Raw genomic sequence first — 288,358 nt, forward strand, 5'->3', positions numbered from 1 at the left:
AAGGGCAGGCCGCCGCCGGGGATGGCAGGGGACGCTGAGGCGGGACGGCCGGGGCTGAGAGGGGCGGGAAAGGTGAGGGCCGGGGCTGACAGAGGCGGGAAAGGTGAGGGCCGGGGCTGACAGAGGCGGGAAAGGTGAGGGCCGCGGCTGAGAGGGGTGGGAAAGGTGAGGGCCGGGGCCGGGGAGCGAGGGCAGGGCGGGCGGAGCCTGTCTCCTCAGCCGGGCGAGGGGCGGGAAAGGTTCGGCGGCGGCTCGGTTGAATCGCTCCGCGGCCCCGGCTCCTCCCAGGGGCCGGCCCGGCGGCTCCAGCGGGAGGCCGGGGGCAGCGGACGCGTGTGTCGTGTCCCCGTCCCCCCCCCTCGCCCTCAGTGACAGCTTGGTACGGGGTGAGCCCCCCCCCCCCAGCCCCGCTCCTCCGCCTCCCGCTGCCGGGGCTGGCGGCGGCGGCTGCCTCCGTCTCCCCGCAGGGATCCTCTCTCCCCGCTCCTCCTCTTTCTCCTTCTCCCTCTCCCCCCCCCCCCTTCACACCCCCCCCGGCTGAGTTCATTCACTGGGATTGGTTTCAAATGACGCCATCGCTTTATTTTTACACCAATGACCTCATCCCAGCAGCTTGAAGTTTACTGACCAGCAAAACTCTTTTTCTCTCGCTCGCTCCCCTCCTTGTGCCTGCCTGCTCTGCCCGTTTGTTTGCAATCGTTTGGGTCCTTCAGGGAACCGAAGGCTTTAAAACAAACAAAAAAAACCCCCACACCAACACCCCCCCCCCCAAAGACCCCAAACCTTTCTCCCCGCTCCCGAGCTCTTCAGTGTGTCCCCCCCCCCCCCCCATCACTGTCCCCTTTTAATTTTCTCAAGCCATCTTGGGGGGGGGGGGGGAGCAGGAGAGGGAAAAAAAAAAAAGTTCCAAATGTTTCCTTTTTCTTCTCTCCCCTCCCACCTTCACGCTTCCCCCTCTTACAATTAAGAGCCGAATATAGGTTTTATCTTCTTTTTTATTTTTTTTAAATTGCTGTTCTTTTTTTTTTTTTTTTTTTTTTTTAATTGAAGAAGGAGGAAAAAGAGGAGCTTTCCCAGCGGCTGGAAGGAGGCAAACTTGTTTCGGGCGGCAGCGGCGAGGCTGGTGGCAACAACTTTTATCCCTGCCGAGGGGACAGACAGACAGAGAGACAGGGGGTGACACAGTAAGTGCCGGGAGGAGCGCAGGGACCCCTCGCGCGGGGCAGCCCCGTGTAAGCCAGCCCGGGAGGGGGGCGAGGGGCGCGGGGGGGGCCGGGTAGGGCTGGGCGGGGAGGAGGAGGAGGAGGAGGAGGTGGTGGTGAGGGAGAGGCGGGCGGCGGGAGCCCTCCCTCCCTCTCTCCTCCCGCATGCCCTTCCCCGCCGCCCCCTCACCTCCGGAGGAGAGCGCCCGCAGCGGACAGGTCGCTGCCCCGGGCCCGGGCAGGCTCCGGCCGCCTCGGCGGGTGGTAAGGAACGGGGCCGAGAGGGAGGGAAGGGGGTACGGTACGGTACGGTACGGTACCGGCAGCGGTACCGGCAGCGGTACCGGCACCGGCGGGCCGCCCCGCGCTCCCCCTACCTGCTGCGGGGCGGTCGGCACCCTGCTGCCCGCGGGGGCTCCTGCCGCCTCCTCCTCCCTCTCCCTCTCCCTTCCTTTCTCACCTCCCGGTATCCACCTGCCTCGCCTCCTAAAGGCAGGGGAGAGGCGGGGGGGGGGAAGCCGGGCGCCTTCCCTGCGGGGAAGGGGAGGCAGCTCGCCGCTGGAAGGGATGAGCAAGAGAGCGCGGACTTCTTCAGCGCGCCCCGAAGCCGTCTGCAGGGGATGTTTGGGGAGGCTGTCGATAAGCTCTGGCGTGCGCGCCTGCCTTTCCAAACTTAGCAAACGGTGCTGGCTCCCAATAGGTTTTCCGCTGCTTAAAATGGTCGAGGATGCTTTAAAGCCCCGAAGGGCTCCCGAAGAAATGTTGAAGTTCTGCCTTCAACTTGGAAAGCGTTTAAATTGAGGCAGTTGACAAAATGGAGGGCTGCTGTGGAGTCCAGGAGTGAAGCAAATTGCAAATTGTTAACCTGATATTGCACTGGCGTAAACTCGTAACTCCGTGGCTGGCGCCAGGATGCGGCCTGACCGGTACCCTCTTCTGACTTTATTATTTTTTTTTTCCCCCGTAGAAGCGGCGGGATGAGGAGTTGAGCGCGCATCAGTTGCGTGCCGAACAAGGTGTATGGGATGTGCCTATTGCAGAGCCTGACCAATGGTAGGATTTTTTCAGTGGCCAAAAAACATTTGGTTAGATGTCAGATGGGAAGCTGTTTTTTTTAGAAAAGAAAAGCCAGGAGAATTTACTTTCTTTTATTGTCATTTTAGCTGGTTGAAATAGAAAATCGATCTTCCATTTTTCCTTCGAGTGAAGGGTGTAGTCATAGCGAGCTGTATTGTCTGACCTGTGGCTAACTTTTTTTTTGTTCAAACATTCGGTGTATACCCAGCAGAATAAATAGATCTTTGCTGGTTTTGAAAGCGAAGAGCAGATAGAACTGTTTCTCCTTGTAAGGATGCGTGCTGGGGTTCTCAAAAGAAAAAACCCCAACCAAAACCCCAAAATGATTTTGTAATCCTTGCTTTGAGATTTATGCTATTCCTGGCAGCATGTGGTTTAGTAGATACAGAGTTTACGAAGTCACAACTGACCAAACAGGAGTTGGTTTAGACTCTTGTGTTTTGAGGGGAGGTGGAAAAATAGTAAGTCTTAATTTCTTTTTATGGTGTTCATCCCACTGCCCATTGGAGATTGAAGCATTCATCACAGTTGTTTATGTTGGTTGTCTGGGGGTTTCTATTTGAATGTGGAGCAAGTATGCAACGGGGGGGGTGTACACGTATTTTTAGCTTTAATTTTTAATGACAAAAGATACAAAGAATAGTGACACTCAAAAGTAAATCCTGCGTTTACCAAGTGTGCTTATTAATATGTTTAGGAAGGAATCTATAAAAGATGTGTGAGGTGTAATAAATTCTGGTCGTTATGCTTGTTTAATACAATAGTGCTTCAGTATATCTTAATACACCATTTCAAAGTCTCTTTTTAAATGAACAAATAAGTAAAAGCAGCAGAGAAGGTGCCAGCTCCTGTGCTAATCAGAGGTGGTAGCTGCGAAGCGCTGTATGCTTAATCCATGTGCAAAGGTCCAGGAAGGCCAACCAAGCATTTAAAAACGCAGCATGTTTTATAAAGATACATAAATACATTCCTGCTCCAGTAGCTCTGGTTTTGTTAGCTACCTAAGCAGATATAATGAACAAAATCACACCAGAAAAACTTCTGTAGAAGAAAGTGAACTCAATTTATCTTTGTTTCTGTAAAATGCATGCTCTTCTTTCAGCGAAGGCAGCTAGCCTGGCAAGCATGTTTGCTTTTAGCTAGAATAGCTTCAACCGTCCATAGGAACGGTATCGGCAGAAGCTGCGCGGGAATGTGTTAAATGGATTTCACCGGGAGCTCTGTCTCTGGGGTCCGGGCCAGCCCTCAGCCCGTGGGAGGAGTTGTGGTTGTATCTGCCATGTGCCTGTGCACCTTCCTTGGCAAAATGACATGCCCGGGGAGTCCTGTGCCTCTGTATTCACAGCCAGCAGCTGGAGATGGGGTGAGTGACGTCGTGCGGAGTTACTAGAGTCTGGGTGGTGGGATGGGTCAGCCGCTCTTCTGCCTTTAAGATACGTGATTCATGTAGGCCTTAAGAAGCCCGCAGAGGGCAAATTCAGGCTCTCTTCTAGACCGCTGTAAGAAATGCCAAATAGGCAAATTAGCCGTTGATTGTTACTTGCATTGGTCTTCAAGTGAGCTCAGCTCCATCCAGTGCGTTGTACAGTAAGAGCTGTGTGCAGGGTGAGGGCCTTGCTCAGTCACCTGTCTTTTCAAAGTTCGACGCCTTAATCGCCAGACCTCTTCAGGAATATCCACCGTTTTCAAAATACAGATCTTCTAAGAAATACAGTAAGCACAGTTGAAGCATTTTTTTCCCCTCAAGAAAAAGGAGGCAGGGTGATAGCAATTCCTATTGAATTTTCTAGGACCCTTTTTCCTTTTTCCTTTTTCCTTTTTCCTGCAGTGAGGAAAGCATCATGGATATTCTTCAGATGCTGACAAATCCTTAATAGCCAGATGGCACGGAGTACTTACTGTCAAAGGATGAGGTGTGGAAGGATTGGCACATCCCTTTTTCTTTTTTGCTTTTGTTTCACCCCTAGGAAGAAATGTGCGTTTGGCTAGCGACTCCTGTGTATCTCTCTCTACAGATTTGTTGTTAAGCTGATCAAATCACTAAATGTTTCTTGCAGTCTTGTAGTATTTTGTGCGTGGTTGTGTAATGGTACCTCCATGATTATTTAAGAAGAATTATCAAGAAGCTTTTTTTCTGGGTCGTAGGGAAGCAGCCGTGTCCCTGACGCATTGAATGGTACGTTCACTTTCCCTACAATTCCTTAGGGATTGCTTCCAGATTTGGTGTAGTGACATAGAGGGTTTCTGTGGAATATTTTAAGTATCAGTAACTACATATCATACCAGTATTGGTAATATTTCTCTGATTTATTTGGTGTCCCCCTGCATAAACCAAGGGTAACACATCATTCTTTAGGGCTGTCAGTTGCATACGTGGCCTCTACTTTCTCCCATGAATCAAAAGCCATAGGTGGTGGGTGGCCTGGTGATGTGTGTCAGGGTGTCGATCTGGACTAAAGCCAGCAATTAACTGAAGACCAGGAGTCATTTGCATGAAGGTGAAGTGAACGCTGTAACTTCAGGCTACTTCCTAGTCCTTACTTGGGGGACCCTATCCTCAGGGTTTTCTTCAGCACGAGTATAATAGTATCACCACTCTGATATCAAAGCTAATTGAGATGAAGCTGGCTCTGGAGCAAGGCTAGAGGCCGAGATGCCCCGTGTGACCGCGGTGTTGCTGCCGTCTGAAGACGGCCGTGGGAACAGGGAAGTTCGCACCGCCACTTCTCTCCGTCGCCCGACCTGATCTTTAGATTGGTATTAGCTTGGCAGCTCCAAATAAGAAATCTCCGTTACAGTTACTCTAACTTCCCATAACACCCGAAGGAAGCCAAAAATACACATTAATGGTAAAGTTTGGCATCTTAACTTCTGGGTTTGCATAGTTTTAATCTGAGCAGTTCTTGGTTTGCTTGTGGATAGGGCCTGTTGGCAGCTATCGCGGTCTCCAGTGGAGATGGTGTTGGCCACCAGTGAATTACTATTCCTCTGCGATCAAAGAAAATCTGCGTCTAGGGTGTGTGTATGGAGGACGAGAGGGAAGATGGGCGTGAGTTCAAGGCCTTGCATTTCCTTTTGCTGTGCTATGTGGTCTGCTGCTGAGCCAAGACTGACCTACTCAGAGTTGGCTCTGGGAAGGCTGGCAGCTTTCCATGTTGTGTCCCTACGAAATGCTCCGGCAGCTGAAAAAAAAAAAAAACCAAAATTAATAATTGGGCAGGCTAGGAAAGAGGGGAAAGAGTGTTGCCTCAGCGACAGGAGGTTTGCTGTGGGGCTGCGGGGATGCAGAATGATCTCTTCTGCCACGGACCTTCCCGAGCTCCTGCGCTGCTGCTTTTCTGCACTTGCACTGTCCAAAGCTGTAATGTTTGTGCTGTGTGAATATATGAAAGGAACTGCTGAAACAGGGTCCTACTTTGAGAGGAAGTCAGTTATCTCTGCTCTTTCTTGGTCACAATATGAGCTATACGTCACCAGTAACTTATATAGCTTCTCTTTAGTGTGTTCTTGGAATGAATTTTGCCCTGTGTAGTACAACTTTTCATCCTGTTTCTCAGAAACTAGGATCAGTTCCTTGCATGGACCTCCTCAGGCAAATGTGTGCTCTCATTTGGTTTCAAGCTTAAGTTAGAAACTTCTGTCAGTTGTTTAACAAATCAAGGTACACAAGCGGAGGTGTGCAGAGGCTTTCATTAGTTGAGAGTAAATGTAATTTTTTTCTTCCATAAGATCTTGTTACATGCTATCCAGAGTGATAGTCCGCTAAAGCAGTATGAAAATGTTTCTTCACAAAATCGTAATTGTGTTCCATTACATTAGTTTGGCAGAAAACTATGACACATGGTTTCTAATATTGAGACTAAAATAGTGTTACCTGTTTTCATTGTGCTTCACTTGATTTTGCTTTGCTATAATAACCTATGAATTGAGCCTGTTTGTTGACTAAATGATAGATCAGTGGCTTGTACAAATCCTCACTTTTTAGACATCCTTGCCTGCTTGTCTAATGTTTTTTTATATTACTGAAGGCATTGTGGGAGGCAAAAAGATGGGTCCAAGTGCGTAATGTAGCAACATTGGAATGAGAACTTTACAGAGAGCATAAAATGAGGAGGACAACAGAGACTAATTGTATGAAATTCCTTTTATGCACACGTTCTTGAGTTTGAATAACTAGTATGTATTCAGCCTGCTGGATTAGAAGGCTTTGGCTCTGCATGTGTAGCGTAGATGTTGCTCTCAAAGTAGGAAAGCTACTCTCCCTCCCTGCCGCACTACTCCGGATAAAATTGATTTGGTACTGCGTTTTGCTCCTACTGAACCCCTAGTAAAGCATGTTTAAAGGCTGAATAATTCATAATGTTAGGGATATAAACACCACACTTTTAATAGCCCGAGTGTTGTTTTTGCTTCTTGATTGCTAGGTGTAAGAATCATTCACCCCAGACCTTAAAGACTCAAATCCCATGTCAGGACTTGGGTTTCTACCTGCAAGATGGTGCTTGCAGGGGATCGACTTTCTCAATAGTGCATATTTCACCAAGTTTATACAGTCCCTTAAGCATGGAAGCCATCCATCTTCTAAACACCATCTTCCAAATACATGCAAAGAGCTACACTTCCAAGGGCTTCTATCAGCATACCATCCCGCTACTGAAACAAACCTTAATTTCAAAGGTGGGTCGTAAGCACCAAGAATGTTTCCCTGAAGAACAGGCATGAGATTACTTTCCACTTACTGTATTAATGCTATGTGGAATAAGTATAGCACCTATCATCTACACAGTTCCCACAAGTATTTTGTTACAGGTGGGAACCTCCTTAGGTGTTGGGATTTCGTACCTTCTTTCTTTAAAAAATATGTTTCGGACTCAGTGTTTTCTCTTGCTTTCCAGCTCTGCTGTCCCTGACAGTTTCATGGGAGTCTGTTTGAACTCTGGAAAACTGGGAGGGAAGAGAGCTGGGGCGGGAAGAAACTTAGCGTTACATGTCTCTCTTCTAACCCCATCATACTCGGAAGTGCCTTTCTAAAATAAGAGAACTTAGGTAGAGGCCTCTTGCTAGGAACACTTGGGGAGCAAACAGAATAAACTTCATCTTGATTTCAACAAAGATTCATGAAGTTTTGCCAGTTTTTAAGCAAGGACAAACAATATTCCAGCAAATAAGTACAGCAGTAATCTTAGTGCATTGGCTTGACATGTTGTTAGCTCCAAATAAATCTGAAAGTACACACTAGATTGAGTCCAGATTAGCAGAAGGCAAGTGGTGTCACCAGTTTAGTGGGGCTCCCTCTGCCTTTTCCAAGACCCCGGGTGCAAGGCAGGTGTGCTCCAAATTGAGGATAGGCTGTGAAAATCTCTCTTTCCGTAGTCTGTTTGGAGTTCTGCATTGATGGCAAGTCTCTTCTCATAGCAGCAGGACCCAGTACCTTCTTCCCCTTTCTCCCAGGCTATTCCCATGTCATTTCAATTTCCTAAAAGCTCTCAAGATTTACACAGCGAGTGCTCTGAGGCCTTACTGAAGAGAGGTAATCAACAATGCCTGGTCTATAGGTTCATAGTCCTGCATCTCGGGAAGACACGGCAGCTGAAGGCAAACGGGCATCGTCCTTATGAGAGCTCGTGAACTTCATGTTCTCCTAGCTAGCAGGAGACTTATTTAGGGCATATTAATAAAGCTGCTTGTACTTGTACTTCCCTCTGCTACCTTGTTTGTTTCTTACTATCTCCCTTTTTTGTTTTGGTTTGATTTTTCTTGCATGTAACTTTTCATCTGAATATGTATGTTGATACATTTTTCCTGATCAGTGGAGTGAGCTCTGTTGTCCAGCTTGTGAAAATCCCTGGCTTCTCATGGTTGACACATTGTGAGCATGCTGTCAGCTTCTCAGTCCTCCGTTCTGCTTGTTAGGTGATCCATGCTTGGATACCGTCCAGTTGACAAAGTCTGTTTCCTCAGTGTGGCTCACTTTGCCTGTCTGCTGTGATTTCCAGGTGGACCTATTTGAAGATGCCTGAAAAATCTTTATCCAGCCCAGACATGGTTGTATGAGTAGCCCATTTGTTGCCTATTTCCTTTTGAAATATTACTGAAAGTTAGTTAACTCCTTCAAGCATAAAATGGATGAAAAAAGAATAGTAATACAAGTGCAAATCTCCAAGATACTAGTCAGGACAGCAAAAGGAAAGTGTCAAAATACTAACACATACTATCATTGCGCATTTTCCCAAGGTAATTTTTCCATGAGAAGACCCATGTCTTTCTGCCCCCTCAGATTTACAGGACTCGAATCTTTTTCTCCAACTGAGGCTTGCATGACTTGCCAACTCTCCTGCAGGTGTGACCTGTCCTGGAACGAGGAAACGTGTAGTGTCTTTTCCCCTGCTGCCTCATGTGTGGTTAAGCCTATAGAAAGCTGCGGAGGAAGCTCAGGCATGCTGTTCCTCTGACAGCCTTCTGCAAATACAAGCTATTAATGACCATTGCCTTTCATGGGCAAAAAAAGTACTGGCAATTCCTTTGTGCACTTTATTTAATGGCGTAACAAGCAAGCACATTAGCTATTTTTATTCAAACGCCCAGACATAAGCCAGTATGGCAAAGTGGCTATGAAATGTCTGCATAGCTAAGTGAAAATACAGCTGCTCTTTAACACTAAATCTTTTTCTCTTAGTTGCAGGATTTTGAGAGTGTTCAACCAATGATCATCTAATCATTCTAATAGAGCTGTGGTGAGGATTTTAAAGATTTTGCATTAAAATAGGCAGAATGTTCTTTTCAGTCGCTGACTTTGTCTACTGTTTCAGTCAACAATAAGGAGGTAATGCAATAGGGGAGGTGGGTGGGTGAGGAAGGGGGGGACTGATTCAGGTTAAAGGTTCAGGTCTTGTCCTTTCAGAAAGCTTTGGAACTATCAGTTCGTACGTGCTGGTTAGTGGCAGGCACACAAAAAAACCCGAATACAGTGACACTAAGCAAATGCTAGCTTAGAGAGATGCAGTGTTTGTTTTGGGAATTTTTAAAGGCTGCCAAGTCCTTCGATGGTGGTTTTTCCTCTTTTCTTTTTTTTTTTTTTTCCTTCTCCCTTTTCCTTGAAGAGGCTGTCTACTTTGGCAGAAAAATGGCTTTCATGGCTTGATGAATAATTAAAAAAAAAAATATTCAAGACTGTGTTGATGATTTAACTCTTCGAATGTTTCAAAGCCAAGAATTTATGTTATGGATTAACTTCGGAGGGATGTTGAGCACTTATTTTTTTGTGTGTGTACATGCTCAGCAAACAGTTGTACCTCAGTATTGACATGCATGGTCTCCAGTTCAATTTTGGTTTAAAAAAAAAAAAGACAGACAACAAATATTTAAGCATATGATAGACATTAGAGGTTCTAAGGAAAAAAAAAAAAACAACCTCACTTAATATTATGCTTTCCCTGACCTGGAACCTGCTGATACTGGAGTAGATATCCAGTAGTAGCACACTTTCATATATGTTTGCTTAACTAAATTATAAAGTACACTTACAAAAATCTTCTTGTTATATCCACCAGAGTAAGGCATTTCTACTGAGTGCTTAATGTTTGGCACAACCGGTGGCATTGCTTTTCAGTACAGTCAAGCATTATTCTTACTTAACTATTTATCGCTTATTTACCTGTTTTTTTCTGTTTATGTTGGCAAAGTAAGAATCTACAAGTGTAACTTCCTCCCTGAAAGGTCTCTCCCTTTCACATGTCAATTGTTATAAATCAAAGCACAGCTGGAGAAGTCTACCTATTGGTAGAAAATAGCATTACTTTTTTTGGACAGGTGGAGTGGGACGAGGGTCAAGTAGATCAGCTGGTTTGGGACATGATGAAGGTAAAGTAATTAAACCACCAACATATAACCACATCTTTCAGCTTCTCCACCAGCAGTAAAATAGGCTTCCTTGAATTCAGAATTCTGCAGAATTTGTTCTCATTTATGTTTAAATGGTTAACTTGAAATGCAGTACTATCTTCTGATGTCGTGGACAGAGCTGTGATCCTTCTGCTTTTACTCAAAATGTGGTTAAATTGCACTACAGTGGAAAAATATTCAGGCTTATCACTTTCTAGAGCTGAAGTTTCAAACAGTATGTCCAGATTCAAAAGTTGTGGGATATTAGGATCAACTTCTGTCGTTGTGAAAATACTAGAAAAGGGAGACGTGTAAGGAACAGAACTGGAGAGAGAGAAAGAACAGGGAATAATGGAAAAAAAGAGGTATTGATCAGATGTTGGAAAAATATACCTATATGGGCTAAATAAAAGGGGAAAAAAAGAAGAAAGTAGAGCAACAGAGATGAAAAATATTTTTTAAAAGGAAGAGAGAAGTTCTGCATTAGCTGCACATGAAAATGAGCCTTTAAATCACAGAAAATGTAGTTCTAATGGAACAGCAGGATAGGATCCTTCCACTTGGGCTAGTAATACTAAGCTTGTAGTAGTAGGTAACAAAAGAGTTATTTTCTGTGTGTATGAGGAAAAGCCATTTGACAGCCTGTCTAAAAGAAGTCTAATGACAAGTTATAGGAAGTACAGGGAAAGGTGTACCTTCTGGTGGGTTCATACTGGTAAATACTATTTGTGCATCTAGAAAATATCTTCTGAAGATTGTTAATCACTAACGAGTTGTGCATTTTGCCTTTCTGAGTCTGTATTTTGGTTTATAATTCATGTAACTGAACATACATATTAAAACTAGAAATGCTAGATTAGAATATATGCCGGCTGTTGAGAGAATAATATTGGGTGGGTTTGTGTATTTGGTCTTTATCATTAGGCATTTGTAAATATTTAAGAATGAATTGATTTCAAAATGCTGCACTATAGACCATATCTTCATGTTGGAAATTTGTAAGGTTCAGAGACTTGAGCTTCAAGTAGCATGCTCCTGAGTCCACTCGGGAAGGATGTGTCTTTCAGTGTAACTGAGAGGATGGGAAGGAGTGGGGAAAATGTTCTGTCTGAATGCTTCTGTTGCGAGGTGCTCTTTTTCTTCATGCTGTTGGTAATTTATTGTTGGCTTTTTAAAAATCAGATATGTATGTAGTTATTCTATATGGAAGAGAAGCTTTTATCTTTAAAAAAAAAAAAAAAAAAGTTGGCAAATTTTGTGTTTGCTTCTAGAATATGTCCAGCTTCCTTAGGCCCCTGCTGTTTGTCTTCTAACATTTTTGGGTTATGTTATACACTGCTGTTGGGGTGAGTGCTTTGTAAGGACAACTAGTCAGTGCCACAAGGAGCTTTAACCTAAATACAAAAAGTAGAAGAACAGTAGTCTAAAGGCTATTGACAAAATATCTTTTTCCAGCTGTGCTAGTAGAAAAGGTTACTGAGTCCAGCTGCTTGACACAGTCCCTCTGCCTCTAGCTGCTGCCCTGAGTCTGCTGCTTAGAGTAGTTTTTATGACTGTTCAGACTTCACTTGAGGCCAAGTCAGAGAATGAATTCACAAGTAGCCTATTCTGCTCTTTGAGTTAAACTGTTTGTGTTTTGTTTGAAGCAGACCAGAAATCCATCATACTGTTTGCTCCGTAGGCTCTAGGTGGTCGTTCGCTCCATGCCAGACCTTAAATTGCCTGCCTTTTTGACACACAGACAAACCTTAGAAGTAAAACACTCTGTAGACTATCCTCTCCTTTCTTCTGCCTACTGCCCAACTTGCTATTACCCTTGTCTGAAAGAAATAGGTTCAGTAGCAGTAAAAGTGAAATAGGAGAATGTTAGCGTGGATCCACTGAGACTGGTGGAGCTCTCTCAAGTTAGTGCAACATAGCGTGCATTTCTATGGCAGGTAACACCAAATGCTTACAGTTACTGTGATTCTTTTCTTGTCTTCCCAACCACCGTCGTCGCAAACTCACTCTCGTAATCGCTCTCAGGATCCCACAGTGAACCAGAGCCAGGAACCAGAGATGGCTGAAAATTGTTTGGATGTGGTTTATTTATGTGTTTGTTTATTCTACTTGTTTGTACAGTTAGTTTGTGACTGATTTAGCTCTTTGAGTCAGCTCACTGAATTAACATGTGAGCTGGCGTAAGGGACGTGGTTGCTCTCTGGTAGCCCTGACTTAACTTGTTTTAAGCTGTCGCGGAGCGTACCCCCTCAGTCTGCCCCATCGGTTGGGTGCGTGCGTGTGCGTGAGGCTCTGAAACAGCAGTTCGGGGAGCAGCCAAAGGTATGATGGGCTCTGCCTCCTGTTGACATGTCTGCCTGTTGAGGGAGTAGGAACAGGCTTCGTGGTTTAGTAGCCAGGTGTGCTCCAGCAAGAGAATTTCCTCTTGTTCCAGAGACGTGTCTTTCGTCTTTGGGGGTTTCCTGTGCGCTTGGCCCACGAGCCGAGTCTTGAGTTGAAGTTACCCCTGTCCTGCAGCGCAGGTACACCCGTTGCAGCCCATGGCAATTTGAAAGGAATTGTTAAAACTTGGAGGAATTCCTTTCCAAGCTTGTCTTCTGCAGAGGCAGCAAGAAGTATATTCATTATGTGGATTCACCCACTGGAAACTAAGGCTGGAACCGTTGATTCAAGCTAAAAAACTGGTTGCTGTTCGTTTGCAGCTGTGCATTCAAGTTGGGTTGGGTTGGCTTAGGTTCCTGGAGCCCCAAGAGCTTTGTACTCCGTTGGAAACACTTGCTTGTCTGCCACCTGACAAGTTTAGAACTTGAGTTCTGTCAGGATGCTTTTTCTTTAAAACTGTGACAATACACACATATGTATATATGCACACATACTCTGTCCAGAATGGCTTATATCTTGTAAAGCTTTCATTCAAAGTGATTTCTTGATGTTTTATGTGATAAGAAAAGGAATTAAATAGCTAGCAAAGCAGAACAGCCTTGCAGATAAGCCTTCTTAGGCTATGTCTAGGTATGATAAATTGAGAAGATCTGGATGCATGGTCTTCATGGAACACTTAGTATGTAGTTTAGTGGTTGTAACTCTCTGAAGTAGGCAGATAAATTTTGTGCATTTGGTAGCTTATGGTGTATCTGTTTGAATATGTTTGTGATTTCTGATCATTACTTGGTCTTTCAAAGGAAATTGAAATGAAAGCCTCATCCCTTTCTACCGAAAACTTGAAAGCATTTCTTTGATATCATACTTATTTGGTAAAATGACAAATCTCTCTTCTGCTTTGAGAATGGATGGCTAGTAATGTCTATTTTTTTACCCTGTCTGATTTTTCTTTTTTTCCTTTTCTCCTCATATTAATTTAAATGGTACCAGTATCTTCAGAGTTGTCATACGGAACTCTCATTTTCCTCACTTGTTAATTGCTTGTGTCATCTCTGCCTGCTGCTCTGGGGGAGCTGTTGATTAAACCTACAACTCGATATAGTACTCCCCTTCCTCTTCGGGGGTGTTTCTGACTTCTTTTTAATCATAACACTGTATTTTTTGTATACTTCCAATCTCAAAATCATTTGGGTTTTTTGAGTGTTCTTTACATTTACTTTGAGGAGTAGTATGCTGATACCAGGATCGTCATCTTGGGGTACTGCCTAGAGTAAAAGGGTTCTGCTGGTTCAACGGGAGCTCTGCAGAGCTCCTGTCGCTGTATGGCTGCTTGCATTGCTGTAACGCGATGGCATCCACACTGGAAGAGATGGTGTTGCAGAAGATCATGTATAGGGCAGATGGGAATCCAGAGCATCCTACTGATGAAACTGCTGTCCCTACAGCATGTCGGCGCTAGTCTTGTTACTGGTGGCATTTTGTCAGCTGAGGGCTTTTGTCATTCAGGGAAGAGGCTTTTTTTTCCCAGACCACGCAGACTGAGTTTTGCTGACTTGCATCAAATTTGCATGTGCGTTTGTGCAAACAAGTCAACTGAAGTAGCCTGCCTGTTGACGCAGCTTTGCCATTCAGCCAGCTGCAAAGCTAAAGAATTAACTGAAAAAGTGGTTAATGTCCAATAATTTCATCCAATATTGTTTCTATCAACAGACATCAATTTGTCTTTTTTTTTTTTTTTTTTCCTTTACTACTCCTCTGAGGTTTTTTTCCATCTCCTCAGTGGTGGGGAATGGCTGTGTGTGTATGGCTGTAAATATTATGTTTATCTTAAATTTAGATTCTTTGGAACTTTTTGTTATAGACTCCAAAATTGACTTTCTAGTAAGTCTAGATAAAGTTCCTTTAAACAATTGAGTTGACATGCTCAAAGACACATGGGCAAATTTAATGGTGGGTTTGGGTCAGATGGAAAAGGGTGGGTTTGTGTCCTCTCTCATTTCTTGCCTTATGCTCCTTTATGCCTATCATCAGGTCTGCCAGAGGTTCTGTGGCTAGTTTTAAATAAGTTTTTCTAGTACTGAAGTTCACTAATTTTTTTTTTTTTCTTTTTCTTTTTTTCTGTCACCTATAGCATGTTTTACAAACACTTTGTACCTGTGCTGGAATAGCTTGCTTTAATAAGTATTACATATTTCTATTTTCTACTCAGCCCTTACATTCTTTAATTCGCTCATAAATCTTGAGGAGATGGTAGCTTACTGTTAGTTAATACATTTTTTTTTTCTTCTCTTCTTTTGATGTGTCAGTCCTGACAGTAGATCATCTTAGTCCATCTCGAACTTATCTTTTGCCAGCATCCTGTGTGGGAGAGGCCCTTGCAAAGCCTGTTTTTGCTTTCTTAGCTATTATTATCTAGTTGCTAGTATCAAATTTAATTGCACCCTTCCATTTTTGTGCACCAGGTCTTACGATTTTTCCTATTGTTTTGATACATTTTCCAGTCTGATAGTCTTTGCTCTTCTAAAGCTTCCTCCCGCCCAACCCCCCATCTGCTGTCACTCATTCTGCTTTCTGTTTTCTACCCAGGCTTGGATTCACATTTTTCTAGGATATGCTCATTTGGCCTGTGTAACCTCACGAAAATATTACCATTTGAACATAATGACTCTTTTCTTCCCTGGCTTCCTGTTCCCTTTCCTTGTGAAGTGGTATGTATACCTTCCGCAACTTTCAGACTCAGCTGGGAGCTAAACATGCAGCTTTTAATTTCCTCTCCCTTCTTGAATTGAGGATCTTTTGGACCGGCGGTGTCTTAATCACCATTTCTGAAATGTAACGGCATGGTACTGGTTTTTGGTAGGATTCCTTCCATGAGTGTGGTGAACTCAGTTGTGTTACAGCCACTGTCATTTAGTGGCGAGCTAATGCAAACAGTAAACTGGCTTTCTGACATAGTGCTAAGATCACTCTAGTGAGGAGCAGCGGAAAAGCTTAGTTTCTTATTTCCAGGTAAAGAATAAACACGGAACGAAAAACGTCCCTTGGCATGTCCTGCTGTGATTCAAAGGCTAAATTGAAATGTAGATTCTCCTTCATCAAATTAAATTCCTCTTGCATTTGGCATGGTATTCCCCTTACTTCCTTCTCTAAACAGAACTGGCTTGACTCTTCCCCCTTTTCCACAGTAACTGTGTGATGTCTTGTTTAGTTTGTGGGAATTGCAAGAGCACTGATGTTTTCCTGAATTAAAGATGCCAGATTCGTAGTGATTTCTTCCTCCTTCCTGTTGTTCCTCCCCTCCTCCCAGCAGCCACATACAGCCTCTTTTGGGGGTTGGTTTGTTTTTATTTTCCCCTAGGAAAAGACTCTTCCTCATCAGTCTTCATGGCAACGTATGGTTCCTCATATACAGAGTGCTTCAGTTGACTTCAAATGTAATGCCAGTGCCATTTTACCAACTGAAGGAGTAAGGAAGGCTGGACCGATAGTAGAGTGTGTTCTCTGCTTCTGTATCAGCTGTCTTCCCTTCATTTGGAGAGCATGATTCTCTAAATTCCTTGCTGATAGTTTTCCATTTTGAAATACACTCTGTCCGGAATGACATGGCATCTCTGCATACATAAAATTGTTATGAAACACTAAGCACAGAGTATTTGTTATCAAAATACTTGTTTCTTCTTTTTTTTTTTTTTGTTAAGGTCACTGTTGTGAAATGGAGTGATTAAGAAGTGTTACTCCAGAAGTAGAGAAAAGGTATTGGAGATTGCATCTTTTTTCTGCAAAAACCAGTGCTGTCTTGAGACCCAATTACTCAAAAACAACTTGTAGTGAAAATAGACTAAAATCCTCGGCTTTAGCTTAGTTGTATCAAATACTTGGTAGAACTCCAAAGTGGTAAATAACTCAGTTATTTTCTTTATGGAGTACTAATCTTGTTTGCTTTGGCATCTAAAACCAAAGTCACAGCTTATTTTTACTTAATATACACTTTTTTTAGAGTATCCCTTCCATGCAGTAATACAGATATTTATTACAGAACCCAGGATGCTAATCAGAGACTGCGGACTCTGCTGTGTTTGATGGTCCCAGAGGCAGAGAGGAGTGGTGTTCACCTAGGCAATTCTGGTCAACACAATAGTCTTAGTACTGATGCCAAGGTCCTTGTAGACATTGTGGCGAAGTAGTGGTTTTGAGGCAGTGTTTGGAAGGAGTGCGAGACAGATGAGGGTCTTGTGTTATCTCGTATGGCTTAAGAAGAAAATAAAGATGCACCTGGTCAAAGAAACAGGACTGGAAAATTACATTTGCTTCAGTGTTCTGCATAGGTGTGAGCAGCATAGTCAAGGCCAAAGGAAATGCTACTGTGCTACTAGCAAAAAGAGATTGTGTGCCTAGGTGAGCATTTTTCACCCATCTGTGTTGTTTTAAATTGTCATAATACCAAGTGGAAAAATGGACAGGATACAACTCTAGCTTTGATGTAGAAGTCTAGGGAGAAATCTATCATGAGATGAAGTAAGTTGATGGGAAAGGGGAATGCAAAAAGGGGAGCCTCTCAGCTGTAGCAGATTTTTGAGCTTCAGGAGGGTACTAGAAATTATTTAAATGTGCAGTGACTAGATTTGTAGGTGAAGCCATTAGCTAGTGATGTGTTTTTCTAGATTGGTCATCAGTTAATCATGTTTTCTTTCTGTCATGGTTTTTGTTGCAATGTGTGGTGGTTAAAATCCAGAAGAAAATGTAGTAACATCTTAAGTTGCCTGTCTTTTTGGTTACTTCTGTTAACAGCAAGAATTTATTTTTGCTGATGACTGCCAACAGTTGGCATGCATAAGATGACATCTTCAAAGTAAATCTTAAACAAACAAAACCACCTTTCTTCTGTAACTCCTGGTGTTAATTCCTGTCTTTCTACTTTTTCTCGAGACTGTTACAAGCAGTGCTTGTTTCCTTAATGTATGATTAGGTTTGCTGTGGAGGTTTTAACAGAGCTAAATTTTGAGACAGCAACCTAAGATGAGATGAGATGTCAAAGTGACGGGCTTACATGTGGTGGTTCCTGGCAGTCCCCAAAACATAGTTCATGTAAACTTGTTTCTGCTCCAGCAGGACACATCCCTTTGACCACTGTTGTTACTGTGTTCTCTGTGGACTTAGTGAAGGAGTTGCACATGTGTGTGTGTGTTAAATTGAGATTTGCTTTCAGAACTTTCAGGCTGCTTTTTTTAGGAAACTCAAAGCGACAACAAACTGGCAAGTTTTCTGATTGAATTTTCAGATCTGACGTTGTCTTTAAAAGGCCTATCAGGTACTAATATGTAATGCTGGGTTTTCACTGAACTGTTCGTATAGGATACCACAAATTCATTTATCTCTTAGCATGGCTGTCAACCTCAAACAATTTAGCTATGTTTATAGTTCTATAACAGATTAAGTAACTCTCCTCTGGATTAAAAAATTAAAATTAAAACACAATTGATCATGATAATAATATAAATACGGTAACAAAATTACCAGACCTTCCAGGAGGCTTAATCTCTTGTTCTTTATGGTTTAGTTGAAACCTGTGAAGCATAAAAGGTGGCCCAGAGTTGCTCTTCTCCTTTGTAATTATTTAACTTTAAGGTTTTCTTAATCGTTGTGAGACAATCGGAAGATACCTATCTCAGTAAACCTGATGGCACTGTTAGCTCCAGGCTCTTTGCACATTGGCTGCTCTTTTTGTAAAGTTCTGAATGCTTCTGCTGTGGTGGATGCAACACACCGTTCCTACTTGGGGCATCAGTAGTCTAGAGATGGATTTTTGCAAGTTTGTCTGTGTCTGAAACTATTGGTGATCTAATTGCTGGGTTCAGACATGGAGCTTGCTCTTCAGAAGAGCTTTCTCGTGGATAAACCTGAATGCATTTAAACGTCTGAAAAGAGCAAGGGTTGGGTGGAGTACAATGGGAATTACCTTTAACCTGACTGGCTGGATAGATAGTCTGTTAAAGGCCTCAGGAGGATTTGAGCGTGCCTTAAAAATACTAAAAGAAGGTACCCATATTTAGATTCTTAGTTGGTCTGGTCCTCTGTGATCATTTATCCCTAAAAAGAAACACGAATTCTAAGTCATAAATAATTTCCTTGATGTCACTTGCTCACCAAAAGGATTTTGGATGTGATTATGGTTTTGTCAAAATAGACATGTGCTAAAAGATCCTTACCTAGACTATTCAGCAGCCTGTCTGGGAGTTACTGCTTTGTCATGGGAGTTTATATATACAGTAGGAGGTACAAAATGCAGTGAAGGAGTGGGCCATTTTATTGCGCATCTCTGTCTTTGTTGAGTGGTGATGGCGTGAATGTTTTTTCAGATGTTATTCTTGGAGCTGGCGAACTTTGTTCACTCCTTTTGGAAGAAACACCTCAAATGCCTTTAAGTAGCTAATGCAGAACAAGATCATGCTTTCCTGTGCTTACAAGCTCAGGTGCTGTTAGTAAAGGTATTTTCCATGGGTAGGCAGAAAGAGAAGCTGATGTTCCTGGGTAGATCTGCACCTCTTAAATTGCTGTCTGTAGTGGAGCAGTTTCCCTTGGGAGTCCTTTTTTGCATTTGTGAGGGTCTAAAGTACAGCAAAAGAAATTTTCTTCCCTGCTGTTTTCCTCATTCCAGTCTACCCGAAGCAGGGAAACCATGGCTCCCAAGTTGCCATTAAGCTTCCTAAGAATACTTCTATTAATTGTAATTGTCTGTACAGTGTAGTTTGACAAGATTAGGGAAGCATGGAGAGCACTTCCTACTGTTAAGCTTAAAGTTTTTCTTCTAATGACAGTTCTTTGGATTTGGCACGGTCTGTCTGCTGCAAACTTCTGAAGTACGAACAGCGGTGACCTGGCAAGCAGCACAGCACTGGTAGGAGGGTATTTGGGCCAAGGACTCGTAGCCAAGCTCTTACCTTTTTGCATAAGATTTTCTTTAACGGGAATGCAAAGCAGATGGGATTTTGGTTAAATAATTACTCCTTGATTGAGCGAGTACCGCCCCGAGGAAGGTGCTTATATAAGGAACGTCCCTATCGTGCTGCATAAGAACAAGGATGCTGTGCTGAGACTGTGTGAGCAATCATCACGCTGGTGCTTTCTCATACTTGACTCTACAGACTTGTGCTGAAAGGAGTTATTAACTTGAGTTTTACCTTAAACACACCAAAAAACTATGGCAGTCTAGCATAAGGGGCAATGGTGCACTTTGAGCTGTGTCATGGGGCTTTGGATCTTTAGACCCAGGCAGCAGGCACCATCTGTACCAGCGGAGCAGGAACTATTTGTGGACAAGTCCCCCATTCCCATCTAAGCAGTGAATGCTTTGTTTAAAACCAAAGGTGTATCAACTCCTGGGGACAACTGTAGGTTTTGTGGATTAATATCTGGTGGCCAGGTTCATCTTTTTGGGGCACTAGTGTATTTTTCCTCTCCTTCAGTTATTCCAGCACACTTCTCACTCAATTCTGTATAGAGACCACCCCTGCTGTCTGCAGGAACTTCTGTGTGCTGGCGGTAAGATTATTTTCCATTCCTTATGCTATCTGTGTGTCTGAGCAAAAGTAATAACGCAAGCTTAAGAGATCATCTGCTTTCTCTGGTGTTTGGCACTGTAATGGCGTTCTGGATATGGCAGTGAGGGGGACAGTGCAGCTTGATATGCTCAGCCTAGTCCATCTGCCCTACGCTGTGGAGTGCTGTGGAGAAAGTATTTAGCCTGGGTATCGAAAGCTCTGTAGCCACACCATGGGGTGAGCCTGCACAAATAACCCTCCTTTCCATCAAGGCTAGTTTGAGCACCGAGTTGGTGGTTTGGTTCAGAGCTAGCTTGTGAGTCTTAGATTTAAGCATCTCTGCACACTGCCTGTCCCTGCACTGAAGCATGCATGGAATATCAGGAGAATTTAGCTGCCAAACTCATTTAAAAAAAATAAAATACCCCTGTAGCTTCTTGCTTTTTTGACTAAAATTCAGGCTTATGGCCGTAGGCATACCAATAGGCATACCTTTGATGCCAGGTGGTCTCCCTGCCAAACGTAAAGCTGGTTCTCAAGAAGATCTTATGTGGTTATGCTTTCAATAGAGTGCCAGAAAGCTGAACCTTGGCAAAACTATGCTTTAAGCTGATGGTGAGAACAAGATTAGGAAGAATGTTTTAGTCCTGGATGGGCATTGTAGCTACAGGTAGACTAGATACATTTTCTTCTTCTAGATCTAAGTCATAGTTTTTTTTTTTTATTTTGCCTGTTCCAAAGCAGTCTAAGCTAAATTAAAATTTAGATGTTCTAAAAAATTATTTGGGTTTGTGCTGGAGTTTGCCCAGCTCCCAGGTTATGGATTATTTGATTTTTGGAAGTGTGTGCCCTAGGCATTTACTGCTCTAGCTTGAGCTTGGTGGTGTGGCTGCAGAGGAAGAAGCCTGAAGGGGTTGGGAGGAGTGCTTCTCCTTCCCCTCTTTCCTGGTGACCTCTGCTTCTGTGGTTGCGTTCAGCTCTTTTCCTGCACATTTTGACCTGTGCTATAATCCTATCAGAGAGGGCAATTGCAGTCAGGGGTGAAGTCGTTGCTGGAAGATTTCTCGCCTAAGTCTGCACATCTGAAATGCTTTTGGCATTTGGTGGTAGAAATTGCCTTCTCTGAGGTGTGTTTTTGCCATGACTCCTCATACTCCATTGTTCAGACCACCAGGGTTAGTCTTTCCATGCCGCTCAGAGTTCCTGTGGAGAACCAAACTGCAAACACCACTCTAGGTGGCAAACTAGCTAGCTAACATTTCTTTGCAATCCAAATAAAATTTAAAAAAAAAAAAACAAACAAAAAAACTCCCAGGTAACAAACGCATCAGCTACATCTATCGCTGTCATGACTTTATGAAGGCAAATGTGTCTAATCTCATCTGCTATCTCTGTCACTGATACCTTTAAGTCAGCTTGGAACTGAAGGAAAATTTGTTTTACTTTAAAAGAGCTAAGTTATTGCCTCCTTGTAGCATTGTAGAATGAAACTTCTAGTTCTATAATTTTGAGTAATGCAGTACATTCTTAGTTGTAGCTAGAAATGGTCAAAGTTTTTCAGTAACCTGAAAAATACTTATAAAGAAACTATCATTTTTATATGGGGTTTTTGTGTGCTTTGTTTTGTTTTGTTTGGGTTTTTCTTGTTGTTGGTTTTTTGGTGGTTTTTTTTCCCAGAAAACACAAAATTTTTTTTCAGACAGGCCATAAGAAAGGTTTGTAAGGAGAGGGATTCCCCCCCCCCCTTGCCGTTTAAACTGATTATTTTGGGGAAGAGGCAAGGTTTCAGGAACACAAATCCCACTTGAAACAAAAGCAGTGAATATAAGGCTAAATCTAGGTCAAGTTTGAGTTAATAATAATAAACAACTTAATAATCCAGAGAAAAGTTTGTTTATGGGAAAAATGTACCACAAATCTCGTAACTCTATGATGACTCCAGGATTTTCTTGTTTTGGTATTAACTCCCAAGAATTTGGGGAGGAGGGAACGTTATTTCTTTGAGGGTATCTGTTAGGTTTCTTTCTGTCTTTCATTGCATATTTTCAGCGGTGTGGCTTCAGCCAGACAGCTTCCATGAGGAATATGATTCATTGGGTAATTTATGACATACTTCGGGATGTGCTTTGGTCTTCTTCTTTTCCTGTTTGGGAAGAGGGACAGGCTGGATGTGGAGATATTTTGGAAGCCTTGGCTTTTGTTTCTGTGTCACGGTTTGGTTCTGTTTCGCGTCCGTGTGTGCAAGGAAGGGCTTGTGCATTCTGGAGTTCGTGCCCTCCCTCTTCTTATTGCTTCACGTTAACTGGTCTCACAAAAAATGTCACCTCTCCCTGCAAGACTTGGCTTTCCTGTATCCTTGGGCAGTTGCAGATACAGCAGTAATAGTGGGGATCTGTTGGATATGCAGTTCTTGTGAATCATGTCTGTATGTTTTCTTTATTAGAGTAGCTGGAATTTAATTTGGTGCTGGAAATGACTGTGAGATAACGCGTCTTTTCCTGAGACAGAGTGGGATGCTTTTCTAGCCGTGTTAAGGATTCATGCAATAACATTGTTCCATGGATGTGTAATACAGGTTTGAACATACTGACATGATAGTTTAAAACAAACAAAAAATAAATAAAAATATCTGTACCAGTTGGGAAACACGGCATCATGAACAAGAGAGTGGGAGAGTCTGGTCTAGTATTAAATGTCTCATAGTGTAGCCTCAAGAGAAATGCTTTAGCAGCCTACAAATGGTCACCCTTGTTTCCTTTTTTGCTTCTGCTCCAGCTGAATGTTTGTGAGGTAGAGTTTCAGTGGTGGCTGCTGCAGTGGTACTCGACTGTGGTTGAGATGCACACAATGTGAAGTATAAATATTTATTGACAGGCATAAACATGAGTTAAATAGTGAGAATTAGGATTGCTAAGAATGAGCTTACAGATGGCCATTTTCAAAGTGACCTGTTTTTTAGCTACTGTTGTATTTTTAGATGGCTTTCCTTTACTCCCACGTAGATTTTTTTTGTGCCCTTAAGTTATGAGAGCAGAAAAGACTAATTGGGCCTGTCTGAGGATGAGGGGAAAAACAGTGGGGAAGAGGTAGGGTGGCACCTCGGAGTGGGTCTCCTGCTGACAGGTGAGAAGTGGAAGGGACTAATAACTGCTTTTAAAATCTCTCCTTTATCTTTTTCAGTTTTATTTTGCCATTCAGGCAAAACAAGCAGCAGTGGTGGTTCAAAGAGCTGCTTCGCTTGGGTCTAGTTAAAGATGCTTGCACAAGTTTACTGCTGGGTCGAAGGCTCATTTGAAGTTTTATGGCTAGACAAACTTACACTATCCTTGTGCTTTTCAAGCTGTCTTTGCTAACATGCATGAAAACCCTGCAGCAAGTTTTGTGTCAGAAATAATAATGAAAAGCTGTCTTCCTTGAACATCAAAAGTTATGCAGGCAGATTAGCTTCTGTATGTGAGTGTGTTTGGTTTTTTTGGGGTGGCTGCATAAGAAGCATTTCTGTATGAAGTCCCAATTCAGTGGGATGCTTTGCATCTTTGAGAGTTAGCTGAATTTGTGTAGTATACAGGGACATCTAGGATTTCTTTAGATCAGGTAAGGATGGGAAAATATCATAGAATGGTTTGGGTTGGAAGGTACCTTCAAAGATCATCTAGTCCTGCCATGGGCAGGGACACCTTCCACTAGATCAGGTTGCTCAAAGCCCCATCCAGCCTGGCCTTGAACACTGCCAGGGATGGGGCATCCACAGCTTCTCTGGGCAACCTGTTCCAGTGTCTTGCCACCCTCATGGTAAAAAATGTCTTCCTCGTGTCCAATCTACACCTGCCCTCTTTCGGTTTAAAATGGTTGCCCCTTGTCCTTTCACTACGGGCCCTGACAAAAAGTCTCTCTCTGTCTTTCTTATAAGCCCTCTTTAAGTATTGAAAGGTGGGTTGAATTAATTAAAAACACCTGTTTCCCACACCTTTTAATGGGTAGGTCTCTTCTGGATGTTGTCTAATGAAGGTGAGGCCTAAAATGGTAACCTGAATATGGCCACATGTTCTTAAACTTTTAGTCAGTAAAGTTAAAAAAAAAAAAAAAAAAAAAAAAGAAAAAAAAAAAAACCCAAACTGTGCAGTATTTGACGGGAAGCCAGTGTAACTCCCTTGAAACTGGAGTGGCATGCCTGAGTCAGTGAAGTATGAGCTAAGAATCTGGCAGAAGCCTTTTGCACAAAGGAAGGCTGAGAGAGTCTCTCAGGAAGCCTGTACGCTGCTAAATGTGGCATGTTTGAACATGAGACTGACATCATTGTGAGTTCATAGTAGTGAAAGAACAAAGTATCAGCCACAAATTAGACTGACCTAATTTTTAAGTCACTTCTAAAAACTTAATAGCACAGTGTGTTGCTTGTGCAAGCTGTTTATTTCTATCCCAACCTCTGACTACTTAATTTAAACTACGAGTTAACCCTCTAAACTGTCGAAGGAGTTGTTCAGGAAGGTGTGTGTGTGTGTTTGAGGGGTGCTGCAGACTTCCTTCCTTGGCTCTTTTTCCACTCTGACCTCAATCTTCACATAAAGGAAGTGATTAAGGACCACCCATCATATACCTTTATCCTTCAGGATCAGTTTCCTGGAGGTAAAAACCTCAGGATTGCGTACCAAAACCTAACTCATTCCTATGGGCTGCTCACATGCAGACTGGAAGTCTGTCTGAAAATGATCAGAACACTTGCCAGTGGTATCAACAGGAATTTATGTATAATCAGTAAGTTATTATAAAACTAATCAGTATTATTTATTGATGTATCCATGATTGTAAATATAACTGGTGCTTCTTCCTTTGCTGAATACCTTGAGAAATACGAGGGTCTTGCAGTCTGCAGGTGATACACTTCTTTCCAAGTATTTTAGTTGGCTCCGTGTGCACTGAAGTTGATCCATTCTGTTGATATATTACTTCAGTTATTGCAAAAGTATATTGAACTCTCCTAGCTTGGGATTACTTTGACAACAATCAATGCCTTTCTGGTTGCTTTTTAGAGGACTGTATAAAACAGAGCACCTCTACAATGTCTGGAGAAATATAAAATCTTGTTTATAGATTCGTACAGAGCTGTGCATACATGTAAGCACACTTCAAACAAGATAATACAAATGTAATTTAAGGGAATACGTGTTGTTTCTCTTTGCTATTCCAAATCCAGTTAGAAGCCCAGCGAGGTTGCTACAGAGCGTTTCTTATTGATGCTGGTCTTTGACTAAGGTGCGTATCAGATAGTAACAGAATTTACTCCTTTGATTTGGTAGAGCATGCTTTTGCTCTTCAAAATTTAAAAAATCCTGGTCCCTTTTAATTCTTGCAAACTAGATGTAATGGTGGTCATATTTTGTCAGTTGTTCTTAAGGGGGATTAATATATTTTGTGGTTATGTCACTCTCCTTCCTCTAGTTAAATGGTAATATTTCTAGTGATGTAAGAGGCACAGCTGGGGAACATAAGTCACCCTCTCTTCTCTCCTTCGGTTGTAAAGATATGTATGGCTTCTCTTTTCAGATGTGTAGTTACCATGCTAGAAATGTGGCTTTAGCACTACAGCAGGTCTTCTATAACATGATTCAAAGTCAGAGAAACACTTGGGATCCTTTGGGAAGGACGTACCAGGGCATGTTACCTGGAGCGTAGCTCAGTGAGATACTATGACTTCTTGCTTTTGTTCCTGAACTGAGGCCCTGTTGGTACCGTCTTGTCAATCAAATTAAAATATGAAAGCGATTGCAATAAGCAGGCCGTCAGAATTACCTTTGTGGGTACAAATTAGGTATGAAAATATGCTCTGTTCCCAGTGTGTGTGAGCTGTCAGGAGTCTTACACCATGGTGAGAGATTTGGGTCCCAATCGTCTGGATCTAGGAGTTTGTTAATTTATTTTCTGGGCCTCGTCTGCAATTCAGCAGTCACTCCATGTCATAGCCTGAACCTCTTCCTACTCTGCACAGCCCAGAATGGAAGACATCTTAACAGGATTACTGCAACTGTTTAATTTCTGGGAACACCTAAGAACTTGGAATTATTCTACCACATTAATGGGGAAACATTGCTGTGTACCATATACCTCTATGTTTCTTTCTCTACACCCACCTCAAGATACTCGGGCTATACAGTGTTTGTGGACTCACTTTTCCACCATCTATTCTGTCTCTTTGACATATAAACATCATTTAAGGAGAAACCCAATTAAACTTAACTGCTTTACTGAGTAGGGCTGAGCTTACATATGTGTAATGTCAATGTTTTGTTGGGCCCAACATCCCTTCTGAAAATGTTTCTGTGTGCTTTTATCACGATGTGGCACACACTGCTCACAATATTGATTTTGTTTTGAACATGCAGAGAGTTTTTTAAATGAGTTTGACAATGGATTTAATTAACACTTAGTAGGTTGGTTTTTTTTTAGACTTCTAGATGTTTCTCTGTACAGCTGACAGGACATGCATGCAGTGCAATGCAGCACTGTATTTTCAGACACAAGCAGGAAGAAACAAAGTATTAATGTTGACAGTTTAAAAAAAAAAAAAAAAAAAAAAAAAAAGAAATTCCTTCCAAACTTTCTCATGCCCTGATGTGGAGGGGTTGAATGTGCATGTTGCCTTCCGGGAGAACTGGTGTCATTTCCTCAAATGGGTGAAAGACCAGAACATTTTAACCCACAGCGTACCATACCGTAGAAGCAGTTTACAGGTCTCTGTTCTTAAAGGAGATTGACTCACTGTGATCTTTAGTCATTCAGTTTAATTTAAGAGTCATTAACAAGTCTGTTGCAAGAAATTCACCCCTGCCTTGCCCAGAAGCTATTCTGATTTATTTCACTAATAAAATTACCATCATTATCCTCTGCCTTTAATCCGTCCTGGTTCTTGTATGAAGACTTCAGATCCACCTTCTGTTTTCATCATACAGTGACCACAAAGCAGATCAGAGTTGCATATTTTTTTTTTTAATTTTTGGCAGACCTTATTTGCAGACCCATATTTGAATGTCTCCCCCTCTCTCACTAGGCAAAAGGCCTTAAACTTAAAGGCTAACCTTTATTTGAAGACTCTGAGGTCCCATCTTATCTTCTTTCATGGGAAGCCTTTTAAAGAAGTAGCATGGACTATGACAACTGCTGCGCTTGATATTTAGTTAGCACTTCTCTTCAGGGCACTCTTCTTTTAATCTGTTTCTCAGCAAAAAGATGATCATTTAAAATACAGAAGTCACCATTCATATTGGTCTGCACAGCTGCAGAACACGGTCAGTCGATTTGGGATGTGTGGATTGTGTAGTAGATAGAAACCTCGGTATCATGAAAGGGGCTGCTGTAAAGCAGTCTTGTTCTACAAAGAGTAAGGATATGATGGGATTTCAACAGCTTAAGGATTTATAAAGTAGTTCAACCCTTTAAGGTTTTCTGGTTTTGTACATTGTGTATTTGAATTGAAAACTAAAATAGAGTTGCTGGTAGAGACTGGCAAGCGTGGACTTTGCCAGTTGTCACAATTAAATGACAAATCTTCACCATTCAGTATACAGGACCCAAATAGCACTCGTGATGTGTTTTGTAAGGATAGGCAGCTGTCCTCTGGTTTTAATTCGGTTTGTGAATTCTTATGTTACGTGCTGTGGCTTTGGGTTGGACCTCTTCAGACTCAGATTATGTAGATAAATAAAATCATTTTATAACTTACTGCAAACTTTATAAATTTTATGCCACATATTTCATACAAGATTAGATCTTTAGGAAAGGACAGGATTAAACTTTTAGGAAAGGAGAGGTAGGTACTGAGGTCCTTGGAAGGCTGCTGTCACGCTTGGCTGTTCAGTCTCTTCCTGGCTTCTAGCTTGGCACCACAATGCCATAGCTGTGGGAGGAACGCTCCGTGTGACCCAACTGGTTGGGTTCGTTTAGCTGCAGTTTAGGGAAGGCCCTGAGCAAGAGAGGAGAAAAAAAGGCTTCCATTTCTAATTCTGGAAAATGGAAAAAGGTATTTAAATAAGGCCTGGAGGACTTCTTATTTGCCAGAAGTAAGTAAAAAGGCAAGTTTATATCCTTTTGTAATTCACCCTAATTGAAAGGATGTATATTTCTTTTCCTAAAGTCAGCAGAAAAATCCTGGCCTCTTAATGATGAAAGACTTTTTTTTTAAACTTTCTCCTAAGCACAAATAGCTGAAGTTTCCACTTTAAACTTGGGTGGCTCATTCATATTTCACTTAATGGTAATATGGTATCCTCTCTCTCCCTCCCCCTTCTTACCACCAAGGCTAAAAAGGAGGAGGGGAGATATAAAATGTTTCCGAAAATTACAGGAAATGTCTGTTCCTTTAACAGCATTGCCAGGGAATTTCCAAATGTACTTAATGCTTATGGCTGAACTTGCAGCAGCTCAGTCTTCAATCATGAGTGGATCCTGTTCTAAAAATGTGACACCTCTTTCCAGTAAACTATGTTGAAATTAAGTATATGCATTGTTTCTCATCTGCTCTTCAGCAGAATTAATTCCACCCAATGGTGAGATGAGGGCTCTTATGGGCTGCTTTAAACTCCTGATTTACTTCTACTCATTAAAGTGGGGAAAAAGTAGTATATAGTTTCCTGAGGTGGCAGCTAGTTTATTTGTAAGGACTTTGGAGAGGCATGGATGGCAGGTACTAGTGAATGTGAAGACTACCTGGCAGTTTTCAGTGAGACTTCAGAAACTGCACGTGAAGCACTAAGAAACAAAAAGGGAGATGCTTTTTGTCCCAGTAGTTTGTTTCCTTGGACTGTCACAAGGTGGTCTCTGATCAGAGGGTCTTGTCTCTAGGCAGAGCCTAATCAGTGTTAAGTGCTAGGTTATCTTTAATTTCCAGGGATTAGATTAGAAAAGGGGATAGCAACAAACACGATGAGTAGGATGAGCTTTCTCTTCGTTCTCCATTGCCTTATGCCACTGGACTAGGAACAGGAGCAAGGGAGATCTGCAGAGCCTCTTCCTGGGGCTGGAAAGGGTATCTGCCAGCCGGAGCAGGCAGGGGAAGAAACAGACCTGGCACAATCTTCAGCAGATCTTGTCCACCTCTCCACCCTGCTGCTCTCGTAGGAGTACATACTCGGGTGTGCTTATGGTGGACAAGTGAGGAGCTCTCTAGCCTGGGACCTCCCAGGGACAAACACATGGGTCACAGTCAAGGTGTCTGTCCCAGTGAACAGAGCGTGTTCTGGGTAGCAAACGCTTTAATCATCTGTCTGAAGGGCTCTAGCCCCATGTTCTACTGTTGGTGTTTGCAAGGTTTTTAGAACGGTTGCCTAAAGACAGAGAGGCGATTCTGTAGTGGGTTTCGCATCTGTGTTCGCCATCGTAATGTGCTCAGCCCTCTGCTGTGGTGGCTCTTTGTGGTTGTCGTGTCGTTTACTACGTGGTTCAGAGCCACTCCTGGATTTCGTAATAAGGCAGTGCTTGGCAATAATTTATTGTCATGGTTTATGTTTACAGTGATTAAGCGTAGCTGTCATCTCTTGATAGTGATGATTTGAATTTTGTTTTTAGCTGCCCAGGAAACCATTTGGAATTGACACTAATGTGTTTATTTTTACTTCCTCATGTAAAGGTTATTATTTAATTTGTTCACATAGGAACATCAGGTGCTTTGTATAGAAGTTGTACGGGTATGACTATACGTAATGATTTGTGATGCCAGTGTTACCAGTTTCCAGTGTTGGCTTTTTTAGCATGTGGGGAGGTGGGATTAATTACCTGAGATGTTCTGTTTCGCTAGTCTTTGTCCATACAAAATATATGTGTAATTGGACTTACTTATGGCAATCTCCTCTATTAGTAGATACTGAACAAGAGTTTGTGAATTTGCTTGAATTCATGCAAATGCATCACCCTTGAATGCTAGTTAGAGATTAGTTTTCTAGCAGGGAGATGTGTCAAATTGCTTGGAAGTCTACTGTTGGTTTTTTTGTTTGTTCGTTGGTTTTTTTTAAGTATCTCCAACCTTTTTCTTTCTTCTTTTTAAAGATAGTGCAGAGATTTGCTGTGGGTCTTTTTCTTTTCTTTTAGAAAATCAGTATAACATAACTTTCTATTTCAGACCCTTTCCATGTAAACAAATGGTAGCATTTATAAATCTCTTCTCACCTAGGTTTTCATGTGTTTGGGGGAGTTTTATAGAAATGACTGCACTGAAAGTGTGAAATCTGTTTTCTGGGGGCTTTTTTGTCTTGTAATAAGGATTTTTTTTTTTTTCCCTATGTTTAGGTATTTCCCTCTGCTGGCCTTTGTATGTGGACCACCCTCTGTCCTGTTCAGCCTGTTTAGATTTTGACTTAAATGTAGGTGAGTAATTGCTTTTGACATGAAACAATTGTGAATTCATATAAAAGTACTCCAGAATTTTCAGTTGCTTTGACTTGAAAGTCATACAGGGAGAATAATCTATTAAAAATCCATTGACTCTTTTCCTGGTTGCCTAGTGTCCCAGGCAATAGGAAACTAAAAATGTTATGTATTACAGTATTTGTTTGGAGTGGATTAGGTAAGCTTTCATTCTGGGTGTCACAGAACTATATGCTGTGAACCTGCAACAAAAAAGTATTTTGAAATGGAAAGAGCTTCTTGCTTGTATGGGTGGAGAAGGGAGTCCCCAGATAAAGTCTCTAAGCTGTTGAATAGAGTGATGTAACATATCAACAGCATGTTCTAACATTTCCCATGAGCTCACATTCGATCAGTCAGGTTTCCCTGCTATAATACTTAATAAATGTTTATTGTTCCATGTGAACAAGTGAATGTCAAAGCTTGGCTTCTTGGTAAATGCAAGTGATGATAATCTGGCTTATTGCTTAGAGTTGGTGATGGTGCACGGATGATATTTGCAAGAACGTTGCACGTATTTGAGGGCTATGTTGAGTAGGTCAGCAAAAAGTGGCGTTTTGGTGGTGTGTGTTTTGGTTTTGTTTGGGTAGTAGAACACATTATATTATTTCAAATACCACTATTTGTATGAAAAGCAATATCTTACTGTTATCTAAATGTAAGGTCCATTCACATTGCTTAGCCCAGCTGTTGTAGATTGCTGGTGGTAAAAATGTCACTGAGCAGTAGGTGTAGAAATAGAGCGAGCTTAGAAATCTAAACTGGAGGTCTTTTGTGCAGCTTATTCATGGGAAGTAGATTTGCTTTCTGACTCTCTCCAAGTCTCAGTTTTCAGATTGGTGAGCACAATGAAGTGGGGTGACTTTTCTTTAGAACTAATAATCAAAACTGAGTAATTAGTCAAGTAGGATGAAGGACAATAGAGTAATGAACAGAAAATTCTCCTTCATCTGTTTTTTTTTCCCGTGGATCATACTTGCCTTTCTCATGAATGTACACCGTGTAATCTAAAATGCATGTGGCTGCTGTTTCTACAGGGAAAAGAAAATTAACGCTATCCGTTTTGACTGCATAGATCTGAAGTATAGATGTGCTGAAAGTAGGAGAGGAGAGAGCAGCCATTCTGATCATACAGATAAGGAAAACAGGGTGAAATTCTTAAAACTGCTTCTTTTTTATGAACATGGTACATAAGTGACTCTTTAAAACAAATTTTTTTAAATCTATGTGTTTCTATTTGAGTGAATTCTTGCTGCTCTCCACTCTTGCACGAAAGTGGAGCGTGCTTGGAAGGAAAGTCTGTGTTCTTCCACCCCCCCAACCAATGTGAGGAAATGATGTGCTTATGAGACGATGACACTTGTTTGAGTCATCTGAAAAACCAAAAGACACCCTCATTCCACTCAGTTGAGGAACACAAGCCCTTGTTAACACAGCTCTTCTTTTATTTAAAAGAAGCATTTTTAATCTCATTCCTGTGTGGTCTGCACAATGGCAGGCAAGACATAGGCTTCTTGTAACCTCAGTTATGTATTTTTTCCCAGACTTTACACTTTATTACACAGTTGTTTATCCCTGGAATTTATTGGCTTACTTGCTGAATTCAGAAGTATAGCCATTCCTCACTGTCACTTAGAAATCTTATTTCTCTTGAGCTCCATAGACACTTTGTGTTTCTTGCTACTGATGAGTAGCAACTTGAGCAAGGATCAGCCCTCTCTCTCCGTGGTTGTCACTCAGTGTCTAGTAGCATAGGTTACAAGCATCTGTCCAGAACAACTTTTATTTCCATCTTTCTGAGGCTGGTGAGGGAATGCTGCGGCTATCATAGATGTTGTGGGGGAAAAAACATCTTGCAGGAGTGGGAAATCACCCTGAGATCCCTGGGTCAGGAGTTCCTCCCTGATGCAGGAGTTTGTGTAGGCTTGCCTGTTGAGTATCACATGTGGCTGTGGCGATAGGGACTGGTGCTGAAGGTATTGGCACCAGCTATTGAACCACTGGCAGCTCCCAGCTCAGTAACGCTGAAGCCAAATACTGCTTTGAAAACACCTGATGTGCCAGCAGTGGCATGTGTCCTGCAGTTTAGGATCTCCTACCTCTGTGTTTTGATTCAGCTTTTGGCTTTCTTTTTTATGCTGGTGTCCATCCTGAGAAACATGAAAGGGAACTTGACTATAGGGGAGGATAGTGTTTTTCTCATACATGCATGTGTTTGCCTCTAGAAATATATATGATTTTAAAAAAATCAGCTCTTTCAGGTGTCTCAGGCTGAGTATGCAAAGCTGCCATTCAGGACCTTCTGATACTCAGATGCTGTAAAGTTATTTTGTTGGTGTTTTGCCATGCAGCAGTGACGTATGTGGGAGCATTGCTGTAGGCACCTGACAAAGCAGGCATTAGTGAAGTCAGGAGCAAAACTGCTGAGCGTTTATGACACCAAGGTTCAACTTCAAGGTTATCTTCTTATGTGAGGTAGAAGTCTTTCAGAGATTGTAGCAAGGCTTCTAGAAGCTCTTTGCTAGTTCCTTAACTGAGATAGAATTAGAGTGTTGTTCTGAGAGTTTTTAAAATACATTTTTGCTACATCTGCCTCTTTAAAAATGGTTGCTATCATATGAACCAAAACCTGAGGTAACTCAAACAAGCATCCTGCTATGATGTAAGGAAATTGCTTGGAGTCGAAGTGGTAGAAGTAGAAATTAGGAGTGCATACAAAATGTGAGTTATTTTGACTGAAGAATCAAACACACAACTTAAGTGCCAGGTTTCCAGTTATGTGGTTGCCTGCTTTGCTCCATCTGAGCCATTTGGGATGGGGACAGGAATCCCTGAGGCAAAGAGAGATCTTGTAGTTCTGTGGCAGCATTACACATACATATTAGAGATCCACCGTTGTTTGTATGGAAGATGGTATGTTTTTTGTTGTTTTGGTTCTTTAAACAGTATGGAGAAACTGTAAAGATACTCGGCAAGCATGGGACAGATCTTTTGAGTTTTACAGTGAGTTAAAAGTTTAATTTTCTTCTTTAAAAGAAGAGGTAACAAGAAGTGCCACATGTTGCAGTCCCTCTACAAGGAGGAAGAAGCCATGCAGTATTACCAGTGTCTATGTGAATGACTTCATGCAGTATTCTTGTAGTTCAATTACAGATCACTTTTCCGTAATCCTGATTTCAGTGTAGAACATCCTGTGGCTAAGATGGTTTCCTAGCTTGCAGATCAGCAACATAATGACCTATTTAGGGCAAAGCGTTATATTGCATCATTTTATGAGACAGTATGGTGTTAATACATACCATTGCTATCCAAGTCACAAGTAGCACAGCAGAAAGAGAACAGTCAAGAAATTGAATTTTAGCTTTTTACAAACTATGATTAGAAATGAAACAGATATTTCAACACCTCACAGTAGCTGAATGATAAGAGCAGTCACCAGGAATGGGAGGAGAGCTCTAGTGTTTACCTAAAGCAGGAGGCTGCCAGTTTCTCTTGTTTAGATAGGTCCGAAGGAAGAGTCCCAAAGGCTGATCATACCAGAAACAGAGAGAATTAAAATAAAACAAAAACCTGTAATTGATAAAAATGTTGTTCCTCCCCCGCCCAATGTAGCTGCTCTTGTCAAAATAGGATTTCAATCACAATAACTTGAGGTGACATTACTGTTAAGTTTATTACTTTAAAGCCATGGGCAGAATGCTTTCAGAAACTTAACACATAGCTACACGTTAAGGTAATAGTGTTATTTAAAAGGATTCTTGACTGGTAGCCCACTTGCCTTATGTTCTTTACATGCTCTTTACCCAGTCACCATATATGACTGGTTTGAGGTTTTTTTAAGGGTCTTCTGAAACAAACTTCTATCATATGAGAGTGAAGGCTGAGACAGTGAGCAGCAAGCATTTAGAAGATAAGAAATATACCCAAACTGAAAGTTGCAAATTAAAGATGATGTATTTTTAACAGCCTCCGTTTTAGAGTTCTGTAGTTTCTCAGCTGCTTTATTTTCCTGTTATTACTTGGATTTTAAGTCAGCAATTTACCCATCAAAACAAACTGTCTAGTTCACGAACAAACTGTCTAGCTCACAAAGGAGCTAGAGCCAATTCCCACTAGAGCCAGTGGAAAAGTTTTCATTGAGTTCAGTGGGTTTGGTATCTGGCAGCCTTTGATACGAATAAAAGAGAATCAAAATTCATGACAGAACATGTACAGAGAAATAAAAAAAATGCAGAATACTTTTTTCTGTCTGAAAAAAAAAAATGGACACAACTATCAAGTTTCACTTCTTTCCCCCTTACTTTTACTCAATAGTCTTTTGATATCTTCCTGAGGCCAGTATATAATGACTGCTCTTTGAGGGGGAGCACACCTGCCAACCACGTTGCAAAGATAGGGAGGTTTTTTAATAGGTTTAATTAAGACTTAGTATAGTAATTTTTCCAATAATTCTTGTCATTTAGAGCAATATGCATTTCCCTGCTATACACTTCCATTTATCTGGACAAGCTTGAAAGCACTGGCTCTATAGCACTAGAGTCAAGGCAAATAGAAAATCACATTTTTGTCAAGCTAATGGCTGTTTATGTGAAACCTGGTGATTTTTTTTGTATTGCTACATGAAACTCTCACAAAATAAGTTTCTTTCAGGTTGGTTTTTTTGTGTGTGGTTAAAGTGAAGTTTGTACTTTTATCAGAATTTAATTCATTTAAGATTTTGTATATGTAGATTTGTATAATATACCTAATGAGTAAAACATCTGCTGACCTGGGATTTCCCATTGCTAAATGCAACTGACCTGTTGCTGTAACAGGACTTTTAATAAACTATCTATAAATTAGTTTGAATTCATTACTTCTCTTGCAATTAAGATAGACAATAAACATTTCAAACTGAAGCAGCAAGTCAACACTGTAAGTAGACTGTAAGTTTTCCAGTTGAACCTGTTAAGCTGAAGATGTAAAATTTTTTTCTTTTTTTAAGATAAAAAATCTTCATCCTGTATGTACCTGTACATACATTAAGAATCCAGGAAAATGTGTCCTCGTAACTTGCTTCTGTTTACAAATATTTCGCTGCCTCAAGAGTGTCAATCAGTTGGATTTTTATTTTCTTCATCTGGCCACTTCAGTTTTGTGACAGTTGTGTTACTTTGCTTTGTCCCAGCCAGCAGAAAGCAGAGGTGGAAAGGCTGCTTGGGTCACAGGCTGGGTGGCACGGGCCAGAACTGACGTAAGAGTTGCTTGAAGGCACATTTGGCCTCGTGCAAGAGGTGGTGTGTAGTTTTGCTGACCCAAAATAGCTTCCCCAAACAGGAAGAGGGAATGCGATAGCATGAGACACGCAAACTGGAGAAACGTGGTTTCTTGCTGACCTGGCTTTACCCTGCACCAATTTGAGCCCGGATTGCTCATTTCGAAAAGGTCTGCCACACTAACGAGGTGAGGGACTGTGTCAGGCCTGTCCTTTCATGTACAGGCTCTAACCTGTGAGCTCCACCACCTCGGCTGAAGAAATTACCACCCTCAGCTGTCCCCTCTTGCTGGAGTTGATTACCAAGGCAGCAGAACCCGTGGCTTGTGTTTCCTCCGGAGTGGTTGTTTGCAGCCTTACGTAGACCGCTGTCCCTGTAAATATCCATGATCGCACTAAGAGACCGTGTTTTGAACTGTGGGAGCAAAGCAAGTTGTCTCGTGTTTTCTGTTGCATCTGTAGCTGTGGCACTACGTGCACTAAAACGCAGCTAAACCTCTCATGGACAAAGCCCCTCGTGAGGAGTGTTCCTACAGGGACTTGTTCCATCCAAGTGTGTTTTGGGAGGCTCTGAAAAGCCTGAGGACACCTGTGAGGCAGTAATACAAATGGGTTGTGAAACACGTCAGGTGTTTTTACTGCTCGCCTGCTGCTGTTTTGGCTGATGTGGTTTGGATGCTGTCAGGATCTAATTTTACAAAAGTATAGTTTGCTTCAGACATTATTTAGCATGTGTGAAAAGTGTAATGCACCTCACGTAACTGTCCCACCTGCTCCAGAAGGACCAGAGACAGAGCTCACTGCTTTACCTTTTGGTAGTGTATTCACAAGGCCTCTCTTCCATGTATGGTGATTAATTCAAATAAAATGCTTGTGTCCTGATGTATCATCTTGTTCTTCTGGTTTCTCTTCAACCATGTTCTTAAAGGAGAGAGGTGGATTAAGTTTTGTCCTTTCTTTCGTACAGTTTCAGTTCCCTGACTTGCAGTGCTGGTTTGTAAAATACTTTCCAAGGCATTAAACTTTAAAAATGTATCCTAACTAATTTTACAACTCCTTACTAAGTGGTGAAGTGCTGAAACACATTTAATTAGTTTTGCTATTGAAAGGAATACCATGTTTTGGGGCAGTATCTCTTAATTATATTCTAACAAACTCTTGTGAAGAGGCAGAGCTAGTGGCAACAAAAGTCTGCAATTAAGAGAGGGTATGTTGCCTGAAATACAAGATAATTGTCCAGGCAAGGTAGTTGGAATAGATTCAGAGACTGTAGTTGCAAATACTCTCTCTAGGTGTTTGGCATATACAGCAGAGAGGGGAACTTCTCAGGAGTGTATGTATTATATGGTACAGACCACTGTGCAGTTAGCCCCAGAGTTTAATTTTGTTTCGTTCTGCAAACTTTCATGGCCTCAACTGGTTGGGGGGGGGGGGGCGTTGTTTTTGGTTTTTTTAATCTTCTCCTTCTTACAGGCTCCTAGTCCGGTGTAAAGCTGATGGGTGGGAGCAAAGGTAAAGAATGATGTAATGCAGCGGCAGCCAGAAAGCATCTTTTGTTTGAATTGTGAAATGGCTACTCCATAGTCATCTTCCTGATGAATCAGATGTGAGGGGCTGTTTTGTGGAATGAACCCTTTGTAACAGCACATCAACTGGAAGCAGGAGGAGACATTCAGTTGAAGAGCTCTTTCTGAAAATGGGTTTAACTTTTCTTTTGCCAGTCACTACCAGCATGACCTCATACACTTCTAGTACAATGGTGTGGCTAAGCCTTTGAGTACACAGCCATTACATCATCGCAGCAAATTAGAGAGGGAGGTGGTGAAAGAGGCCTTATTGTTGTCATGGCCGATGAGATGATCAGGACTCAACCCATTGTCGCCGAGAAGTTGGTGGCTTTGCTGGAGAGTGGTACAGAAAAATTGCTGCTGATTGATAGCCGCCCCTTTGTGGAATACAATACGTCCCACATCTTGGATGCCATCAACATCAACTGCTCCAAGCTTATGAAGCGGAGGCTGCAGCAGGACAAAGTTTTGATTACAGAGCTCATTCAGCATTCAGCAAAACACAAGGTAGGGGTCATTTTCCTCTTATTCCTTGTATTTGTTTAAAGGAGTGCCTGGAAAGCAACTTGTAATAATTTAGGTATTTCATTTGAAAAAAAAACAAACCCTAAACTAGGGGACTGAGTTTTGCTGAGCTGTTGTCTGAGGCTATTGGTTACTACTAAGTTTATCTTTGGGAATCTTTGTAGCCTGCTCTCTCCTAAGTGACAGAGTAATGGGGAGGGATTTAGAAATAACTCAGAAAGAATGCTCTCAGGGTTCTTGTATGTCTTGTAAAGCACAGTCCCTAAAATGTATGTAATTAAGGCAGGAAACATTCTCCTTCTAAACTTCGAAGGATTCTTTGGGATCTGCGGTGGTAGGGATTTCTTAGCAACTGGTCATACAGTTTGGAAAGAAACTGTAGCTGTGTCAATCCTGGCTCCTATTTGCTGTTTAAAATGCTTTTCATCTGAGTAGTTTGATGAGTTTTGGTTGTTTTGTTGTTTGTTTTTTTTTTTAGTAGTGTTATCAGTGAAAAGAAAATAGCTAAGCTGTTTAAACTTAATGTGTATCTATGTGGGGGGCGGGTGGTTTTTTTAATCCATTGGCATTTGTTTCAAATGCTTTGGGTACAAAAATAATCTATTACATTCTTGCTTTGACATGTTAAAAACTGATGATGATGATTATTGTTATTATTATTGATTATCTAAACTGTATTTTATACATAAAGTTCTATTGATGGATAAAATGTGTGTGGCTTTAGGCAGTTTAAGGTCTCTACTATTTATATGCAAAAAAACCCAGAAGCAGAAACTGAGGTGGGGCCTTCTTTTAAAAAGCTTAGTTTTTAAACAAACCAACCAACCTAGCTGAAGGTAAAGCATTTTACAAGTGACATAAAATTACCTAATGGTAGAAATTTGCAGAGTGTGCTCCAACCTGGAGCAAATAATCAATTTACAAACTCTCAAAGGAATTAAATCTGATCAGGCATATTAAGTATAAAATAAAAACTGTTTTGCATACAGCTTTGTAAGAAATCTATATATCTGAACTGCTGCATAGCAAATACGTGGGAACCCTGATGCAGTTGATAATGTGGTGCTTTTAATCATCTCCCTGCTTCCTATATTATTCTGAATTACTTGTGTTTCAGATTGAAATTGATTGCAAGCAGGAAGTGGTGGTGTATGACCAAAGCTCTAAAGATGTGACCTCTCTCTCATCTGACTGCTTTCTTACTGTGCTCCTGGGCAAACTGGAGAAGAATTTCAGCTCTGTGTATCTGCTTTCAGGTATGATGTACGAAGAAAAAAAATGAAACACTTGAATAAGGAGAAGATAGAAAATGCTATCGTTAGAGCAAATGTGTACACAGTTTTGCAACTGTGCTGGTATAAACTTCAGTTATAGCATAGCTTTTTCTGTAGTTCTTTATGCATATAGTGACACTCGTAATACATATAATGCTTAGAAATTGCATCTTACAGGGGATATATTACACCATTAGTGCTACGTAAATGGAAATTGAGCAATGCAGGGTTTTGTAGATGCATATGTCTGCTACTTTAGGGTCAAAAATAGTAAAAAAAATGTGCTTCCCTGGTCTTTTAAGTATTGTATGAGCTAGGAGGAAAACCTCTTCCTTGCTGAATTGGTAATTACCACAATAAGAACAAGAGAAATGATCTCCCAGAGTTATGGAGATTATTTTGCATGACTTTTTAAACTTCAGCTCCTTAAGTGGTAGTACTCTATTTAGGTCTTTCTCCCTCAGCCCTCTTTTTTTTTTTTTTTCTTTTTTTTTTTTTTTAAATCCCAGGTCAAAGCATCCATAGAAACGCAAGCCCTGCTAATACAGGATTTGTTGGTGTTAACATGTGCTTGTGTTGTTACTTCTGTCATGGAACAGTAGACCCAGTGTTCACAAGGAGGAACAAGGAGGGGCATGAAGTAGATCCAGGGCTGAAAGAAGAGGGAATGACGAATACAAGTGGGAAACCCATTGCAGTGACTCGATCAGTGATCTAATGAAGTGTATGCATAGTCTCTGAGAAATGTTAAAACTACAGCCAGAGACTGAATAATGATGAGGGAAAGGGAGAGATGCTTCCCCTTAGCAAGAAGGTTTCACTGAGGTTTGTAGTGGCTTCAGATGAAGGTGATAGGGAGGTGGTTATGTTACTGAGAGAACTTTTCCCCAAACTATTTTGAAAGTGAGTACAGAGAAGATGAATCATTTCTGCACTTGGAAAGGTGCGTTTGGTGCTCATGTGAGCTGTATTTATAGTAAACTAAGTAGGGTTTTGCTTTGGCTATGTTTGGTGCTTCTGTTTTCTTTGCTGTCTTGGTAAGAATTACACCTGTGGGTCGTGGACTACAATATTGGACTAAGTAACTCTTCTTCCATATGAGCCATCAAGTAAATGTGTGGTGTCTAGACACAGTAAATGCTTAATGCAAGAGCGCTGAAATATGTGGTTAATACTCCCTCTAAATTTAAAACTGTTATTTAAAAAATAGGCCAGTCTAGAAGCAGTTCATGTCTCTTAAGAAATCCTTTTATTGTTTGAATATCCAACTCTGCTCATCTGTCTTGAGGTTCGTTTAATAACCAGAAGCATATTACAGCCCCATGCAGCAATACAGACTATTCACAACTTAATTTCCATGATTGAAAGAGACACAGGTCTCCTAATAACTGAGAATTAGGCCTCGTGGCAGGGAGGAATTGGGGGGGATCCTTAATAAGGCCAAGCACAGGAGAGTATCACAAAACTTCCCTTCATTCTACTGTCTCTCTGTAGATTAGTTGTGTGAGACATGGCTTTGATCTTCTTTTTCCCCTGCTGGACCCTGTGAAGGAGGTGGTCAGAGTGTTTCCATCCTCAGACTTGCCTGTGGCTCCTGTAGGAATGGACAGTACCAGGAAGGGAGTGTTCTCCAGCTCCCCAGCGCATAGTCTGGGCAAAGACCAGTTGCGTGTAGCATAATGATACTATGAGGAATTGTTTTGGTTTTTTTTTTATTTCTAGCACGTGGTAGTTGTTTGTTCAAGCTGAAAATGGAACTTAAACCACATGCAAGGTAATAGTGCACCTTAGCTGGCTGAAGTGAACTTAGACACGTGCAGCTGGTAAGGATTAGTTTGGGTGTTAGGGGGAGAGAAAGGGAATCTCATGTGTTAAAACCCTCCTTATAGAAAGGGGGATTTTAATTTTAGCATGTCAAATGCATTTCTCTTGGCAAAGATTTGAGAATTTCATCTTATTTTTGGTTAAATAGACAGTGAGGAGGATATTTATGAATGCAGAAACAACTGATGGCTTTAAAACCAGTGGTAGAGGAGTATAAGAACAACAGGGAAATGTAAGGAAAGTGTTTACAACTGATCTATTACGGGTAAGTTCTTATTTCAGGAGATATACCCAACTAAGATGAATCAGTAGTAAAGTAATTAAGGTCAACTCTATTCTTTCAGCTCTCTAGCACTTCCTTCTCTTACAATGAATTTGCTCTGATTTTAATCCTTACATAAGAAAATATATTTCACAGTCCTGTTGTTTTCTTACATCTACTAAAAAGCTAGCTACTTGACAAACAAATGCACACAAGAAACCTTTTGAGATGTGGGGTGAAGGAGAAGGTGCTAGTTTCGGTCTTATGGAAAGTTCTTGGAGATTATTGATACGTGGCTCTAGGAAACTAGATAAAATGTGTTGTCTCAGCAAGCTGATGACGAACTTTTGTAAATGTTTATAGCCTATAATGAGAGTAGGGGTCAGTGCCCCATATAAAAAGAAAAACCTTTGGACTTGAGTTTTCCCTATGCCACTCAATCTGGTTTATTTAAAATAGTGACATTAAATAAACATTTTGTGGTAGGAAAATATTTTTTTGTTGGGATAGAATAAGAAGCAATTAACAAATATCTGAAATTCCTGCATCTGTTCTTCCTGCCTCCCCCCATTACTGAGCGCTCAGTGAGGTGGCTTTTTATTTAGGTTGTGCATAAAGGTATGCTCTACCCTGGAGGTTGTTTTTCATTGAAGTAACTAATGTAAAGACCTCAAAGGAACCCTTAGCAATTAGTTTAAGCTCTTGATCTAGCCTCATAAAAATATTTATAATCTGGTGGGGAATGTTTTCAGGAATTTAAATATTTGTTTTGGTTCTTAATTTTTAACAGTGTGCAAAATACTGAAATGTGGGTACTGAAGGCTTAACCCCACTCCCATCGTTGCATCTACTCTGCTAAGTTAAATAAGATTTAAACACAGGGATGTGACTTGATTCCTTCTCTTCCCAGAGTTCTCTTTGAGAACTGGATTTACTTTCATGGAGTCCTTTTCCTAGTTACAGTATTTTTATGATGTTTCTGCTTGGTCTGCAAAAACAGTGAAGAGAGGCTAGCAATTCTTGCTTGAATTAGCATTATTAAGGCGGTAAATGTCAAGAGTCTTGCTTAAATTCTATTCCACTATGCCAATGGAAATCATTCATGTTCTACTTTGCTAAAACACTTGCTCTTCCCTGTTTCTCTTAATCTGGCATACTCCTACCCATGCAAGCACAGATGTCTTCGTGATGGTTACCTTTCAAATGTTGGCTGTGAAGAAGATAAAGCACAGCTTTTTATTTTGTGGTGGTGTTTTTAAATTATTTTTTTGTACAGAAGACTCATTCTAAACAGAAGGATCTCTGAAAAAACAGAAATGCCTACCTTTCTGTATTTCCAACCTGACATTAAAAATTGTAATAGCTTAACACAGAAACACTGTACTGGCTCTGAACTGAGACCAAAAGCAAGAGTTGTTGTACTTGTGTGGATCCAGAGCAATGGTAAATGTCCAAGAAGGACTAGCTAAACTTCAGAGTACTGTAATGCAGAATCATAGAAACAGTTTCACTGAACTCTAAAAAATTTTTAGCGCTGCAAGACCAGAATGTATTTTGCCAGCAAACCATGAAGGACATACTTTTCTGTCAGTCACTGAATTGCCACTTAGACTCGATGTACTGTGGTGTTCAATGCCACTGAGAACAACCAATATGGAAAACTTATATAATGTACCAGGTTATGAAGTGTACGGACAGAAGGGGAGTTAAATATACTGGAAGCCTTTTGTGAGCTTCTAGAATTGCCTGTACTGTTCTACACGCCCCCCGCCCAGTGCCTGTATGCAGAGGTGTAGATTTGTACCTGACTATTCCACTGGAGCCATGCCTTTCGTTAAATAGTATCCACCTGATCAATAGATGCAATCAGGGTTATGTATACTTAAATCTTGGTTGTAGAAAACTTGCTTCATGGTTGGAGATGAAGCTGCCATCCTTCAGTCAGATGACAGCTGTCTTGAAAAGGGGTCCATAAACTTCTACGTGCTCCTTACTACGCAGGTTATCTGTATAATTCGGAGAATTACTAGTAGAGAATTACAGATTTTCCAGGCATGAAGCCCGCATCTGACTTGCAGACCACTGAGCACCGAGCTGGGGAGCTGTATGCCCCCCTCCCAAAACGATGGTTGGACTGTGGGTACAGTCACCATGTAAAAAAGTGGTGTTGACAAGTAATCAAGGCCCCAGTGGTGAATTGCCTACTAATCTCTGCTACTCGTCTGCCTATGAGAAATGTCAGCAGTAATGTGATTTAATGGATTTTGCTTTCACAAGAGCTCTCTGATAAGCTTCTACAGAGCACAAAGCTACCATGATAAGCAGAAAGACATAAGTTATTAATTTTCTATTCAGTGACAAAGGCAGGTGACTTGCAGTGGACAGTGAATGAAGTCATAAGCTGAGAGAGTATGTAAAGAAACAGCAAACAGAATGAGTTCAGTGAGATTGGGCAAAGGTCCTGGAAACGAAATAGTCAGTGATTAGCCAGGGACTGTTGCAAAAGGTATGTTTTTGCTGAAACTTCCCAAATCATTGTTTTCCCCCTGACCTGTCCCTCACCTAACAAAGTGTGTGTACAAAATGGAAGACTTGCATGGGACATGCAAGGAGAAGGAAACAAGTCAGGAACTCTTCTGCAGTTCTTGTTTATGCTGGTATTTTTCTTAAAAATATTTGAAATTGGAAGCCCATTTAAAGGAATCCTAGTATAAAAATGCCAGTATCTTGAGGGTATGTTTACCACTGTGTTGTCTCTACTTGCCTAAAGCAGACCTGGATGGAAAAAAAGCCCAGCGCTCTCTCCCCACTTTGTCACCAGAAGAAACATGCCTTGTGGCAGAAGAGCGGGAAATCTTGAGAATGTTCTTGTATAGGTAGAGCTGGTCATTTCTATCTCCTGTAGTGACCAGGGCTGCGAGACTGAGCTTTCTTCCCTGCTTCTGTAGTCCCATATGCCAAGTAGGAGGGTACCCAGTGTGGACTGAAAGATGGCATGAAGTAGCTGTGGTTTGTGGTGTCTGATAAATTCCTGTCTAACATCCTGACACCTTTTAACATTTGGATTTGGAGCTTAGTACCTTTTGGTTGTGGCTGGCTGAAGTTCTGAGCGTTCCCTATACATAAGTCTTTGCAGAGTGCCTCAAGGAGAAGAGCACGCCTTCAAATGCCTTCAAATGCCGGTCATCGATTACAATGATCAAGTTATCTGCAAGTTGAAATAATTCTAGTGAGAATGAGCTGTTAAATATCCTGCCAGTGTTTAGAGAAGGAAGGATAGTTGCACTATGATGCCAGCTATCCTGATGCTCTGAATGGTTGATGCTGTTAGAAGCAAGCCTCTGTTAAAAGAGGTGAAAATCTTGCCGAGGGAGTGCAGTATTCCCCAAGTGGTCCCCTAACCCATGGAGTACAGCCAGTGTCAGTGGGGAGGAGACGAGAGCGAGAGAGGAGCTTAGCTCTGAATCACCCTCTTCAAAAGTCTCCATCAAATTTTAATGGGAGCATAGAAAAACTAGTACCCTTGGCTACAGCCAGTCCTCTGCGAATATCCTCCCACCCTTTGTACTTAAAATGCAGTTTTGAGTGTTCGTTTAGTGCCATGATTGTTTTAAGCACTTGAAGAAGGGTTTATTACTTTCATATGTGTATCCACTTGCTGTCTTTTGAGAGAGAGCAAAGTTTGACTAGTGTGGAGCTCTCATAACATTTCTCAAACCCAAGAATAACTTGCTAAGTTTGCTTTTGTTTTGGATACCTCGGGATGCTTGTGAAACTTAATTGACTGAAATTACGATGAAGGTATTTATTTTTTTTTCTTTAAAGGCAGAAAAGGCAAGTGTCAGTGTCCAATATGCTCTCTTTACTTGTCGTTAGTCTGACTTTTCTATACACCACTTGGGTGGGAGCGCGGGCTTGACCCCATTCTCGCCCCCCAAAACCTTGTTTACTTAACCTGCCTGTTAACCTTGTCTTACCAAAGGCACAAACCCTCCAGGGCAAAGAACTTCCCTTGCTACTGTGCTTGTAAAACACCTGGCATAACGGGGCCACTTTCTGAACACCGCCGTAATAAAAACACCCCTCGCTTTCCCAAACCGTGAAACCTTGAATCCGGTGGAAGGACTCCCGGTGGCTGATGAGAGGGGACGGGAAGGGGAGGGCGGGCGCGGGGATGGCAGCGCTCCTAACGGGGCTCTCCAGCCTGAGCTTATGTAATGGAAAATGGCAAGCATCCCTGTGGAGCTGAGCTTGGAATGCGTGAATTGTAATGGCCTGTGGAGGTCTGCAGCTCGTTTAAACAGAGTGGAAACATTGTAGATTCATAAAACTTGTGAGTCAGAAAGTTTACAACTTTCCTTCCTTACGGCGAGGGGAAAATCTATACTGCAGCTTTTAGATAAACATTTTAATGTTTGATGGGAATGTGACTGTGAAAGTGCTGTTAAGTCACAGCATTAAGAGCCTCTGCTCTGATTTGAGGCAAAGTAAACATTAAAGTTAGTTTTGTGTATTTTTGTCTTTGCTGTAGTGCTGTTTAAATTTGATTTACTTTTTTTAGGATAGTTTTCAGTAACATTGCGTTATGTGCCTTGCACTAGCCAGTATTTACAGTAACAAATTCTAAATTGCTATCAGGAGAAGAAAAAGAAAAAGCTAAACATGAATGTACTCCACTGCATACTTTTGGTGAATACAGGAGTTTGGTAAGGCTTACTTAAAATCACAGTGTCTAAATGTTATGTTGTAGAAGTAGTTGCAAATTTTGCTGCTTTTTTTATTCTTCTTTTACTTTAAAAAGGGATACCAGTATAATATTTATTCGTATATGGCTATATAAAATTTATGAATAATTAGTGCCATTAATGAAGATGCCAATTCTGGATTTAACGAAGGTGGTGGCATCTTCTGCCAAATCCATGAGCTTCAAAGTTGTCTTCTTGCAATCCTTTCCTAGTACATGCATGTAGTCTTTGGTTTTTGACTCATCACTTGGGTCTTAGACCTTTTCCACTCCGTGCTTTAAAATAATTGTGTTTGACGCTGAGTTAACACTGATGAACTGGCAGACAATTAGGTCTTGTGGGAAAAGGAGAGAAGTTGCTTCTAGTCTGTTTTCAAGAATTCATTGAAGAAAGCTAATTTCTCCCTTTGGCCTTTTCTGAATGGTCAGAATCCAAAGGGGGGCAGTGGGGGAAGGCAAAGCATCTGATTTGAATGGCACTTAAGAGAAATGCCAAAGTTTGTTCTTTTACCAGTGTGCATTGTCCTTGGGCTTTTCCAGCAGACTCCATGACCTGTGGAAACCAGACACGTTCACTGTCTCTTATTTCTCCATCATGAGCGCAAGATGGGATCTTTCTGTGCATCCTGTCTGAAGCAGGCAGAGCTGCAGGGCCAGCTGGATCTGCAGGGATGTTGTATAAAACACTTCATAGGCTTTTCTTAGCCTGAAGTTTTAGGGAAGCCAAGCTCACAGGAGTTGCCATGTTGTCTGTCTCTCTGCTGTCACCCACAAAAGATGTTTAAGCTTGTTGGTCAGCTTCAATAAGGTTTGACAAAAGGAGCAATGAAATGAATAAAATAATGGAAGTTCTTGTAAGCCCTATGGAAATGAGCACTGGTACAGTACTGAGCCTCAAATTAGCGTCTCCCCCTGAAAAGTAGTTTCAGGTTGAGCTGAGCTGGTTGTGGATTTGCTGGTGTGACCAAGCAGCAGTGCCATGTGGGCCCCAGCAATGCAAGAAGGACCCTGGGGGAGCTCAGGCTGTGATAGCCGCCCGAGGATCCACCAAGAGATGGGCACTGGTGGCAGGTGGGATTCTTCGGTTTCTAAAGCCCCTTGAATTATTTGGTTGAAAAACATGTTTGCTTAGTGTGAAAGTTGAAAGCAGCTCTTCTGGCCTTTTGGATCGGTCTCCATTAGTTAGAGAAGCTAGCCGGCACCTTCATCTCGGTTAGCAACCTCTTCTCTAGCTGAATCTCTTCTCTTCTCCTCTCCGCCTCGGCTTTGCTGCCAGGCTCTGGGCGTGAAAAGCAATGCTGGCATTCTCCTTTGAGCTTTAGCTGACAGGCTTATAGGAAACACATCAAGTGATGTGAACACCTATTTTCTCATCTTGCTTTCATTCCAAGTTATGGTTCATAACTGCCTTTACAAAGAAGTAGTAAGAAATTCTCCCAGAACAAATGCAGTGTAAGCTTGTTGGTAAGTTTTTACTGTTAGAATTTGTGTATGCATGGAGCTCTCGTCTTTGTAGGAGTTGTCTCCATACTTGGACAGTTACATAGAAAAAGCAAGTTACACCTAAAGGGGAAGCCCCCTGTTTTTATGTTTCCCTTTCACTGGAGACTTGTGGGCACGTCAGTTGTTGCATTTCAATTTCATACCCAACCTTAATCCACCTTGTCTCTGAAGTATAGTCAGGTCTCTGTTCCTTTCTGCGCTTTGTCAGTATGCACTTGCCTGATGGCAAGAGCAGCTATCTCCAGATGATTAAGGATAAAACTTCTAGTGCAGATCTCTGCAAACATATGAGGATGGAAAGGAATTACAGAATTGGCTGTTTCAACAGTAATTTTAAAAGCAACTTTAAAGAGATACTAGGTTGCCTCGTGATTGATTTTTCTGTATGTTAGAAATATATGCAAGTTGAGACATAGGATGAATGTATGAGGGAACATCTGTGCTGTATTCAACATGCATGCAAAGGAAGGACATACAAATAAGCGTGGATGGGGAAGACGTCACTGAAGCAGGCCTGTTTGGCTAACATAACCGTTGGTAATTACAACCAGCCAACAGCCTGGTTACTGTAATATGTCATGTAAGCATCAGTGAGCTGCTCAAGGTGAACTTTGAAAGCTAGTAGGAGGAGAAAATGGCATTCTCCTCTCTTTCCAGCACCCTGCAGAAACGAAAGGTGTTTGGGGGAGGTGGAGGGCAGGAGAGCAAAGGGGGTACTGGGCTGGTGGATGGGGGATGTGTGCAGGGTAGATGCAGGTATTGATCTGCTCAATAACAGATGAAATTTCACTGGACCAGCCGTGATAGTCTAAAGCCAAAGCCGAGTAATCTGTGTTTGTGTAAGGAAGGGATGTGTGTTGATGTGAGTGAAGAACGAAAGTTGCATTTTGAAAACTGAATTTTTAGTAGATTGGTGTTTCTGCTTAACTTTTTTGCTCTTCCCCATGCCAGGTCAGTCGCACAAGTACTTGGCCTTCTATAAGCAAAGAAAAATGCTTTTAGTTTTTGATTCAGAATTGGTGTGTTTCCTGTGACATTGTCTTGTCTAATTTTGATTGGTTACATCTCTGAGTGGTTTGACCCATTTGAAGGAAATAGGGAGGAGGAAGAGAAACCAGCATAACATGGAATGAACACAGGAAACACCCACCATTTTCCCCCCCAGTGTTATGTCCTATTATGGTGTCATTTAACTGGAATGGTTTTACTGATTATTGGGTAAAACCAGTAAAATGTTATCTGCACTTCACAACTCTGCATTAAGTGTTCAAATCAAGACCTTAGAGCTTAACTGGCCTTTCACTTGCAAACCTCCATAGTAGTTTACAGAGCTACTGTCCCTCCAACTACAGCGTGGCAACCGGCAGCACTGTGGAATGCTCCTGGTCTGTTTCCATAGAACATAAGAGATGAGCTGATGTAAATGCTTGTGGTTATCAGTAGTTATTCCTCTGTATTAATTTAGGATTTGTGTCTGATGGTAGTTAAACTAAGTAGTCATAAGGATCTGGATGGATTCCATTCCCTCATTGAAAGGTAGCTCTTCCCAAACCAGTAACATTTCTCTGGCTATCATTTGTTGCCACCTGATCCCATCTTCTCTCCCTCTCCTCTTCCTGCTGCTGGCAAAGTAGTTGGGAGTTTTACTTATACGAGGATTTATGCAGTGAATCTGTAAGAAAGAATAATTTTTACTGTGGAATTTTGCTGAAACTTTTTCATCCCTTCTGGGTTTGGCCCTATTTTGTTTCCTGAGTTGGCTGAGAAGGGAACCGAAACTTCTGATACCAAGATTCATTTAACGATCATACCCTTACGATCACAATCGTAGTTAGGAAACGGTAATGTCTTGATCAAAGGAAAGTCTGTAGTCACCACTTTGCAGAACCATAGCAACAGGGTAATTGAGTCATTTGCCGGATCTTGCCAAATTTCTGCTAATGGATGTGGAGGCTTGTAAGGAAGAAACGCAGGCTTTACTATAAAGACCTAGGAGGTGTTGGGTTGTCTGCCACACGCATGAGGGCTTAGGCTGCAAAACCACTGACGGCTTTTGGCACCTTAACATGGTTTTGTAAAAACTCTTGTGTGAGTCGCAGCCACAAGAAGTGAACAGAACAAGTCAGCACTGGAATGCAGTACAGTACTGCTGTTCGTTAAACATGCTGCAGCCAGGGCATGCTTGCCACTCGGTTAAAACTGAAATAATTTCACTGGTCTGTTTATTTTAACAAGCTACCTAAGCAAGAGCTGAGTTACCTTGGGACAGTTTCAGAACTTTGCAGTCTCCTGATGGATACTCTAAAATTAGAGCCAAATTTAATTAATTGATTTTTGTCTCAGAAACATAAGGGACAACCAGTTGAATGTCACAGTTTACCACTGCTACTTTGATATCTTTTGCTTTCATGTTAGAAAACATATTGGATGATAAAAGTCTGAAATGACTTCTGTCTCATATTGCTTTAATTTGCTCCCGTAATGATGGAAGTCATCATCCCCAAAGATTTTTTCCTTCAAACTTGGGTAGGGCCTGTTACTCAAGTAAGACAGACTTAAGAGTACTGTTAGCTACTTGCTACCAGCCAGAGGATACAATGACTTACATATGCACAGTCATGAGAGAAGCAACAAGCAACCGTCTATTTAAAACTGAAGAAGGAGATGCATTGTGCTGCTTATCGTGCTTGACCATCGAGGTTTTCAGATGTGGTGGAACTGTTCGTGAGTGGTGATGTAAGAGTCTTCCATTTAATTCATTGATATCAGAAAAAGTAGAGCGAAAAACTTCAAAAGCCTCCAGGGAGGTGGGGGAGATCTTTTTAAACACAAGCAAAATTTTATAGATATATGTATAATACATAAAAGTTACTCCCTTTCCTCCTTCGTCTGTCCATAACATTCAAATAGACAAGAAGTGGTTTCATCCTGTGGAATGTCAAGAGAGCTGTTTCACTTGAGCATCACCATCAAGAAAACAGAAAACCTGTATGGTTCATAGCTATTTAGGAGAGAATATTTTGGAGTTGTTTGTCAGTCATCTATTTCCAGGGCCCAGTTACGTTATCAAGGACTTCAGTGAAACTTTAGTAACCCAGTAGCTCTGTTAATGACCTGCAGATTTTTTTCCCCACAGTTTAAACATGCTTTTGTGATTAATTTATTATTTGCAGAGGCTGGAGTAGTGGTGGGAGAAGGGGTGTTGTTTAGAAACTAGCTCCAGAAGAAAAGTGTATTTTCTCTTATTAAAACAAACTGCACCGTGCTGCCAATAGCCCTATTCCAACTGAGGTAGGTAAGGAGATTTAAAGACAAAATTTGCGTTGATGCAAAGGTCATCCTCAAATTATGGAATTTGAAACAAAACCCATCCCATCTTTCTTTTAAGGCTCAATTTTCTATTCTGCATTCCCACCTGTAGGCTAAATTCATTTTTCCAAATGTTTAAAGTTTGTTTTTTTGAAGACAGTCTGCTTCATTTACAGCAGAAGTGTACAGGTAGCCTGAGTGCTTAAAGCACTTTTCTCTTAAGAGGGTCCTCATGTAGACGGTACGTACACTTCAGCTTTGGGGACTCATGGGGGCCATAATCTGCGTTAGAAAACAGAGACACGTGAAATAAGTACCTTTTTTCTACACATCTTTACATGCTTGGTTTTTTTTTAATATATCTATATATTTAAAAAAAAAGATAATTTTGTAAGTTAATGCAAGCAAGTAGTGATGAGTGCAGTTCCTGAGAATAGAAGTTAGTCTCATAAAGACACAACAGCTCAGTGATTGTACACATGGATGCTGTTGTTCCAGATCCCTGATACTATGTTTGTTGCACTAGAAGAAATCTGTAGTTTAGCAGGATGCATATACGAGTGTGTTTTGTTGGTATGGGTTTTGTTTGCTTGTGGGGTTTTTTTAAAACAATTTTTCAACATATGCTGATCTAGAATGTGTTTTTCCTATTGGGAGTGCCATAAATCAAAGCCAGATTTGTTGAAAAGCTACTAACTTTTTGAAATGGTTATAGAAGATGGCGGTGAAGATAGATTAATATTTGAAACAAGTCGCCGATTTCATGCTTTTTCAAGTAATTTCACTACTGATACTAATACCAGCTTAAAATACATTCAAAGGAAATGAGGGCTCACTTGGGAGCATGTGTAAAAATAGGTAATAAAATGTCAGACTTACCCGATTTGAGAGTTTTGTCGCTGTAATTCATGTTGTAAAGATACTGAAGCAACATGTTACTAGGAAAGCGTGAGTAGAAAGAAGAAACATGACTTTGAAAGGATGAATGTCCCAGAGGAAGTGTTGAAGCATCTAATCTTGAATCACTTCAAATTTGCCTTGACAGAGCCCTAGGATAAAAATAAAATTAAAAATTGCTCTTACACTTATGATGACAGAGTGTGGGTTCCATCTGCCAAAATCTCAGGTTTTTTTGCATATTAGCTTCTTGCTTAATTTCTTGTTGCAGTGTTCATACAAAAGTGAGACCAATCTGTAGGTAGTTGGGAAAATTCTTTTTTTGTTGTTGTTAAACCTTGCCCATGTAGTCTCTTGCAAAGAAAGCACAGATGTAAAATCTTTTATTTGCTTGTGCTGCTTCTTTGTAAGGAAGAAGAGTCAATTCTCTATTTCCAGCTGTGTCAGAGAGAGGATCCAGAAAGCAGCCAACAAGCTTTCCAAGAAATAAAGAATAAGCAAATGAAACCAAAGACCGATACTTGATTTCCCCTTCTTCCCCCAATCTCTCAAGGAACTGCTGGGCACCGTATCTTACATTAAATTTAATCTGAGAGGCATGTAATGCCTATAAATTCAAGGATTGCTTCCTATAACAGAGGGGAAAACGTTATGCCATACAGAAGAAAATTAAGAAAGTATGAGAGAGAATTGTTTTGCAAACTCCTTCTGTCATTTGACTGAGACGTTGAACAAGCAGCATTTGTGCTCCTGAACACACAGGGAGGTTGTAAAGCAAGGAGGAGGAATCCCGGCTAATAGGAATAGAAAATGTCAGAGCCTAACCTTTACTGTGTCCCTAGCCTAGGTCCTTTGGGGTATGGCTCTGTGATGGGCAGTGCCTTGGCTTAGTATCCCCCCTGCCCGTCCCATACAGTCCAACCTCACGCTCATATTCTCCTGATGAGCATTGTCATGGTTGTCTAAAATCACTTGCCTGACAAAATAGACAAGTGATTTTTTGGATTTTTTTTGTAAGTCAGGAGACTGAACAGGAATCGCTGTTCATAAAACTTTTGTGCTGAAATCTGCTTGCTGGCTTTTTTGTTTATCAGATGAAATGGGCTGTTACACACATGGCTATTACTTTGGTTTTTTTCTATATTTACTAAAGGTACAGATTTTAAAATCCAAAGAATAGGCATAATTCAGGCAACGGTAATGCAAGCCTTGACAAAACAGTACATTATCTTACTCCTGAATAATTTTAATTCACATCTTCAAACTGTAATAATAGTGAACATAGCATTTGGCAGATTTACCATGTTAATACTTCACTTCTGTGATGATAAAAAGGTACCTCGTTCTGAACAGGTTATAATTAAGCTTCCTTCAGTTAAAATTCCACTTGCCTCTGTGCTGTAATGTAGGGAAATAGCTGGGGACTTCACTATAGTTTGCGACTTTCACCCTTACTGGTTGGCTGTTGAATGGTGAAAACAGTCAAAAAAAGCCTATAACATACTGATTTAAGCAGCTGCCTCCAGTTCTTCTTCAGACTAGTTTGTGAAGATGAAGTATGAGAATGAGCTGAGCTTGGGGTTTAGCTAGGCTTGGAAAAAGCTAGCTAGCTTTTCTGAGAACATGTTTAGTCAAAGTATAAGTTTGTTGCAGGAGGTTTCTTTGGTTTTGTTTTCTAACTGTGGCTAAGGCCAGTTGGACCACAGTTAGTAGCACAGATTTATAATGCAGCCCTTGTGATGGGAGGGAAGCTGGGAACTAGCCGAGCAAGAAAAAGAAATAGAGCTTGAGCTGGGTTGTATCTGTTTGTCTCTAGAGCAGTCTCAGCCTCACTTTTTATTCCCTTAATGTTCCATAGCAGCTGTGCCATGCTGCTGGTGAAACAGCCAGGGAGCATTTTTGATGGCCACTGGGATTTTAGGTGGATTTAAATGTGTTACCAGTCATTCCACTCTAGTTTTCCTGAGTGGTCTAATCCAGTGGTGGGAAACAGTAATGAAAATGTTCTGGAGCCATAATAGGGATGGGGCCTAATAACTGGTGCAGATGAAGAACCAGCTAGCAGTAAAGGGAGGAGAGACTTGTGGTGAGCTGCATGGGAAGTCCACAGCTGGGTGAAGCCTTCCCCTGAGATGGAGAAGCCTTGGCTTGGTGTGGTTTTGAAAGGTGAAATCTCTTCCAGTGTGTTGGATGAAATGTATTAATTACGGACCAGCATAGAAAATAATAATGCAGGATTTTAAAAGCAAACATTAATAACCACATATTGATGCTTTTACCAAATTGAGTAAACATGACTTTTTCTTAATTAAGTCTAATTATAGACCTAATGCAGGAGCAGGAGGTGTTTAGAAAACAGCTTGCAGGGGCAGAGAGGAAAAGCTGTGTGCGCTTTTGGTGTGGTGGGTGTTGTGGCTGTTTTTTTAAAGTCTCCTTTCCCCATATCACTAAGAATGGGAAAAAGCATGGAAAACTTCTGAGGAATGGAGAGAGAGAGAGAAATAAATGTTCCAGGCAGAGTGGGAATACGCAGCCAAGGCCTTGCCTGCTGCAAGTACACAGTCATGGGACCTCTGGAAGAGGCACACGTACAGTTCCTCTGTTAAGGTTTTCCTACTGCCCCTTAATGCCTCCCCATCTCCTGCAACAAATGCCGCTTTCCGAGAACTGGAACGGGCACCAATGTGTACAACACTGCATGTATATTAAATACATACTGTTCCTCTCACAGGTGGATTTGCTGAGTTCTCCAGCTCTTTCCCTGGTCTCTGTGAAGGAAAATCCACGCTCATCCCTACTTGCATTTCTCAACCCTGCCTACCTGTCTCCAACATTGGCCCCACCAGAATCCTGCCTCATCTCTATCTTGGGTGTCAGCGGGATGTCCTCAACAAGGTGAGTGTTCTGGGCATCATGTTGTTTACTTGGATGAGTATATAATCTCCATGTGTCTTCATCCATGCTTCTGTCATGCTGCATCATTACAGCTAATAAAACACCTAAAGTAGATACAGATAATAGTTGTCTGTGCATAAGCAATGGAAAGCTATGTGACAACTAACGATACACAGACCACATAATTAATTAATTCACGTGTCATGTAATATGAAACTCGGTCTCCTTTCTCCTTCACGTCGGAGAAGACGACACGGTACCTTCCTTGGGAACCTACCAACCAACGGGAAACTTACCAAATCTGCCATTACAGCAGGTCAGGTATTTTCCTGTGTATAGCTCTGACTGGTTTGTTTTGGCAGGTCTTGGATGTTAACACAATTATAGCAGTGGTTACAGTAGGACAAAGGAAGATTGTCTGTTTTTTAGTATATCCTTCAAGTGCTGGAAAAAATAGCACTTAAATACCATGAATTGTGTAATGAGGGACTACTGCAAACAAATTTTTGTACAGGTAATAAAATGTTCAGATCTGGATAATCAGTGGGGTCATTTAAAATGAGCTTTTATGGTAGCACTGCACTAAAACTTTCACTGTTTCTAAATACATGTGCATTTAATAATTTCTGTTCCTAAAGAATAGCCCAGGATATTTTGGTATACTTAAAATAGTCAGCAAAGTCATCAAATATAGCACTTGTAGGGTGCTGGACTATCAGATGTCTAAAAGAGCTTGTCTCAAATTGCTACAGTTCTATATTCCTATGTATATCCACAGATGTTTGCCTCCATGAGATCAACTCATATTGCTTAAAATCTACATCTTGGGTCCCTTCACAAGGGAATTTTTATTACTTCTGCTGCATGTGCCCTTTTGCCTCCCATGTCATCTGACAGTCCTATTCATTAGTTGAATCTCCAACAGCTTTTATAAGCTGGCATTAAATACATGGATGGGGGAGAGGGGAGGAGTGCTTTGCCCTAGCATATTGCCTTAATTATGTGCAAGGCTTATGTGTATGGCTTTTATCCATGTATAAAGCTTAAGGCAGGAAATATCCTAATAGTCCTATGATTGGATCAAGTTCATATGCTTTGACCATTATCATATTTTTCACTGGTTTCTTCTACTTTCACTCCATCCCAGTCTGGCCATTAATAGGCTATTTTTAGATTTTGCACAATTGTTTTAAGGGGATTTTTGACACACAAGCAATCATATCGAAGGTAATTGTGCTTTAATAGAGTGCACAGAAATATCTTTTATATGGAGAATAGTCAGCAGTCATTGTATTTACTGTGTCCTTTAAAATCTTCCGTGTCTTTACTGCCAGGTAGCAAGTCAGCAATTCAAACTTGATTCACTTATGACGGATGTCAAAGCAGCTTATTACTTTTCCTACTACAAAAGTAATTTGTGGTCCCCAGACAAAAGACAGCAGGAGCCAAGTAATTAAAAAAACCCAACAACAAACCTCCTTGCTTTCAGTGGTAGAGTATTAGAAAGATGCATTTACGCTGTTTGTTTCAATGTGTGAATGGCAAGTGCTATCCTAGGTCACAGTGAGAGTGAGGGGGCAACCTGTTCTCCTCGTTCTCCTCCAGGGCCAGGGATGTGCTACTTCGTTTGGGATGTGACTGGAACTCCGCTGCTGTGGCTCTTAAGTGGTGAATAATCCCAGAGGGGTGAAAGAGGCTGTTCCCTTTCCTTGCAGTAAATTGGTGCCTGTGAATAGGTGTTGGGCCCAGGCACAGCATGTGTGCCTCACCAGGAAAGGAATCCAAGTGGTAGCAGCAGTCAGGAATTTCATTATAGGGCTGGAGGAGGCTAAAACCGCAATTACTACTGGTGAGCTCTGAGAGTGGCAGAGCCGTCTACAGAAAGAGTTTAGACCTGGTGGTGGCTCTCTTGCCTATTGTCTACAATCTTATTTCATATTATTTCAGCACTTGTTGAAGGAAGCCCTGCAGCTGCAGATACTTTAGAATTAATGTAAGGCCCCCAGGAATTGGTCATATTTGTACTTCCTCACATATTGTTGGGAGTTATGATCGAGGATTACTGTTTCCCATTTTGTTTGGAGAACCACAAAAATGACAGCATACGATCCACAGAAAGTTCAGTGAGTTCTTACTGCCTGGTGTCATCCTTGGTAGTCAATCTTTTGGCAGTTCTTCCATTGATGACTAAATTAACCTCTTAGATTTCTTACCCATTTTAGGACAAATACACATCGTATGATTTCAGATCTACTTGGGGTTTGTACCTTTTTCCTCTTACTTTGAACAAACGCAGGCAATGCTTTATTCTGAGCATGTCATTTGTTCACTGCACTGAAGTAGACCTTAGTGTTGGTAGCTTATCTTCCCTCTTCAGTTTCAGTGACTGCCTGTGGAAAATTCAAAATGGCTTCCATCTTAATATTATTACCTTTAGTAACCTAAAGAAGCTGTGGCAACAAATTACGATGTCTACCTCTTAAAATCCACTCAGCGTTTTCCCAACTATCGGCAACTCCCAGTTTCCTGGGTTTAATCAGTTTCTTGATTCAACCAAAAGTTAGCAGTAGCTAGACATCAGCGCGTTAAAAATGTGAACAACAGATCTCTGCTGCTGTCCCTTCAACACGCTTCGCTTCTGGGGAAGCCTGGATCCTACGCAGGGTTATTGGGGAGAGCAAGGAGGATGACACTTACTACACTGAGTGCCCAGAAATACCAATACATGGTAAGAAAGCTGAGAAGTGAAGAACGTTCAAAAGAGGAGGGCAAGAAATGAAAACCAGGGATAAGTAGCAAAGTTCTGTCTCTGTTAGGACAGTCCAGGAAGCTGGTAAGTGGTTAAGTTTGCGTGCTCTGGTTTAATGGCCTTGCTGGTTTGTTGGCTACTGGGGACAAGAAGTCAGCTTTCTGTTAAGATTTTTTTTTTTTTTATTCAAGTCCAGATTTTTTAAAAATAATTTTCTGAAAAATTCTAGTAAGATTCCCAAAAGTATTAAGGTGTAGTTGATTGACCTTATTTTTGCCTTCAGATGCTATCTGAGTTCCTATGATTCCTTCCCTTGACATACTGATTTCTCTAAAATTAAAATGTATCAAAAATATATGCAGAAAGAACTCTTAATCTGCACTACTGTTCAACCTGATGATTAAAAGATGTTTTATCAAGATGAGCTTATCTTTTCAGGATCTTTATAAGCTTATCTCTGAGTGCATGGGTAGGGAAGTGCTTATCTTGTTGCAGGACAGTCTGTATTCATGACCTTTTAAGAATACTAACGCTATTTGCCGTTAATACCTCTGCTGATAACGCTTTATTTATGAAAGAGATGCCAACACAAATGCTTGGTTTGTGTCCTTTAGCAAAATTAATGATTAATTCAGAAAAGTCTTAGGAGACTTTTTTTTTTATATTTTTGCTTTACAGATTTCTTTCTAAATGCTTAATTCTGAAAATGTTCATAATATTTTTTTGCAGTGTTGAAATACTAAAAACCTCTTAAAAGGTCTTCATAAAAGTTCTAACGAAAAGTTTATTTCAGTTTTTGGGTCTCAGTGTGATATATTGGTGGCATTGCAAGAGGGTACTTACTTTTACAGAAGATCTTTGTCGCTCTTTGTGAAAGAGAGGCAAACTAAATTCTAACCTACATGGGAGTGATAGTGTCCGTTCTGAAAGTTAGTGTAACAGAAAACTGATCTGTGTTGTGATTATGGGCCTGAATGAGCCTCCTACTTACATCTCGTGTTTTGTACCAGCATTTAAACTGTAAAACTTTCTGCTTTGCTACTTACATAACTATTCTCTTTCTTTTCTTCCAGACCTGGATTTTATTTCCTGGAACAAAATAACATTTTAGGGTGCCATTAATTTTCAGATTAAACAAGTCATAAAATGTAAATAAGCTGACAAAAGAGCATTTACCTTCTTTTCACAAAGTTGTTAGTATTAGGATTTCTGGATCTTCCTCCCATCGTAATTCACTTCTTCCTCTTGGGTGCCTTACAATGAAGGCACTGTTATGGTTATTACATTGGAGCGTGTTGCACAGGGAATGATTGATACTTCAGAACAGAAGGAAGCATAACTTTTTTCTTTAGCCTTCGTCTCAAAGACAAGCACTAACACATTTTTGGGTGTTTTTTTGGCTTGGAGACTTCAGACTTGGCGTCTGCAGCCTTCTTGTTCTCATTTGAATAATCAATTCCACATCAAAAACCTTGCATAACTGTGGAATCGTGATGGTTGGACTGTGCAGCCCACCAGTGTTCATGCTTTAAAAAAAATAAATAAGGTTTTCTATTCTTCTTCTAAATTCATCAGCACGGTAGCACCCTTTAGCTGTACTCTGAACAAACATGCATCATGGCAGTCCATTTGTTAGTGATACCTTCATCGCCTCTCTCCTTTAGACATGATAAAGTTCACGACCCCGCATGTACATTTGTACCTGCTATTTCAGTTTTTCTTCACTCCCCTTTAAGCAGTTACAACAGTAGGTGAGCTGGTTTGGGGGCAGTATTTCAACGTAGTGATCTAAAGCAGATATTTACTTTATGGAAGTTGATGCTGAGGAGCTTGGGATCCTGAAGGGGGAAGCTGTGTAGACCAGGACAGCAAGGCAGAGATGCTGGGATCGGGGGTCTCGCTTGCACACGTAAGATACCACAGGTCTAGTGGTAGCTAGTCCCCTGTGCCAAGAAGCCCATTCCCAATACCTTCCCTCTCTGGATGACTCCAAATATTCCCCTACTTCCTTACAGTGCTCCTGCTTTTAAACTGGTAGGTCTGTTGGTGTACGAGAGCTAAATATAGTAAAGGAAGGTGCGACGGAGTCGGCTGTGAAAGGGACGCAGGGCTGAAGGGAGCTTGCTGGTTGAGTTGGGGAGACGGGAAGGAAGGGAGAGGGGGGAAATCAGTGACATTGGAATTTGTTGTCATTGATGAGAAGCTGAGCTTTACTGGGAGCGTGATGTAGGAGACTTGCAGGGCAAGAAGCAGTAAGGCTGAGAACTTATTTTGACACATCAAGCCTTTTTTTTTTTTTTTTTTTTCCACTATTGCTGCAAATTATATTTCTGATGATTTGCTTTGTGAGTAATTGGTCATCTCCTGTTCCCCTTGGATGGGTATGTTTACGATATAATGTATATTCATTAGGTTAAGGTGCCTACACCTTCAGGCACCTCTGAATGTGCTGATGTGAGGGCCTTTCATCCAAAGTTTGGAGAAGCTGCTCGTTTTGCTCCAGGCAACAAAATTCAGCTCGCTAGCAGAAATTCATGTAAATTCCCTGTTTACAACCATTACTGGCTGGACTTTATGCACTTTCCTCTGCAAATGACTGATGTAGATTCCATTCTCCCCTGCAGACCTTTGTTCTCACTGAACATTTAATTTATGCATGCATATATATGTGTGTGTTCATCTCTTCTACATACACACTGTAACATACGTGTGGTGTACCTGTGTACTCAACATCACTTGTTCAAACCAGAGCAGTCTAAATAATAAGACAAGAGTTCTGGCTAAATAGCCATATCCCTGTTTCTCCTCACTAAAACATCTTTATGCTTGCAGAAAAAATACACATGGGGAAGAAGCGACCATTTGGCTTCATGACTGTATTTTACTACTGGTAGATCTCCAGTTGAAATCTGCAGTGTAAGAATTCATTCTTGCTACTGCTCCCATGGATTGACATAACTTTTCTTTTTTATATAATTGGTATAAAAGCAAAAGGATTAAAACCAGATTTTTGTTGGCCTTTTTTACGTTTCAGTTTAGTTTCAGACATTAGTTTCCATAGAAATCTGGCCAAAAGCTCCCCAATGTTTGTATTCAGTGTAACTACTGTCCAAGCATAGTATTGCATGTCACTTACTGCCAAATCGTATCTGAACCAGAATAGTTGTTTGATCAGTATTACTCCAACCTGCTTAATCGCTTGCCTGTGTCAAGATGCTTACTTGCAGGAGACTGGATGGGTTTGGTAGAGCCATCTCTAGTTCTCTAGTACCTGTGTCACATGTTCTGGCACTAAGGTACCTACTGCCTCAGATACTACTTTGCAGAACTCTAAATACAAAGAGTATGGCAAGGTGCAGAAGAGTCTTTCTTTTTTATTTTTTTATTTTTTTATTTGCAGTCATGAAAATTGACTTATTTAAAAAGCCCAGTTGACTTATAGGTTGAGTCTCTTTGCTTGTTCCTGTGACAATCTTTGACATGCAAGAGAACTAAAGACTGAAAACTGAAATACGAACAACTAAATCATAAACCACAAAGCAGAACTATAAAACTGCAGTTAATGCTGTGTGAAAATGGTCTAATTCAAGGTCTTCAGTCAGCTCTTACTCAGCTCTTTCTCTCAAGGTTTTGAGTGAATTTTGCATGTTGCCTTAGAAACAAGGAAGTCCTGGACGCTTGAAGAGGTGACTGCAGGAAACATCCATTTCATTTCATATTTCTCACCAATATCGGTTATGGGGCAACCTCAGTCTTAGATATGTGGTCCGGAAAACACATATTCATGTCAGCAAACTATATGTGGGAAACGTTTGGTTATGTTGCCAGCTTGCACAGTGAGAATTTAAACGAAAGTAGCAAAAAATCTCTTGGAAGTGATGCTTCTTAGTAGCAGAAGGTATTCTACCATTATTTCTGTTCTTTGTTAACCTTGTTTTTATGGGCTCTGCAGTTCATGTGTTAGTTGGACACACTGGATATCTTATTAAAAGTTGAAGAATTAAAAGCTGAGTTGTCTTTTTCACAAAAGAATGCCCCTAATACAGCTAGAGCAATTCCAACATGAATTTCAGTTTGGTTTTTAGCTTTGTAATGTGCCAAAGGTACCATTTGACTTCTCTAGGCTTAATCTTTCTCTATTTCCTAGGAGCTGATGCAGCAGAATGATATTGGCTACGTACTGAACGCCAGCAATACTTGTCCAAAGCCTGATTTTATTCCAGAATCCCATTTCCTGAGAGTGCCTGTGAACGACAGCTTTTGTGAGAAAATTTTGCCTTGGTTGGATAAATCAGTTGATTTTATAGGTGAGAAGAAAATTTAAATTCTCTCTCTAAAACAGTTTCTGGATTCCTTTGTGTGTCTGCCTTGCTGTTTTGGCTGGAGAAGACCCGAGTGCTTTCTGGGTGGTATGAAAATACCCTAAGGATCTACATACATGATCACCATCACTTTATAAACACAGAAGCAAAATAACATAGGGAGATTCTGCCACTGTATGTTCCAGCACTTATGGAACAAAGACACTTTTTAAGAGCACAACTCTGCTTTCTGGCAACCTAGTAGATGCCTGATACATGTCTGCAGAGAGCGAATTAGAAAATTAGACATATGGATCCTGTCTTCAGCTTTGAGAAGTCAGCTAGCCAAATTTGAACTGGCTAAATTGTTCCATCATGAATGCTTGCTTTTTACTTGCACATAAAATTAGAAACAATCACCTTTCCCAGACATCTAAATAGGGTTGTTTATGTGCGTATTAAAAAGCGGTATGCTGTAACTGCAGTATGTTTCCTGTGTGTAGTCGCATGCTTTTTCTATACTCAATGCTATACAGTGCTAGAGAAAATAAGTGATTTTTGTTTAAAGCTTCCATGAAATTTGCAATTAACAGTTAATTTGGAAGTTTGGAACAATTTTAAATAAAATTGCTTTCTTTGCAAACTTTTCATCATGGTATAATGCTACCAAGTTTGACACTTGCCAATTTCTTTGCTATGTAGAAAAAGCAAAAGCATCAAATGGCCGTGTGTTAGTGCACTGTTTAGCTGGAATATCTCGCTCTGCCACAATTGCTATTGCATATATCATGAAGAGAATGGATATGTCCTTAGATGAAGCTTACAGGTAAGGAGAAAATTTCCCTTTATACTAATTCTTGTGCTTGTTGGCTTGTTTTTAAGGTGAATGATAAAAGATTGTATGACCAAGGGTAGAAGCTAACATGTTATTTTGTCTGGTAGTTCCCTGGCCTCTGCACACTCTTCTTTTAAATGTAGGCTTCCTCCATAACCAAATTAATGGTGTTGTGTAGACATCACACAGCTAATATTAATTGCCCACCTGCAAAATGCTGATGTTGGTCTTTGCTCCAAGTAGGCAAATACATGGAATTTAAACTGCTTATTAAATGTGTGTGTATGTACAGACACAGGTACAGCACGTTTATAACAGTATCTTGTAAGTCAGCGAGAGAATGGAATGGATAGGGTTAAAGAAAGAGACATGCTTATGACAAATGCTAGGCTGCATCTGTTGACTGCAGTTTGGTATTTGGTAATGCTCTCAAAGAACTGCCTGCAGGTGAAATGTGTAGGAATTAAGAAAGCTTCTTTGTTGCTACTAAAGGCAACCAAAAACTCTGGGAGAAAGTATTTTGAAGTATCAGCTCTTTGTGTCATTAGGGAATTTTTGTGGAGACCCTCTTCCCTCCCCTGCTTTTTAACCTTTCAGATACCATTTTTTCTATATTTGGATTGTGAACACTTTACTATGCTCCAGGTGGCTTGGTTGCAGTTTACCAAGACTTCTGTATTTCATTTAACAAAGTGCTTTGTTGTGTTGTACAGAAAATAGTTTTCTTTTTGATGGGCTTTATAGGCTAATTGGCACAGCTGACACATCGCTGTAACACACGTTGTGCAGAGGCAATTTGAACAATTGTGCTGGAGCCAGGTGGAGAGGAGCACCTTCAAAATCACTAGTGTGTTTGCTACCACTGTCTCTAAAACACCGATAAGGATGGAGGGATAACATTTGATATTCTCTTGTGGAGCATGATTTCCCTGGGGCATTTTCTTTTAAGCTGATGAACATAATTATGTATGCAGTGAAAAAATTGCGTGTAAGAGGTGCCTGAACTTCAACCAGCTCCCATTGCCTTTGGAAATTTTCCACAGTTTCTTACTAGAGCCTGCTGACAGTTTGGTGTTTTGCAGTAATTTCAGCATGGATGGTGAAACAGGTTTGGTTAGGAGGCGTAGCTGAAAACTCAGTTATACAGGTATAGACAATACGGATGCATTAGTGGAAGCGGATGGATACTGTGCAAGGTATGAGCTTGAGTCACTAAAAAAACCTGTCTGGTCTCAGGCTGTAGTGGTCTGGAGGTTAGAGCTGTAGAGTACTGAACACTTCTAAAATGCACACGCTTCAGGGAACTTCTAAAGTGCTGCTGCTAAATTCTTCCACGAAATCTCTGCATTAAATTCTAGTTCGTTTCTTAACCAGAAGTGTGAATTGAGTGTGAAGGATTAATCATCCTAGCTCTTTTTCTCTTTGCACTGTAGATACTGAACAACTACTGTGAAATTTAGATTATATTTTGCTATATTTCCTTTGATATGGCTTAGTGAGAACCGTCTGCAGCACATTTCACTCATTGGTTTGTGATCTCTTGTTGGCAAAGCTTGAAAGAAAAATACTTTTCTCTGAGTTAATGGAAGTCATTAGATAAAAATGTTTGTCTGACACTATTACAGAAATAAAGAGGTGACACTGTTACTTGAAGTGAAAGATCTGAGGAAATAAATGTTTTTAATCTTTTCTTTTGTATAATGGACTATATACAGGGGAAATAAACATCAAAACTAAATGTTATGCATGTTTTCCAATTGGAAAAAAAGAGTGTGCAATTTTAAATGAAAAAGTTTGCAAAGCCTTAACACTTGTCAGGGACATTCAGTAGACTTTCTTGTACCCTTTTCATTTTTTAAAAAGCTAGTTTTAAATTTAGGACTGTGATGGGGAGAAAGTGGAAGGAAGAGAGTTTTGGAGAGGCTAGCAGAACACAGGCCAGAAATCGCAGTGTTTACCATAAGGATCTTGCTTTCAGTAACTAACCCAAATAACAAGTACAACTAGCTTTGAGTGGAAAAAAACGAATGAAGACTGTATGAATTCTTGTGCGCGAGCTGCTCACACTGAAGTAAAAACCCCCAAATGAAATGCTAAGAGATCAAGCTAAAGAATCTCTCCAGAGGAGACTTACTAGTTTTCTCCATTTCTTACACTTCATGGTGGAAGCTTCCACTATCAGTTTGTGCAACCTGATATTCCAGGTTATCATGTCAGCTCAGCTATTCCTACTACTGTTTATTGTTTGGCAACTTGAAAAAAAACATAATACAAAAATGCAGGTTTTGTTTGATATTTTTCATGTGCTTGCCTGCTTTTGTGCTAGTGTGTACACATACACGCACGTACACCTTTGAGTTTTTCTCATGCTGTTTTTAATGACTGCACAGTCACCTTCTGTACACATGCCCAGAGAGTTTTTTATTTTTAATAATATTTGATTTTTCCCAGTGATCCATTATATGTGTGTTTGTACTAGATTTAGCTTTTCAAGGTTTCTTCCCTTGTTAATTCCCTTGTCATCTGGTTTATCATAGTTCCAGGAATGTTTTAAAAAAAAAACAAAAAAAACCAAAAAAAAACCCCAAAAAAACCCAAGAGGAGGAAGGATTTGGGCAGCTTTCTGTTTTACAGCCTGTAAAAATCCGAGAGTACTTATTTAGCTATATTGCAGATCAGACAGGTAGGAAGTATGCTTTTGTATTTAACTTTGAAGTATATGACATGACTTACAATACTTAAGTGTTTCATACCTTTAGAGTCCTGGTTTGGGAAAACATTTTAAGTATGCATTGCACCTTCTTCATGTTCAACTGAGTATGTACGTGCACGCTTAGGTTGGCACACGTTTGCAAGGCAGGCTGCTTCCTACAGGACTCAAAAATAGGTTAACTCTTGTAGTGATTTGGTAATACTGTTGCCCTTTACTGCTGAACACCTACAGGGCTCAAGAGAGCGTTTTTGTTTTAATGCTGCATTTGCTCCTTTCTGTTGTTCTTTTTGATGATCGTATCAGTGGTCAATACCAGCATATGGTAGAAATCACTGACATTTACTGTATAAGGTCAGCATATATCAGAGCTCTTTGTCTTGCCTGACAAAGATAAACAGGGTAGGAAGCGTTCACTGCAGTAACAACAGCATGAGAGAGGTGAAACATGGGATTTCATCCCTTTGAACGGTGGGGAAGGTGGTCTGCTTTCTGCAGCGCAGGGGAGTCCAGGGTCTCTTGGCTAGAGCTCTGATGCTGTTCACGCAGAACTTGAGCAGCTCTTAACTCCGGTCAGAAACCGAGGTAGCAGAGATCCCACTGGTAAAGTAAAATAAGGAAAACGATTCACTCAAACCTTGTTGTGGACATCATAAAGAAGTTAAAAAAAAAAAAAAAAGAGCTTTCTTTTCCCTTTTTTAGCCACCTTTAAGTAAGCTACAGAAAGAATTGAGAGCATCCAGCATTATCTTGTTTAAAAGCTGCCTTTTTATTTTTTTTTCCATCCATGTTTCATGACTGAAGCTCAGTCCAGGCATCCTGACAAGTTAAATTAGGCTGTTAACATTTACAACAATCGCTCTAGTGTTATCTCAGGTCTGAGCAGCATGTCCTTAAATTAATTCTTGGTTTGTTTGTCCCCTCTTTCCAGATTTGTGAAAGAAAAAAGGCCAACCATTTCTCCCAACTTCAACTTTCTGGGCCAGCTTTTGGACTTTGAGAAAAAGATCAAGAACCAGACTGCTCAGCCCGGACATATCAGTAAGCTGAAACTTCTGCATTTGGAAAAAAGCAGCGAGCACGTGCTGGTCCCAGAAGCTGGGCAGAGCAGCCTCTCCGCTAACCAGCTCTGCATTACTGCTACCTCCGAGATCGTGGAACAGAAGCCGACGGACTGCGGCGCTGCACCGTGCGGGCACTTGTCCCCTCTGGAAGATGGCCCACTGGTACAGGGCATAAACGGACTGCACGTCTCCCTAGATAAGGTGGAAGACAGCAACCGGCTGAAGCGCTCCTTTTCTCTGGATATCAAATCTGTATCCTACTCAGCAAGTAGCAACTGTGTGACTGCATCAGTTCAGGGCTTTGCCTCCTCCGAAGACACCCTGGAATACTACAAACATGCGACTGCTTTAGAGGGCAGCAGCAAGTTGTGTCAGTTCTCCCCTGTCCAGGAGGTCTCGGAGCAGACCCCAGAAACCAGCCCTGACAAAGAGGAAGCAAACCCTCCCAAGAAACCCCAGAACCCCTGGCAGCTGGAGAGCCAGAGCAAACGGCAACACCTGGGGAGAGCCAGCAGCAGTGCCACCGCTCAGCGGTCGCTCCTGTACCCCCTCCACCGGAGCGGGAGCGTGGAAGACAACTACCGAACGAACTTCTTGTTTGGTCTCTCCACCAGCCAGCAGCATTTGGCGAAGTCGGCTGCTGGGCTGGGCCTCAAAGGCTGGCACTCGGACATCTTGGCTCCTCAGACATCGGCTACGTCCCTTACCAACAGCTGGTATTTTGCAGCCGAGTCTTCACATTTCTACTCTGCCTCCGCCATCTACGGGAACAGCGCTGCTTACTCTGCCTACAGCTGTAGTCAGCTGCCCACGGGCTGCGACCAAGCCTGTGCTGTGCGCAGGAGGGTGAAGCAGGGTGATCGAGGTGACTCCAGGCGGAGCTGGCACGAGGAAAGCTCTTTTGAAAAGCAGTTTAAGCGCAGAAGCTGCCAGATGGAGTTCGGGGAGAGCATCATGTCGGACAACAGATCCAGAGAAGAACTGGGGAAAGTAGGCAGTCAGTCAAGCTTTTCAGGCAGCATGGAAATCATTGAAGTGTCTTGAGGGGCAGCAGGCTTGTGTGACTGTATCGGAGTTGCTTCCCCCTCCAGGCTGCTCCCCCAGCGTTTGAGAGGTCCCTGTGAATCTGAAAAGAACAAAATTCCTGCAAAAAAGGGGGGGGGGGGGGGGAAGAAATGCAAGGCTTCAAGTGTGAACACAGTGACTAGATTAATATGGCAAAGAAATGACAAGTGAGCGTCTGCCCGAGGAGACCAAGTGTACCGCTGGGTTTTTCTCCTCCCCTTTGCTGGAGAAGGGCAGAACATTTCAAAGATCTTTCCCTGACAGAGGAAGCAATTATATGCAATGGATTGCACATCCTTTCAGTGGCTTTTAAAAAGGAAGCTCTCTTGGTATCAAACCCTTGCTCTGGTTCCACTGAAGCATGCTCCTACCCATCAAAGCTAGTTTTGTTCGCCCCTCCTCATGCCCCATGTCCTCACCAGTGCACCTTAGCCCTGACACTGAGCCAACCTCTGGAGGGAGACCTTTTTCTCGTAAGAAAGGAGACCGGGAGTGATTCCAAAGGATTAGGGACTGGTTACAGCAAGGCTGGTCTGAACAGACAGTTCAGACAAATGTAAATAGTGGTGTAACTATTGTTCTAATGGATAGGCTTTAGGTGATTCGCTAGAGAGCTGCTTCAGAGAAAAAAAAAAAAACCCAGTACCTCAAAAATATAAAAAATAAACTAGGGCTTTATGGCTGCCAGATGCTGGTAGTCAGTTCATAAGCAATGTGAACAAGTAACGACTAGCCACATTTGATTTTTTTTTTTTTTAAAGCTGTCTACGCACAAGTGTTTCAGTTGGCTCAGCAGCAATTCTTAAAAAAGACAAATGAACCATATCTATGACTGTTTCTGCCAGTCTTTTGAAACATAAAATAAGCAGTATTTGTATTTTTGATAGTAAGCTGGCTTCTGGGAGAGGGGTAGCTGCTTTGGCTTCTAAGCTATATGGAGTGGTTAATACTTAGGGTTACGTGCAAGAGAAGTGGCTGGTACAATACTGCACCATCCTTTTCATGCCAATTGACAATTCAATAGGTGGCTCTTGAGGCTTTTTTTTGTTTTGTTTTGTTTTGTTTTTTTAAAGCTAAAAATGAGTTGGGATGGGCTTTTGTCCTTAACTGAGCAGTACCATTAAGGAACTGCTCATCATATATGGTTCCAGTCATGTGTGGGCTGGGGGTAATTCAGGTGGATGTTTTTTTCCATCCCAACATCCTCACCCAAACCATGGGGACTTGGAGAGAGAAGCTTCTCAATAGTTTTGCTGACTTCTTCTGAGAAAGAGAAGTCTGGCTGGCTGTCCAAGGAAAACAGAAGGGGACCTCCAGCATCCCATCTCATAGTGAAAGAAAGGGGCTTAGAGAAGAGACAGCTTTAGTGGGAAGCCTGCTCACCTCCTGCACTCGCAGCTCCTAAGGAACTCGATACTGGCCATCGTTCTCCATCCCGGCGTAGGGTCGTGGTTTCCCAGCGTGCCGACGCGCGATTTGGCTGCAGACACTCGTAGCCGAGCTCCTGCTGGCCAGTTCCGCACCCTCACCCTCTCCACCCCAGGGGAACACGCCAGCTGAGCGAGGTGTCGCTTCCCTGCTGCCAGCGCGAGTGTTTTATGGGAGATCAGGCACAGCCCTTCTTGTGTTGTTTGTGACAGAGAACCAGCTGCTTCCCCTCCAGCTCGCCATTCGTGCGGTACCTTGGCTGCCACTGCTCAAATTGTTTTGCGTGCACGCGTTGCCGCAAGAGGTAGAGTAAAGCTTCGTCCTTCCTGCTCCCATGGGAGCTGTGCGCGTGTTATCTCGGTCTTCCCCAGCACCCCTCAGAACAAGAGAACGTGTGTGTCGGCAGGGGTGGGGAACTATATTGTTTTGTCCCTTTTCAGTGCAGGCAGCTGAAAATTGTGAATCACAAGTAACAAATACTTACCCCTGGCCAACAGCTTTAAAAAAAATTTGTCAGCAGCAAACTGAAGCCCTAATTCAAGTCAGCAGCTTGGGTTATGTTTGGTTTTTTTACTGTAAGTTTAGCTTGTTTGTGACTCAAATCTCAGGTTTTACTATATTGAAAAGTGGAAAAGATTTTGTCATTGTTTTGTTTTGTGGCTAGGATGTGACTTTAATTTCCTACAGCGGACTGTTGAAAATAGCACTGAAAGCTACAGCATTGATTAACTTGATCCTCAAAAGTGCAAAAGGCACAGTGAGGCAGCACCAGGAGTAACTGAACGCAGAGGCTGTGTTTGTGCCGTGTGTATGAGATGCTGGAAGAAGGGGTAGTCCGGGCAAGGGATAGGTTGACACCACGCTGGAAAGCATGTCAGGTCTTGGCTATTCATTAAACATACTGCCACTTGTCTCTGTTTACCTATCAAGTGAAAGCAATTACATTACAACTATTTTCAGGTATATACACACTCTGTGTGTGTATACATGCTATGTAAATGGTTTAGCAGTGCTCCTCTCAGCCAGATTTCAGTAAAAGCCCATGTCTTTGATTTAAATCAGTTAATGGGGGTTAACACAAATCAGTCCCTAGAGCCAGAAGAATCTTCCTGTCTTTTGTGCTCCTTCACACACGTGTGTTCTCCCCTTCTCTCTATACATACAAATATGTTTGTTTGGGTTTTGTTTGATTAATTGCCTTCTGAGGAACTGAAATCTGGCCTTCTGGCTCCTCATGATTTCCAATACACTATAGTCCCTGAATGAATCAAAGCTGTAGGCTCAGTATTTTGAAGGGACGGGTTCCCGTAGGAGGAAGCCTTAACCCCATGTCCTGCACAGGGTGCTGCCCTGTCTCCTGCCTGAACTAGCGTCCTGTACCTGAACAATGCTGGAAATGGTTTGTAGAAGTTTGGAAAGCAAAGTGGAGGATGTGAGGGGGGAAACGTGTACATGTTCAATATGAATATAATGTTCTTTGGTGTATGGCAAGCTGTTTAAATGGTTCAGAGAGATGTGAGTTTCTCATCTTGTTGTGTCATGAGCATTACCTGTATGTTATGATGAAATAAAATCAGAAATGGTACCTGTTTATATAGAACAGCTGAGGAAGGAGCCTGCGTGCCTCTGGCCATGGAGCGTGCATTACCCGCCTGCAGTAAGACCTGCTCCCCAGCACCCAGGACTAGCAGGGGGCTCGTCCTTATCGTACGTATCCTTCTCTGCGGACGCGTGCCTGTTAATGAATGACACAGATGGGGTACCTTTGGATCGCTTGCCGCAAGCAGCGGTGATTTTACAGCACCGCTAACAGCTTAGGCCTCTTACCTGTCCACCCCACCTCTTCTGCTCCCTTCAACAGCAACAGTGGGAATTCTCTGCGTTAACACCTTACAACATCTGATACTGTTGTGGGTAAACCTTCTCCAAGGCAGCTGTGCTAGCCTTTCTGAAGCAAGTATTTCAAATTGATTGTTACCTAGAATGAACCCCATGCTTTTTTCTTGCCTCCCATACTTCTTATTTGAAGAAGAATTTAATTACTTGTTTAAATACTTGTTACGACTGATTCTGCCAGTCCTGAAGCATTCAGAGCAACTTCTGATTGCTGAGGGAGGGAGGAGTATGCCCCTCATTGCTCCTTCAGAGAATAGGTTATACAAACGTAACATATATTAAAATTAAATCCTGCAGTAGAATATGGCTGCTTTGGTTATCTCCTTAGATGGCAAAGCCTACAAGTTTCTGTAACGGCATCTTCAAACTCAGGTGCAGTAACAGAAGCTGCTTTTTTTTTTTTTTTTTTTTAAAAGAGAATTTCAAAGCATCATCCCAGCAAGGGAAATGCAGAATCTTTGGCCTCTCTAGAAGAGGCCATACTATCAGCCAGAGCACAAGTAACAACCAGTGTGAGCTTCTGTGCTTACTTTCTACAAACAAGACATACCAGCTCTTACATAGAAAGCTTTTATCCATTGCATGGTAAAACAAGAACCATGCACAATACTAGACCTAAATGGCACCAGCTCACTAACCTACAAAACAGGTTGACTTGACAATCTTCCAAGATCTACCTGTTCTAGCTTCCCTCACCCTACTCCAAAGTCCACTTCTGCTCCCAGTAGGTCAGACTAGCTCTGTTTGTTCCCTCAAGTTCTGTTTTTTGAAGCACGCACTTTAGCTTTCGCCACTCGTCCTTTTACCTGCTTGGCAGGACCTTGCTCTTGTTCCTCCATCCCTCCACTCTTGCCCCTGCCAGCAGGCAGCTCTGTGAAGAGACAGTCCAACTCCATCTCCAGTCAAAACCCAAGAGGCAACTGAAACGTCTCATGCATGTCATCAACATTTCATTTTCATTTCACTGACTGGCGTTGCTGGGAAGAAGTCCCCGAGGTCACTAGGCTCTTGAGGTAACCATCACAGTTACATTCCTAGAGTGACATGAACAGGAAAACAGGGCAAACCTGCCCCCAGCATGGATCGGGCAGCCCTACTTTCAAGGGGACTGAGGGGAGCGGTAAGGAAGAGAATAAAAATGTGGTAAGGACATGAGCTGCTACGTGTACTATGTGTTCATCGGCTAGCTGCTCGTTACGCTTTGACTCGCAGCACAAGTTATAAATTGATTTCTACCAGAAAGTTGTGGTATCAAAAGCCCAGAACAGTGGCCTGGTGCTTCTCCTGGGGACAGCACTGGAGTCCTACTAAGGCTGTTACTGCCACTTGTTAAATCTGAAATCACTGAGATTCAGCCAAACTCACCTACCTAGACATTTTAATTAGCCACACCCTGACTAAACAGGGACCAAACTAGCTAGCCCGTTACTTGTTCTTAAAGTTTCCAAGATAAAAGTAGAGTAATTCTAGTACTTCTAGACATTATAGCATTATAACACAATACCACTATTACATTATACACACAAAACCACAACTGGGAATTTGGGTAGAAGAACAGGGTTTGTAATGTACTGGCTTAGCCTGGCAACTGGCCTTTCCCTTTGAACCATGCCTACAGAGAACTTCTTGGCCCTTGGGCCCAAATAGTTGCTCTGAAGCAAACTGAAGTGTTTCTGCAGTGGAGCCTTCGGCTGTTCTGCACTTTGAGAATATTAATGACAGCCACTATAAATAGAAAAGGAAAGGGAGCTTTTTCTAGTCTGCAGTACCCACCCCTCTGGGAAGGGGCTGCTTTCCTAGCACAAAACGCCGTAAAACAGACTTAGGGAACTGCCCTGCTGGAAGGATTCCAGCTGCTCTTTACAGGGACCCTCAGCAAGCGCCAATGCTGTACAAAACCCAAGTGTGATGTATTACAGGCAGTGATAAGGCTGGGGCATCAGATCACTTAAAAAAAACCCCAACCAACCAAACCAAAAACCCCTGTACATTTACATCTCTCTTCGTTCAGCACCTCTGTGCAGTAGGTGAGAGTCCATCACCGCTTTGCTTCCCCAGTGCCAGGAGAACAGCGTTCTGCTGCAGGTACATCCACTTACTCGCCTCTCTACCGCTGATTTTCTAAGTTTATTAGACTAACCTGTTTCTGCTGGAAACAGCTCCATGTTGGGATGTTTTCAAAGCTGGGCTTCCCTAGGATCACCAGGTTCGCAAGCTCCTGCCACCTCCGTGCAAGGAAGTGCGCACAGTGGTCGTAAGGTGCTTTGCAGATTACAGGGCTGTTAATGCCTGTCCGCAATTAGCTCCCCAACACTGGGGCTGGGAAGCCCTTTTGCTAGTTGTAAGCTACACTGGGAAGTTCTCTCAAATCTCTGTATAAAGTAGCCATTCACATACCCAACTAGGAGTCAGGTTTTGACAAAATCTACAGCCATCCTCATTTATTTCTGGTTGCGTTACTGTCCTACAGTAGGCCATCATATTACCATCACAGCTCCCCTATGAGGTCAGTGCTCGCTCTCCATCTGTTAAAATAAAAAGCTTTTAAAAAGACAAAAAGGGTTATTTTAGGTATTTTAAGCAGCCGACATTAAGAATCACCCTTTGAATGCTCCTCTCCTCCCCCACACCTGAGGAGGTGCGCAATGCTGTAGGTTTGCGGAGCACACCCAGACCTACCCCGGCTTTGGGGACCACTGGGTGAGTTACTCTCCTTTCTGAGTCGCCTTGCTGTGCATCAGGCTGTCCCGTTCAGGCTCACGTTACGAAGAAATTAACACCTAACTGTGGCAGCTGAAAGCAAACCAACAACCCTCAGAGAACTCCCACGGACCAGCTGAAAAGAGGCTGAACTTTGGCTAAAAGTGCAAACCGACCCATTCAGTGATGCGTGAGGGATCTGTAGGAGATGAGCAGCCAGCAGGGCAGGGGCCACCCTGAAAGCCAGCCTGCCCAAGGATGCCCAGCTCTAGTTCCTTCTGCGATTTGGCAAAGAATGGATGTAAAGCATCTGTCAGGACACGGTCTCTTTTTGGCAGGGAGATAAGTGGGGGGCGGGGGGGGCAAAAAAAAAAAAAAAAGAAATGAGAAATGCTTTGCTGCTCATGTTTAGTCTTCCCGCTGAATCTTAGGAAAGCCGTTGGGTGCATGTGCCCTGACAAAACAAGCAGAGAGTGTCTCGCCACAAGTGCTTTGTGTAGGGAAGCTGCAGCCTTAGACAAGTATCTGAGCCCATCTAATCCCAGACCCTCTGCTTTACCTCCAAGAGGCTACCAGCACAGAAGATAGGCAGCCAGCTGAACTACAGTCCCACCCCACTGCTGGTGAGCCACAAGCATTGCTGTGCACATCATTTATTTAAACTGGACAGCAGTGCCAACCAGAATTGGGACAGCATCCAAAAAAACCCAACATTTGTTTTCATTCCGGGACACACATTTCCTTACAGTCCTAGCCCAGAGACAGCCCCAGAGCAGCTGAAACCAGCCATCTCCGTGGCACGAAGGTGGGTTCCGTGTACAAAGCAGTAAAGCTAAGATACGACCTCCCACGCTAAAGCGTCTGTATTGTCCACAGACATCACAGCAAGAAGTGGTGCGCTGTAAATGAAGAATAAGCAAGGCAACCGGAGAAACAACACACTTGGAAAAGAGCGATACCAAACGTTTTAATGATGGAGCTGTGGAACACATAGCATGTAGGGAGCTGAAAGCAGAGCAAGTCTGCGAGCAGGATAACCACCCATAAACCGAGGAGTGCTCAGCCACGAGACTGGTAATCCAAATAACGCTCTGGCAGCTCGGGTACAGGAGGGACATTACAATAGTAACTCGGGAAACCACTGGCACACAGTCTGAGAGAAGAGGGGCTGGCTCATGCAACAGTTGGGCCTGTGAAAACACGTATTTTTACTCTTTCTGTGTAAAAGCTTAGAGGAGGGGAAAATACACTTTAAATATTTAAATATATTTAAATATATTTAATTTAAAATACATATATTTTAAAAAAAACCAAAAACTCTTCTCTGTCCCCTTCACCAGATCTTCACAGAAATTGCCCTGCAGATAGGTTGGCACTTAAGCACCCTGTCAATGCATTAAATTTCAAAAACAACAGAAACAACAAAGCAAACCTCTTCTGCGCGTGTACCACACTGACCAGCGTAGGATGCAACAAGCACCAGCGGCAGCACAAAGGAGGGGGTCGCAACAGCAGAATCAGGGGAAGAACCAGAGCAGCTCAGGCCAGCGGGCAACCACAGACCCAGAGACTCGCCCTGTTCTCCAGCTTTTCAGAAGACTGCGTATCAAGCAGCTTAGCCTGTACCACACACCACCTCAGTAAGCAGAAAAGGGCAGAAATGTTTGTTTTCAGTGGAGCACACCAGATTATTCTCTGTTCATAGCACTAACTTTGTGGTGGAAGGAACGGCTAGTACATTCGTGAGAGATACCTGAAGCCTTCTCCAACAGCATTTGGCTTGGAAAAGGAAATTCAGAAGCAGAAAGGTAATTCCAGTCACATCTCAAATCTCCTGCTACACAGCAAGAAAGGGAGCAAAGCAAGTGTCTCACCTTGAGCATCACCTGCATCCGAGATGGAGCTGACAGCAGCACACAGAGCAAGGCAAACGAGGAGCAGCCAAGCAACAAACAGCAGCTCAAGAAGATGCGGCAGGAAACATCTTCCCCTCAGTCCAAAGAGAGGTCCAAAGACTTACAGTTAATGAAGCCAGTGACAATGTTTTAAATAAAACTGTAAACCGTCGTTTGAGAACAGTTAGAGGGTGCACACTATCTTACGGTACCCATACAACACTTTATCACCTGTGGAATGAAGGTGATGACCCGTGTGCTTTGGAAGAGGTCAGCCTTCACGTTTCAGCTCTGATTTCTTTCTCGTTAAGCTATTAATGTTTTTCACAACTTACCCTTGCTGCTCAGAAAGCTCTAGCTGGGAGGCCCAGCAGCATAGCCACAAGCTTAAAGGCCAGCGTTCATAGGAACAAGCATTTTCTCCCATTATCAGCCAATGTCTAGGTGTTTTATAGCAAATAAGGAAGGAACTGATTTGCAGCCCTCGCTCCTGCAGCTTTCAGATAGGAATACTATTCGCTTGCCCTCATTAGCACTGCAAGAAGCAATGCTTTGATCCGATACTTAATAGCATGAGGCCAGATGTCTAGAAGCTTTACAGGAGAGAGCATCTGCAGCCTAGCCCCTGCCTCGAGATCCAATATCAGGATCTTCCCACCAGTATAGGCTTCCAGCATGCCAGGGTGTGGGATATTCATGATCCCGTCTGGCAGACGGCTGAATGTCGCACATTCTAAACTTCCAGACAGCATCATCTGGACAAGGAGGACAAAAACGCCTGCAGCCACTATTTAAAGCTGCTGAATATTCTGGTGTGTCTGATGGTGGGAGGCAAAGGCATATTCTGTGATGGACAATGAGGACACTCATGGGCATGGCCACGACAAGCAGGTTTTCATGGGTTGTTAAGTCTCATGTAAGCTTTTAACAAGCCAAGTGTAAAATACTGCAGGACTCATGAGCAAGGATGGAAGCCTGATGTTATATCCTGTGCAACGTACAGCATACACCTACATATACACAACCACGTAACAACAACTGGGGTGGAAACAGCAGACAAAGAGGCCCACTCTGCTGCCTTTACTAGAAAATCTGCTGAGTTCCTTGCCCTCTCTGAAGCAGTCAATCGCTCTTCCCAGGGCATCTTTTCTATAGGACTCTGCTTTCAGACAGTGTTCAGCAGGCCCTGGGGTCCAGTCACCGCTATGGTTCAGCTACACATCTAAGTTGGCTGCAGTCTGCATCACAAAAATCGACTCTAGGCTACATGGCCTTTGGGAATGCAACAAGAGAATGGCCAGTTGCTTCCTGCCACCAGGCAGTAATTAGTACCATCAAAAACCTACTGCGCTTTTATTCCCAAATGGTCAGAGACCATCTTTTGCCGATTAAGTACTCTTAAGTACCAAGAGGCATCGAAGCAAGTTGCCTTTGGCAAGTCACTTAGCCTTGTGCTGTACTGGAAGATGGGCTGTCACTGACTCTCTCAAAGAGGACTGTCCTCACCACTGGAATCGTGGTCCTGACATACAACAGCCCTTGGGGTTCCCGGACGTGCTTCAGCCTCCTTGACAACAACAGCATCCAGGGGCTAACGTAACACACACAAACCTGCACTTGACCCAGCAAACCAAGGGCTCCTCACTTCTGGTTTCATGCTCTTTCTGCTGCAGACAAGAGCTGCCACGCAATGGCAACGCCAGCTGTTAAACCCTATTTCTAGATCCGTAAATATTTTTACAGCAGTGTGTAAAATATCCCCGTTTTATACAGGAAGAAACCAAAGCTCGGAGAGGTGCTGCAAACTGCCTGCAGCCAGCAGACCAGCGACAGACTTGGCAACCAACCCGTCTCCTACGGGCCAGCCCATCGCCCGGGTGGCACGGACACATCGCCTGCCTTCCAGCAAGGCCCTCGGCTTGGGAGAAGGCAAGAACATCCTGTTGCCTTTGGAGCAGTTTGCTGAGCATGGTCCCAAAGGGCCACGTGGTTTCAGTCACTAAACACCGTGCTCAGGCAAGCTCTTGGCATGACGGCAGCTAAGCCAACGCAAAGACCCAAAGGACTTCTCGTGTCTCCCCGCTCCAACCCCGTGCACTTGAAGGTAAAGAAACAACGGCATCCCTCTGGTAGAAAAGACAGCACCGAGATAACTGGAGTGTCCCAGTAAAAATAAAAAAAGACACCTCATGTCCAACTTTGGGAGGCAAAGTGAGCAGGTCGGTGCCAGCACCTGTCAGAATCACTGTGCAAGGTGAGGGACAAGAAATGCCACCAGCTGGGGCACAGGGACACTGCCAGGGCAAGGGGGAGAGGAACGCTAAGGCTTGCTTAACATTAACAGACATACGTATCTGGAACAGTTATTCCTTTACAGCCTCATAAATTAGCGAGCCCATAAAAACAGAAGCCTCGAGGAGGACATGCCAAAACCCTGCCATGCAAACCATGTTAATTATGATAATAGGCAGATTTTAATAAGCCAGTTCCTGGCTCCCACACTTTCACCTATAAAACACACACACTTCCAAGGCCAGGGCATCTCAGAAATACCTGCCAGCCATCTAATTGTCTAAACCCCAGTGGCACAAAAACCATGTTAGAGGGTTTGTCACACCCCGTATCCCTTTGAATTTTCCTAGTAAAAAAACAGAAATCAGATGAAAGACAACTCCTCCTCTGTAAACCCCAATCTAGTCACAGCAATGAAACAAATGTCTCAGCACAGGTGGTGGTAGCGGTAAAGGAGACAGGAGGGCAAGAGGAGGGAGATGAAAGAACGGTAAATCATCTTCTCCAGATGACGGGACCGGGGAGCTCCTGGATTCCTGGCTGCGCAGTTCTGGCAGCTGACGCTGCTCTTCCTCTGACGCCCTGGCAGAGAGTCAGGCAGCACTGCCGTCCGCTTCAAACATCTGCCAGTCCAGCCTGTTGGAAGCGCGTCTGTGCTGAACGCTGGAGCGTGGAAGGTGAGGAGGGGGAGCCTGCCAGATCAGCTAAGACTTTAGCTCCCGGTCGGGTTTCATGCTGAAGGGCTCCAGCCTCTCGCTCTCTGGCAGCATGCTGTTCAGCCGCTCCATCAGTGGGATCGTCTGGTCGATGCCCATCTGTATACGCCGGAGGATGGCAGACATCTCGTTGACCTTCTGGATCTGCTCCGCATACTTGGCATACTTCTTCTGACGCTCCTGCATGAAGCTATAAAGAGTTTCCACGGAGAGGTCCATCTGTTTAAAAACAACAAGCAGAGTGAGGCACGTTAGGGCAACTGTTACCGCAGGCCTTTCAGCACACTGTCTTTCCTAAAAGCAATCGAGAAGCACCTTAGATGCCCCACTAATATACCAGCCAGGAACAAAGGAGCTCCTCTGTAGGTACATAGCCAGTTTGTCATGAAATGGGATAATTCATAGCTGTATACCAGGGAGGACATATGACCACCTCAGTTCTACACCCAAACACTGAGTATTTGATCAGAAAATTCTTTATTTACAGGGTTGAAAAACAACAGGCACTGCCAGGGATTTCCCAATAAACCATATGCATATCCTCCAAGTTACCCAAATCCAGAGAACTCATGGCCTCCGCCTACACCTGTAGTGTATTATCAGTGGAGATTGTTCATTTGCAAGCGTTAAGCTCCACCATACTTGCCAGTGCTAATTTCATTGCCTTAGCCAGGTTGCTCTGTGATGAAGCCACTGCTGTTATTACCATCGGCGTCTGGAAAACTCCCGCTTTGAGAGAGAGCCACAGTGGATTGCTAGTGTCCCCAATATCCCCGAATCCTAAAAATAAAAGTGTTATGAGTGACCCCAGGAGAGACATTAAGTAAATCAGCCATGCAATTAAACACGGTAAGTACCCAAACATGGCTCGAGCGCGATGACAATGACAGGAACTGCAGTGCTATTCCTGCCACTGAGTGACGAAGGTAGCCTTTATAATTCACAGCCCAACTTTCTCTTCAGCCAGACCTGCAAACTCCAGGCGGGATTCAGCTGATAGCTGCTAGTACTGCACTCACATGAGCCGAGTCGGACAGTTTAAGCTGTTTTACATGTTGTAAGATGTACCACATATTCAGAGAGCTTCGTAACAGATCTGCTCCAAGCTCTCAAGCACACACCTGAAGCTCGGTTGCTTCGGCTCACTGTAGCTGTGCTCAACAACCCCAGTCATTCTAGTGGGCTGGGTCTTCAAACCAGTATGTCTGAGCAGTGGGCACGCATCCTGCAACCATGCTCTGTCCTCGTCCCCTCGCTTGGGACTCGGTGCATGCCCGGAGTGGCTGACAAAGTGAAGGGCAGGAGCGGACACACACTGACCAGTTTTAGCTCCCTGCTACCTCTTATCACCGTTTTTCCAAAACTCTCCCATCTAATTACCTGCAGAGGAAGGCGGTCGCTGCTCGTGATGAAGCAGCCTCAGGGAATCGGTGCTGAGAACTCCTGGTCTACCAGGAAGCACAGGTTCAAACAACATCCCTCACTTTAACTGCGTGACAGTCAACCCATTTGGTGGAGGACAGTGACTGTACCTGTGTCCTGAAACCAGGACAACCCGTCATCAGGAACAACACAAATTTATTGGTGCAGTGCTAAAATACAAGCCATGCTGACCAGACCTGACTTGCATAGTACTTAATCGGTAAGTGCAATCCTGACCCAGTACGCAGTGGTGCGGGGCTGTAGGGGAGAGCCTGCAGCAAGGGGAGGACTGGGTGGAAACGGTGCAAAGCTGGAAGGGGCATCCCCCACCGAGGAGGGAAGTCCCACCAGACAGAGCACTGCCGTCCCGCTGGCGGCAGCACGGTTTGGGGGAAAAACTGGGGGAGCTGTGTTTGCTGACAAACACGCCTTTCAAGCCCTGGGGAAGAGGTCAAGTCAAAAATAGTTGGGCAAGAAAATATTTTATTGAGAAACCTAAGTTACAAACAGCACTGAAAACAAACACACAAGTTTCCGCTGAACTACCATGGGGATTAGGAAGCATTTTTTTCCCCCTATCACCTCCATCAGAGCTGGATACAGTACCAATTAACCTTTTATTTCGTCTGTACTCTCTAGTGCTCTCAGGCTGAATTCTTCCGCTTTGCCTCTGTGCTTTCCTGTGAATTCCTCCCTCCACGCTTTCATGCACGGGACAAAATAAAAACCAGCAGAGCAGGAAACTCCAAATAGAGTGGAAACAATTTAAGCCTACACAGGGGTTTCTATTAAAACCCCAGCTTAATAATTTAGTAGCTTGGCGCTAGCTCTGTAAATTGGAGTGTGTAAAAAGCAGACCACCACCAGGTCTGCATGGGATGGAAGTAAATTCAATCCAGTGCCTAAAAACGTCCTACCTAATGAGAGACAGTGGCGTGGAGTGGCAGCCGGTCGGAAACCTGCCAAAAGCCAGCACGCCTCATTAAACTGAGCAGCACGGGGACCCAGGCAGAAGCCTCCTCTGGTGTTGAAGTTCTCCTCCACAGGCAGGTTCTCCACATGGCCTCACAGCACTGTGCAAGAGGCAAAGATCTCATCTACCAAGCTCTGAAACAAAAAACCCAAAGGCCCCCTTTTCTCTCCATTCCAATAATTTCCATCTGTTGACTTTTAGGAGGGGAACATGGGGAGAATCTGAAGCTGACCTGCAAAAGGAAGAAGAAACGCAGAGTGGCCTTCCAAGCTCTTTGCTACTTTTGGACGCATTCACAATGGATATAAAAAAAGCTGCCTCACAAAAAAGAGAAAGGGTGGAAGTGTGTGTTTCCTATGGTTTCCCTACACCTAGTGCCCAAGTTTGCCTGTTGCGGGAGGCCACGGCAGCTGCACAGCCAGCGACGCGACAAAGAGGACTGAAATTGAATAATTGTGAGGAAAGGTCAATTTTTACTCAGAATGAACCTGGTCTTTTTTAACTAGGGAAAAAAAAGCTACCTGTTAACTCCTGTATATAAACGCCAATGCCTCTTTGCAGCTTTCCTTGAAGCGGGCCTAAATACACACTTACATCCTTCCTGCCTCCTCCCCCTGAAGCAAGCTCCTCCAGTGCCAGACTTTGTGCTTTTACCTCTCCTGGCACGCAGTCCCATTCCTCTGGTGCTCAGACGGGGCCTTCAGTTGCAGGGCTCAGAGGGCCAGCCCTATTTACCCACCACAGAGACTAAAACTGTCCTTTAAGAATCTGCAATGACTAGGGAACGCACACAAGAATCCGCTTAATTCCCATCTATTTAATTCCATACAGTAGCAATAAAAAGCATCTGGAGAAGGGGAGCTTAGGCAAAAGAGTTTGCTCCCTTGCCTACATCCAAGGCAGTCCACGCTTTTCAAGACACCCTTGAGGGTCAGATGAGTGAATCTGCCTTCTCTGAGCAGCTCCCATCAACTCCCACCTCCCTGACACAAGGCCCTGCCACATTCTCTTCTGGAAAACACTCAGGTCTCAGCCTTCTCGCCCACCCCTGGCTAAGAAGTTCTCCGGGAAGCCCAGCGAGATGCCGCAGAGCCAGCAGCTCCTCCGCTGCCCCACAACCATCTGCAAGTGTTTACCTGAGCCGCTGTTTCTGCTCTGCTTGCTTTGAGCTTCCTACAATGCTGGGCCACCACAGCTGTGGGCAACTCCCCCACCGGCAGGTCACCACCCTGCACCCATAAGCCATGACAGATGTGGAGCTGCACTGTCACCAGCCCCTCGATGACCTCACCATCGAGGCTGCACCATCACCAATTTCTCCTGCAAACATCACCACTGAGTAAGCTACCATCACTCCCAACTGACAGGTACGGAAGAGTTTAGAGTCAAAAGACCGGACCTGAAGCCTGTGAAGAAGCAACAGAACAAAAGCAGAGGGCAGAGCCCAGCACGCGAGGTCGGCGTCCTAATGCTTGTCATAGCAAGGAGGTTCTGCCCAGCCTGGTCTTGAGGAAAAAAGACATGTTCTCAGTGAATGGGTGAGAGTTCCCAATACACAGTTTATTTCTTCCCAGAAGAAATTCCTCCTGTTAGAGCAGGAAACCTGGGGCTGGACATGCCCAGAGTAGGAGACAGGATCTTTTCCCTTTCTACATTGAAAAGGATAGAAGAGTTTTTTCAGTGTTTCTTTTAAGAGTATAGTATCACAAAAACAGACAAGCTTAAAACTCGTCTTCCAACGGGATGTACTTTTTTTGTACAGCCACTGACATTCAGAATTCGGGTCTGTTTCTGTTTCAAAGCTCATGACTCCTCCGTGGATCAGTAGCAGCAGGACACTAATTTATGTCTCAGCTTCACATTTTAAACATGAAATGACATCTACTGGGCTTTTCTTTCTTCAAATGAAAACAGATTCATAATTACTTCCAACAACAGCGCAAGATGGATATTCCTCCACTTAAAAGAGCACCAGCACAGCCCCTCCTGCTACACCATTCACATTGTCAACCAGTAAGGACTCGCAGACACTCCTCTGCGTTACACAGGCCCATTTGTAACACCACACTGATGAAACACAAAACCAATTGAGGGTACTTTCAGACATCTTGCACACCACAAATTCTTGCATTCATTTTAAAATTCTTCTTGGCCCACACTGCCAAGCAGAATAAAGACATTAATTTAGCCCACAAAAAGAGTGAGGTCAGCACTGGACACTACCCAATTCTTTTCAAGAGACCACACTGAAAACAAACCACTGCCCTATATACACCTCTTACCTGGTGTGGTTTTATAGCACCTCTGTCATGGTCATGTAAGTGTCCTGAGCTCTAGGAAACAGAGGTCACATCTTGTTAGTTTAATGAGTGAGACTGAAAATTGCAGGTAGACACATCTTCCCTGGTTGCAGAACATGCAAACGCAATCAGAAGTTCACTAAACTTGGAATCAAATTTCTAGAGAGGCACTGCTGACATTTGTAGCAAAACAAATATATCTTCTAAGAGGATGCTCTGTCACTCCCAGCTTTTCCACTCCCTCCTTAAAATGCCAATAAGGCAAGAAGATTCTGTTCCCCCCCACTCAGCAACAGCCTTCAAGAGCTCAGCTTGACATCCGTTTGTCCTGTGTCCCTCTGCCCGAACGATGTGCTGTCAGCTCCCACCCCCTATGGCTGCCACTCAAAAAACCACAGCAATTAAGGTACAATCCTTATTCCAGAAAGTTCACTTGCTAGAACAGTGCTCCGAGCACAAGCGGCCTTTCCCTTCACGTTGTCAGGTGCCTGGCTGGGGTGAAATTAACTCCTTCCTGCAGCTGCACAAAAACCACATCAGAAAGTGACAGGCGGGAACACGACTGCATGGAATATTAGTCACGATGCGCTGGTGTGAAAATACTTTTCAATCAACGCACTTAAAACTGAAGACAGCTCCTCTTTCTGTAGTACTTGAAAACAAATGTGCTCAATTAATGGCTTTTTTTTTTTTATTCTTCCCCTCTCTCTTTGATAATGTCACGCAAAGTTTGCACAATAGATCATGATGACTTCCTGATGATGGGAACATCCTCTGTTTCTCCCACTCATCCCACACACTGGTAAGTGATAAACTTACTGGGTAGCATCTTTGCCAGGGCAGAAAACAGATGCCCAGCCAAGGATCCCACATCCTTCTCTTCAGCACCAGTCATGAGTACAGCTCTTGTGAGTACCCTCCCTCTGCGCCACTGCCAGGTAAACAATTACAATTTGTGTTTACGTCTTGCTTATCACATCCAAGACCAAATGCCAGTCCAAAATGTTCCTTTTGCTCCCTCTGTAATTTGTCATTGCTGTAAAAAATTGCCAAGGGCTATTCTGTCTAAGCATTGCACAGATCACAATCAAGTTAGAGAATGAAGAGTAACCATTCTAACTGGCTCTAACATTGAGGTTTAATAATATTAACAGGTACTTCAGGGCCCCTCCTTCAAAAGAGCTACAGCTAAATCATACCTGGTCCCTTAGAGCTATAATAGATACACAATAGTGTAAGATAGGCTGCTGTGTCTGTAATATCAAGATGTAACTATTTTGGGAGGCCTCGGGTTACACAAAAGCATTCAGAATTCAAATGAATCAGAAGGTTCGTTCCTGAAATTAGCTTTTCCACCTTCCTGCATATTGCATTATTGGACAGGATATGTTTGTCGCTACCCTGCGGTCTGACCTCCGCAGCCCACGTCTCCCTCAGCTCTGACTTGAGCCTTCCCTGCCTGAGAGCTACCAGCATCCTTCTGCCAACTGGCAGCTCCCCAAGCTTAAGTTATGACTGCTATCACGACCTGTTGCTAAAAAAAACAAAACAAAACAAACAAAAAAAAAAAAAAAAAAAAAAGAAAAAAACCCAACCCAAAACAACTAAGAGTCCTAAAGCTACAATTAAAACAATACCTACCTCTCACCCAGCACTAATGAAGCAGTAGACTTCCGAGTACTTGAAAAAGTAGGGCCCCACTTCCCAGAGGCGGGAGAAGATGGACAGCAAAGCCTGACAACCAGCAGCCATCTGGAATCTGGTGCTATAGATGCTGTAGCCAGCTCTCCAGCTTGGATACATCTCATATCACAGTCCTGTTCTACTGGACTTACTTTACTTACATTTTCCTCAACACCACAGCTATTTATCTTCCTTCTGTCTCAAAACAGCTAAACCATAACATAAGCAAGTGAAACTCAGGGCACAGTTTCACATTACACAAAATCCAACACAACCTCAGGCTGCAAAGCAGCAGTCCCACCCTCCTCCTCCAGATCAGCTGCATGACCACGGGCTCAGGTCTGCACGTAAGTCTGCAGGGGAGAACAAAACAAGTTTGGTCTTTCCAGGCTCTCTCTTCTTCAGTGGTTTGGTCTTCTGTCCCATCAGCTTGCTTGACTGACCTGTCAGCCCGACAGTCACAGAAGCGGCAGGACCACTATGTGAAGAGAAGCACCATCTCTCCCACTGCATGTGTTCCTGGATCCTAACCTAGTGTTTGCTGTGGCCGTCAGACTTTTAAATGTACAACAAGACTCTCGGGGGAAAGAAAAAAAAAAATTATCTGATTTTATCAGTAAGTTTTCTAAACTGTCACCAAGAAAATTTTATAGTAATTTCTAGCTTATTGACTTTAACTAGTAAGAACACGTTTTAGAGCTTTCAATTGCTTTCATAGAACAATCTGCATCCATCTAAAAAGTAAAATGTATCATGACTAAAAAATATTATGTTATATTCAAAGCATTAGAAATACTTCCATAGCTCTCCTAAATGACAAAGTTTAAGAAAAATAAATAACAAAAAGCCACCCAGACAACACATAAGATTAATGAACCTGTGTGTACAACATCCTCACAAAACTTCTCTTTTGTGGAGTACAACTCCCCAGAAATTAATAAGAAACTCCTAACCTGTCTTTAATTTGCTTTCCCTGGAGAAGGAAAAATCTGTATCTGTAACAGAGCGATCTGTTGCCTCAATGATAACTTGCACAACTCTTATTTCAGACTACCTAATAATTGTGCTACAAAACATGGCCTTCAATTCCCTCATTTCCTGATTTTACACTGCTGCCATATTACTCATTCAGAACACTCCTATATCCAGCCAGAGCTGGAATATTACAGGACAACAGCACTTACAAATGTTATTCACCCTTAGGGTTTCATTTTACTATAAATTTCAGTTCTGTACGTTCAACATGTTAGAATGACTAGCTTTAAGCAAGTTGGTTTTCCCATCAAAAATAAGCTTTGATTTAAAGTGATGACCACTGTCATTAATGAGAAGTTTCTCAGAAAACACCACCATTGTCATTTCAGAGTGAAAAGGTGCTATCTAAAATAGTAAGCATCATTACATTTGCAAGCCATCTGATACATAATGATGTTATTCTCAGCTTCACACCTGGGACCTGGTAGCCATAGGTCTTCTTTTCCAGGTGTCCTAGAAAAGGTCTTTCAAAACTTTTCACAAGGGGATGCTACCTTTGCCATACTTAGTCAGGGTTAGACACACTAGAAGAAAGCGTTTTCTAGAAGAGAACACTACTTAAGAAGAAAAAGCTCTTAAATCTGTTCTCAGAGAATGCAAAGGAGCCGAGTTTTAACCATTTCCTACAGTTTGTGAAGTGGTAAAAGGATTATTAAGGACACCCTCTCTTTTTTTCGTCTGGGGAATTGCAGACAAAGATGGGTTCAAGCACCCTGCCGCACTTACACAGCCAGTCCAACGCATCTGGTTACATCAGACCTACCCCCCATGTGCTGTGCATATGGCCTGTAGACACACAAGGAAGCTGAAGCGCGAGATGTGCAGGGGCACAAGCCCAGCAATGAGGAATCGGAGATTTCTGGACATCTGATAGCCCAGATGAAGCTTTTTGCTCTTTCCCTGGCAGCCGCAGTTCTCCTATGAAAGTCCAAATCAACAGCTTCTCATCAGGGAAACTCAAAGGTATGTCAGCTCTAACAATGTTAGCCATTGATAACCTGAAAAATTTCTGAAAGATCTTTTTGAAGCTCTATCAGCTCTTTCATGTTCAAACAGAACATGAAATGAGCCAAGTACATCCCAGTCATGATGAGAAGGGGAGGATGTACCCCTTCATTCCCAGAAGAGCTACTTTCAAGACTGACTCCACCATACTTCCACAGTGCTGAAGCTCAAATGTCCCAGCGCTTTTCTGGAGGTCACAACATCTGATAGTAAGTCTTTGGCTTCAGGAAAGCCTCAAGGAAATCCTAAGCACTGTAGATCATTTCCATAGCAAGCTCTTCTGAGGCTACAGACTATTGTTCAAAATAACAAGAGTACATACCACCACCAACCATCAATGATTCAGACAAAAGTTCAGTGAGTGAGTAGTGGTAACTCTAATCCACTCCGAGCATTCACAGAAGCCCGAGTATTTCTCTCTCCTTGTTTATTTCTACAAATGGATGTCTAGAACAAATTGATCAAAAGCAAGAAGGCATTTGAAAATTTGGGCTATGACCTGGCAGGAGAACTTGTAATTGAAAAGTAAGTAGTTCATCTTCAGTTCCCATGTAGCTTAGGTCAGGCATAAGCAAAAATTAAATTCTATGGACTGGATTAAGCAAAAGGAAAGTTTTATAACAACTACCTGAGCACCTTTTTCAGCTGAAATTAATCTGATTTGGGATTTTATCTTTTAGATAATTTGCCAGCCCCAGCAATTGCTCTTCAAGTACATCACTTTTCTGGTAAAAACATAAAAACAAAACAAACAAAAAACCCCCACAACTTATTTCTTCTCCACTACACCACAGTACGGCACAGTTCATACACTGGATTAAAGGGTATTCTACTATACTATAATTCAGCATTTTATTCAGGCTTCCAGAGGCAGATGACACATCCAGTCAGAAACAACACCCATATGAATTAATTACTAGTAAATGATATGTTTCATACCTCTAGAGCAGTGTTGAAATAATGGCTAATAATGTTCTCCTATAGAAACATTCGTGCCCCAATGGCACAGAAACATTAAGGAAACCCTACCCTTCATAAAAAGCAAGATGGACAGATTACTTGCACTAAGGCTTTGTAATACTTTCAACATGAAGTCATCTCTGCAGATCACATCTGATTGTTATCAGAATGCTAATTATAGGGCTGCTAACACAAGGTCAACCCCGCTCCCCCAGCCTACCATCTAGCGTCTTTAAGTCATCAGAGCCAGTATTATCTGCAAATATTTGGAGTTGCAAACCTACCTAAAATGAACATCAAACTGCTGAACGGCTTTTAGCTAACATTCCTGACACCCCCCGCCCCCCCCCCCCCTTCCCAGCCTCCTTCTCCTCCCCCAATTCTCACTTAGGGGTAGAGTTGACACCTTGAAAATTTCAATTCGACCTTGAAACAGGAGGTAATCTTTAAGAATGAAAGCCTGTAAAGTGACTTTTCCTGTATCAACACAATCCAGCAGGGAGGGAGAAGACCATTGTCAATCTACATTAACCCCAGACTTATTTAGAAAGAGAAATTGTACCATTTTTAGTCTTCATTTGACTAAGCCAAACAAGTAAAGCTTTTCCAGTTCCCCCCCGCCTCCCCGCAAGGTTCTCCACTCTCCAGGCATCCTTATAGCCCTTCTGTTGTACTATGAACGTGCCTTCCTTGAACATAGCGAGAGCTGCGCACAGTGTGTCAGACGAGATTGTCTCAGAGCCTTGTGCAATCAATATGTTCCTGTTTCTCATGGGAATACCTTGTGTGACACACACCCCCAGGCTGATACTTGCTTTCTTCATATCTCAAATCTGTTTCATGCCCAAATTCAGTATCAAGTCTGCCAACTCTGGAATGGACTTCAATACTTATTCCTTTTTGAAGATCTACAATGCTTTGGGGTGGGGTGGGTGCTTTCTTTGTTTGTTTGTTATTGTTTGGGGGTTTTCCCACCTGGGAAAAGAAGACTAGAATAAGAAACTCAATTTCCTAATTTAAACAGGCTGTGAGAAGAAACCGAATTCTATTCCTTCTGGTACCTGATAATCATAAACTCGATGCAGTAATCCTGATGGAAGTGTTAATGTAAGCCTTAGCATACTAAGACTTCTGACCTTCAGTGCCAGTCTCTTAAGCACCTAAGTTCTATAATAACACAAAACTTTCTGAATGCTAGATGCTTGTTTAAGTTTAATTTTCTACTCTTTCTTGGAAATTTGGGAGTGAAAAGAATTCCAGTTTAGATCTTCTCTTAAAAGGCCGTAAGAAACCAAAGCACAAGAGAAGGAAATGTGCTGGAACTGATTTCACACATATATTCCAGGAGTGAGGGACTGGTCGTTTTTATGACACCAAATGAAGCAGTGCAACAGATTTCAGGCTGTCACAAGTGCAAACAATCTTTCCTCTTCCTTAATAACTGCTAGATCACTTCATAAAGTTTGTGTACCACAGAGCACTGGCCATCTGCCTCAGGCATAGACAGCAAGCCATTGATTCTATGTATTAAAGTAACAATTGGGAAGCTTTTTCAAAAGCAGTTTCCCATGTTGATGCTGGCTCCTTAGGACAACGCCCCACCACTCGAGAATTCAAGCTACTTGCACATCAGGCTGGAGGAAAATGAACGACATGAACTAGAGGATATGAAGGTAAGTTTCCAGCTTAACAACCCTGTACATTTATTTCTGCATGATGGTGCCTGTTAAGATTCCAGTCTTTATAAGTAACACTTCATCACAAAAGAGAGGAGGAATAAAGAGCCTGATAGAGTGCCACAGTCCTCATAATTCCAAGACACCAAAGACTGTATTTAAGGTACCGATTTCCTCACAGAACACTATGTTCCCTAGCTTTCCTAAAAAGCATGGCAGCATGGCATTAAATTCCTTGAAAATACAAGTGCCATTTCAACCCAGGTTCTTCCCCATTTCAGAAATATTACATTCCAAGGAATTCTCAGGCCTCTGTCCCTGGATTTGGGGCATTGCTAATTTAAGTCTGTGAACCAAAAGGCTCAATTTTGCTTGCAAGTTAACACGGCCTCATCTAGAAACTCTTTATATGTTGTGTCAAAATGAAACACACCTCCATTTTCACTTTTGCCAGGCTTCAATTAACAGCCTTACTTTTGATCCTCTGAGCCTCTCCCTTTAATGGGACAAAAGGTAACTTAGTGGTCTGATCCATATGAGTACATAGACCTTGAAGTGAAGGCCTGAAGTTGAAGAAACACTTTGGGCTTGGTAAGGCTGTTCATATTTTGCTGGCCTAATTCAGTTTAGTCAGAAGGTGTGTCATTCTCAGGGCAGGTTTCGCAAATAGTTTTGGAAACTCAGATCTGGTACCACCTACAGGGAAACGGTAACTAACAGGAATGGCAACAAACATCTCTCAGCAGAGTACTAAAACAAACTCAACCAACGAGCAAGCAAAAAACACCTCCATGAAACTTCCCCTTCATTTGAGTCCATTCTCTGAAGGGACACTGGTCAACTGTGACTGGAGCATGGGATGAATCCCAGACACTCCAAATCTTTCTGCTTAGAGAGGAATGGAGCTAAGAAGAGTGACTGTGGCGCATCACCAGTAGAAACTATATATGCTTGCAGCAGAAATACACCCCGAGTCTAACTGCAGCCTTGGCTAATGGGATCCTGCACTGCATCAACCTAGCCCCCAGCCAGACAACGTCCTTCCAAGGTTTCTGGCCCAGAATTCATTCATTCCTAGTGATGGAACAGCATCCCCCACTTAGGCAGCTTTTCCCTTCATCACCACCTTCAAGGTACCTTGTCCTTTAACTTCCACCAGGAACTCCCACCTTCTGCCAGCCCTCTCACCTCTTAAGGAGAGGGGTTCAGAGCCAGGGGTCCTGCCCACAGCAAACCCGTCCTCCCCTCGGGGTGGAACAAAGCCATGTTGACGACCTCAGCAGGCCACATTCCCCAGCACGTTTCGCCAGTAGGTGACAAGTCTCTTCCATAAAACAAACGCTCAAGGTCAAAGAAACAACATAGTTGCAATCAAGGTCAAAAAGCCACAAAGCATTCACAAAAAATAAACTGAAATTCCTAAATCCCCAAATTGCTGGGCATGTTTTACTTCACGCACACGGTGACCTGAACGACTGAATCACAATTTATGAGTCTTAAATACATGGGATAAGCTACAATGTGCTTGTATATAATGCTTGTGTATAAAAGTGCTTTTCTTTTTAGTCTGTTGCTTATAGAAGATAATTATTCAACTCCTATCCATAATTTTAAACAGCTGAAATACATTGGGAGACACGATGTGGTGTATGTGTCGTTCAAAAGTTATTTACTTGCCAAATATTAAGAGATGTATTTCTGGACATCTTAACTACATACTAGAGAACCCCATTACAATTACTTTTTGCAGCAAGCTGGTAAAGAAAAAAAACCCAAAACAAACATAAAAAAATAAATCCATACACATCTTATTCTGGAATATTTGTTCAAAACAATGAGCTATTCCCATAGACGAATTTACAGGTATGAAACAAGCCATACACTGTAATTTGCTATGTGGCAAACCAATTAGTGATATTAATGCCTGCCTGGACAAAAGTTGTTTAACTATTAAGAACAGTTAAGAATATAAAAGTAATGTTTATTACATTTGAAGATGGGGGGGGGGTCCCCAAAGATGTGTATCATCTTAGACTGAGATATTTTTAATTTCATTTTGTACTGTAAAAAGTGTTGTTTTCAGATTTATTGTCAGTCTGGGATTCCTATGGCGATTAAAGCTACAGATAACACTGCATTGATAGTTGTTTTTAGGGCAAAGCATAAGAGCCCTCCCAATGATCGACTTTCAAATACATTCTAAGCACAGTTAATCTAGGAACTCATTTGCCTTTAAGGGTACACACAGGATACTTTGAGAAGCACATCCCCTTTGCCACTATTGGAAGTCTAATAAGAAACGCTGAAGATCTTTTCATTCAAAGCTGCTTTGAAAGGAGCTTAGATGGCTTTCAGCTTCCCTTTTTCTTTCATAGAAAGAAGCTAGGCCTGAATTTTCAAGTGTGACTAGTAATTTTTGGATACTCAGCTTCAGATATTTTGAAAGATGCGATTTTGGAGAAGCTTAGCACCTTGTTCATGAAAAATAGGGTTTGTTTAAAGCACTGAAACTAGACAATTTTGGAGGCACACAAAATCATGGGCCCTTTCTGAAAATTTAGCTCTTGTTCCCCAGCCTTTACCTATTCTACTTCTTTCCCATTCCCTGTTACTCACCATTCCCTAATTAGATGACTCTCCAATTCTCTTCCTGCCACCCAAAACAGGTATCCTCCACTGATAAGGACTTAATGTAAAGTAGCCCTCTCCCTGCTTCATTTCCTTCTTTCCCCCAAGTCATACTTAGTATTTAGTGCTGGTCAACGTTCGCCTTCAAACTAATCTTGGCAGAAACCCTCCACTTTACAGATCGCAAAACTGAGGCAGGCACTCCTGGCGAAGAAATCACATGCAGGTCTCAAACCCAACAGCAGCTGGAGTTGCTCAAAACTTCATACTAATTATAATGCAGATCTACAGCACTGCCATGGCAGAGGCAGATGCGGGATGCAGCAAGTTAAGACCTCCTGTCTACAGCTAGGACCCTAAACCCACCACAGAAACAAGAAATATCACATTCTCCCTAAGGCACGTCGTCAACTCTGTGCCCATCATTAAACATTTTGTGGCAAAAGCACCAAGGTGCAGGCAAGATCAATTTAACCTGTTAACTATCTATAATCGCCTTTTATACCCCAGCATTTTGTAACACACTATCTACTGGGTTTTAAAAATGCACCTTTTTCCTAACATACACATGTAACAAGGTCACATGGGTCCAACATACCATCAGTAGACAGACTAGATCCTGTTCCCAGACCCATCTGAACAGAATGTCCCCAGAAGTCAATAATGTGGTGATTCATCCAATAATCTAAAAATTTTCATTCTACAAAATACCAAAGTATAGACGAATTACCCAGAAAATGCTGCACACGGGCTTTTTTCTTGAAAACTGTCAAATTTTGTGAGATGCCATAACCCTGGATTAACACATACATAAATCCCAAATTGCTGCTCTGTTGTTTTTCAAACTGATAAGGAGAAAAAATTAAAAAGAATCCTAAATATTTCAGTGGTCCTGGAATTAATGCAGTATTGCAACAGATGGTGAGTCAGCTGCCAAAAATTAATATGAAACATAATATTTAATGCATAGTGGTTATTTTTTTTCCCTAAAAAGATGCAAGCACATCCTTTTTTTTTTGGCAGTGAAGACAAAGCCTATTGTCATAAAAATCAATCCCCTCCAAAACCAACAGTTCGGGTATGAGTAAGTGTAACTGCTGAAGAGAGGCAGTTGAGACAACTATCTTCAATCACATCTTCAATTCTTTCCCCTTCAAGGAAACGCTTGGGTAAATGTATTTCTTCTTGAGAGAGAACAGTCACAGCAACCTGGAAGCTGCACAGGTTCTACGTTTAGGAGCAGATACAGATCCAGCCAACACACTGCAAAGAAATTCTGGCTAAACTGGGAAATGGAATGGAGAGCAAAGCTAGACTGTTTTGGTCCCCAAAGTAAGGGAACGCACAGATGGGTCTACTTAGATCTGCAGTAACTACTGTCATGCAATGTTTCTGTTTTCCTTAGCTTATTCTCTTTCCTATTCAGACCCATTTTAATTCAGATTGTGTGCCAATTTACAAACCACCATAGTCAATTATGAGTTATCGAGGACCAATAAATTTACAATAGTACTTTTGAGTTTTGCCAGAAAACAGGAAACTTTTTTTCTGGCCACACAGACAACGAGCAAAAGATATTTGCCCTGGGACATTTTGTCAAGGAAAGACTAAAAAAAAATCCTGGCTGCAGGCAGTACGACTGTAGCATACTATACAGTAGGACTATTACTGCACTGAGTACAGTCAGTGACAGTCTGAAAGGTGAACATACCTCAGACAAATGGTAGGGAATCGGGGACTGAAGCTTACCAACATTTTGTAGGAAAGCTAAAAGCATCAGTCACCTGATAAGTCTGTTATTGGAAGAAAACACTTCAATGCTTACAGAGTTAAAGAAAGGAAAAGGGAAATACTGACTACCGAAATGAGGATAAAAGAATTTACTGTCCAGCTCATGCACACATTATGCTTTTCACAATACACTTCATTTTCTCTTTCATTTTTACTCTTTAGCAGCGGTCAGAGCTTTGTCTACATGGCGAAACTAAATCATTGCTGACAAATGGGTGCAGCCAAATGCGATTTCCTTTGTCTACACTTGTAACGAGAGACATACCCTGCTCTAGTTCAGCTGCACCCCTCGTTGTCAACAACTGTCAACAGCGGTTCAATTTAGTGCACCAAGGAGAGCCCGAACAATTTGGAAAGAATGATTTGAGTGGGTCCCACCCGGCTCCTCCAGAACACACACACAGAACAGCCAATGCAAGAAAAACATTTAAAAATTATTAGGAAAATGAACAGTAAAAACCCACCAGATCTGGCAGAGGAACTGAAAGCATCTGAAGTTACTTAAGTGTTGTGACCAAAAAAAAAACCACCAACCCAACTGACTTGTCAGTTGCCCGAGTTACAGTCGCCCATTTCTTCTTTACTTTGTCAGAGAGGAGTCTGTGATAAAGAAGCTAGTGACAATATCAGTATCATTGTTTTATTTATTTTACGTTAAAAAAAAAACATAAGCCTTACGAACTAGAAGAAAACATCACCATAGCTAATTTGAAAGGCACTCTGCCACTTGCCCTACAGGAGGCAAATACAACTAATGCAGATTGCACTGGTGGCGTCCACCATGACTTTAAATCATGTCGATATTCCCTCTCACACTTTAACAGCCAAAAGAATTACAATCTGCTTGGATTAATGCACTACACTGTCATTAGGCTGGCAATTAAATCCCATTTCTGAGATTGTGTGATCTGAGTCACCAACATCTGCAAATATCTTTACATCTTGTGTAATAGCTGGCCTCAGATCTTGATATACCAAAGTAAAAAGGCCTTTTTAATGGCTCCCACGTTACTTTGGACTTACAACTTCATGATGACAGCAGCTTCTCAAAACAGCCCATGAATCAAATTTATTATCCAGTTTGTCATGTGGGATTTTCTTAACTCTAAGCCAATAAAGCAACAACGAATCAAGGTCATTGTTTATACTGCATGAATAAAAATTAACCACCTGTTCAAAAATTTTTCTTTTGACATTGAAAGGTATTTGGTCTCATAGAGACTTTTGACATATGCAGCATTCACCAGTTCTTCTACACATCTGGCAGTATGTGAGAGAACACTCTCAAATAGCATCTCCTCTCATGCCAGTCTGTCTTGACATTAAAAAAAAAAAAATAAAAAAAAAAATCTGTCAGCCATCCTACTGCTTCCAACATCAGTAGTTACACATGAGAAAGATGATCCCATTGCAGGATGCTCACCCCAGGGATGCTCACCCCAGGCATTAATTTCCTCCCCAAGAGTATCATTGAATATCTGAGTAGATCAGTGATTTTCAAATGATGGTTTAGTGGTAAGAACAGCAGCACAGGAAGGTCTTTTTGCCATACGGATCAGAGAAGAGACAGCATGTTATGGGCTCTGAAAACAAAGTCTAGCTCTACAAACCCATTGAAGAAAGAAAGAACTACTACCTTCTCCAACCATAGATGTTAAGATAACCATTTCTTTCCTTAAATTAGAGCCTAACCATGAGGCATAATAAAATGTATGCTATACAGACCGAAATAAGGAATGCTACCTTTAAAAATTCCAGTCATCTTTTACTTCTTCAACAGTTACTTGCAGTACTTGCCATACCAGAGGAACAGCCACGGTTTACAGCCAGGAATCTATATCCATATCTATATCTATATCTATCTAAAGCCAGGAAACTTTGCTTGAAGTGCAGACCCAAAAAGTTTCTCTACAGGGTTTACTCTGAAGTTGAGGGCTGCAAGCGACCCACGGCTATCTACAGCAAGCACCTGCATCCATAGCACACGATGGCCAAGCCGATGCCCCGAGCCCTTCCCCACCGAAGCAGGCGTGCTGCAGGCAGTACCTCCTTGATCCGCTTCACGAGTGCATTCTGATCAAAGGCAACTGCTTCTGCACACTGGTGAAGATGATCTTGGTACCGGAGACACAGCTGCAGCACCTGCTGGGGGTCCAGCTTTTCCAGTTTGGTGTTGGTCGGAGAGGTCTGCCCACTGAGGAGTCCTACAAGGCAAGGGAAGGACCAGAGTTAATCTGACTGTTCATGGAACTGGTTCAGCTGCAAGCTGAGAGGCAGCAGAACAAACCCAGAAAAAAGCTTTATAAGGGGTAATGAAAAACTAATTCAGGATCTTAGGCTACTGAATAGACTTCAGCAACGTAACAGTCCAGTGAAGGCTAAAAGTAGGAAGGGTGCGGATTGAAGATTTATGGATGTTTAGGATTTATAGCAGTGCAAAGAACAGTTTGCCATACAGCTTACCCCCCCCGAAAGAACTTAAACACAGACTCTAAATGCAGGTCCATTAACGCACCTCAGCTTGGTTTTCAGCGATATGCTGTGTAAAGCTAGTCCTGTTTCTTCTCCTCCACAAACAATCCTAAACGGTAAAAAATGAACCCCCTCCTCATTTATGTATGCCAGAAGGGAAGGGAGTTGAGATCTGCATTCCCATATGGGCATGGTACTCAAACTGTTTTCACTAGAATCATGCTGTCAAAACCAGAGCTCTAAAAATTCACTGATCCCCCAAAACAAACCTGAATAAAAAATGACCCACCTAAGTTAAATTATTAGGGGCGAAATGTCCACGTTTTGCCTACCTTGCCTTTTTTAAGGATTCAGAACCCTTTCATCTTCTAAGATCTTTCTTTACAATCTCAAAGACTAGCAATATATTTTCTTCTTTCTTTTTTTTTTTTTAATATGGAATTAAGATCCTTACCTACTTGCGTGAACAGGTTTCACAAAAAGCTCACCAAAAAAGGGTACTAGACTTAAAATTGGGACACTGGTAATATCCAGAGGAGCAAAATTGTCCAGAGAAATTTCTCCTGCCCATTGTTTGTTGCCTACATAGCACAACTTGAGAACCTTTGCTGAGCTCAAGCATGCGCGTGCCATACTTTCCCCAAAGCTGCTGGAAAAAATTATGCTAAACTCAGGCCATCCTTTTTTTGCTATTTCATTTACTTACTTTCATTTCATTTTCCTTCAGCTTTAGCACAACTTTTTTCTTATTGGGACACCATCTGTGACAACCAGCACATACACACAATCTGCTTTTCCCAAAACATCCGTCAAGCTATGTAAACTGAATTCAGTGACTGCACGCATCTGCCCTTTGGGACTCTCAGTTTACAGACAGGAAAAGACATTAAAACAGCAAATGTAAGCAAGTATCACACTAAGCAATTAAAAAGCAATAAATGCCAGTTATTTGGATTGGAAAAGTTCTTCTAAGAATGTACCTCAGTGGGAAATGGAAACTATTTCGGATGGCCCTCATGCCTATTGGAAGCTCCAACTGGTGACATCGAGTTCTTGCCAAAACACAAGAACAAGATAGAAACCAAGATGTAAGTCAGAAGCATCTTATGAATTTGAGAAAGTTAAACCTTTGAAAACATTTGCAGACAGAAATGAAAACAAAACCAGGACAGCAACTTCATCAGATACCGTGAAGTCGGTTTACTTTTCATCAACACTCAACATTTTATTCTCTCAGGATGCTCTCAATTACTCTTTGCACAAAACCTTTTCTTTCCTCATCTTAAGGGGACAAAAAAGATAATTTTGTTTTACTGACTTGTTGCCCACTACAATTGTGCTGTGTGAGTCAAGAGGTCAGCAGAGGAAACAGACACTTCACTATTTAGTCTCAAACCCCTGTATTAGCAATAGCCAAATTTTTTTTAATGTTTTAAAAAGAATCATCTCAAACAAAATCTTAAGTCCAGCAATATCTATCGCAAATCTTTCAAGCCTACTTTCAGCTGAAGAGCAAAACTTTAATGGGAGCAAACCCACTGAAAGAAATAGGACTTTTCTTAAATGTGTACGTTATGTTCTAGTGCTTCCTCAGTTTGTTAATTCCGATCTTCTATAAAATTATCTTGACAGGATAAATGTTCAAATAATGTTGTCAACTTTTTGTATGTTGAATGTTCACATAGGAATGAAGAGTTCACCATACACCTGAGGCGGTTATCCTGTTTCTGCACCGATCAAATACATGATGTTATCAACCAACTAATTTTCTTTTATTACTAATCTCTCACCAACTTCAAGAGGAGGAAGAAAATTAGACTCTATTTAAGAGACGTAATTAACATGAAGTGTGTATTTTGGCCAACTTACACTGCTTATGAGAATTTTGAAGCAGAATAGGCCCAAGGACTGTAAAATGAGCTATAAAGGAACACGCTACTCAAACTTGTATTATGTACTTATAACCTTGTACAGGTTACATAATGCTAAAAGCAAAATTAATGAACTGTAAGGAGCCTCTAATTCACTATCCAGAAAACACAAGCGCAAGTGAAGGGAGACGTTAACTGTTCAGCTGGAATTCCTTCATAAGAAGGCAGAGGTGGAAATACAATCCAGTACAAATGTTTGGAGTAGCGATAAAAAACAAACAGCATATGCTGCTTAAAGATAGACTATGGTATTATTTTGGGTGATGCAGTAGGGAGAAGCCAAAGGAATTAGCTTCTCCAAAGACCTCTAGGCTCATGACGACAATGCCAGAGAACAATTTAGCTTAGAGTTTCAACTTGCAAGAAAAGAAAAAGTAAACAACAGCACGAAAAAGGCCATGCGGCCATCCACCTGGCAGAAATTCCCATTGTCAAAAAGTCGACCCATCATTTTTTGCTGTTCCCAGTAACTACTTATTGCCCACTCTATAAATATTAACATTTTCTAACATTAACACCCCCCCCCTACTCCGCTCTGGTGAGACCCCACCTGGAGTTCTGCGTCCAGCTCTGGGGTCCCCAGCACAAGACAGACATGGACCTGTTAGAGCAAGTCCAGAGGAGGCCACGAAAATGGTCAGAAGGCTGGAACACCTCTCCTGTGAAGAAAGGCTGAGAGAGTTGGGGTTGTTCAGCCTGGGGAAGAGAAGGCTCCGGGGACACCTCATTGTGACCTTTCAATACTTAAAGGGGGCTTGTAAAAAAGACAGACTTCTTACCAGGGCCTGTAAGTGACAGCACAAGGGACAATGGTTTTAAACCGAAAGAGGGCAGGTGTAGATTGGACACGAGGAAGACATTTTTTACCATGAGGGTGGCAAGACACTGGAACAGGTTGCCCAGAGAAGCTGTGGATGCCCCATCCCTGGAAGTGTTCAAGGCCAGGCTGGATGGGGCTTTGAGCAACCTGGTCTAGTGGAAGCTGTCCCTGCCCGTGGCAGGAGGGTTGGACTAGATCATCTTTAAAGGTTCCTTCTGACCCAAACCACTAAGATTCTATGATTTTATTGATTTGCTGCACTTTATTTTTTAGAATCAGTAGCTTTGCTCCAGAAGAGCACATGGCAACAATAAGTCACCTTGAAACTTCATGGAAGAGAGACTGCAACCACTCAGATCCCAGAAAGGTTTTACCAGGGAAGCCCAGGGAGTAGAAACAGAGAGATGCAGGGCTGGAAAGGACCTCCCCCATGCCACAGAACCCAGATCTCTTCCCTTCCTCATCTCCCCAGCAGCAGGCGGTAAGCCCAAACAGGTTTAACGCAGTACCTCCTCCGTGAGCTCTGCACTTAAGAGACAGCGGCACACTTCCCTATACCCATGAAAAACTTGAGACCCACAGGAAAAACCCTGAACCAGAATCAGTGAGACACAGAAAAGGGTAGGGGGTTTCAAAGGGTGTTGCTGGTATCCTTTGCTCCTATACTAACAGAAAGTTGAGGAGATATCTAAAAGCCTCTAGCAATTCAGCACTGAGAAAGCTTGATTTTTAGAGCAGAGAGATGGCCAGCACTGTGAACCTCCAGGTATTATTAAACAACCCACCTCTTGGAAAATCACTGCTTCCGTCTTAAAGCCTTGTCCCACACTTTGAACTCTCCACTGAACAGGGCCATCCCTCAGTGACTGGTCTACCCAGGGTTTGTAAAAGGATATGAGATCATATCTGTTGCAACAAAATATTTATTAGGTCACTCTTACAAGTGCCAAAAGGGGGAGAGACAGAGGTAACCGAGTGGCTCAGGCTTACTCCCAAAACTGCCAGACTTGAACTTGACCACCAGCACATCTCAGAGCAACTAACTGCTGAGCTACTACCTCTTCACTGAGGAAAGGGTGTTCCTCTGATTTTGTCCGTGTGATTATTACTCCCCAGCCCCCATGAGCACAGTTCTGCTCTTAAATGGGAAGAAAACAGCACCTGAAGTTTTAATTTCTTACTAAATTGAATACTCATTTTTCAAGCTGTTGGTTCTCTTCCAAAGAAGGAGGCACAGCAGGAATCATCTTTGCACCATTTGAAACCTCGAGAAGAGACTGCTTGGCACATGAGTGATGCGACATACCCCAGCACGATAAGGAAAGGCGGCATGGAAGATGTTGTGGCTTGGGGAAAACAAAAATGGGGAAACAGGAGAAGTATTACTGTAGAGCTTTAGCGCATGGACCAAAAATGCTTTGGCAACTGCCAACATGCACAGTCTTGGCTATCAAATTACACCATAAAACAAATACGAAGACAGACCATGTTACGTGCCTGCCACAATGAAGAGAAGTCAAGATCTCCCACCTACTCTGGATACATCTGATCAATAAACAGCATGCCCATGAAGGTGATAAACAGCAACTGGGACAAAGAAAGATTCACATTTCAGCTCCTAAATGGTGCTTTAGAAAAAAACAACCCAATACACCAAGTATGTCATGCATAGAGAAATATCATATATCACTACAAGGCTAGCTGACCCACAGACTTGACAAATCTGTTATTGTTTCCATATTTCTTGGCAAAGCAGAGGCATGTTAAAACCATTTTCCTCCTACTTAGTCATCTCCTTGTTGGTTCCAGGTCAACATACACTTCCAACAAATCACATCCTACTAAGCAGAAGAAAGCTTTTAGTTTAAAAAGCATTTTTATGACTAGAAGTGAAGTTCTTGAAAAAAAAATGCTTTACATGGTATACTGATTCTACATACATACAGAACATAGTAACCCACCATAGTTTTGTTCTGCTGCTTTAATTGACAATCCTAACAACAACTTGAGTGCTTTCCAACCTGAAAAGTATTAATATTTCTTTTTGATTTCTGTATTTCCACTTGTCAATCACCTTTTCAACCAGTAACAGCAGACATTACAAAAAGAAAATCAATAGGTCCACAGTTGTTAATTTATTATTACAGACAGCAAAGCACATGATACTGTGGTCTTGTTACTAATTTTAAGGCCAGAAAGGGTTGCTGTCATCAGCTAACCAATCTTTCTGTGGAATATAAGAGAGGACTTTAAAAGTAACTCCTTATTTAATCAGACCAGAATTCTACCTTGCCCAGAATACTGCTTCCAACATTTGACAACAGTGGACATTTAGAAAACAATATCTTTATCAGTTGTACTTCCTCTACAACAACCTTCCTGCCTCCAAAAGTTATTAATAAAAATTTCAGGCACAAAATACTGTGCTCAGTGAAGCTATGATACTTGAATTTCACTAATCCTTTTTGAAAGGTATAAATTTATCTCTACAATATCCTGTGGCAGTAAGGAAGATGCTTATTTATGGAATGGACAGCATGAAGAAAACTCTTTTCACTTGCTTCACACTTGCTACTCTGTAGTAGTTGTGCTGTGACACAACAGAATCTACAGAGCGGGGTGTACTTCCTCCCACCGCCTTTCCAAGCTCAAGAACCCCACTGATCAGTCTTGTCTCCCGCAGAAGACTTAATTTCTCTGATTACCTCTGTAACACCTTCAAATACCTCTAACCTGAGGCCTGACTTCCCTCTTTAAAAGCCAAGTCAATTCTTCTACAGAGTATAATGGTTACACCTCTAACAATCCAGTTGCTTCTATAAATTGCTACCCCTTTGCTGGACCTACTAATCAGCAAACCCCTTTTTAAGAGTATTGCACGTCACCACCTCTTCTCCCGAGAGCAAGGTTAAATGAAGCAACAGATTACACACCACGATTAGCAATAGCTTGTCAACTTTACAGAGGCGTTCCCGGATCTGGTACCTGCTTCTGGAGGTTTATTACCATCTACGTCACTATTTTTTCTAAAACCTCTTCTGTGAACACTTCTCATTCATCCTTGTAAAGAATGACATACTTCTTTTGTAGCAAATGCTGATTCAACTAATTGATTTTGCTTTTGTGAAATTCTTCTCTGAAGACAATCCCACAGACTCTTCAGCAAGCCTCTGGAGAGTCTAAAAAGCTTTTATTAAGTATATGCTAGCAGAAAGCTGTTTTCAAGTAATTTCTACTCTGGTGTCCTCATGATTTTCTATTTAACCTGCTAGAGTTTGTGATCTTTTAGTCTCCTAACACAAGGTTCTTTTTGCCCTTTTTTTTGAGTGGTTATCTTTTTGCCTACAGCTCCCTTCACACTGCTTTAACTACACTGTTTTTCCCTCTCCCATCCTTCAAAAATCACCTGTGCTGCCTGCAATTTACTGCATTTCAGCTGTTCCCAACTTCTGCTCTTACTACCCTCATTTTTTATGGGACTCCTCTTCATAAACTTAATCCAAGACAGCAAAACTTTTTCAGCTCTTATATTCCTTATTCAGTTTGAGCAGACTATGGTTACAGTTTATATAATAGCATTGAGTCATTTCATTTACCCTCATTAAGACAGCATTAGTTTTAGCTTAAAAAGCACTAGTGTTTTTCAAGTCTCCAGGAATTTTCCTGTGTTCCAAGAGTATTTAAAAACAATCAACCCCACGACTTGCCTCATCAAGCATTTCTAAAGCTCCTGGGTAGAAGCTACCCAGTCTGGCCAGCTTCTTAAATAAAGTCTGGCCTCAGTGGCCACAGGTTAACTATTACAGTCGCCTTTCTTGTTGCTATTTGCATGGGGAGATTGTTTTGCCAGTACCTTCAGGCATCCTAAGGACCAAAAAAAGATCCACACAAGAAACAGATGAAATTACATCCCTAAAGACCGAGTCTTCTTTCTTGACTGTTACTGCTTGCACAAGTTTGGAGGCAGCAACTTGCTATTAGTTGAGATAGAGAGCTTGTTTCCATATACTCTCCATGCAGAACAGCTTTAATATGACATATGGAAAAGAAATAATTGCACCTGTACGTGCAGCAGAATAAAAAGGCATTAAAAGACTTCCAAACAAGTAAGGCAATCAGATTTACAGGGCTCTTACTGACTAAATGCTTTGAATTTTAATTGTGTACTTCCTCTCTCATTCTTGAAGACTAAGTAAAGACTACATTTTCAACAAACCCTGAAGAGTCAAAATAGCCTTTTGGGGGGCTGTTTTGTTTTGTTGTGGGTTTTTTGTTTGGTTGGTTGGTTGGTTTTTTTAATAACACCTCAGTTGGGAAACATCAAAATTTATACACTCAAATTTGGAAACCCAGGCTACCCTTAAGAAAAGGGCATACACCATAGAATTAATAAATGTCAACCGTAAAGAAGCTGAAGGAAAGTAAAAAAGAAAAAAAAAAGAAAAAAAAAAAAATCACTGCTACTCACCCAGAAATCTTTAAGTTCAAATGTGGATGACCACATGATCTTTTTCACAGACCAGTTTATTTTCTAAAAATCTCACTGATAAAACACCTTGTAATAAAATACATATTCACTCCAAGACAAAAGTTGGCTTTGTCGACTGTGTATTTTCAATTCCTTTGAACTTTAATGGGGGAACACAATGACTGTAGGCAAACTGAATAGCTATTATGTGAGCAAAGAACATATTTGTACTGTGGCAAGGAATGTTGGCTGTAACAGCAGATTTTCCCTCTACTTTGGAGTCAGTACCATGTGATCATTTACTTCTGCATGGGCGACAGATGGGCTGAAGACTCTCATCTTGTCACATCTTTTCACAGGCAACTTTTCTGACCGCAGAGCTCAAATATGCTCTCAGTATGAATACTGCACCTCAGGCTCCTAACGCAGTGTAAGCTATTCACTGTAAAACAGTACTCACCAGGATATATAAATCACCTTCCTTTTTTGTTCCTCTGACATTGGTCTTAAAAAACAAACATTAAGAAGAATCTAGACATTTAGGCTTCTATAAAAATGTAGTTTGCTACAATTCTAAGACAAAAACTCCACACTCTTAAGAGATTTCCACCTGTTAAGGTCACATAATTTACATTAGAAGAAATTGTGATTCAGAGGGGGTTTTGTTGTTGTTGTTATTATTACAATAAAAACAGTATTTGGTTATGATATTTCTGCTTTCCTATTGAGCCTTATTTTTCCTTAGGACTAGATCTTGCAAAGATTTCTATACATCATTAAAGCTTTCTCCTGTCACATAGGTATGGCTATACATGATCAATAATGTGCACACAATTTTTTGCACCACTGAAGCTTGCAGTTTCTCTGATGTGACGACTTTTGCCCCATACTTTGTATGATCCGTACAGCAGCTAGCACAATGGAACCTGATCATGACCGGGAATTTGAAGACTGCTGCTAAACACAAATGTCTCAGTGATGCAAAAAATCTCTAAGTTAAAATTTCCATTTGAAAAGAAGTAAAACAGAAAGAAATCAGAAATGCTTCCTCATTTGGACTGTTAGAAACCTGAATGTCCAAAAGGAGAAAATAGTGCACCATCTGCATGTACTGAGATTTCAGTTTGCAGTTACTTAGATATGCCTGTCTGGAAGTATGAGATTGCCCAGTGTTACACCTTCAAAAAGTCACTAGTGGTTGCCATAAAATTGGAAGCATGTCTACCGATACCCTTCTTTTGAAGCTTCAGGTAGGGAAAAAGGTACACAACATAATCTGAAGAAAAGCACACAGCTGCACTTTTTCAACTAAAAGGAGCCAAGGTCCCACCCAGTCCATCTCCCCACTGATTTTTCACTTCTAGAATGCAGAAGTAATATCGAAAAGAGGTGGTTCTGATTACGCAGTTGCAATATTGTATGGCCAGCTTCCTGCAACAGACCCCAAAGTATAAAAATAGGCACAAGGCTAGAAAAATGGATGAGTTAGTTCACAGGGAAGTGAGAGATGATGGTCCTGTGTCATGCAATAAGTTGTATTTACTCTGCAGCCACTTTTTTTTTTTGGTTTTTTTGGAAAACACATCAAGAGAGACCCGAGACCCACCATCATCTGATTACATAAGCACATGATATCCACAGGCTACAACTAACCCCGTTATCCTAAGTACTCTGCAAACCCAAAGGCCAGAAGACTAACGTCATTTTATAAGATGAGGAATTGAGACACCAAGAGATTAAATGATTTATCTGAGACCACATGGAAACTGCTGTCCCTCGGCCTAATGACTTCACCGCCAGAACATCCCTCCCCTTCTCTCGCCCTCAAATACCAAATGCCAGCAGGGCAGGCGGCAGCGGAGCCTGCCATCAGCGTTGAGGACTGAGCATCGACACAGTCTCTCCCACACAGATTCTCAGACATCTAATAAAGGTTCATAAGACAGCTAGAGCCAAATCAACAGCTTCTTCCTTCCAACCCTCACATACATGTTCCACAAAAGAGAAGGTCCAATTCCCATCTTCCTCATCACATGCCTCACCACAGCTTTTGCACAAAAAACAATTCACTTCACTAAAACCACAGAGAACTAATCCAGTGGTTTTCTTTTTCCTCTAGGGTAGCAAAAGGAATCAGAGCACCAGGAGATCAAAAACTAGAGCTAGTGCCAGCAGAGGCAGAAGAGAGGGAAGGAAAGGACAGAGAGGGACTTCTCCGTTTCAGCAACAGCAAGCTGTCACTTCAATTTTTTTGTGCATGCAAAGCATTGAGAAAGTCTCAACTTTACCTGTCCACACATCTTCCTTGAAATAACTGGATCTTAACTACCTTTCGTATCTCTCTCCCACTGCAAAGTTTGGTTGAAATTTGCCACCAGATGCAAAGTTTTCTAGGCTGTAGATGGAAGAGAAAAGGGACAGCAGGAACAAACAAACTCAATTTATTTTAAATGAAATTAAAAAAAAAAAAAAAAAATAAAAAACCAAACCTCACAAAAATCTACAAGCTAAAACTCATTTAATTGATTCTATTACTAGTAATAAAGATTAGCCTCATGGCAATCTTTATTTTATTTTAGGCAAAAGTGCATGGATATTCATCCACACGATATAGCACATACTAGCAGGAAAAAAAAAAACCACCAAAAACCCATGTTCAGTGGTTTAGAAGAAAGGTGACATCTAAAGTCACCTCTGAGCACAAGGGCACCCACGTGAAGTTGGGGCACGTTTGCTGTTCCACAATAACCAGCCTGTGTACACACTAACCCCAAGTAAATTCAGTGGGGGTAGAGTATACTGTGCTACTTTTACGAAGAGGCAAAAGCACACACACAGGCAATTACTACGGCGTAGCTGAAGTGCTGCAAGCCTGAGTTCACAACCTAGTTTTCTCCATGGTAACTTATTCATAGGCCTTGTGCCTGAGACCACGTTACAGGAAAGACGATGTAAGGGAAAACGGCCAGCCACTTCAGGCTCACAGATCACATCTACGACATGCCTGTAAATGAGGTATGCTTCTTCTACAAGTAACATCTTTTATTAGATTAACCAATATCACTGTCTGTTGGTTTTCTCCAAACTTTCAGGCACTTTCTTCAGTTCAGATGTCAAACTGAGTTTTCTGTTTGCAGTTTATTGCCACAGCATGGCACGGAGCAAGACTGATGAACAGGCCGTTTACTTATGGATTCGGCAAGTCCAAGACTTCAGTTTTCTTTTCAAGAGATGGAGAAAAGGGTTTTAAAAGTGGCAGAGAAAACTTTAATGATAGCTTCACTGAAAGAGTTCCTTTTAAATAAGTAATAGGCTCTGCTGATGAAACTTTTTATCGATGCTTTATAATTGCAAACAAAGCACAGTGCTGATTCTGGTATAACCATCATTTATATACATGAAATACATGGTTTCTATTTGGTATGTAGCAGCACTTTTCATGTATTTCCTATCATTTCTGTATCATCACAAAAAAGTGAACACCTGTTATATTTTCTTCCTCTTTCCTCACAGGGAATTTCTGTATCGTATCAAAATATAGTCAAGTGTTAGACTGAAAATCATTCACTTCTGTTCTGGCAAACACTACATCCTCAATTACAACTGCAGCCCCAAACCTTAAGGCCTTGAGCAAAGGCACATTGCCATAGTAAAATTAACATCATGGCCAAAAGTTATGGCCATGTCATGGCCTTCATCCATTTTTCCAAGAGCACTATCTAAAATATACATTAAAGCAGCACTGTCCAAAACATACTATTGACACTTTCTGGCCACAAGTACTAGGAATACTGATTTCTGTCTACTAGGTGCATTCAGGAACATATAGGAAGAGCAAGAGTCATTTGTAAATGCAAGACAGTTGACGTTTTCTACTCTACCTTCTTTTCTCACATGTGACCCAACTTACCACTCAGTCATTTTGCTAGCAGTATGGGCTGCCACTTCACAACCAAATTTTAATTTGGATGATACTTTTTTCCTCTCTGAAGGCTTTACCAGCATGACTTGAAATGGCTGCACTACTCAGGAGTAGCAAAGTCCAAATGGGGCTGATGAAACTTTTTAAATGATACAACCCGTATTTACATAGCTCATACAGCATATACTTCACACAAATTAAGTAAATGCTCTTTACTTTTTCTTATAACAAGTTTAAGTGGACTATTTTGTTTATTAGGGTAAGTGGTTATCTACTAGCAAGTCCAACTGAGTAAAGGAAAGAGAGGTCTACCCACCGCATTTCTCCTGTTCAGTACAAAGTGAGGAACCATCTCTTTGGGAACCTGGATGCTGTCAGACAATTAAACTTTTTTCTTTGGCAACCCCACTGCCCAAACAGCACAAAATTATTCAGGAAGAGCCATTTTCTATTTAAATGATGCTACCATCTGTCATTTCTTCTGTGAACCCCTGCTGCTGAAGTCTGAACTAATGCTTTCATCCCTGTCCTAGCTCTCCTACCTGTACTTAAATACTCAGGTTTCATTCCTACCTTCCTAATTCAAGTTAGCCAAACTCAAGCGCTGATGTACTTCTCTTTCTCAGTCTGCTTGGATTCTTTACCCGCATCCATTAGAACCAATTTTAGAAGTAACTCAAGGGATACAATGGATGTCATTCTCCCAGCAGTATTGGCATCTAAATAACTATTACTGTTCCCAGCATTGTATTGCAACATAAGGGTATTTTCCCTGGCCAAAAGGAAACATGGAGCTGGCATGAAATTGTAACAACTAAATTTAGGATATTGAAATTACTCAAAGGTTGAGTTGGGGAGAGAAGGAGGAGACAATACACACACTATTTACTTTTGACAGTGTGTTTAAAAAACTAATTACTCAGCTTTACAGGGCTTATTAGGGCACCTAAAACATTCAACAGTTACACAGAAGTAAGTGGCCTGCTGTGCTCTGTATTACCTCCGTGTTTATCATCTCCTGTCAAATACTGTCAAGTGGCAAAGTGCCTTGAAGAAAGACAAAGCACAATAAGGAATCCCTAGCATGAAGTGTTTTAAAATCCCCAGGGCGGGGGGACAGGGGCAAATCAAGCAAATTGCACCTCCTCTATAGTAGACAGTTTACATTCCTTTTGCACTTCAGTAAATGAACTCACTAGTAAAATATTATGAAAGAGCATCATCTTACTATTAAAATAAGCTGCTACTTAAGCAAGCTTTGAATACCTAATGACCATATTTGCGCAATCCTGTCCTTATAGGTAACCCGTAGATACCAGTATTCTAGGAGTACCGCTTTTATCAGTTACAACAAGTAACAGCACAGGGTTAGTGAGCCTGGGAGCTTCTTGAGCCCCAGCTCCCCACGCTGGAAGACAATGACTCGAGTCCCAGCATAGCCATCAGCCCAGGGAGACACATCTCGGAGCCAGCCCTGACAACTTCCACATTCCAGCTCCGCCAAGCATGTGCGTCACTCCCTCTGCGGTTAGATACCCAGAATATAACAATGCATTTCTCCCTCCACTTAACCCCCCCCCCCCAAACAGCACAGCTGTAAAAACATCCCCCCCCTTATTTGTTAATACACAGTCTACCGATGGTGTGCTCACACACAGCACGAACTTATCTCCTAAGTCTGTCATGGAAAGTATCAGTCATTCTATAGCAAAAATTCACTTCCTCATCGTAATGGTTCCAAATACATGGTAGGTGGAGTTTTGCTCATCCGCAATCACGTCTCCCTCAAGGTACTTTTAAGGTCCATTACAAGACCTATAAAGCCTTTATACCCAGAAAGCCTCCCAGAAGTCAGGAAAAGCCCCCTGTCCCTGTTTAAGAAGCGACCCCCGCAGAACTACATCCTGAGCTGAACTTAAGGCGTTCTGCCACTGAAAAGGGGATGAAACTTGTTGCTCTGCCACCCCTCCTTGCCAGGCAGGCCAGGCCCTGTCCTTGTACCAGTTCTGGTTCTCACTGAGCTCCTCCACAGATGGATTCAGCTCATCAGCCTACCCGAAAACTACCCACTTGTCACTGTTGGTTCCCCACCAGCCCACCAAGCCAAACTGGCTCACAAGGGAGCCAACAAGCCTCAGCAGCAGCACGAAACACACAGCTATAGGTACAGCCTTCCTCCTCTGAGCTGTTAGATCAGCTCTCCCACTCTGGGGATGATCTGGAGACAGACAGACATTCTTCCTCAGTCTAGGGCAGAGTCTGGCATGCAAAATTGTAAGAGCCCCCCAGGCACAGGACTCACTCTCAGCATCCTCTGACTACGCTAAGAAAGAAAGAAAAATACACCATGTTATGGATGCATATAGCACCAGAATACCACCAGTTAGAGTAATTATGGGTACTTGAGGACATTTGTCTACTCCTTGTGCTCATAACACTAGACAATATACACAATAACCAAATAAAACTAAAAACACTGAATAGTTACTCAACTGTTGAGCATTTTATCCGGTATGGATTTAAAAAAACCCAGACAAACCAGATTTTCTGACTTGGTTTACTATAAGAGAAACTTAACAGCATTTCAATTAACACACGTCCATCGGGTACTGCTTGTGCACAAAGCCAGTTACGATTCTTGGTGAGGCTCCAGCGTTGTAACCTTCCTAATGATTAACGAGGGGCCTGAATCGGAGCGCAGAGCTGCGATGCTCTGTGGCTTATGCGGTGAGAAGCAAGGCTTGCTCCCCAGCTCAGGCCTCCTGCCACAGCACTCACCTCCTCAGCCCCAAGCGCCTGGCTGCCACGGGACTGCTCTGCCAGCAGCACCCAGGGCCCGCGGGTCATGCAGCATCCAGGAGGAGCCCCTGAGCAAGACAGAACTAGCCGGACACCTCTCCTCCTCTGCAATGTACCGCTGGGCAGAAAGGGACCTCAAGAAAACCACATTATTCTATATTAGTATATATATACACACATACACGCCCATAGAGCTCAGTTTCTCTTCACTCAACATCTGAAACAACAACTTGGTTTGCAACAGTGACAGCAATTAATTCTTACATTCTGTGCAGAAGGTTCTGACTTCAGATAAGAAATAAAATACCAGGAAGGGATGAGCTGTAAAGCCAAAGACAGCCTTGTTCCCAGGCAAATGCTCTTCTTTGTTATAAAAATAGGGAGAGGAAAAAAAGGCAGAAAGCTTCCAATTTAAGTTTTCAAGATTATACATGAAAACAACTGAAAATTAAACGTTTGGTGGGACATCACCTGCATTTGCTGCTATTTTAAAATTATAGAAGTGAGAAAAGAGTTGTTTTTCACTGCATTTGACATTTTTAAAGCTCTTAATAGTAAATTGTAGAGTCTCAGCATTCCCATGAGACAGAACCTAAGACTTTTTGCTTTTCAGATCACCAGAGACTGAAGAAAGGATCATGCTCCAATGCCTGCAAGCAGTCACCTGGTGTTGCGTATCAGCCAGAGTTGGGCTGCTCTTCCACAGCAATTTGCCACCACAGTTTAAACAGACATAGGCTGAGCTCTTGCAGGGTAAGAGGTGCCCAACCAGCCCCAGAACGGGTCCCCGCTCTCCCACCCACCCCCTTCCCAAAGGGCTGCGTGCCGCTCTGACCCCAGCCACCTTTTCCCAGGCTTAGCACTCACATGGCTGTGGGACATAACTGGTTCAAGCTGGCTGATCCAGCAAAAGCCTTCCCTTTTCAGCAGAACTGCTTCTCCTTCCCAGTGGCCAACCCAACCAAAGGACCTGGTGGCTGTGCAGCCACCAAGCCCACCACAACAGGAGACAATGGCGGTTTTCCGCAGCAGCAGCACCTTGGAGTGGCGATGCCTTTACACCGTGAAATCCTCCTGGTTTTCAGTAAGTTTTTCAGATTCAGAGCCTGGCTACACAAATCGGAAGTGCAGCAATAAGCCACAAACAGAGGCTACCTCCCTTGGGAAATGCAAGGTAGGGTGGCTTACTTGTCAAGACCGGAGAGACAGCCTACAAGAGGTAGCTGCTGCACATACACTGACTCCTTACCCGCAGCGGCTCGTTCCTGTGCACAGTCTGCAGACTCGGTAGTTTCAGTGTAACTTTCAGAAAACCATCCATCAGGTCCAGCATAATACTGAACCCAGCAAAATAGCGAAGTCCTACAAACGGTATATCCAGGTCTAAGTGACCTCTACCTACTACATCTACCGCTGATTCACTGTCACTGGAATGTGGTTTTGACGTTAGATTCTCCATCTGCAGGACACGATCCATACTTTCTTAGGTTTCTTATGAAGGTGATAGACCTTGCATGCCTAAACTTTGTTCACATTAGGCTCACCAGTAACATCAGGATGGCTCTAAGACCTGCAGCTGTTAACAGAAAGTAGCTGTTCAAGATGCTGTTTTGGTATAGGGTCCTACATAAACATATCCACTTTTGCAATGATTTTAGCACTGCTTTTTCAAACTGTACAAAAACAGGCTCAGAGGTAGGTTTCAGAAAAGGGATGTAGAAGGGATCAGCCACAACTTTTTTTAGAAGTTGTAGGGGAAGAATTTTGATCATCTGGGAATCTGTAACCACAGAGGTGATAACAGAAGAGCCTTACATTTTTTTTGTGTTCTGAAATCATGAAGCATTTCTTGTTTTCATTAATTAATTAATTAATTAATTAATACATATCAACATGTTGACCCCACATCTCCACTCTAACAAAAAAAGTCTAAAAGCAGTATGAAAACAAACCGTGGTAGCACAGACATGTACGCATCTCTTCTTGGGTTGGAGGAGAAAGAGAATAGGAAAACTAACTCTACAGAAGACATGAGTGACAGTAACATACAACAGTATCTAAGTCCTCAACTGCCTTAAAATTAAGGTGCAAAACAACTTAGAACACATTAAAACTTGAAAGTCCGGAGCCTTGAGATCTTAAGACTCTCTTAGAAATGCATTAGTACCTTAAATGTTTTCATTCAACTCTCTAGTTAATGAATATGTGATTATTTTATTTTTTTCTCTTCTTCTTCTGATGTAATTGAGGGAGAGAAGGACGGCACTTGCAGCAGCAGTTAAATGGTTTGTTTGATTCTGATAGCTTCCAGTAAAAAAGTGGAGCACAAAACAAACCTGACCGTTCCTCCTTCCCAGTTACACTGCCTGCGCTTCTAAACGGCTCCAGCACAAACGCAACAGCTTTTCCTTGTCCAGTCTGCCTTGAAGTCTGGTGCACTGTTCTTTGCTCATACCCAGAGCTGAGTCATTGCAAAAGAGGTCTGAAGTGTGCACATGTCTAGTAAGGTCATTCAACAGAAATCACTCAAATCTATTCAATCAACACCACGCTAGCCAAATTTTTTGAACGAGATAGCATGGTCTAGCAGGAAGTCATCAAATTGAAAAGCTTCCAGAAAGTCAAATATACCCGAGGCAATTGCGCAACGTGAGGGTCAAATGTAAAGCTTTGCCTCTTTACACTACTACAGCAGCTCTAAAAGCCTGGCAATGAGTGCCAGTTGAATATAAGCTACATTGTTAAATTGATTTGCAAAGTTTGTGCCCCCAACAATCCAGTTTTTAAATCCTTTTACATTCTGAAAAATAAAGGGCCAATTTTTCACAAGTTCTCAATATCCTGAAAGGCTGTTTGCTAATGACACAAATACCTTACAGATGTTTGGGTAGCTGTAGGCTGCCCATAGCAACTTGTACACATGGTGGAGATGAGGAAAGAAAGGCATACAGGACACAGAAAGTACCTCCCATCTACACCACTACAAGGCTGAGTACTGGCACTTATTCCAGCCTAGGAGAGCTCTTTCCTAGTTCAACTTGTGCCACTTTCTGCTCTGAACTAGAATACATGAACACAAAGAGTAAACACCATACAACTCCTATTTTTGTTAAGGAAAGAAAAAAAAAAAAGTTGTTAGACCAAGTCATATGTTTAAAATAAATAAATAAAAAGCCGTGTCACTTCTATGGTCTGCAAGAGCATTCATACAGGGGATGACTGGCAGTAGGTGTTCCAGTATAGACAGCTCATAGATTATAGATTAGATGCTGTTAATGGTTTCCCATGCTTTTTTTGTTTTAGAAGACACTTTATTTTGTTCTTAGAAGCAGTTTTAGAAAAAACTGCTCTATCACAACATTCACTTATTGTACCTACACCTTTTCTGAGGTGCTTTCCAACACCGCTCACCATCAAATTCACCAAATACCAGTAGTTACTTCTTAGCTTCAGAGTGGTATCTGTTGGAAGGTGGCTTTCACTGTTCTGCTGTCTGCCTGGTTTAAGTCCCTCTTTCTGCAGAGAGAACTTTGCATTACTTGAAGTATAAAATATGATGAAGCTTTAAAAGAAGGGTATGCAGGGGTTGAGGGCGAGGGGAGGTCCTCCTATTCATTGGCCAGGCACTGAAGCTACCAGAGGTCACAAAAGCTGAACTTCTTTACTCAAGCAAAAATTCCCATTAAATCCAAATGAAGTTTTGTTGAATAAGGGCCACAGCAGCAAGCCCATAGTATGCTCTCAACTGGGAGCAAGTCAAAGCAAATTACGCAACGGCCGTCAGGAATCTGTGTACAGCTCTTCAGAGCTGCAGTGTAGGAGGAGCCCTGAAGCATCCTTAACCTTTGTCTATTTATGTCCCAGCACTGAGATCCCTTCCAACAAAACAAGCCATGCTTTTATATATTTTTATTAGTCCAATTTATAGCAAACAGTGCTCTCCTCCTCTTCCTCTTTCCCCTCCCCTCCTTCCCACCCTTCCCTCTCCTTCCCCCTTGCCGTGTTGTGCTGTTTGTGTGGAAAAAACCAAGCTCCTGCCCTTGCCAAGAGTGACATCAACTCATTCTTATCCGGTGATGTCCAGCAGAATCTTCCTCTGATAAACATTTGCTCAGTGTCAGAGCCCCAAGGTTACTGGCTGCATTTTGTTTTCATTGTCGCTTGTTTTCTGACACTTTGCTGCTCCTTATACACTGAAATCCCCCCCCCATGTCTTCAACCTGGAGCCAGAGTGAGGCAGTGAACAGGACATTCCTCCCCGCTTACCCGGGTCTTCCCACCACCCTTTTCCCTCCGGAACAAGAATCTGTTTGTCTCTCTATGAACAATAAAAAGCTGATACTGGGGAGAAGCAAAAAAGATAGGAACAAAGCATGTGCAAAAAGTAATTCAGGAGTGTAGACCTATGGATTTTTGACCTTTGTTTACTTTTTTGTACAGATTTTCTTATATCCTTCCCTAGCACGCTCTAAAGTTAGTGAAGAGGCATACCTGATTAATGGGCTCATGTACCCTTGTCTCCTTGCACAGCAGCACTCTCCACCAAGACTCAGCAATATTTGCTCAAATCTGGCATCTATATTGTCTCATGCTTCTGGGCTGACCCCCATCTGATAAAGCACCTCAGATGTTTTCCTCTTCTCCCCTCCATCCTTTTTCTGTCCTCTCCTCACAAGCCACCAGCTTTCTGGAGCAAAGGGAAGCAGATGATCCTTTTCCTCGCACACTCCCCTTGCATTTTACCCAAGCTGACGTTTATCTGAAATACATCAACCTGTGCCTTCAGGCAACTAGTACTGAATGAAATGCATCACTGTTTGTCCCAACAACATGGAATACATGGACAATCTATTAAAGCAAGGATGAGAAAAGATTTTTACAAAACCAAAAGGGTTGAGTAAGATTCCAAGAGCCCTGAAATGTCTAGCAGTGAACAAAGAACGAAAACAGACACCTTTTAGCCTGGGATGGCTCCTGTCTACAACTCCACTGAAGAGGAAGCATTGTACAGAAACTTGCAACTTACAGGACGATGGATACTTTGCATCCACTACTGTGTTCTTCCTTGGGTCACTGGGGAGAAAGAAAAATCCATTTGTACAGTTTTCCAGACGGAAAAGTCTGCGGTAATTGGAAGGAGATGTTCTGGTAGCATCAACCTACAGACTCCTGCTTTTCTAGGAAAATAGTCCTAAAACCTCCTCTGGTGTTCATGAAAAGGTTGCAGCTGTTCTGAACAGCTTATAAAACCAACATCTTTTTAGCTTATATGTGACAGAATGAAGGTCAATTTTCTTCAGAAAGCAAATGAAGAAAAAAAAATTACTTTCAAATGTTACCATTAACACATACCAACTGTATTAGAGCATTGGAAGTACTGAGGAAAATTGACATAGAAAACTACTCCCTGCCATCATCACTTAGAGGAGTCTTCTAGAAGAAAGAAAGGGAAGGTGATGACCTGGCTTAAAGCATAGGAATCCAGTGTTCAGACAGGTCAGTCAACCTGTCCTTTGATTTTTAAACCTCTCCAATTCTCAGTGGTGTGGCTAATATCACTTGGATCCAGCCATTCCTGCGAATTCACAAATGTTAGCGATACCTGTTGCCACAGGGCTACCTGCAACATCCTCTTTCACAACAGCAAACTCTGTCCTTGTGTAGTTTCTCACTGTTTTTTATGCTTCCTTTATTATTATTGTTTTCTATTTCAGACAGAAAATGTTAACAAACAAGACAGTTCCTGTACTCATAGCCTCATTTTCTAAAAGCCTTGACTGCTCCCATTGAAGTTCATGACCATGTCATGCCCTAAATAAGTAGGCAGAGTACAAGTAACAACCATAGTCAAGGTCAGGCAAGAAGTACCTTCTCAAACAAACCATGAGGAAGGAGCATACAGGCTCTCAAATACACTAAGCAACATTTTAAATCAGTTTCCAATGAGAAGGTTGCTTATCTTTTAGAAAGATGTTTGGGAAGATCAAGGTCTTACTTCCTCTTCACGTAACAGCTCTTTTGAAACTGTAAAATATTAGTAGTATCATAAAAAATAGTCATCAGCTAGCCTGCAAATACATATTTTGCAACGAAGGGTCCAGTAGATTAATCTATGTGCTACTTATTGGGACCCCCCTCTCTCTTTTCAATAAGACAGCCATCTAAATGAATAGAAATTCTCCTCTTGCCTTCAAGGCCTAATAAGATGCCACATCACTACGGCAACAGACTGCCATCAAGGTTATCCTGTCACTTCTCATGACTGAACAGCCAGCCAGATGCACCAACAATTTACATAGAAACAACACTACAAATCTATAACTGAACATGTATTATCATTCCAGGGAAGCATGCATTAAAAACCTACACAAATAGAAACAACACATGCCAGCCTTAAAATAAAATTTAAAGAGTGATTTTCCAGAATACACGAAGCGCATTTTTAGCACCAAACTCACTACAAGTATTTGCACTGAAACATACCTTAACTCAGTGGTCAGAGCTTGGGTGGAAAAGGGGAGAATATTTTTGAAGGGATACAAGGACATCCATTTGATGCTACTGCATTGGTGGTTGCTTTACTGTCCTAAAGGTGAAACTATTGTTTGCTGACACGTAGGGACATAGCTCCATAGGAAACCTGGGTGATATTCACACCTCTGCTCATTTTAGCATTGAGTTCTTTTTTTAGGATATCATAATTTATGATACTTGAAGTATTTGAGTATTTCCAGTATCTGGAAATGGGATGTTTGGTCACAGAAATACTGACAGGGACACAAATTCCCAAACGACCTTGACTATAATTAACCATCTAATTATAGTGGCATTTGGCCGACCAACACCTCTCTGGCAGTCTCTGGCTGTTTTGTTTCAACAGATAGATTGACTGCAGAATTTGCCAGAGCTGCCCTCCCAGTAAGATAAACGCCTATGTAACAAGAGAGGTGATAGTTGCAATACAGGAATTCATATACCTATGAACAAAATAAACACTTTTTTTTTTTTCCACGACAGGAAGAAAAAACATATAGCAATGCTGTCTCAGGGGTTTAATTAGCTCAGCAGTAACACTGATAACAAGACATCTTATCAGAAGCTTTGCTTTCAACAAAACCAATTAGTATCAATTTAAACAGAACAAGCTGAGATAAACGTGTACATAACACGCATGACCTTGAGGTTCACAATGCCTAATAATTAAAGTACTGGATCATTTCCCATACTCAAGAAAGAAAAGTTTGTATAAATCAACAATAATCAAAGGAAAGTTGTTCTCCTATGGGGACAAGAAGGGTTTGAATCCAGTACATTGATTTCAGCCAGTTGTCCTTGTGAAACTGAGCCATGGCAAGGCTCAGGTTTTGTCAGTAACTTTTTGAGATCTCCAAACAAGATTGTGAACCTTTCCTTCCTATCATTTTGACCTACTTTTCTAAAAAAAAAAAAAAAAAAAAAAAAAATCAGTCCACACTCCACACTTCCAAAGTCTCTTATAGACAAAGGAAAAGCTAAGCCACAGCTAATTAGCAGAACTCTCCTTACACCCAAAACTGTACTACTTATCCACCTCCTTTCCTCTCTTCATTCTTTTGCAGCCTTCTCTATCTGCTTTTCCATTACTATTTATTTTTAATCTCCTGTTTCCAGCAATATTTATCTGGATTTTTGAGCTAGCAATGGTTTGATGAGTCCTTATTTACTGATACAGATTTTAACCTAATACAACCTCTAAATGGACTGGATGAGCAGAAAGTGAGGTGGATTGAAAACTGGCTGAGCTGCTAGGCTCAAAGGGTTATGATAAGTAGCATGAAGTCCAGCTGGAGAACAATTACTAGTGGTGTTACTCCAGAGAGCGATACTGGGGCCAATACTGTTTAACACGTTCATTAATGACCTAGATGATGAGACGGAGCGCACCCTCAGCAAACTTTCAGATTATACAAAACTAGGAGGAACGGCTGATAACACCAGAGGGTTGTGCTGCCATTCAGAGGCACCTTGGCAGGCTGGAGACATGTGCTGATGGGAATCTCATGAAGTTCAGCAATAAGAAATGCAGAGCCCTGCACCTGGGGAGGAATCGCCCCAAGCACCAACACACACTGGGGGCTGACTGGCTAGAAGGCAGCTTTGCAGAGAAGGACTCGTGGGTCCTGGTAGACAGCAAGTTGAACGTGAGCCAGCAGCGTGCCTCTGCAGCAGAGACAGCCAACAGATCCCGGGCTGCACCGGGAAGAGTTGCCGGCAGATCAAGGGAGGTGATCCTTCCCTTCTGCTCAGCACTGGAGGAGCCACCTCTGCAGTACTGTGCGCAGTGCTGGGCTTCCCAGTACGCGAGACATGGACATGCTGGCACAAGTCCAGTGAAGGACCACGGAGATGATTAAGGGACTAGAGATCTGTCACACAAAGAGAGGCTAAGAGAACTGGGACTGTTCAGCCTTGAGAAGAGAAGGCTCAGGGAGGAATCCCATCTATGATCAACACCTGATGGGAGGCAGTAAAGAAGATGGAGCCAGACTCCTCTTGGGTATGCAGTGAAAGGACAAGAGGTAATGGACACAAACTGAAATACCGAAAATTCCACATAAACATAAGCTTGTTTCGGGTTTGGTTTGTTGTGGGGGTTTTGGGTTTTTTGTTTGTTTGTGTGTTTTACTATGAAGGTGATCAAACACTGAACAGGTTACCCAGACAGGTTGCGGAGTCTCCATCCATGGAGATACTCAAAACACAACCAGACAGGGTCTTGGGCAACCCACTCGTGCTGACCCTGCTTTGAACAGAGGAAGCGGACTAGGCAGTCTCCAGTGGCACCTGCCACCCTCAGCAATTCTGAGCAACAGGCAAAGACAAAAATTAGGCTTCATAAGGGCAACAATGACTTGTAAACAGGGCTTATGTAATCCCTACTGCTCTTAAAGAAGATTATAGAGCTTCTCTGCACATTACTCCTTTGCCGTAGGCTCATACTGTACCCTTTTGACGGAGAGCTATGAAGAATCACTACCAGAACAGGAATTTTAACTTACACCCAGCTCTAACTCAGTGCTTGCACTATGCCTCTTTTATCCCACTTGGTTAATGCAAACTAGTCAAGTTCAGCCTGAGTTAGAGGAGAAGCAGCAGCAGCAGCAAGGAGTACTTCGTTTGCATTCTGGTATAAGGCAATCACTGCCTGCGAACATAAAATGCACATGTTTCTTATAACATGAAGGAATGCTTCTTGATCACTCAGGCCAACTGAGAGCATTTCAAATTCATTCACTGGGCCAAATTCCTTTCTTAGTTACTGAAAAATGGAGCAACATCATTGTGGTCAGGACATGAATTTTAGGCTATTGTAATTACTGTTGTATGTGTGAATGTACGCACGCACCCACCCCACATGTTTAGACCCAGTGCTACTTCCATAACTGCACTGCAAGTTTCAGAACATGCAGTATTTTTTCTTACAGCATTAGCAAAGTTATAGGACTATATCCCCTGTACTTCTAGACATGCTGGCTGCAGAGAGCTTGGAAACACATGTTCTTCCCATACTCCTTCATTTGCCTTTTGATTTTTTGTCTTAAAAGCAAAATTCCTAAATGGCAATTTTTGCAGTTAGCATGCAACTCTTCAGTGCTTGAGGCTAATAAAGACAGCTGTCATTCAACCAGAACACTTCAATCCACATAGAGTCTTTCCTTAGAGATAACCAAGGTAAACACAGGTGTTTCAACTTACAATTCCTGTAATCCCCACCTAAGTTCTTAAAAATCATGCATGACTACCATCCAGAATTGTAGTACACAGGAAGGCTTCCCCAAGGTCACACAGGAACTAGCTACTGACCTCCCCACTCGTGCAACTTCTGCCACCTGCACCCACTGGCTTCAACAACCATGCGGAGCCTGTCTTTTTACCAGGAACAGTTTTGCCCTCCCCTCCCCCAAGTGAACGGCCTGAAGCCCGTCTCTGGTCCTCTTTACCAGGAGCATTCCAAGCTCTAGGTCAGAAAGCCACTCCTTTTGCCTCATCTACCCTAACCTCTGCCCTCCTAGAGCATGCCAAACTCCATAGCTATTTATCTCCAACTTCCCCACCTTCAGTCTTTAAGAATACACTTGCTTCTCCACCAGGCCAATACCATAAAACATGTTTCACAGGCTCCACCGATTTTAAGACCAGAACACTGTCATGTCTCAGTACATTTTGAAAAGAGGAAAGAAAGTCTTTGTATGTTTTGCAATAGCTACCCCATCATTTCTCTGCGTGCTTTAACCAATCTGTCCTGGTTTAACCAGGTGGAATCTGGGTTGAGGAGTTAAGCTTGCAGCAGGGTGCGTCCTCCAGGTTTCACTGTAAGAGTCCCATTAGAGAAAGGTGTGATCTCAGTAGAGAACCTGGAAGACAGCAAGCAGCTTGCATCCCAGACGTTAACCTTCACCCGACCACTGCCAGATACCTAGACAGGTTCAAAACACAGAAAACCACAGGGCAGAAAACCCTTGCTCTGGAGAAACCAGCCACTTGTCAACTATGGCTGCACCACAAAAATCACAATGTAAACAAACCTACATTTCCTGGCATTAACCATGCTTTACTGAAGGTAACGTTCTCTTTCACTCATATCATCCAAATGATTAAAAAGAAAGGTGACTTTCCCTACAGACAAATGCCAACTTCTCAATAGTCATCAGACCACATGCTGCAAGGTTTCATTCCTTCATCCATGGTGCTGTGTACACATCAATCCATCCTGTTATCATTTCCTAAAGAAAATTTTTAAAACTGGTAAAGGCATAGTGTAAGACCATACCATTTAACTATCAAGAAATTATACTGCTGGTAGAGAAAGAGAACATTAATGAGCATTCCTTGACAATATCACTGCCCTTGATGGCATCAGGTTTGTCCAGCAAACGTAGAAAGATGATGAAAATTCTCTCCTTTTCATTTTTATCCAAAAGCACTGAAATTAACCCATATGATTTTTTTACCAGTTTTATCTTAAAACTGGCAGCAAAATAAATAAATAACCTCTTAGCAGATTAAGACAGTTCATGGAAGCCTAAGCTCAAAGACTGCAAGTTTCTTTTTTCTTAAAAAAAAGGGGGGGGGATAAACCCCCACTTGTTTCTGCTTTGCATCTGTTTTTAGGATTGCAGGAAGAAAACAGTATCTCTGCATACAGGATAAGCCAATTTAAGGAAAACCCGCTGCCCTACACCCCCATATACTACTGGCCACATTATACTGACCTCTCCTTTATATTGTCACTGGCGCTTTTACAGCTAGGTGGAAAGCTAGTTCAGGGAACTGAGAAAAACTAGTGTTATTTTTAGAGAGGGTAGGGTTAAGTTTTCAGTTGGCTCAGCTCTCTGTCTGGCTGCATGAGAGGCAGGGATAACACAAGGGAGTAGGGAAAACAAGACTGCCTTCAACCAGCTTTAAGCTCAAAGTGAACTTGGCGAGCCAGCTGGAACATCAGGAGATGAAACCTGCTGTGCTCATGCCACTCCCCAAAGACCACTGCAGTGCTTGAGGTGTGTACAATGCATATGTGAGGCAAACGTGTTTTAAAATAAAAAGCTTTGTGAAGAGGTACAAGTCAATGTCGAACAAGCAGGCACAGCTACAAAGCCCAATATAGTCTCCTGCAAAAGATACAGGCTTAGGTCTGGAGGAAGCGTACAGCCCAGCTCAGGGATACACTTAATAGCTTTATTAGCTGAGAATGTTCTGCCTCACTGGTTTGAGTCTCCCTGACACTGCCTTGCGCTATCTAAATGTCAGCCCCTAACATACATTACTCCTCACCAAGGCACTTTGGGAGTTCACATAGGAATCAGACTACTGCTGAGGGTGCAAGTATCTTCCCTTACCAGAAGCAGTTCACCCCCAAAATGTCTGAAACCAAGAGGACACCACGTTGCAAGCCAAACCTACCTATGCAATGTTCCCGGTCCCCAAAAGCCTCAGGCATAATTTTCTGAACACACAACTGCCAAAGAGGATTGCTAACTACAAGTCTGACTAGTCCTGCATCTCACCTACAATATTAAGAGCCCTAGAATCAGCAGAAGCTGGGTAACGGGTAACCTAGCCTGATACCTAGAAACCAGCACAGACTCAAAAACATAAGGTTTGAGGCTCCCTCCAAAACGTTTGGTAATCATTTATTCTGACAACTCCCTGTATTCCTAACCCCTAAGCAAACATCCAACTCCTTTTTGAACCTTGTTAAATTCTTGGCCCTGTCAGCATCCTGTGGTCGACTGTTCCAGCATCTAATTGCAATTCCTAACTTCTGGAGCTGCCTGCTGTGGTCTTTCTCACTTGAACACTGAGCCCACTCCACCCACGTGCAAACGAAGAATGTTCCTGATAATCCTTTTGAACACATCTGCTTCAGAGTAGAGTGCTGCCTCAACGCAGGTCTGCAGCAGGCCTCTCAAACCCACATATTAGACCATCAGGAATTGTGGAAAAGCAAGAAGTAGAATGCCTATGGCAGGCTAATCCCTGCAGCAGTATTTTTAAGCAGCAATTAATTCACTCTTGCAGGCAAAAATAAATAATGTACAGGCAGAATACAAGAAAGCTGAATCAGAACACCAAAATATTCAAACAATTAATAGCAAGGAAATGCTCTGGTTTTATCAGAGCACACCTGAATTAAAGATGTGCTCTTGTAACGCAGCAGTCCCTAGAAAACAAAATAGAAAACACAGACCAAATGTATCAGGCACATATGCACACCAATGTTGTATCATCTCCTCCCTTGCATCCTGTACATCAGGGAGCCCAACTGCACTGGCCAGTTTCCAGAATGAAATCATATAGTCTGCTATCAGCACTATGAATTTGTATTTCCAGAAAATCCTGATGTCATAGCCTGACAGCAATCATCAATGAGGAATTATTGATTTTAATGTCAAGTTGTGCAACCACTTAAGAGGAGGAGGAATAGAAGAAAACAGCCAAGAATGAACAGGCTATTCAATGACTTAAAAAAAAGAAAAAAAAAAAAAGAATTAGTAGGAGTCTTTGATATCCAGAACAATTGCAGTCATGGCCAAAAAAAAAAAAAAAAAAAAAAAAAAAAAATCTAATTTTATCCCACTAGAGACTTATTGTTGGGTCCAAATTTCTTACTGTAGTTTGCTGGAACAGGGAAAAAAAAAAAAAAAAAAAAAAAAATCAAACAGTTGAGCTGAAATGGTCAATATACATGCAACTGACAACATAAATGGCAAAAGTACAATCTATTAGACCGATTTTACCCAGCAAATGCTTCAATCGGACATGGACGCATGACTTCATCTAAAGGGACAGATGCACCCTGGAGTGCTGAGCAGGATCTGAGGGCAGACAGCGTGACACACGTGTGCCACATGACGCCAGTATGCGCTTACCAGGCTAATGCCAGCAGGGAGTTAAAGTCCTCTGTGAAACCTGAGTCTCACCAAGAGTAAAACAGGTAAAGCTCTTTTATGACACCTCGAGACCGTGGTTTCATGGCAGCTTAGATGCCAACATGTTTCAGCACATCATCCAAACGTGCTGGAGCCAACACAAAGGAAAGGTGGGAAGGGACTGGGTCATCAAGCAGCAACACTCGCTTAAGTGCTATAATAGTTCATCATTATCAGAAAAGGGTGGCCCTGCATCTATACCTCCTCTCTTGTACCAACCCTAGCACTTGTCCAATAGAGCAGTAAACCAAATCAGCTTATTAACGGTGGAAAATTAACCTGGTAGAGAGTTAGCAAGGTTAGCCAGGTTAGCAAGACAAATTGGCTTCATGTAGGGTCAGATAAACGTCAGACTCAATGAGGATGAATGGGGGGGGAACGACACGCAGAGGAAGAACGTGAGAAGGTGTATTCTCCTCTTTTGGAAAGGAGGAGCTATTACATCAGTTCAAGCTACATTGTGTAACTTGACCCTGAGGAAACAGACTGTCTCACTTTGCCTTGGAGAGAACATCAACCTCTCTCCCTCAGTCTCCGCATTCAGAGTTTTCCAGTTGTGTACAGCATCGTTTTAATGTTCTCCCATCCATCACCACAGGCAGATGAACTACACGAACCCTAGGTACAACCTGCACATAAGAAGCGAACAACAATCCCCATGGTACTCATCCTACAGGTAGAGCCCAAGCCAAGCACTTTGCTCACACAGGCCAGAGAAATTTTGCCTTCTGCAAGCTTTCAGAGCAAATACCCTTTAAACCTGCAGATCTTCAGCAATTGCCTCACTTTACTACAAGAGGGTTATACAATTTCAAGGCAACAAATGTCATTTTGATAGGAATCAAATGTTCATTTAAGAAGAAAAAGAAAAAAAAAAGCAGCGTATTTCCTTATTTTACTTTTCCAAATGCTCCATGAGGTGCTAGTTTGCTAGATGTAGCCAAAAAGCAAAACTAATGCATCAGTCTGATCCCTCTATTAAGAAATGATGAACCTAGAACATTTCTGAACTATATTCCAGGCAACCTCTCCACGCAGGAATTGATTAGCAGTTCAGCCACGCGCTGGACTGCTGCTCAGATAACAGATTGTATCCACTTTGCAGAAACAGCTTCCTTTCAAAGACATCAGAAAACAACTATGCAATGACTATTTATTTGCATTTGAAGCAGGGGACAGTGAGAAGTCAACTTTGTGACCATGTTTTTAACATTCACTGAACAGGGACAGATAGTCACTGAATAAAAGGCTACAGTGGTTTAAGATGTTCTTAAAACAGCCTTTTTTGACTTTACTATTCCCAGAAGCAGAGACAGCAAAGCAGATCACAGGGGTCCCCTTCACGTGTTTCAGTGTACAGTCACCTAGTTATTTTTACCTGCCAGTAAAAACCACCAGCTGAGCCAGCCCAACAGTCCACAGCCACCAAAAGTAAAGTGTCCTCTTTCCTCACAGCACCCGTCTCCTGACTAGGTGCTGTGGTCCCATCCTCACTGGTACTCATTAGAACCCTCCGTGAACCAACCCAACTCCCCAGCCCGGGAGCAAACCTATTTGCTCTCATTGCTCAAGTTCACTGCAGGTCCACCAGGTCAGGAGCAGTGGGAGGAAGGAAGGACGGACGGAGGGGACAGAGTAGGACCTACTCTAACGGAGTGCAAGGCTAGGTCAGCTAGGCCTGCCTTGTGCAACAGACTCCTATAGCAGACCTGTCCTACCAGCCATGCTACTGGTAGGATGACCAACAGCATAAATCCCTTCAAGCTTCGCATCTGCTCCTACAGCACACATGGAGCTGCAGCCCGAGACAGCGGAGATGCTTTCACTACTAGGATACCACAAAGGGTTGCAGCTGGCAGAAAGGGGCCTTTATTTTAGGACTGTTTAAAGACATTATTAAAACCAAGTACCCAAAAACCAAAGGATCCCAATATCACTCATTACTCTTGAAAATATTAGCGTTTACTTTTAAAGTAAGCTTGTACACAAAAGTCTTTTTAAAATCTCCTTCTACAAGGAAGGTACATGTCTAGCTAGCAACAAGGTTTACTTCTACTAATATCTAAGCAGCCAGAACTAGGTAAGCTATGGAGTCTTTGTCCATCTGCTCTACTGCATGGAAGATTATCTGCTTCTCTGCATCCTGCAGTGTTTTATCTAACCTACCAGAAACATTAAAAATATGGATGTATATATACACACATATGTGTGTACACATATATGTACCTGTATATTCACACATATGTGTGTACACATATATGTACCTGTATATTCACACATACATATATACACACACACACACACACACACACAAACACCCCTAAGATGCCAACATCCCAAAATAAGAACAGTAACCAGAGGTATGTCAAAGGTCTATAAATTATTTCACCTGAAGAACATGTTTCTCAATACAGAACAGCTTTCTAACACAAACCTATGTTTATTATCCCAAAGCAGGGGGCACAGCAGTTAAAGCACAAACCCCTCCATATAAGTTTAAAAAAAAATTCCATTAGCTACAGCATCACCTTTAGCGTGCATGATTAACTACATAACAAGAACATACCTGAGGGCAAGTATATTTTTAATATCGTGCCAAACTCCTCCATGACACCTCAGAAGAGCAGAGCTCTGTGGGGCTACAGCAATGAACTGCCTTCTACATTGTAAGAGAAAAGACTCAATCTAACTATTCTTTCTCCCTTTTTAGTTTTGGACAGTATGCCTTCCTGGACAGAAGAGATCATCTCAATATTTTTATACTGCCACTGGGAATGTAAGGCATCCCCTTGAACTAAACCATACATTTTACAATTTGTTGACCCCTACCTACATTCAAGGCAACAGATGTCTTCAAAACCTTACAATCTTTGATGGAATCATCTACCATGAGATCTTTCTAGAGAAGACACAACAGTGTCCTTCCAAGGACAAGAATACTGAGATCTTCCTGGCTCAACTCTGAATCAAAAGCTGCTATGGTGTAACTTGAGGCCATTTTGAACATTAGGGCCTATTAAGTGAGCCTGTGTTTTGCTTCATAGGTGTCATCAGGCATATAGTTAAAGAAGAATAAGGCAAAAAAAACCCAAAAACATTGGCATTTTCACTTGTCTTACTGCTTTCTAATGTGCAGAAGTCCTGATGATCCATTTCTACTTAATGCTAAATATTTATGAAAACTAAAAACAGCTACTTTTTTGCTTTTTTATTAAGCAGAATGACATCATCAGAAGTCCCAGGTCTTGCTTCAAAGGCTCACTGTTGAAACCAAAGCCAAAAAAAACCCCAAACCCACTGAAACCCAACAACGAACCTAATCTAATAAGAAATTATCTGTTTTGACCCAAAATACAAGCAAAACTGTGGCCTTTAGGCCAGTGTAAAGTAGCACTTTTAGAATAGTGCATCTCTGTTCCCTGACCTGTTTTACAATAGCAATACCTGCGCCAGCACCTCCGAGGGAGCAGCCTGGGAGAAGACGGGTGGCAGCAGCCCTGGCTTTGAGTGTCCCTGGACCTACGGGAAGCTCCACGGGGAGCAGCTGTTATTCCACCACTATACATCCTGATGCAAAGTATTATTTTAAGGATAAGGCTCTTCAGGTAGGCAAGATCTATAATGTCACCGTGAAGAAATAAATAGAAAGGAAAAAGAACACACGTGAACATAGGAGTCTTTCAGCTCTCTGATCCTTCCGGACTCAAAGAATGTTTATTCCTTTTGTAAGAAAAAAAAAAAAAAAAAAGACAAACAAGAGTTGAGATAAGGCACTATTTTAAGGTCATTTATTAGATTTCCTGTGGAAGAACTAAAAAGTTTTCTTTCAAGCTTAAAATTTTCTTATCCCAGTGCTTCATGACCAACATTTTGGCTAGAACAAGGCTAGTGTGTTAAAGGAACAAAATTAGATATATGTTAGGTACAGTGGATTCCAAACTTTGATAACTGAGCCTCAAGGGAAAAAAAGGCATTTGTACACAGCTCCGTGCAAGTGAGCACATCCTGGCTTAATTTCAGGAGAAAATGTCCCACAGCTGAGAATGTAAAGTGGGATAGCAATAGCTCTGAGCAAAATACCAACATTTAATGAAATAGCACTTAAGTTCTCACCAGCAGAACTCTTGACCCTCTCTTAAATTACACTGACACAGTTTTAAACAGACAATAGAGTAGGTGGTGCACCGAGTTTGTGACTGGAGACATTACCTTATTTCACCATTATGCAGAGGGAGTGGAAACGTACTTGGAGAATAGCTGACACCAGTATGTGAAGGCGTATTACGGCTAGGACTTTGGCACGGATTCTTTTGCTTGTGTTCAAAAAGGGGATCCAGCCCCTTTTTACATTGCATCCCATGCCATCCTACTTTTGTTTTTTTGCTGTGCTTGCTCCACGACAGCATGGCATAAGGCACGCAACTGTGGCTCAGGAGAGAGCAACCTATCTGCTCCTCGGTGGCTTCACAGGAAACTGTCCCAGCACACCTGGAGAGCTGCTCCCGTCACAGACGCTCTCCAGACACTGCCTTATTAACAAGGAGGGTGAAGCAAGTTTGGAGGGGGAGCCATTAAAAGTAAATATTATTGCTGAGTGAGAGCAGTCAAAGCACACCGATGAATATGCACACTAGATCTGCACATGGAAAATGCCAATTTGTCAAATGCTTTGGAGAAACTTACCTATTTCATTAAAAGTTCTGGGGAAAAACATTATCTAGGCATTACACGTGCTCACATAAAGACTATTACACTGAGGTCCAAAGACTTTTTACCATGTTTTTGAAAGAACAGTGGAATCATTCTCATTTTTACTATAATAAGCTATCCACAAGTACCAAGGATGTACTTGGTTTGTAGCCTGACATATTAAGCTGACTATAGAGACTGAATAACACCCTTTGGGGGACTGGTAAATACTGTGCTAAAGCCAATTCCCTCTCTCTTTCACATACTAGAAAATCTCTTTTTATTTTTTTAAAACTGAATGCCATCAACCTAAATCCCTTCTATTTCATGCGAGGGTGCATTTGTGGCTCCATTTTGTGAAGGAAATATTTCAAAGGGGAAGTAACCGGTGCGGTGGGCCACAGGAGTAGAGAAGCGCTCGAGAAGAGATCACATTTATTTTGTTCTTACATGCACTGAGACTTCAGTCAAAGAGAAGAACTCACACATGCTGCAAGTTTCATTTAAGGTATGGTAGTACAGACTAGAAGCTGGGGAAATGACAGAGGAGAGAGACTTCTGTGGTTTTCAACTGCATAGTAAGTTTCATTTTATTTTCTGATATTCAGGGCTTGAACAATACAATAATACGCTCTTATCTCAATTTCACTGTACCTTATTTTGACAAGCAAGAAAAATAAGCCTAGCCATGTGGATAATAAAGAGGCAGTTTATCACAGTATAGTCTGTGATCAGCCTTCTGAAAAACTTCAGTAGGGTCAAAAATTTGAAGTAGTACAGATTCTGTTTTCCTGTTAAGCCCCTTGAGTTAAGAAGATACGGGAGGGGTAAAATCAAAAGCATCAAAATAGTCAGCATCAAAACAGTTTCTAAACAAAATGTATGTGAACAGTCTCAGCACTTTTTATCTTTTTCAACCTTAGTTCCCTCTGATGGCTGCTTTCCAAAGAAAAGATCAAGTCTGCTGCTTCTAGGGGAAAAAAAAGCCCCAAATCACTAGCTTAGCCTGTTCTGTTCACCCCTGCTTTTGGAAAAAATCACTAAACCAAAGAGGGCATCAAAGAGTGGAATACCAAATATTTGTACAGAAAGCCACAGAGGTGCAAGTCCGCTGGTCCAGCTGAGAGCGCCGGACCTCCGCTCCCGCCACCGCGTCACCCCCCACAGCCGCTGCACGGCCGCCCTCCCAAGGGGGTAAGCCGGTCAGCAAAGCAGAGAGGCGAACCCAGCCGGGACACTTCATGGGAAACCCGAGCACCTCAATAAATCCTGCGCACATTATCTTCTCTGCTTCGAGTCCACAACCTAATCTGATAACATGCTCGCCTTTAAACCACCAAGATAAGTGTCTCCTTAGTTCTGAAGTACCTAGCTGGGACAGCTAGTTTCAACCAGCATGGTGCCAGATGTTTCCAGATGGAAATCTGTGATGGATTTATGGAGAATGACGTAGCAACCGCAGCCGTAAGCCTGTATGCTCCAGCGTTACTCAACCACATGAGACTGCGGCTCCACAACTAGTAAAGCTGATCTCAGCTGGCCCCGACGTGACCTCACTCCATAACCCATGGGACTTCTCCCCACGCCAGCCCCAGTGCCTGCTGGATCCCATGATAAGCCAGTTCAGTTCCTTGCCTGCCAGAAACGTTTTCCCTTTTTTATTTCCCAGATAATTCCTTGGTTACGCTGACCACCCTATTTTTCTTTCATCTTAAATTTGCATTTACAAGGAACAGATAGTAGAGATGAGTCACCTGTGACCACTGGTTAAATATTAACTGATTAGAGGTTGGAAAACAAACATCCTCAGTTTCTCCCCTTTTTCCAAAAGTATACCTGATCTGTCAATATTTAACAATTTCTCCCTTTTCTTTTGTCCTGTATGCACTATCCTTATCTTTCCCTGTTGCACATTGACCGTGATGGCACACATGAGCACAGCCCATTTTTAGCCAACTCGCTCAACCAGTTTTCTGTATCTTTATTGAGAGATCAAACTTCTTCACATCAGTCCTACTTGCCATGGTACAGCACCTCTATATCTAACTCACCCCTGTCGATTCACTGCACAGGAAAACTACTTCATTTTACTTTAGATTTTAAATAGTTGATGCAATCAAAACTTTAACTTGCACCTTTGTAGATGCTTTCTTCTGCAAGCTGAGATGGTACAAAGGTAGACACACCACCACAATTTTCTTTGCACAGGTAAGAGCTATGACATGAAAAACAAATCTACTCTTCCCACATCTGTCCCATTGCTTGGCATTAAAAGCTAGGTTGAGTCTTCACATTCTTCAAATGTGAAATACAGATGCCAACATTGACAACAAAAGTAATTGGATTTAGATACTAATAAAGGCATTTGGCATTTAAAATAAAGAACAGGAAGTCTGAAACACCACTGCAGCTCAGTCATCAATTGATGTACAGATCATTAGACAAAAGAAATAATTCATGTACCCAAGTGATTAATCCACAAAACCATGCAATGTTTGCATGGTACCCAACTTTTGGACCCACGCCTTTTCTCACCTGTTGGATGTTATCATAGCCACGCAATTTTAAGAGGCCCTCTGGAGAAACATACTTCAGGCAAATAGCTTTAACCAGCAGAGCTGGGGCTTTTTTGTTGTTTTTTTTGGTTTGTGTTGTTTGGTTGGTTTTAAAATGCTTTTACACTTTCGGTCCAAATTTCTTAAGATGAGAAAACCAGTGTCTTTCAAAAACAAAAATATTGAGGGTAATAAATTTAAAAGCTGATTTGGAGAAACCCAAGGCCAACATCACGGAAAACTTCTGCCTTCCAGGTTCAACAAAGCCCCTGTCTCCCTGCACCCTGCAAAAGTCAGGCATATCGGTATGTTTAAAAACGGAAGCAGCACGTAAAACAGACTTTCCAAAATGAGTCCAAATCCATTCTTGACCACTGACAGCTCATCAGCCTCTGCATTTTACGTCAGAAGTAGTGATGAAAACAGGCAAATTCAAGTCTGTTAATTTTTGTTTCCAACAGCACCTTTGACATCCGATATGTTCATTTATTAACATGCTAGTCTTCATTAAACATTAAGTGCTATGACATCCATTTCAGCGCTGATCAAATTCCATATTTACTACAGCTATAATAATTACAACCTAGTGAATCCAACACTTAGGTTTGTATCAGGTTCCTCATCAGCCTCCAGAACTTTCTAAACATTTAGCAAACAGACTTTGAAATACTTCACACGCCCATTTCAACATGCAGTGACAGTCAATGCCTTCCCCTTCCCCTCAGCAATGCACCTCTACGTCTCTATGAAATTGTTAAAACACAGAACAGGACTGTGTGAGCCTTATACTTCCTAACTTAAAAAAAAGCAACAGCAACACCTAGTTGAAGCACAAATCTAACTTCAGATTTGAGAGTTTTGTACTAGCAGGGTCTTTCACATAGATGGTATATAGTAGTCGTAGCACAGCTACTAGAAGTAGTAGCACAGCAACAGCTTATGAGGTCACAGGGAACAGCAATCTCTCTTATAACAGAAGAAACAAATTTTTGCACAAAACTTCACTAATAACTATCATTAGCTTTGCTGTTCACAAAGCTCCCAACAGATGTTCCCAATATCCAGATATTAAAGACAGAACACTTGACAACTAAGCAAGGACAGACAGAAGCATCAAATTTATCTCCTAACACAGGACAGCAGGTAGGCAGCATACCTATATACTGCTGCTTCACTGGCAACTAGGTATTATGAGAGATTGAAATAAATTAATATAACATTTTATTCTTCTCTTTTTGTTGGTCATCCAATAAGAAGCTTTAAGCATCGCATAATATCTGCACAACATTTTTCCAAGCCAGAATCACAGTTAGTTTAATTAGACACACGATGTGGAAAAATAAATAAGTAAATAAATAAATTCCATCAAACCAGCCATTTGGACCCTTGAAACAATTACAACTCAAGACCAATTTAATATGTGAACCAAAGTCTGATTTTCATCTCCTGTTGCCTTCATTAGGAAATGAAGCAAGAAAATTCCAACTGCCTGCAGTGATACTTACTCATAGGATACTGCAGTTACTACTAAAACAAAAAGCCTGGTAACAAGATGTCAAAGACAACATGGACAAAAACTCCATGGGTTTGCACTTTTCTGTGTTGCCAGGTTGCGGCAAGACGCCAAATTGCCCACAGAATTTGAAGCCACAGCCAAATCCTCTTCCTCTCCAAAGCAAGGCCCCGCAGCACCTCACGTGCTAGGTTGTACAAAGTAAATCCACGCTGGCACCTCAAGTCTCTGGACCACCCTGTGTTAGCAAACAGCAGAGGTGCAGTGAATTCCATTTTAAAGCTCCACTGGGCTCTTGGCTCCAAAGACGACAAAGCTGTGTGCAGTTTAGATTCATCTCTGATAAAACAGCAATTTTGTTTCTGCCACCCATATATCCAAGTACAATTCAGAGCTTGGGAATGATTTCAGTTACCAAAAAAAAAAAAAAAAAAAAAAAGTATCTATGCGCAAACATTCAAGAAAAGAAATAAAGCCTCTCATCTCAATGACTAATGTATGCTTCCTTACTGCCTTCTCTACCATAGAATATAATAGATCAGATGGAAAACTGAGGAAATGTAGAACAGTGGAGAATTTCAAACTATCACAATGAAAGCGACTGAGCCACCACCCAAATTGACTTGAAATTTCAGTTCATACTAAAACTGATGACAAGACCCCTCAATGGGAGACAGCAAAAAGCAAGAGTTAAGTATTCAACTCTAAGTCATCCTGTTTGTACAAACGTATAAATACAAACATGTACTTCCATTCCAATCATCTGCTTTTGCTACTCACACATCACAGAAAAAACAAGATTTAATCTCACAGGAGGTGTTACTTAAGTAGAAGTTCCATCTCCAGTATCTTTTCCACTTCCTATTACAGATAAAAATTCTGTTTACTCAGATGAAATTGAGACCTAAGGACTCGAAGGAAAATCAAACTTTCCCTTTAGGTTCAGGCTTTGATTAGCTGACAGAAATCCTCCAAGACTACTATTATGAAGTATGAGAATTGATAAAACCCTGACCAACCTTTTGCCCATCTTCTTCCTCATCCGGCTGAACATCCCTGACCCGTTCCTTGCAAAGAGAGATCAGTCAGCATCAAGAGTGTCAGCAGTGCCTTTCCAGCAGTTTTATTTGTGGTTGGTATTGTGTGGAAAGGAACATTTTACAACATAAGCAATTTTATTTAAAACTTGTGAAATATATCAGCAGGATAATACGTACTGCAGCAGCCTGCTTCTTGGAGCACATTATCTTGGTCTCATCAAGAACTAAAAGCGAAGGGTTACTCACTAAAACACAGCCAGATGAAAGTGACGATGTTTTTTGAAGTCTCTTGATCACTATGACTTACAAAGCCCTGATCTGTAAGAAGGCCACACTTGCCAGTTTCCAACTTGGAAACATCCCATTTACACTGCCACAACCACAAGTGGTATCCACAGTGGACTCCAGGTCAGCTTCCAATTACACACAGCAGGCATAGAGAAAGTGCAATATGCCAAGGTACAATGGGCAGGGTCAGTCACAGATGCATCCTGTCCTTGAAGGATTGCCCGCACACACAGGAAAAAATCCACCACAACAAGGACATAACACAGTAAAAACCTAGAGAGAAGAGATGATCACTTGTCCGAGCCAGGTAATATCTAAAAACGAAAGGGATTCTTCAGGAGAAGGGTTTTCCTCGGCACTCTGCTTCTGGTTTAACTTGAAACATGGCTTCCCATCCCTCATAGCTGGCACATGAGTTTAGAAAGAGTTTGCAGAAACAATGAATTTTAAATGAGGAAACTCAGACTCCAGTAATTTTATACCAAAGTCCGAGTGCTGAAGAGGCATGTCTTGCCAGAGATCTCTAATCTGAACAGTGAGATCAGGGGGAAGAGAACAAGCACAAGCAATTCTGCATGGTGTCTCACTGAAAACAAGTTTGGGCAAGCATTAAGGTTGCCTATATTAGCATTTTAATTTTTAAAAACTGGTTATATGCAAATAGGTTATAGCCTCAAGTTCCTGGTGAGTGCCAACACCTTCCCAGGCACGAAAAGGTTTGAACAGCATATAGTGAAAGGCATTGACTCCCCAGCTGATGTCCAAATGTTTTGGTACACACCTCCCATTAATGCATTAATGAAAAGAGAACCACTTAAATCCCTTGCAATGTCAAAGGGCTTTTACTGGCATGATAGACTGGAGACAAGGTATCTTAACGACATTTCCAAGGCAACAGAGATGCAGGTTCATGACATTCCCTTCCACGCTCACTCTCCTAAGAAATTACTTGGGAATTAGCAAAGCATTGCATTTTAAGCTGAAGAGACATATACAAACAAATGTGTTCATTTATGTGAGCTACACTAGGATACAAAGACTAGGAAGGTGGGGTTAAAGTCTGGAATTTTAGGCCATCACTTAACGGATGCATAATTTCTTCCCCTTTCCCCCTTTCTCATTTCACCTCTGTCCCCTCACTCACTAGCTAAAGGGTCTCAGTTCATACTGTGTCGTGGACTCTGGCAGCACTAGGTGCTGTAGGGCTGGTGACGAACTAGAAAGAAGATTTGATCGAGGTGAATATTTTGGGGCTGGGGCTGGTGGGAAGGAGAGGGTGTTGCAATCATTTTCTAGACACATCAGTTCCCCAGTTCCATTCCGTATTCTGGATGAACGTTTTTCCAAGCACAATGGCCCACTGGGTAAAAACTTACTATGCACTAGTATCTTGGATGAGAACACCTCAGTCTTCAACACACCTATGATCAAAACAGTGTTGCCAAGAAAATACTATTAAACTCCATGTCACAGACAGGGTACTGAGGTGAGGATCAATGGCTGTGGACAGGAGCCAAACCCCATGTGCTTCCATCTGTATTACTGCTGATCTATATTTCATTTTCTTACCATACATGCTTAGAAAACCCCTTATATCAACAACTGGAAATAAGTGGCGCACAAGATTTTTATTCTTCAAGATCATAAAGACTTCTGAAAGACTTTCAGCTGAAGATCTCTGCACCATCTCCTCCTCACAGACCCAGTACTGTTCCAGGCTGTAGTCGCCTCTCAGTTAAGCACTGTGTGGCTCAGCTCACAGGTCCAGCTGGTACCAAACCCAGCTTGCCACCAAGGCCACCAAGACCTCGGGCACTTGGTACAACGAATGCAACTAGAACACAAATGTTCATGAAAAGAGCTTGAAGAGAAAGCAGTTTCCAATGCGCTGTTTCAGCAAGGTTTCCAGCCCTTTTCAATCACATCTACTACTCCTTTTGTATTCCAGTGACACCCTGTGGCAGTTACCTAGACTGCAGTCTTTCCAAGTCTCCATATTAACAAAGGACTACGGGGGTAAAGAACAACAGATCAGAAAACAGAGAAAGGACATTGCAGCACTGAGCTGAAGGATTGCTGCTGTGCCTCACTACTCCCGAGGCATGAAATGCACAGGCTTCTCTTGCACAGCAGAGTAACTTACTAGCAGCCTGTGACCCTGTCCCCTTGACTCCCCAGCCGCAGCTCAGTAGGCAGATTGAAAGGCAGTACTACACCTGCTGTTACACCGTTCCCTGGGGCAGAATACATCACTGCCAGGCTGATACACCATGGTGGAAAAATCTAGTTTTATTGACTGAGCTTCTCAGGTCTTCTACTGCAACACCGAACTGCACTTCGCACTCTGATACTTCTGTCTGTGCAAGCTGCACAAGTGACTTCTAAGGGGTATCCCAACTGTATCAATTAGAGGACTGTAGCCTGCAATCATGAAGTCCCAGTTTTCACTGCATTAGAACAGACTCACCTACCATTTCAAGAGTTAATTTCGATATGCACCAGCTACTGAAAGGAAAAAAAAACCCACACAAGTGAATTCAAACAGCAGCCTAGTATTTTTACTGTTTGCTCTTAACCTCATAAAAAAATTCGTCTCCTAACAGCATGTGCATTCACTTTTGCCCTTCAACTCTTTACCATATGAAAAAAAACATACTGGATACAGTGCCTCAAATCAGCTCAAAGTGAATCTCTAACACAGGAGATATTGCACTGCAGGGCATTTTACATTTAATGAACATATGCCCTGGTTGGCCGTGATATCATGTGTCTTCTCTGAAATTATGTGCCAAAATTACAGTTAGTAAACATTTTAACATGAGGAAAGTAGACATGCGCAACACAGGTAAAAGCACCCAGGGAACTCAAACACTCTCTACACACACAAGAACACCTCAAACGAAAAACTCCACAAGCAGCCAAGACAACAGCCCACAAAAGGCACTCATGTCACTGCACTGCAATCTTTAGAACTTCTCAAGTGTCTTAAGATTGCTGGAAGAAGAGTTTCCATCACAAAAAAAAAAAAAAAAAAAAATCTCCCCAGGTGCTAAAATCCTGCTAGAGTATGCCAAGGATGACCACAGTTTTATGAAGGCTGAGTAGCATCTCAGCAGCACCTCTGTCACGCCAAAGGCTGTCTGGAGCCCCTTAGCTCAGTATGCATGGCCAAGGAATAACCAACAGGGAGGTGGATAAATAAAAGGGCTAGAGCTAGAGTGAAGGAAGTAGTGCGGATCCTGGTCTCCAATCCCTTCTTCTGAGCTACAAATGTTTTGTAGCTTGTGGTTATTTAATACAGAGTGTATAAACAGACAGGTGAGCACAAAAACCTTTAAGGATGTTCCCATCTTCTGAACAACCAAGCCCCTTGTGGATCTAGCTTAAGGGTGGGAGGGTGGTAGGAGCATCAAGTCTAACAATCTTACTGGGCACCTTTCCACACTGTCTCCAGAACATGTTTATTACTGTCAAACTTCAAACATCAGCCTTAGCACTCTACCCAATGAACTTAAACTATACAGAAATGCACACTATTTTGGGACAAAAATCCTTGCTCTGCTGGGACAGGAGCTTTGCCTTCAACTTTGGCAAAGTTGCAATTTCACCCTGAACATCCATTACTGAAACAAACCATTGCTTTACAGCGTGTACATCTGCTCCTGCCCCTTATCCTTGACTAATGTAGTCCCTTCTCTGACCACTACCTCAGGACGACGTAGGCTTCCATGTTGATTTGTACAGCACGCTGGCAGAGTGGTGCTTATGCACACCTACAACAGGCAGCAATTCCACTTCCTACTAAACGTTACTACTAGTAATTTTGTTACTATTGCAAATTAAAAAGCATTATCTCCAGCAGATCATCTGCACCTCAGGATTCAGCATGTAACCTGCAATTGTGCATCTTCTGGTTTATATATGCAAGGGTGCAGACAACCAAGCCAAGCGTACCATGACCAGCCCCACATGGAAAACAGAGGGAATATTACAAAATTCAGTATGTCAAACATCACTGTTCAAGCCAAACGAACCACAAAAGTCCTATTTTCCTTTTTGTTAAGCTGCCCTAAGAAAGGAATAGAGGCAGAACAAATTTGGTTCTAAATTTCAAGGGTTTTTTTAACAATGAGCTTGCTGACCTGTGCTTTATTGCTTGGTTGCCGAACTCATCTTGCACAATTACACAGAGAGAACATGGTTAAGCTAAGATCCCACCATACTGCTTTGACAACAAGGTTTAGGGATTGAGCAGACTTGTTTTTTCACTTCTACCTTAATAACCTTTTTATCTTTATATAATTTTAGTAAGTCAAATTCTTAATTAGAAAAGGGGGGTATTATCTACACATACAACCTCCTGGAATCTGCTCTTTATTCTACTAACAGTGCCTGGGCAGGGAAATAAAGATAAGAGTAGAGTTCTGAATGATGTGATGTTATAGTAAGTGCAGTTAACTGCAGACAGGCTGTGGATACAGAAGTATCCACTCATCCTTTACTTTGCTGATGGTTACTTAACTGAATCAGCACCCATAGGAAAAAAAAAATTTAAAAAAAAAATCGAGAACTAGAACTTACGGTGTAATAATTTACACTGTGCCTCTTGGTTAATCATAATCTTTCTCAAAAAATTGATTGGCCTAAAACCAAATAATCTTCTGGACTTGGATAAACTTATTAACTCCTATAAAGCCTAAGATCAAACAGAAACATTCTTTTTTCAAAAGCGATGCATTGCAACACTGCTACTGGCCCAGCAGCAAGACACAAGCGTTTCAGAAACGGCCACCAGTCAAGCAAAAGAACATTAACAAGGGGCCAAGCAGCATCACAAGAAGTAAACTATACATGTACAGTTTCTATGTACAGAAAATACATACTATACATACATCATCTGTAGGTATAGTATATACATACTATATATAGCATGTATGTATGCACACATACACACATATAAAATATTTTAAAGCCAACAGGATTCAAAGTTAAGGGATATATTGGTAGGTACAATTTAAAAAAAAACAAACAAACAAGAAACTGTTGGCAAATGAGCGTGTTGGTGCATCTTCAGCCTTTCAGTGCAGAAGAAAAAAAAAAAGTATTTAAAAAGAAATGTCTTGCCACCGCACACAACTACAGGTCAGCACTGGGGATCAATGAGGTTTAAACAGCATAGTGCACTTGGCAGTCAGTCAGCCACCTGCCCACTGGGAAGTACAGAGCTCACTGATCTTTGCTGGGAAGGCACCTGGAATAAAGTATGTCAAGCAACATACTAGACATGAAGTCTAGAATATGGACTTCAGGTCAAAATACTTTAGGTTGTTCTTTTGTGGGGTGTTGCGTTTTTTTCTTTGGTTTGGATTTTTGTTTGGTTTATTGGGTGTTTTTTTTATTTTTTTTGAGGACAGAGGTGGGAGGCTTAGGGATGCAGGTAATAGCTCAGAAGCATTTCAGACTTCTTTCCTTCCCGCTTTCTAATGACAGTTTCACCAACTCCTAATGGCAGACCCATCCTGGAGGTAATGGCAAAGTGACCTTTGGCATGTCTAGCTCATTTTCTTCTTACATTTTATTTTAGATTTTCAACACCAGAAGATAGGGAAGTAAGACTTCTTCATAAACTGAAGTGACCACTGATGATGGTAACAGAGAAATCTGTTGTATTTATAAGCAGAGAGATTCCTCATTGAAGTGCTATTTTAAATATGTAATTACCATTCATCCTTTCCTCCAAGATAGCAGACATTTCTCATTAAGAAAAGTCAGGTATTTTGTTGCGGCATCCTGCAGCCTTTTCCTGTGCATCTCTGGCTGAACACATCTATATTGCTCATTGCCATAGTAACTAAAGGTACTAAAATTTTCTGTCCGTGTGTCAGAGTTCCCCTCTGGAACTCAGTCAGACTCCAAGGTCCCATCCCTTCCCTGATCATCAGATGTTTCGGTCCCAGCATGACAGACACATCCCAGACACAAACTTCTGTGCCTCTACATCCAAGTGTCCAACATGTAACATAGCAGTTACTATCCAGTAAACACAAATACATCATGATACTAACGGCTGGAAGAATACAGCAAAGTGAAAGGAGCAGTAGGTATCACAGTGGCTAGCTAAAGAGGAGAGAACCAGAGTAACGGCACCAGGAGGCAGCTTCCATTAGGTCCCCCACTCTTTCTCCAACCCCATCCAGCCTACAGAGGGGAAACTTACTTTACAGACTTCAGTCCATTGAATAACACTGTTATAATATCCCTACAGGAGCAGTCTTGGAGAGTAATCTCTTCAACTATCTATCTCTATAAATACACATACACACTCACACATGTGTGTGTATATATATATATAGCCTACACATGTTTTTAACCGCAACGTTTCTTTGCACGCGATTTTCATTGATACAAAACATCAGGTTCAACAGAGGGAGATACATCAGAGGAAGGTACCCATAGACACACCAAACAGGGAAGGTAGGAAGAGAAATTTCACTGGCCCTTCAGTCACAGACTCAACCAAGACTTACAAGCAATTCTTAACTTATGAGCAAGACAATGCTGAATAAAAGTACACAAATGTGAAGGAGAGAAGGAGAAGGAAAAAAAAAAAAAAATCTATCTAGCTTTAGATGCCTGAAGTCTTTCAAGGACCGCCCCCCCCCCCCCCCAAAAAAAAATGTTCCGTAAGTGCTTTCCCGTCACATGCTTATCCATGTCCTAGAAAGATGATCGGTGACACTCCAGTAGAGTACACTAACTCTTATACTTTATCAGTCAGATGCATCCGATTTCCAATCTCCTCCTGACATAGAGATTACACCTTCTGTAAACATTTGTAATTACACTATATATTTTGGATGTTATAAATAATTATTTTCATTTCATCTTAACCAGTTAATAGTGATTTCAAGGTACACTGGCCAACATGCAGGTACTCCTCAACAAAATGTGTGGCAAATCTATAAGCCAGGACATGGTTAACTCCTTACCACATGGTATTTTTCCTCAGCACATCTTCTAATGTATCCAAAGGGTAGCTGCACCCCAAGAGCCGTACAGGCCAGCTGGAGAGCTCTGTCACAGAAGCTCTGTGAAGGTGAAGGAAGGAGAATCTGCAGGTGACGTGTGATGACCACCAAAGCTTACTCACATGCAGCAAGATGGTGGGGGGGAGCCATACGTGCCTGAGGAGGTCCAGGCAGGAGTCACAGCTATTGGGTTCAGCAGAAATTGGAGTTCAAGGGTACTCACCCAGGAAAGGGGAGGCCAGGCTAATCATCTAGGTTTATACACTCAGACTCATTCTGTTTATCTGCCAATACACAAATTATACCATGCAGTGTGGAACAGCTTGCAAGGGGACGGGACGGGGTGAGGAAAAGGTAGACAACTGAGCATCCACAGTCCCTAATACTCTCCCAGCTTGTGTTGAGCATATTGTTTGGGTAATACCTAACCACAGACTCAAATCCTCCCACACATAAAATTGAGTTAGACCAGGTCTCCAAATAGTCAACAATCCACTGAGGAATACATGGAAATAGGACATCACCATCATCCTCCTCTGCTCTCCTCCAACTACCTTTTGAAAGGAAAGCTCCTTTCCTCAAAACTGAGGCATCTTCTAGGTTCTGTTTTCAGGAGCTAGTTTTGAGTCATGAAACCAAAACAGACAGACAGCTCTCCATAATACAGAATACTGGTCCACAAGCCAAAAAACACCAAAACCCAACCAATTAAAAAAAAACCAAAACCAAAAAACCCCAAAAAAAACCCAACAAACACCAGGTAGATGCGTACTCACATTATCATTCTTGGTATTTCTTTCTGCCCAACATGCTCATTTTCACAGACCTTGTTAGGAGCACAAAGCATGGGGTCCATCCAACAAACTTGGATGTTGCAAATTCTGTTAGAGCCCTATACCCTCAGCAGCACTGTTAAGTGTTGCAAAAAGCAAATCCTCCTTGTAAGGCACAGGGGCAGAATTAAAAAGGATTGAAGTATCATAATGTTTAGAGAATTATAGGAACAAAATTTACTAACGTGTGCTATTAGCTAAATTCCCTAAACTATAAATGGAAGTAGCAGCATACAGCAAGGTCAGGGAAAGAAGAGAGGATATAAGTCAGTCAACAGAAAATACTGAGGAGTGAGATGTGACAAAATCTATTGCTTTAAAGGCAAAAAACTCTAAACACCCACCCTTCCTCTACACGCTACACCAGAAAGATAAATACATCAGTGTTTTTCTGACAAGTAGTTTTCCTGCCTGAAAAATGACCTTACCAAAAAAGTTATAAAGGTATAAATAATCCTTTCAAGCTGCCTAACATAAGCTTACATTTCCTGTGATTGGAAGACAACAGAAGATTGGCACAGCATTGGTACGGCAGCACAAATTTCACCACTGTTCTCTCTCACAGAAGATTTCTCAGCATCTCCCTTCAGCTTCTCTGCTGAAGATGTGCACCAGCTGTAATAAACACACCATTGCCAAGTTTTCATTTTAAACCATAACTGAGACAAAAAAAGACACACCTTATGCTGGACCTATCTTTCAAGACTCTTTCTGCCACGTAACTTCGGTTTCCTTCTTACACTACTGCCAGGTAAACTATATCCTAGACTCTTCAGAGTAAAGGCCTCATTTTCTTCTTTGTGAAATACCTTTCTTGATAAATAACAAAGCAATGCAAATAAGGATAACAGGCAGCATAGTAAGAAAAGATCTCACTGGGTTAGCCATAACCTATTCATTTACTTCTAATTCAAGCCTGATAGATCTTTGCTTAACGTGTCCTTAAAAACATTAAGGACAGAAATGCTACAACCTTACTGAGCAACCTCTTCCCATGCTTTGCTATTCTTACTAAAGCAGCAGTAGTATTTGTAGGACAACAATCCAGTTATATTGGGCTAGGGGATGCTAATGAGCTGCACACAATATCCTTCATATGGCTACAAGCTACGAGATGCATACCATGTATGTTTGACAAAGGAATGGAGTGCACCACAAGTAACTTGCAGAGAAGCCGCCTCTCACCTATGTGATATGCCTGGGAACGCAGGCAAGCCTGAACTAAGAGCCTCAGCAGCCCTCAATAACTGTTTCTCTCCGTGCTGGGGCGATCAGGAGTTCCTCTAACAAAAGACATGCTGCATATGATAACAAATGCAATCTGCAGTCTCAGCACATGACCCATACCTAAACTGTCCATAAGGCACAGTCTCCAGTTACATATCAGCACATTGCCTAACTCACAGAAACGATCCCTGCTCTCAGGGGAACTTGCATACAACAAACCAAAGACTGTCAGGCAAAACAAACCAAAAAGAACAGTATCATCACATTCCTGTGCAACAGGACAAGCAGGCATCAGCAACAGCGTCAACAATTAAATATCTAGCATGAAAATGGTTTTTTTTAGTTTAATTAAGATTTCTTCCATAGGTAACTCAGAACACAAGACAGCGCTACTGAATTATCTCTAAATAACCACAAGCCCATATTCAGTGAACCCACAGTATGTACTACTTAACGCTCAGTACTGAGGTACCACTTACACTTCCGAGGGATACTACCACCATATTGGCAACCACTTCCTCCAAATAAGGAGGAAAGGACAAGGAAAATGGCAGCACAAAAGAATTGCCAGTATTTACAGGGGACTGGTTACCAAAAGTTTGTGTCAAGTTACTGCAGGTGTTGTTTTAGTTAGAAGTTAACTGTAATGTACAAGACCCACCTAGAAGAAGGCCACAGTCCTCCCTGCACTGCCTCCTGAGGAACAGTCCTGGCAGACGGCAGCGCAGGCCTTCAAACCAAAGGCATCAAAAAGGCATTTGCCATCAGCTGAGGAGGAGCCGGAGGGTGTCTGCCTAGCACACAGAACCAATTCCAGTTTTCATTTCATAAGGCACCTAAGTTACCACCTGGGCATGAATTTGTCTTCCTGAATTTTTAAAAAGACAATGTCCCTAATACAGTATAACCGGCAGCAGCAGAAAATAGTCCACCACCTTGGAAAAAACCCAAAACATTAAAGCAAGAGGAAACAAAGCACAACTGCAGCAAACAGCTAAGATGGAAGGCCCCGCATGCAGAACTAGACTCCAGCTAAATGCAGACTCATAGTAAAGAGATGTGTTCAGGAACCATTGTTTTGGACAGACAACCCAGGCACATCGCAGCAGCAGTTTTAATCACATTTCACCAGCAGCAGCTACTTCACAACCTACATCGTAGAGTCCTCTGTATGATACCATTAGTAGACACAGAGAGAACAGGCAACACTTAAGCTAATTCTTCCAATGTCATTACCAACACAGTATCAAGACGTAATGAAGTCACTAGACTTGAGCCAATTTAGCAGGTTGCTACTGAAAAGGGGATCTAACGCCCTGGGCTCCTCCTTCACCACCGCTCCTGTCAATTATCAGACATCAACTCTAGCACTCACTGACCTCTCCTGCAAGCTGGGTCTGCTCACCAACCTGGCATGGAAATAACCAGAAAAAGATACGTCTTCTACCAAAAAGCCCAAGAAATACTAGAGCCAGAGCAACAGGGGACATGCCAACACGGCCAGAAGCAAAAGCAACAAGGAGTAAGTCCCCCTTTCAACAGGGGCAAGCTGCCAGCCTGGGCTTTCAATGAACTACTGTGCAGCAAACACCAAATACAAGAAGAAACTGAAAGTCACTCTTACACAGTGTGAAGAACTCATCTCCAAAACAAGAATAATTTCTCTTCCCATACCCATGTGTTACTTGAATTTTTAACTTGGCACCAAACCAAACAGAATGCAACTCGAAAGTTGCCATTTTTTACACAAGCCATGGGCTACTGAAACACCTTGGTTTTCAGATGTTCCAGAAATGTCTCAATAAAGCATGAAGACCATTCGCTAAGACATTCCCTTTTCAAAAACCAGGTTAGAGTCTGCAAGTCTGTCAATAGACACAAGTAGCCCAGGAACATTAATGGGACTGATCAGAGAATTTGGAAATGACAAGAGACACCCTTCAAAATTAACAACTGATAGAGCTTGGCCAGCCGAAGCAGAAAGCCACTGCCTTTTTGGCAGCTTTTGTCAGGCAGTCAGGATGTCTCAAATGCTCACAATACCACCAGGGTGACCAGACGAACCATAAAACCAGACTGGAGAGCAAACTAATCACAAAATCCTATGGGGATGGGAGGAGGCACAGCAATGTAAGGAAGCTTCTGCTGCCCACACAGTGCCTTGGCAGTGAGACAGTAACCTCTGTTTCTTTTGCTTCTTCATGCTGAAGACCTTTTACCAGTACAGAATTCTAGCCATAAGTAGGAACAAGTTTACTTCCAAAAAAAAGGCTCCATAGGACAAATATAGCTTATAAGAAAGACAGAGAAAGACTTTTTACCAGGGCCTGTAGCAAGAGCACAAAGGACAATGGTTTTAAACTGAAAGAGGGTAGGTTTAGGTTGAAAAAAGGAAGAAATTTTTTTTATGACGAAGGTGGCAACACACCGGAACAGGTTGCCCAGAGAAGTTGTGGCTCCCCCATCATGGGAAGTGTTCAAGGTCAAGTTGGACAGGGCTTTGAGCAACCTGATCTAGTGGAAGATGTCCCTGCCTGTGGCAGGGGGGTTGGACTAGATGGTCTTTAAAGGTCCCTTCCAATCCAAACCATTCTTTGGTTCTATGACTCCATTCTAGACTTCATTTCTTTCAAGTTCTATTTTAGATACATGCCTGGAAGAAGGATTGCTGCTTGGAAATCTTTTTGTCACCATCATACAGACAAGTCTATTTGTTTAATGTACCCTTTTGTATCTGGAGTTTCCAAAACAAATGACCAACCTGACATTAAATACCATCAGATTCTAGGCTACATCAGCTGTTTCTATTTGTGACACAGTTTCTGCAAAGTAACTAAGAAGTAACAAGACTTTTCTTCTAATACAAACTTTGGAACCTTTTGCTTTTCATTTAACCCACTGGCAATGAAAGTTAAATCATTTTTCCTGCAAGAAGACATAGTCACGAATGGGTATCAATTACACGGACTTCCTTCAAAAAGACCCACAAGATTTACTGTGTCTTACAAAGTCTAGAGCATGCCACTTACAAGACAGATGCCCAAAACAGAGCCCCAGACACACACACTCCAACCTCACCCATGTCCTGCTCCCTTTCTCAGAACTAATCAGTCAAGGAAAGTAACAGTGTTAGTCTCAACCCATTTTAATTTGATTGTTAAATTAACAGATACACCAGTCAATGCTTTTGTTCCTACTATCAAGCTCTCAACATTTTGTTTGCCTTAGGTCTTGCTGACCTTGGCACAGAATAGGAATTATATTTGTAGTTGGATGACTAGTTCTCAAACAGCTTCTCCTATATTACTAACACGCACCAATAGGTCCTTTATATGTATCTGTCTTCTTTGTTTACTGTAACACTCCACTGCTACCAGAAAGACGGACCTCAATCGTTCTTGAGGCTTGGGAGAGATGCTGATGCCCTCTGGAAGAATGCAACGAGCATTCTGTTTTCACAACACAAACTTAAAACCTAAACACCCTTTTCAAAAGCTTTTGGGAAGCTTTGTAACAATGCTTATTTCCTTACCCCACCCATCTTGCTTTAATGACCAAGAAAAACCGCATAGAAAAAAAAAGCCAAACAGGATATTCACCCTTTGCTTTTCAACCCGGTCCACTGCTTCCTCACTTAACTGTGGTCAATAATCATTCCTAATTTAACACTTTTGTTTTCAGGTTGGCCCACCTGTTGGTAAAGGTGCTCTAGGTGCTTTGTCAAGTGAATCCCGTTTCTTGCCAGCAGTCCTCAGTCCTCAGAGAAGATCCCCTGGTCGTAAAAGCCAACTCCTGGGTCAGAGATGATACTTTACAGATCTAGTAAGAGTCTTTCCGAGAAAAATCCCACACTGTAGTACCTTATCAACCTTCCACAGTCATGACCACACAGAAAATTGCATTTTTAGGTTTTTTTCCAAACACCTTCATAAGCTTTGTTCATAAGCTACAAAAGTATCACCACTTTGGATTACTCAGAGAAGTTGACTTTGATTTTATATGCAGCTGGTGATGACTTCATACTATGAACAGACTGCAAGAACCAGGGACACTGAACAGACAGAGGCTTCATTTTCATGCAAATATCCTCAGGAAGCCGCATCAAGAAAAGAAACAGCACATCCCATTTGTCGTGTATCACTTACAAAGAGGTCTCTACAGGGAATGCTTGTGACCAGGGAGAAGGTAGGAGACTTCCTCTGTTGCTCCCAGAAGTCTAGATTACAAACTGTCCTCCCCACTTTAAAGAGAGTCTTGTTTCATCAAGCAGTGAAGTTCCCTGCTAGCATTTCTAATAGAAGGTTTTTTCCATTCCGGAAAAAAAAAAAATGCAAACACCCCAAATATATAGCAGTTTCTGGAGAATAACAATCAGGCACTTCACTCCCAGGTGCACTCCCTAAGAGTAGTTTTTCCCTCCTCTCAGTTTGGGTGAGATTGGGATTTGATGTTTACAAATGGCAATACAACAGGTATCCAGTGGAATGCTTTCCTAAACCCACCACATGTGGGACACTCTCCCCTTTCTGTCCACATGAATACAGCACCAGAGAAGATAGTCCCTGGCATTAAGAAGAGAGACATTCCAGTCCTTGACTCACCACAGTAGGTGCTACACAACCACTTCAGGACAGTAGTGCCTACCCCACCGAAGAGCTACGTCTGACATGTTTAAACACTGGAATCAGCAAATACTTAAACGCTGACCTCTCAAACACTGCTTATTACGCACGCTCAGTCACAATGACGGTACTTCAAAGAAGGCAAACATTACTTAGAAGGACCCTACACAATCATAGCTGGTAACTCTGAGGTGCAATTTTTGCTGTAGAAATCAAGGAAAACCTAGTACAAAAGATGTAATGGACACAACGCTGGCATTTTCTTCCATGCAAGGGTGTACAACCCTAACGACCTCCAGCTTCACTGATCACAAGCTCAACTCAATGTGGCTAAGAGAGGCTAGTGCTTTGGCTCTTAAGTGCTTTGTCTCTCAAGAACATGCAGTCTCTTCATGACCATGTGCTTCCCCGGTCCGCCAATTTAACTACTAGGCTTCTTCTGAGACTTAAAAGCAAAATAAAACCCCTTGGCTTTGCTTAGCCAAGGAGAAACTGAGAAGAATAATGAAGCTTACAAGGGCTATGAGCTCAGGTCTTCAGCTCTCCAAGCTGGTAGATCACAAAACACAAGTTTTTAGGATTAACTCCTAAAAGATCTCTAGTATCCTTCTTCACCCATTCCAGGAACATGATCTTGCATGTGAAGAATACAGAGACCAGTCCAAACCAGAACAGCTTCTCGAGCCAGCCTGTGGCAGATCTGGGGTCTCTCAAGACTCGACTCACTCAAGAGACCACAGTGCTTTCTGTAGTGAACACAAGTATCGCAGTCCTGTTGTTCAAGTAATAACAAGTATTTGAGGCCGAAAAAGCTGTTCACAAACGTAAACATGATTAAGCATGCAATACTCTTGAGCAGTCGCCAGATGTCACCACATCGCAAGAAACTCGGAGGGAAAGTTTTAGCAGGCCAAGTGATGGAAATAGAAAAGGTTTCTATCATACATACACAGCTTCAGGTCCGAAGACACGACAAGCAAAAGCAACTCAGTGACCAAGACGACCTGCCATCAAACAACTTTACACATGCATGTTTAGGAGTTAAAGGACCGGGACTGGCCATCTAAGGCAGTGCCTTCCAACCTTTCTATCTCAGCCACACGACTGCTGCTATCTCTTCTTTCTCACTTCCTACCTCAAGCTCTGTATCCTTGCTCCTCAACCACCCATAACGAACACCGCCTCTGGAAGCAATCGCCAATCCTGCTTCCCAGGACTTCCACAGCTCTTATGCAACCCAGGTTTGCTCACCACAGTTTGAGGCTGGGTGGAACTGAAACTCTTCGTCATTGCGCTCTTACACATACAGAACAACCTCGGTGCCAGATGTTAATGCATCTTCTAAATTTGGTCTCTCAGATTAAAACTTCCTTATTTCTATTGTGAATTTGGATTCCAGCATTTATATTCCAAATTGCCACTGGCAAGATCCTGGTTCTGCCTTTTGTACAAGGAGGACTCAGGCAAAGCGTGTTCTGCCCACAGGTAATGATCCAGCCTGCTGCTGACATGAACACTGCGCCAACATCAGCAATCTTACAGTCCATTCTAAAATGGCTGTGAAAGTGTTAGGAATAAATCAAATACAGATTTCTACATTACCCTCTGTAAAGTTCAAGAAAGAAAAAAAAGGTATAACACACACACAGTCTCTTTCCTTGGTCAAGGGGGACAGCAGCACCAGCCCCAAAAACCTTCATGTCTGCTCTTCTCCTACTTAACGGCCTCCCCATCTTTCTGCCCCTTCTGCTGCAAAGAGTAGTCAGTGCTGCGCGCATCTAGACGCCTATCCAGCAGTACCCAATAAAACACCAAATATTTGGCCCATTGGGTTATCATAGTGTCCACAATTTCTAGTCATGTTCCAGGGTCCTCATGCAGCAGACACGCACACACCGGCAGGAAAAAAAAAAATAAAAAAAAAAGCGTAGAGAGTTCCTATCCAAAAAGTGACATTGTGATGTTACATCACCTCTAGTGATGCCTGCAGGGCAAAGTGGCTACTTCACAGCAGCCAGGCATGAATCAGTGACACTCAGACCAGTCAGTAGCACCTAAACCTGCAGCTGTACAAGACCACATCATTTCTTCCAGTAGCAGGGAAGACTGAACATCCCAGCTCCTTCCTCTCATCACAGCAGGCCTACGAGGCATGAGCAAGTGCTGCAGCCAATGTACGCATGCACAGTAGGCCTTGCATTTTCAAAAAAACACTCCCTCACTGAGTGTCCACCGCACGTTCACACAAGCTTGCTGACCCACACCGTTCCAGGGAGAGGAACCCAGGAGCAGGCTGCCTTTACCAAATCAATTCACACAGGCTGCTTCAGACATCTTCCTTCCCAAGGGGCTTTCGGAGACCAAAGATGCTGCACAGTCTCCAGAAAAAGAGACAGCTAGAAGCCAGGCCGCAAAACACACAAACAGTTTTTGGTAAACTGTTGTCTTGGCAACTCCGATTTAAATCTTCACTTCCCTTTGAACAGAATAAGAGGAACAAAGAATGGGTGCAGGGGAAGAAAGAAATTAAAAAACTGGGAGGAAAAGAAACAAAGAAAGAAAGGGAGAGAGGCACAGAGGGAATTTAAGAGGTTCACCAATATAAAGGGATGTTGTCAACACAGGGCTTAAGGACCCACGCAAGCCTCAGTCCAACCCCTACAGCCCACCTCCAAAACCAAGACAAAATCTCCTCTAGGTTGGAAACGCCAACATGAAATACTGATTTTTGAAGCAACTGAATCCACAGACATGTAGCCATGACTCCAAGAGAGTAACACACAGACGTTTTTAAGAGCCTAGAGCAAAACTGGAGACTGTGGTCCATTATATATTAGAATGGCATCTAATATATATATAACATGGCATCTCTCATCAACCAATGGTACAGGGCAAGCTCACATGCTTGGAGCTGTACTATCGTCACAGCAGATGGTTCCACTGCAGAGAACGTTACTAGCACACTTCTAAACCAGCTCACCCACCATTTAGAAGGCTGGAAATAATTACAAAAGAACAAAAGAAAGTAAGGGTTAAAACAAGAGGGGTAATGAAAAATATGGACAGAAATATGAACTTCAGTAGGAAACTCAGAATACAGAAAGCACACACTCCATTAGGTCCAAAAAAAAAAAAAAAAAAAAGGCCTTTAAAAACGAGGAAGAACAATCGCTTACCTTTCAAAAGGGGCTGGAAAGTTGGAATTTCCTGCAGTTTTATGACATCTGGATCATTGCTGACATTCCGGGAGGACTGCGTTCCTGGGGCTACCACCACAATGTCATCCATTTTCGCTCGCTGCTTGGCTGGCGACGGAGATGCTGGAAGGATACAGGAGAGGAAGGGAACGATCAGACTAACAAGCGGATTCCACCAGAACTCAACCCTCAGCAAACGTTGCCACGTTCGACACGGTACAGGTACGTTTTTTTACGGCGTAAACGCGCGGCCGAGACCCCTGAAGGGCCGCACGCTCCCCTCTCGCCCTCTCCCTCCGAGAACGTATTGCGTCCGAGCGAAAGTTCTTCAAAACCCGGTTCACGGCCGGTTTTAAAACACCTGCACCGCTGACACCCTCCTCCCTCCAGCGGGCCATGGGCCCTCGCCCGGCCTCCGGGGTACCCCCGCCGCCCGCAGCGGGCCTCCGCCGCCCGCGGAAGGGCCGGGCCGCCGCCGGCTCTGCAGCCCGGCAAAGAAAAAAAGCCGTTCCCTTCTCCACAGCAACCGCCTCCGCCCCTCGCCTCCACACAGCCACGGAGCCCTCCCGCGGGCGTCCCCGCCGACCCAAAGGCAGGGGGAACCCCGCTCCCGCCGGGCCCCTCCGCCCTCTTCCCGCCAACGTTCCGTTCCGCTGCCCTCCCCTCCCGCCGGACCTGAGGCGCTGGGCTCGCCCGAGCGGCTCTCGGCCTCCGCGCTCTGCTCCGCTCCCATGGCGATGGCGGCGGCGGACGCCGGCCCTTCCTCCCCCGCCTCCTGCAGCGCGGGGAGCGGCGGGGGGGGGGAGCAGCGCGGCTCCCGCCACCACCACCACCGCCGCCGCCGCCCGCCGACGGGGCCTCCGCCGGCGGCTGCGCCCGGGGGACAGGCAGGCTCCGCCCCGGCAGGCCCGGCACGGCACGGCCCGGCTCCGCGCAGAGGCCGAGGCGGCAGGGCCCGGGGAGCCGAGGGGAGGGCGGCTGCGAGGACGGAGGCCTCTCCCCTCCACACACACACCCCCCCGGCCTGCAGGCCCGGCCCTCCTGTGAGGCGGGGAGGCAAACCAGCGCTAATCTTTTTTTTTTTTTTTTTTTTTTTTTTTGAATTAGGGATATTAATTTTTCTGGCCGAAGGCAAAGCCGCCGAACCCCAGAGTGCTGAGTCTGGGTCCCAGGCCGCCCGGTAAAGCCACCCCCCGGCAGGGCCACGCTGTTCTCCCGTGGGTTGCTGGGTGGGCTGGCAGACATCACCCCCCCCCCCCCCCCAAAAAAAAAAAAAAAAAAAAAAAAAATCCAACCCTACAGCCCCTTGTCCGCGCCAGGGCGGCAGCCGGCTGCCTTCATCCTTGGGCCAGGAGCGAGGTAAAAGCAGCCCCGACCAAAAGTTCACAGGCAACTGGGGTTAAGCAAAAAAAAAAAACAAGTGAAAAGGAGAAGGAAACATGCTTTGAGATTTCAGACTTATTATTTTAATATTTGACAGTCAAATCAGCAAAGAAGCTGCGCAATTGTCTATGATGGAAGGACCGTCTATAAACGTGGAAGAGGGCTAGCGTACGAGCGAGCCTGTTCTCCCCCCGCGCACGATTCCCAGCGTCATCGAAAGCTCTGCGCTGAACTCGGCGGCGTTTCGCCTGGCTGCCTCTGCTAACTGCCACCGAGATTTAATTTAACACAAAAATAACGCTCCTATCTCATGGGAACGGCACCTCACAACTGTTACCCGGATCAAGGCTACGGGAAGACAGTCCCAATCCAGCATCGCCTTTTGCCAGCTGTAGGCTCCACTATGTGCTTTTGTAACCTAATAATAATTGACCTTTCTTTCAGCTACCTGAACGACTGCTTGATCCCTGCCAAAATAACAAATAAATAGTATGAAATCAATGTAATTATTTGGGGGGAAGAACAAACTATTCTTGGCACAGTTTGGTTTACAGACTGGAGTTCCTAATCAGCAATACGCACACACATGAATAAAGTCACACCTGTGAGTAGTCTCTGGCTTTCAAGGAAGGACTGGCAGTGTTTAAAGAGAACTGCTGCAGTGTTTAAAGATAAAGTGCACTATGTCCATAGGACTACAGCCTACCTAGTGCTTGCCACAATGTCATTTGACATTATCCGTCAGGCTCGGACAAATTTTAAAATTAGCTGCGTTGGATCAGCACATTTAACTTCAATTTGCATCCTTTCCACTTCTACGGAATGGACTTCTCGCTCCTCTCTGCAGTGTTTTCATTTATTATTGTGAAAGTGTGAATTTGCGGTATACCACCACCCCCAGAAAAGTTTTAATTTAGCTATCGACCAACATATGTGTCTACCGCGTGGAATTTTATCATTGCAAACATTATTAAAATAAAGGTATATTTTAATGTGTTAGTTGTGTGAGTGAATTCTTTATTTTGCCACTAATGTAGGTATAACACAAGTCCTCTGTAGTGTCCTGCAGCCGGTAACTGAATTAATGTACCTGAAACAGCGTACGGTTTTATGTGTCTACATTAGAATACATAAATCTGATGTTTGTGTTACCGTGACCCAAGCAACGTAGGGGCCTTGGCATATATTTTATATCATTTCTTATCAGTTTCATTTTTCCTTTATGACTTACTCTGTATATTCAATGCTGGACATAAGTGGATTATTTGAAACTGCCTGGTATATTGAATACGTAACTGCAGGTTCCTCAGAAGGGCCTGGCTAGGGCTTCAGGCAGAAGCTGTGCATGGGGGTAGCACGGCACAGGAATAGCCCTGACCTACCTGCCCCTGCATTCGGGGGGGTGGCACCTCATGTGCAGTCCCCATTAGATGGAGACAGTCCCCTTGGCCTCGTTGCCGCCACCGAGCAAGGTGGGTCAGGAGCCACGCTCCTGCACGCTCCCAGACCGGTTTACAATGGCTAGTTCGGGGGGCAAGGGATTTAACTACGTGTGAGTGAAGGTGAGTATGAATACCCACAAACGTACTTACACGTATATATTTGAAGCTCCCCTTTTCTGCGCCCAGGTGTTTCGCCCTGTAGGGCACCAGCTCCCAAGCGGAGAGGTGCTCTGCAGAGGCAGGATAACAGATTTAGCGACTTAGCACCGTGACACGGGGCCGAGGGGGTCCAGCCATCCTCCCCTCTCTCGGCATCCCTCCCTTCCCGTCTCCGTGGGGAAGGGAGCACGGCAGCCGCTGGGCAAGGCCGGCTCTCTCCTAGCCAGTGGTTTCCGCATGGCTTTTGATGGATCTCGGCTCCCCTGCACCTCATCAGCCTGGCTGAGTTGCGTTTGCTCTCTCCAGGGAGGCTGAGTGCCCACCCTACAGAAAAGAGGTAGGAAGGAGGGAAAGAAGCAATGGTGGCTGGACTGGGGCAATCGCGTCATCCCGCAGTATCTCTTCTGCCCTACTCATATTATATATCACATCAGCCCTTTCATAATCCCATAATCATCTCAGCTTGTCTGTGCAGGTCTCCACATTCACTATCATTCCAGTACCCCGACACCCCTAACCTTTAACGCTAACACAACAGCTCCGGTGAAGAACCATATTCTTCACCCTCCACTTACGACCACCTCAGCCAGACCTTCAGCCTTTTTTTTGAGCTTCAGCTCAGCTTCTCTCACCACCACTATTTAAGCAAAAGCAGGTGGCAGCTGGGGCTCTGCCTAAGGCATAGCACAGGTAGTAGTTGTGCTTGCTTTTAGTATTCATTCCCATAGTGAGTATCATTGTGTGATATGGTTAGTAGGTGACAACTTAAATGTTCATGTTCTCTTACAGCTTTTTCTTTTAATAGTGAAAATAATTTTACCAGTCTACTAAAAGAGGGAAACCTGGCTAGAAATAAATGTTTTCTTAAACAAGTGCAGCTGAAAATTTCAGAAAAAAAGCACCAAGTGTGCCAGAATTACAACAAAACGTTAGGAATTGCCCCAGATTGGCCATTTGACGTGAAATGAGATGACGGGCTCCGTCTCTTACAGCACTTATGTCCAGATAAATGCCAACACCCAGCTGTATTAACAAAGGAGATAGGGACCGACTGGGCGCGAAGAACAGGTCAGCCGCCCATCCCTTGGCGGGGGTCCCTGGGTCGCTGGTGTTAGGCACAGCGCAGGGCAGGCAGCAGGGCAGCGTGAAGCAGGACGTGCCCACGGATGCTGCTGCCGCCGACGGCACTGCCCCCCTTCCAGGGAAGGAGCTCAGAGAAGCAAGAAATCTCACCTCGATTTAAGTTTCTTTAAAGTAGACAGCAGGTGTCTGCTAGAGATGCAACCAGACGCCCTTTTTTCATTATTCTACTCTAACCATTGCAATATGTAAAATGACCTGCCCTTTGGTATCTCTTCATGTTAATGGACCATCCCTAAAAAGAAAATGTCTTTTATTTACACATAACTCTGTTATTCTAAGTACTCATAGCATTCTCATCCTTCTCTCTGAGAGACCTGAAAAAGAAGGACTATACCTTACAGTCTTTTTATTACTTGCACTCCTTACTCTCCGGGCCACTTTTACTCCTAAACACTGCCCCAAAAATAATAAGAAAAAAAAAATTAGAAGAGAAAATGAAAAATTTCCAAGGAAAAACATTAGTTAAGCAAGCAATTGCACTAAGGCTGTTGAGAGAAGACTGGCTAAGCCACCAGTCCGTGCTCCCAGTAGACAGGCTTGTCCGTACAACGCCCGTTCAGCAAACACCCTGTGCGTGGCTATGATTTGAACAGGATTACTCAGGGAGCAGAGACGGGCGGGCAGGAGGGCAGGCAGGCGGGCAAGTGGGCAGGAGGACAGGAAGGCAGGCAGGCAGGCAGGAGGGTGGGCAGGCAGGAGGGCAGGCAGGCAGGCAGGTAGGCAAGTGGGCAGGAGAGCAGGCAGGCAGGAGGGCAGGCAAGTGGGCAGGAGGGCAGGCAGGCAGGAGGGCAGGCAGGAGGGCGGGCAAGCAGGAGGGCAAGCAGGCAGGTAGGCAAGTGGGCAGGAGAGCAGGCAAGAGGGTGGGCAGGCAGGTGGGCAAGTGGGCAGGAGGGCAGGCAGGCAGGCAGGAGGGCAGGCAGGCAGGCAGGCAGGAGGGCAGGCAGGAGGGCGGGCAAGCAGGCAGGTAGGCAAGTGGGCAGGAGAGCAGGCAAGAGGGCGGGCAGGCAGGCAAGAGGGAGGACAGGAGGGCAGGCAGGCAGGCAAGAGGGAGGGCAGGAGGGCAGGCAGGCAGGCAAGAGGGAGGGCAGGAGGGCAGGCAGGCAGGAGGGCAGGCGGGCGGGCAGGAGGGCGGCCGGTGCCCGCCTCCCCCGCGGCCCCTCCTCCCGGACGTGCCGGGCCGTGCCGGGCCGTGCCGAGGCGGGTCGCCCGCCGTTCCCCGCCGTTCCGCTGCCCGCCGCTGCCTTCCCGCCCCCGGACGGCGGGGAGAGGGGAGCGGGGTCAGCCCGAAGGTGCCCCCAGAAAGCCGCTTCCCCGGCTGCCAGCGCTTGGGGAAGGCGGCGGCGAGCGGCGGTTTCCGTCCGAGGAGGGTCCGGCCCGTCTGCGGTGAGGGGCGCTCCGAGGCCGGCGCCGTCCCAGCGCCGCCGGGGCCGCGGCCGAGCGACCCGGCCATGTCCCCCGGTAGCAGCCGGTGGCCGGTTCGCTTGCTGGCGGTCACCTGCCTGATGGCCGGCCCGGGCCTGGGTCAAGAGTGCTCCGCGGAGAAAATGGCAGATGCCATCATCGATATCGACTTCTCTCTGTCCCGGGGCATCCGGGGCGCGGAGCCAGCCTTCGCCCCGAGCGCGGCGGCCTGCGTCCGCGCTTGCTGCTCGGGGGAGAAGCTCTCAGGTAACCGGCTCCTCCTCGGCCTTTCGTGGCAGTCCGTGCGACCGCTCCGGGAGTCACCCCCGAAGGCTGGGCTCGCGGGGTGTTCAAGCAGAAGGGACGAGGCTGCTCTCCGCAGTCAAGCACAGAAGCGTTAATTTAGACTTTCGTGCCCGCTGCGACTAGTTAGCAGCTTGCGGCTGCCGTCCCGTCTCGCCAAGCGTGGTGTTAGGTCTTAACGCAAGACCCCGTCGCGTTCAGGAACGTCGCCGCAGCAAAGAAACGGTGGTAGTTTTAAATGTTACAACCTCTCACGTCCCCCAACTCGAAGGCGCGCGAGCTGCGCTTAGTGGACGCTCTACAAAGTGAGCGGCGCTTTGCACCGCGTTTAATTTTAGCCAAAAGTGAGAGTGCTTGCCCTTCTCTGAGACTGCTGGTTCGCGTCGAGGTCTCGGAGCAGCAGCAGGAGGTAGAGCAGCAAGGAGAAATGACTGTGGTAAAGGTGACCCCTCCATCGGCAACGAGCCAAGCGGTTTCTGGGATGGGATAGGGAAAAGCATATAAATAATTTCCTTCCCTGCGAGTATATCAAGGAGGTTTTCAGATTTATCAGGATTTGTAAGCGAGAAATTGTTATATAGGAAGTGGTGCCGGTGTGATGTGGGTGAGGGGAGGATGAGGGATTAGACTCATTATTTCCCGAAGTTCATCTGTACGGGAAGAGGAAGGTACGACCTTTCATGTATTGGCCCCGAGCCATTCTTTTGCAGTCCTGGGCTGTTTTTCCTGCAGGAATGTTACAGGTTAGTAGTTTTCCTCTTACTCACATGAGGAAAAATTAATCTAACAAACTAGAGCTCGTTATCAAGATGCTATAAAAGTTCTTATTGCTGAAACATGTATTTATCATCTTTTGCAGGAGACAAGAAGTGCAATTTGATGATTTTTGATGCTCGAAGGACAAGCGCACATCCAAACTGCTACCTGTTTCACTGCCCTAGCACAGAGGCTTGCCCGATGAAACCCGTGGCAGGATTTGTGAGCTACAAGATAACGAGAGGTAAATAACAGTGAGAGCCACCAGTCCCCACACTAGATGACTTTTGCACCTGTGAGTTTTCAGTAGTGACCAGAAAATGGTTGGGGGTTGTGTTTTTGGTAAAATGTTCTAAGCCAAGCACCGTAATTTGAAAGTGCTGCTCTTTTGCTTTGTGGAAGACGGATGGGCAGGTGTGTGCTGAGCTCCTGCATGGGCCCAGCTTCCCAGCTGGAATAACATCCCAACCCTTATGAAATTCCTTCACGTTAGATTCAGAACTCCTCATAATTTTCCCTTGCTTAAAACAAAAAGAAGCCGCTTCCATCTTGATATATTCAAGAAGGAAAATTTCCTGTACATAATGCTGAAGAGTTATCACTGAAAGCAGTGGAAATACAATGCCCTTGTAAGCCGTCGGTGTATTCAAAGGATCCATGCTACTCTGATGAATACCATATACACACAGGCAGAAACACTGAGCAATGTTGGGCAAGCCTCGGAGCACCGCTGTGATGTTGCTGAGTAATTGGCAATAGTAATCATTATCTTCTGCTTTCAGTTAGGGAACCTGAAGCGCAGATGCAAACTGCCTAAACTCAAAACTTTATGGCATGTGGGCTGCACACTCAGAAGTTTCTTGCTATCTGTCATGTGCTGTGGGATTTTTAATAGTGAGTCTTACTTGTCGACTGACGTTGACTTGCACCAGACCTGTTTGAACGGCTCAGATAAGAAACTGATAATTAGACTGTCCTCCTGCCAGGAGTTCACAAGGTGGTTTCAGTGTGGCTGCTTGAGAGTGCAGAAATTTCGTATTTCCAGAGACTGAACTTTTGCTGAAAAAGAGAACTTTTCCAAGAGGAACTATGCAAAGAGTGACAGCAAGATATGTAGAAAGATTATTCAGATAATGTTACCAAATATTTTTGTGCAAGCATAATCACACAGGAATTGGGCAAAAGCAATGTGCAACAAATGAATTACATGCCTGTGAAATTATCGTTAGAACTATTCTTTTCTCCAGCTCTTTCTCCCCTAGAAGCATATGGGGGTTTCAAATAAACAAGAAATGTAATCATGCTTGTGCTTTTGTCCTGCATGTAGTGTAATGCTCAGTTAACAACTTGATTGCCTATACCATCTCTTTTTAATTTTGCATTTTTTAGCTTCTGTGAACATTGAATTATGGAAAGATTATGCTAGCTTATTTATGCTAGCTTATTTACCTTATGTTCCTAAGAAGTTTTCAAAGGTAGCACCTGGGTGGCGTTGGTACTGACAAACATTTCAAGCTTCGTTTTTTTGTATGAGAATCTCAATGTGGTTACCCTGAAAACCAAACTAAAAGGGGGAAAGGTACTTTACTGGTAATAAGGCAACTTAAAATACTAATGCTATGTTGGTAATGAAATTTTGTTTTTTCTTTTTTTAACTATCCTTGTGGCTGCTAACTAATGGAAACAACCTATGGCTTGGGAAGTAAAACATTTCCTGGTCCTAGTTACAAAGAGCTCTTGCTAAAATAGTAATAACATTTCTGGTTTCTGCTGTTCATGTACTTTTGTGGCACTTGCCTTTTCCACCCCACCAAGATACCCAGGCAAGACTGCTGGGTTCTAGCAAAGTATGCTCAGGAGGTGTTTAGTTTGTTTTTTAAGAGTGACAACCTAAAGTTTGGTTTCTAATGCAGCTTATCGGATTTGAGATACCAGCAGGACCACTTTGGGTTTTTAATCTCTTTTTAAAGTTTGACTTGTGTAGTGCCCTTGTTCTTTCTTACCAACAAGCTTATCTATCCCAGCTGGCCTCGCATGCAACAGTGTTGGGCAGTTACATTTGGGAGCTTGTAGTCTAAAATGGAGACAAAAGTATGCTATAAAATCAATGTTTGGTGCTGAAAATGTGGAGTAGAGTTAATTAATGCAGGCAATTACATTAATTAATCCAAGTGCGGCAGAGTATCAGTGATACTTAACTCCTGTATGGGACTCGTCAGGTAGCCTCCCTCTCCCTGTGCTCCCTCCACCGTCCTTTGAACGCTGCGTGAGTGCTCGGGGCTTTTCTAGCCGTTGCCCAGGCGAGTGAACTGAAGATGCCATAGCATGCTTGCAAGCGCTTTGTAGCTGTCACACGACATCCGCCGTTTGTTTAAACGCGCGGGGCGGGGGGAGCATCCCCGGGAGTGCATCGGGAACAGGGAAAAAGTGAGTTGAGGACTGACTCTGGTGGTGACAGGCCATTTCCTCGCTGGTCTGGAAGTGCGTCCAGAGCTGCAGAAGCAGCTGAGAGTTTGGGCGTCTTCGGCCGTACAGTTTCTGATTCTGAAATTGCTGAACATTTTGTTATTTAAGGCCACTCTCTAAAAACAGAGTATGGCTTTCTCTAAGTCAGACCTTGTGGTTGGAGTCCGTAATCTCCATCTAGGATCTTGCTTTGCTAACAAGCTGGTGCCTGACTGGAAGGGTAGGATTAAAATTGGTGTCTATAGTTCAAGGGAAGTAGTTGCTGTGGTCTTGTTTAAAGCATTGCCAGTTTTTTTGGTTTGTTGTTTTTGGTGGGGTTTTTTGCACTTCGGTTTTTTGTGGAGTCTTAGGGCTTGGAAATACATATTAAGACAGCAGCCAACTAGGCTTCTTTGTATGTATAATAAAACTGACATAAATCCACCCCTCTAGATAAGAGTTCCTACCTGAGAAAAAAAGTGACAATGAAAATGTCATAGACTTTTTGTTATTTGTTTCAATTCCAGTGTAGTTAACAAACCTCTTTTTGTCTATAAAAAAGAGATGAGTGAGAGTCAGAACTACTTGAGAGCATGTTCTCTTTTAAATGTTCTATGCAGCAGCTGAATGATAATACAATTATAAATACAATTATAAAATTAATATATATATGTATATAAATCTGAATTATAACAATTAGCCAGTCTTTCCAAGAACTCGTGCTCACCCAAATTCTCTCTATAATACCTGTGTACAATCAGGTAGCTGCTAGGATTATCATTTGTATGGAATTTCTGTCACATAATGCTGTTGCCCTGCTTCCAAATTCTATTGAAAGACCTTCACCCACCTGTTTTGCAAGGAATACATATCGACTTCTGGAGAAATCATAAAGTGTAGTCTGCTTCTCGTGGAGGCCTTTACTGCAAATACCTTGGAGACTCTCGGAGCAATGTCTTTCTTCTAGCACGGCAATAGGAGCTAAGGTCTTTCCTACAAATCAGGATGTGTATAAAACGGCCTGTAAAATGGGGATATTTTTGCCACCTCGTATCATAAGACACTTTTTGTATGTGAACTGAACTGTGTCAAGCAATCACAGGGTGCTTGGATATTATAAGAAAGGGGAGTATATAATCATCTTGGCTGGTGGAAATGTGTATGTCTGACAAATAAAAGTGAGGTTGATAATATCTACTTCTTAACTGACAGAGGTGGAGAACAGTTTGAAGGCAATGGGCCTACTCGCTCTGCTTTTCACCTTTAAATAAAGGCTTACATGCATGCAATAGGAGTATAAAACAATCAGATTGGGATGCTTGCTCTGCACAGGTGAATGCTGTAAGAAGCTGCATCAGGGTCTGATATGCCCAGGTTTGAGGCTGACAGATCTTGTGACACAGACAGAATTTAAAAGTCACTCTCCATATTTTAAAGAAAGGAAGATCTTGATGCCTCAGTTTCATTAGTCATTACTTTCTGGAGCCCACTTATCTCTTACTAAGAAATACAAATAGAGTAAGCCTGTGGGAGTCAAAGAGAGATTAATAATTAAATACTGGTATTTCCTTTCTGTTTCCAGACACACATGCATCAGAGGATACAACCTTCAAAAGTGAGGACTTTTCTTCAAATGGGTATTCTTTGTCCTTGGATGCCGGAGCCTTTATTTCTCGCAGTCAGACTAGCCATCAGAATCCTACTGCTGCTTTGCAACAATCTGTCTTTCATCAGACATCTGAACTCCTGAACCACATGGGCAAGCATTTAGACAACGCTGAAGTTCATACCGTTTTTCCTGAATCTCAAAGGGCAAAACATCCTGAGAGCTTAGACCCCATCCCAAGGCAGAAAGTAATTAACCTGCCGCCAAAGACGTCTTCTGCTGTTCAAATTGGAAACCTGTCTGCTTCGTTCCCCACCACTCAGTCTAGCGCTCCCAAACGCAGCGGTACTACTCTTACTCCGCTGCCTACAAGCACCACCCGACTGGAGTCTCGTACAACCTCTCTGCATCCTGGTGGTGCTGAACCTACTCCCGTCACCACCACTGCCACAGCTACCCTTCCACCTACTGCAACCGCTAGAGCTAAACCCGGTGTCCCTGCCACCACCATCGCTGCTACTCGTGTTCCTCTTTCCAGTCCCGCAACTTCTTCTACTTCTACAATCAAGCGGATGACCACGAATTCCAGATCTGCTACCACCCCGTCGGGGCTAAGAACTTCAGCCGTGCCTCCTGAGCCAACAGTTGTCTCTTCCAACAATACCAGCCAGGTCACCCTCCTCTCTTTTTCAGGTTTCGCTCTGTCTACTAGTGATTCCCCCATGGCTTCCCAGAGCAACCCTCAGGGCTATGACCCCTCTGATTCAGGAAGCTACCTGCCAGGGAGTGTTCTGAGAGGGAAAGGTGTCGTTCAGCTGGGAGAAAAAAGCAGCCTTGTAGCGGCTTTGCTTTTTGGGGTGATATTCCTGTTGCTAGTTATTGCACTGACAGGGAAGAAAATAAGCGAATCTCTTCAGAAAAGGCATTATACCAGGCTGGATTACTTGATCAATGGAATGTATGCTGATGTATGATGGGGAGAGGGAATAAGATTGTAAGGAGCATCTGTCGTCTTTGAGAGGACAACTATGAAACGGAACAGTAGATACTGAAATCTCAGAAGAGGATAGATTTGGGTTTTGGCTGCTAATGGGAAAGCGGCAGATGGCTTTGGTAGGGAAGAGAACTGCTCTTTTTACGCTGAACTGTAATGTCTATCATTTTTCATTTATTACTAAATCCTGAAAATAAACACTCAAATCCAAGTTAAGCTAAGAAGGTCTTATATTTAAGGAGAAAAAGCATTTCAAGAGCTTAATCTGTACTGTGACAAGATTAGTGGAATAGAAGTACACCTAATAAATTGAGGACCTCCGCAGCGCTTGAGAATTTTCAGTGCTGTTTGCACCAAATGCCACAGTGTTACATGATTGTCTGGCAATCCTATTTACTCTGTTTGTAGCCTTAAAGGAGTACTTACTAGTAGAGCTTTGCGTCCAAATGGTTTTAGGTACAAACAGTAAAAATTGTAGTACACATAACATAGCTTAATTTTCCTTAGCTACATATAGTTTATGGATATATATGTATCTTTAATGTTTTTTTCTGCATACATCTCAAGCTATCCTTAAAATCACGTGCTGCAGATCTGAGTTTGCCTTTTCCAAAGAGCTCGCCACCCTGTAGCACGTTGGTTTTTTGCAATATGTGTCAGAGAGAAAGAGTTTTTATCATATCAAAGTAAACCAAGCTGCAGTCAAGCTCTTAGTAATGGCGTGACCAAGTGACTTGGCATATGCATGAGAGAGAATCTGTTCTAATATACCAAAGTCCCTAACAGTTGAGGCTCAGCACCTAATCACAGAGCAGGCAGAAACTTGTGAGGGGGCTTAGCAAAGACAACAGCTGTATTATTGGCAGAAGACACACAGGAAGGTGTGGTCTCCTTTTGCTGGACATCTAAGGGGAGGTAAAGAAGTTTTAAAGGAAAATGGTGGCTATGTTGTAGGAGGGTGCCAACCTCAAAGAACTTTCCTGTGGTCAGCAGGAGCAGATGAACAAGGTTGCATTATCTTCATGCTTCTGGTGTTCTCCGACTTCCCTCACCAGGTTGGTGGCTCTCGAAAGAGCTGCTTTCAACTGCTGGACTTGCTGTCCCTCCCAAACATGCAGAGCTTTTACCAGCTCTCAAAGCACACCCTCTTCACTTCTAGGGTCATCTTCATGTGACCGGTACGCATAGCTGCTCCATATGTTTCCCCACCTCTGCAACAAGAGGTGAGTGAGAGTACGTGTGAGCATCTACTGCTTGCTACACAACTTGCAGTTTATATTATTTACATTTCCCCTTACACACACCCAGTCTGAATCTGATTTTAGAATGAAAGACTAGATCTCAGAGTATCCATGTGGCAGGCAGCATATTCTATGACAAACATCAGGACAGAGAAAGAAGGGTGCCTCATGAATACAAGGAAATAATTCTATTACAAAATATGAAATGTGACTCATGTCCAAGAGGTTCTTAGATCTGTCAAGCTTAGTGCGGTGGGAAGCAATCGTGATCCAAAAATGGCCTCAAGGTAAGTTTTCTGAGAGTTCTAACAATAACTTTATGCAGAAAATTCTCTGAAAATTCCATTATTCAAAGATCAAAGAAGAGTCAGTGTTCCTTATGTCAAGATATATGGGGGCTGCAGATTGCTTTATACATACAAAACCAGCTGGTCTTCTACATTGCTTAAGTCTGACAATGCTTAAATGAAAAACATTCTGGATAACCTCTTTAAAAGTGAACAAAATTACAAAAGAAAAGTATCTCAAGTTCATCAGCTTGTCTGTTGACTGCACTTTATTTAACCTCAGGGTTTTTTTTTTTTTTAATAGCTATTTTCAAAGGTTTCTGGTCAAGGAACGTGACGAGGGGTAACAACATTTCTGGGAAATGAGTTAATAAAATGACAAGTACTAGGCCCAGTTGCAGGCTGTAAAAATGCAGGTGCAGATCTGAGGTTGACCGCAGTTTTCTCCCAAAAGAACTACAACTTTGCAAGAAGCCTTCTATGTTGCTGATGCCATTATGGCAGCTTATTGCAGAAGAGGTGCTGAGAACAACCCCTGAATCCTCACTGTGCGTCTGCTGTAATAACTAATTTGTTGGAGGGAAAGATGGTTGGTATTAATTGATACAGTACAGTACAGTAGAGCTACATTCAAGAGAAGGCAGGCAGGCATATCTCGGGGTCGTTCGGAGCACTGGGCATGTATTTGGCTAATATCATTAGAAACATTGCCCTCCAACCCAAACAGCAATGTATGTCAAGCATGGTGAATGGCAGAAGTAAAGCAGAGAGGTGCACAGGTACCATGACTAATTCGGTGGGGATGCTGAGTGGAGTGGCCTTTCACAGTTTTTGAGTGAAACAAACAAACAACTTTAAATGTTCTTACATTAAAAATCCTTTTTTATGCTTGAGCAAAGAAATGTAGGTATTAAGCAGGTGTACTGAAACACCTTTTTATTTTGCTATCCATTTTTCTTGTTGGATTAAGAAAAACGGAATTATTAGGTGACCGGTTTGAATCTTTCTGGAGGGCCATTTACAAGCTGAAGCTGTGTTTGAACACTAGAGGGCAACAACAGTTTATTAAATAGAATTGACAAGTTTTGAGGATGCCAATTTAAAAATGTTTTAATTAACTTGGTTTTTTACTTTCCTATAAATGGCTGTTTCATTGCAAAAATATTTTATAGGAAAGCTGTTTTTTTTATTGGAAGGTTCTGGGTGGAGGATTATATATGCGCACTTTTAAAACTTCTTATTATATCATATAGTGGTAGTGAACAGCTGTAGAAGGCAACAAAACTAAGCATTTTATCTTCTCTATTTTAATAATGTTAAATCAGATTGTATTATTAGTCACATATTGGCATTGACAGTTAACAGAGCAGGAGAGAGAGATTTCCTATCGTCATTCTTTCAACTATGCTGCTTAATTATATGCAGTTTTGGAGCTAATTTATTTGTCTGGATAATGCTCTTGTATAATGAAACAAAAAGGAGTGAGACAGAGTAACTGTAAAAAATCCATCCAGTTTTTATGCTTTTCAACACTGTCTATCTAAAATTCCTGTGCACTCTTCTATTTTTCCATTGACGTCTCCTGTGGTCTTAACTATGCACCACACTCCTGTCACTGGATCATCAGCCATCGTGATATGATGACAACCTGTGCACTTGGGGTGGCTCTTTCTGAAGGTAACCCGTTATGTTATGGCTCAAGGCCAAAAGCTGATTGACTTTAATCACCTGGAGAGTGTAATAAATGCTGTAGCTGCTTGTTTTCATGTTGTTGCTTTATAGTGTTGAGCAAACATGAAGTGTGTAAATAACTAAATATAGACAGTGGTGAACAAAACTGTTTTGTGGTATTGTACAGTAGGGCAAATAGAAAGCCCAAATTTTATAACCACTGCAAACAATCTTAAAGAAATAAATTGCAGATCTATTTGAGATGTATGAGAAGAGCATATAGTCCCTACCTCAAAGGGCTCCAAACTCAGTATAGCATGTTCTCTTCAAATTCAAATGCTTCAGTTTATTGTAGTTCCTTCAGGAGTGGGAAATGCTTATACTCAGGATTCTTTCAAGTAAATTACTAACTGTGGTGGGTTGACCCTGGCTGGATGCCAGGTGCCTACCAAGCTGCTCTATCACTCCGCTCCTCAGCTGGACAGGGGAGAGAAAATACAGTGAAAGGCTTGTGGGTCGAGCTAAGAACAGGGAGAGATCACTCACCAATTACCATCATGGGCAAAACAGACTCAACTTGGGGAAAAATTAATTTAATTTATCCAACCCTGATTTTATTGGTAATAATGAGAAATAAAAACTAAATCGTAAAAACACCTTCCCCCCACCCCTCCCTCCTCCCCAGGCTCAACTCCACTCCCTGTTTTCTCCACCTCCTCCCCGCCAGCAGCGCAGGGGGATGGGGAATGGGGGTTGCGGTCAGTTCATCACAAGTTGTCTCTGCCGCTCCTTTCTCCTCAGGGGCAGGACTCCTCAACACTCTTCCCCTGCTCTAGCGTGGGGTCCCTCCCACGGGAGACCGTCCTCCACAAACTTCTCCAATGTGAGTCCTTCCCACGGGCTGTGGTTCCTCACAAACTGCTCCAGCGTGGGCCCCTTCCATGGGCTGCAGTCCTTCAGGCACAGACTGCTCCAGCGTGGGTCCCCCACGGGGTCACACGTCCTGCCAGAAAACCTGCTCCAGCGCGGGCTTCCCATGGGGTCACAGCCTCCTTCGGGCGTCCCCCTGCTCCGGCATGGGGTCCTCCCCAGGCTGCAGGTGGAGATCTGCTCCACCGTGGACCCCCATGGGCTGCAGGGGGACAGCCTGCCTCACCGTGGTCTTCACCACAGGCTGCAGGGGAATCTCTGCTCCGGCGCCTGGAGCATCTCCTCCCCTCCTTCTGCACTGACCTGGGGGTCTGCAGGGCTGTTTCTCTCACATGTTCTCACTCTTCTCTCTGGCTGCAGTTTCTGTCCCACAGAAACTTTTTTCCCCCTTCTTAAATCTGTTATCCGAGGTCCTACCACCGTCACTGATGGGTTCAGCCTTGCCCAGCAGCGGGTCTATCTTGGAGCCGGCTGGCATTGGCTCTGTCGGACATAGGGGAAGCTTCTAGCAGCTTCTCACAGAAGCCACCCCTGTAGCCCCCCGCTACCAAAACCTTGCCGCGCAAACCCAATGCACTAACCAACTAACAAAACAAACAAAAAAATGGAAAAAGAATTACAAGAGAAGACAGTTTCAAAACTGAATCTTATTTTCCTCCTCGTACAAAACCATCTCGGTAGATTTGAATCGGATGACACCACTAGATACTGCTTTGATCCCGCCATCCCGTGCTCCATGCTGATGCAAGCATAGCGTTTGCAGAACAGTTTCCACTCAGTATCCCTTCATATAGAGGAGCTATACTTTGTGCTCTGTCACGCTCCTGAAATTGGCCTAGACTGCTGGGCCCTTCCTATGTATTACTCATTCTCTCATACAGGTTATATACTTCTATATGTCCCTGTTCATTGATAGTTATGGGATAGCTGCATCCCCTCATCGTTTAAAAGTGTTGCACATCCCTTCAGGAGTGTACATGCTATTCCCAGATGCTTTACCAGCCCCTTGATGGGTAGGTCCCCTGAAGGATTAGGATATATTGAAAATTTTCCTTCATCTTCAGGAAGCCTACACTCACTCTTATCTCACAGTCTAAATTTGATTTTTTTCTTATAGCTCTCTACACTTCTTGAGGATATCAAAGTGCAAAGCCTAAAACTGCTGCTCTTTGTCCTCTTTGTGTTTGGTAGATATTATAAACAATGATTAAATGTATTTTTAAGTTTCAGTACAACTATGCTGGATGACTGTTTCCTGTACATTGGCTCACTTTATGAAGCCCCCCCCCCCCCCCCCCGAGGCTTATTCCCCTCCTTCCAACCTATAAAATGTCATTGTCTTAAGTGGCAAAAGAGTTTAGATATGCAAAAGAGTTTAGATAAGGTGTTCTGATCCCTCTTCTTTTTGGTTTGCGGTGTTTTTAATAGAAAATTGAAAATTCCATCATACTGACAAGACCCAGGAATAGTCATCAGATAATTTGTGCACTCTGTATTTTCTCAAAGAAATTTAACAAGCAGTTAACATCCAGAACAACTTCAGGATGTTGTAGGTCAGACTGGCTAAACCATAGGCATGTTTTGAAATATTTGCAGATTTGAACAGTCACTCTGAAGACCACAAAGGTATTTCTTCAAAATGCTAGGATGGTAAGGATGGTTATATAAGGTGTAAGGACTTACAAGGTGCTTTGGTACCTGCCACATCAGAGAAGCAGCTGAGTTCTGGCTGAACGTTCAAAAGCCACCGGGAGCAGCACCAGGTTTACTCTGTGCCCCACTTACACTGAAAGAAGGATGTGATCAGCGGTGCTTAGACTTTGACATTGCAACTTTTGCAACTCTTCTCAACAACACTGAAATTGAAAATTTGCACGAAGTTCAAACATTTATTCTTGTGCTAGGAAGATGGTAGAAAACCTCTGATTATGACACAGATTTCCTATAGGCTTGCCTGCTCTTAGTTAGTTTCCAAGTAAGCTTTCCTGTCTGCTTTTATGAAAGAGCCTTTTTTTTCCCTATCCCTAAATCCAAGTTCCACTGACACTACTGAAGTCCTGTGTAGCCCAAGGAAGTTAGGAAAGAGATGATTCCTTTACTTCAGTGGCTGTGTGCTGCCCTGTCTTTGTGCGTGCAACTCCCGTTGGTGTCAGTGGGAGGTCCTCCAGCACATACTTTATGGCTATAAGTCAAGTCCTTCCACTTAGTGGCTCATAACTTTCCAAAACAATTGCCTTATAGGATGACAGGACTTCTCAGCCCAGAGGTAAAATTTCTGAAAGAATCCGAAGACCATTTTCCCAGCTGCTTCTAATTATTTAACTATGCCATTTAACTACGTCCTTGTTTTGTTTCAGGGCACGAAATAAGGAGTTCAAATGTTTTTCCACCACGTGATAACTCAGGCACTATTTCTGGAAAGACTCCAGATTTGGCACATGCTATATGTTGCCTTTACGGAGCACTCCGTTTTAGAAAGGGCAAAAAATAATTTGTTTGTGAGGTATAGTCTTAAACAAGTGAGAACAGCTCGCGCTATGCTGCTCCCTACTAAACTTAACAAGATACACATGCGGCTCTCCTACACCGACAAATACATAAAGCAAGGGTATACCCCATTCAAGTGAGTGTTGTAAAGGATGGTAGAGTTTGAAAAGTGACAGGCCTGAATGTTGAAGTCTATGCACGTGCTACGTGTAGCAGAGAGAGTGTAAGCTTTCCCAGAATTATGTTGTAGACTCCGTCTCAAGGGTGAGTTTGAGGGTAGTTCAAGTGCCATGATGTTTTTGCAGTCACCAAAACTGGATATCACTGGTGACAGCAGACATCTCCAGTGGCTACCCCATCAACTGGTAACGAAAGTGGTTTCCAGGAACTCAGTCTGCATACACCAGCAATAGCAAAAAGAGCAACCAGTAAAGCGCATAAGTGCTATAAGCGGTTACAGTGCAGCTTACTTGCTCGTGTCTGGAGCACCTCCTGACTTTGGAAAACATCAGGCGTTCGGAACATAGAAGAAGGTTATCCTGGGCAGCAATCCAGGTGGGGCTAGAGTGGGCAGATGCAGCAGCTGGGGTCTGTGACCTTGCACAACAGCAAGTCACCGTGCACCAGCCGGCAAGTGACACACTCGTTCTTGGACCTGTTGTGCTCCCGGCTGACACCTATGTTCCAGCTGAGACTGTAGAAGGAATGTAGGCTTGAAAGCTGAATTCAAAAGATGAGTCTTGGTTTTGGGGTAAAGGTTATAACTTTGTAACTGACCCTGATTTTTTTCCTTTAGTTAATTTTCACCTGATTGAATGTTAAGTCCTAATTAGAAATGACCTTGGTTGCAGGTCTCATAATGGACCTGGTAAAACAAGATAGGTCTCTCCAGGAAAGACTTTGCATATTTCTCATTTGGCTTTTGACCTAAAATTTAACAAATCTTGTTTCAATCTTTAACTCAGCTCAACTTACATTTATTTTACCCTATTGCCATCAGTTGTGACAACTCAGTATCTGCCCTGTAGCTTCTTTTTCTGCACAGCCTTTCCATTGTCTATCCAACATTGCTCAAGAGTGGAGGTTTTGCACAGGGAAAGAAAATGGGAATTTGCCTTTGTATTTGCTAGGTTGTGTTTTGCTTTAGTTTTCAGATCTTCCTGTTTAAAACTGAAGAGTATTTTAAACTTGAACTTTGATGTTCTAAACTTTCTTTTGAAATGGTATCTATGTAGCAAAATAATTACTGGGTGATCCATATGTCACAGACCCAGGGCTGCATAATGTCAAGTGCTTTTTGCTCATGAAGATGTCCTCCTGAATCTATTGAAATAAAAAAACAGTATCTTGGAATAAAACAGATGTTGTCCTTTGTTTGTCTCAAAGAGCTCTTACAAGCGTTCCAGCTACGCCATAGGCACGAGTCTCAAATGTTTTGTGTTCATGTAAGTATAAACCATGGCACATATTTAATGGAAAGAATAATAAAAAGAACTGGCAGATGCATAGCTGAGTACTCTAAACTTTCTGTGCAGAAACCAGGGGAGCTGCTGGGGCACTGAATGAGACCAAGAGCTACAGCTCTTCTGCTTGTACACTGTGATGACTCACTGGGGTAAAGCAAATAAATAGAGAGCAAGTGCAGGCTGCCCAAACCTTGCTGTTTTGTAAAAGCTGTAGAATGTGCAGAATGTCCTTGTTGCTTAATTGGAGAGATACAGGTTTGATGGATGGACTGTTTGGTGGATAAGGAATTTGCTGGATGGCTGCATCCAGAGTTGCAGTCAATGGCTAAATGTCCAAATGGAGATCAGTAACAAGTGGTGTCCCTCAGGGGTCCGTATTTGGACTGATACTGTTCAATATCTTCATCAATGACATGGACGGTGGGATCGAGTGCACCCTCAGCAAGTTTGCCGACCACACCAAGCTGAGTGGTGCGGTCGACACGCTGGAGGGAAGGGATGCCGTCCAGAGGGACCTTGACAGGATTGAGGAGTGGGCCCATATGAATCTCGTGAAGTTCAAGAAGGCCAAGTGCAAGGTCCTGCATATGGGTTGGTGCAATCCCCAATATCAATGCAGACTAGGGAATGCATGGGTAGAGAGCAGCCCTGCGGAGAAGGATTTGAGAATAGTGGTAGATGAAAAATTAGATATGAGACAGCAATGTGCGCTTGCAGCCCAGAAAGCCAACCGTATCCTGGGCTGCATCAAAAGAAGCGTGACCAGCAGGTCGAGGAAGGTGATTCTCCTGCTCTACTCCGCTCTGGTGAGACCCCACCTGGAGTTCTGCATCCCGCTCTGGGGTCCCCAGCACAAGACAGACATGGACCTGTTAGAGCAAGTCCAGAGGAGGCCCACGAAAATGGTCAGAGGGCTGGAACACCTCCCCTGTGAAGAAAGGCTGAGAGAGTTGGGGTTGTTCAGCCTGGGGAAGAGAAGGCTCCGGGGACACCTCATTATGGCCTTTCAGCACTTAAACGGGGCTTATGAGACAGATGGAGAGAGACTTTTTGTCAGGGCCTGTAGTGACAGGACAAGGGGCAACCGTTTTAAACTGAAAGAGGGCAGGTGTAGACTGGACGTAAGGAAGACATTTTTTACCATGAGGGTGGCAAGACACTGGAACAGGTTGCCCAGAGAAGCTGTGGATGCCCCATCCCTGGAAGTGTTCAAGGCCAGGCTGGATGGGGCTTTGAGCAACCTGGTCTAGTGGAAGGTGTCCCTGCCCATGGCAGGGGGGTTGGACTAGATGACCTTTAAAGGTCCCTTCTGACCCAAACCGTTCTGTGATTCTATGGTTCTATGACTCTGAGAACTGAGGGGTAGTACACAAAGTGGGAACAACAACTAAACACCTGGTATATATGATGCTCTGCAAATGTTTTTTTCTCTTATCTTTAAGTGGTTTGGGTCTGTGGCTCCCATTGTTTTTTTTAACATGGTGACTGGAACACCTTTTGATATACTGAATTAATGATCTACTGCCAGAGTGTACTATAGGATGCACACATATTCTCACTAACGTTTCCTCCAGTTAAAGTGCCAGGGTTCCTAAACCACAAATGAAGATAGGACTCTAAATCATCATTTCTTTCAATACTTAGAGCTTTACTTATCTTAAAAAAAAAAAAAAATGTTTGGGGAAAATAGAATTTTAAATGTATTGTTCAAAGAAAAGATTTCTTAATATGCCAAGATTAAATGCGGATTTTGTTCTGTGTAAGCTCTTTTCAGATCATTCTAAAGGTATTAGATTTTTCACAATTGTAGTAAGGAAAAAAATTAGTAGAAGTTGCATTAACTGCAAAGCTCCGGTACTGAAAAAGGCATTGGAAGGAGCTTTATGAGTCAGGGCTATTCAGACACAATTCCCTGTCTTTTATTCAGAGATTCATGTGACCAAATACTGTCTTTGTAGGTTTGAGTGGGGAGGGGGTGGAAGAAGGAAGGATGAGGAATGGATTGGATAGCCTCATTCTAATCACTATTTTTTCTTGAGAGGAGAAAATATAATCTAATTATTCCAAAATGGAATATGATGATCCTTCAATTATATCTTTATAGCAGGCACAACTGTTTTAACAAATATACTTGGGGAGTGGGTCTGTCTTTCTCTGTGTTTTCCTTTGTCACTTATCTATATTCAGTTGCCAGCTGTTCTGGAAGAGTCTTTATCAAAGTCCACACTGTAAGGAAATTATTCAAAGAACTAATGGAGATGGAAAAGCAGCAAATATTCAACCATATATAATTGCCTCTTCCATCCCCTCATCACATGAAGAGTGAGTTACAGGCCATAAGCCACGGAAACCTTTATATACGGAGCCCGTACAAGCTTAAGGACCCACATTCGTCCCTGCTCTAACAGGCAATGAAATAACGGGAGACACTTTAGCTAATGGCCAGGGCGAACGTGTGCTGAGCTTTTTGCTGTCCTGTGTCTATATTTCAAGTATCTTTTGTGGAGGCAGGGATGGTTACAGCATACCCTGCACTTCATGCTGCTGCCAGTTGATAGTGGGGTAGGGGGGAGAATTTGGCACTCTGTTTCCACTTCAGCCATTCCCTCCAAGTCCCACAGCTTTGGTGCAAAGATCACCATGGTTTTAATAAACCAGAAATTCACTAACTAAATTGCTGGCAAGGCTTGTTAAAAAGGGATAGACTGTAGAATCAGCCACTGTCGAATATCTTGGGATTGCTTTAGTTGAGAAGTGAGCAAGGACTAATTAAAACTATTATCTACATTGTGATTAGTTGATATAAAGATTAAAAAAAAAAAAAAGGTAAGCATTTTGTCCTTGAAATTTACTCATTCAAGGGTGGTATGCTCTAGGGCATTCACAATCGTTTTTATGATTCTGAAATAAACTGGGGGACTTATATGTGTCCTGCGTGCTACCTTTCCAGGTCTTGAAACACACTTCCCACAGTGAAACATAAAACTTATCGAATAGAGTACGGGTAATAGTTCTGAATTGTCAGAGGCATCAATTTTTCTCTAAGAAATCCTAGGTAATGGTAATTTAATGACAATGTTACCAAGAATATGCCTCCATCCTTATTTTTAATTGCTACCTATAAAGCAATTAAGAGGGTAAAAAAGATTTGTGTTTTCCCTGAAACAATAAATTGTTCCAACCTCTTGCATTTGTGTGACCTTACCTCACAAATCTCTTAAAAGAGGAGGGCTTCATAAAACATCGCAGACATTAAACCTAAATATGAACCATTAGAGGGCACTCTTTTCTGCTCTGAGGAACTCACCTTGTTTTTCCAGCCTATTTTGAGAACTTACCTAACAGCTAATAAAAAACCCACCCCTGTAGAGGTATCACGGTTGATGATCCATAGCCTATTCTTGAGGTGCTTAGTGTGTTGGCTGAATTGCAGACTAATTTGTATATGAATATAAATAATATGAATATAAATATGAAGTATAAATAAAATATGAACATGGATATAGATTTAAATATGATATATAAATATGAAATATAAATATAAATATGATTCTTCCTCCCAGAGTTTGAACTGGAGAGGGATGAGTCTCTTTGCTTGCTGTAAACTGCACTTCCATGGTACCGCATGTTAGCCCAGAAGTGGCTATTTCAAGTTGCAAATGAGCTCTTTCCTACGCACAGATGGTGTGTCACAGTGTACATTACATAAAGATTGAAAATTGTTGTAGGAAAGATTGCTAATTACTGTGACACAGTGACTTACCTTTCTTGACCATAGGCATAAATTCTAGTCATTAATCCGTGTGACTAAAAGAGTGCGAGCAAATGTACGCTTTACCAGTAACTAATTTTTAAACTTCAAAGGCTGCAGTGCAAAGCAGAATTGTTAAATATTATGGATGCATATTGCAAAACGCTGAACTCCATGAAAGGGGTTTGAAAAGGAAATATTCTTAAATTGTTGTTGCTTAAAAGGCACGCACGGTATGGTTAATAGAGCCCAGATGCTGACTGGTTTTGAAAATTTGAGCAAACTAAAACAAAGTAATGTTTTGGTGTCTGTCAGCTTGCAATGTGAGCTCTTTTAAAAGGATGTTTTCGCTGTATCAACCTAGCATTAAAGTACTTTACAAATTTTAGAACTATAACTTACTCAAATGACATTTTTATAATTTGGCTTTGAAATGTAGCCATGGCTAAATATTCACAAGGAAAGTCTTGGACTTGCCCTGTGGTCTGGTGGGCAGTGCCAAATTAAAATCAGAATCCTGCATGGTTCACACTGAAAACACGACCACTGAAGAAGCGTATCCTCAGGCAGTGCTGTTTTCAACTCCCTGGGAGATGGAAGAGGAGAAAAGAGGTAGTAGGTAGACAGCCTGACCTTGGATGCACCATCAGCAGGAGTCCAAACGCTCCTCCAAAGGCGTAAAGAAAATGCCCAAGCCTTTCAGGTCATCTTATTTCATATTTCCCCTTGGGGATATCGCCGGATTCCTGTTGGACTAGCTTGCCTGTATGGGCTGCTGAACTCAAGCACCTTCTCCTCTGTGAAGTTTTTGTTGTAAGCGGTTTTTTTTAGCCACAAAGAAACGCAGTTCTCATCCTGGGCACCAGGCAACCTCTTCTGGTAGAAGAGATGGGAAAGAAAGAATGGGTATTATACTTAACAGGGGGAGGGGGGTGGAAATAAGTTAGTACTGAAACGCAAGGAGAAGAGGCAACTCTGTATGTGATAAAAAAAGGGGATTTGATCGGATGTTTGATGGGAAAATTGCCACAGAAGTAGCGGGAGTGCTAGTTTTTGCTGTGGTTTGACAGACTATGGGGAACCCTGCAGACAGTAACTGCAAAAACAAGTGAGGTCTCGTGGCCTGGGGAAAATTTCTGGACTAGAGACTTGACTATCAGTCCAAGCAAATCTGCTCGTAATCTGCCTGCGTCCTGGTGAAAAGGTGCAGTTCATACGGTATGGGACTAAAAGCGAGGGGAAAAGTATGTCCGCTTGTTACTGAACTTCAGGAGGAAGGAGATGATCTGGTACTCTGTTCATTGAAGGAGGAACACCATGGTGAACCCATTGCACTCTTGGAACAGGATAAACCTCATCAGGCATATCTATCACATTTATTAGAGCTGACCTTGTTTTGGGGAAGAGTTGGATGAAGCGTTTTTCTTTATAAACTGTATGACCTAGGCAAAGTGGCAAGGTCGTGATGCCACAAGTCAGGGTGTCCTATTTTATCTGCGAAATGGCTGTAACAGGCATCATTGGTGAAGTCATCACTACGTCACGTCCCATTTCCCAAGCTACTGTGCTGCAGACTTTCCTGCTGGGGGCAAGAGAGAACTTGAGCTCGAGTTTCAGTATGAAACCTTGGCCCTTTTGAAGTCAGTGAGAATTTTGCCATTGCCTTCAGAGGGACCAGGATTTCACCATGCCATGCCCATTAATTCTTGTTGAGACATTCAGCGAGAGAGCTAATTATGATAGTGGCTTCTGTGATGTGGGCAGCCACAAATTCGTTTGCTGAGCAGCCATCTTCTCCTAACAGCTTTTGGTCGTTAGGGACTTCGGGTCCGGGCCTACAAAAGATCCCATTGTCTCCACTGGAACTCAGGGCACAGTTCAAAGATAGAGTGACTTTGGCAGTCGCTGCTGGTTTCAGGAGCTCCAGCTGCCATCCCTTGCCGTCCTGTGGGCTGACACAACTGCTTGTGAGGCTGGGCCACCAACCAAACCAGGGAACGAACCCAAGTATAAAAAAAACATCCCGTGAAAGCTCTTGTATCATTGAGCCACCGGCTAAGTCTGGAGGCAAGGGTAAGGCTCCGGAGGTTTCTTAGCAGTTGGAGCCTTGGACTGGATTTGAGCCAGCAAATCGAGGTTTCTCTTTCTAAGGTTAATGAAAATAACTACAGCCAACGAGAGGAGCTTCTTACTAAAATAAAAGAGACATTCCCTTTCCACTCCCATTTACTTTGACTTTAAGCTCAAATAAAGGAACATAATCACCTCAGAGAAACCTTGCCTGTCGGAGGCTTTTCTGTGTGCGCCGATCTTGCCTCCTATTTACTGTGTAAAAGCCTCTGCCATAGAGTTAATTCTACATCTATGAATTAGAAGTAAAGCTGAGAAACAGTTAGGAGATAGGCTTGGTCTTGAATCCTAAGCATTGATGGGGAAAAGGGTTCAAAAAAGGCTCCCTGGGCTAGAATAGAGAGAGGAGGATTGCGTCTATGCAGGCTGTGGGGGGAAAAGGGGCTAGGCTGAGGGAGGTGAAGCCAATAATCATTAAATGGCTTGGAGGAAATCCAAGCAGGAAAGGAAAGGGTTCGAATCACAGAAAAACAGTGAAACGCACCAGTGTGAGGGGAGACAGCATATAATGTTCGAAAGCTAAAAATAAAACCAGTCAGCCCGGACAGCAGGGAAGACATCTTTAAGAGTGAGAGCAACCAGGCAGGGTGTTTCCAGCAGAAACAGGTAAGATGTGAGAGGGAACGGCATGTAGAGAGATGTGTTCTGTGATGCCGGGGTTCAGGCTTGAGGTGCGATTAAGATATGAAGAATTCATTACAGATCTGCCATACTTCTCTGATTCCAATTAAACAGTGAAAATAAATATAAAGGTGTGTTCCTCCTGCCTGCTCCTGCAAAATCTCGTGGTGACAACACGGGTTAGATGTGGGTTGTCTACTGCCTACGTACATTTTCGCATGGGAAGCCCGTCCTCTCCACTATCCATGTGGATCTTGCTCGAGTCAGCTGCAGGAACGAGGAGGCTACTTCATCCGGCAGAGAGTCAAGGACAACGCTTTGTAACATAGAGCTGGCCTCGGGCAGGTACTGCTGTTGAGTCGCATTGTTTACATTTTCAAAAAGGTTTTTTTTGCAACCTTGAAGGTTGGAAATAAATATACTTCTTTTCATAAAAAGCGCTGGGTTTTTTTTGTTTTACCCAGTAAAAGCTGAGAGTCTGATATTATCACATGACTCCAGGAGCCTGATGTTAGAGCCAGTCTACAATGCCCAGGCCTTTAATCTGGCCCAGATGTTATCTCCTGCTGTAGTCACAAGAAAAGCTATGGAAATGTATGTTCAATAGATATGAAAGTTAAATGTTTCTGTAAGTTTCTAATAATCCTGAAAATAATGCAGACTTCTGAACGTAAGGATCTCAAATTTTGCTGTAAGTTGTTCTGTCTCATACTCTTCTTCTACTAACCAGCTGCCATCCTCTACGAGAGGGAGAATGGGATGTAGACATTCAGACTTAAATGTTCCGTGTAGAAATCCTGGAGTGGGTTTTCTAAGCCAGAGGAAATGCAAGAAAGCTGCATTTTGTATTGTTTATTAGGAATAAACAAAGTAGGTAAGGAGGGAAGCTTTTTTTAAGCGAGCCGGTATTACAAAACCGTAACTTTTTAGCTTCCTGAGAGGGAAAAGGGTGTGTTTATACGGATGCAAGAGGGGAAAAGAGTGAGTTATGTTTAAACACAGCACAGCAGCCACTCAATTTATTTGGAACTACTGCTCCAAGCAGCTTACTACATGTAGTTTAGCATGGGGGACAAAAACCCAAACCACCCCCAGAAGCGCTGGGAAATAAATCACGCACCATTACATCAGCCAAGCAGCAAGTCCTACCGATAAGGAACGCCTGCTAGCTCTGCTCTGCGAAAGATCAACATCACGCCGCTCTTCAATCCCCACACTGGGGGTATTAATTGTAACTTAATTTTACCATATTGCTTCTTCCCCCCCCCCCCCCCCCCCCCGAGCGATACTCTAATGTTACAGCCCGTTCCCCCCCCCCCTCAGGTTTGTTTCTAATTCAATCGGCGGGGCAGCGCAGGCCGATAAATATTTAAACGCCAGCGTGACCCCTCGGCTGGCCCGAGCGCCGGGCCCTGGGGAAGGGCCGCCACGGCCCGCCCCGGCGCCTTCGCCTCAGAGGCGCCAGCCTGCCTCTCCCGGCGAGCGGGCGGGAAACGCCTGAGGCAGGAGGAAGGAGCCGGTGGCCCTGAGGAGCCCGCCCGAGCCGCGGCCACCCTCACCGGGCAGCGGAGCGGCCGCCGCCTTTGTGCTGCCGCCGCCGCCGCCGCTCTGTGGCAGAAAGTAGTCCCGTCCCTGCCGGTCCGGTGTTGCTTCGCGGTGCGCATCGCAGGCGGCGGAGGGGGTGAAGAGCGACAAGTAGTCCCGCTGGAATGCGACAGCCGCCCCCTCGCCGCGTCCCCTCACCCTGGCCGCCGGCGGGCACCTCGGGGGCCGCCGCCACCCCGTCCGCCCTCTCCCCTGCCAACGGCCCGGCCCGGCCCGGTCCCGCCGGGTTGCGGACCCCGCCGGGCTTTTGTCAGCCGCGGGGCGGCCGGGCGTATGTGTGAGGCTGTCCCTGTGTGAGAAGCTGAGCGCGCACTGCCCCCGCCCCTCCGCCCGCTCCCTCCCTGACGGGAGAGGTGCCGGGGACGGGGGGGGGCGGGCGCTGCTCCGGGAGCCAGGAGCCGTCCGGGCGCGGCGCGGGGAGGCGGAGGCGAGGCCGAGGAGGAGGAGGAGGAGGAGGAGGAGGAGGAGGACTGTATCCCTGCGCCTGTGCGCGCCCGGCGGAGGCGGAGGCCGGGCGAGCGAGCGGAGGGGTGGATGGGGGAACGGCCGCGGCGGTTGCGGTGAGGCGGCGGCGGCGGCGGCCGGCATGGAGGGCAGCGCTCGCTCCCGCGGCGGCGCGGCGGGGCAAGTGGCCTGCTAGGGACCGGCGAGGGGGGAATCTCCACGGCCGTCCTTCCCCGCCTCTCCCCCCCCCCCCCCCCCCCAAGCCTTCCCCGCCACCTTCCCCGCCCGCCTGGAAGCATGAACTGGCAGCGGAGGTGCTGCTCCTCGCCGCCGCCTCCCCGCCGGTGAGAGCGAGGAGGGAAGGAAGATGGGGGCCGTCCTGCGCAGCCTACTTGCCTGCAGTTTTTGTTCCCTGATGAGAGGTGAGCGGGGCGGGGGCGGGGGGGGGGGGGGGGGGGAAAAAAAAAAAAAAAAAAAAAGTTGCAGGGGTTGGTGGCGAGGGGCCATGTTTGGGCGTGCGGGAGGGGAGAGGCCTGGCTGCCGGCGGGGCGCGGGGCCCGGCGCGGGGGCAGCGCTCTCGCCCAGCCGCCGCCACGGCCTCCCCGGCTCCCCACCAACTTCCCCGGCCCGGGCCGCGCTCGGGAGCAGCCCGCCCTGCTAGCCGGCCACCGGCCGCTTCTCTCGTTTCCCCATTGTTGTTTTCAAGTTTGTTTCTTAAAAGAAAAACCTCAAGCGCAAGCCCCCCAAACCCGGCACACGCCTCCCCCCGTCTCTCTGCGCACCCCCTAAGCTGGCCGTGGGCGGCAGGCAGCGCTGGGACAGCAGCTCGGCCACGCCAGTGTCAGGCTGATACCGCTGTTACTATAGCCAGGTTTCTCTCGTCCCCCCCCCCCCCCCGAGAGTGGAGTTTTATCCTGCCGTGTGTGTGTGTGTGGGGAACCTCTCGTATTCAGCGTGCGGGGGTGGCGGTGGTGGTGGTGGAAAGTGCCCGGGAACCGGTGTTTTCACTGAAACCCTCCTCGCAGCGAAGCGAGCGTGCGGAGTTGGCGAGAAGAGGAATGAATGCTCCTCTCAGCTGTGCTGGCTCTGCGCTGGACTTGGGAGAAGTTTGTGTTTCACTGGTGAACTGCCACGGATGTTCATACAGCTTTAAATCAGCAGTCGAGAGCCTTACAAGGGGATGTCACTTAAAGTAGCCGAGAATTTTTATTCCACTTCCCCTCCCCAACAAAATTTCTTGTCTTATAGGGCACAATTGGTAAGAAAACCGAGGATTTTTTTTTTTTTTAATGCTGTAAACTTAACTACAGTAACTATTTCTCTGTGTTCGGTCTTCTGGGAAGAAATCACCTGTGGTGTTTGCATCCATCATTTTGCTGTTTACTTGTATTTTTTCATAGTAGATGGGGGAAGAGGTTAATTGCTAACAGTTAATCAACCACACTTTGATTTAGAAAATTCATCAGCTCTAGTGTGCTTTGATGAAAGCTAGAGTAAAAGTGCTTTAGATTGAAGTAACTGCTCAGTCTTCAGCTGCTTGGTACTCTGGAAAACAAAAATTTTCCTCTCCTCCGTACCCTTTTTCTTTTTTTTTTCCCCTTATGCATCTGTTTGCCATATTGTATCCTGTTTGGAAAGATACAAGTACACTTATTTAAATGGGCTGTGTAACGTTTCGTACTCCTATTGTGGTGGTTAAACCCCAATTTTCGAAAGTTAAGTTGGGTCTGGAGTATAGAGAGAAACTGTTTCCTGATTAGTTCATTTTATTAAGTAACGATCGTACCTGTTCTTAATAAACCATTCGTTTGGCTCTAACTTGCTGTTCAACCTTGTTCAAATGACAGCACAGAAATCTCTGTTGCATGTCATGTCACATAATATTGTCACTGTAATTTCTTCAAATTTATCTCGAAATAGTGACACGTGCTTTTGCAAGTTTTCTGTATACTTGATGATGCTTAATAAGACGCTTTGAAGAAACACTTAGTTTATAAACCATCTGGACTGTCATTTGTTTTCTCGTCTCTCATCTTTGTCAATTTCCAAGGACATTCGTATCCGAACAGCGTTTTTGTTTCTTCCGTGTTCATGGTTTCCTGCTGTTTGATCACCTCCTTGGAGTTGTAAGCTTCTGTTTGTGACAGGATAGTAATTTTCTAATTGTTACTTTAGGATAGAGATACAGCAGGAACAGCTGAACTCTGAAGAAACAAAAATCAAATTTTAATGCATGCATCCTCCCTAATAAACAGCATCTACGCAAGTAGAATTGGTTTGAATAAGGTGTTGAGTTCAGAAGAGGTGTCAGCAGTTCCTTAATGAGGCAGAGGCAGTGCCAGCATGACTATGAATAAGTTTATACATGAAAGTAGAGGTGAAGTTATGAAGTTCACTATTTGGTTTGTGAATTCAGTGCTGTGAAGCATGCCAAGCCAACAGTGCTGGAGACTGAAATTCAGAAAATATAATAGTGTATATTTGTGGATTGCAGCATCCTCTCTGCTTACAGAACTAGCGTCCCTGTTCTCATTGACTTAAAGCAAATGGACAGAGGTTTACAACAACTGAACTGTGACCGTTAGTGTGAGGAAACTACGGTAGACTTGTTTTACTGATCTGGAAAGGAATAAAATCGGTAACCTGGTAGTGCAGTGCCCTGTAAACTAATAAGGACTTGAAGAAGAGCCAGGCTGTTACTAGCCAGAAATGGATGCACAGGGCAAGGCACCTTTCTTTCAAAGCTGTCGGAGGACTGCTGTGGTGACAACTTGCTGTGGAGGTTCTGTAGTTTAGGGTTGGCTTTTTTTTTTTTTTTTTTTTTTCTTCCATATTCTGGCTGATGGAAAGAGTTGCTTTCCCAAAACCTCTTGACCCTCATCACAGTCTGGTCTCTGTTCTCCTCTCTTGGCCCCTGGTTTGATTTCAGGGATTGGGCTTCCTCCTCTGTGACCATCAAAAGCGCTTCTTGAAGCCGCTCCCTGAGGGTACGTATGGTGCCATGAGTGCTTCATGGCAGCTTTGCTGTATTCTTCATGACAGCTGTGAAACCAATCAGGATCTTGTTAGATAATTGACAGTTGCAAAGAGGCAATACCAATGGCATCACATCTGGCAGGGAGCTACAGAGAAGTGTGAAATGGAGGTTTCAACTTTTTAATAAGTGATAGAGTTCTTCCTCTGCAAGTATTCATAGCTTACTTTTCTTCCAGAAGTAACTCTCCAATCAGCATGCAATTGCTGTTTTGGTTTGGTTTCAAACCCTGATCATGCAGACAGTGCATAAAGCTCTTGTTTGAATAGGAATCTTATAAATGATGTTTGTTCAGACATACGGAATGTTGCAGTCCTCTGTGCTTAAGGTTAGTGAAGAAATGAAAATGCCTGTTTGGTAATGGGCATTTTAAAACTACTGTTTCCCTTTTAGGTGTTCAGAAGAGGGTTTGTTTTAATCTATTGTTATTGTTTTAATATTGTTACTGTTTTAATTGGTTGTAATCTGTTGTTACTTGCTTTTGATAAACAGATCTCCTTTGCTTTTTTGTATCTTTGTACACAGACTTGTTTGCATGTAGTTTAGGAGAGCTTAATGTTCAAGACTTGCTAAGCTGTGACTGGAGGTGTTTGCACCTATTTTTCTGGTAGGAGTCAGAGAAGGGGACAAGGAATAGGCTTTTTTCTTCTGGGGCACTCAGGTTGGAGATAAAGTGTGGCATTTACAGCTGGAGCTATGTTTTTGCCTTCAGGCAAAGGGTCTCTTCACCGGAAACTGTAGAATACTTAAGTTTTGACAATGAAACGTGGAAATATCTTTTTTTTTTTTTTTTTTTTTTTTTTTTTTTTGTAATCATCATGGTCTATTTCTTCACCCAAGCTTGAATCAACTGTATTCGAGTCATGTTTTTTCATTGTATGATTCCTCAGAAATTGGTGTGCCTTTGTCTGCCGTGATTTCCAATGTATTTTCCTCTTTCATCTCTCCATAGAACAGTCTAAAATTAGCATGATCTAAGGTGTTACAAAATCCACCATTACTTTAATAGTTTTTGCAATTGCATCTCTGTGATATAGTTCACTTATCAGATTGCTTTACCTTTTCTTTAAAACTGAAAAATTAGGACTTAGAAAGTTTGATGGAATTTTTTGCTGTGTCTTGGAGGTAAGGTGAAGTAGCATTTTTGTCAAGGTGCACTGAAGATATGGGGATGTTCTGGGTATATGTGTGAAGCTGTGTATATCTGGTCAGAGGTGTATGCAGATGATGGGCTTCTTGCATCCTTCAGTGGGAGTTTATATAAAGATACTCAGGTGAAAAGCTTTGTTTGTGTTTCTTACCAATACCGGTTAGAAGGGCATTAACCATACTCATGTTTCCTTTTTCCCTAGTGAATTGATCATATCTGCGTTCCCTGAGTTCTAGGTAATGGATTTGGCTAGAAGCTGTAGAATGGGTAGAGGGGCTTTTTTTGCAGGAAGATAGATCTGGAGCATAGGAACCTTATAAACTCTGTCTTTGGGAGCTGGAGAAATCTGATTCCTTTGGACATCTGTAATCCACCTTTATGATGATGTCGCATCTCAAAAATGCCAGCTTCAAAAATATCTGCTGCAGTGCACGTAATATGGGATTTACTTTTTAGTTCAAATCAAGTAGAGCAAAGATAATTTTCTTTTTTTTTTCCTTCTGAGGGAGTGGGGTAGGGGAAGAAAACAGCAAGAAACAGGTCTCAGTTTCTGATCTGCCACCATTCATCTACTCTGGCAGCCAGTCTGCAGACTTAAACACTATATTCTTTGTCCCCAGCATATTTAACCTTATTAATTTCCTATGAAATGCTAAATACTTAGGTTGCTTTGCTGGTGGCTTCTTCAAAAGAGTCCACTTCCTTGTACTGTAGGGAGGAGTATGCATTGTTGTTGAGTGGCACCAGAAATGCAGTTGTTACTAAAGCCTTGTTACATGCTCCTGCTTCTGGCTGAGCCGGTGGCTCTGCCGTGCCTGGGAGGGTGCTCAGCTTCTCTCCCAGTTCTCCTGCTGGGGAACCCTCACGCTTCAGCCCACTCATCTGAGAGAGATTTGGTTAGTAAACTATACGTGGCTGGTGAAATTCTTTGCTACCACCTACTTCTTTGATGGCACGTGGGACCGTTCCTACTTTGAAGGCAGCTGTTGCCAGTGAAGCAGAATTTACGTTAGTAAGGAATTTCCCACAGATGGACTTTTACTGGTAAGTGATATCAGTTGCTTAGAAAGACATGGGGGGATGCAACTGCCCTGCAGACTTCAGGGATGGTCTGTTCATGTTCATATAAAGCAGTTGGCATCACTCGCTTAAAAGTTGAGCCCTTGAACCTTAACGCTACAGCTCACCAAGGGTGACTCGATGTGTGGACGTGAGGTTTAGGATGAGCACGCAGTGAGTACTTCCACTTCTTCTGTGCCGAGTGCTTTATAGTGATAGCTCTTCTAGAGGGTAATTGCTGTTTAGTGAAAGAAACACATTCTCTAATAATAACCTTTATTTTTTCAACTTATACCTCACTTGTGTAGTTTCAGAGTATATACCACTTGCAGAGTTACAGAATACACAGTGCTCTAAACAAAGAAGCTGCGTCATTATTTTGTGGTTGGAAGGGGAAAGCGTATCTCTAATGGATTGCACATAGATGCTGGGTTTTAGCATCCTAAATATTAAGTAACTTTTTGCTATTTATGTATTTGTCAGGTAGACTGACATAGAGAGCCTTCATTAAGCTCTCTAGATATTCTTGTAGTTTATAAATATTTATGGCAAGAGATTCACAATGTGAACAGGCTTGATATTTGCTCCACATGGACAGAGCTTGGTCTGAACACAGTGATGGTGTTTGCAGGTAGAAATGAGCTTGTTGTCATTTCTCCTTTTCGATACGTTCTCCTGTGAAATGGTTATGAAAATAGGGTGGGTTTTTTGTCTCCTTGTGATTATCTTGCTACCGACCTTTCTATTTCAATGTAATTGGCACAGTCCCCCACCAATTTTGAAATGGAGTCAAACCTACGAGTCTATGAATAGAATGGGAATACTGTAATACCTTTTTCCATTTGATTTATAATACACTTTTAAGAACATACCATTCAAAGTGTAAGTTAAAAGAAGCAATGGTTTAGTTAGTAATACTCCGTTTCCTTTGCAAAATGTTCTAAACTGTTTGGAGAAAGAAGCGTGTCAGTTTAAGAGATGGAATGCTTTTCGAGCTTCATTATTTATACGGAGAGAACAATAAGGAAATGTTTTTAATATAAGCAGACATGGAAAATGGCAACATTCGTAAAGATTTTTTTAGTATCTTGTTACAGGATCACATTACCTAAATAGAATTACTCCCTCGTGATATAATCAATGTGGCAGAAATGGGATTATAGTTTTAATTCTGTTCATGAGGGCCATGTGTGAGCTCTTGATGTCAGATTTGAAAAGTAATCATATTTGAGACAGAAAATCTTAATCAACTAGCTATATAATTTTTCTTAATAAAAAATCGTTTGTTTTCCTTCTCTGTGATACAGAAATGTAATTTTCTCCTTTATATTTTTCCTCTTACTCTTCCCCCCTGCCCTGATCTGTTCCCAGAGGAAAAACAGTTCATATGGTTTTTGTTGTCATTGTTGTTTTTTGTTTTGTTTGGTTTGGGGGTTTTTGTTGTTGTTTTGTTTTAAACTGTTCATGCCTTCAGAACTCCTCAATAATAAGCATTCTCCTCTGTCCCTTGCCAGAGAGTTCAGGCTTCTAGAAGGTAGCTGATGTGTTTGGTTGAATTCTCGAAGTTAAGGGTATGTGGAAGGTAACAGAAATGTAAGGTATTGTAGAATTTCAGACTTCTTTTCCTTTGTTGTATTGTCAAAGCAGTGAATAAAATTCTTGCTTGTACTCATAGTATTAGTGTTAATTAAAATGTTAACACTTTGGAAATCCAAGAATCCTTTTGTGCACACATGGATTAATAGAGTAGGAATATTATGTATAATAGAAGAGTAGGAATTTGTAAACCTTGTAGTGACTCTTATTATGTCCATTTGGAAAATGCACTGGTGTTTTATTAGCTAGAAACTTAACTGAGGCTCAACAGTTAGCCTTTACTCTAAGTAATGGTAAAATTTGTAAGTAAAGTAATTCCAAGTTGGGTGGGTTTGTGTTTATGGGGTTTTTTGTTTGTTTTTCTTTTGGATTACCAGAAACGAGTCCTATTCAATATGAGAAAGATGAGATCGTTCACCTTTTTCAATGGATTCTGCATATGTGTGTGTGTGTTTTCTTTTTGTTTCTGGTTTGTTTTTTTTTTTTTTTCCCCAAGTGTCACTACATGTAATGTAAGCCTGTTGAAGATTTGACATTAATAGAGCTGGGATGTTAGTGTTTTTGAGAGTTAAAAAAAAATAATAAAATAAATCACATAGGTCCAACTGTGTTTCCAAAAAAAAAAAAAGCAATATGCAATAATTTTCAAAATTCTTGAAGTATGTGCATATCTTTCCTTACCCTTTAAAAACAGTCCCTAACTGTTCATTTGAACCGGAATTGTTAATTAATATATAAATCTGTAGTAAACCTAATAGTCTTAAGAATTTGACTGTTTAAAGTGTAATTTTGGTTTGAGAACTTTTTTGTCCTTTAGCTGATGGAAGGTTGTTTTGAACTTGCACTGTGAGTATTTTCTTTCAATTTTCTTATAAAACTATTTTCTAGTTCAGTGTGAAAAACTTCAAGTTTTTGCAAAATTGTTGATACTGTCTTGAAGAAAGTATTTTACCTGCATGAGAAACAAAATCTGTGAAATTGTTTTACTAGTTGGAGGTATGGCTTATTTTATTCTCAATATTCGTTATGATGGATGAACTGACAAAGATGCTATTCACCAAGCTTGGTCTGGAAAGTATGCCACAAAGAAGTCATTGGATAGCTGATACGTTCTTTATTGAAGAATTGCAGAGAAGTGGGCATGAAAATGTGATAAACCTTCAAGGCAGTACTTCTGCTCCCCCCATTCCCTCTGCCCTAAATTGGACCCACTATTATGTCCCAGCTGAGGGCTGTCACTAACTTTTGTGGTGTACTTGTCGGTGCTGGCAACTTCTTCTGTTTTATTCTGTCCTCCAGTTGGGGTTTTTTTGTGCTAAATTCATGCTTTACAGCAACTTCCTGATAGTGCTTCAAAAATCTGAACAAACAAAAAACCCCAACCACAAAATAGAATAAATAAATTAAAAAGATGCTTTGATTTTTACCTGAGGAGACAAACTGACAGACTTAAATATTTGTTAAGTACTAGGCATGCCAGCTCAGATAAATTGCTGAAAGTCATCTAAGGGTAGCTCAGTGCCTATGAACTTCTTGTCAGTGTGGAAAAAGGTTTTGTTAGTTTGAAGGTAAACCAGTGTGCTGCTGCTCAGGGTGTGGATTTTTTTGGTCCACGTGGAACTATTAGCAATCTAGCTGAAACCCCTTGGCTCGGGCTATTCCCACATGGTGTCTGCCAGTATAACTAGAGTCCTCCAGCTATGGAGACAAGTGAGCTGGCAGGAGTGATTGAGGGCAAACACTCCCAGGCCATTCTTGACTGGATGTGCATCCCCAAATATGTGTGCTGTCCAGGCTGGAACATGTAATGAACTGCCATTGCTCCAGAGTAGCAACAAAATTTGGAGCATTCCTGTCTCGGCTTGCCAGGGTGTATAAGGTATATCTTGCAGCCTTTAGCCTTCCTAGGCTTTCGGGAATGGGCTACGTGTGTCACAGCATCACGATGTTGTGTTTCGGCGCTCTAATTCAGTGGAGGGACTTAAGTAATGCAGTCTTTCAACAGCTTCATGGGGGATATGATAGAGGCTTTCGGTTTGTTTTCTTACTGGTAGAAGTGCTGTAGGAAACGATGATGCCAAAAGGTGTGAAGGGTAGTGTTTTGCTTCACTGTGGTCAGGTCGTCTTATCTGTCATCATACGGCTTCAAGTTCGGATTGCAAAATATCATCCCTATTCAGATGTGGGACTCTAACTGGTACAGTATAGCCAAACAAGTTTTCTTTTTCTGCATGAGTGAAGGTGCATGCTTGGGAGAACTGTCGGAAACGTACCTTGTGGACAGGAGATGCTTTGCAGCAGTCTGCAAGCATACTGACTTTTTCATTAAAACAGATTGTGTCGATTTAAACATGGGTGTTTCCAGTAGAACTAGGGAAGTGTTGCCAGTGTGCATGGGACAGGTATGGCTTCATCTGGAGTGCTGTGTGTTATTCTGATAACTATTTGAGAAACTGGGAGAATGTTGAAGGAAGGTTATGAGGACACCTGAGGAAATGGGAAGCGTAATGTTGAGGTCCTGCAGGCGTTAGTATGGATCATGGTACTGCTTGGTCACGCAACCCTAGGAACCTTCCTGCTTTGCAGAGCCTGCTGCTGGCCCTGGAGAGTGTGGCAACAGTACAGTACATCACTTTTAGTTTCTTGCCACTTTGTGGCTCCCTCTTGTAAGCAGCAAGGTAATGGAAGAAGGTGGTAGTATTATATGGCAATGCAGCTGCAAGCAGATGCCTGACCAGGGAGCATAGCTCTTTGCTCATCCTAGGTTGTTGTCAGCAAGATAGATTCAGCACGTAAAGTTACGAAGATGTCAGCTGCTGAAGTAGTGTGTTTTATCCCCATGAGAGTGCGTGGAAAGAACTTCAGAGTAGCAGAGTCAATGTTATGGAAAGATGGACAGAGGATCAGTGTGAGTGTGCTACCTAACACTGAGAAGAGACATGCTGTGATAATTTGGAAATCAGCTGCTAGCTCTGTGGCTCTGTTGCCAACAGGATGATTTGACGGGCAATGCCTGCCATTCAGAAAGTTATTTGCCTGTGATAACGCTGGAGTTCATGGTGTACCTCAGTCACATATGCTTTTGCTGTACTCTGCCAGGTCTGTTGGCTTTTTATGCCCGCACCTGGTATTTCTATCCTTCCCTGTACTCCATTTTTTTTTCCTCCTCTCATTCTCTTGCCTCCATCCTTCTAGCTCTTCAGAAAGAGAATTTTTTTTCCTGTTATTCAGAAGGCTAAAGGATGACTTACTGCCTTCGTACCAGCTAGTCTTGCAGGATGTTTCAGTCTCCACAGCTCCTGTCTAGCCAAAAGCCTGCAAAACTAATGGTAGAAGCTTGGTGCAGAATCCAGGTGCCATTGTTGCTACTTGGTGTCTTTGCTTTTGCACTGATGTGGTTACTCATCTCACTCACTGGCAAGCCTGACTGTTCTTTTCCTGTGACTTTTTGAGTTACAATCTGAACAGCCCTTGGATGGCTTTAGCATGTGGAATACACTTAAGGTTAGCTGAAAAGAGGAGAAAAGGTCCCTTCTGGCAGGCTTGGGCTGCCTCATGCTTGTTTACCAAAGTCCTGGTTGCCTGCTATGTCCTGCAAGTATATTTGTGAGAACAAGGAGGTTCAGAGACAATAGAACTCCCTGTTCACAGTGAAGGTAGAATGGGGGCTGCTAGTAAGTCAGTTCGTTATTTTTCTTAAAAAAATTGTGTGGAGTAAAGCAGGAAGGGTGCTGTGATGGAGCACTTGGTGCAAAATCCTGGATTTTGCACCCTGCTGCTTGCTGTGCTGAAACACTTTCGTGTTTCCTGGTGACTTTTAAATTTGTTTGAAAATATAAACTATCTCTGTATAAGTTTCTTGAGGCTGGGGCCCTGGTTTTTGGGGAAGTTTATTTTCATTTGCAACTTGCCTCTCTTCTGATTTGGTACAAATCTCCCAGGCTTTTATTCCCAGTGCTACCTCAACCTTTTCCTTCTTGCTCCTCCAAACTGAGCAGCAAAACCGAAACATTCACAGATAACAAATATACAGAATTCCTTATAAGCATAAGCAATGATGAAGAAATTTGAAACCTGGGGAGTGAAGGGAGAGTCCTCACAACTGACTGTGCCAGAATCCTTGTGTCAGTCCAGAGAGTTTTTCTTATCTTCTTGTGTTGGCTCTCTGTGGAACATCTTGGGAATGGGGAGGATTGTTTTGCATGTAAGGAGTTCTGCGTATAGGATGCTTTTGAGGAGGTTGCAATTTATGCTCTTTGCTGGTTGTCTGTGCCCATTTATCTGCTTTTTCTTCTCTTGTGGGCTGAATGTGGGTGCATGTCATCCCATCAAGGTGTCTGGCAAGTCCTTCTTGCTTACAGTGCCTCATCCAGCACAGTGTGTATTTGCTTGGCACATCTCATCACTGCGTCTCTTCTTTTCCGGTCCTCATGTTTGCCATCCTCGTGGCAGTGTGCTTGGCAGTATCAATTCACCTTTAGATGCTCAGAGTTATTTAGCAAGACTTTTAAAGATGGGGAGTTTTCTCTTCCCAGCTCAATGACATCTTCTTGCAGTGTAACAATCCCTAGGTTTCTTTACCAGTGGACTCCTGCATGGATATTTCTTTCCAATGTGAGCGGTTGCCCAGTATTACTGGCTGAGCCACACTGGGATTCTGGGGCAGGTTGCCACAACTTACGGTTGCCACCCCTAGTCTGGTGGGTCCTGTTCCTAAATTGGAGGTTCACAAACAACTGGTTCAACTAATTTGTCAAAGCTGATGCAGTTCTTCCTTTCACTGGTGTGCTAGTACTTATGTTTATCTGATTTTGTTCTGAACTGGTTCTGGATGATGGCTGGCTAAAAACTACTTTTTGGCAGGTGGAGGGGAGAGCATGGTAGCCTTCTGCTGGCTTAGCTCCCTGCGTTGTCTTGCTGTGGTATGGGACAAGTGCTAGTGCCAGCGCAAAAGAGAGATTGGGAACCGACAGCTGAAAGTGGAGCTGGGGAGAAAGGATGTGGCTGCAGTTGCATCTTGAGCAGATCTAGCAGGCTGCCAGTGAAAGGGGGGAGAGCTGTTCCCCCTTCCAGCTCCCTGCTGCTTGCCTTATGTTAGTTTTGGAGTTTACTGGACCGCTTCTTGAGTCGATTCAACTTGCTAACCCAGTCAAACCTTTCACTGACGTAATGATTTGAATCAGCTTGGGGAGGGGCCCTTAATTAAGTGAGGGGGTAGAACAGGATTGGTGGGGGTTGGGTATGAGAAGAAAGGGTTTGAGGAAAATGAGATGATGCTAATTGCTTTAACCAGGCTAAATTCCATGTCAGTGAAAGAGTATGAGCATGTTGAAGGTAACGCTGACCTAGTGGCACCCAGAGGCATCATGGATCATTGAAAGAGGAAAGGTGGCAAGCGGGAACTTGTGGAAAAGGCCTCTGGACTAGTTAAAGAAAAGTGGGAGAAATTCTGACAGCTTAAAATAGCCACATAAACACCAAAAAAATTGAAAAACTGATCATTTAATGTTGGTTCATCGTTTTGCATCCTGTGGGCTGCAGCATTTTTAAGCTAGTGTCAGATGCTCACAAATCAGATGTACAAAGCAAGACTTAAGTAAACAAGCGTTAGGGAAACCAGACATAAGTATCTTGGGTATTAGCAACTTTCAGTATGCTATGGAGAGAGACAAGAGCTGCAGCCAACAGAAATATTTGGTACAAGAACTGGAGCTTGGTGGTGAGGAGAAGGATGCTGATGTAGAATTCTAGTTGTAGAGGTAGGGCAAAAAAGGCAGCGGCTGGATTTTAATGTCAAATGTGGTAAGCATAGGGAAGGTGTTACGTGAATATCAGAGTTAAGAAGCAATTAGGCTCAGCACCCCACTATCAGCTGGAGTTTCGTATGGTTTAAATTATTTTTGTTGCAGTTCAAATGTGTTAAACTTCAGGTTTTGTAACTTTTGTGTTCTCTAAGCAAATCTTTGTTCCTGCTGGTGGATACAAAAAAAGTTTATTTTATAACAAAACATAGCTTTTACTCTGTCTTGGGTACTTTAATTAGAAGAATAAACTACATGTAGATGTCTCAGGTGAAAGAGGACATGGTAGTATTCACTACTGTTTCAGTTGTTGGTTTCCAAGATGGGTGTTTTTTCTTTTACTTTTAAAAATGTGTACTTCTCTTCAATGTAATATTGTTTGTTGCAGTTACAATATGTGTTCTTATGATTTCTATAGAAAGAGAAATAGAAACATATATAAAGAGTTCAGCTTTGACTACTTAAAAAAAAAAAATAATCTGAGTTGTACCTCTTTGCCCCATTATAACTTAAACTGCGAGATAGTTGCCTAGCTTTGAAAGAAGTTTCTCTTGGATTTCTTCCCCTAGTCTATTAGTATAGTTTATAACTGCATTATTCAAGAAAGCCATCTTTTTAGTGTCCTGTGCTTCTTTTAAAGTGAGTTATATGGAGCGGGATGGGACCTTCTGACACAATTTTCCTTCTAGCATTGCTGTTTGAGTCAAGTAAATGGCAAAGATGATGCTAGGTACTAATGCTGCCAACTTCAGTAATTGGGTTTTATAGGATATTGAAGCCTTAGCGTTTTCTGGGAAGGGTTGGAGGGAGTGGGGGAACAAACCTGTTTTTTATTATTTTGGTGATGCATGCTTCATTCCTGAATGTCGCAACAAATTGGAAAGCTTAATATCCTCATCTGCCAGCCCTGCGGAATGTTACAAGTGGCGGCTTTGAGTCAATCTGCATGAAACTACACATCTTATTTGTAGCTGTGTTTCTTCTGAGTTGTCATTCAAATAACTTGTATCATTCATGAAAAGGACGTTTTCTCCAGTCCTTCCTCAGCCAGCTCTGAGCTCCAGCAAGGAGTGAATAACCTATGCAATGCAAGTTGTGTTAGGCTCAGCAGTGCCTTCAGGCCTTGGTGATTACGCTTGACATGCCTGGTGTTCCAATTCAGTGCATGCTGTGTGCATGGGTACTCTTGCTCCGTGTTGCACATAATAATGGAACCTGTACTCATTTGTGTGTCGATTTACCTTTTTTCAAATGCTGGGCATACTGTCTTACTAAGAGAGAGCTCTGCCAGTTGGCTGCACACTTTCCTATGGTGCATTAGATGACATTGAGCTGGCTATTAACTAGATTTTTCAGGTTACAATTGTATGCAGGCTTTAAAAAGTAGAAGGTTTTATTGCATATCTATTTTTTACCACTTTCAGTTTACTGAATACTTTCTTCTGAAAAATGCACTCATCATAAGCAACCTGCACTTCAAGAGGCTCTACTGTAATTAATTTTAGATCTTTAGGGGGTGGGAAATTATGCAAGGAAGGGAAGGAGATAGCAAGGTAATAAACCTACTTAATATAAGGATTCTGCTTTCTAATTTAAAGAAGTCTACCCCTTCTCTATGGAAATATAATCTCTAAACTGTATGTTTTGCTGCACAATAAAAACTTGCTTTTTGGAGGGGGGAATACAAATTTAGTCTTATTAAAAACAAGAAAGCTTCCCTCTTCCCCCACATTTCCATAACTTTCTATCTAAAGATTGTCATAAATCAGTTTATATTCAGTTTTTCTAAAATTAGGATAACAGCCTAAACAATTTGTTTGTTGTTTTTTGTTTGTTTGTTTGTTTTTAAAGGAAGAAAGAAAGTAAAAAGGTTCCAAACATATCTAGCAGAACTTATCTGTAGGTAGATTAAGGAACTTCTTACTCCCTTCAGCTTCTCCCAATACTCATGTGGCAGTGTCTTTGACAAACAGTTTTATGGTAACGAGGGGAGTAGTCTGATCTTGAAAACTAGCTTTTTGAATTTTCTGAAGTGTGTGTTTGTATTTCCAATTTCAGTGTGAGTTTCTCATACAAGGAACTGTATCTTTTCTGGCAGTGTAGCCCTTGACATTACTCAACCATGCACATCTTTTGGTTCTATAAATGTAAGCCTTTTCATGAGGACATATACCCTGCTAGAAGTTTAAAGTGCCCACCTATGCTGATGAATAAATCTGCAAGATTTCTGTTAAATTTGTGTAGCGACGGGTAGAGGAGCATTTAGTATGCCAATCATGGTATGTATCTGAATGATGCCTTACAGTTCTGTTGCTACAGTCCCTGAGTAAACACAGGGAAAGGTGGAAATGTTTTCTGATAGTGGGTTTAAAAGGATGTGATTGTCTGCTTTATGCAATTGTAGTATTTTTCTTAATCTTTTGTTCAAGTAGGAACGAGGCTGGGATTTTCATAACGTTATATATAGCTTGTGGTTAAGGACAATTAAACAGCCATATTACAGTTAAGAAACTATCTGTTTTCATGGTTACTACTTTTCGTTGGTCGTCTTGGGTGTTGTGTGTGAAAAATACGTGGACTGTGCAAACTGATAGAGTAAGCAAATAAAGCATATAAAATAAAGGCTTTGTGTTAGACAACTAAACAGGAGTGGTATAGCTGAGTTTGAAAGAACTTTGTGTTGTCCATTCCTGTAGATTTATTTTTCTCCCTATCTCCTCATACCAACATCAACACTCTAAAACAACATTAATCTCGTGCTGTGCAATGAATTTTGTATTTGTATGTATTATATGTAAAATGTCTAAGATATATAATTTTGGAGCGTATCAACACACAGGTGACTTTCATAGCTTGACATGAATTATACTTTTATGGAAGTGGGGTGTATATTACTAAATTCTAGCAAAAAAACCCCCAACTTTGCTCAGGTGGGCCAGCACTGAGTGCTTAGAAAATCGCTTTATCCTTGTCTTTTCAGATTCTTATTTAAGCGTCCTTCTCTACAGAACAGTGTCATTTGGGCACTTCAAACCTCCATTTTCTTTCTTCTCTCCCTTCTTTAATCTTACTTTAATAATGCACAGCCCAGAATTATGAGCTGTCCATTACAAAGTTACCATCCTGAGTTGTAGCACTGTTAAAAGGCTTCGAGTTGGTGCTTTTCAGTCAAACTTCAAAATGTCCCCAGACTTTTTTTTTTATTTTTTAAAAATTTCTTACATCAGTAGTTATGGCCTGATGCACCATCATAGTGCAAGTTACACTTAATATGAGTGGTGTTAATGCATCTGTCTGTCCCCCCACCCCTTATTTCTCCCATTTAAAGCTGCCCCACTGTTGCTGTATGCGAACCGACGTGATCTGCGACTGGTGGATGCTGCAAATGGGAAGGAGAATGCCACGGTGATTGTGGGTGGCTTAGAGGACGCTGCAGCAGTGGACTTCGTGTTTGTAAAGGGGTTGATATACTGGAGTGATGTAAGTGAAGAAGCCATTAAACGAACAGAATTCAATAAATCTGGGAGTGTACAAAATGTGGTCATTTCTGGACTTCTGTCACCTGATGGGCTGGCATGTGACTGGCTGGGAGAGAAATTATACTGGACAGATTCTGAAACAAATCGGATTGAAGTTTCTAATTTAGACGGATCACTGAGAAAAGTTTTGTTCTGGCAAGAATTGGATCAACCCAGAGCGATTGCCTTAGATCCTGCAAGAGGGTAAGTCTTTCTTAAAATAATTACAAATATTGAAATTTCTATTACTTCTTATTGAGTGATTTTAAATAAGTGATGGTACTGTTATCGAAGTTATCTTAAGCCATTTTGTATTATTTGCTTCTAATCCTGTTAGTGTGATTTGAAAACAATTTGCACTTCTGAAACTGCATTCATATTGGTTTGTGAACTAGGAATCATCAGACTTTTAAAAAAGTACTAGAAGATGAACAGAAATGGATAAGTTCTAATGTAAAACTTGATTTAATCTGCTTGAAGGGCCATCAGCTGCCTGTGGACAGGCTTGTGCCTCTCTGCACTGTCAAATAACAGAATTTTTTTGAGCTTTGCTCATTGTTGATATTCATGCTTTATTGAAACAGCCAAAGAAATGAGAGATATCGATATGCTGTATTAATAACAATTTGAGACATGTTTTAGCACTTTACCAGAAAATTTACAGAAGGGTTCCTCTCCCTACTCTCGAGGGAACTTTTGTTTTAAAAAGTCCTGTGTTTTGGCTCAGCCCATTCTAGAATAGGTCTAATTCTTCTCAGCTCTCATTTCAGTCCCTGGATGTGACTTACAGTATAATCTTTTCGTTCTGTTCTTGGGACAAAGCTGTGGTTGACAGAAATGCTAAATTCAATGGTGGTTTTGGTGATGTTACATAAATGGCTGGCTTGAGGTTCCCCCGTAGGTAGTCATCTGTGATAAAGTGACTGGCTCTCCTGAAGTGAAAGACTAATGGAATATCCTTGATGTTGTGTAATCTTTTGACTTTTTTTTAATCTGTAGTATAGCTCTTATTTAGAGTATCTTTTTTTCCTGAACTAGCAAGAAAATTAATCTATTGTACTGCCATTTCCCATATTTTTTCAGTCAACTTTTTTGAGGGGAGAAATCAATGCATTGTTTCTTTGGAAAGATGAGGACTGTTTTAGCTGCTTGCAGCTTCATTACATTATAATTTGTTGAACTTGTATGTTTAGGTCTTTTCCTCCAAAAGAAGAAGAAAGTCTCTTTGTAAAACGGCTTCTTTCCTGAACTTCATAGAAATACCATATCTTGAATATTTTCTTCCACAGTTTCAATAGGCCTTTGACAATATATAAAGAGGAAAGATGTTTCTTGCATTACTTGTATTTCTAGCTTTGGAAATAACAAAAGGATGGATTTATGCTTTTCCTATCTCTTTACAACTTATAAATTGGAGCCAATGATAGCATTAGTTTTATTTTATTAGATTCTAAAAACATTTAAGAATGCAAGAAAAGAGGTAATGCTTATGGCCCCTTCCACCCACCATGCCAAAACTGAGAGAGAAAGGAGAGGAAAAACACAATCGAAGTGTTTTTTTTTATTTGGCTTGTAACCAGAGAGACTGAGATTCTTGTTAGTTAGGAATAATGTCCTGTTGTCAAGCCAGTTGGTTCTTTTTAAGAAGAGTATTTGTATTTTCTGAATACATACAGTAATATGCTCAGTGATCAAAACTAGATGATTGCATATTCTTGCACTCTTTCATAATACTTTACACAAAGAGGAAACTGCAAGAAGAAAAATGAAATAGATCAAAGGTAAAGTGAACTCATAACTTTTTCCATATTGATGATCTGTTGAAGCAGTGGGAGTAAACACTTCAATATGCCTAGATTTAAAACAAAACAACTCAAACAAAAACCCAAACACCACCCCCCCCTTTCCCCAAAACAAACAAAAAAATCCCAACCAAAACAAAAAAACCCTCCAACAGCAGTAATTGAAGGACAAAATATTTTTTTTTTTCCTAAATCTTTGTAGAGGTCACTTTGTAAGTTGTTCTATGAAAGGTATGTTTTAGGAAGGTAATACAGTAATATATCCACTTTCTGTCTTACCATATTGCAGTTGCAAAAATTGCAATTCTTGTATGCAGTTTTATGACAGAAAACCTCTCAGCTTTCAGTAAATCTTGTTACATTTCAGAATGGCTTTCAAAGCTTGAAACATAGGTGGAAGGGTGGCATCAGCACAGGGATGTAAATAAAAATAAAATAAAATAAAAAAATCCCCAGACTGTTCTTGTATGCATGCTTCTTTCACTAATATTTATGTTTTTTTAGCCCTGTAAATGTCTTTTGGTTTCACACTGTTGCCTGGCAGACAGTGGTAGGGATAAGCCATAAAAGGATCTAAGAACTGTTAATAAAATCTGAAACTTGGAATAGCAAAACTCCCTCTCATTTTCCTGCAGTCTAATCTATCTCGTGTTATGCTCAGTTGATTGTTATTCCAGATACAGTTTTATAAACTCTTGTAATTCATGTAAAGAAATGATTTAGCAGCAAAATTTACACTAAGGTCATCATTACCCGCAAGTTCAAATTTTCATTAAAGTATGTTTGTCAAATGCGGTTGATTTAAAGTAGCATACATCAAGTATTTCACGATCAAGTTGATTTAAGTACCAAATTACTCGTCTGTTCTGTGCTTGTGTGTACATGTGTATTTATTATATGTATCTATGTTACTGAAAGTATGAGAATGCCTACTTTGAAATGAAATGTTAAGAACAGTATAAGCTAGCACAAATATGTAGTCATGAATAATGCATTTTCTTGGCAGTGTCCCATGTAGAAAAAATTAAATGTTTCACCAACACTCTGGTCTTTTTAGCAACCTATCTGCTGTAGGATACTCAGTGGTTGTTCTCTGAAGGTCACTACCCAGTGCTGTTGTGATAGTTCAGAGGAATATGATTGGACTCTTTCAGAGCATGTTACAGCAACAGTAGAGGTGATTAAAGAATAACTGGTTTGGGTAGCCTTTGCTACTGCTGCCAAAACCATCTGTTAATTGTGTGTGAGGTTATAGGTGTAAATGAAATACTGGAGTAGAAGTTAGACTTGGTTCCTGTGTCTGTTATCGATAATGAGAAATGCAATACATTTACTAATGGAAAATATTTCTCAGTTGGTAACTGAGACACAGCAGCAAAGTCTAATTTTTACTCTGGTATTTTTGTCTAGGAAGCCATCAGAATCTAAAAGTCTAGACTCCTCTTACTGGTCATCTCCTACGTACATTTTGAGGTTTGAGCTTCTCATTTCTCACGTTCATACGCTACAACTTACTTTACTTTTTTTCTATTTTAATTGTCTTGATACTCAATAAAATATTGTGTGTGTACCAGGAGAGAGGAGAAGGGACCTCAGATGAAGAGGAAGGGAATGGGCTGCTTGTGCAGCCTTCTTCTGAAGTGAGCCAGGGGGTTTCAGGGCAGTTTCAGGAAGACTTCTCATTCCTAGTCATCCTTTCTGAAACTGTTTATTCCTGACCTGTGTTAAACATGTGACCCTCTTAATAAGATCACCAGCTGGGTATAATACATACTGCGACACTTCAATGTTGACTTTTTGCCAGGGGAAGACCAGGTGTTAGACCACCAAGTGCAGGAGAGCACCAGATTTAGGAACTGCTCACATGAAAGTTGAGCAAGTGGAAAAGAGGTTTTTCTGCTTCAGCACTCAAGATGGGAGAAAAAAAAAAAAAAAAAAGGCATATTTATTCAGATTCCTGAGCAAGTGCTGCTTGAAAATGCAGTATTGTATATTTGTACTGCTGTTTTCTTGTTATATTTTTAATTTGTACAGCCCTTTTGTCCTCAGGGAAAAGGCTTCATTATCATTGTTACAGTTCCCCCAAAATTACCCTTTAGACAACTTGATCGGCTTTCTTCCTAAGAAGCACTATCAAAATGAACTGGCTTTTCTCACTTCTGGATCTGTTGTTCACCACAAAGAGAATTTTAAGTGCCTCCTAGAAGTGCTGACTAATTGCTTACTTTTCAGGACGTGTTAAATCAAGTGACTCTATAGAGTTACCTTAATTGTTAAACTCTTGTAAAGCTTTCGGGTTGTAAAGGTTTTCAGTTAATGAATGGAATTAGAGTACAAAGAGCTACAACACTTTTTATGACAGCTGAAGTTGATTTCTGGATGAAGTACTTTGCACGTTGGGGAAAATCTTCAGATTTAACACGTACCCCTCCCCCAGCAGGCTTCTCTTTTTTTTTTTTTTTTTTTTTCCGTGCAAAACCTTTGCAGGGAATACATACACTTTCTTTATGGACCTACTTCTTTTGTTTCTTCCAAAGTTGGAAACTTGTATCTGAGTGTGTCAAGCACAAAAGCAATTGTAGTACAGGCCTTACATCTGCACATCATAAAAAAAGATTCATGGGAACTGGTAGTATTTGTTGCTGAGTGGTAGATGTTATACAGCAATGTAAGGAAAGGAAAATGGACAGTTCTAATAAGTTACAGTATCTTTGATTTGGGGAAAAAAATTTTAAAAATGAAAAAAATTCAGAATTTCTTTGTAAATTCACCTGTTCAGTGAAGTTTTTTGTTTGCATGCAAGTCAGTATTACATAAAATGGCACCTTAGATATAAATTTCCCCAAATAATGCAAATAACTGAAGGCTTTGCTTCATAGCTTCTCTTGCTTGATGCCACCTCTCCCTTGAGCAGATTGCTTCTGGCTGAAAATCCTTCTGCTGCTCCTCTGCTGATACTAACATATTTCACAGCCAGCAGATTAGTGCACTCAGCTAATCATTTGCTGCATAGACTGGCCTGTGCATTAAGGAGTTAATTTTGAGGTTTTATAGGCATCTTATATGCAAGTGTTAAGCTGATATGAAATCTGCAGACTGCTGTGGTGTTGGCACATAGATTTATAAGGTGTATTTAATCTTTCTTCACCTAAGGAGGCTCTGTTGATCAGATGATGTTGTTGGTTGCAAATAAACCACTAAATTCTGGTAAGAGCTAGGATATTAAACAAACCAAAAGGTATTTTTTGGTGACTTAAAGATAATGAAGCTAACACAAGAGATGGCAGTAGTATTGCACAGGCTGTCCTGATGACAGTGCATCAGGAGTGGCCTGCTGTGGCTCTTAAGCTGCATGTAACTCTTGGAAGATCTAAAATGCAGTACCAGTGTTGCTAGTAGCTGGATGATCCCAGGGCAGGGACTGTTGGGTGACCTAAATCTCTAGGCATGGGAGACTACAAATCAGAGAAGATTGCCTAGGCCAGGATTATACTGCATGATTCAAAACCCAACAGCATGCAAAGCAGCGCTTCATCCTGCAAGAGGCTGGCATGGAATCTGAAATGTCCTTGCCGTCTTCTGCCCCAGAACTACTATAACTCCCTTTGCTTCTCAAGTATAAGGTGTTTGGGGTTTGGCTCTTGGTCCTATGAAGATCTTTGTGGCTTCTGGGAACAAGATCAGACACTATTCATTTACTGGAATAGCATTGAATATTAAGTCTAGGTTTGGGGTTTTTTTTGTTTTGTTTTAATCTCATTAACAGTCTGTTCATTTTGAAAGGTTCTTTCACAAAACTTTGCAAGGTTTGTTTGAGATTTGTCATGTATGGTTCATGTGATGCTGGTTTCCAGTCCAATGCTAGGATATTTCCATGTGGCTAGAACTGTAAAGGTGTCATTTTATTGCACAGTTCAAAACGTTAATTTTGCTCTCCTCCTCTCCTTTCGCCTCATCTGAAGGAGGAGGTGAAGGAAGGTAAGCAGAAAGTAACCAGAAACCCACATACTTAAAACAGAGTGAAGGCTTAGAGAGGTGACCTCTCTTGTAAATCTTGCTGTGCTGGTTTAGATGTTACTGCCATTGACTGCCTATCCTCACCCTACTGCCAGAGGTGGCCAGGAACTCAGAAGAATGTATTTGCTAATATGTTTTCTTTAATTTTCAGGCTTTTTACCTAGTTTTCCCTTTTGTGGAAGGAGATGGGAGAGATTTGGCTTGTTAGAAATCAAACTAGAGTGCACAGAATTTATTTGTGCAGGACAAACATTTTGCTTACAGACTCAGGTATCTTAAAGTTGTAGATGCTTTTAGCTGTAGGCAAGTTTGAAAATAGCCTTTCATCCCTACCTGCTTCATTCAGCACTTGGGCAAGAAAACAAGACTGTGGACTGGATCAGTTAGTTGAGGGCTGTGCTTTCCTTTCTGCAACTTTCCTGTGAATAAGCTAGTAGCATCTTGAAACACTGTAGAGTTTGTCAAAACACTGAGTTCATTGTTTGGTTTTTTTCACTTTGTGTTTTCAGTTTTGGACTTGTTCTGGTAAAGCATGCGAATATGGTATGGTTGATAGCCCGTTGACAGTTTAAGGTGAAGAGGACGATTTGGCCTGTCCTTTAATGCGTACCTCAGTGCTGCAGTGATAAGGGTAATAAGAATTAGTAAACTTTATGCAACTTGCTGTAAAATATCAATGTATACTTCAGATATATGCATGCAGAGTTTGTTTAATAAGTTAGAACTAAGTATTTAAACTGAGGTAATAATTTCCGGTCTGCGTGAATAACCTCTGGTGATGAGTCTTTGGGCATGCTTCTGTTTATCTGCATTTTCAGTCCCTGCTATTATAACTTAGATGCTAAGTCTAGACTATGAAGACCTGTTGTATTTAAAAAAATAAATTGTAAACAAACAAGTTTTCACTAACAACATTTTGAATGAAGTTTTATGCTGAGTGAACACAAGGAAAATTATTTTTAAAATCATGATTTTAGACTTCTGGTAAGCATTATTAGCTAGCTGTTAATTAAAAAATGTTTGTTCACACACTTTTAAAAATTAAAATAATACTAACACAACTTTTAATAAGCATTAAGGTGAACTTGAAGGCGCCATATTAATTTACAGCAGAAAGTTACAATCTGATACATTGTTAGTTCTGTATTCTTGCTTGAGAAGTTCAAAGTAGCATTGCTGTTAAGGAAGCAGAGTGGCCTTAAAGGAACATCCGTGCTATTTCTGGGGAAGGGGTCAGAGTAAAAAAAACCCCAAACAAATAATCCTTCTCTCCCCCCAAATATAAGTTATGTAGCTTAGGGGTGTTTGTCAGGAAATCATTACTTCAGAATCCACGACATCTAATAAGACTTGTAGGAGAGAGCTTTCGATTGCTCACTAACGCCATTGCAGCTGACTCAGCTTAATAATTGCAAATTACTGCAAGAAATTATTCTTGTATTAGGGAAAAGTTTTGTTTGTAATCTCTTTACTATTTCAAGGCAGGATATTTTAGAGGGAATTTTTTTGGAAATGATGATGAGCCTTGCAGACAATGTGTGTTAAAGCAGATCTGCACCAGAAGAAATTTATTGGCAAAATTTGCCTTTAGTGAATACAGCTCATTGCAGTATGGTTTAAACTTCCTTTGTTTGTCCTGTGACCATCATCTTCCCTTTCTAAATAAGCTTCCCTATCAAAAATGTACTTTCTGCCATAAGCTGAGATTATACTTATTCTTGCTGCAATGTGTTGGCCAACACATTGTACACCCCACAGTGCATTTGCAGCAGAAGTGTGTAATGTGGACTCAGCCTGAGTCGCAGTGGATAAGAGGAGTGTGGTAGTGTCTGGCCTTATCATTATGAGTCTGCTTGTTCATGGGCTTGTGGAGTGTGCACATAGAAGGAGGAATGCTGGAGGAAAAAATCTTACCTTTTCTTCATTTAAAATCTAGATAGGGTTGGTTGGTTGTGGGTTGGGTCGTCCCCCGTCCTCGTGTCCGCACAGTGCCCCCCCCCCCCCCCCCCCCCCCAGTGTTTTCGGGAGTGACTGAAATGTGTCCATTTTAGAGTTTAAAATTTGGTCCAAACTTTCGACCAAAGGTTTTGATCTGTGTTGTAGAAAATGGAGCAGAAAGTCACCTTTGTTCCTCTGGAGGAGGTTGATCATTGGATTTATGTTGTTGACAAAAAAGATTGATTTATGGCTCATTTTTTGAAAAAGCTGATAAATCCACTTGCTAGCATGATTTGAAACAGACCGATAATATTCTTTAAATAAACTATGGATTAAGTTTGTTTAAAAAATGCAAATCACAGCACTCAGCTGCATGGAAGTTCAGCATGATTAACAAAGAAAAAAGTCTATAGAAGAACCATCTTTATTTGGCTGCGTTCCTGGAAAAAATAAGACTATGCCTGTGGAGAATGAGTGTATTTCGGTACTGTCTTCTCTGTAGAGTGGTCAGATAAAATGTCACAGGATAATACATGGTACAGAGGACGTCAAGCAAATGCAGCTTTTACAGTGCAGCTAGTAAGAAAGGAGGACATACCAGGGACATAAATTGTGAGATGACCTAATAAAATACCTAAATAAGTGTTTCTAGAACTTGTGCAGTGACCCCAGGACAGGAGAATGTGGTTCATGTTACAGTCAGTGTGCCAGGGTTGTAAGTTGGGCCTGCATCTGAAGCTGTACCATTCTATGGTTTCAGGATCTGTGTATAAAAGACCTGAAAATGAGCTGAGCAAAGCAGAAGTTAGTGCTCTGGATTTTTGCTTGATGCTTGGAGAATTACTCCATTTAACTCTTTGTTGTATTACAGTAGCCTCTCTGTTGAGTTTCTGGTCTGTCTGTTTCTTTGGTATGGGATGCCCCCTTCCAGGCTTTTTTTAAAACATTTAGTCCAGTTGTGGGTGTTTCATGATAAAAGAAATCAATAGAAAAACCTGAGCCTTATCTGTAGGAGCAGAGTCACTTCAGATGGGCCAGTGATGCTGTTTCACAGTAATACTCTAGATTTTAAATTGTGTGATTTAAATGCATGTGTGGGTGAGAATGTATATATAATATGTATTTGTGGTGTCTGTGTCTAGTTAGTTGCATCTTCTACTTGAAACATGCTAATCATGTTGTACCTTAAAACCTAAAAACCAAGCCAACCAATCCCCAAAATATCCCCCTCCTCCCCAAAAAACCCAAACCAACCCAAACCCCCATAAATGTGGTAACCTTTTTTACTTGGACTGATGAGTAGAAATATAAAGAATAGTAACACATTTTCTGGACCTTAATGCTTTAATTAGAATCCTTCTGACACCGCTTGCTTAAAAAAAGAAAAAAGTCAGCATCCATTCTGGGTCTCTCTCTCTCCCCCCCCCGCCTCATTTCTTTCCCCAGGGTTGTTTAACACATACTTTACATTTTCATTTCTCATGGGAACCTTGTCGTTTCTCACTTTTACATCTTAATTCCATGTTCAGCATAAAGTATTACTTGTATTAAGTTTTCTCTGTCACTTCAAGCAAGAAGTGGTATAGATAGGAGATTATGCAACTAAGAGCACTGTTAAGTCGGAGAGCTTTTTTTTCTAAATAAATCTATGTAAGTGTGAAATTTATTTTTCTTATTTAAAGGATAAGTATTATCTCTACTGTAGCAGGTTGTTAAAAATTATCCTAAAATTAAAGAAAGCTGTCTTGCAAATTAAGCTTGCGTGATTCATTTGCTGTGTATTGTAGTGATGCGTAGAAATATCTTCAATTCTCAAGTAGAAGGTTCTTTTCCTAAAAATACATTTCTTTGTTGTAGAATAAAACTGTATCTTATATCATCGTCTAACTTTTAGGTTGAACTCTGGCAAACTTCTGAGTAAGCTGAAATTAAAAAATGCTATTTTAATATATCTTTTTTTATTTTCAGCATGCATTTTTCTTGTGTACATTTAAAAAAATCTTTCTGTGAAGTACATATTTAGGTCTAGATATAAGCATAGTTAGTCTGAGGTAAAAATTAAGGGGGCAGAAATTGCTCAAGAGGTACACGTGGTTTCTAAAGTAGTAGGCTCTGGTAGGTCTCAAACTGTAAGAAGATCCTGAATGAATGCTTTCAGATGTGTAAAACAAAACTTGCCAATTTCATACTGTAAACACTTGAAATATGATGGGGCTTGAGCAGTTGGTAGCAGTCCAGAGTTGTCTGATTTTATTGTGCATGTGTATGTTGGTAAACTGGTGCTTCACCTGATGATGAGCTCTCACACAAATGTTCTATTAACTGTATGAAGTATGGGTTGTGTGTTGATTTTACTGTGCTTTCCTGATGAAACAACTTGTTGTTTTATTGCGATAGACTGACACGCTATTTTAAACAGCATTTAATAATGTGCCTATTGTGGCCAGAAGTGATGGCTAGAGGTTCTGACTGAGAATTTCTGTTGGCCCCTAGACGTGCATAAAAGTAGTCGCTTGACTGAGAAGAAGGATTGCTGGATGTAGTGTTCAAGCCAGCACTCATTGTTGAGCTGGCAGGCACAGAACGGCTTGGCCAAGTAGTCAATAGCAAAACCAGAGATTTGTTTTAGTAAAGGTCTGATCACTGCTCATAACCACTAAAAGCTTTAGCATTAAATAAATTATATAGTCCTAATCAACGTTTTATAGCTACAAACCAAATTTGGATTTAAAGAGATGGATACTATGAAAGCATGAAAGTACAATGTGTTCTTGAGGTTTGACAGAAATTTGTTACTTAACTAGAGAAGAATTGTCTCTTCGAATAAAAATGTTCTTCTATTTCAAGGCAGAAATGAGACTCAGAAAACTGAGAGTTCCTAAACAGAGTTCTTTATATTTATTTTAGCCTCATTAAAATTGTTGAAATCTCATCAGCTTATGTAACCAGAGCATTTTGCCTACTGTTTAGTAAGTAGCCGAAGGGCAGTCTTGTTGATAACCGTGAAACATAAAGAGAGGCTCTTTGCTCCCAGTCCCAAGTTACCCTGTCTGGGGGCAGGTTCCCTGTAAACACTGGCCCATGGCCCTGTTGTTGCATGTTCTGTCTTCTCTGTAGCCCCCTTCATATAAAATGATGCTATCAACTGGTCTCACACAGATAATTGGCTAATGAAGGTTAAAAAAGGAAAATCCAGGTTAGAATATAGAGGATTTCTATGCATCAGCTTTTAAATGTCCAGCAGGACATACCTGAAATGGAGCCAAGCAACAACTGGGAGAAAAGCTGGGTGATTTTTGAGTTTTGATAGGCTTTATGGTCATCCAGGGGCTGTACAGAGACAGAAGTCTTCCCATTTTCTTCAGTGAGAATAGGATTACAGACGCCAAAGGGCCACCCGTGCAACAGGGTGGGAAGATTAAGATTTTTTGAGCTCTGGTTCCTATTTAAGTTCTTTGTCACTATTCTCCTTTTGAAGCCTGGTCCTCTGCAAACAACTGCTAGTAATCTAAAGTTGAAATCTTATGAGCTGAATTTCTCATGTGTGGCTGTGAAATTATTAGATGTCTTCTGTGATTCTCCAAAACACACAACATGAGACAGACTGTGGATTTGCGTAGTTTGGGATTCTTCCCCCCACCCACCTGCATGGTTTGTAAAACCTCCCAAAGCATCTCGCCCCTTCCCTTCATCCTCCTTATATGTGACATTCTAAAAGCTCCCTTAGAGAATTTGACATGTGGCACCCTAGAAATACATAACCTCAGCCAAAACTTTGAATAAAGAGATGTGACTTTGTGAAGATGGACTACATTATGTTCACCCACATGTGCATGCACGTGGCTGTTGACATATGTGAGTGTGTGTATGCATATTTTATCTGTAGAGTTCACTACTATTAACAGTACATACACCAAATGTTCTCACAAATAAGTGCCTGAAATCTGTTGCAGAAATCAACCCATTAAAAACTGAACGGAGTTACAGAAAAACTTGGTTTGGGTGTAGGTCTTTCAGAGGCTAAAGTCTTCAGACTTTCATCGGGTGACCCGCATAAGCATATGTTACCTGTGACTGCTCTCTTGATCTTGACAGGACTGCTTATTCAAAATTAAGAATGTACTTGAACATTTTGCAGGACCCAGGCTGAATACTTAGCAGTTTGTGGTCCTGGAGCTAAGAGACTGGAGTAGCTCTCAGTATTTTTGGAAAGATGAAAAGATGGAGGAGAGAGAAACTTCTTAAGATACTCTAAAAGTAGCTATGAAATTGAGAAGTAAAATTTGTCATATTGGGAAAAGCTGCCTGACAGCTCTTTTATAGGCTAGCAGAAGTCCTATATTTAAAACTAGACGAAAGGAAAGAAAGCAACCTTGAGAACTTAAATAGGCTTAAAGAGAACACTCCTGAAATCAAGTGGAAGGTCATCTATGGTAGATAGTTGATACTTAAACCTTGACTTCAGTGCTGCCCTGTCATATTACAGATGAAGAAGTCTAGTCTTAGGCTCCTGCTCATGAATGATTTGGCATAAGACTCTTCTATTGTTGAATTACAAGACTGAGTTTGTTTGGGGGTTGTCATTCCTGAATTCACAATTGCCTGCTCAAGTAAGAAGAAAAAAATTCTTTTGTGCCAATGAAAGAATCTGCAGAGCCAGTTAGCTATAAAGTAAATTTATGAAGTGAATATATTTTTTTAAAAAAATCATTTTGTACTAATGGAAAAGTCAGTAGTATTCTAAAAATAGTTATACTCAGTGAAGTTTCTGCATTAAAAAGGATAGTTAGAAGCAAATATTTGCATTTTGAAGTGGAGGAAGATGAGACGCTCTTCTCCTCGCTCTTCTCCTCGCTCTTCTCCTCGCTCTTCTCCTCGCTCTTCTCCTCGCTCTTCTCCTCGCTCTTCTCCTCGCTCTTCTCCTCGCTCTTCTCCTCGCTCTTCTCCTCGCTCTTCTCCTCGCTCTTCTCCTCCCCTCCAATATTTGGCCCCACCACATCCACCATCCACTTTTCTGACTTCCAATTTTCAAAGTATGCTTTACATTCAACTCCTTGAGGGAATGTATATAATGTAAACATTAAGCATATCCTCTGGGGCTGTGGCTTTTAAGTGTTTTTCTTTCTGAAGTTGTATTTTCCAAAGTATCTTAAAGATGGTTCTTAGAATCTGTCTTGTGAACTGCCTGGTTTTTCAGGCTGGCTTGTTGTGGTAGACCATGAAGCCTGGACAGATAAAATCACAGCATTAATAGTTATTTTGCCATAGCAGTGTTGAGTATGCTGCTTAGGTAAAGAACTGTGGTTTTGCACAGAGAGTTTGTGGCATTCCAGTGTCCAGACTTAAATGATTGTTTTCTTAGTGCAGGACCTAGATGCTATATAAAACTTCTTTTCAGGAACTGCTGAATATTAACTTCAAATTTTTTCCCTTGAGATGGTAAAGGATATGAGTAAGCTTAATCTATCTATTTTTTCTGTTAAATAAGGAAAGGCCAAAATCACGTTTAAAACAGTGTAAGGGACGTCTGCTCTCCCCTACGTAAGTATATGCCAAATCTGGTTAATAAAATGGAGCTTTGCTGAGAATTTGAAAAATGCACAAGCTAGGTAGTGAGAACAAGTATCAGGCTAATGCTATGCTTGATAATTTTTGTTATTTTTAGTGAAAAGAATGGCTACCTTTTTCTCTTGCACATGCGTCGGCAAATACATTGCTCTGGTGAACCATGAAACTTGCTGTTTTCATTGTTCTCTGTTGCTTATAGGTAAGTTCCCTTTGGTGTGACCGTGGTCAAGAAGTTCATGTGAGTGTAAGACACAGCTTGTCAAACATGTGTTCAGTGAGTGCTTGAGTAGTGTTTTTCTGATGGAAAAGTTCTGGCTCCTTTTTTTAGAAACAATAAGAAAAATCTATGGGAACAGTTAGCCTTTTTATGACTGACTTTGAAGACGTTACATGACTTGTTTCTCTGTTTCAGCCTGTCCCTCTGGAATTATGGAGTTGCTAAGTTCTGGCATCTATTTTCTCAAGACTGTCAAGAGCTGTGTATTAATCTTCACAGAGACAGTTTGGTGTTTTCTTTGCGTGGCTAACTGTAAGAGTTGTCAGTCTTTTAAAAAAAAAAAAATTTTAATGCTCCAAAATCATGAAATTATATGAACAGTTGCTGTATCCAGGGAGTCAACAAAAAAGTTGTAGGCAAACTATGTACAGAATAAACCTTTTGACCTTAAATCATTTTATTTCACCTAGAATTACCCTGTTTTGCGTAACTGAAGACAACACTGTTTTAAGGTAGTTGTGTTTCTATGCACGACAAGAAATCATGTAAGTTAATAAAGTGGTAATTTATGGCCTGGTGCAATCTCCACCTAGTCATTTGTAGGCTGAGTTATGCAATTCACATGCCCTGTTATATAGTTAATCTGATTACAACACCTTATTCAGTGTTTCAGCAATAGGAACTGTTGACAAAAATGGCCATGCCCAGTTTTTATTTCAGAGCTTAAGTGTCTTATTTATCCAAGACCTTTTTTCATGGATAGATTTGTTACCCTCTTTAGGATTCGAGGTGCTTGAAGTTCTTCTCAAAATCTGAAATTCTTTGTGTTAGCCAAGGAGTTCAGAGACAGTAGTAGGCATGGGGAGCATTCTGGTTTGGGGTATAGAGTTGCCCTTCAGCAAGGGTAGCTGCAGTTTAGTAGTGGAAGAGTTCTATGGGGCCTTTCAGAATTCAATTTTATTTTAGTCTTGGTCTCTTTTTCACAGGTATGACTGTTTAAGTTTGTGTCTAGCACTATGCTAACTATTGAAGTGGGAAGGTATGAAAGTGGAGTGGAAAGGTAGGAGATTCTAACTTAAATAAAAATGACTGGTAGTGAGGACAGTGTGGCTTGATGAATTGTCTTCCACAAAAACACGTGAACACCAGGCTCTGTTTTTCTCCTTTCTACCACTTCTTTGCAACCAAAATGTTTTACTACTATTCCTCTTATCAGAAGCAGAGTTGGTTTCGCATATCATAAAAGGAAGCAAACTTTTTTTGTTTTGCCAATCACATTTTTTAAGAGTTCCTCTGCTTTTTCAGCCTTTAATCTGCATTGTAGTGTTGTCTGTGTCACTCTTGACATGTTTCAGAGCACATTGGATGAATTTATTTAGAGAAGCAGTTCTTTTTATTTGCCTTTGTGTCTCTTCAGAAGCACAAGAGTGGGCAAAACGTGTCAGCAGAAGTAAGCTGAATGATCCCACAGACAAACTTGTCAATTGAATTGGCATTTTAATCATAACACTGTGTGTATTCAGTTATAAAATTGTCTTCCCCGGTGTGTGACAATTTTCAAGGTGACTGTGAGTGGGGTAAATGTACTGTACTGGAATATGTGTTCATAGATAGAGACTTAGGTAGGTGCTGCTTTTTTTTTTTTTAATAATTGGCTTCTTTTTGCATAGAAACACTTAAGTAGTATACTGTGTGATTTGTGAAATGATTGTGTGAATAATGTGTACACCAACACATGGAAATGGTAGCTGCTAGGTTGGAAGCAAAGTCTATTTGGAGATGTCTGTTGTCTTGTGCACTTGGTTGGTCAGTCAGTGATTAGAGGTTGTGTGTGCTCGGCTGACTCTTTTTCTAGCTGTGTAGAACTGACTGAACAGCTTCACATAAGAGATGGCCAGATCTGGTCTGTGTAGGCTATAGGGAGCCTGTTCAAAACGCTGATGTCCACAGGCTCAGGTTGAAGCCAGGGCAGTTTGAAGATGAAGAAACACAAAGGGTCTCCTCCCCTTTCATCTGGGTCTTGTGTGTTTTGATTCTTGTAGACAGCAAAAACTATTGCAGCTGAGCAGCTGGTGTTTTGGGCTTGTCACCTTGTAGTGCTAAGAAAACTCCCCAGGCACTTCAGTTGAGCAAGCGATGGCAGGTCGCATGGGGTCTGTGGTGGTATGGCAGTGCTGCAAGTCATACGGCTGGGCTGTGTTCCATAGCTGTGGATGTTTTCCAAACTAGACCATAGTGAGAGACGTGTGGTGAGAAGATATTTACTCTGCAGAATGCTATTGATGTTGTAGAACATAAAGGTGGTTGTTGTGGAATATGTGTGGCTTTGTTTATAAGGGAAATATTTCTCCTCTGTCTTTAAGTGTATAGACGATAGTTTAAAAATCACAATGCCGCACAAAGCCTAAGATAAGCAATCACTTAGGGGAGTGTTTAATTGATGGTTTGTCATCTGTAAGGGCATGAGCTGTGAGTTTTCAGTATAGTAGAGGTCTAAACGTAGCCTGGGGAATGGTGGTAGTATGGAGTCAGGAAGCCTAGCAACTGGATATTTTCGTTGAGGGTCCGATGCTATTTAATTTAAAGTTAAAAGCTGTCAAACCACTTGCATAGATAAATAGGCATCTCTGGAAGGGAAGAGTTTAACTCCTGTGTTTAGAAGCAAATCAGGCCATGACACAAAGTAACAGGCTACCAGACAGTGTGGTCATTCTCCTTAAAATGTTAACAGATACTTTACACAAATAAAGTCAGTGTGTAGAAAATAATAACAGTATGGTTGGGTTGCATCATCCGAGCTTGCAGAGCTTACTTCTTCAGGTAAGGAATGTTTATGCACAGATTTAGTTGGAGTCTTTATGCCACGAAATGGCAATAGTTACAAGCATGTAACTGTACAAAAGCATCACATATTCAGTGGTGTAATGTGTCTAAAAAGAGAAGAGTTTTGGTAGTGATGCCTACCTTATTGCTCTAGTTGGGTGGAATGAATGATTTATGTATCGCTGAGCAAATACACTGCTTACTGCAACATTTTCCAAGGGATGGATGACTGAGGATTTTGTTTCTGATTCTTCTTTGTGTGGTGTGTTGTGGTTTTGGGTTTTGTCTGTTTGTTTTGATGAGAAGTCTTGGGCAAATCACTATTCCTGCTGTAACTTTCTTTTTCAAGTCATTTGATGTTATTTAGCTGGTTTGTGAGCACAACACAGTTCTCTGCTTTTCCTTTTCCCTCCTCCCACTGCTGCAGATGCCTGCTGGAAGAGGTACTGAAATTGTCTGCCCAAATGGCATAGGCCTGGGCCAATGCTGTGCCAGCCTTTTGTGATTGTGTTTTAAAACATATGAAGCAGCAGCTGTGCTGTTGCACATTCATTATAACAGCACTGCTTGTCAAACAATTTAGACGAATTAGAAGGGGAAAAGCAAAAATGTGTTTCAAAACCTAAAATAAGTATAAACACTTTTGGGGATAATTTGGGGGATGCTGAGACAGACTCAGGGAATGTTTGTGATAAAAGGACTCCTTTCCATTGCTGCATACCCAAATGCAAAAAACATGGTGCTAGTGTGATGCTGAACTGTTTATAAACAGAGGTGCTGACCTGCCTTCTTAATTTGAGGAGATGAATTATATAAACTACTCTAAATGGTGAAGTAAGAGCTAATGCTTTCATTAAAGGATTTTCAGCTAGTTGGTGTGGAATTCTCTGACAGTTTATTTTTGTAGAAGATGCTGATTCATCAAAATGGAAATATCAAAACAAATGTTTCCACAAAACAACTTTTTTCATCAGGTTGTCATCCTGGTTTACACGGTTGGAGCCTTGAGCTTCCAGCTGTGTTGCAGTCATCCCACAGTAGCTAGCTGTACACTGTTAAAATGGTTGAGGATTTTCAGCCTTGGTAGTGTTGCAATCTTCTCACTGTTCTTAGGTGTTTCAATCCAGGTAGATCTTTCAGTTTCAAATGTCACTGTCAAGTGTTATTCCACTTCAGTGATAACTTGTGAACTTTGGGTTTGTTTCATTGATTACAGCAAGACTTAGATGAGAGCGAAACACTTCCTACTAAAAGAAACAGTAGTGCACTTTCCACATGCCCAGTTCTCATTCCCTTGTCAGCTCTTTTTCATCCTGGCACTATGGTTTGTGCTACATTGGGTATTGCCTAGATGGAAGGTAGGAGTAATGCTTCTCTGGGTCACCAGAATTTTAATACCTGTCTTGCAGACCCTAGAAGGCAAGAGAGTGATAAGAATATAGCAGAGGGAAAAAGTGGATTAAAAATATTACTTTTTTCAGGAGACAGGAACAGAGCAGCTGAGGAGAGATGGCGTCTTTTCCCCTTGTCAGAAGTTTTAGCTTCCTGTGCTGATTGACCTGTATAGCCTTGGTTGTATGTTCTGGTTGTCATATAGGAATGCTAATTATCTGTTAACTGTTTTCAGAGGCAATCCTTTATTTAAGAGTTACTAAGCTGTCTTATCAGTTTCCTAATTTTTGCTCACTGGTGTTTGTTCTCTAAGGTTATTACAAATTTTAAGACACTTTTCAAGTTCTGTGTCACCCCTATTAAAGGCCTGATTTTCATGGTGACATATCGAAGTCCACACTATGAACTACAGAAGCGTTTTTGTTACTTGTCAAAAGCAATGCCATTAAATTGCACCCAGCAGCCTTCTTAATTCACCCTGTGATTTGTTCATCTTTTGTCTGAATACTAAGCAGCTTACTTTGTGAAAGTCATATTGTCTTTAAATATATGAGCAGATGCAAAAGAGGAAATACACACAGTTGCTTAACAGACCCTTGCTATCATTTGGTAGATAGTGTTGCTCCATCACCTTCCAGCACAGGATGCATTCTTGCTTCTACAGGTGGTATTGGGAGGACAGAAAAGAAGTTAGCAGCATTATGCTGCCAAAATAAATAGTTTGTGGGCCTCATCTACCACTCCAGTCTCAAGACAGCTGTTAACAAAATGTTTGACCTGCTTAATGGTGTGGGGATTGGATACTATTTTGGTGGGGCAGCATAATTAGCGACAGGTTGTGCTGCAAACTAATACCCATTTTCTCTGATAATTTTGGCTTAAATATGCACAGCTTAAAAACAGTCCTGGCACAGATTATTGCTTCCAGTGGAAGGTTTAACCAAATGAGCAGTAAGCCATTCCCTTCAGTGGTACTACAAGAGCTAATGTTTTGCTGTACAAGAATCTTTACCAACAGCTCTGTTAGCTGTCTAGCTTTCCATGTGTTTCATGCCATGGATGTTTGGTGTCTCTTCCTGCCTCTGCCGATGTGATTAAAAGCCAAAACGTGTTATAAGAGTGGGAAAGTTGGTAATGGGTGGCACTCCCGACCTTGGGTCACATGTACGAGTGCTAAGGAAAAGGGTTGCTGCAGAATTTTGCTGTATTCCTAATTAGCTCCTCTGAGGTTACAGGTTTATGCATCTGAGGTTTGTGTAGCTGAGAAGAGCAATGTTCCCAGCTCTTTACACTGAGTGTATGAGATTGGGGTATGTTAAGCTAGCAATGAGCACGCACACACACACAAAAAAAGATGCATCTAGGAGCTGACAATAGCCTAAAAATAGGGACAAGCACCATTTGTAGCTAATATACAAGATGTGTGTGTGAATACTGTAGGTATCTGAGCCTAAGTCAGAAAATAAGTCCCAATTTGGTCTTTGCAATTTGTTGCTCAATTTCAGTCAAGTCGGGCCTCAACTTCACCTCCCAGTGGGAGGCTGGTGGCATCGTGCAGGTCTGTAACAGGGCACCCATGTGGGACAGACCCACTCCAAAAGTTGTAGCTGCTGGACATGCTTCATTCAGTGCCTCTGTTTTTGTTACACTTCAAGGAATCTAGCCATGACATGCCTCCCTCTAGAAGACCAAGTTTTCTTAATTCTAGTGTTGACAGAGAAACTTGCATTGTTATGTTTTGGTTTTGTTTTTTTTCAGAGGTTTTGCCCATTAGTCAACATTAGAGTCATTGTGTCTTGTCCTAGAAGTATGGCTAATGGAGTGGGCCCAGGCAGATCCCAGTTCATTGCAGGGGATGCACAACAGAAAAAGCAGCACATAGATCTCTGGTACTATGGTTTTTTGGAACAGATAGTCAATGTGTGTCGAGTTTATTTAAATAATCTGGAAAAAGCTTGCTTGTTCTTTGCACTGAAAAAAACCCCCCAGTCTCTGCTTTGACAGAAGTTTTGTATCTCAGTTAGGAGGAGTTACCTACAGAGGAGGAGATGATATCCCTGCTTAAATAGCAGAAGCTGGTGCCTTTGCTTACTCCCAGGTATAACTGTCTCATTGACATCAGTTTGGATTGGGGACTCTTTGCGTCTGAAAAGAACAAAAAAACCACATCGTAACTTCTGTTGTTAGGACTTAAGTGAAAGCTGAGTTCTTGCCACGCTGAGCAAGCCTTATTTCTTTCACTGTTATCGTGGAACCAGAAAAAGAAAGTTTGTGCCTTTCTGTTTGAAAGTTAGCCAGAAAACAGTCTTTGAGGGCAGATACTTACTTGTCATACTTAGGTACCTAATTGCCTGAGTTGAGCTATACAGCTCCACTCCCTTTACAGTCACTGGAGAAGGGTGGCTTTCTCTTTGGGCTGAGTCAGAGCAGTACTGTAGTCTCTGTAGGAAGCTGCTATTTCTCTCCACCTCTTACTTGAGGAGCCTAGCTGGTGAGCTCACCCGTGGAGTTGGGTTCTAAAATTGGACCTTGTGATAAATGCTGCTGCCCCTCGGAGGACTGACTCTCCAATTATTTAGAAATCATAATTACTTGTTTCAGTGCCAAACTTGGTGAGCACAATTGCTTCTATGGAGTGTAAAAAGGAGGGAGGCAAAAATGTACATTCTTTTTTTGAAAAACAGCTATAGTTTAACAATTGAATTTAAAAACAAAAATGCCCCCTAAAATAGAGCAAACATCATAAATGTGAGTTTATTGGGTAATTTCTTAATGGGGTGTAAAAGACTGAGCAAAAGGGTCATCTTGCTCTCCTATTCCAGTTCAAGAAACTAGAGCTTCGTAGAAATTCCTGCACTGGAGGGTCCCCAGTGGACGTTGACCTTGATTTGGTAAGATGAGACTGACTTCCCTATGTTTTAGACTCTCGTGGTCATTAAAGCACTGTTCTTGATAAAACTGTGATCAAGGCAAGTGTCTTTGTATTTCATCTCCATTAAAATAATTGTTTTATCTATGAAGCAAATTGAAGCCTTATACTCTTTTTTTCCCTTTTTTTTTTTTTTTTTTTTTTTCCCCTTTTAATAGAGGTCCTCATGGTTGTTATAGCATTCATTTCCAAAGCAAATTCAGAAAACCTTCTATTAGGCATTGCAGCCCAACACAGAGGAGCACTGAAGCGTTCTGAGTAGAGAAGATTTTTGTACTGAAAATGTTAAGGCGATAATAAAGCCATCAATATGTACAACCCTGTAATTTTATGTATTACTTGGAACTTCAGCTTCTCTGCTTCCCTGAGTACAGAGTATGGTATTGAATATGGCTCAAGTTCCTATCCTAGAAAAAGACTCGTTTGTAGAATGAACTCTTGCTGGCCTGGAAAAGCCCTTTCTCAAGTAGTTATGTCAGCTTATTCAGTTGATCCTGAAGACTTTAGACAACTAGACTCGAGGTGGAAAAAAAATCTGAAGGCCCCCACCCCCTTTCTTCAAATTTATGAGTTGTGACTTAGGGATCAGCATTGTTACTGATGTAGGAAGGGAGTTGGTTAGAAGAAGCTTTCAGCAGCTAGGGCTAGCCCTACTGTTGTTGGTAAGTCCGTTTTCTTTCCCCATGCTGTGAAAAAGCTGCAGTGTCTATTTTCTTGGATTTTTAATTAGTCAAGGTAAATACACATTTGTTTCCATGCTGAAGTAACAAAGTATATCCTTCTGGTCTAGCTATTTCTTTTGTGCAATTGGCCTGGTTCTGTCAAGCTGTCTGTGTCAGATATTGAATCACAGTCTTCCCTGGTCTCTCTGTGTCCTCTGCCTCCTCACTATTACCAGTGTGCAAAACCAGCCTTTTCTGGCAGCTCACAGTGCAGTCCACAAAAAAACACAAGAGCAAGATAATGAAGAGTTAAGACTCCCTTGACTAAATTCACCGTCTATATTTTTCACACACTTGGGGGAAGTTCTTACCATTGCCACCACTTCTGTGTATTGAATAACTCTGTCCTCTTATTTGAATTTCTTCATATAGTTCTTTTCCAAGCATATTTTTTCCCCAGTCCTTGCTATTTTTTTTTTTGGGGGGGGGGGGGGGCACATCATTTACAGAACTGGAGATCCATTTTATTACAATTAAATTCAGTTTAGAGAAGAGTAGTTAGACAGTAATTGTCAGTAAAGCTGATAAAAGCCTTTGGTAAAAATGGATAACAAGCATGAAGGGATTACTGTTCGTGACTTATAACAAAAGAAAGTATTGTTATCTGAAGCAGACCGTGGAATGGACAGGCGAAATTGGACCTGATATGAAAGGAATAAGTTAAGTTTAGAGCAAAATACTTTTTTTTTTTTTTAATTGTACACAGTCAGTTTTCAGAAATTGTTGTACTTGAGATTTGAGTGCATCCCTGATGTACACGAACTCAGCTCTTGGGGAAAAGCATATCCATATGTACGCAGATATAATCTGGGATTTTACTTAATTATATTTTGTTACAAATGCTGGCTGATGCAAAACTTTGAGGGGTCTAGTTTTATGAGCATGTTACTGCATTTCCATGGAAAATGTAAGCTTAAAGGAAAACCCAGAACCTAAGTGAATTAATCATACTTTGCCTTGGGACCGAAATCATATACAGTGAAACCTGTAAATTATGCATGGCTTGGACACAAGTCTCAAGCTGTCAGCGGTCATGCTCAGTGCTGCCACTATTAATGAAGCTATCTTTCGGCCCCAATCTTTTTCACCCTTAAGATTGTAATTGTGACTCAGAAGAGTTTTGGAGTAGAAGTGCTTTGTCCTCTTCAAAAAAAGGATACTAATGCTGTCTTGCTTCAGAGTTTGAGAGTGATACGCAGCTGCTTGGCGGACTTGGGTTGATGGTGAATGGATGCAGTCTTCAGCCAATTTGAGAAACTCTTAACTGAAGTTACAGTTAAGTAATAGTGGAGAGGAGTAGTATTATACCAAGAACTAAGCCCTCTGCTTTTGGGTGTAACAGGGATATAGTGAGAACAGTGGGAGAGCACTAATAATTAAAGTGTAGTTTGAGTGGCAAGAAATTTGACAGACAATTTGTATCCTTTCAGTCTTCCCACTAGAGCAATTCCTGTAGTGGAAAAAGGGCTGAAACCAACTATGTTGTATGTCAGTGATCAGAAAGAACAGAGTAGTGTGGCAGCTGAAAACACCGGTATCTTTCATGTGTTGCATTCCCACCCCTGGAAATTAACAGTTGTTCATTGGAGAATAGTTGATCTTGGCTAGTGTAAAGACAACAGGTCAGAATGTGACCCGAGTTTATGTATTAGTGAGTAAACTATTAAAAATGCAACTTTTGTGTGAATTTAATTACTAATCGTTAAGTTGGTATTGTTTTGGCTTAGCTGTAGCTTGCTGTTGAAATGCATTTGTGCTGGGGGGATATATCAGGTTACTTTAGTTTTTTGGATTTGCTACCAAATCTACAGATTTCTGTTCATTATTCCTGACTTCTTTCATATAAATTATTTAAGTAATTTTGGCAAGATTGGTGTGTTATTCTGCACTGTATCTTCAAGACTCAACCTCTTCCATATCTGGATTCCCGGCTAATAATGTTTCTTCATCATGGTGGTCTTAGGTCTAAGGCAAGATTGTCATCAGCCACCAGCTTTTCTTCACATGTGCTTTGCTACACATAATGTTTCCATATTCCCATAAGCTCCTTTGTGCTTTTGCTCCCTTGAAGCTTTTGTACCTAGTGCAAACCTCTAAAGTGTCAGTAACTGCTCTCATAGTTGTATTCAGTTCTGGGTGAAGCTCACCTAAGGCTGGCACCACCACAAGGAATGATCTAAACTTTTTGTGTACCTCTGTCTCTGGGATTGATCACTTCCCTTGTTACCTTTTATTTTTTTTCCTGTGGCCTCAACTTTTGCTTTCACTCACCTGTTGGCCATGGGCAAGAATTTAGAAGATGACCTGATGGGATGGACACATCCTTTATCTGTACCACATTATTTGTAAGTCCTCTAGTACAATGGTTTCCACTTACAAAGTAAATTTACTTGGAGTAATTCACATAAAAACTCAGATACAGTCTGCTGTCCAATTTTGGTTTGTAATGTTTAAAATGTGCGTGTCAGGTTTTCAGTGGTGTATTTATAATTCAGAAGAGAGCATGCTTTCCACTTACCTTGCTCAGTGTCCAGTCTGTTAGGTTCTCACTTACAAATTCAACTGCCTTGTGCGGTGATCTCAAAAGGCACCTGCAGAATGGCCCAGAGGACTGTGGGTTTCTCCCTGTTAAAACAAGTCTGGTAACAAAATATTATGAAGGAAACATAAAGTTAAGGGAACATGGCAAGGTTAAAAGACAGAAACCAACCACCAGCAGCTTCGGAATGTGATAAAAGTGGAGTTCCTGGCTGTATATCAACATGTGCATCACTTGCTCTTTTGTGGCGTTGTGCATTGGAGGTTTTAAGCATTCTAGGCTTGAACTTCTCAGTTTTCCCTCTGGATGTTCTCACGTTTTAAATTATTCTTCCAAATATTATCCTCGAGTTAGCTGGATATGTTAGACTCCTGTTAAATGAAACAGTAAGTTTGGCCCTAGAGCAAAATCAAAACTAAAAATCAGTTTGCAACAATTATAAGTATCTATTTACAAGCAGGAATGCCTTTTCATGTGTTCTGCTGGCTTAAATTCTGCTGAGTGTGGGAGAGTAACTGTTCCCCTTCCCCTTTGATAATGACCAATACTGGTGGTGTCTCCAACAGGCTGTTCTGAAGGGTAAATTATGGTGCATGTATCTTATGCTTATAAAATGAATTAACCATCATTGTGCTGAGTACCCACAAAATTACTAAAAACACAAAAGTACCAAGCACTATTTTTTTTTTTAAGCAAGCTGTAACTTGGTGTGTGCTTTCTTTTTTTCTTTTTTTTTTTCCTTTTTTTTCTTTCTTTCTTTAAAAGCCTTAAAATATAAGATAGGTAAGGAGTGCAGTAAAAGAGGCACTTCTAAAACTTTCCTCCCTTCTTGCAAGCTGTTCAAATGGGGTTAGTGCCTGAGCTCTTTCTGTGCTCCTCAGTTTCAGTAAGCGGATTTCTCCTGCTGGTTCAGAGCAGTAAGAAATTTCCCCCACCTGTGCATGTTGGCTTTTGCTGTTCTTAAGTTTAATGTTCCCAACTCTTTATTTTCTCTGTGCCTTTTTTCTGCAGATTTTTAACAGATGAACTGTAGTGAGTGTAAAACACAGCAACAAATATTATATCAGATTAAATCATGTGTTTAAAGTTGCCATTTTCTATTCCTACATGGAAAATTGGGGAACATTTTATAGCTGGATAAAAGAGACTGCCAGCTTTCTAATATAACACAGTTGTATACTAGTAGGATCTCTCATACTTAACAGTGAGTCTTTAAAGTACCGGACTGTAAATTCACAATATATTTAGATATAGAAAAGATGTCTATTTGTTTTTGAGGTTTTTTCTTGTGCTTGTTTTACATGTATTAGCATATAATTTATTTTATATGCGGTTAGTGTTTTGTTTACCGTGACAGCTGTTTTTGCAAGTTAAATGTGAAGAATGATTTCATTGTTTTGTTAAAGTACTCCAAAATAGTCATGTGAGTTGTACTGTAAAACCACTCAAATTATTATCTTCTGCAGGAAAAGCTTTGAATCAGACAGATTTTGTTATGTTTGCATGGTTTCTCCCTGCTTAATACCCTCTAGTGTTGCATTCTTTTGAATTGTGCCACATAATGTTGGGTTTGGCTGTTTTTTGTTGAATCAGAGGTAAACCCTAAGTAAAATGTCTGATTTTGAAAACAGAAGCTAATAGGACTGGCCTAGGTGGGCTCCATCGGTTCCAGCATGTTGGGATTTCTGCACATCTCTACATTTTTTTCTCCTGTTGTCTTGTCACTAACACCTCTTTTTCACCTCTTTGGAGGGTTTCTGAGTGGAAGAAGAGCAAGCAGGCCCTGCTCACGCTGTCTTTATCCCCTTGGATTGGTGCAGCACAAGAAGACCCTCCACAAAACCTGGGCCAGATGATGTCTTCTGGACTGAGCGGTGCTAATCTTTTCTGCTTGGCTGGCAATAGCTAGCTTGGTTGAGATGCTTGGAGACTCTGTTTGTGTGAGATATAAGGAAAGAAAAAGAGACGTATCCTTCAGAGAGGACCTGAAGTATGTTTATTAGCGTAGAGGAAGATAGCCAGCCAGTAGGTGTAAGCAGAGGAGTTGTTGGTTCCTTCTGCATCAGTGACTCGACTCTCTGCCTTCTGCATTGATGCAGGAGAGAGGTGGAAAAGTGGCAGTCCTGGGGTGTTGGGCCTCTGGCAAAAGCAGCTGCAAACAGACGGATCAATTTTATGGGTATAGTATTTATTGGACAGGAAAGCTACATTATTAAAGTAAGCAAAATATTGCTGGAATCTTATTTTTTGCTTTTGTGAACATCAGATTTTCACACCAAGAAAACCATTTTTTTGCTGGTTTTGAAAATCTCTGGTTTTTTAAATAAGAATGTGCAGTTTCTAGAGGCTCCTTCTGTATGCAATAGTTCCCCTCATTGTTGATAGATAAATGTAGCTTTCCCTTTCCCAAAACATTTATTGGTATATCCTTGTATCGTTTCTGTAGTACCCATTTCCCACTCCCTCTCCCAGGCACCAGCTGAGTTTCAAAACTTGTGGTTTTATCTAATTAAATTGTTCAAAATGTGATTGGTTTTTTCTTTTTCCAGATGCTGTAATGAAAACAGGGAAGAGCACTTCCCTGCTTGTTTGTAAACAGCCTGTATTTTTTTTTTTTTTAATTTTAAAATGGCATTTAGTATAATTATTTTAAATTCTGTGAGCTGATCGCAAATGATCAGCACTTTTTTTTTTTTTCTTCTGAGCAATTCAGGGTTGAGCTGAAAGTTTTAAATTGACACTTTTGAGTGATTGGAAGCATACTTGGGTTTTCTCCCCTTAGTGTAATAGCTTGGTGGGCATTTTCTTTGTGCCTTGTTAGAAAGTGTCTTTGTGAGTGAGGCCTGTGCTTGGGGGAGGATTTGGGATTTTTTTTTTTTTTTTTTTTTCCCCCTTTCGATGCATCTCTGTGCCGGAAGTGATTTGTATGCAATGTGCATGGTTAATGTTGGCTCTTACCAGAAGAGCAGGTGAATGAACTGCAAAAGAAGCTTGTAGGGAGAAATGCTAATGACTTGGATTTAAAGCTGTTTTAATTGATTTTTAACTTCAGAATTCCAGGTGCATAGATACTAGAAATGTAGTTGCTGTAGAATGCATAGCCACTTTTTCCATAAAAATTGAATCTGAGTACTTGATATTGAGCTGTTTAAACTAGGAATGGAAAAGTAAAAGTGGTCTTACTTCCTTTATTGTGAATTCTAACCTAGAAAAAGATTGAGTGAATTCTCAGACATCTCAGTTATTTGACAATAATGTTTTCAATATAAAAATGAAGGGGTGTTTTTTTCATCCATGTGTGAAGCCTTTGGCCAGTATTCAGATTGCATTTAGTGGGCCTTTCTAAATGCTCTGTGAAAACATTCCTCCTTCTCAATAAAAGTCAAGCCCACGTAGGTTTCTATCTCCAGAATTAGGGTGCTAACCAAATCTCTGGTGTAAGGTAGCCTGTCTCATTATGCATTAATTACACTGTGTCCCTTTATTTCGACTTTTTTAACCCTCCATAGAGCAAGCTCTCCTCCCCCCCCCCCCCTTTTTTTTTTAATTTATTTTGTAGTGAACATCATGTAGCTTTTGATGGGCTAAAAATAAGGCCTTATTTTTGGTAATTTTGTAGTATGAAAAGACTAAATGGTGCATGCTGCTTTCTTACAGGAGAGTAAGCGATTTAGTGTGTCCAGTGGATGATCAAAGTATAGAAGAAAAAACCCAAAACAGTCAAGGCAAATAAAGCCATTTCAGGAAAGCTGAAACGAATGAATTGCTTGCCTGCATGTTCCTTACTGAGGGCATCAGGTTGGTTTCCATATCAACACACTGATAAACAAATCACAAGGACAAGTACTGCACTGAAAATGTACTGAACTCCTAAATGACATTATGAATTCATTTAATAAAAATAATAATAAAAAAATAGCCTAAGGAATGATGGTTACGTATAAGTACGCCTGATTTACATACCAAACAATAGGATGGAAACTATGAAAAAAGAATGAGCAGAGTGATGGAAATGTGATATGAAGGGTAAGAGCCAGCTTGGATTGGTAGAGCATTAAAGTTCATTAGGGTTTCTTGGAGGAGTCAGGAATCAAGAACATAAAAATGATCTACTTGGTGGTAGTGTACTGAGAGAGGGGCCGAATGGCAAGGGGATATTTTACTGATGAAAGACTTACTTGGAATGATTTAAAAAAAAAAAAAATCTCACTGAGGAAAATTTGCAGAAGGATCTATCTCATGATACTGAACATGCCGTTCCCCAGTTTCAGTTGATGGAAGACAGGGCATCTCCCTGGTAGTTTTTTTAGCTAATATCAGCTAATCTTCTCTCCTCTTGTTTCTGGCTGTGGCATTCTGCCTTCTCATGTTTTAGCACAGGTACCCACTTAATGGTATGGTGAGCTGCTTCAGGGTAATGATTGGGCCCCAACTTAATCCAATAAAACAGAAAATAAAGTTAAGTAAGTAGGTCTTCGATAAAACCTGTTACTTTTGTAAGCTGCATCTGCATTAAGGATTGCTAGGGTAGTTATACCAGCACATTCTGTTTAATGTGAGTGTAGTTGATGTATCTGTAGTACCTTGTGTGCAGTTCATAACTCAAAATCTTGCACAGCCATGGACAGTAGGGTGACTAGATTTTTGCTTGTAAGAAACAGCCCAGAATGCCAAATGGCAGTTTTCTCCCTATTGCCTTTGTGCACTGGGCAACAGGATTGGGATGTATGACCGTGCCATGGAGAAGTGGGTGTGTTCCTAGGGTTTCGATTTAAGATACCAGTATAGGGAAAAATCTTTCTCCACTTCCTGTATTCAACATGTATAGGGAGATAAGGAGACGAATTCTCCCAGTTTTTTTACTGAAAGAAAAGAATCAGGTTTGGTTATGACTGAACTGAGAAGATCCTTGTGTGTCAAAGCAGGGAGTGAAAAATTCACGGTAGCAGCTGACTTGTCTAGTTTCAGCCCAAGGCTCTTTGAAATTACTGAATTCTAAATTCTGATTTACAAACTAAACATTTACAGTGCAAATGTTTGTCTTTTTAGTGCAAGTCCCTGTAAAGAAACAGGTTATTTTTCGTTGTACAAAAAACTTAAATTTTATCTGGGAAAGATGGTGAACAGTGATCCCACCATTTTCTCACTGCTCTCCACCACTTGTAGTTTTAATGTAGCTAAGTATTCTTTTATACTTGCTTTCAGCATTTTGTTCAGTTCACAGGTGTATAGATCTGCACCTTTTAATAGGATGTCAAAGAGCTGTTTGAAACAGGTGGTTCTGTGTACGCAGGCTCCTCTGGGGCAATGCTGAGCAGCTACAGCTCGAGGCACTGCCAGGGCAGACCTCTGCGAGACTCCTCAGCCCAGAAGAGCTACCAAGTGGCAACACGCAGCCCTGGGTCAGCTTCTTTCCTGGCCTCTTGAGAGACTGTGGCACAATTGGTTTGGGGTTTTGGGGGGGGGGGGGGCGTTGTGTGTGTGTCTGTGTGTTAGGTTTTTGAAAGTCTGTCAAAACTGCCAGCTGGTTAGCTTTCCGCTGCTATTTTCTTGTTATAGTTGAAGAACCAAGGTAGGTTGGAAGGCAAGAATTTTCCTTTTGTTAATTTGTCCATCTCCTGTTACATTAATTTATGTTTTAATTTTTTGTTGGCTTACCTGCCACTAAAAGGCTGGCTGAACTTTGCAGTGGCTGGTGTGTTACATCTGGAGTGATTCCTGTGCAAAAGGCTGGCTGAGGCCTTCCAAAGCACATCTACATCTTGCTTCCATCTTGCAGTCAGCTAGGGTCTAAGGATGGTGTTAAATCGGTAACAGAGAGGGGAAATTGTTTCTTTCTATATTTATTTGGCTTAAACTGGGAAAATTGTTGTTTCAAATACTGTTTTTAAAAGCTGCTAAGTTCTGAGAAGCCTTATTTCCTGCTTGCTGTAGGAGAAACCAGAAAATGGCTTCTGTTTTGTAACTGTGGAAAGCGTGTTGTTAGACCTTTTGTGCCTAGAGATAGGAAAGGTTAATTTGCAAGTTCAAGGAGCAAGAGACCTTTCCACCTGCTCAAACAATTGAAATTCTGCCTTTGTGAGCATTCAGCAAAAATAGCTGCTTCTTGGTTTTTAATGAACCTCTTTCTCTTTTTACTTGGGATCTGTGACCGAAAGGACAACCACATATGCATGTGACACTGCAGTGCATCAGCGTGTGTTTGACAGTTAAGTCAAATCTTACTTCCCATGGACTCTCAGAAACGTCTGGGTGAAAATGAAAAACAATCTCTCATCTGTGTTTTTGTCAGATTGCCCAGCATAGTCTTTAAACTAGAATACCTGAAAACAGATGGCATGATGGCTGAGAGATACTTTTGCATACTGAGTTGTTTCTGCTTATGAAATGAGAATATCATGTAAGTTTGTGCTTCCATGTTGATTGCTTATGAATGACTTTCAGGGTTTTTGCTAAGGTATTCTTTTCAGGGCTTGTGAAAACTATCTCCAAATCTCATTCTAGTCTTATACTGTGTTGTTGATACCGAGCTAGAAACAAAGCATCAGCTTCTGATCACTTCATCACAGGTTTTCTTCTTTCCAAAACTGGAGTGTTTGCATTTATCCCTTATTTTAGAAATTAATTCCAAGAAAAGGCAAGGTCTGGTGATAATTTTCTTTTTCCTGCTAGATAAGGTCTGAATGAGAGACTAAAGCCTGCTCTACAGTGGAAATCCTCATATTGCCATACTGGTTACAGGTGGGTCTTTGCCTGATTAGTATACTGCCTGATATCTTAGGATAAATGCAGTCATTCGCATAAAAGTACTATCACCAGGATAGCTTCTTCCTCTTGAGGGAACCAGTGTAGAGTATGCTGGGAAAAATATTTGTATGCCTTATAAAATATGTGTTCCAGTAGACCTTTTTCTAGTGTATGGTAGACATACATAGATGTGGAATTTTGCACATTGATTTCCCCCTCTTGTCAGTCAAGTCTTTTAGCATCCCTGACAGATCAGCTATGGAAGCTGCAGTAGTTCATTGTTACTGACCTCTGTTTCTGCACAAGGTTACTGCTTTGTCAGCAGCGGTGGCAGAGTGAGATGTCTCTGTTGCAGGTCACTGTGTTAAAGTCACTGGACAGACTCATGTCTAGTTTTGATGGCCTGAGCACTAATAATCTGGGCTGTGAAATGGAATAGCTGAGGTGCAAGCAGCTGTGGAGTTCTGCCAGTGCTCTGTCCTTCAGCAGGGTCCAGGGGATGGGGGGGGGGGGGGGGGGGGGGAGTTAAAAAGGTGTGGCTTGGTCTGCTGGTACTTGCTTGTCAAGCATTTTGAGCACATCTGGGTTGTTCAGTCTTTTGCTAGGCACACTGATGCTTTTGAGGGGAGTAAAATAAAAAAGTCTTGGTTTTCAGTGAAAGAAATTTGTTTTGTTTTTGTGCAGTGTATGTAGCAGTGCTTAAGACAGGTGGTTCTGAGCCAGCTGTGCCTAGCTGAAATGAGGAACTGCAGCTTTTTTGGGAACCTGTGGGCTCCTAAAACCAGTAAGTTTAAGGCAAGGAGATTCAGCATGTTAGGATGTTAGTAGCTCACTACTTACTTCACACCCATTCCTGACATAGCTGCTCTTAGTATGTGCATGAGTGATGTTGTAGAGGCAGCTGAAAAGCTGCATAGGGTAAGTTAATTCGCACAAAAAATGCTCTTAAGTGCATTGAGTGTTAACATAAGAGATCATTGTGGAGCAACTCTGAAAATGACATTCAACTAATAATGTCCACACTTACTTATTCACAGAAACAAGCTATTGTATAAGAGTACAGTTCTCAGCTAGCTAAGAACGTCTTTTCTCTCGTGTTTATCTTGATTGTATCCCGAAGGAATATTTCTTCCTCTCTTTTATGAAGAATTATCTCCATATTCAGTTTGCTATGTGCATTTTTTGCTTTTCTTGGAGGACTGACAATACTTCCTAAATTTTGCAATCCGTTGAGAAACTTTGTACTAAAACCTTCCTGTGGTACTTTTAGTCCCCTTATTTGAAAATCCATTTTCTGTGTCATTTGATACTTATGTCCGTCTGGATTGCAGTTTCCACCCCTCTGTGAACCTGCATCAAGAAGTTTCTGTTAAGGATACCTGAAGGGTCACTTGATTCAAATGTCTTTTCTTAAACTCCTGAAGGGCTGCAAACATTTCTTCTTCTCAAGTCAAGAGCTATTTTCGATAGCCAAACACACATTTATTGTGCGTCATTTTCCTGAGCTACTCCAGTGACTATCATTTAACTTTGTATGTCTTCGTTAGATGAGTGCCAGTCCCACTAGTGCTAGAGCTGGAGCGGGCTGCATTTCACAAGGACCACTGCAGAGCTGATGAGCTCCACAGGGGTTGCTGCACTTCTGAAACCTTTGCAGGCTCTGAAGTTTGGCGGCTGTTTGGGTCCCTGTAGAGCTCAGAGGTTCTTAGGGGCTGAAACGAGCATAATTGCAAAGTTGGAGCATTCACTGTGCAGGGCCTCACCAAATAATTGGCTGTCCCAATTAAGCAGCTGTTCTTCCCACTGAATAACGTTCAGGAAGGTAAATGGTTGCCTGCCCTGTAAGGTGTCCCAATTAACTGCCTTAAAATCAGTTAAGTGTCGTGTGGGGTATCTCTGTTCAATGAGTGAAACAGTTGCATGCATCTCGATGGGGGCTGGTGTTTTAATGACACTCCTAGCAGGAGCCTAGTTTCATGCAGGATAGTAGGGCTGAAAGATCTGCATCAGTGTTGGGGAGCGGTGCGGATCAGAAAGTTGCAAAGCTGATGGGTGCTGGCGATGAATTTCTCTCCCTCTGTGCATACTGTCGGAAATCACTGCTAAATTACAGCATTTAATCTTGGCATTTGTACTCTGCAAGCTTTTTTCTATGTATGTGGGATATTCTGCCGTCAGCATGCCTAGACTTTATGAGCTTTTTAGAGAAGAAGCTCTGTTATTTATTATATTTGTTCATCACACAGAATGGAACCAAGAAATGCTGTTTCCTCCTTTTTTTTGCTGTGGCAAAACCTTTTAATTTGGGGCAAATGAAAACTATGAAGTTACAGCTGTACAGTGCATAGTGATTTCTGATGCCTTTTAAGAGGAAGTTTTATTGCCTGGGATCACCTTACCTACCCGAGATGCAAAAATTAAAAAATGCTGAATCTAAGGATGCACAGAAAAAAGTTTGCAGGGAAAAAACATCAAAGCTCTTCTTCTATTTGTTCATAATTTTTATGGATGGTATAAACTTATAAGGTAACCCAACATTCTGGGCCATAGTCAAACAAAATACCAGCTAAGTACTGCAGTCGAAGAACCTTCCTCTTTTCTATAAGTATATGTCAAATACTTGATGTGCAGCGAGGTCGGGGCTCGCGGTCCCCATTGCTGACCCCGGTGTGGGGGGTGACCTGTAGCAAGGAGGCAGTAACAAGCAGCTGGACAGGTCCAGAGCTCTAGTACCAGCCTGTCCTGGTTGTAACTGCCTGGAATAACAGTACTATTGGCCAAAGTTGAGAAACATGAGAAAGCGTTCCTGTTTCTGGACTCAAGCAGGCTTGCTGAAGTCAGTTACAGCATGTCTGTATATTACCCTCTGGATCTTATGGATTTGGGATTGCCCAACATGGAGCCCAGTTCTGTGCCTGTACCGCTGTACAGTAAACACACTACATACATATAGTTTTTTTCCTTAAAATTCAAAGGGTGGTATAGATTTTAATTTTAAATTTTTATTTTCTCCTTTTCTGGGCTAGAATTAAAATCTGGATTCCTGGATTTAAATTTTATAGCAAGGTATAACTAGATGAGGAGAGAGGCAAATGGAACAGTAGTCTTCTGGTGGTATCTGAATGCCATAATTTAGCACAATACATTACTTTTCACTTAATATTTTGCTCTATCCTGTGGGCTTCGGTGGTGGCCTTTTATTTTTATTTTTATTTTTACTTTTTTTAATGGAAATAATGAAATGTGTTTGAAGAGGATGGGGAGGAGGGAGAATGACCCTTACCTTGTCTGTATGGCTGGCTTACCATTGTTCAGTAAGTCTGTATGTTGTAACATCTTCCTTTCTGTATTGTCTCCGTATGGATTACTTACCAACCATTATATAATGAAACAAGAATCTGTAAGCCTTCCAGAAAGGAGGAGCCAACACACATATGTGAACAGTTTGATATTACCTGGAAGAGGGATCTGAGATCTCTGTAGAAAAATCTATAGAAAGACCTCTGCAGTAATGGGAATTTACAGTCGTGTCCATCTGTCCGTCCACCCCCACTCTCCCTTGGATGTTAGCCACGTCTCCCTTGCCTCTTAGCAGTTGCAGTTAACTTATAGCATGGTTACAACAGGGGCATTTCTTCCAGCTGTTTTACACAGTTCTTTCCATCTCCTCCTGCTCCTGCACCTGGTGCCTACACCTTGTGATTGCTCAGCTGTTGCAGAAAAGGACCTAAGTGCAATGAGTAAGAAAGTGACTGTTGTTGGCACCTGTGCTGGTTGAGGCTGTGTAGAAACCTACACCCTGTGTGCAAGTGGAAGTGTTCATGGAGCTGTGCGCTGGAGTGCATTTAGACTGATGACTGATTTTTAGCCCAGACCCGTTCCTTGAATCTGGTTTTCTCCGTGGCCATATAAGCCCTGTACTGGAAGCAAAGATGATCTGCAAGAAGTTGCTTAAAAGCAACTGTTACTAAAAGAAATGGTCATCAAGCTGTAACCTGCATTACTTTTGCAGCAATGAAAAGCCTGGCTTCCAAAGTGAAGCACAGCCCTTGATGCCATTGGCTGGAGCATGGCTGGTTCCAAAGATTTTTAATAGAAAAATTAAAACCCATAGGCTTTCAAGAAAGGTGGAGGAAAACAAAGAGGTGATAGTGGGGAAAAAAAACCTTCCAGACCTATTGGAGAAACCAAGCAGAGGTCACCGGAGCTGACTGGAAATGTTTGTGAATCTTAAAACCAGTTCTGTGTGCCTGTGTGCTCCTCTGACAAATGAAATAGGGCTGGTTTTGTGAAGTCCGGGAAGGCTTTCCTTTGTTACCAAACAGGTAACCCTTACCTGTTTTTGCTTGAGTAATTGCAGCATGCATGAGAGGTGAAACAGGGAAGATGAGGCTGTACAGCAACTAATGAGCTGTTTCAGCCTGAGAAATCAGTCTAGCAGGGTGGCCAGAGCCTTGGAACCTATTAACCTTGATGAAGTATTTGGAAGTCCAGGGCTTGACAGCTGGGGCAAATAAGGGTCTTTTTAGAGAAATTTAAAATAAATCTCTCTTTTTCTCTCTTCTTTCTCACACATGCTCGCTGGTGAAATGCTGCCTGACTCTTTTTAACTTTTCTTTTTTCAAGTATGTAGCTTTCTTTTTGCATAGGTTGACCAGGTGACTTGCTGGTGTGCTTACCTATCTGAAAATTTTTTGGTTTTTTTCCTTCTTCCTGATAGAGAACCAGGTTCTCTGTAGCACTTGTTTATGCCTACAGAAATCTCACATGTTCTTTTCAGATATTTGTGCTCTGTGTTTAAGACAGGCATGTTGCTCCATGAAGAATGTCTCACTTGGGTTTGAATAGGGCAATATTTGTGTTAATCAGCTGCATTTCTGTCCGCAGATATAGCTGTGCATTAAAACAAACATGCTGTAGACATGAATTAAGGGGGAAAATACGACATGGAATTTCCTGACTTTTTAAAATAAAAAAAATAAATCTTTGCCAAGAATAACTTCATCTGCAAATGTTTCTCAAATGTGTTGCACATTTGTTTTTCTTTAAAGGATGGGTGGTCAGGCCTCTTCACATGTGGGCACCATATAGTGACATGATGTGGCTGTGTGATGATCTGGGTTAGTTTAAAGGCTTCAGATCTTTCCTAATCTGGATTGTTTTGACTGAACCAGGTTAGGGAGCACAGACACAAGCAGGTATGCTGGCAGATGTCATGAGGTTATGAGAAGCAATTTAGGACAGTAGTCTTCTTGTCTGTCCCAGCTGCAACAACAAAACAGAGCAAGCACCATTGACACACTTTCTGATCTGTTTATGTTATATGTTACTTCTGTTTAGTTATGCATTCTGTTAACAACCCACAAAAGTAAATCCATTTTCTACCACCTGCAGAAAAAGGACAAACATTCTTACCCCCTACTAGTCTCCAACCATAATAAAGTGGTTTCCCTTGCTTCACCTCAGTTTTAAATGCAACTAGGTAACTTCCCTCCCCCCACTATTTGCTAAATAATGTTTAAACATGTGCCAGTATATGCTAATGTGTTTTAAAACTTGCTTCCCCAGTCTTAATAGATTTTTACAGACTGTTTTGCCCAGTCACTGGGTGTGAACTGTGCTTCTAAACATGTTGACTTAGCTGCCTGTCTCTGAATTTCTCTGGAAAAAAAGGACGTGAATTGGTCTTCCATCAAATCCACTTCACTGCCTTGCATGCAACTGCTATGTCCACTATAAGTCCACACACCTTCTTTTTCATTTCCCCCACAATGTTCTGGCCCGTGTTAATGAGGCTGTTGTACTTTTATGATAGGCTGTAATATCTATCATCACTGTTTAATGTGGAATTCTGAGATTATTTTTGAGATCTGTTGGATATCCCCAACTTTCTCACTTGACCTAAGGAAAGAAACAAACATATGGAAGTATAATGTGACATCCTACTGTGGGTTTGTCTTAAATTGTTTTTCTTCAGTGTTTTGTAAAGTAACTTTGTTCTGTTGTGTTTCACAGGACATGTGTACCTTACCCAGTAGAACAGAGCTCCACAGACACTGTCTCTGCAGAATAGAGAGTGCCTTTGCCTTTACTGAAAGTTGTAGCCAATGTTCCAGTTGTAGATTTATAAGTGATTGCTTTGTTTTTTTGTCTTTTCTCTTTTAAAAATAATTATAGGTTCATGTATTGGACAGACTGGGGAGAAGTGCCAAAGATAGAACGTGCTGGGATGGATGGTTCAAGCCGCTCCATTATAGTTAACACTGACATATATTGGCCAAATGGACTGACGTTGGATTATGAGGAACAGAAACTTTACTGGGCAGATGCTAAACTGAATTTCATCCACAAATCAAATCTGGATGGAAGTCATAGGTAAGAAGTTTTTGTTTGATGTATGTAATCCGGTGCTTTTCTTAGAAGATGTTGATTAAGCAACATCATAAGCTGTGTTGCAGGGAATTGTCGTGTTAGCACTTGCAAAATTTTAAGCAAACTAGTACTGTCAGAAACTTTTATCTGTCCTCATCCTCCCCTTTCCGACACTGTGAAGTCGAATGTGTGCTCCTCTTTGGGGTATCCTGTAACTCTCACTAAGTCTTTTCTCAGAACCAGTCCCATAAAGAAATCCTTGAATACTGTTCTTAATTGTGTAAGACTATATAGCAAAAATGTCCCTTTTCAATAGGTTTTCTGTGTTCTGTTGCTGAGGTATTCAGAAATGCAGAAAATGATCTGAAAAAATGGATCATTATATACTAGTATTTCAGTTTCATTAATCCTAGGGATGGGAAATGAGTGGAAAACAGTCTTTACAGAGAACTGTGCTAAAACGACTATTTTCCTCTAACAGTTTTATAGTGATGGTGTAATTCTTTTTCATCCAGTCACGGCTACTTCTTAATTAAGGCTATAACTGGTACTTTGTATATATGCATTTATCCCTAATTTGGGAAATGACCCTCTTCATTAAATGAGATAGCTTTGACAAGTGTTGTTCGCACACACAAATGAATCAGTTTGTGCCCAAGGTATCATATAGAGGTATGATTTTTTTGAGGTTGTTATTTGCAAATTTTTGTGATGCTTCAGCTGGTTTATCTGGGCATGAAATATCCTTTCTTGTGCTCTTCATTCTGACCTCTTAGGGACTTGTCCCTTCTTTCACCACAAATGTTAATTTGGCATAAAGAAATCAATCATATTGACAAAATAGGTGTTTTGTGTGGACTGGAGTAGGAACATAGGCAGCATGCATGAAATATATCCACTGTCTTCCTGTGGTGTTTATTTTGAACTCCACAGTTTCTTGTAACGCTGGTTTGAAAGGTTATGTCATTTTCTTCTTAAATTCTGCCTGTTAAGAGACCAAAAGTTCATGCAGTATTTCTGTACCTGTGTTTGTTCATAGAAACTAATAGGAGTTGGATGCAGTTTTAAATTTGTGTCTTTGGATATAAATGTTATAAATAGCTTTGTTAATTCAAACCATGGAGATATGGATATCTATTTTGAAGTAGTCCTTCATTTTCTGTTTATTTCACAAGAAAGAAAACTTAATAGTACCAAAAAAGAGAGAAATATTTCAGTGTTACTTTCTTTAAAAAAGGAATACTTTCACATAAGTTTTCAAGTAATGGAGAGAAAGTGATAGGAATTATCATGTGCAATAGTAGCTTGAGTATTTTTTAATTTTTTTTTTTTTTAATTGGTGCTGGTTAACTGGAATACCCTAAAATCTCTTTCTCTATTAAAAATTATTTATACGCTTTATATCTCCCATTATAAGAATAGAGAGATCATGAAACCAGATGTGCAACACAACTTTAAAAAGTCACCTTGACTGAAAGCAAGCACATGTGGGGCTCAGTGTGACAGCTTGCCACCTGAAAAATTTCAGTCCAAATGTGGAATTCTCATACAAATATGAAATGCTCACGGTTGCTGTAAGAAGTAACAGAAAGAAGCAACACCAAAACAACCCCACTCTCCAAACAATAACACCAGTGAGAAGAAAGTACCACTCCAAAATGACTGCTGATATCACACCTAAAATGCACTTCAGTGGCTTTGTCCAACAGGATAATTTGGTGGCTCATTTTATTCTTGAGAGACCCCTCTTTGTGCTCTCCTATTTATATGAGAGGGAAAGGACTGCCTTAGTATAGCAACACACCACTGCAGTCTGGCTGATGCCCTTCTAGGAAGAGAGTGTGTATCAGGTGCTGCATTAAACGGTACTGCTTTCAATAGCACTCCCTGGAAAATGATGCAGGATGGAGAGATGTTTTTTGAAATGTTAATTGCTTGAAAAGTGTCCACCGATCAAAAAATGACACCACCACCATCCAAACTGGTATTTATGTTTTTCCTACAGAGCACAAACCTCCTTGTCTTATCTAGTGTCTCCAGTTTTTCTGGCTCCAGACCTACTTCAGTGTTTCCTGCTGGCACTACTGCATTTTAAATCTTCTCTTGCTACTGGCTTCTTTGCAGTTTTTCCCTTACTGGTGGTCTGTGGCACAGCAGTGCAGATACACTTGGTTTTGGTATTTTGTTTTTATTTTAATGGTGTTTATTCCCTGGTCTGCCTTTGGCTAACCTGGAAGGGATTCATTCTAGAGATGAGACTGTGAAGGTGCTGATCTTTCTTGGTGTGAGGGGCTGACCAACCTTGTCTGTCTGCAGAGAGCTGCATCTAACAGCTGTCTCATGACATAGAATTGAAGTCACCTGGGTCCCAGTAGTTACCTCATTCCAGAGTAAATTCTCTGGAATTGGTAAAACCTGTAATAAAGACCTGTATAGACAAGTAATTTAGATTTTTTAGATCTACTAATTCTTTCTTACACATTCATTAAAACCAAAGCAATTAGTCTAATACTTTAAAGTTGTTGGTTTTATTTTTTAAACTGATACTGAAATGTATTTTTTTAAACGGATACTGAAATGTATCAGAAATATTTCATGGTAGTATGCTAATATGTTACCATTTGAGGGGGAGAAAGGGAAATCATTGTTAGAGAGGAAAGCACATATGACTTCCCTTAAGCGCTCAGAAGTGCACATCACTTCTAACAGCACCTGTTTTTCCCTAGGCATGTGAGAAAGTTCTAAAGATTCAGAAAATAGTCAACATCTGTATCCAGGCACTTTTGTTTTGTTTTTTTTTTATTCTTTGCAATTACATCATTGGGAGGGGGAAAAAAAAGGGAAAGAAATGCAGAAGTTAAGCTGTTCTACAATGGGGTTTTATGTTTTTTTTTTTTCTCTGCTGTGACCTCTTAGCCTCTGCCTGTCTTAAGAAAAAAGATCTTCTGGGGCTATCCGAAGTGATTCTTTTATGTTAAATACTGTCTTTCAGTTATTCAGCAAATTCACCTTTCTCAATATGATGTTTTACAGCTGTAATTATGTATTTTTGTATATGTCTCTTAATCATTTTATTCATCTTTTTCAATAATATTTTCTAATACTAAAAAAGAAAAGACAATTTCTAATTCTGCAGACAAAACAAAACTCCTTGAGATCTTCCTTTTAAGTGGGAAAAAACCCCCAAACCCAAAACCCACAAAGCCTTCAGTCTTTTCTCCTAGTCATCACCATTCCCCCCCAAAAAGAGAAACTAATCAGATTTTTCTGTGAACGGTAGAACTAATAACATTTGGGTTTAGAAAGATTTCTATTTATTCCTCCAACCCAGCAGCAATCCCTCTGGTTTCTCTCTGTATGTTCCTATGCCCCTTGCACGCATGCATGTGCATGCACACGCCGCCTCCTTTTTTCTCCCTCCTTCTTGCCATCCCTCAAATGCACCCATGGCTCCTTACAGTCCTTTACCCAGCGTTATTCCTTCCTCTTGTCTGTGGTCCCCTGTGCACTCTTGCTGGGTCTGGCAGCTCAACAAAGTATTCCTGGGCAGCTTATTTCAGCTGCTCCTCCTGTCAGGTGGGTCAAATACAGGGGGTTTAGGGTCACTTGTGTCTTTACAACCATCCATTTGGTAAGGAAACCTTATAAAAATTAAAAAAAAAAAAAAAAATCTCTTTGTGATCCCTGCTTTCCTGAACAGTTGGCCAAGAGATACAAGATGCCTTGGGGTGTGGAGTTGGAGGAGATGGATACTGTACAGACACAGCTAGAACGATCAAATAGCCTTGTTTCCATGTGAAAAAATGACATTGTATGATGAGGCCAACTTTTTTCCATCACCGCCTTTTAAAATCCCTTTTTTGGTGGGCCACCTTTGAGAGTCGTTTTCCTTAAGAGTGAAGAATGGGGGAAGACAAGATCATTATCATTGAGTATATAATCTAACTGAAAACAGACTTTTTGGCTTATTTAGAAACTGCTAGTCTTGGTTATTTGTTCTTGATATTTAGACCATTCTTCTAACTGCTGTTTTATATTTAGAAAGTAAGTTTAATTTTTTTGTTGCTATCTAAATTTGTTTTGATTAAAACAGTTTTTTGGTTTTTTTTTTTTTTTTTTTTTAAATCGTTGCGAAGTGTTACTAGTTTTTTCTGCTGCTTTACCTACTGTCAACATGTCTGGGAAAATATGCTTCTGGAAGCTGAAGCTATTGAAGAAATGAAAAAGGCAATTGAGTTATTGAAAGACATATAGCGTCATAAAAATACGGTATTCTAGATCTGAATAGTTTTGGTAACTTTCAGCAAAGGAAGCAGATCAATAAAAATTTGATCTGTCAAGTTTTTTTTAGTGTTGCATGATGTGAGGTGGGAAAGAGCCTATAGCAGATAAATGTGATTGTAAAAGCTTCGTGTAAAGCAGGATGACATGAGTTTTAATTGCTTTGGGGGAAGTGAGAAATAGTTAGCAGGAACTAACATCTTTATATCAAAAAAGAATTTCAAACAGTTCAAAGAAAACTGCTTTTGTGGTTTGGGTGGTGAGAGAGAATACAATGTAAATAGGAAAATATTTTAGTTAGTGTCACTGACAGTATTAAAGTGTTGAGTTTCAGACCTCAGTGGTCTAAAATTTGGAATGAGTGAAAGGGAAACATTCTTGGCATATTTCTAAAATCTGGAGGAAATCCATAACTTTTTTTTGTCTTTTTATTCCTGTAGTCTGACTATCATGTCTCTACACCTGGCACTACACAAGAATTAAAGATTTATATGTCAGAGAAGGACATTGATATGCATGGATGCTTTGCTGCTTGCTTGCAGGGGTCTGGACAGTGGAAGAGTACAGTAGGCAGGTGGGAGGAATATGCAAGGGGTGAAACAAAGGAGGCCTTGATTTTATTTATTTATTTTTTTTTAATTTTTTTGTTACCTCTTCGGACAGGACCTAGATAAGCTCCCTTTGGAGCCCGTGAGCCTCTGCATCAAAACTAGTGCGCAGCATGACAGCACTGGCAGTAGCACTCAGTAAATACGTGGTAGAGTCATAAATTCATGGAAAAAAACCTCTACAGCAAATTTTACAGGGATGATGTATCATTTGTTACCTGCTAGCCCTGGGACTTATTAGCCCTAGCTACTCCAGTGATGGGCTCATTAGAATAACGAGGAAGAGCACAGAAATTGATGACTAATGCCCTTGGTTTGCCAGAGAGAGGAAGGAATGAACAGTTTTTCATGTCAGAATGTAATAATTAAAAAATTAAATTGGTGCATAGAAGAGATGGTTTTGTTTTTTTGCAGCTCTCGCCCCACTCTTATCAGAGCGAACAGTTGCTTTTTGTGGGACTAATTAAACAAAACTGAATTGCAGACAGCTCTCCTGTGAGTAGAGTACCCGAGATAGGTTGGCCTGCTAAGGCAGCTCTTGAATTAATTTTCTCTTCCTTTACCCTGCAGCAGCAGTTCTAATTAATAAGTTAACACATTACTGGCTGAAGGGAAATGCACTTACAAGGTCCCCCAGGAAGTGTTTGTGCTAATGAGATGGGTTTTGAGGCCACTGTAAGAAAACATACTTCCAGCAACTGTCAGAAAGCTGGGAAGCTCTTGCAAGGAGGTGAATGTCTTAAGTTTGCACTTGAGCATTGATTTTTCCAGTTTCTGTTTTCAAGCATCAGCTCATGTCTGTCTGCCAGATGATTAGCTGCCGATTTGATGAAACAGTAAAAATACTGTGTCCCTGCATTTAGAAGAGTTTCTTTTTCATTATTTGCATATAATGTGTACAATGTATGACATTATGTGCAAGGTATAAAATATTGCATTCTGCGTATATCTTTGTGTAGATTTCTGAGAGATAAAAAATGCTTAATACCCTCAAGCAGTGAAGAGGAACCAGTCTATGGTGAAAAGCCTGTTTCAATACCTCGCCAAAACATTACAGGCCAGTGCAGAAGACGAATAGTGCCCTAATTAAAGCTGCTAGAGAATCCTGCATAAGCAGAATTAATTAGATTATTTGGACACAGAGCTAGGGTGAATTTCCTGGTTCTTCCCCAAGGTGCTTCTGAAATAAAATGCTGGAAAGGTAGATTTTCAAAACATCTGTAGTTGAATCTGTGTGAGATACACATATGCTGTGTATATACCTAGAGTCACGAGGTCACAGGTCACTGCATATTTCTAGACTTTAAATAAAAATATGTAGTACAGGGTGATTAGCCCAGGTGGATCAACAGAGCAGCAAATCGATACTGCTTCTAAGACCTGAGATGGCAGATGCAGAGTAAATTCAGGATCACAGCCCTGCTGAAAGCAAAGGAAGAGCAGCTTCAGTTAGGAAGCACATAGACCACTCTGCAGATAGTGGATCTGGTGCACCTCCTCCTAAACTCCCTCATCCCCTTCTGCGGGCTTCCCAGTCTCATCCCCTCTTGCCAGAGGCCTCTCATCTACACTGCCGGTCATGGTGGTGTTTGCCTGAAAAATGACCTGCCGAATGACTTTGTTTCTCAACCACGGTTTTACTCCTGATTGACTTTTTCAGACCTTCATTGAAGGTGGGATTTGAAATCTCATTGCTAGACCTGCTATTAGTTACATATACTTTCTTGAAACACATAGCAATCGTCGCTTAAAGAAGTGGCAAAAGAGAAAATATTTTAGTTTTAAAAGACAGTATTATATCCCACAAGTCATGTTTCCTGTTTACTTTCTCAGGTAATTAGAACCAGGCTTGTATTCTGATAGGAATATTTGAACAAGCATTCATGGTAAAAATCCAGCTTAGTTTTCCAAGTTTGCTTTGCAAATGTTTTTGTTAGGTTGGCAGGAGAGGAAACCTCGTAAGCCCCTGAGGGAACCGGAGCTCCCTGCCCTCCTTGTGGCATCCTTGGTGTGTTGTTATGTGGTTGTCTGTTGGTCTTTCATCCTGCTTCATGTGATGGTGTATGGGATTCATGCTGTGCGTGCTTTGTCCACTTGCTAATATTTCCAATTGTCACAAGTTGAAGCTGTGTAATTCTTGCAATTTCCTGAATGCTCAAGCATTAAGTAATCTGCAGATGGAGAGAAACATTTTGTGTAAAATATTACAATTTGCGTCATGCAAACCTGTCTGTTATATGCTTTCTTTAACATGAAACATAATCTTTTAAGCACTAAAAGCAAGATTCAAAAGACAGGTCTTTACATTTTTAATTCTTCATGAAGGAAGTTGTGATGGTAATTGCAGCATAACAACTTTCTGCTTTGTTTTTCTTCTACCAAGGGGGGGGGGGGGGAGGCCTGATAAGAATCTAGGCCCCCAGGTATCTTTAACTGCAAATTGATCTGATATAGCATAAGAAGGAAAATAAATTAAAATTCAGTAAATGCAGATATGAGTATCCCGTAAATACTTTTTCAACAATATATAGACTAATCAGGAAACTTTTACCTCTAGTTGGTATGAATTTCCAGCTCTTAATACTGTATTGTCATTGGATGCCAGTATGGTAAATTTTGCCATAGTATTAAGTATGAAGTATTAAGGTGAATTACCTTAATTTTTTCCCAGTCTTCACAGTTGTATTTGAAATGGGATTGCAAAGACTGATACAACAGTACGTTTTTTCCCCTTTCTTATAGCCTAGGAGATGGTAATAGGCATGGGATCCTCCAGAGGGACACCGGAGAAGTGGTTTGAAACACAAATATGAAAATTCTTGCACCCTGCCCTGGAGATTGAGTGCAGGCAGCCTCAGAGGTCACCTGAAAGGAGTTTCACTGCTGTGAAGCTGGAATGTTAATGGTTTAGAGACATACAGGCCAGGATGTCTAAAGTATCCCAGGTTTTCTGCAGGTGTTCTGATCAGTTTTTGAAGTTAGAGAACTGTAATGCAGCCAGAATAGAAGGGATTTGGTTAATGGAAAGTGTTTGCTTGTTTGTTTTTATGGAGAAATGCTATTATGCTTGGATATAAGACATTATCTGTTAAAATTCTAGGGAAAAAATAATAATTCTGATACTTTATATCATCTTGATTTTTGGTGGCTTTCTTTTGGTGTGAAGGATGCTTAAATTTCATAGCTATAATCTAGCTTTGGATTTGAATGCTAGTATTAGTTGAAAAAGAAATGAAGGCAAACTGCAGAAATCCTGGTTGTGATAAAGGATATGAATTTAAAGTTAATCCTTTTTGGTCATTTTACTGTTAACCTTTATTTCAAGTGAGTTTATTCTTTGTCTGAAATTCATATTATCCTGAAGCAGTATCTTTTTCGTCATTGCTAGTATAAAACTTGATAGGTTGTCTGTGAATTTTCATGTATATATTCCATTTCAGAGTTCAGTAGCCCCTTTTGTAATACCTGCTTTAACTTGTTTATTATTTGTTTCCTTTATCTTCACAAAATATTTCACAGGCCTCTAACAGAATAAGAATAGAACAAAGGTGAATGTATTTAAATTGGATCTATGTTTTCTTCAGGCAGTAGAAAACTCTTTGCTATAACAAGTTTTTATTGTAATTGCATCTCTGATTACCATGATGATACTATAAATAGTTGTATTTAGGAAATCACGATACACAAGACAGATGGAATTTAATTTCTGTGGCAACTGCTTGTTTTCTCTCTCTTTTTCTCTTCCCACCTTCCTTCTCTGCTGTCCTCTTCTGCATTTCCTTAAGTGTCAATTGCCATCAAGATTTTTAAGGCAAATTTGTGTGATTATATGCCTGGTGTCGGGAAGATTATTCAAGTTGGTATGTGTTTAGTGCCACCTAATATGTAGCCAATTTGCATGTTGCTGAAGCCCTAGAGATGTCTCCTGCACGAATAACACTACTCCTTATCCTCATCTCTCACTTTCTCATCATCTCTGGTGTCTCTTTTTAACGAAACTAGTCATGCGGGTACAGCGGTTTGAAGGAACTGAAGAGCTTAGTGAAGGATAATAGGATGTAGTGCTTTTTGCTGTCGTATCGCTTGTTCCAATCAAGCCTGGGCTGATAATGTAGAGGCTGAAGGTAGCTGCCACCGAAGAGCTGTCGGGTCGCATCTGTCCAATTACACCTGCAGCACTGTACCTGGTACCCAGGTCGGCGGCTTTATTAGCGAGGCTAGAAGCGTGGAGAGCTGGCTGCTCCCCGACCCTGCGTGGGTGCTTGTGAAGCGCACTGTAGGTGGGAAGCGCCTGCTCCTGTCAACCGTGCGCAGCAGTTGAGCGCTACGGGTGACGTTCTGGTCCCCTTCGTTCACCCAGGTGTATTTAATAAATAATCGGTCATGGCAGAAGTCAGGACCCCTCTGCTCACCTGCCAAAACCAGAGCTCTGCGGTTCCTAATGCAGATCACGCTAAAGCATAACTGCTTCGCAGCAGCCATCAGGAGGACATTTCTTGCTCTGTCTCCCCTTCCTTTTCCTGTTTTTTTAGCACCTTGGCTCTCCAGCCTCCCACCCCCTTAGGCTGTGGAGGCTCATTTAGTGCAAATCGACCACTGCTGCTGTGCTGACATGCATCATGTGGCTGCTGTTCAGCAAGGCTGATGGAGCAGCCTGTGGAGTATGTTCAGAGGGGAAAAAAGCCCTGCTGGTTTTGCTGATTGGAAGTGAACTATCACCTTGTAATGGCTTGCTGGAAACAGGGGATATGGAGTGTGTGTTACTGGGAATACTCATCTTAATGAGATGCAAGAAATACATGCTGTTATATTAGGGCCCAAAGCCATTTTCATGTGACGGTACCTTGTATCTGCTGAGAAGAATTATACAAGTTTAAGAGTAATCACTTCAAGGCTGTGGCTGCCAGTGCAGTCAAATGAAGTGCTCCTGAATCTCTCCAGATAAGGGCTGGTTTAGATAAGGGTCACAGTTCACCTTATGCATTGTCATAGGAATAGATGGTTGTCCAAAAGTCGGGCATGTCTAACAGTGCCTATTGTACTCAAAGATTTATTCCCATCAGGAAAGGTGGTACTAATGGCATTTAAAAGTCCTCTGGTTTTTGGGGTTTTTGTTGTTTGTTTGTTTGGTTTTTTTTTTTTAAGTGAATTGCAGGATAGTCAGAATGCTTCAGAAAAATGTGGCTTCCCTTGTGCATGGAAGTGCTGTCTTTGGTGCAGGTTTGGTTATAGTGAGAGCTTTGGACTTCTATTGCTTCTGTCCCATATGACAAATGTCATAAATTTGTCATAAAGACTTAGGTAGTCTCCAAGCCTGCTATAAACTAAAATTATTCAAATCTGAAGGCATTTAAGGTTTGGGGGTGGGGTTGGTAAAAATGTTTGCAGAATTAGAATGCCTTAATTCTTGGTACGGGAGTGTGTTGTGTCATTCTGGCTTCACTGTTTGGCTGGTAGGTTTCAGCTGTAAATTATATTACAGTAGTCTTTTGTAAGATGCTTAGTTGGTGCATTTAATTAGAAGCAAATATATACCTGACTCCAGACAGAGATAAGAAAGAAAAGATAATATGTCCTACTTTTGAGTGCAAAATATCAAGAAATAGAAAATTTTGTTTGGTGTAGAATTGGAACACTAGAGTGACAGGTAAGGGAATGTATGTGTTTTTCTCGGGAGCAGAAAAAAGTAGAAGCTTTAAAGATAATGCATCTTTTTCCAGAAGCTAAGGTGAAAGAGCAGTAATGACTGCAGTCTCTTTGTACTCAGACTCATTGGCAGAAGACACCTTCAAGTTTCTTGCTTTAATATAGTCTTCTGTTATATTTTAACAGAAAATATTTGGAAAATAAGGGTATTTTTGTCCTCTACTGAACCACTTCAGTTACCGACTTCTTTGCAAAAGCGATGCATACAGTGGGGGGGTGTTTTCTCAGTAAATGGACAGATAATGACTCTCTTCCCTGCAAGTAGAAAATTGGGATGCTGCTGTTCATAGTGTACCCTATATTGAGGGAGTAGTAGAGCTGTGTGTCAATCCCTTACGCTTTCAGTCTGGGAAGAGGGATGGTGATCTCCACTGTTCAGTGGGAGCTTGTGTATGTGGGAACGCGCGTGCACCCACGGAGTTAAGAAGAAAGGAGGTGGGAAGAAGTGCTTGTGTAAATGGTACTTGTGTGGCCCTGCTTTGAGCAGGGCGTTGGTCCAGATGACCTGCGGGGTCCTCTCCATCCTAAGTTTTTGTGTGATTCTGAATAAAATAACTGTAAGAATTGAGCTACTTAATTCCAGTTCTGAGAAACCTGGGTACAGATAATTAGTTTCTACATCACAAGAACCTGGAAAAACTGTCTTCAGTAATGTTTGTGCTGCATTTTTCTGATGGCTAATGAGCATGTGTTTGTATATATACATAAAATATATGGGTATACTCTTTAATTTTGTTTATGAACCTGGAGACAGGCAGTGACCCAGTTTGCTCAGAAATGATACCATTACCATAGCAGAAGATCAGTAGAACTCTGTTTAATGGCACGGCTTATAATAAAAACAATAGCTTAATAATTATCATAATAATGAATCATGAAAACTAACTTTAAGGATTTCTCTATAGTGAAACTATTTGCCATTAGAGTATTTTTCTGATGGTTCAAAAGAACAAAACTGGAAGACATGGATGGACTGCTAACTGACCAAATGCTGTCTCAGTTTGAAGTCTGCTGAGGCTGGAAATGATAGACATCGTATATCAGCAGGTAGCAGTCAGACTTGCATAAAATCAGCTGGCATTCTTCCCACTTGCACATGGTGACATAGAGCCCCATAGGTATTGGGTGTTAAAAGGGTGCTAAGAAATAGCCACAGACCTAAGTAAGGATTTCAGCTGGTGTCTCTTGGCCATCGCAGCGTCAGTAGGCAGCCTGGAAATAGGACTCCTGGGTTGTTCCTCCATGTCATTCCCCGAAGTGGGTGCACTATACTTGTTCCCCATAAATAGAAAGTTTTGATCAACAGTACTTACACTGTAAAACTTATTTTCATAAAAGCTATGTTCAAGCAAAACTGTAGCATGAATTGTTTTTGAGCATTCTTTTTCTTCCCTGTACTCTATTAGGCAAGCAGTGGTTAAAGGCTCCCTTCCACATCCTTTTGCTTTGACGCTGTTTGGGGACACGTTGTACTGGACTGACTGGAACACACATTCGATCTTGGCCTGCAGCAAGTACTCTGGGGAGGACCTGCGTGAAATACATTCCAACATCTTCTCTCCCATGGATATCCATGCTTTCAGCCAAAAGAGGCAGCCAAATGGTAAGCTGTCTTGCTTTCTTTTTTTATATGCAAGTTGGAACTGATTTGCAAAAATCTTAATTAGTCTTTCTGTATGGCGGTGGGTGGCTTCACTTGCGTCATGATGCAATTTTTCCAATGCAGAGATTGGGAAAAGACCCAGAGAGAAACCAAATATTCTCTACATTGTTTTTTTTGTTTGTTTGTTTGTTTTTTAAGTGCAAAAAAAATCTCTTTGCTTTTTTTCTGCCTGCCACATTTATCCTGTTGTCATATTCCTTTTTCTGTTTCATGTGCCATAACTTCAGGCAGCATGGTATTTTTATTTTTTCCAAGTAGTAGTTCCTGAATGGAAAGTAGTGTTAATTTGGTAGATGATATTAAGCAAGACTAGCTCTGTGTAATAACCACTGTCTTAACCATTGTGTTAATTTACTGTGTTTTGCATTTTGTTTTTATATATGCAACCTACTATGCGTTCAGCACTGACATGCTGAATAGTTTGTGAAAATAAGAAGAGCAGAGCTGAATCAAGGCTCTCATTTAGAGCTAAGTGCTACTTCCCCAAGAAAGGAAACGTTCGACATCCGTGCATTTTGGTACCATAAATACCCCACTACTCAACACTTGGAATTAATTTTTCCTTGTTCTGTGTTTATCATTTCCTTCTTTAATCTGTGTTGCTGCCACTGATTCTACCACTCAAACACCGTATGTGTCTTAACACATGAGATGAGGTCATTCATTATCAGAAGCATTAATCTGTGTGATTTATGTTTAACAGCTACAAACCCATGTGGAATTAATAATGGTGGCTGCTCCCACTTGTGTTTGATGTCTCCTACCAAGCCCTCTTATCAGTGTGCATGTCCCACTGGTGTGAAACTTCTTGAGAATGGAAAGACCTGCAAAGATGGTAGGCTTTGTTTTTAAAAATCCTTTTAGATTAAGCACAAAGTAGTTTTTGGAGGGAAAGGGGTTCTTCCAGCTTCACTACATAATACCCATTGGGGGTGGCAAATTGTGAAATCATGCATGCTTTTGCAGTACAGATAAAAGTGATTGGAAAATGCCCTCTACTTTTCAAAAAAGAAAGAGTCTGATGGCTGAAGAGCAGGTTACTTCCAGTTAGAAAATTTAAGTTGCAATTCTGTCTCTGTTACTAATTCCCCACAAGTTTTGGGGGGGCTCTGTTGTTCCCTTTTCTTAGAGAAACTGATACCTACCTCCTCTGTTGTCTCTAAAATGTTTCTAACATTATTGTTCATGAATTAGTATTTGGCTAATAGGATAGTACAATAAACACTTTTTTTTTTTTTAAAGATCTGTTGTCCGTTTATTATGCACACATACACCTGTAATCTCTTCCAGTTCACATCCATAAAGTTAGGCACCTACATCTGTATAGAGGAACTGAAAAGAATGGCATGTTTTTAGAGGAGTTGAAAGTGTTCCAGCCTTAAAACTCAAAACGTGATCGAGACTTAGGGCTCCAAGCGGTTGTCCAAAACTGCTTTTAGTATCTCATTGTGGGCTGATGTATATGATTTTAAATTGTTGCATTTTCTAAGTATAGGTCTTGTGACGTTGTGCTGTGGTTGCTGTAGTACATTAACAGGATCAAAATAAATACTGGGAGATAATTAGCTAGCTCATAAATAAATATCTCTTATGCAGATCATCCCTGTATGACAAAGGTAAATGGAGGAAAATCCAGAAAGATACAGCAGAGCTTACTGTAAATAGGCTAAATAAAATGTATACAGAAATAACTTTTGTTACATTGTCATTTATATTTTAAAAATTCTTCTAGGCTTGTCAGCTACTGTTCAGTGTTTTCTTTAATTTCATGCTATTTCATGCTCTCTGCTGATTATTTTTGTGTGGCTATTTCTGTCTGTGTGAACCTTGTTAAAATGCTGCTTTTATGTGAAAAACTCAAAAGCAGCTCCCAAATTAGCCTTGCAGGATTGTTTGTAAGAACTTACCAATACATGCACAAGATGTATTTCTTCCATTTCTGCCAGTACAAGGAACAGGCTTTAACAATAGTGCTCTGCGTTGGTCATATTTGGTCAGAATGTGACACAAATTCATGTGCTTTTTTTAAAAATGCTTGATATGCGCCGATAAACTCCTTTGTGGCAGCTGTTAGCTAAAGCAGTTGTTACCCAATACAGGCAAGTTTCCAAAAGCAGAGCTGCACAAAAAGTCCATGTGGGGGACAGGGAGTGGTGAAGGTTTGGTCACTTGCCAAGCAGAGGTAGAAAGGTAAGGCAGCAGAGACTGAAGGACTAAGGACAACAGTTAGAACAAGCCCTGGAGAGATCAAGAAAGAGAAATTGCTTCCCTTTGACTTACTGCTGATAGGAAAAGGGCCAGGCACTTCGGGTAAGATGGGCTGTATCTTTTTGCTCCCCACGTGCCGTGATCCAAATAACAGGTCATTGTATCACAGAAGCACCCACTTGCCTGCCTAGGTTCAGCCCCATGTCCCCATGGAGGCAACCTCCCACGCAGGTTAACTGCCCTGTGCTGAAGTGCTGAATGGCACCTTCTAGTGTATCAAAGTAAATTACCAAAGGCAAGTAGAGGAATGGTACTAAAAAAAACCCAAAACCAAACCTTATTAAAAGGCCTTATCTTCTCATGCAGAGATAACTCAAAATCATCAGTTCATTTTTTCAGCCATTCCTTATGTCTCAGAATTTTTAACTGTTGCTCTTTTCTCCCACTCCCTGAATACGAGAAGCCAAATTGTATGTTCTCAGTCAGCCATAAAGTATATTTGGCTCACAGAATATCGCTCCCATTGTATCAGAAGTTTTGTTAACTGATTTACTACAGCATGTTTTCCATCTGTATGCAAAAAACTTTATACAAGAACATTTATCTTATGCTTGTCAATACAATGTTGCATTTCTAACCACCATTCTGCTATTGCGTCTTTCCAAAACACTCTGCCTCTCCCTTTTCAAGAAGAAAAATGGGGGGAGAAAATTGAGTCTGTGTTTATTTAGTGCAGTGTTGCATACCACTGCTTCTTGGACTTAGAAATGAGTTAGCACGTAACCCAAGTGAAACAACCTACTCAAACTATGCATTGGATCTACTGGTTTCACTTAACTTTGATCCTGTGCAGAGCTAGCTTCTGGGAGGAGTGTGAGGGAGCTTTGGGTTCAGCATTTGGAGCTGAGCTTACCCCAAAATAATGAAATCTTTTTGACTGTTTTTTTCACTCCTCTCACTGAAGAGAGGTGCAGGTGGTAGGCTGAGGACTCTTGCGAGTGACCTGCAACTTTCCAGAGCTCTTCGAAGGCACAGATTCACTGGAATTTCTTGTCATAGTTGCAAAGGCTGCAATTATTGATTCTGGGAAGGGAGGAGAGCATGGCAGTCAAACAGAGACGAACTAGCCACAGACCAGAATTTGAGATGTAAATCTGTACGTGTTTGCGTGTTGACTTCCTTTCTTAGGCTGCTCAGTGACCCTGGGGAAGTAAATTAATTTTCTCTTTTTCAGGTGTGTGGGGGTTTGTTCTGGTTTTCTGGGCTGTTTTTTTTCCCTTTGTACTTGCCTGTTTATCTGCTGCGAAAGTAGAGCTGAACCCTGAGAACTGAACGTTTTTACCTTGGATTGTTTCAGCATATATCTATTATGCTGAAACACTGGAACACCAAGTGATTAAATCTTCATTCGCAATTAGAGCATGTACATGACTGTGGGGTAAGGAAGGAGGGAGGGGTGACTTACAGGTGAAGAAAGGTGAAAAATGAAGCTAAGAGTTTCTCTTCTTTAAGATGGTTTTGTCTTCTAGCAGTAGGCTAAAATCAGACTGGTTCCTAAACCGAATTGTTTCATGCTGAAAGGAGCGTCTTTGAGGAGAGAGCTTCATTTCATGCTGCGCTGTTGAGAGCACCAGCCTGGACTGGAAAGATTTTGATGGGTGAATTTTGATTGCGTGTTTGTGGTGTTTGCAGTGCTTTGGCATTGACAGATGATCCTTGCAGCCAAAGGTGAGGCTGGCTGACCCTCTCTGAGCAGTTTCCATGACAACCTAGCATTTTTGAATAATCTTGGTTTATAGGAAATCTTTTCCTCCCTCCCCTTTCTCCCAGTGTTAGTTTCTCCATTTTTTTTGTAAGGGTTTTTTTCATCGCACCTTAGAGGAGTTTTACCATTTCTTGTGAAAGCTATGAATATAATACACCACCACCACCCCCATCACCCCCATTTAGAAACACTTCTCCATAGTGTTTCAGGAAGGGGTGATAACTTGGAATAAAATTAGCTATTTTTCTGGTAACTGATAATACTGGCTGGTTGTTCATGTCTTAATTTCTGTTCCTCTTACAAACCAAAACAGTTAAGTAACTGAGATGTGGGCTTGTAGCAAGCTCTTAGCTTCCCCATTGCCTCTGTGAAAGTTGGTAAATCCCTGTCCCTCAAAGAAAATGAGAGGCAGAAGAAGCAGTTTTCATGGCCAGCTATTCCTCAGTCAGTAACGTCTTAAGCGAAGAGTCCTGTCTGAGCACCCAGGCACTTCTACCAGAGAGCTTTTACCTACTATTGTTGTATTCTTGGTAATTTATTGTCCTCTTCTGTAGGACATACCGAGATTTCTCTTATTCAGTATTACAGGCACTGCTGTTCTGAGTTTGGCAGTGCTACGTTTAAATGACCTGTTTGATAGTTGTTTTTATAAGAAAATTGAGGTTTGTCTTACCAGTTTGTCATTGGAGTTACATTCTTATTAGTACTTGAAGATCTCTGTCCCTGTGCTCAGCTTCTGTCTTTGCCTGTAGTGAATTTTACTTAGTTCCCACGTTTGCTGCTACCAATACGAATGTGTGGTTTGTACTGAGAAAACCAACGGTGACTTCAGCTGAGCGAGGAGCTGCAAGTTTCCTCATGAAGAAAAAGCACTGCTTCAGACTTTCATTTCAGCCTTGCTTTGGCTATTCTATTCTCTTCCAGGAAAAGAGTCTTTATTTTGCTCATGGACACTCACATCCTATTTCCCTCATAGGCCTAGAGGCAGTAATCAGAAATTTGCACTTCCTTTTGCAATTTAGGGCTGCCGAGTGGGTCATTTGCTTTATTGGGAATAGCCAGAATCTTGATTTGACTGCACAGATCAAGATGTTAATTTAACACACTAATTCTTTCATTTCTTTTAAAGGAAAGAAAAAATACATGGTTAATTTCAGATGCCTCTTCTTTTGCCTTTGTAGTTTTAAGGTTGAGCTTGTCTAGATGAAAAAAATATTGTTTGTATTGTAGTATCAGGGGTGTTCTGACAATAGTGACTTTACAACTGGGGAAAGACATTTAGGAAAGAAATATTTTAGTCAAATGTGTGGTAATTCTGTTGAGGATGTATTAATAATCTTGATTACTCAGATAACAGAGAATGCATTATACGTGTCCTAGGTCTAGCACTTATGTGTGAATTCCTGAGTGTGTGACTGTGTAGCTGTAGTAGCCTCAGCAACCACTGATGGTTTTAAAGTTCAGTAACTTACAGATGACTGAGGCCTGTATATCATTGAGAAGATGTAATTAATTGAAAAGGTTAGCAGGGCATTAGACATTGGACTTTAAAGCTATGCTGTTGCACGTATCTGCATGATTGCTCTGTTTCCTCTTTTTTTTCCCCCTTCCCCTGACTTCAGCTAGCACATAGATTTAAATTATTTTGATTTTTAATAGTGACTTTGTGAGGAAAGTATTAGTTCCAGGACTAATGTAATGCACCATCCATGAGCTTGTAATCCCAGCTTTCAAAGTGCTTAATAAAAGTAGGCTAAAGCTCTCAAAAATAAGAGTCTGGAGTAAAGCTTTTATGTCCATATTTAGATATCTTAAGTAAGGGACCTGATTTTAGAAAAATTGCTAGCTATCCTGAATACCCCATGACTTGAGGCACTGCTAAAAAGAATCTTGAGCTTGGTCCCCAATTTGAATAGTTTGGGGAGGGTTTTATTTAAATAAATTACGGGTTGCTAAGATCACTTAGGATTGTGTGGGAGACCAACATGGAGGGTAGGCAGAAGAACCTGAATTTAAATATGGGACAGCCGTATGCTTACTCTGCCTGCAAGCGTTTGCCTGGGAACTTTGTGCACGGTGGTTTGGAAGCTATGGGCACACACCCTGGCATACCTGGTGGTCTGTGCCCTCAAACCCAGCACTGTATTCAAGATGCACTTTTGTTTACGGGCATGCTTGTGTTCTGTGCAGTAGAGATAACCAGTAGTTGGAGAGAAGACAGCAGCGTGGGCAGTAAACTCTGTTCCAAATCCTGTGTGTTTGTCTAGGCCACTTCATCCCTGTGTGTGCAGACTGAGGTGTCTAGAGGAAAAACTGCCTCGGGTCTGCATTTGCATGCTGAGGTCAGAGCTCTGGTTGCAGCCTCGGTACACCTTTTGAAAGTGTTTAAGCCAGTTGAGGTTTGAGGTGTTTTATATGTTCATGGCTCATTCCAGTCTCCCAGTAAGTGCTGATAAATTGAAAAGAAAAAAAGTTACGCTAGCATGCAACCTGCATTGTCTTTTCCTGCCTTTTCATTCTTTTTTTGAAATATGATTCCATGCCCATGGTGTTCTCCATCACGCTCATCATTAGAGGCAGGGTTTTTCTTGGAGAGGCAGAGTGAAGAAGCCTGGAGAGCCTGCTGTCACATTTTAGCTTTTGCATCATAACTGGTCTCCAGAATAGAAGTGAACAAAATTGCTTGATTCTGTTACGTCCTGGGAACCTTGAGTACCTTGAGCAGTCTTCTGACTGAGTGGTGATCAGTGCCTAGCAAGGTCAACTTTGTACAGCTGGTGTTTGCCACGAGCAAATTGTTTTGGTTTTGAGACCACCTTTTTTCCTTGACTGCTATCAAGGTGGTAATGGGATCAGTCCATAAATGTGCCCAGCTCTTGCATTTGCTGTTTTTGCTATTGTCAGGACAAACCTGAAGGCATTCAGAGTGATCTTTCCCTCAACCTGCCTTGAGGTGAGATGCTTCTCTTTTTCCTGAACAGATTGACTGGTGTCTAACTAAGCAGCTGAGGTGTCGGTTTACAAATGCGTGGGTAATAGCTCTAAAGTAAGCTTTAAACTTTTTATTGCTTGATTGGAGGGGTGGGGAGTTGTATTTGATTGGGGGCTGGAATGTTAGCCAAGCCCCCAGATAAAGACCATGAAATTCTTAGCACAGGGATCCAGAGTGCAACATGGGTTAGCTGAAAGCCAGTCATTTCCTGATGCTGAATTAAAGCTTAGACACAGTGGGTTATTTGACTAAACAAAAGTGTTGCAACCCGAAAGCAGGATAGTGAAGCTGTTGAAATGTGTTGTCTTTGAGAAGAATTGGAAGGTCAATTGGTCAATTTTAAGGGTGAGTTTCAGCAAAGGCATGGTTGTACTCAACCCAGTCTTTCTGGGGACCTGGCATTGGTTCTTCAAAATGACTGTCAACTTCAGCTAGAGCACAAATGATTTTAAAATTATGCCTTACACTTTTTCTGTATATGGTAGACCATATATAGCTTTCTAACTGTTTAGAAATCTGAGGTTAGTGCATTTGCTCAACCTTAGTTTTACTAGGTAACGCTAAAAAGGCATTATTGTTTGGGTTTTTTAATATTACTTTCATAGTTTTGTTTAAAAGGTAAGTTGGATAAATGACTGTGAAGTTGGTAAGAAAGTACTATGGATTTTTTTCTTACTTGAACCTAAATTATTGGGATTAGTTATGTATTAATACTTTATATGACCATAATGCAGCTGAATGCTTGGGTCTTGATGCTGAATTGTTTAATATACTTAGTAGCAATAAATACAGATGTACATATAGACTGCTGTGACAAGATTAGTTGCTTCTGTAATTATATATATATAAAAAAAAAAGTCTTACTAACATGCCTGTTTTCCATTTACTATATCACATGCTTTACATTATTTTGAAGGATCCATAGAGATGTAATTACAGGTTCCCCATTCCTGTTACTAATTAATGCATAAGAGTTATTCAGTAGAAGAACAATTAGGTAGTGTGTACATGTGTTTCTGAACACAAGGTGTTTTAGGACAGAGGATTCCAAAGCTGATCTTAATCCATTTTGGACTACCAATCAGGAACACTTGTAATAATATTCTTAACTTCAGTTGTTGAAAGGTGCTGTTTCTTGCAGCACTGTGAAAGAGTCTTACATGTTTTTAATGTGTTAAACTTGCTGTAAATGAAGCAATGGCTGCTTTGGCATCTCTCCAAAGTTTGGCATGCAGTGAGGTTTGATCTAGCACCAACAATTACTGACTTTTTTAAAAAGAATCTTGGCATCAGACACCAAAATTCCTTTTTCATCGGCAACCTGCTTGCTTTAGTTGTTGCTCTTTCAGTCATCTAGCCCTTATTTATATCTCTGTAACCCATGGACAGAATGTGGTGGCTTGGCGATGGCTCTTTTTCTCTGCGATGTTGATGCGTTTATTTTCCTAAACCTTCCCCACCCATCCCGCCCCTTGCCCTGCCCCGTCCTCACACCTACATCAGTCCATGCCAAACCCTTTTCCCTCACTATTTGAGGGGAGCCATTGCAACACACTTTCCCTGCATTGAGGATGCACGCATTTTTCACCTTAGCTGAGGCTTCCCTGAGGCCTGAGCTGCTCTTGTCTTCCTTGAGACTCCAAACTGATAAGCCAGTTTATTGGAATGGGGTGTGGTGGTTGTTTATTCTTAATTACATTGAAATTTAGTGACATGGAATAGAAATGAAATGAGAATGAATTAGAATAGACAATAAGTATATCTGTCATTGATCAGATGCCCAGCACGTGTACCATTAAACAGCTTGCGTTGCCCTACGCGAAAACATCATCTGCAGTGCAAGCTGCACATCTGATTCCTCCGATAGGAGTTTCTCAAACGAGAAACTTAGTTGTGGCGTTCTGTTACTTTTTTTTTCCCCCCCCTTCTAAGAGTGTTGTTGAAACATGCAGCTTGTTTGTCATGATTGTCCCCTATACCAACAACGGCAAACAGTCAGTAAATTATTTATATAATTAATTTTTCATCTAAGAGGCTGCAGGCCATCTGTTGATTTGCATAAAATAGCAGCATAGTCACTGCATATCTATTTCAGTACCTTTGGAGAGAATGATATGGATAGAAAACATGTCCAACATAATACGTTTTGGACAAGGACATGACATGACCACTGAATTTTCTCTGTAAACACATCTGACTTGTTCTGCAGAAGAATAACCTCCCATTTGAAGCCTTTGAGTGGAATTATCTGCTGGTGCCCATCAGTTTGGTTAGGTCCTGTGAAATCAAGGTAGCTAGACTAGCTTGTACTAAATGGTATAGAATCAGGTTCACTATTTACAGGCTTAATGCACAGTGTTTGTAAGACGGTTGTGGTTTTGCCTTGTTCGTGTAGGTGCCACTGAACTGCTGCTTCTAGCCCGCCGGACGGATTTGAGGCGAATTTCCTTAGACACCCCAGATTTTACAGACATTGTTTTGCCACTGGAGGACATCCGTCATGCCATTGCCATTGACTTTGATCCTCTGGAAGGATACATCTATTGGACCGACGATGAAGTTAGGGCCATTCGCCGCTCGTTCATCGATGGGTCAGGTAGTCAGTTTGTTGTCACAGCACAGATCGCACATCCTGATGGTATTGCTGTGGACTGGGTTGCCCGAAATCTGTATTGGACTGACACTGGCACAGACCGTATTGAAGTTACAAGGCTTAATGGGACCATGAGAAAAATCTTAATATCAGAAGACCTGGAAGAGCCCAGAGCTATCGTGCTGGATCCCATGGTTGGGTGAGGAGCTGTTTGTGAGCATTTTTTTTAAATATTAGTCAGTAAAGAAGATGCCTCTGTCTACCTGTATGCAGATAATGGGATGCAATGATAAACTGCTGAGCCTTCAAAAAGAAAATACTGGGATCCTTTGAAAGTTAAGGCTTTGAGGCACAGGAACTACTGCTCTATTTTGACTACCTGGGTAGTCATCTTATATGTCTTTATGTTTTATTCTCCTGTTTAAAAATATTTTGGGGAACTGTTTGGATCTGTTTATTCTAGCTAATAGCACTGGTTATGTTGTCTTGCTGAGCAGACTGATACAGGAGTTTTGTGTAAAGGGACAGAGTGTTTACATGTCAATGCTTTCTGAATGGTTTAGGCATCCTTACTTGGGTAAGGAAATACATTTGGCTTAGAAATGTCCTTTTCTGTGTGCAGTGTTGTTTTGGGGAACAATAGTCCAGAAAAAGCTATGTGAATATTGAAAGTTTGGATTTATAAGAGTTCTTAAGATTTTGTTTCTTTTGCAGGTACATGTACTGGACTGACTGGGGAGAAATCCCAAAGATCGAGAGGGCAGCATTAGACGGCTCAGACAGAATTGTGCTGGTGAATACCTCGCTTGGCTGGCCAAATGGACTGGCATTGGATTATGCAGAAAGCAAAATATACTGGGGAGATGCCAAAACGGACAAAATAGAGGTTTGTAATTGCACCTGTGTTTTTAATTCCATGGAGTTACAGAATGTAGTTACTCTGCTTTTCTAGGTGTTCAAATTCTGATAAAGCCCAAAAGGGCAGTGGGATAATAGTTGATTTGTGCTTTAAGAAACAATTCAGTTTCCTCTCTGTCTTTGGGCAAGTTACTCACTATTCTTTGCTGTTTTTTCTGTGTGTAAAATGGAAATGATATCCATGTAGTAGATCCCTCTTTTTAAGAATGCATGACAAGGATTTGTTAAATAAGTCAGTTCTTAGGTCATCAGGAAAAAAAGCTTTTTACTGGGAGTGATGTTTGTAGGTTAAAAAATTTATCTTTCATTCTCTGCACTGCTCAGCTTAGATGCTAGTAGAACATATTTTAAAGAAATAAATGTCATTTCACGTATAATTATTTGTACTCCCACAAATCCTCTGTACTTTGCATCTCCCTTGTTTTATTAGGGTTCCAGCAACGGGATAGATTTTTCTTTCTTTCTGGTATGTTCTGCTGAAACTTTTAATAGAGGGGTGGAGAAGTGCCATTTTTCTTCTCTCCCGCATTGAAAATCTTGTGTTTATTTTGTTACATAACATTTATGGAACAAACTTGACATTTATTATCTCTCTGTCAGTCTTTGAGAAAATAGTATTGTTCAGTATTTGTTCAGTTTATTATCAAAAGGCAGAAGTTTATCTAGAAGCAGAAGACTTGGCTACTACCTGGTGCACAGTAGCACCATCTACCTTTGCTATAACCTGGTAGATTTACCTTTCTTTTGATGAATTATAGCTTTCCTTAGTGATTCCTTACCATTGCAAATAATTTTCAGCACTTATCATATTAGGTACAGTATATTCTCTAGCCTTATGAAATTGTTTTATTTATTTATAACTTCAAATAAGTCAATGTGAACTTATAGTATCGCGCTGGAAGGTCACATAACTGTTTGTTCTCCTTCAGAGTCAAAGTAACTCCAGCCCTGCAAGGTGAGTTGCTTTGAAACACTCCTTGGGAGAGCCTGAGGGAGCACAGGTTTTCTTTGTCCTGAAAACAAGATTTATAGTCTATAATTCACCTAACTTTATACCAGCTCTGAGAAAAGAGGGGAAAAAGTCTTAGCTATGCTTAGAGATTTATTTATAACAGATTGAGCACTTTAGCCCTGATACTGTCTTGGACTGGAATGTATTTTGCAAAAGGAAAGTTAGGCATTCTCCACTCTCATGCTTGCCAAAACATTGAGATTTCTTCGTGCACTTCAGTCTTACTCAGACCACCGTTCTATATTCATTAATAATGTTTCTGTTTAGTGTTGGATCATTTTGGTAGAAATTTTCATCTAGATCAGGCATGAGCTCACTGCTGCAATTCTGTCAAACCGGCTAGAACACATGATATAGTGTTTATGCCAACATTACAATGTCTGTGGCAGGACAGAAGATATCTGATCTGGCACAAAGTCTGCTGGGACAATTTCCATTTCATTGTTTTTAAACCAATGTGAGCCAGCAGAATGAGTTTGTTCCAGGTTGTCATGTAACATCTATGCAGGGCATCAGAGAAGATTTATCATCTTAAGGTTTCAGAATTACTAGGGTTTTTTTTCCTATGAGGCAAGTATTAGAGTTATGATTTTACTGCTGCTGCTTTTTATAAAAAGTTAAAATTTGTTAACTCTTATCAGCGTGCAGAAAATCTTGAAAAAGCCTGGCTAAAACCTTTAAAGCAACAGAGAAGAAATTCTCCCACAGTTTTTCTTTGGTGTTTTTGGATTTTAGTTTTGTTTGAGGGTTTGGGTTTGTTTGTTTGGGTTTTTTTTTATTGCAGAAGGTGTTAATTGGGGGTATGTGACAGAGATCTGTAAAATCAAGAAAATTACGTATAAGGTGTCCAGAACTTAAACACACACACCTTTTTTGATAGAAGAAATTGGCATTCATAAATAATACTGGCAGGTGACGGGTGCAGAACAAACAAAGGCAGATGGTTCTTCAAACAGCGTGTGGTAAGTTGTGGAAATTGTTGTGGATGTTAAAAGCTTACATGTGTTGCTGGGAAGACTGGGTAAGCCTGTGAAAGGGAATTCCACTGCTGTTTACTAGAAAATGGAATTACCTGCTGAACCACAAATCACTGAACTGTAAATTGCTGTAGAATGAATCTTCTTGAAAAGTTTCAGTACATATTTGCTTTATTATGCTATTCTGTAAGTGTAAGTTTTGATTATTTTCTGAAACAGGATACTGGGGTGGGTGGACCTTTGCATTGAACCCATACAGCCTCTTTCTTTTCCTGTGTCGAGACTATTCTATTCCCTGAAGGTTTGGGCAGTCTTTCTTCTGTTTGCTTGTTGTGTTAGCTTTAGGAAAAACTTCATGTTCTTCCTTAGATGTAATATTGCTGCTTGCTAACTGCACTTCAGAGGGGCAGAAATGGGTTGAAAATCGATGACCTTTGATAGTGATAGATTAGTGTCCGAGTTCAGTACAGCTTCTGTAATTAATAAAGCATGGAAAGGCTCTATAGGATGAAGAGGGTGTGTTCATCCAAGAGAATGGTTCAGTCTAAAGTAGATTTCCCCCCCACCTCCAATGTGCTAAGTAATGCAAATGTAGTGGTGAGTTTCTTTACTGATGAATCTTGCTGAATCTTGTGTGGCCTCTCTGTAATATTTTATGAGAGATTGACTTTGTTACAGTAGGCTACAGAAATCTCAGGCTGCAATGACACTATCTAAATCTATGATAGCTAAAATATTACTAACATTTCAAGTCTTACCTTTTCCTCCCACTGCCTTTCTCTCCTATGGCAACCATGAATCCTGAGGAGATTTGTAACACTTTCCCTGCCTTTCCCATCCATTTTTTGTATCGGTTTAGTAGAAGATGCTTTGACCTTCAGTATATGTTTTAAACTTACCTTTGGAGGAAGGACACTGGAGGCGGCACAACAAAGAGGATATTTGTGACAGGGTCAAAAGACGAAACTTCGAGTTGGACATCAGAATATATGGCTGGTCCCTGCTTTGCTTGTATGTGTTTGTGTATATTTGGGAGGAGGGGTAAAAGCAGGAGAAAAATGTTTGTGTATTTGCACTTTATTGCCTTTTAAATAGTTTTTCATACATGATTTTACATATATTGTGCTTTTTTTTTCCTAGTATGTGGAATTCCTCAGGACCATTATTTAATTGCAGCACTACCAAAATTAGTGTTTCTTGTAAGCTATGTTTCTCGTTTGTTTATGCTACATATGAGCTTTTATTATTTATTTTTTACACACTGATTCATGCTATGCTGTTCTGGAGCCCCCAGACGATAATAAAGCATCAGCAGGGGTTAATGGAGACTGGTAGGGGGTACAGCAGGGAGCTTTTGTTCCCATTTTATCTGGCAGCCTGCAGCAGGCAGAAGCAGGCTGTGGCTCAACAGCTTCGTCATTTATCTCGGTCAGGTTTCACTGCTGATAAACTTCTATTGAAATGGATGGCTGCTATTGTGCTTACCAGTAGGGAAGATTTCTCATTGACTTGCTACAGGTTTAAAGCATTTTCCTGCCGTGCTATGAGGTTAAAAATGTATGATCTGCTCTGTTGAATTGGTCTTATGTTTTCCTGCTCAAGTGAATATTTGTCTTCTGAGCACGTATGCTACCTGTTTTAAGGCATAGGTTGGATTTAAAATGGTCAGCAAAGCTTGTATTGATAAAGCAATTATAAATGGCTGCGTGCATGTGTGGCTGTGTGCGTTAAGAGGAAATAATGATGATATGGCTGATTTCTCACAATTTTTCAGTCTTTGCTTCATTTTTCTTTATTCATCTTGTATCCTATTCTCCATTCTCAGAGCCAGAGATGACACCCACTTACACCTACTAGCGGTGAGTTTAAAAAAAGGAGACTGCCTCCTCTACAGATCCGACCATTATCTGGTGATTTTTGAGTGCAGCTCTAACTTGAAGTGTTTCTGCATTCCCAAATCTATTAGCTGTGCCTGGCATTACTGTCTCTAATCCTCATGATTAATATGGAAAGTCTTATATCCTGCTGTTTTTCAGCATAAGTACACACAAGTCTTCAGAACCCAGCCTTGTCGGACAACAGAAAGCGGATGCTGCTAAGACTTTTTTGAGCACAAAAATCTTGAACAGAGAGGACCTTTTTGTCTTTGACCCAGGAGCTAATAGCTTGGCATCTAGAGAATGCTCTAATTCATATTCTAATCCTGAAATTGCAGGGCTACATTTTCCTCTGATGACAACTCCCTCAATTTTACCACCACCCTAATAAGGAAATTTTGTTTTCGAAGCATTCACCATTTATTTTCTGGCTGGGAAATTTTGTCTCATAGCATTAGTCTTTGTACTGTGAAATGCTGCTGACTTGTAAGCCTGATTTCTGATCCTACCCCATCCACCCTACTTTGAAACAGAGGTATGAAAATTGAGAAGCAGAAACCATTGAATTCCTAGCTGTTGAACACAGCTGCTTTTGTGTACTTGCATTAAGCTTTTGCGGGTATGAGAAGTAAAGTAGTTGAAACAAATACTTGAAGTTGTTTTGCTGTTTAATTTTGCCCACAATTCTTTGTCCACCTGGTCTGGAGAGTTGTGGTGCTTGGGAACTTCATCCAGCAAAGAACAGCAAGTATGTGCTGCAGAGGGTAGGGGCAGATCCCTCTGCTCCGTCCCAGTTTCCAAAATATAAAGCTTACTTTGCCTGGGAATTTCCAGCTATTTCTTAATGCCCGCTAGGCCTCCATTAACAAAAATAAGAGATTTTTAAAATGAGTAGTAGAGTAAGGGCTTATTTTAAAAAAAAAAAAAAAAAAAAAAAGTAGTTTATACTTTGTATAATTTCTATTTGGGAGGTTTGTTTTGAACTTCTGAGTGAACTTAGGGAAGAATTAAATTTTATATGTAGACCAAGACAGGAAAACTACATTACAAAGCAAATGAATGACAGCCATAGACCACATATTAGTAAGGTCTCCTGACTGTCAAAGAACTGAATACAAGAATTTGAGTGGCCTCTTATCTGTGGACCCCAAATGGTGAGCCAGGACCTCCTGACATTGTAAGCTTGTTATTATTCAAAAAAACCCAAACAATTAAATTCATTTTTTGCTGTGGCTTTTGAGCGTGGTGCTACAGAATTGTCACTTAAACATGTACCTTCTGCAGATGTTCACAGTGTTTTAATGTAAAAGTAAAAAAGAAGAAACACATTTAAAACACCCATGCCAGTTTTAATTCAGGAACATTTAAAATTCAACTTTTTATTGCTTTTGATAAATTGAGAGTATCTAAATAAAACTGAAATGTGAAGAGTTTGATTATTGAGATGCCCATTACAAATCACTTTTGCTGACAAGTTCTCTGAGAAGTCCAGAGGGATCTGCTATCAACAGGCTGTCATGCTTACTGGAACAGGGAGGGGTTCCCAGTACCTCACAAAAGAAAGAGGATTCTGAGGGAAGATTTTGGGTAGATAAAGCCAGAACTCTTGTCCAAGAGTAACCTGACTCTGTGATCTGCATACCAAGCATGGTATTTTTCTAAGATGTGAAATGACTGCCCTAAAAATTATATGATATTACAGAAGACTTTGACATTCAGTTTTAAAACGGTTCTTGTGTCATAGATCTGCATTTCTCCTTGAAATCTGTGGGTGGTTTTCATTTAATGTGATGTAGATACCTTCAGCTCAGTAAGTTGCCTTATGTTGCCTTTATAGAAAACGTTAGAAATCAGCACTTCTGCAGTGTGCCTCGCTTTACCCTAAAGTAAACGTTTAGAATAGATTGGATGAGTCCTATTCTAAAAGCACCTATTCTTTTCTGTTAACTCTAAGGAGAGCCTGGAGTGGCCATGTCAGAGGCAGATGCCCGCACTTGAGACACGTTGGAGCAGAAAGTTCCGCTGGCTTCTATAACCTTTTTGCACATTATTGTTAATAGTAAAAGTTTACCTTTCGCAGACTTGGTTGTTGCTTACATCTGTGCTGCTTGACTGAGACTTTCCACGTTGGAAATTCAGAGATGTTTCTTACAAGCTTTGCTAACAGATGAGCAGTCCCATTTTGTAATGATAGCACTCTAAACTTCATGGCTCTCAATGGCCCAGCATGGAGCTGGTTGAAGTGCAACATTTGGATCCCACCAATGTGTCATACGTGCCTCCTAGATTTTTCCCACTGGAGTTAGGAAATTGTATTTTAGTTTATGCTGTTCTCCCATCTAGAAAGTAACAAGCCTCTACTGGCAGTCAGTATCAGTTACCTGAGGGAAAACACAAAAATCCCTCAAACTAAAACAACTAGAGCCATCATCTGACCTCACTGAGTCTGACATACTTAAAATAGTATGTAAAGGCAAGCTGGGGAGCAATGTGAAGAGATATTGAGCTATCTTCTGCAGTTCTGATTCAGCCGAGTGCTGTTTGTTAGTCTGCTATTATCCCTTACTCTTCAATATTCTAGCTTTTTTTTTTTCTTCTCCCAAGCTTAGCTGCATTACTGTATGTATTGAGTTTGTGTGGCAAGGTTTTGGTAGCGGGTGGGGGGGAGGGCTACAGGGATGGCTTCTGAGAGAAACTGCTAGAAGCTTCCCCCATGTCCAATAGAGCCCATGCCAACCGGCTCCAGGATGGACCTGCTGCTGGCCAAGGCCAAGCCCATCAGCAACGGTGGTAGTGCCTCTGGGATAGCAGATTAAAGAAGGGGAAAAAATGTTGCTGCGGGACAGCAACTACAGCCGGAGAGAGGAGTGAGAATGTGAGAGAAACAGCCCTGCAGACCCCCAGGTCGGTGCAGAAGGAGGGGAGGAGATGCTCCAGGTGCCGGAGCAGAGATTCCCCTGCAGCCCGTGGGGAAGACCGTGGTGAGGCAGGCTGTCCCCCTGCAGCCCAGGGAGGTCCACGGTGGGGCAGATCTCCACCTGCAGCCCGTGGAGGACCCCACGCTGGAGCAGTTTGTGAGGAACCGCAGCCCGTGGGAAGGACTCACGTTGGAGAAGTTTGTGGAGGACTGTGTCCCGTGGGAGGGACCCCACGCTGGAGCAGGGGAAGAGTGTTGAGGAGTCCTGCCCCTGAGGAGGAAGGAGCAGCAGAGAAAAGGTGTGACGAACCGACCGCAACCCCCATTCCCTGTCCCCCTGCACTGCTGGGGGGGAGAAGGTAGAGGAAAATGGGGAGTGAAGTTAAGCCTGGGAAGGCGGGAGGGGTAGGGGGAAGGTGTTTTTAAGATTTGGTTTTATTTCTCATTAGCCTACTCTGGCTGATTGGTAATATATTAAGTTAATTTTCCCCAAGTTGAGTCTGTTTTGCCCATGAGGGTAATTAGTGAGTTATCACTTCCTGTATTTATCTCTACTCATGAGCCTTTCGCTTTATTTTCTCTCCCCTGTCCAGCTGAGGAGGGGAGTGATAAAGTGGCTTTGAAGGGCACCTGGTGTCCAGCCAGGGTCAACCCACCACACTGTACAGAAAAGATTGTGCTGACCGTGGACCTGGGCTTCTGCAGAAGCATTCATGTGACCTTGTGATCCCTCTCAATAATTATTCAGCTTTCTTCACACAGGCTTTTTATTTTGCTGTGAGATTTTGTAGACCTAACCTAAACTTTTTTTCTGATGCCATTCATGATGTTGTAACTTTGCAAAGGTCTGTGAGAAAAGGATTATAAGAAAGTTAATAACTTTTATTAGGCAGTTAAATACATATGGTGGAAAAACAAGCTTTTGGATATGCAGAGACCCTTGGAATTGAAGTGATTTAGTGAAGGGAGCAGTTGAATCAACTTAATAGCTTACTGCCACCAAAAGTGGAAAGTATCCCAGAGCCCTCCCTCAGCTTTGCACTGGCTGAGTCACTCATTGGGCTGTTCCCTGAACCACTTGGACTTGCCAAAACAGCAGAAAACTCTCCACATTTTTTCCCTCTGCAAAAAAAATTTGATTATAGTTGTGTATGGAGGAGTCTGGAAAGCACAAAGTTAGGTATAGAGCAAATTAAAAATAAGAAGTTCCTGGGGCAAAGTACTGAAAGGAAGTATCTTGGGAGGGAAGAGGAGAGAACAGAGGCCTTTGCCCACGTGCAAGAGCATTAGAAGTTGTGTTACCAAACTTAATCTTGTAAAACTGTCCCCCAAACCACTGTGATGGTTCAGGTTGGTCTTGGCTAGTCTTCTTTGCTTCCTGCGAAGCGTGTGTACAGTTGCTCATAGGACTTAGTTGACAAATGGTAAGTTGCAAATGACAGTAATTAGCTTCCTTTGTACCCCTGTAGCCTATGCCCATGTAACAGAACACGCTCTGACTGTTGCCATTCCACCCTATGTATTCATGTACCAAAATTAATTTCCATAGCCAAGCATCTTTATTCACCTGTTTTACCACTGAATCTTCTCACATGAGCCTCTTTCTTTCCTGTGAAAACCTCTCTTCTCATTCTGTTCGTCATTTCAGCTCAATTTTTTTGTATTGGCCTGTTCTTTACAAATTCAGGGCTTTTTGTATTGTATGAGATTGCCTAGGAGATGTCGTATTTGATTGTCACAATGGTTATAAACTCCTTTCCCTGCCTGCTTGTCACTTCACCTGACTTGAGCCGTTTCCTTGAAAACCCAACCAATTGTTTCTAAAATATAATTCCATCATTGAGAAAACAATTCTGCTGTTGGCATTGATTGATCAGTGAGCTGGGAAAGTTGTCCTATTGTGAAAGAAATGAGCTTGTAACAGTGTCTGTAGCATGATAGAAAGGGCTATTTATGAAGTTAATCTCTATTCTGTTTTTACATATTTATCTTCACTGCAGTCCTATTAGGAATATTATCCATGCTCAGGAAAAATATATTTTGAATTCTTTGGAAAAATTATTAGAGCTCAGAAGAAAATTGAGGGTGCTGGGGAACTGTTAAATTAGAAATTGGTAATGGCTATTATAAAACAATTAACAGTAAGAAACTGTGGAGTTGGCTGGAAGCATTTGGTTTCTGAAGCAAGTATAAAGGGTTCCAGGTATCCCTTCTGCTGATCTCTCAGAATTTCACTGCAGTGAAGAGATGACTTCGCATTTCATATCTAAAACATTCCTTAACGTTTTGGAATTGAAGGAAAATGCTGTTAACAGTAAGTTAATGACACTGACAGAATAATTTCCTCAAGCTGAGTTTAAAGTTTCAGTTGCTCAGTCAAAGAGAATATAGTTGATCAGAACTTTTCTTTCTTAGAGGGGAAGACTAATAAAACTGGAAATTTAGACAAGGTGTCCCTTTTTTCCTCTCTTAGAGCTGCTGTTTTATAGTAGATACATGTGTTAATGGTATGATATTACTGCAGCCGTAACAGTAAAATCATTCTGGTCTGTTCTGTTTATGTTGCTTAAAGAAGCAAGTTGAAAATACATAGTTCTCAAACCCAGTCTGAAAAAATGCTAATGTAATGTTCAGAAGGCATTCGAGCTATCTTTTATTTTTAAGAGACATGCTGCCCCAGTTTTCTTTTTTCCTTAACCAAATAAATTTAATGAGTTAGTGTTGTTTTTCACTTTTCTGGTATAGTAAGATTCATGTACATTTAGGTGGAAGATGAACAGTCACATCCCTGATTAGCAGTGTTGTGAACTGAGTCAATATGTGTTGCATCGAACTAACGGCTCATGTAAGTATTTATCATTGGATAATCAGGGCTGAAGTAACTAAGCCTAAACCCTGAATATTCCTAAACTCTTTCAGGTATAATGCAGGCCTTGTTCAAGATCTTTTTCCATGGTATGTTGAAATATCTGGGATATATATATTGAATTCAGTGTTTCACAGCTGTCTTACACTAATACTTCTTTGCAATCTTCTTATGCAGATCAGTGTTAATGATCAAACTCATGAGAAATTCACCTTGTTACCTCATTGTTTTTTAGTTGTATCCATTCCTAGAGTGCGTTAGTGTGACCCATGTTGAAATCGTGAAGGTGGTAATGCTTTCTGATGTTTTTCTGCTGTCTTTCAAACTATTGCAGGAAACCCAACTTGTCATTAGAATGACTCAAGAGTTTAAGGTCTGCTTGGGAAGAGTTTACCTTTTTTTCTGTGACATTTCCTTCATATAAGTCTGTGCCAAATGGCTGGGGTGTTTTTCATGTGGTAAGGTAAACCATAACTATATATCTGAGAGTATATTTCAACATGTACCAACGAAACAACAAGCTAGTGTGTTCTGCATTTGTGGGACACATGACATGGAAGGCATTGCCACCGAGTCAAAACACTCTTATTCCTTATCCATTCAGAAGGAAGATAAATGCTACAATTGCGTCCTTCCTGTGAGTCAGTGGGGAGAGATGGTTTCCACCTGTGGTCCCTGCTAGAAATTTTGTAGAGCTAGCGCAGTGATGGCAGTAGTACTTGAGCAGGGCAACTGAGGTCCCCTATATTAAGTGGGATCTCCTGGCCTCTCTGAGGATCAGGAAGCTGGTTCTGGTAAAGGTGCTGAAGTTCAGAAACCAATAGATTGTCCAAAAATTGGCTGTCAATTTTAAAAATCGGGACTTAGGTTGAAGTTATTCTTATTTTGTTATGTTTGTATCTGAAATTAGAGCAGTTTATGGATTTTACTGGAGGAAGTTGTTTGTTTGGGGTTTTTAGGGTTTTCTTTTACTGATGCGTATATCTGTGAAATAAACAAAGTTCTGGCAACGTCCTGTAGTGTGGCTGGGGGCTTTCAGTCCATCACAGAGGCCTATTCCACTCTTGTAAGTAATCTTTAATTTTTTGAAGATACAGAGTTAGCAGCCGTTTATAAATTTTCATTGATTATTGACTTCCTCTGTTCCAGTCATCCTGAGAGGAAGCTTTGCATGCATGATACCTACCTGCTCCCTGATTACTTATAGCTACATCCAAAAGAGGAGGCACAAAAGAAGACCCAGGAAACTACAAGCCCATTAATCTTACTTCAGTCCCTCGAAAGAGTTCTAGAAACTTGCAAGCCAAATGAAGCAGGTGATTGGGAAAAGCCAACACAGATTTACCAAGGGCAAATCATGCCAGACTAACCTGATCACCTCCTACAACAAAATAGTATTTTCTGTTGACATGGGGAGAGCAGTGGATGTTGTTTACCTGGACTTCAGCAAAGTGTTTGACACTGTTTCCCACAGCCTCCTCCTGGACAAACTGTCAAGATACAGACTGGATGGGTGGTCTGTGAGATGGGTAGGGAATTGGCTCACAGGCCACGCTCAGAGGGTGGTGATCAGTGCTTTTTATTCAAGTGGCAGCCTGTCACAAGTGGGGTCCCCCAGGGTTCAATACTGGGCCCCACGCTGTTCAATAGCTTCATAAATGATCTGGATGATGGGACTGAAAGCACCCTCACCAAGTTTGCTGATGATACTAAACTGGGTGGTGAGGTGGACATGTCAGAAGGGAGAGCCATCTTCCAGAGAGACCTGGACAGGCTGGAAGAGTGGGCTAGCAAGAGCTATGGAAGTTTAACAAAGACAAGTGCAAGGTCCTGCACATGGGGTGACATAACCCAAGAGCCCAGTACAAGCTAGGATCTGTGTGGCTTGGGAGCAGCCTTGCTGAAAGGGATCTGGGGGTCCTGGTGGACAACAAGCTGAACATGAGTCTAGTGTGCTGCTGCAGCAGCAAAGGCAAATCGGATCCTGGGCTGTATCCACGGGGCATTGCTAGCAGAGATACAGACATGATCATCCCGCTCTACTCGGTGCTTGTCAGGCTGCACTTAGAGTACTGTGTCCAGCTCTGGTCCCCACAATTCAAAAAAGATGCAGACAGACTGGAGAGGGCCCAAAGGAGGGCCATAAAGATGATCAAAGGGCTGGAGAATCTGTCCTATGAGGAAAGACTGAAGGATTTAGGTCTTTTCTCCCTGGAGAAGAGAATGCTCAGGGGGGACCTCATCACAGTTTTTTTTCAGTACTTAAAGGGCAGCTACAAGGAGGATAGAGGCTCTCCCTTCACAAGGAGCCACATGGAGAGGAGAGGAGCAACTGGTACAAGTTACACTGGGGGAGGTTTCATCTCAATATAAGAAAGAAATATTTTACAGTGATTCACTGGAATACCTCCTGAGGGATGTGGTGGAGTCCCCATCACTGGAAGTTTTCAAGATGTGACTGGACAGGATGCTAGATAATCTCATCTAGGCTCCCTTTTCCACAAAAAGTTGGACCAGATGATCTTTCAAGGTCCCTTCCAACCTGGGCTGGTCTATGATTCTGTGGTTCTACATTGAAAATTAAACTGTTCTTATGAGTTAGGATGAAAGGTAACTTTGCACACTGTCACCCTGCTTCTGGCACTAGGTTAACTATGACTAAATTGTATTGGGTTTGTCTGACATTCTCCCAGATTGACATTGGAAGGTGTGTTCTTTCCAGAGCCTGGGGGCTGTCTTCTCCTCCGGGAGTCGTCAGTATTGAGGCTGTCTGGCACCTTGTAGAACTGGGCTCTTATGTTTGATATTGATCTAAGTATGGCCCGATAGGGACAGACAGTTTGTATTATTAGCATCTCCTCAGTGCTGTGGATATAAGCTAGTGTCCCTCTGCTTAGTCTCTACTGCCAGGGGCCTCGGTCCGCTAGGCCTGAGCAGACTGCTAGTCTGCATAGCTTTGCCAGGGTTCCAGCACGAGCTCTAACCAGAGCTGAATGTTATTTTTGCAATTGGGGTAGGTATAATGATTGAGCTCTAGACTTAAGCCAATCAAATGACAAGTGTAAACTACCGTACATTCAAATCCCAGATTATCAAAAAGGTAAGTTCACTGTATTAGCCTATTTATCACAGTTATTACTGTTATTTGAGAGTGAATTGAATCCAGGGTATCTGACAGCAAGAAAGACCCTTAGAATATATATATATATCACTGTGCAATCCAGTCTGTAACTTTAAAATAGAAGTAATGCTTCAAAGTTGTTATTTTATGTTCCTGCTGACCATTAGGTACAGCATCTTAAAAAGCAATCACATTTTCAGCATTAATTAATTTATTTTGAATAAGCTGTATTTTCATGAGGCCATAGGTTTACATTCATTATTATTCTAGGATAAGCAAAGCCCTTATCCTACAGGCAGGATATCTGGTATTTTTTCTGAGGCCATTTAATTTTTGTACTTTGTTTTATTTTTTTTTTTCATGAAACTACTTGCTCTTTCAGTAAAGGTAGTGTTTGTGGTTGCACCACATCTGTTTCCTGTTGTAGTGTGTATTCTCACTGTGGTTTGCAGTATTCAGAATGGCCTCAGAATGTGAAACCCACACCACATTGTGGTTAAAAGCAGCATAAACCACTGGAGACACTGCCTCATAGCAGCAGAAGGTGGGTTTCTCATACGGGGGATTCTGTAGGGATAGGCTTCACTGTGATGAGCTGACCCATGTGGGGCTGAAGAAGGGGGATGAATGCGTAAAGCAGTATTGCCTGGGACTCAGTTGTCATGTGAATTCCAGTATGTGAAAAGATGATGCTGAAATGCTTTGAAATTGGTTGATTAGTAATTGTTTCTTTTTCCTTGTGCTTGCTTCTTTTTCCTTATGTATCATCCCTATATCCCTTGCCACTCTTGTTCTGCCTTACACCAGACTGTTTGGTTCTGTAGCTTATCGATGAAATTATATTAAAATCTCCTAAAACGCAGCCAAAGTGAGTGCAGACAATGTGGTGCCATGGAACTATGCATATGGTGGTACCTGGCTGCCAGTGAGCAGATGTTTATATTAAGTAATATTGCACAGATGTGCTCAGGTAAGATTGCAGTGGGAGTAGGGTAGTAGGTATGTGTAAGTACTTTCAGATAGGCGGCTGTTTTGTCTAGGTGACATAAAGCTGTCTTTCAAAATAACCTGTATGTGGCAAAACAAAAGTTAATTAAAAGCAGATACTTAATCCTTCTCTTTTCCTGACTTTCAGTATAAGAGAAAGCTTATTTGAACAGCTCCCGTTTTAAAGTTTGCCAAAGAAAGTTTATCTTGCACCATACGCCTTCCAGCTAATTCTCTTTGCCAGTAGTTAAGCATCCCCTTAAACATAGAAGCTTCTTCCTTTTATAAGTACAAGGCAAAGAGTGTAGTATCTAAAGATACTGCATTCTGATAGTGTTGTCTTAGTGGTTATTACTGTGTGGTTTTAGTTGATTTGCTCTGCAACATCCATCCATTCTGTGTATCTCTTTGGTCTGCTTAGCAAGCACTAATTGCCATATATTAATTAGTTGCAAGCAAATGGCTTATCTCTGTAGTTTAAGGGGGAGGGGGAAACAAGTCATCACAGAAATGCAAGATGACTGTGATATGATTAGAAAATGGGTGGTAGACAAAAGGGGATGACTAGTTTGGCTTGGAGGTGGTGACGGTTTCTCGAAGGGATGGTGGGCTTAAGGACTGTAACTCACAGTTTGTCTTACAGATGTTAAATGTGTCCCTGGTTCTAAAGTTAGCCATTAGTCTGTTGTTTAGCAACCTCGTTTATCAAAACAGAGTGTAGGAGGCATGCTGCTAGGAATTGAGAGAGCCAGCAGATGCTGAAATTTTCTGAAGTAGAATAAATGGAATAGCAGGGCTTGTTTTTGAAAGGAACTCCAGAAATTAGGCAATTATGCTGGGCTCTGAGCCCAGCTAAACAATCTGTGATAGGAAAAGCTATGTTTGGATTTGGTTATCAGTGTAAAGGACATAAGTTACAGCTTTAGGATGGTAAACGCACTACAGCGCAAAGTGAAGCTGCAAGTACTGCTCTTGACTTTCTAAAGGACCTTAGTGAGAATGCAGGGGAAAAAAAAACATTTCACCAAGTAATGCTCACCTTATTTTTGTGATTTGTGGACATTAGTGCATTTGTAGAAGCATGCCGTACATGCTACTAGACTGAAATTTTTTGGTAAGCCAATTTCACAGAGTTATTATGAGCTTTTTTTAAAAAAGTAAATACAGAGCTTAGTCCTACAAACCAGCAAGTATGCAGAGCCCCTTTCATTTTCCTGTCGGAAATGTGCACATAAAGATTCAATTCCCATTCTAACATACTGAGAGTAAGTGCAGTAATGTTGCGAAGTTTATGACCGGGAATAGTTTAAGGAGAAATTGAATTACTGTGAAGATTATAGCACTTTCTTCCACTTTTTTAGTGAACTTAAGAATATTTTATTAATACGCACATTATACTGTATGCTGAGAAGGGTATGGGTTTCAGTTCTGTTTCTCTATTCTTTTCCTCCCTCCCTCCCCATCTGTGCTTGGGTAGAGAAAAGGTAGGAATTGCTCCAAACTAGCCTTCTCATTTCTCATGAGATTGGAAATCCTTCTGACCACAAAACATCATCCATCTAGCCAGAGTTACCAAACCAATTGATCCTGAAGCTTGTCATTGCACAAGTCTTTTGGTTTAAGCCATGGGAGGAATGAGAAGTCTTACAGACTTGTCTATGGCTAGTGTAATTCCACAAGGCAAGTGAGAGATATTTGGAAACAGTGATCTAGTAAGTTACTCTTTTTCCAGTCCTTAACTTGGAACATCCTTGGCTAGTGGGAAGGATGTTTTAATGTTTCTGGGATTAGTATGCTACCTTGAATTTTGTGAATCATGTTGTTTTGGGAAGTTTTTACATTAAGGTTGTTTGTTCTGTTTTGTTTTTCTTTTTTTGGAAGTATACGTGCTGTAAAATTAAACTGTAAACTTGAAACAAGCAGAAGTATTTCAGAAGAAACTTTTCCGTAGAATTGCAATGCTGTATAATTTTTAAGCTTCTCTTAAAAGACAGGACTCTCTTCACTCTCTTCACTCCTGTCAGTATGGTACTTTTTATAATACTTGGCATTCATAAGGTACTTGATCACTTGAACATGCATACATATGTTTAATTAATCCTTTCAGTGCCTCTTTGAGGAAGTTAGGTATTACTTCTTTTTAGCAGTAGAGAAAAATGACACAGTAAATTCAAGTGTCTTGATCAAAGGTATGCAATTATTTACAGACTATTACTGTTCCTTCTAGTACAAAAAATACTGAACTTAATTTTGAAGAATGTAAAACTGGTTCTTTATTCAGACTTGGGAATATAAATTCTGGGAAGCAAACAGTCAAGAAGATGTACAGAATATGTTTGTGTGGGGCGTCCTCTTATTGCTATCTGTAACCGGGGCAAAGCTCACTTGGGAGGGACTGTGGACTACAAGATGCTGAGCCAGGACTCCTTGACATTGTAAGCTTGTCTTCTTTCATTTAAAACACAGTGTCCCCCATTTAAAACTAAACCAAGAGACATAATTCAGAAATGAGAGAGGCAGGCAACATATAACAGGCACACGTACTATTAGTTCCTAAGGCAAATATAAGGAATGTTGTGTCATAATTTCACGTTATGATCATCTTATGAGACTAGCCTTATACGTAAGGGATCCTCTGTGGCTTTTAGAGTAAGCACCTGTTGAAATACAGGGAGGGGCGGTGGGGTGGGTATTAGACTGCTGTGTAATGTTGATAACATTTTAATGGCTAGGAGATTATTTTTCAATTTGAAGTCTAAGTGTGGAGCAGCTAGTTAATTAATGTCTGATAAATGGTGACAGTTTTATTCTGTATATGTATTAAGTTTGTGTATATCCATAGGTCATGAATGCTGATGGAACTGGGAGAAGAGTTCTGGTGGAGGACAAGCTGCCTCACATCTTTGGATTCACATTGTTGGGAGACTACGTTTATTGGACAGACTGGCAAAGACGCAGTATTGAACGTGTGCATAAGCGCACAGCAGAAAGAGAGATCATCATAGATCAACTGCCAGATCTAATGGGCTTGAAAGCTACAAATGTCCGCCAGATAATTGGTGAGTGAGACTACTAATCAGGGAAGTAAAATGAAATTTAGCAGTGCTTTGCTGCAGGTATCACTTTATACCAGGTCAGATTTTTAGAAATGAGCAGAATCCATTCTATTGCATGATAACCGCAGGCTGCAGTTTGATGGGATGGGGAAGGTCTTTTGTGAGGTGCTTCAGTTCTCTATACTTGGAAGAATGTCAAGTTGAAAAACAGCCAGGCACACCCCCCCCCCCCCCCCAAAATGGGTAATTTTCTGCTGCTTAGGGAGTTGGAACAGCTCATAGGTCTGAACAACCCTGAGTCCAGTAAGGGGAGAAGAAGGATCATGGAAAATGAGAACTTCTCTTTGTAACAGCCAGCTATTAGATTAGCCCAGCTGTTTATGAAGCTGCAGCTGTAGCAGCTTTTCATCTTGCAATCTGAACACGTGCTCCCAGTATGTGAAAGCTAAGAATGAGCCAGTGTTAGCCTGTTCAGTGCTTTTCACATTAATACTCCAAAATCATCTTTAAAAATAACTAGAAGTACTTTCTGCCCTGTAGTGTCTGTGGTGTAAAAAAGCAGGATCTAGCTTTAAATTGGCTATCATTGGCTATCCAAACACTAGTAGCAGTGTAACTGTAGCATCACAGAACTCATCACTTTTCCCTGAATGTCCTATGCGGGTAGGGCTTGCAGCTTCTTGCTGCCACGTCTGGATTGTACCCCAGGAAATTACTCAAATATAGTTGAGGTATATCTTTGTGTTGCTGCTGCCACATTAGCAAGATGCCCTAAGGTACATGTGCTTTAAATGCAGCCCTCTTTCCAGCTGTTTGGCTAATTGAGCTTGGTAATGCTGGGCCTCTCTTAGTAGGTGGATTTCCAGCATGTGCAGGTACACAAGTTAGTATTGCAAAGAGCTGGAAAGAAAACACCTTTGAATGGATGTGAAAATAGATCTGCAAATTTTTCTTCTTTAGGAACACAATTGGGGTATGTAACTGGACCAGTGTACTGTAAAAAGCAGCAGAACATACGCTTGCTTACTTACATACTTATCGTCCGTTCAGTGCTTGTGCTGGGAGTTGGGAACATCAGTAGCTGTTGGAGTCCAGATCCCTTTCCCTAATGCTGCGTATGTTTCATGGGGTCAGGAAAACAAGTACTGGCTTTCCAGCCAAGTAGAGTAACATCTGTCTAAAGCATTACAGGAAATGAACAAAAATTAATTTGTTCAGAGAATAAAAGGTGAAAAACTATATGTATTTCTTAAAGCACTCAGTGTCGTTCATGCATGTGAGAACTGGCTTCATCTTCCAGCTGAAGTCAGTTTGCAATGATTGCTTTTGCTTTTGTTGCATGCTTAGGTACAAACCCTTGTGCAGAGGATAACGGCGGCTGCAGCCATCTTTGTCTGTACAGACCACAAGGCCTTCGCTGCGCGTGCCCCATAGGCTTAGAGCTTATCAATGATATGAAGACCTGCATTGTCCCAGAAGCTTTCCTGCTGTTTTCTCGGAGAGCAGATATCAGACGAATCTCTTTAGAAACGAACAACAACAACGTTGCTATTCCACTCACCGGAGTCAAGGAAGCTTCTGCTCTGGATTTTGATGTGACAGACAATCGGATTTACTGGACTGACATTTCACTGAAGGTAGAGGTTTATTCCATATTGGCTATTAAGTTGTTACAAGGTTCTTGAGATACTTAAGAATGGATTGACGAATGCAATTTACAAGATTGAAGGGATAGGAGCTTGTTCTAACTAAGAATGGCATACATTTTTGTTATACTAGCAGCATTCTCTCCTATAAATCATTTGCATCGGTTTTGCACGGCAAGGTTTTGGTAGCAGAGGGTCTACAGGGGTGGTTTCTGAGAAAAGCTGTTAGAAGCTTTCCCCATGTCCGACAGAGCCCATGCCAGCCGGCTCCAGGATGGACCCGCTACTGGCCAAGGCCAAGTCCATCAGCAATGGTGGTAGGACCTCTGGGATAACAGATTTAAGAAGTAGGGGGGGAAAGCTGCGCAAGAGCAGTTGCAGCCAGAGAGAGGAGTGAGAACATGTAAGAGAAACAACCCTGCAGACCCCCAGGTCAGTGCAGAAGGAGGGGAGGAGATGCTCCAGGTGCCGGAGCAGAGATTCCCCTGCAGCCCATGGGGAAGACCGTGGTGAGGCAGGCTGTGTGCCTGCAGCCCATGGGGGTCCACGGTGGGGCAGATCTCCACCTGCAGCCCATGGAGGACCCCACGCCGGAGCAGGTGGGTGTCCAAAGGAGGCTGTGACCCCGTGGATAGCCCGCGCTGGAGCAGGCTCCTGGCAGGACCTGTGGCCCCGTGGAGAGGGGAGCCCGCACTGGAGCAGGTTTTCTGGAAGGACTTGTGACCCTGTGGGGGACCCATGCTAGAGCAGTCTGTGCCTGAAGGACTGCAGCCCGTGGGAGGGACCCACGCTGGAGCAGTTTGTGAGGAACCACAGCCTGTGGGAAGGACTCACGTTGGAGTTTGTGAAGGACTGTCTCCCGTGGGAGGGACCCCACACTGGAGCAGGGGAAGAGTGTTGAGGAGTCCTCCCCCCGAGGAGGAAGGAGCAGCAGAGACAACTTGTGATGAACTGACCCCAATCCCCATTCCCCATCCCCCTGCACTGCTGTGGGGGGAGGAGGTAGAGAATTCTGGAGTAGAATTGAGCCCAGGAAGAACGAAGGGGTGGGGGGAAGGTGTTTTAACATTTGGCTGTATTTCTCATTATTCGACTCTGATTTGATTGGTAATAAATAAAATTAATTTTTTCCCAAGTCGAGTCTGTTTTGCCCGTGATGGTAACTGGTGCGTGATCTTGCCCTGTGCTTACCTTGACCCATGATCCTTTCATTATATTTTCTCTCCCCTGTCCAGCTGAGGAGGGGAGTGATAGAGCGGCTTTGGTGGGCACCTGGTGTCCAGCCAGGTCAACCCACCACATCATTTAAATCTCATGTACACATTTTCACATAAAGGATAAGTTTGCAAAAATTAATTTGTTTGGCAGAAAGCTGAGAAGAATGCCATATGGCAGAAGGTTTTGGGGATCACAGATGTTTTGCCAGATGTTTAATGGGGAAGCCTTGTCTTGGGTCAGGAAGTGACAATGGGTCTTAGCTATTTATTAACTTACATGGCTACTGCATGTGAGACATATTATGAATCACATGCTTTGTAAAACAGGTCTAGGGTCTAGACTGACAAATCAGAAAATGTTGAGGGTAGGTGTTTAAATGTGGTTGTTAGTGGAGAATACAGACAATACACAGAAACCTGTTATCTCTGTTATCAGTGAGTCTGGTTTATTCCCTTTGTTTTTCATGGATTGTAGATGTAGTCAGAATTGTGGGCACCAAAAATTAGTTTTTAATAAAAGGAGGTTTTCTGTAATTGGGTTGAGACCTGTGTCAGCAATAGGACCTTTGCAACTGAAGAATCGTAGAAGTTAAAAACACAGAGTTTAAGTTTGAGAGAGGTGATTTGGCTGAACTCTTTAGGTATGGTATTCATTTGAGCTGTGTTTGAAATAAAAAAAAAAAAGATCTGATCAATTTTTAAGGGTGATACAGATGAAGACTGGGATATAAACTTTCCCTGCTGTGTACTGTCACAACGTGGCATAATTAGTAGGTAGCATCCAAAATGGGAAGTAAACAAACAAACAAAAATCAATCTTTGTGTAAACTTCTGATGGGTTAGGAGTATGAGGAGCGTGTGTAGAGGGGAATATTAAGGACACAGAAAGGAAGCCCATGTTTGCCAAAAAGAATTTTGTACCATCCTAATCTTATTCCTTTACTTTCAGGTTTATAAGTGGTCGTAGTAAAACAGGGAATGCCTAAACTCTGATAGAGTATTATAATACAATTCTGGATGTATCTGCTATCACAGGCTGATCCATCATGGCAAGAGTTAAAAGAAATCTTTTGAATAAAAGACCAAGAAGAAATTATGCTTAGTGAAATGAAATTAAACCATCAATACTGAAGCACTTGCAATACTGAGCTAATCGGTCGTTAGGTTGTTTTCTTCTGTTTGCTGTTCTGTCCCGAACTTTTTCATTAGGCTGCTTTAAATAGTGTTCCGTGCTATAACATCGATGCTTTTGTATCGTCCTGGGAGAGCCAAAATATTCCCCCCTCAAAGTTGGCACTGAGTTATTAAGGTCACTTTGGCATGCAGACTGCTTAATTGAACCAGACTAGTTATCCCATTTATTTCCCCAGTGAAACGCTATTGTAATTGACACAGAATGCATTCACAAAGTACAGTAAATCATTACTTCTGAATAGCAGCGTTGTTTGCCTTGCAAATAAGTAGCATATTGTGAGATCCTCTTTCCTATGAGATGCCTAAAATCTGAAAGTGTTTAAAATGCAACAAAGAAAACAACCAGCCCAACGACAGACTGGTAAAATTTCTAATTTGCCTGTGTATCTTTGTATCCCTACAGACCATCAGCAGAGCGTTTATGAATGGCAGTGCACTGGAACACGTTGTGGAGTTTGGCTTGGATTACCCAGAAGGCATGGCTGTAGATTGGCTGGGGAAGAACCTGTATTGGGCTGATACTGGAACAAATCGTATAGAAGTGTCAAAGCTGGATGGACAGCATCGCCAAGTACTGGTGTGGAAAGATCTTGATAGTCCCCGGGCATTGGCATTGGACCCTGCTGAGGGGTAACTTGCTGATTTAATTCCATGTTTCTGAATGGTGAAAAACAACATCGTAATGCTTCCTCTAGGGCATGTTAGTTAGGCATTGCCTGTAAATCCTGAGAGAGCTGAGCTGGGGAATACAGCCTGGTAATTTAGAGTATGAGGGCTGGAGGAATACTCTCTTAATGTCCTGAATAATCATTAAGAATACTACAAAAAAAAAATCAGAGCAGCTCATTAAAAAGGGATTTATATTTAGTTTTTTAATTAACCACAGAATCAAAGTAGTTTTAGGTTTATGGAATTCATTAATTAGAAAAGGACTATAGCATTGAAAAGAAAATATTTGTCCTTTTAAAAATGAAGATCCTTTTTATCACAAGTTAGGGTCCAATAAAGGTATTAAATGATTTAACTTGAGAGTGGGGGAGTGAAGCTTATTGTCCAAGAATAAGGAAGGTGTTTGTTTCTTTAGATAAGGTACCCTTTTTAGTTGATATGGACAGGGGAAGCAAGGACAGAGAACGAGAGGCAACAATTATACCCACCTATCCCCAAAATGAAAGATTTCCTGAGAAGAAACTTCTCAGTTGGATTCAAATGTAATAGCAAAAGTAGGGCAATAAGCAGGGGGAGGGAGGAAGGAGCGGGGCAAGGCAAGGCAAAAACTATTTAGCTTCTGAAATAGCTTTTCTAGCATGAAATGCTCATTTGACGTTAACTAATTACTGCAAACCCTTTTTGGGGTTATACCAACATTGTATTATTCTTATTTTGCAAATGAGGGAACTTCATTTTCAAGTGTTATGAAATTATCACAGTTTCCAGTAATGCTGCAAGAGTTGCAGCAATGCAGAGAACTTGGAACATACTCCTCCTGCTTCATTTCAACAAGGTGGTGGCAACTGTCAAACGGAGTTCTGCACTGCCCCCAGTGGGACACACAGATGGGGTTCAGCCCTGGCGTGCCAGGGGCTGCCTGGACAAGTACATCAGAGGGCATCCAAGACCAGATTGTTAGATCCAGTTACTCAAAATCTGGTTGTAACAAAAGGTTGCTATGGATGATTCTAGTTTTATGCTGGGAATAGTTTTTTCCAGGGATTATTGTAATTCAATGCTTTGTCTCTTCACCACAGACCAGGAAAAAAAAATTACTTTAGTTTTGAGTCCAAATGCCTGGTTTTCCTTTTATCTTATAGCTGAGCTATGTCATTGTACTTTACATAGAAGTTTTCATAGCACTGCTACCATGGGAGCAATTCTAACACTTAGGTCCATGCTGTATACAACTAGCAAAATTTATGCACAAAATACTTGCAAAATTTTAAGAAAAATCTTAAGAAACGGTGTCTAAAGAATAGTTCCCCCTTGATAATCGGTTTCTGAAGCAACCTTTCCCACTGTGTCGTTCGTTGAAATTAAAAGCATTTCACAGGTGTTTGTTACTAGAGGTATTAAAGCAGAAAGGTGTAAACATTGGCTAGCTATGTCTCACTTGTTTTTAAAATGGTATTGGGTTTACATTTTGGAATAAGTGGCTAACTAGCCACCAAATGTCATATATACACCCCTCTCTACTGTACAGTGCCTAAAAAAAACCCAAACCCAAAACATGTACAAGTCTGTGCCTCTGCCAAATGAGGCATAAACTGGCATGTGAGTATGTAATAGTTTGTACTTCTGCTCCAGTGGAAATGCCATACAATTTTGTGTCATTCTGCCTTTGGCTGAAATGTAACACACTGTTAATGTGGCTGGTTAACTTAGTTGTGTGGAGATGAGCAGTGGCACCTACTCGCAAAAGTGCCCTGCATACCTACTTTTTTGTATTCCTTCATTTGATGGACAACTGAATAGAAACAGAAGCTAAGTGCCATGGAAAATATCTTGCTAAATAACCAGGTATAATTGAAGGTTCCCAACTGCCAACCTTTTGCCTCTTAACTGACGTGCATACATTAGTTGAGATTGAAGTGCTTTCATATAGAACTTGCTGATGAAAATCCAGCTCCAAGTGGAAAAAATAATGTTGGAAGCATTTTGAGGAAACTTGACTCACTTCCTTGCTTGTATTTTGAAAAAACATTTAGTGTAATGGCGCCTAATAAATGCTCGAATTTACAGCTCTTGTTTTTCTCTTACTCTTTCTACAGATTTTTGTTTTGTTTTGTTTTTCCCCTTGAGTTCTCTTTTGGATTAAATGTGATTATTTTTTTTCTTTTGTCCTTTTAATCAGGTTTATGTACTGGACTGAATGGGGTGGTAAGCCAAAGATTGATAGAGCTGCTATGGATGGCAGCGAGCGGACTACTTTGGTACCAAATGTGGGACGTGCTAATGGCCTAACTATTGATTACGCTAAAAGACGACTGTACTGGACTGACCTCGATACCAACCTGATAGAATCCTCCAACATGCTAGGTGAGCCCCAGAGCCCTGGGCAGCATCGTGGGGATGCTGCTGCTTTTTGACCATTCCCTGTGGCAAATTATTGCTTAAATCATGTGAAGATACATATCTTAAGACAAAAATAGATTTTTTCAAACTGACATGCTTTTAACATTTGCTTCTATAATTGATGATTGTGCAACACAGCATTTAGCGAGGCCTCAATTTTCTTGTAGGTGATATAGTTGCTCACAAAGTTAAAATTATACAAGCTGTACGTGTTTTCAGTTATATGTAGGACAAAGCTGTCAGCTCCCAGTGTTTTGGAGAGTCTTGTTTTGCTGCTCTGAAAGAGCACTGGCAAGTGCATAACAAACGCTTCCATCATTTATAGAAAGAGAGAAAGCCAAGATAACAACAGCTTATTGGACATTTTTCACAATATAATTTAATACAATTTGGTTTTTAATCTTTGTTGGTATTCTCAGGGTTCAGGAATTTTTTTCCCCCAGTATCCTGCACACTAAGGAGCTTTTCCTGGCTAGTTCTGGTCACCAGGGGGGTTCTCTTGCACGCTGGGGTCTGTATGATTGTTCTATAAACTGGTCATTACAGCTAAATGGAAGTGGAATATTTTATGCTTTCACTGTCCCAGGGTAGTGTACTGGGGACCCAAGCCCTCTCAGATTTGCACAGTATTTTTTTTTTAACTTCTTGGCACTCAGGAGAGTAGACTGCCTTGTTGTGTGCCAAATTATACAGATTAGCGTTATCACTAGCCAGTATTTAAAGCTAAAGGAGTTAGTTTGCTTTAAACAGTACATTTGCAATAGTGGAACAAAGCTAGAAAAAGATCAAACCAGGAAAATGCATTATAGGAATTATATGTAATAAAAAAGCTTTTCTTCAGCTTCTCATGTATTTTGGTGGGCTGTTGAGGCTGGCTCAGCGTTCCTCTGTGTGCCATGGAACTGGACACAGTATTAGAATTTCATCTTTCTTGTGCCTGTGGCTAGTGACAGCAGAGTGCAGAGCTGTGCATCCTCATCTTCGCTGTGCAAAGAGGGAATGACCTCTTGCTTCGTAATCTCCCATTCATTTTCTGTGACTAGACAACAGGACATCCCATGGCAATGAAGTGGTTGAAATAATTTCCCCCACCCATGCCCTGCTCCTTAAGGTCTCTTAACATTTCTATGGTATACACAATTAACTGTTTCCTACCTTGAGTTTCTGACTGCTCCTTCCTCTTAAGACATTCCAGAGACAGGTTAGTTTAACCTTGTGCATTTAATTTTTCTCATAATACGATGTAGAATTTTATTAAGCTTGTACAATTCTCTGTAGGCTGAGACCCATATGTGGTGTGAGAGATGCTGAACTGGGAATACAGTGTCAGGATCCTGCATCCCCGTCACAGGGATCCTGTTTGTTTCAGAGAGGAGGGAAAGGACAGAATCTTTCCGAGAACCCTGATCAGTTTCAAAGCTGAGACTTTTTTCTTTAGTAAAATACATTCTCTTCTGTGAATTGCAAGCAGGATTAGCACATTTCTGTGATATGCTCTGAGACTTCAGGATGGTCTTTTGAATGTTGTACATTACTTTATAATTTACTTCTGTAATAGTGAAATAGTAACTTTAAAGTAATTATGTGTTAACCTTTCCATGCAGGGGACATGTCAAACAGCATTAAGTAGCATATTGTTTGTCCCCATATAATTCCGCTTTTTCTCTCCCTTCCTTTTTGGAAACAGGCCTTGACCGTGAGATTATAGCTGATGACTTGCCTCACCCATTTGGCTTGACTCAGTATCAGGATTACATTTACTGGACAGACTGGAGCCGGCGTAGCATTGAACGAGCCAACAAGACCAGTGGCCAGAACCGAACTATCATCCAAGGGCATTTGGATTACGTTATGGACATCTTGGTGTTCCATTCCTCCAGGCAGGCAGGCTGGAACGAGTGTGCGTCTAGCAATGGTCACTGCTCTCACCTGTGCTTAGCAGTCCCTGTTGGTGGTTTTGTCTGTGGCTGCCCAGCACACTATTCCTTGAACTCTGACAACAGGACTTGTAGCGGTAAGCTGTAATGAATGAAAATAAAACAGAGAAGCAGATGTGTTTAGTAACAGATGCAAGCATTGTACTTGGAGGAAAGAAGAGTTTTATTTTTACATGAAATGGTGAAGCTTGTTTGCCGATAGGCCAAGTTAAAGCTAGTTTCTACTTTTAATACTGAATGTGTATTTGAAAAATTTTTGGTTCCTTAGCCTCCCTTTTTCCATAGGAAGCAGGATATATGACTGGATAAAGATGGCAATAAAAATATGGGGTTTTAAATATAATTTATGTATTTTTAAATATAATTTTCTAATACTAAAATCCTACTGACTTTTTAGAGAAGACAGGATAGTGAATGCAAAAAAAAAAAGTCTTGCAATGTACCAGTATCACCGTAAAATTGAAGAGTGGCTGTTAGTGAACATTTTCAGTGACTCGGCTAATCTGTGTAAACAGAAAAGCTCAAAATGCTTTTCATTTTGTATCTGTCTGTCACACACTCCTCAAGTGCTTGCTTGCTTGTTTATTTATCTGCTTATTTATTTCTATTCTTGCCTGACATAAAGGATATATGATAGTTTGGTCTATATTCTGGACTTTGCGTAGCCTTTAGGTGGTCAAGATTTAATTCTATAGTAGCTGTGTTTGCTGGCTGATGAGATGCTGAGGTGGGCCACTCTCGCACTCCTAAAAGTGTTTCTTTCTCAGTGAGGAGAAGCTTGGCTCCACGGCTTCCCCAGCACTTCAGATTTCTGATCTCAGTGCAGCCAAGCCCCATTTTTCTTTATTGTTGTGCAGAATATGAACCGCAAGGCCCCTCGGGCTGTGTGTAATTAGTTTCTAACCAAATAATTTATCCATCTCTCAATAACTGGCTGCCAGTGAGGCTCTCATAATTTTGGCAGCCACACTGGATGGCTGATTTCCACTGGTGTCATTCAGATTAGTCAGTGGGTGAAGAGATTCATGGTACGGAGAGACAGATTGTATCTCGTCCACATTATGTATGAGTAGAGAGATCCAACTGTTGTTTTAAAGCCAAAAGCAAGGCAGCTTGTTCCACGAATGCCACCTCATGGCATTTTTGAAAATCATGCTCTTCGGAAAGCTCTGCTTTTCTACCCTGCCATGTGTCCTGTACTCCTCCTTTCCTTTTTTCATTTTCATTACAAGGGGCGCTTGCATGACATCCAGTTGTCATGCCAGATTCTTGTACTCTTAACACTCGCACACCTTCCTGTGAGTTAGAGGCACGGCTGGCACCTCTCTGGTGATGACTGTGATTTTGCAGGTGGAGGAATTTGACTTCCAGTGGAGCATAAGTAGCAAAATGATCAAAGGTCATGTTTTCTTGTGAAAATGCTCTTGGAAACAAAGGAAGGAGAAAAATACAGGAAATATGTTGTGAGCAGATAAAACCATTTCCCCGCGGTACAGTTCAGGGCTGTTTGTAAGGTATTAGGAGTTTTCCTTCTGCCATGTTCAAACCTGGGAATTTTCCAACTTCTCACTTGTAGGTAATCGGAGACTTAGGCTTCTCTGCATATAATTTTTTTTTCTTGGCCACTATAATTGGTGCATGAATCGTTTTAACTTTCTCTTGCCTGTTTTACTTGCTTATGTACTCCTGAAAGTTATTATTAGCCCAAGCCCTGTCTAGAGGCCGGTTCCTCCCTTCTGGATTACCCTGCTCATGTGTGCATAGATTCTTTTAATTATGGGAAGGACACACTGCTCTGATGAGATCTGGTATCTTGTCAGACCTACCATGCGTCGTGAAGTTTGAAGGCAGTGTTACACAGGAGACGTGCTTGTTGCATTCCATTTGCCTGCCAAAAATATAGTTAAAATATGTGACTATTGGGAGGGAAAATGATGAAAACTGGGAAGGGATTTTTGAAATTGGTACTGTTTCAGAGATGTGGGGGCTCAAGGGGAGAAATTCTGCTGTTGCTTTTTGTAATGAACCATCAATTCAAAGTTGGAAGCCAAGCAGTGGCAGTGAGAAGGTGTCTTTGGGGAAAAATGGAAAGAATTTAAGGTGCTTCTGATGGTATGTTTACTTGCACTGTTTTATCTTGAGCTTTTTTCCCTTTCCATTACTCTCTTAACTGCTTGGTAAGAATTCTGATGTTTTCTGAATCTATTATTTTGCTATACACATTCATATAAACTTTGCTTTGCTTTTTTTTTTTTTTTTTTTGTGCTTTCTTCCACGGTTTAGACCTAAGTAGAAGGCAGCTTAAATTATTGGAGAAACGCTTGGAGGGGAAATACAGGTTTTCCAGAAAGCAAAAATATCTTGCAATTAGGCTTGATTGTTATAGGATGTCAGGATTGAGTGTTAGTTACCAAGGAAACTCCCCTCCCTGCCTTTTTTTTTTTTTTTTTTTTTTTTTTTTTTTTTTCCCCTCAGCAGCCAGAATAAATGTTCAAAGCGTATGCCTAAAATAACAAAGTAAGGTGATGATGTTCTCTGGAAGACTTTTGCTACCTCCCCTTTCCAAGGTGCTGCCTTACCTGTTTTACAGGCTGGATTGAATGAGTACAGTGTCCCACTGCTAATCTCTCCAGACTTGTGCTATAGAGAATTGATTGTACAAACTTCAGGGAGGCTGCAAACTGCATTTCTGGCTGCTGGCTCTTGTGCCGCTTTGCACAGCAGTGGCTCCAGGTAGACCGTTATTGAAAAGAATGCTGTGAAAAGAGAGAAATGCTTTAACTACCTCCTCTGATTTCTGACCCAGTTATGTAATGCTGGGATAACTTCTTTTTAATGATGTGTTAAATGCCTTGTGCGCTTACTGTAAGACGCAGCCAGTAAACTTCAGCTATATGGGGTGGGGAAGTCTTATTTTCTGATGTTTGATGGTATTTCTAAGAAAAAAAATGATTTGTCCAGGAAATTTTTGCTGGGCATCTGGAAAGCTGGAGGAGAGCATCAGATTTTTTTTTTTTTCTGATTGCAGGTTATCATTCCCAGATGAGCACCTAAAAATAAGAAAGATACATAAATTTGAGAAGAGTGAATAGATTTTTCTCCAGAAACACATCTTTGCACACACCTAACATTTTCCTGTGAATTAGTTGTTGTTCCATTCCGGTGCAGGCAGAAGGAGGGTTTGTGGGAACAGGACTGAACACTCTAATGGCAATCTCTCTTCCCTGGGACCTCTAAATGAGGAACCAGTGCTGGCTTTTGCTCAGCTCCCTCTGCAAGTAGAATTGTACCTAGCAAAAGGTTCAACTTCAAAATAGTGGAGCTGCATTTCCCTGGGACCTCTTTAGAAAGAAAATTGACAGTTCTTTGAGAGGCATGGTTGACCATTCTTCTTTGAGGTGACTTTGACAGAAGTCTTCACATTCATTAGTCTTGCAGCTTACAAAATTATCTTTGTCTGTCTCATCCATGTTCAGACATTTATCATAAAAAGAGGTCATTTGAAGGGCTTTCCAAACAGATCAGAGGTTGGGATTTTTATGTTTTGTTTTGATTTTTTTTTTTTTTTTTTTTTTTTTTTTTTTGGAAGAGGGAGAAGGGGAATGAAATAATAGGTGCTGTCTGGTTACATATAGCAGTTGTCGTTACTGAATGTAGAAATACACAACCTTATTGCTATGTGTAACCCTTTCACCCTCTTTTTTTTTTTTTTTTTTTTTTTTAAACCCATCAAGCTCCTACAACCTTTCTGTTGTTCAGTCAGAAGAATGCAATTAATCGCATGGTGATAGATGAGCAGCAGAGTCCAGATATCATACTCCCTATCCATAGTCTGCGGAACGTTCGAGCCATTGATTATGACCCCTTGGATAAGCAGCTGTACTGGATTGATTCTCGGCAGAACATCATCCGGAAGGCACAGGAGGATGGCAGCCAGGTATCCTGCGGGTTATGGAATTACTAAAAGATGAGGAAGGCATGCCCCACACCCAGCAGTGAATGATTGTACATGGATAATTTAGATATATGGACTTCCTATAGATTACTAGCTGTCACTTAGCAAAACAGGTGGCATCTGGAGTTTCTGGAGACCTCAGCCGGTGATCTGGGAGGTGCAGCAGGAAATAAACCATGGAAAACAAAGGCCAACTTAAAGATACCGTTGTTCACAGTGCATTATTCGCTCAATGCTCTCTTTAGGCTGGGGGCTCTTGGAAACCCATATTTGAGAGAAGTGAAACATGGATGGGAAGCTTCTTGGGAGAAACGGAGTGTGTCAGAGAGAAGGAGGAGTTGGAAATGAGCAGGGTGCAGGGGCTTTGATTCTGAAATGAAGAGGGTGGGACTTTGTGAGCACACAGGTGTGTCTGAAGCCTCCCAGGTTCTAGTGGGGATAGGAAGAGAGTTGTTATCGACCACCGAGGCACTGAGCCGGGAGGTTGAAACTAGTGACCTATAAGAGATGTAGCAGGCTTGGGAAAATGTATTTGGCTGGGGAATACAGAAAAAGTAGAGTAGGGTCGAAGGCAAAAGGTGATACAGGTTTAGTGAGTTTAATTGTGAGCTATGACTGCTTATTCATTTTCACATTTTAAAATAGATTTTTTTCTTATTTTTTGAATGGGGGAGGAGCAGGACACTAAGATGAACAACACTGAGGTGTTATATTCAGTTTAATTTGTAAGAGTGTGTGGTTTCTGGTGGTGGGTGTGGTGGTAGTTGGATCCTGCTGAAACGCCCTTCAGCCTTAACTCTTAATTTACCAGTGTTTTTAATTTTGGAATATCTAAATAATTTAACACCCAAAACTAGTTAAAGACACCAGGTTTTTGCCAGCTTCAGCAGAATAGACAAGTGTAAGACTTGTAGGCACACCCTTTCATAGAGGTGACAAGCCAAATAAAGTTAGGCAAATTTTATGGTGAATTTTAATTTGGGGGTGAGAGGGTGGAGGCTGCTCACCTCAAAAGCATGAAGTTTTCCAGAACGATTATGTAAGGCCGTGTTTTGTGAGTTATCAGTCCTCATAAGATTTTTTTAAAAGTTCATGAAAGATGTCAGTTAGGTTCACCTTTCACTGTAGGGAGAATATGCAGTTTCTTTCTAAAAAACATAATAAATTAAAAAACCAAAAAGGCATGTGAGCTCCAGAGGTCTGGACAGGTAGAAGGCAAGAGCTTTGAAGCAGAAAGGTGTTAGCTGGATATGCTCTAAAGTCACTGTTGTATGCTAGCTGATATCCTTTCTGTCTGTTGGCAGTTGCCTTCCCATTTATTATTTATCCTTATGTTATGTCCCCCAAGTGTGATGGCAGCGATGGTGGAGAAGAATGAGGCAAGAATTTCAAGTGCTGTCTTCATTTTGCCTGTGTTTTTATCTGTTCAACTGCAGCTTTGGGAATTAGTGGTGATGTGTTTCTGTTGTAGAGTGCTAAATGTGCTGGGTTTGGGTCTATCCAAACTGAACTTAGAGTTGTCAATAAGGCAGAGGAAACATGGAAGCTGACCCTGAATCTTCAACATAGAGACAATTTGGACTTATAGGTCAAACTTGCTAAGTCTTATGAGCTGCAACCAACTTAGATGATTGCCATTACAACAAACCATCAGGACTAAGTGTCTGTATCTGATCAAAGGTGTTGGTGAGGCAACTGGACCTGGGTGTCTCCTTACTTTATGATAGTATTTTGGCTGCCTCCTTTTGTTGAGCAGTAGTTTGATGTGGTGCATCCATAGCAAATAAAATTGCTCATGTTGGATCAGATTAAATGCTTTTCTGTGGGTTGCTTTTCTTTCCTTTGTAGAGCCTCACTGTTGTGACAAGTCCAGTTCCCAATCAGAACCTAGATATGCAGCCTTATGATCTGAGCATTGACATCTACAGCCGCTATATCTACTGGACCTGCGAAGCTACTAATGTGATCAATGTGACACGCCTGGATGGGAGACCCATGGGAGTGGTGCTCAAAGGAGATCAAGATAGGCCCAGGGCCATTGTAGTGAATCCAGAGAAAGGGTATGTAGCTGAAATAGTGATGTGGGGAAATTCAGGCTGAAGGTCTTGGGAATCAAATTGTTTTCTTGCTGCTGGCTGGTTTCTGTTTGTCAGAATAAAAACTTCTTTGACATTTGTTAAGATGCCTTGGTCATATAGCAAAAATGTGGAAAGATCAAATAAACCTTTTTTTTTTTTTTTTTTTTTTCCTCTAATCATTCCTATTCCAGATACATGTATTTCACCAACCTACAGGAAAGGTCTCCTAAAATTGAGAGAGCAGCATTGGATGGAACTGAAAGAGAGGTCCTTTTTTTCAGTGGTTTGAGCAAGCCCATAGCCTTAGCTATTGACAGCCAGCTAGGCAAGTTGTTCTGGGCTGATTCAGACCTGCGGAGAATTGAAAGCAGTGACCTTTCAGGTATAGTAGCACTTTAATTCAGTGATTCATTTGTGTGGTGTGGGTGTGGGGGAATGCAGAGAAAGGTGTCGTCTTTTCCTTCCTACTATAAACAGTCTGTACTGTGATTCTAATCGCTCCCTAAATTCCCAGCCAGGGAATGTGCATGATTCATGCAGCGTGCCTTTACAGTCTCATGCCTCTATCTGATTTGCATTATTAATTGCTACACATGCTATTTACTTCAGTTTCTCTCTGCAAGACCTTCGTATGGTTTCCCAAAGTCAGTTCACAAATAAATTGCAGCAGTTTTGGAAAGGGGAGGGAGAGGGTTGTTTTTAAAGGCAATGGTTTTGTTGCAGTAATCTGTCAATCAGAGGAAGGTTTCCTGTTAGTGGAAAAATCTTTCCTGCAGAGTTAAAGCAGCAAGTATGCAGGTCACTTACGTACCTGTCATTTGGGGTGAAATGATGTGAGAAGGATAGAGCAGATCTAACATCTCTCTGTTCTCAAAAGGCAAAAACCTCTCTCTTCCAGCTATGGAATTCTCTTTGCCTGCTCCCTAAGGTTGGTTATGCTGCTTGTCTGACCTCCTCTGTGAGTTGATTCAGCTCACTTAACCACATAAGCAAAACAATAACCTAACAATATACAGAAAAAGAGAAATAGAGAACAGTGTTCTGTTGGTTTGGAAAGCTGAGTTGGTTCAGGAGAAAGTCCAGCAAGCAACCAGAACTAGAGCAAGAGAGGAGGAAAAATCATGCAGTTAGATTGGGTGTGAAAGAATCCCTTTTATTTATGGCTCTTATTTACTAGCCGGATCCAGCAAGCTGCTGGATCAGCTCAGCTGTCTCATGGCTTTGCTAGTAACTTGTTGTGATATGAATTGGGCTGGATGTTGCTGCTGGGAGTGACAGGATGTTCTGAGCACATAAATACCCATCTCCATTAGGTGATGGAGTATATGCCCCCTTCGCACTGCTGCTAGTGGAGGGCAGTGGCAGAATTTCTCCTTCCTTTGCAGTAAGTCCATCCCCAGTTTGAATAGTGCGTGTCCTTGTACTTCAGCTGAGTGTTTTCTACTATCAGAAGCATAAGTACATGCATAAGGAAGGAAGGACACACTTTGCAATCTGTGAGTGAGTTTGAAAACTTAAGAGTACGGTAGTTTGTAGTAATGACTTTAACTGATGACATGATACCTTCATTCAAAGTAGTAGCACGTAATCCCATTGACACTGCTGTGATTTTCAGCCTTTTATTAAGTTGCTAGCATAAGCTTTTGTTTTGGAAAACATTTTGTGTTTTCTAGTTGGTTGGAATTGAGGCTTAGCAAGATAG

General features: G+C 41.8%; 4 protein-coding genes and 3 long non-coding RNA genes across 20 annotated transcripts in view; 4 read left to right on the forward strand and 3 right to left on the reverse strand.

Annotated features, from left to right (window-relative positions):
* Nucleotides 1-1,050: 1,050 nt before the first annotated feature.
* On the forward strand, nucleotides 1,051-70,279 carry DUSP16 (dual specificity phosphatase 16). Of its 13 annotated transcripts, XM_041129443.1 has the most exons (10): nucleotides 1,051-1,184; nucleotides 2,170-2,255; nucleotides 30,356-30,433; nucleotides 35,789-35,914; nucleotides 37,200-37,801; nucleotides 38,937-39,075; nucleotides 54,364-54,527; nucleotides 61,424-61,583; nucleotides 62,280-62,403; nucleotides 66,054-70,279. In XM_041129443.1, the coding sequence occupies exons 5-10, from the start codon at nucleotides 37,571-37,573 to the stop codon at nucleotides 67,228-67,230; spliced, it is 1,995 nt and encodes a 664-aa protein (XP_040985377.1). In that variant the 5' UTR covers nucleotides 1,051-1,184; nucleotides 2,170-2,255; nucleotides 30,356-30,433; nucleotides 35,789-35,914; nucleotides 37,200-37,570; the 3' UTR covers nucleotides 67,231-70,279. The 13 variants fall into 13 exon arrangements, with proteins under 13 accessions (XP_040985377.1, XP_029897315.1, XP_040985380.1 ...); XM_030041455.2 differs by lacking the exon at nucleotides 35,789-35,914; XM_041129446.1 differs by lacking the exon at nucleotides 35,789-35,914 and having other exon boundaries at nucleotides 37,448-37,801.
* LOC115352811 lies at nucleotides 64,771-67,077 on the reverse strand. Its single transcript, XR_005934179.1, has 2 exons — nucleotides 66,970-67,077; nucleotides 64,771-65,722 (listed from the first exon to the last, which is right to left on the reverse strand). It is a non-coding gene; the product is annotated as an uncharacterized LOC115352811 (long non-coding RNA).
* Nucleotides 70,280-70,987: 708 nt separating the features above from the next.
* Nucleotides 70,988-72,876, reverse strand: LOC121233877. The gene is made up of 2 exons (XR_005934178.1): nucleotides 72,716-72,876; nucleotides 70,988-71,609 (listed from the first exon to the last, which is right to left on the reverse strand). It is a non-coding gene; the product is annotated as an uncharacterized LOC121233877 (long non-coding RNA).
* A 1,341-nt stretch (nucleotides 72,877-74,217) lies between these two features.
* On the reverse strand, nucleotides 74,218-151,462 carry BORCS5 (BLOC-1 related complex subunit 5). Of its 2 annotated transcripts, none has more exons than XM_030041468.2 (4): nucleotides 151,200-151,436; nucleotides 150,504-150,647; nucleotides 95,698-95,855; nucleotides 74,218-78,397 (listed from the first exon to the last, which is right to left on the reverse strand). In XM_030041468.2, exons 1-4 carry the CDS (start codon nucleotides 151,255-151,257, stop codon nucleotides 78,167-78,169), a joined length of 591 nt encoding a protein of 196 aa, XP_029897328.1. In that variant the 5' UTR covers nucleotides 151,258-151,436; the 3' UTR covers nucleotides 74,218-78,166. The 2 variants fall into 2 exon arrangements, with proteins under 2 accessions (XP_029897328.1, XP_029897329.1); XM_030041469.2 differs by lacking the exon at nucleotides 74,218-78,397 and adding an exon at nucleotides 82,329-82,906 and having other exon boundaries at nucleotides 151,200-151,462.
* Nucleotides 150,514-152,903, forward strand: LOC115352812. Its single transcript, XR_003927271.1, has 2 exons — nucleotides 150,514-150,746; nucleotides 152,005-152,903. It is a non-coding gene; the product is annotated as an uncharacterized LOC115352812 (long non-coding RNA).
* Nucleotides 152,904-155,794: 2,891 nt separating this feature from the next.
* On the forward strand, nucleotides 155,795-162,372 carry MANSC1 (MANSC domain containing 1). Its single transcript, XM_030041150.2, has 3 exons — nucleotides 155,795-156,319; nucleotides 157,215-157,355; nucleotides 161,139-162,372. The coding sequence occupies exons 1-3, from the start codon at nucleotides 156,100-156,102 to the stop codon at nucleotides 162,134-162,136; spliced, it is 1,359 nt and encodes a 452-aa protein (XP_029897010.1). The 5' UTR covers nucleotides 155,795-156,099; the 3' UTR covers nucleotides 162,137-162,372.
* Nucleotides 162,373-178,864: 16,492 nt separating this feature from the next.
* LRP6 (LDL receptor related protein 6) overlaps nucleotides 178,865-288,358 on the forward strand; it is a 131,107-nt gene continuing 21,613 nt past the window's right edge. The window contains exons 1-15 of the mRNA XM_030040981.2: nucleotides 178,865-179,211; nucleotides 194,758-195,151; nucleotides 231,819-232,016; nucleotides 244,015-244,211; nucleotides 244,975-245,106; nucleotides 253,632-254,028; nucleotides 254,544-254,715; nucleotides 271,347-271,563; nucleotides 272,908-273,197; nucleotides 276,021-276,247; nucleotides 278,466-278,650; nucleotides 280,374-280,700; nucleotides 284,358-284,560; nucleotides 286,427-286,638; nucleotides 286,848-287,038. Of these exons, the coding sequence (XP_029896841.1) occupies nucleotides 179,157-179,211; nucleotides 194,758-195,151; nucleotides 231,819-232,016; nucleotides 244,015-244,211; nucleotides 244,975-245,106; nucleotides 253,632-254,028; nucleotides 254,544-254,715; nucleotides 271,347-271,563; nucleotides 272,908-273,197; nucleotides 276,021-276,247; nucleotides 278,466-278,650; nucleotides 280,374-280,700; nucleotides 284,358-284,560; nucleotides 286,427-286,638; nucleotides 286,848-287,038 (3,397 nt within the window). The 5' untranslated portion in view covers nucleotides 178,865-179,156. The remainder of the gene's footprint in view (nucleotides 179,212-194,757; nucleotides 195,152-231,818; nucleotides 232,017-244,014; nucleotides 244,212-244,974; nucleotides 245,107-253,631; nucleotides 254,029-254,543; nucleotides 254,716-271,346; nucleotides 271,564-272,907; nucleotides 273,198-276,020; nucleotides 276,248-278,465; nucleotides 278,651-280,373; nucleotides 280,701-284,357; nucleotides 284,561-286,426; nucleotides 286,639-286,847; nucleotides 287,039-288,358) is intronic.

Source organism: Aquila chrysaetos, chromosome 17, assembly GCF_900496995.4.
Source record: "Aquila chrysaetos chrysaetos chromosome 17, bAquChr1.4, whole genome shotgun sequence".
Classification (NCBI taxonomy): Eukaryota; Metazoa; Chordata; class Aves; order Accipitriformes; family Accipitridae; genus Aquila; species Aquila chrysaetos.

Bases quoted from the DNA above. Each gene is read 5' to 3' on its own strand.
- DUSP16 (XM_041129443.1), top strand. From the start codon at position 37,571: ATGGCCGATGAGATGATCAGGACTCAACCCATTGTCGCCGAGAAGTTG. The intron at 37,802-38,936 runs GTAGGGGTCATT...CTTGTGTTTCAG, and splicing joins AGCATTCAGCAAAACACAAG to ATTGAAATTGATTGCAAGCA. The intron at 54,528-61,423 runs GTGAGTGTTCTG...TCTATTTCCTAG, and splicing joins AGCGGGATGTCCTCAACAAG to GAGCTGATGCAGCAGAATGA.
- BORCS5 (XM_030041468.2), bottom strand. From the start codon at position 151,257: ATGGGAGCGGAGCAGAGCGCGGAGGCCGAGAGCCGCTCGGGCGAGCCC. The intron at 95,856-150,503 runs GTAAGCGATTGT...CTTGCCTTGTAG, and splicing joins TTTCCAGCCCCTTTTGAAAG to GACTCCTCAGTGGGCAGACC. The intron at 78,398-95,697 runs GTACTGCCTGCA...GTTTTTAAACAG, and splicing joins TCGTGAAGCGGATCAAGGAG to ATGGACCTCTCCGTGGAAAC.
- MANSC1 (XM_030041150.2), top strand. From the start codon at position 156,100: ATGTCCCCCGGTAGCAGCCGGTGGCCGGTTCGCTTGCTGGCGGTCACC. The intron at 156,320-157,214 runs GTAACCGGCTCC...CATCTTTTGCAG, and splicing joins CTCGGGGGAGAAGCTCTCAG to GAGACAAGAAGTGCAATTTG. The intron at 157,356-161,138 runs GTAAATAACAGT...TTCTGTTTCCAG, and splicing joins GAGCTACAAGATAACGAGAG to ACACACATGCATCAGAGGAT.